The sequence below is a fragment of the Tenrec ecaudatus genome, chromosome 6 (genome assembly GCF_050624435.1).
Source record: "Tenrec ecaudatus isolate mTenEca1 chromosome 6, mTenEca1.hap1, whole genome shotgun sequence".
NCBI classification, from domain to species: domain Eukaryota; kingdom Metazoa; phylum Chordata; class Mammalia; order Afrosoricida; family Tenrecidae; genus Tenrec; species Tenrec ecaudatus.
The window spans coordinates 19,826,858-20,094,571 of record NC_134535.1 but is presented as its reverse complement, the minus strand read 5'-3'; the positions used below and the strand labels follow the sequence as shown (position 1 = coordinate 20,094,571).

The window sequence follows — 267,714 nt, the reverse complement described above, 5'->3', positions numbered from 1 at the left end:
CTCTCTTGGTCTGGTTACTTAGGTCAAGTGGCTTGATTATAATCCAGACTTCTTGACTGCCAGGCTTGAGTGTTGGCATCTACATCACAGTTTAGCCTAAAAGCAATTTCTAAATGTCAAGTAATCATTAGGTGCTAGGCAAAGGCATTAGGGTGCTCTAAGAGAAATAGAAGGCATAGGTCCTGGGCCACCAGGAACTCAAGGGTTCACATAAACCTGACAAGTGCTCAGGTGGACCCCTTCTTGGCATCTTCCCTGACCTTGAAACCTACTCCCAGGGACGTACGAAATGGAGGGGTGTCATACACACATAGAATTGGCCCCTAAACATTGCTACCAAGGCCCATTTCTTCTTGGTCCCTAAACCTCCCGATAACTTTTGTGACACACAGCATGGCCTCTCCTCATTCAAAACTGTTCTTGTTTCCACCTTATTTCACTGTGATTCAAATGAGAAAATTAAATATAATGTTATTTATACTCCTCATACCTCTTTCCCATCTCACCCCCTGCCCCATACTACCCAGAATAGTCCTCCAGCCACAATGGTAACAGTAGAGGAACCATATGTCATACCATTCCAATTCCATAGTCAACTGTAAGCATTTCAGTGATAAGGGAGACTTACGTGGACCGGGGTCACCACAGAGGCTCCCTGGGAAGGTAGGGGCTAGAGAAAGATCCACAAATGAGTTTAAGATTTAGACACAGGTTCTAGATTGTGTGCCTTTGTTGTTGATATTATGATCCCCAATCATTTCAACCTTATTCTCATAATCAGATCCTAGTTTCCTTTGGAGAATCACCCCGGACTACCAGGGATTCGTTCATAGATAAACCACCCGGACTACCAGGGATTCGTTCATAGATAAACCAGTTATATACTTCAAGGCAGTGGAATGAAGACCATCCCCAGGAGGACTGGTAAAGAAGCAATCTCTTTCTGCAAACCTGGTAGGATATAGGCGTGGAGCTGCCAGGATCATCCACGCTGGTGCTGCCAGAAACTGGGGCCAATGTAGCAAGAAACATAGGGTAAGATTCAAATAGGCATAAACTGAGATTCAGTCCTGGGAACAAACTGAACTTCTGGATCTAACTCCACCTAACTTCAAAGTCAAGGGATCTTGAATCTTAAATTGCAAGATTCAATAAACGTAGGGCTTTTTTTTTTTACTTCTCTGAATTATAATGGAAAGGGTTCTAATGAATTAGAATGAATAATTGCATGAGCAAAGATCTAGAAATAGAGATGTAGGTCTTTGGATGTCTCAATGGGGTTTACCAAGAGATACAGAAGGTATATGGGGGGAAAAAAACTAGTTGCTGTTGAATCAAGTCTGATGTGTGATCAGCTCCTGTGGGTCAGAGTAGACCTGTACTCCATACGATTTTCAATAGCTGAATCCCTGGAAGCAGATCACCAGGCCTTTCTTCTGAGTATTTCTGGGTGGACACTAATCTCCAACCTGCCAGTTAGCAGCTGAACAGAGAAACTCGAGAGATAAATGACAAGAGGCTATCTCATGAAAAATACCAGGTGATAAGCACTTGGACTTCGAGAACCAAAATGAAGAGCTGAAAGAAGAAAACCACACACCCATGCCCAAAGACTTGCCTGCCCTTGTTGGTCCAATTGCTGTTTCCTCACTCGGGGAAACTCCTAGTGCATGCCAGACAGTGCACATCGGGGCTTAGCATTGCTCCTTTAAAGAATAACACAGACTCTTCTCTGGGCAAGCCACACGTTTTCCTTAGCTGTGGTCAGGAGGGGAGCCTGCTCCTCTAGACGAATTTCAGCGACAGACGGCCTGGGGCATGTCTTTCAGGGAAGCTGATTCATCTTCTCAACCAGCTGCCTTTGAGGGATGCACACCTGTGTCCTAGGATGACTTCAGAGAGAACGGATGCAAAGACCATATCAGGTACAGCTGACTCAGCAGTCACGCTTCAGGTAGAGCAGCTGCAAGAGCACTCAGGCCTGGTGGGCAGCCAGCAGAGGGATGTTTATTCTGGACTCTTGGGAACCCCATGGGGGCTCTTCCTCAGTTGAACTCCAAGGCCAAACCAAAGCCATGGGTAGGGAAGACTGGCCTCGGGGCTTTATTTGATCCCCCGGCTGTTCTTATGCTGCAGTACTCACCTACTGCAGAAAGCAAGCTACTCAAAGATGATTTGATAGTGGCTCTCTGGACAGTAATAGAGAGGCAGTCACATTGTGTCCATGGTTAGGAAACCCCTGCCATGTGTGCAAGGTGAAAGAGAAAGAGGAGGTCGATGTAGTAGATGTGTTGAGCGGTTCACTAGAGACACAGAACCAGTGATTGATACAGATATAGAAATACAAATATATTTACTTTGAAATATTGACTTCCATCATCCTTAGAGCTGGCAAGTTCAAAATCCCTGGGTCAGGTGGCATCCTGGAGACTTTTGCCAGCTTATGTTCCAAGTCCATAGGCCAGGTGACAGAAAAAGTTAAGAGTAGAAAGAAAGAGTTCTGCCAAAAGATCTAGTTATTGTCTGGAATAATACTAAGGAATTTCCTCCCTTTTTATTATATTGGTTATGTTACATTACAGCAACTAGACGAGCATTTAGTTAATCCCCTGAAAATCATAGTCTAGCCAAGTCAACATTAACCAGGGCAGTATGTGAGTGACTTGACCCAGCGTCCTACTCACTGACTAGATACTTGGCAGCCAGTGTGAGATGGGAAAGATGACTCATGGTCCCCAAAATATTTCTCAGTCCTAAGGGGCCTCTCATCGCATTGCTTTATTAAGTATGCATATTAGTCAAAGTAAGGAGAACTAATTGCTGTAATAAACAATACCAAAATATCACTGATCTGACCCAATAAAGCCTGACTGCTTGCCAACATGAAGCATCCAGAAACCAACTTTGGTGGCTGTCTTCTAAGAAGTGATCAAGAGACCCAGAGTATTCCAGAAGGGAAGGAAGTGGTATATTATAACCCGCCTCCAGTGTGGTTGAATAGATCGCTCCCTGCACTGGACCCAGAGGTGCTGGGATCCCAGTATGAATAAGTCATAATCACTTGCAAGCTTTTCCCATTTTTAAAACAAGGACATGCCACGGGACCTCAGAAATGGCCAATATTAATGGAAGAGATGCAACTTAGAATGCTGACTCAGGAGGAAACATCGTAGAGAACTCTCATCGTAGAGAGCCAGACTGTGCAGGAAACTGGAGATTGCTAGTCTGCATACCACCATATTAAACACACGGCTTTTAAAGTCACCTTGGAAGGGGCTGAGAGATTGGATCTAATCCCAGGAAGCAGTAGCTGAAATGGAGAAGAGAATATAGGACATTTATCAGGGAGTGTCCTTGGGATCAACACCTGCGGGAGAGAGGGAAGACTTCAAGATTGGGATGGATTGAGCTACCGTGCAAAGAAGGTCTCCAACAACTCGATGGACATTCGGGGGTATTTTCACCATGGGCCTCATATGCACATGTGAGTTGGACATTGAATAAAGATCAAAAAGAACTGATGTATTTTCACTATGGTGCTGGTAAGGAATATTGAAAACACCATGAACTGCCAAAAGAACAAATACATCTGTCTTGGAGGAAGTACAGCCAGACTACTCCTTAGAATCAAGGATAGGAAGACTTTGTCTCAGGTGCTTTAGACATATGTTATCTAGCAGTGGAAAGAGGACCGCTCTGGTTGAGATGGATCAATGCAGTAACTGCAACAATGGGCTTGAACATCGCAACATTTGTGAGGATGGCATAGGGCCTAGCAATGTTTCCTTCTATTTTACAGTGTCTCTATATATGGGAACCGACTCAATGGCACCTAACAATAACAACCACAACAACAGGGAGTCAATTCTGATGCACAGGGAGCCTATAGGACTTGGTAGAACTGCCCCGGAGAGCTCCTAAGGCTGTGAGCGTCATAGAAATGTCAAGCTACCGCCTTTCTTTCAGTGGCCAAGCAATTAACCACAGCATCCTGAGGGACCCTAACGAAGTGATTCCTGCGCAAATCACTTTGGAACGGCAAGTGGCAAGCATTCAAAGTGAAGCAATTATTGTTCTCAATTTTTAGTAAGAGGAAGAGTCTGGATATCCCCGCTCTGAACAGCCAATGCACGGAGTGGACTATATGGGTGATCCCACTATGAGACACGCCATCCCTTGATGGCCCAGGGCCCTCGGGTGGACAACACTGGAGACTCAGGGTCGAGACTGGCCCAGACTGACCCTGTGACACCGAGGCAAACCACTAAAAGTGTGCGGCAGAGCAACTGTGGGAGCAGAGCAGGGAGCCCCCGAGGGAGTACAAAGGACAGACTCTGGGGCGAGAGCATGGTACCCCATCGGACCTGACTGAAGGACACGCCTAGAGATCAAAAATCAGATCTTGATCTATTTATGGGTTTGTCTTTCTTTTTAAAATTTTTTTCTTTTAATTAATTTATTCCTCTATGGATAATTAGTTTTCTTTTTTGTTGCCATCGCTGTATTCTCATTCATCGCTTATCTTGCTATGGCTTGATTTTTGGTGCATATTATTATCTCTACAAGTCTATCTAGATAAGATAGACTGGATCAATAATCTGGAGGTGAAAACAACGGGACCAATAGTTCCGGGGGCATATGGGAGAGGGGGAGGCGGGGGTAAAGAGGTGGTGTTGACCAACCCAGGGACAGGAGACCAACAAATGATCCAAAATCAGTGGCAAGGAAGGTGTGAGAGGCCTGGTGGGGATTCAGGAAGGGCAATATAATGGAGAGAAATTACTGAAACCCAAATGAAGAGTGAGCATGATAGTGGGACAAGAGGAAAGTAAAAGGAAACAGAGGAAAGATCTAAGTGACAAAGGGTATTTATAGAGGTCTAAAGACTGAAATGTACATATGTAAGTATATTTATATAAAAGTGTGGGGAAACAGATCTACGTGTATATATTTGTAGGTTTAGTACTAAGGCAGCAGATGGACATTGGGCCTCCACTCAAGCACTTACTCAATCAATGCAAGAACTCATTGTTCTATTAAATTGGCATTCCAGGATGCACACCTTCGTGACACAATTGCTGAAGAAAAATGTGTGCGTAAGCAAAGGTGGTGCCTGGCAATCAAAAGATATAGCATCTGGGGTCTTAAAGGCTTGAAGATAAACAAGCGGTCATCTAGCTGAGAAGCATCAAAGCCCACATGGAAGAAGCACCCCAGCCTGTCTGACCATGAGGTGTAGAAGGGACCAGTTATCAGACATCAAAGAACTAAAAATCATATCAGTGTGTGTCCACCTTCCTGATACAATCACTGAAGACAAACATGTGCATAAGCAGATGTGGTGAAGAAAGCTGATGGTTTCCGGCTATCAAAAGATATAGCATCTGGGGGTCTTAAAGGCTTGAAGATAAACAGTGGCCATCTATCTCAGAAGCAACAAAGCCCACATGGAAGACACACATCAGCCTGTGTGACCACGAGTTGTCGAAGGGATCAGGTATCAAGCATCAAAGAACAAAAAATCATATCATTGTAAATGTGGGTGAGTGCAGATTGGAGACTCAAAGCCCATCGGTAGGCAACTGGACACCCCCTTACTGAAGAGTTGTGGGGAGGAGATGAGCCAGTCAGGGTGCAGGGTAGCAACGATGAAATATAACTTTCCTCTAGTTCTTAAATGCTTCCTCCCTCTAGACCAGAGGATGTACATTGGTACAGATAGCAACTGGAAACACAGGGAATCCAGGACAGATGACTCCTTCAGACCCAGTGATGAGAGTGGCGATGCCTGGAGGGTGAGGGAATGTAGGGTAGAAAGGAGGAACCGATTAAAAGAATCTACATACAGCCCCCTCCCTGGGGGATGGACAGCAGAGAAGAAGGCAGGGGGAAATGCCAGACAGTGTAACATATGACAAAATAATAATAATTTATGGATTATGGAGAGTTCATGAGGGAGGGGAAGTGGGGAGGGAGTGAGGGGGAAAATGAGCAGCAGATATTAAGGGCTCAAGTAGAAGGCAACTATTTGGGGAATGATGATGGCAACAAATGTACATATGTGTTTGACACAATGGATGGATGGATTGTGATAAGAATTGTACGAGCCCCCAATAAAATGATTTAAAAGAAAAAAAGGAAGGGTCTGAGTGATCGAAGTCTGCCGCGGCCCCATTATGCAAGTTGCTGCATTTCTCTGGACCTTGATTAGATCCTACATAAGAGTGTGGATAATCCGATGGTCCTCCAGAATGAAGGATTAAGAACAGTACGACTTTTCTAAACTGGTTGCATTTTTTATAAGCATGCCCACCGTGTGCTTGTGGGACAGAGTGTGCCAATAGCAATATGTTGAGGCTGTTTATGTGTCATGCACTGCAGTGTATTGGTTATGTATGAGACCAGCTAATAGTTTTAAATGACCATTTCATTTCCCACAATTCTGCAGGTTGACCAACTGGTTCTTCTACTGCTTTGACCTGGGCTCATTCAGACAGCTCTATTTTAGTGTTGCGATGGATTGAGCTCAGCTGGGACAGTTGAGAATCTTGGCCCTCTTTCTCCCTATATTTTATGAGAGCAAGCGCCAGTAACAAGCACCTATCATGATAAGGCAAGTTACATGGTGGGTAGAGCATCCATGTGAAATGGATCACCCAAGGACATGGAAACCAGGAAGGGAGCTTTCTTTGGAGTCATTATTGTATCAAAATACCACAAATATATTCTCAGTTCTTACAAAGACTGCCGTGGAATCTTGCATCCACTGATTCTGTCTCTGCCCACTACCCCAGGGATCTCTCTCTTCTTAAAATTAATTATTTTTAACAGTTTAGCCACCATTCAATTCAATATCATATATTTCAATAGCTCAATCGCATCCAGAACAGCTGTGTGACCAGCACACTATCAATCCCTACATTTTTCTGCTTCCTTGTACTTCCATCCCCACTAACCTGCCCTGCCAGGTCCCTCGGAAACTATTCATCCAGAGGTTGTCTCAGTAGGTTTACCTAGCCTAGGTTTCTCATACAGGAAAATCTACAAATTCAAAGCAAATCACAGACAGACCAACAACGATGACAGAAAGAAACAGAAACCTCAATCAAAAACAAAGCAGGAAATATACCTGGTGGTATCGCGGTTACACATTGGGCTACAATTTAACAAGGTTTTGAAACCACCAGCAGCCCCAAGGGAGAAAGATGAGGCTTCAGACTCCCATAGACCGTTACAGTCTCAGCAACTGTTACACCTTCCCCTACTGGGTGGCTATGGGTTGGCATGGACTCGGTGGCAGTGGCAGTACGTATGGGGTTTTCATTGTTGTTGTTTCCAGCAATTACACATTGGTTCATGAGGGAGATCAAATGGCAAGGTGTCACATAAAGAATGCAAACCTTTGCTGGTCGTCAACTTCCACATGGCTTCTTCAGATGAGTTCCTCTTGAGCCCGCCTTTACCATTTGAGTGTCCATCAGTGAAAGAGTGGATGAACAAATAATGGTACGCGCCCACAATGGAGTGTTGTTGTTGTTATTGTTGTTGTTAGGTGCCATGGAGTCAGTTCCAAGACAAAGAGACCCTGTTTAACAGTTCTGGGTCCTGCACCCTCCTCACAATTATTCTCCTTTTAGAGCCCATTATTGCAACCACTGTGTCCGTTCATCCCATCAAGGGCCTTCCTCTTTTTCTATACCCATCTACTGTACCACCCGATCTCCTTCTCCAGGGACTTTTCTCTCCTGACAACATGCCCAAAGTACATGGGATAAATCCTGCCCATCCGTGCCTCTAAGGCACATTCTAGCTGTTCTTCTTCCAAGACACACCTGTCTCTTCTTTCGGCAGTCCACAGCACGTTTAATATTCTTCACTAGCACTGTGGTTTAAGTGCATCGACTTTTCTTTGGTCTTCTGTCTTCAATGGCCAACTTGCACGCACATATGAGGCCACTGAAAATACCATGGCTCGGGGCAGGCACACATTAGTTCTTAAAGTAACATCCTTGCTTTTCAACACTTTAAAGAGATCTTGTGGAGCAGATTTACCTAATGCAATGTATCCTTTGATCTCTTGCCTGCTGCTTCTAGGAGCATTGATTGTGGAGGCAAGCAAGATGGAAATCCTTGACAACTTCAGTCTTTTCTCCATTTTTCATGATGTGACCCACCGATCCAGTTGTGAGAGTTTTTGTGTTCTTTACATGAATGAAATATTACACAACAGTAAAGAATAAGAATGAATCTGAGAGACACACTTCATGACATGAATGAACCCGAAGGTTATTGTGCTGAGTGATGTAAAGCCATCACAAAAGACAAAAACTGCATGAAGTTACTAATATAAAGCCAATAAAAGGTTTCACAGTTACCATTTGCTAGTTACCAGAGGTAGGAGAGGAAAAGATGCTAATTTACCATATTTAGGGCAGATGCATATCGACTTGGGTTAAAAAAACAACAGCACTGTCATCCAGCTGTTTACTACATAGGGTTTCTTAAACTATAAATCTTTATAGAAGCAGACAGCCTTAGCTTTCTCCTAGGGAGACAGCTGTTCTTTGTTGACCCAAACTGTGCAGAACCCAACCTTGATCTCCTAGCTCCCCAGAAGGCCTTCACTTGGAGGAGAGAAAAGACTAGATAGATTTTTAATGGGGAAAAAGTACAAAAAATAAAATAAAATAGCCTAGTATCCAAATGTCTTCTTAGATCAATTTGAAAAGAAAGAAAATGCCTTAACAATGACTAACCAAGCCCCAATCTAACTGCGTGACTGGATTGACTCAAAGGAGGGGAATCTTGGGGCAGCCATGCTGAACATGCTTCACCAGGTGGCTGAAGGGTTGCCTGCAAAGGAAATTCCCAGGGTTCCATTGTAGGTCAAGATCCTTAGAGCCCCTGCCCTCTTCCCCACCCATGAAAAACTGTACAGTTTGGGTCATTGCCAAGGCCACTGAACTCAGTGGATCTGTGAGCCACTCCTTGGTCTGTTGACTGTGGGAGGTCAGTTTCTTTCCCCCCTGCCTTTTCCTAAGACTCCGACATGCAATTTCCCAGTCCCCCTTCCCTCGTTATATAGCCCAGCTGTTTCCTGCAGCAGTCTGCTGGGAGGCCTGGCTGCACGGGCAATGTCTACCCTTCTCTAGCTGGAGCTCTGTCTTCGGCCCTTTCAGAGTTCCATTCCCTCATCTGCAGAATGGGAGGAAGCCTCCCTTGCCTTCCTCCCAGGGCTGAGGAGAGGCCGCAAGGGTATGGTTGTCATTTCCCCATCCTGAAGGTGAGAAGTGGTCATGTCCTGAGCTACTGTTTTGGGTGGGACGATGGTGGATGGTCTGGGTGGTTGGAGGAAAGGTGGGGCCAGGGTTGATGCTCCAACTGAAATGCTGACCCAGGAATACCTTCGTTGCACTTGGCTATTGGCCCACCCACAACTTTTCCAGTAATCTTGCTGCGGCCCCACCTTAAAACCACCCAGCAAGAGAAGGGGAAGCAATTTCTCTCAGGAAAGCCCTCGGGTCTCGCTTTGAAACCAGAGCTTCAGGGAGAGCGAGGAGTGAGTGGTGACTCACTGTTTAGTCTGTGGCATTTCATGTGGATACGAAGACTGGGAGGGTCCAGCTCAGCGCCCAACACTGCTCTAAAGGAATCTGCCTGGTAAAGAGTCACATCCAAAGGGCAAGTGGACCCAGGGAAGCGGACAGGAGGATGAGATGCAAAGGGAGAATGGCTGAGGACAGACGCATGTAAATGGCTGCCCTGGATGGGCGTGTCAGGATCAGGCCTAGAACAGAATGGGGTCAGTTGGTTGGCCATCCAGGCAGAGGCCCCTGAAGCCAACAGGAGGGCTTTGGCAACCAGCTTCTTCCCCAGCGAACCCCTCAAAGGGAAAGAATGTCACAGTGCATGGTCAGGGCCCTGCATGACTAGAACTGAGAAGACCTGCTGGCCCCCCTCCGGCTTCTGGTCAGACCCTCCACCTTGAGTCTGGGGGTGGGGGGCAGCCAGGGATGATCCTCTCACACTGTGAGGAAAAGATAGTGCTCGCTCCAGCCTCTGCTTCCTCCCAATGCTCGTCAAATAAAACGTGGAGTAGGGTTTACCAACCAAATCCCAGGGATCGGGGTGTGGGGGTGTGGAGTGTGGTTCATTTGATGCCATGAAGGTCTGCCTGCCAGGGGAAGGGGTGTCCCTGCAGAGAGAGAGAGAGAGAGAGTCAGAGATGGGACAGGAATCTAGGGAATGAAGGGACAGCTCCTGGCACCTTGGAGACGCCCCGCCTTCTCAGCCCTGCTGTTCAGACAGAGCTGGGGCAGCTGCTTCCCTTCCTTCCCTTGGAACCATTTCCACCCCGGGCTTCGCCTTCCGCCTCTGCCCCGTTTCCTGCAGAGCTTACGGCCAGGATTCAGCAAGTCGTAAACAATGGTAAAATAAGACTATCTCGTGATGTTCACTAGTTCAATAAATCAGGCTAATTGGATGTCCTCCCGTTCTGAATGAAGGGACCAACCTCCGTCAAAGCAGCTGCTCCCTCCTCGCTACTAGAAACTCAAGCCACGCATGTTGACGAAGAGCCAGGCCAAGCCACGCATGTTGACCAAGAGCCAGGCCAAGCCACGCATCCTGCGTGATTTTCTTCTCATGTCATTGTCAAGCCTGTCTACTCATTCAGGCTTTGCTTCTTATCTCCCTGCCTCTAATGCCTTAGTCACTTCTGCCCACGTGGTGCACGGGAGACTCCGGGACACTCCTGCTGGTAGGTGTAATGTCTTGGTGGCTGGGTACGAGGGTGTAAGAAGTGAGTGATGACCCCCACAGAGAGGATGAACCCAGAAATCAAGCACACACTGAGCCATAGCGCATGGCCCTGTTCTCTGTGTCTTCGTCACATTTACCTTGCCATCTGCTGCCACTCTCACTAGCTGGAAAGTTCCAGGTCAGACACCTGGACGTCTGGGGTCAATTTTTCATTCATGTATCCACGTATCTAGAGCAGAGCCTACTGACTCCACGGTACAACCCCAAACCTACTTCCTGGACTCAATTCCAAGTCATACAGAACTGCCCCTTGAGTTTCCAAGACTGCAAGAGAACTGCCCCTTGGGTTTCCAAGACTGGAAATCTGCGCAAGTGCAGCAGCATCACCTTTCCCCTCGCGGCAGCTGGTCAGTCCAAACGGCTGGCCTTGCTGTTAGCAGCCCGACCCATGGCACCACCAGGGCCCCTGCTAGTAGCAAGTCATTGCCGTTAACACCAAATCATGGCAACCCCATGTGTGTCAAAGTAGGATCTGATCCATAGGTTTTCAGTGGCTGATTTTTTTTTTAATATACCACCAGTCTGTTCTTCTACTTGAATATTTGATCAGTGAGTGAGGCACTGACGGAATCTCTTGGCTCAGCTTGAATCACGCCATGATGGGGGACTGTGTAACCGCACAGATATGACAGGCACAGGCCTGGATGCACACGGAGGGAACAATGAGGGCTTGTGCCTGGGTATAGCAATGATAACATTAATGCTGATCACAGTAGCTAAAAGTCATGCCACTCGAGGCTGCCAGGGACTGTGGTAATCGTGTGGGAGCATTGTCTCCCTCAAGACTCACAAGGGCTTATTTGCATTTTAAAGATGACCGAACTTTTACTGAGAGAGACAGACTTGGCAAGGGTCAGAGTTCATCAAGGGCACACCCAGGACTTCAGTCAGATCCATCTGCCCACAGAGCCCACGTTTTTAACCATGATGCTTCTTCCAAGTCAGTACATTCACTATTTCAGCAACACATTATTATATGGGTCCCTAACTTCTCCTGGGTGTTCTATCGCCATCACTAAGTTAGAATGTAGTGATCCCTTGCAGAACTTACCATTGTGACCAGGACATCAAACCCAAAGCCAAACCCATTGCCACTGAGCTGATTCCCGCCCCCGGTGACACTGTGTGGGGTTTCCGAGACTGTAAATCTTTCTGGCTGCAGTCCAACACAGTGCCATCAGAGTGTCTTTGACCAGCCATATAAGATATAGGAGCCAACTCACGAACACTACCACCACAGAGGGAACCCGACTGGTACTGTGTGGTAAGCACTAAGCAGCTCATTGCAAGGTCAGGGGTTTGAATCCAACGACTACTCTGTGGAAGCAAAATGAGGCTGTCTGCCCCGTAAATATTTAAAGCCTTGAAAATCCTATATTGGAGTCACTATGAGTTGGAGTCGATTTGATGGCAGTGTGTTTGGTTCTAGGGTACAATCATAGAGGGAGCTCTGGTGGCACAGAGGTTAAGTGCTCAGTGACTAACTGAAAGGTCAGTGGTTCAAACTGATCACTGATGAGAGAGGGGTGGAGTGTGCCAATCTGCTTCTGTAAAGATTACCACCTTGGAACCCCTAATGGGCAGTTCTCCCCTGTACAGTCGATATGAGTCAGATCAACTCAAGGGCAATTTTTAAAATCGTTGCTGTTGTTACAAGGTTAGTACGTGCAACAAAAGAGAACACAACCCTTAATGACATTTGGAAAAAAATGACAAGAAGTCGTGTCGAACTGCCTTTCTGTGGCCCGAAAGCACTCCATGGTAAGGTCAAGATTTATTCCTTCCCATGTTTTCAACCATTCAAAAGCGCGATGGGCACCAGGACATGATCGAGAAAAGCTTCTTGCGTGAATTTTTAAAACCCACTTTACGACCTGGGGTTTCACAGGGAATGCTCTTGAGAGAGACTTGGCCGAAGACTTCAGACTCTGTTGGTGGATGGATAACTATTAGTATAATGCCTGGCATATAGAAAACGCTAAAAGTAAAGAAATGTATTCAGTAGATCAGTAATGGTATCACAGTGGCAGCACAGCATCTGCCATGGAGTGGGGACTCAGTAACTGGCTTTTGAATTGCTACATTAAGTTATCTTCGCTGGTCCAGAAAAAGTACTGTATATACTAGAGTATAAGCTGACTCAAATAACAGCCGAGGCACCTAGTTTTACCACAAAAACTGCATTAAAAATGTGCCGAAGAAACTTAGCTTATACATGAGGATATACGGTAGCTCCTGATTTTTTATAAAAAGATACCAGTACGGTTGCTGGCATTGACATTGCTAAATTGCCCATATGAAAAGCATTGAATTGGCAAATGTTGTTGCATGGTACAGAGTTTGAGAACATGTTTTTAACATCCTGCTGTTGTTAGGTGCCATTGAGTTGGTTCCAACTCAGGGGGACCGCATATACGACTGAAGGAAACAATGTAGCATCCCCCCAACTGTTCGTTAGTTTGAGTCTAGTGGTGCCCCCATGGCGCCAATCCATCTGGTTGAAAGTCCTCCTCGCTTTCTCTGCCCCTCCACTTTACCAGCATGATACCCTTCTCCAGAGACTGATCCCTCCTGGTAACATGTCCAAAGGACAAGAGATGCAGTCTCCCCATTATGGTCTCCACAGAGCATTCTGGCTGGACTTCTTCCAAGACACATGTATTTGCTCTTCGGCAGTCTGTGGTACTTCTCATATTCTGAGCCAGGACCATAATTCAAACGCCTCGATTCTTCTTCAGCTTCCTTATTCAATGGCGACTTTCCTGCATACGAGGCCAGGGAAAAACACCCTGGCTTGCTTTGAGCTCAGTTAAGTCCTCAAAGTCACCATCCTTATTTTTCAACACCCCGAAGAGGTCTTAAGTAGAAGATTGACCCAATGCAGCCCATCTTTTGACCTCTTGCCTGCTGCTCCCAGGAGCATTGATTGTGGATCCAAGCAAGACAAAATCCTTGACAACGTCATCATTTTCTCCATTTGTGTTACCTATTGGTTGAGTTGTGAGGATTGGGGTCTCCTTTTTTTTTCTATTTTATTAGGGGCTCATACAATTCTTATCACAATCCATACATACATCAATTGTATAAAGCACATCCGTACATTCTTTGCCCTAGACATTTTTTAAAAATTTGCTCCCCACTTAAGCCCTTTGCATCAGTTCCTCTTTTTTCCCCCTCCCTCCCCACTCCCCGCTCCCTCATGAGCCCTTGATAATTTATAGATTGTTATTTTGTCATATCTTGCCCTATCTGGAGTCTCCCTTCCCCCCCTTCTCTGCCGTCCGTCTCCCAGGGAGGAGGTCACATGTGGATCCTTGCAATCGGTTCCCCCTTTCCAACCCACTCACCCTCCACTCTCCCAGAATCGCCCTTCACACCCCTGGTCCTGAAGGTATCGTCCACCCTGGATTCCCTGTGCCTCCAGCTCCCATATAGACCAGTGTACAACCTCTGCTCTATCCAGTCCTGCAAGGTAGAATTCGGATCATGGTAGTTGGGGGGAGGAAGCATCCAGGATCTGGGGGAAAGCTGTGTTCTTCATCGGTACTACCTCGCACCCTGATTGACCCATCTCCTCTCCTAAACCCCTCTGTGAGGGGATCTCCAGTGGCCGACAAATGGGCTTTGGGTCTCCACTCTGCACTTCCCCCTTCATTCACTATGGTATATATATATATATTTGCATGATGCCTTATACCTGGTCCCTTTGGCACCTCGTGATCACCCAGGCTGGTGTGCTTCTTCCATGTGGGCTTTTTTGCTTCTGAGCTAGATGGCCGTTGTTCACCTTCAAGCCTTTAAGATCCCAGACACTATCTCTTTTGATAGCCGGGCACCATCAGCTTTCTTCGCCACATTTGCTTATGCACCCGTTTGTCTTCGGCGATTGTATCATGGAGGTGTGCAGCCAATGATATAATTTTTTGGTCTTTGATGCCTGATAACTGATCCCTTCGGGACCACGTGATCACACAGGCTGGTGTGTTCTTCCATGTGGGTTTTGTTGCTTCTGAGCTAGATGGCCGCTTGCTTATCTTCAAGACTTTAAGACCCCAGACACTATCTCTTTTGATAGCCGGGCACCATCAGCTTTCCTCACCACATTTACTTGTTCACCCGCTTTGGCTTCAGCAGTTGTGGGGTCTTCTTTATAATGAGAGATAGTCCATACTGCAGTCCTTGATCTTCATCAACAAGTGCTTCGAGTCCTCCTGACTTTCAGCCAGCAAAGTTGACCTTGCAACGTGTCATCTGCATGCAGAAGATTGTCAATAAGTCTTCTTCTAATCCGGACAACATGTCCCCCTTCATCTACTCCAGCTTCTCTGATGATTTGCTCAGCATACAGTTTGAGTAAATATGGTGAGAGGATACAACCCTGACTCACACCTTTTTTCTGATTAAAACCATGCAATATTCCCTTGTTCTGTTCTCACAACTGCTTCTTGATGCTTGTACAAATTCCAAATGAGCACAATGTAGCATTCCAGAATTCCCATTCTTCCCAAGGTTACCCACAGTATATTATGGACCACACAGTCGAATGCCTTATCATACTCAATAAAGCACAAGTAAACATCTTTCTGGTACTCTCTGCTTTGAGCCAAGATCCATTTGACATTGCCAATGATATCCCTTGTTCCGTGCCGTCTTCTGAGTCCAGCTTAGACCTCTCACAGCTCCATCAATGCACTGCTGCAACTGTTGTTAGGTGATCTTCTGTGAATATTTTACTTGTATGTGATATTAATGATATTGTTTTCTAATTTGAGCATTCGCTTAGCTCACCTTTCCTCATAGTGAGTACCAATCTGGAGCTCTTCCACTCAGCTGGCCAAGTAGCTGTCTTCCAAATTTCCTGGCATCGATGAGTGATGTTTCCAGTGTTTCATCAGCTTGTTGAAATATCTCAATTGGTATTCCATCAATTCCTGGATCTTATGTTTGGCCAGTGCTTTCTGTGTAGCTTAAACTTGTTCCTTCAGTACCATTGACTCTTGCTTAATATTATAATTACTATAGCTTTCATTAATCACATACTAAATATTTTCATATCTTATTTTATTGAGTCTTCATATCAACTTTATGATGCTGTTATCATTATTATCTGCATGCGATAGATGGTTCAGAAGTGGTAAATACTTTTCCCAAAGCCCTACAGCGAAAGGAGATAGAAGTAGGAATTGAGCTGCAATGTGGTAGCAGAATGTTTGGGTTCTACCCTACCAGCTCCTCTGGCAAAGTGTGTTTCTGGACAGCAGGACTGGCTCTGTGAAATCCTTTGGTCCCTGGAGCCAGCTAACTGTAAAGAACTTCAAGTCCATGGCAGGACCTTAAGGTGACTGTCTTCTGCCTTCCCCAGTTGCCCACAGATGGACTCCCTGAGGTGTCCTGCTGGACCTTACAGAAAGACAGTGAGGGTCAGGTAGTGGCAAAAGAAGAAGAAGAAGAAAAAGAAGGAGGAGGAGGAGGAAGAGGAGGAGAATTGAGGCCTCTTGTTCTACATGGGTTATCTATTGTGCAAGCTTTTTACATTCGGTGTCTGTGATGTATTGAATGGGACAAATCTGCTGCACAAGACCTCTTTAGAGTTTATTTGAGAGCAAGGATGTCATTTTGAGGACTAAGGGGTGCCTGACCTAACACAAGGTATTTTTTAATTGTTTCATATGTGTGTGGGAATTAGACATTGAATAAGGAAGACCAGAGAAGAATTGATGCATTTGAATGATGGGGGTTGGCAAAGAATATTGAAAGTACCGTGGACTGCCAGAAGAACAAACACATCTCGCTTTTTTGGACATGATATCAGAAAGGCCAGTCCCTGGAAAAGACCATCATGCTTGGTAAAGTTGGGGGGTGGGCCGTGAAAAAGAGGAAGACACAGAGGCTGCTACAGGGGGCTCCACCATAACCCTTGTGAGGATGACTCGGGGCCAGGCAGGGTTTCATAAGTTCTTAAGCTCTCTGTGAATTGGAGCTGACTTGCCAGCACCTAACAACCATAACAACATAACTGAATGGAGGCCTCTTGATAGCATATGAAGTCGACACTGATTTCACCCTCAGTAAAAGCAGAGGATAAAGCTGAGGCTTCGGGGAGAGGAGTTACTTGTCCAAGTTCACACAGCTGGTATGTAGCAGGCCACAGGGCTTCAGAGTCAAGCTCTTAATCACTGGGATTATTTATGTACCAAGTCCGACGTCATTGTGCTGTTGTTACTGCCACTGAATGCATTCCAAGGTTAGTGGCATTAGTGGGCTGCTAGCCACCAGGCCAGTGACTCAAACCACCAGCTGCTCCGAGGGGAGGTTGGCCGCTCCTATCAACACTTACTGTCTCCAACATGCAACGGGAATAGCTCTACTCTGTCCCGTGGGGTCGCTAGGAGTCAGAATGGACTTGATGGCGGTTGGTTGGTATTGGTTTGAGTCTTTGAGAAGCAGATTGCTAGCTATGTCTGGCGAGATGCCAACTCTTGCCTAGGGCTTGAGCACTTAGCCATTGGCACCACCGAGGGCCCCTACTTAAGGCATTAATAAGGGCCTACCTGGTCGCGATGAGCCAGTCTGTTTGCTGGCAGGGAGTGAGAAAGTCATTACTATTGACAGCATGAATCATAGCCATGGCAAGCATGCAGTGGGTGCTTACTCTTTGCAAGGCAGGGTTCTAAGGATACAGGCTCTGGTGACATATGGCTGAAGGGTTTGACTGCTAACCAGAGGTTGGCAGTGCGAACCCACCAGCTGCTCGGAGGAGAAAGAGTGGCAGTCTGCTTCCCTAATGGGTAAAAGCTTTGGAAATCCTGTCGGGCAGTGCAATGAGTCAAGGTCAATTCAAGGGCATTCTGTCTGGTTTGTGAGTCAGTGCTATGAATTAAATACCATTGGCCACATTGTTCTTGTACTGATAAGAAAAATGAGGCTAACAGAAAGAAGTGGTGGAACTAGCATTTTACTGTCCCCCAAGCCCACGACCATGAAGCTGGTTCCAACTCATAGTGACCCTATGTAAATGTTTGTTGGAGTAAACAGTCTCATCTTTCTCCCTACAAGTGAGTGATGGGTTTGAACTTCTGACCTTGTGATTAGCTGCCCCTTGCCTAATTCCGGTGACACTAGGACTCCTTTGGATTTGAACACAGGCCTTCTGAATTCCAACCACCCTCCAGTCCCTTTTTGTTTTGTGGTCAGGTGCCATTGAATCCGTTCTAGTGCCTAGCAATCTGATGGACAACCGAATGAAACACTGCCTGGTCCTGTGCCATCCTGACAATGGTTCCCATGTTTGAGCCCATTGTCGAGTCACTGTGTCAATCCATCTGGTCAAAGGTCTTCTCTTTTTTTGCTGCCCTAGTACTTTACCAACAACATGATGCCCCTCTCTAAGTACTGGTCTCTCCTGACAACATGTGCAAAATACTTGCCATTTTCGCCCCTAAAGAGCATCCTGGCTGTATTTCTTCCAAGACACTTGTTCTTCTGGCAGTCCATGGCACTTTCAATATTCTTCTCCAGCACCACAATTCAAAGGCATCCACTCTGCTTCCTTATTCAGTGTCCGACTTTCACATGCATATGAGGAGATTGAAAGGACCTTGGCTTGGGCCAGGCACACCTTAGTCCTCAAAGTCACATCCGTGTTCCAACACTTTAAAAAGATCAAGTGCACCAGGTTTACCCAAAATGCAACCCATCTTTTGATCTCTTGCTACTGCCCCCCTAAGCATTGATTGTGGATCCAAGCAAGATGAAATCCTGGACAACTTCAATATGCTTATCATGATGTTACCTACTGGACCAGTTGTGAGGATTCTGGTTTTCTGTGCATTGAGTTGTGATCCATCCTGAAGCTGCTTTCCTTGATCGTCATTCTTTACCTGCCTGCTATGTCCTTCCAATTCAACCCTCGATGTTCCTCTTTTGACTTTGCATTTGTCTTTGAAGTGGGACTACGTGTTTCTTCTATTCTTTAAGTCTTGCATGACAGCATTTCTTGGGAACTACCACCAGGATGCTCAGAGAGGAAACACTAAGCATTCGCGTGGATATCTCTTCCCTCTACCTCCTTTGGCTCCTATTAGGGGTTTGTCCTGGTTGTCTGCTCTATTTCTATAAAACCTTTCTATTTCTATAAAACTCATCACTGTACAATAAGCAAGCATTATAAACTGCCCCTGCTCCACTGAAATACATTAAGCTAGAAAAAGTATGTACTGGGCACTGTGTCGCTAAGGAGAAGACCTGTGTTGTCAAGTGGCCTCTCTTTGAAATCATCCCTGGATTGATCGCTAAAGCAACAGAATAAATAAACAAGAGTGCAGAATAGACGGGCAGCCACTCAAGGGCTATCACACTTTGATAAGTATGGAAATGAATAATTCAGAGAGGTGGCTTTCTGTATATGCCAGGAGGAAATGTGCTACATTGTTATCTTCTGCATCCATACTGCCGGATATTCCTGGCAAATACTCTTGAACTTCACTGAAGCACTTGAGGAGTGAGAGAAATAACTCTCACTCCCTAACTGCCCTATGAAGCTATGCTGCGTGGCATTTATCACATATTTTGTGGACTTTGTCCTCACCACAACCCATTGAAACACAGAGGTCCAGAAAACTGTATTAGCCTTTCTGAATTCGAATCCAGTGTTCTGTCACTTAAATGCAAATAATATTAATAATAATAAATAATAGCAATGATACAGGAAAAGTGGCCTGGACGACCTTGAGTACTCCCCTCTCACAATTCTGCCTGGGCTTTGCCTGGTGTCTTGGTTCTTATATTTCACAAGGGTGTCTCAGTTAATGTGCTCAGCTGCCAACGATAGGTTGAAGGTTCACGTCTACCCACAGGTGCCTTGGGAGAAAACCTTGATGATCCATTTCCAGGGAGGGGAAATCACCCTTGAAACTATGAAGCACCATTCTACTCCGATGCACCCAAGATTGCCATGCGGCAGAATCATCTCCAGGCAGACTTGTTTTATTCCACAAGGGTGCTGGGACATAAGTGAGATGGCTGTGATTCCCGTCAGGCAATGTAGAGTTGGTGGCAGGACCGAGTGCTGCCCATCCTAATGGAAATGCACTCATCCATCCACTCCACACAAAGATATGAAACTTTGCTGGCGCAGAAGGGACCTTAGTTCAAATTACAAAAAAGGATGCTGGGCTCTCTGGATTTGTGCAACCAGGAAACAACCCAGTACACCAGTACATAGAATTCAAGATTATATTATAGCAGAATTAGGTAACTAAGGCACCTTCCAAAATCCAGTGTAATGGCGATGGTGTCTCCTCACCATCCTCATGCCCCAGGCCTGGTCACCATCAGGTATGGACCACATGCGGCTACCCAGCACCCACCCTTCCCCATCAGTCAAGTACAGCAGCTGAGCCACCCTCCTCTGACCCCTAGCATAGGTTGGCATCATTGGTTCAGTTACTGTTTGCCATCATTATCCCTGTGGGTGTCTGAGATTGCAAATATTTACAGGAGTAGAAAGTCTCAGAGCAGTGGCTGGTTTTGAACTGCTACGCTTGCCATTAGCTGTGCAATGCATAACCCACTACACCACCAGGGATCACTAAGAAAACGCATCTCTTCAAGATAGTTGCTTATAAAATGGAACCCAAAGTGGAATAAAGAAAGACATTAACAATTGATTCTTGCCCTCAAGTCTGCCTTTGAGTCGATGTTGGCTCACAGGGACCAGAGTAGAACTGCCCTGTAACTCGTTACAGGAAGAGAAAGCCCTGTCTTTCTCCAGCAAAGCAGCTGGTGATTTTGAACTGCTGACTTCGTAGTTAGCAGCCCAATTCTTAACCACGATGTTACCAGGGTCCCTCTGAGTGAGTATGGTGTGGGGATTAAACAAGCAGCCTCCAGAAACCAAGTCGTTGGGGTGAAATCCATTCTCCACCGTGGATTAGATGTGACACTGGAGATTTGTTCAACCTCTCTGTGCCTCGGTTTCTTTATCTGTTGTAGATAACAATAATGCTGTTGTTGTTGCTATTGTTGGTCTTAGGTACCATTGAGTTGATTCTGACTCGCGGAGACCCTGCGTGTGACAGAATGAAACACTGCCTGGTCCTGCACTGTCCGTATCAATGCCGCCCTGCTTGAGTCCATTGTTGAAGCTACTTCGCCAATTGACCTGGTTATATGTCTTCCTCTTTTTCTCTGACCTTGAATTGGACATTCCATGATGTCCTTTTCCAGGGACTGGTCCTTGCAGATTATATGCCCAATGTACATGAGCGGAAGTCTTGCAGCCTCACTTCTAAGGGGTATTCTGGCTGTCCTTCTCCCAAATTCAGGTTTGCTCATTTATTTTGGAAGTCCATAGTATGTCCATCATGCTTTGCCAACAATATAATACGAAGGCATTGATTCTTCCTCTTTGGTTTCCCTTATTCAATGTGCATATTTCCATGCATATGAGGCAAATAAAAATAGATGAATTGGGTCAGGTGCACCTTAATCCCCAAAGGGGTTTCTTTTTGTTTATGTATTTTCAACACTTTAAAGCTATTTTTTGTAGATTTTCCGATGCCATACATTGTTTGAGTTCGTTCCTGCTGCTCCCACGGCACTGGCTGTAAACCCAAGTCAGATCAAATCCTTGCCAACTGCGTCATTTCTCCCACGCGGCCTAGCTTCCCTATGATTAAGAGCAAATTTCAGAGTCTCTTCTGAAATTCTCTTTTGAGCTTTTCTTTCTTTTGTGTCTTTTCCAGAAGACTATGTGTGCTCATGCAGAACCTGTACATGGTTCAAGAGGCAGTTTTGCAAACATCACAAGGACATGCTACATGGCTTAAAAGCAGGAATGGTGGTGTATGCTCTCACCGAATAATCAGGAAAGCTGGACTATATGAAGAAGAATGCAGTATCAGACTTAGAGGCAGACTTTTGAACAACCTTTGATAACGTTGACACAACCTTGCTTGCTGGAAGTGAGAAGGGTTCGAAGCACTTGCTGATGGAGATCAAGGGCCGTAGATCTTCAGTGTGAATTTACAATTCAGTGTAAAGAAAGCCAAAGTCCTCAGAACGAGACCCATAGATGACATCCTGAGAAACAGAGAAAAGATGGAAGCTGTGAAGGCTCTCATCTTGCTTGGACACACAATCAATGCTCATGGAAGCAGCAGCCAAGAGGTCAGGCTATGCATTGCCCTGGGCGCATCTGCTGTTCAAAAGCTCTTTAAAGTGTTGAAAAGTGAGGCTGTCATTTTGAGGACTAGGGTGCAGCTAACCCAAGCCATGATCTTTTCAACGGCCTCATATACTTGTGAAAGTTGGACACCGAATAAGGAAGGTTGAAGAAGAATCCATGCATCTGAATGATGCTGCTGATAGAAGAACACTGGAAGTATCATGGACTGCCAAAAGAGCAAACACATCTGTTTTGGAAGAAATCAGAATGGTCCTTAGAGACAAGGAAGGGAAGATGCTGTCTCAAGTATTTCAGACCTGTTGTCAGGAGGGACCAGGCCCTGGAGAAAGGCATCATGCTCGGTAAACATGTGGCACCAGGGGGGAAAAGGAAGACCTTCAGCAGAATGGATTGACGCAGAGGCTGCAACCACAGGCTCAAACAGTGGCGGTGAGATGGCACAGACCTTGGCAATGTTTCCCTGTGTTGTACACAGGGTCACTTAGTCTTGGAGACAACGAGACAGCACCTAACAACAACATGGAGACCCAAGTTCATTAGTGGTTACCAAGAGCAATTGGGAGGGAGAGGATAAAGAAGACTCATTGCTTAAGGAAAATGAGTTTTTGTGAAGGGTGGGGAAGGAATTTGGAACCAGACAGTGGTGATGCTTGACCAACTTGATGAATATAGCTAATGCCACTGAATTATACCGGTAAAATTTTTGAAAGGGCAAATAATTTGCTCTGTATGTATTTATCACCCTTATACACAAGGGCACCAGTCTTTAGGACATTTCTCCAAAAATGATTTTGCAGAATGATATCTCTGCAAAAATGCAAAATCTGAATCTAATGAGGAAGAAATGTCGTTGTTTATTGTTGTTGTTGTTAGGTGCCTTTGAGTTGGTTCCTATCCATAGAGACCCCATGTCCAACAGAGCAAAATACTTCCCAGGGCTGTGCATCCTCACAGTTGTTCTCATGTCGAGGCCGTGCTCACAGCGTGGAGTCATCACTCTCATCCAGGGCCTTCCTCGGTTTTGCCGGCCCTCCTCATCGAGCATGATGTCCTCATCAGGGCTTGAGTCAGATGCCCCTAGGTCCTCAAAGTAACAAGCTTGCTTTGCAACACTTTAAAGAAGTCTTGAACAGCAGATTTGCCCAATGCAATGTGTCATTTTATCTCTTGACTTCTGATTCCATGAACTGCAGACTTTTTCTCATTCAAAATGGCTAATTACAGTCCATTTCATTAGAGAAACCCAAACTGAGGGCCAGTCTAAAATTACCTGGCTAAGACTCTTAATTTTTTTTTCATGTCAAGTTGTAGCAGACAAAAGATGCCTGAGGACTTTTTCCATACTGGGGCAGCCTAAGGAGACAAGGCCCACTCCTCTTCAGACTGATCCTGAATTTGAGTTGATTCTGCCCACTCCATGTACTAACTGTAACTTTGGGCAACTTGGATGAACCTCCCTGCGCTGCAATGTCTGCATCTGAATAAAGCCTGTGGGTTAGATGAAACCACGGCAGCAAGCTTAGTTTCCATATTTTGAACTTTCTAAGAGAACGTGCTTGCTTCTTGGAGAAATGCACACTGACGCATTTCGAGACAAAGAGGCGCTGTATGGACAACTTCCTCTCAAGTCAGAAAAAGAATGATAGCAGGCAGATATCAAGAAGGAAAAAACGAAATGTGGCAAGATGTTAACATTTGGGAAATCTGGGTGAAGAATGCTCCACACTGTATTACCCATGCATCTTATTATATAGATCTGGGATTCCTTCCCCTAAAATAGCTTTTGAATGAAGATACACAAAGACTCCCTCCTTCCACCATCGCTGCCTGTGACTGTCCCTGGAGCAGAATTGCTCTATGAAGCCACCTGCAGTCTAGCGCTTCAGGCTGAAGAAGCCACCCTTGTTGGTGTTAATGCATCAGAATTGGCTTTTCCAAGAGGGAAAAGGCTTCTAAAGTATCAATTGAGTCCTTGATGTACCAGAGGCCTTCACCATGAGGAAGACACAGCTTTCTCTTGTGAAGCAACCATTCCCCCCTCCCTCCCCCTCACAGACTATGTACATGGTTCCACTCATCTTGAGACACCCTACTCACAAGACCCTTTTGTGCCTGCCAGACTTCCCAAGAATGCGGTGAATTTGCTGTTGCTGAATGTGGTTCATTTGCACAAAATTCCTCCATCTCTTTTTCCATCCTCACTTCCATCATCCATGCCCTTTTCTCCAATAGGCCAGTTCAAGACAGGGCTGAAGAGGGAGCTGAGGCATGGCCAGGGCCAGAGAGAGGGCTACCATTCATGAAGTCGGCACGCTCTCAATGCGTGACCAAGGTTGGGGGCCAGCAACTGGGCAAGAGACTCTGAGAGAAGCGAGCCAGCTCAGATCTGTCCTCACAGGGCTTCTTCTGGAAAAGATGGGGGGGGGGGCACTGCTCATCACAAGGATACCCCATGTCCCAGAAGGGGTGCCATGTGGCATTGAGTGGGTTCCCACCCATGACATTCCATATGTCAGAGAAGAACCATGCTCCATAGGGTGGCTGGTGGCTGATGGTTCAGAAGTAGATGGCAGGCATTTCTTTTGCAATGCCGCTGGGTGGATTTAAACCTCTCATTTTTCACTTAACCGCTGAGAGCACCTTTCCAGGGTTCCAACAGGTGCAAACCCAAAAGACTCTGCAGAGGTCAAAGAAAATGTGGTTTTCTTTTAAGCCCAGACCTGAAAGATGGTCAGGTTAGCCAGACCGAGAATAAGGGACCAGCAAAGAGCATACATACCCTGTGCATTGAGGCTTACCATTAGTCATGAATGCCTGTGAATTATATATTAGCTTGAACAGAGATGGTAAATGTTCCTTACTACCACCAGCACTGGGTCTTTTTGGAAATCTGTATCAGATACTTGGCCTCTTTAACACATTCTTTATAAAATGTATAAACCCTTCAAACGTATTTATAAAGTCTATTACCGCGTGCAAATAATCATCGCGCAGGGTTTGCCTCTGCAGATTATTAAAGCTAATTCCTTCATTTATTTTCTTTCTTCATTGTTTCGAGGGGAGGGGGGAAACCAACTCTGATTGGATTGACTGATCTTTTAAAGATCAGCTGCAAGTTTGTCAGCGATCTTGAGAAGCACTCTCAGGGACTTGTCATCTGGGTTCTAAAGGGCCATCGATTGTTCAGATGAAACTCTCAAACCTTCCTGTGATGATAGTTAGGTTCTTGTGTGTGCCAACTCAGAACCTGCAAGAAGATGTGGGTGGGGTTTAAACTGTCAATCAGGTTGCCGCTTGATGACCTCCTTTGTGGCCAAGGAAAATGGCTCTCTGGAGGCTGACCCTTCTCTCTCTCTCTCTCTCTCTCTCTCTCTCTCTCTCTCACCCACACACACTCTTCCTTCACCTTCCTGTTGGCAACCACAATGAGACGTGCAGGAGCCCCATGATGGGGCCACGGCCATCAGATCCACACAGCTCTGCACCCACTGGCATGTGATCTTTCTGCATCATTGCATGTGGCTGCATGAGTCTGAAGAGGGACTTAGGGACTAGTATAGGACTGATGGACATGAGTTGGACTGGGCTGGGTTGTTTCATCGATGCACAATTACTTCTTAATATAAAGCTCTTTTTAAAATCATTTTATTTGGGGCTCTTACAACTCTTGTTGCAAGCTATACATCAATGTTATCAGACATGTTAGTACATATAGTCCATCATTCTTTTCTAGACATTTACTTTCCATTGAGCCCTTGGGATCAGCTCTTCCCCCTCCCCCTCCACCAACCCTCATGGCTCCTTGATAGATTGTAGATTGTTAATTATTTTCAAATCTCACACTGACTGCTGCCCTCCTCCTCTGGTTTCTGGTGTTCTTTCCCCTGGGTGAGGGTATGTGGTTATGTGCCATTCATTTGATCGGTGCCTCCCTACCTACCTACCTCTCCCCATTTCCTCCTGCACTTTTGGTATCTCCATTCCCATTCCTGTTCCTGGGTTCCATGTGTTGTGAGTTTTATCTCTTGCCTATAGCTATGTCCATGCTCCCGTCTAGTCTAGAGTGGGAAGCGGCACTGGAGTCATGATAGTGGGGTGAGGAGGCCTCAAGAGATCAGAGGTATATTGCGTGACCCATGAGTGCCCTACTGCACTGAGTGACTCATCTCCTCCCTGCGACCCCTCTGTGGGGGGATGTTCTATTGTCCATAAATGGGCTTTGGGTCTCTGCTCCAACCCTCCTCCATTCTCACCAATGTATTTTTACTTGTTTGTTTGTTTACAGTTTGCTGTGAATCTTCTGATGCCCATTGCCCGGTCTTGATGACACCTTATAATAACACCGCCTGGTGTGCTTCTTCCATGTGGGCTTGTTGCTTCACTGTTGGACGGCCACTTATTTAACTTCAAGCTTTTAAGACCCCAGACACTATCTTTTAATAGCCAGGCACCATCCTCTGTCTTCTCCACATTTGTTTATGCACCCATTTTGTCTTCAGCAATCATGTGAGGGGTAAGGGGGAGCATCACAGAATGTCAATTTGTTAGGGCAAAATGTTCTTGTATTGAGGGAAGGTGTGAACCGAGGCCCAAGACCCATCTGCAGGCTCAATATATTGCCTTATAAATATATGTACATAGGCCAATACCACTATTGTTATGGACTAATGTATTTACATAAGCGCACAACTCTATTGATCTCCCTATCTATGTTTTTGCTTCCTAGAACTTGCCTCTGTTTCCTTTTGCCTCCTCCTGCCCCGCCATCACTTTCCCCTTTTGCTCCCCTCTTAGTGCTCCCTCTCCACTAGCGTGGTGTTGCTCTAATGCTCACAGGCTCTCCACCCTCCTAGATGCGGGTTCCTCTTCCCTAGTTGTCCCTCTGTCCATGATGCCGTCTGCTCACCACACCCTCTCCCCACCTCCTTCTTCCCCCTCCACCTTCTGGGACTATTGGCCCCATTGCCTTCTCCCCGGGCTTCTCTCCCCTGATCCAACCCATATAATTAGGCAAACCATCCATGTCCTAGTCTGAACAATAAGAAAACACACAGTTGATGAGAGAAAAGCAAAGAGAAAAAGACTGGGGGGGGGGGGCAGTGAAAGAAAGAAAAAGAAAATAAAAATCCCTACATAGGTCCAGGTCTGTTTGCTGGCCTGCATGACACCCTCTCACCTGGTCCTGAGGGAGACCTGGGGGCTGCCCCTCCTAGCCTGAAGTCCATTCTCGGGGCTCCTCAGGGGCTCTGTGTAAAGTTCTTTCTTATACATATATGAGTGTCTCTGGATTTGTGTCTCTAGTCAACCTGGCCAAACACACCTCCCTACTTCCTTATTACTCTGTTGAGAATAATCCACTCTGTTGAGAATAATCCTATTGATGGAATTATAATTCATGGCTGAGTTTGGGGAAAAAAGGAAATGCTTTCATGCTATATGAATCATACAGAGGTCATTTAAACAATAAAATAGTGTAAAAGACAAGGAGAATTGTAAAGCAATAAAGATTTGAACTTGTAAGCCCAAAAGGTAGGGAGCAGGAGTAAAAATCAAGCTTTCCACTCATCAAGCAGAATATGCACCTTTTCTGGAAAAACACTGATCACTAATTTCCTAACAAAATTCAACCAAACCTCCAGAGAGATGACAGAGATGGGAAAGGCTAAACAAGTAGGCTCCCTTTACGCTTTGTGGAGTGCCGGTCGCAAAGGGGTAGCGCACTCAGCTGTGGCTCGTACCCACCAGCCGTACCTGGGGAGAAAGATCTGGCTGGCTGCTCCTATAAATGTGCTGCCACAGAAACCCGATGAATGCAGGCAATTCTACCACACTGTCTTTGAAAGGTCATGGATGAGTCAGAAGTGACTCACTGGCAACAGAGTCTTTGGGTATGCTCTATGGTCGATGCTGTCTGCTGCCCAGTTTATGAGTTAGAAAGTCTTCCGCCACAAGTAACAAAATTCATTGGAAGTTGCTTAAGCAAATCAGAGTTAAGATAGATTTATATACCTGGTTTACTCAATATGCTAGATACAGTGTGTGCTCGGCATGGTACACCTTTAGTCTTTCAAAGCTGCACTAACAGCTTGCTGCGCCCACCTTCCACTCCCACCTCATGAAGCCCTAGGTCAAGGGTGAGTAAACAATGATCCATCTGGGCCATCCAATGGACTGCTTTTGTCAATAAAGTTTTATTGGAAGAGAACTATACCTCTTCATGTCCATAGTGTCTGGCTGTTCTGCTACAAGTGCTGAGTTGAGTAGTCACAACAAAGACTCAATGCCCTCCAAATCCTAAAATGTTTACTATCTCTTTCCAAAAAAAAAAAAAAAGTATTGATTCTGTCATAGATATATTAAGGAGGCTTTTAGCTTTTCTGATATTCATCAGGTATGAACAGTCCAATTTTTCTAATAATAAAATGTCTAACCCAGTCTAATATCAAAATCTCAATGTATCACCCAAGTCAAAGCTTCTTTCCCATAGCTTGTCTCTTCCCAACCTCTCAGCTCAAATTACTGGTAGGTCTGGAGTGAAGAGAGAAAGTGGGGTTCTGTTTTCAATGCCTCCCTCCTACTTCATTGGCAAATGTTGTGTCAGATGCCTCCAGGGAATGAGATGACCTTATTGGGTTGCATCTTCTGTAGCCTGGTATTGTGGCCATCCATATGGAAGATGGAGATACTTTTGTGGTTGTTGGAGAACCCCACCGTGTGTACTTCCCACTGCTCCACACACGGTGGGGTTCTCCAACAACCACAAAAGTGGGGTTCTGTTTTCAATGCCTCCCTCCTACTTCACTGGCAAATGTTGTGTCAGATGCCTCCAGGAAAATCCACTCTGTGACTGACTGATGGCCACTGCCTTCCCCAAACACAGTCTCTAAGTGGTGCCAACCCTGAACTCACTCCGCTATGAAACAAAGTTGGAGGTTTGACATGACGAGTCAGAAATCTTGATGACATGAGTATAACAACCTTCCCTATCGAACCAGAGGTGCCTTGGAAGAAAGATGAGGCAACCTGTGTTAGTCCAGGAAGACTAGAGAAACAATTCCAGGAAGAATCATATGTGTATAGGAAAGACTTTTATATACCAGAGCAATTGAATATTGAGAAAATGTCCCAGTCCAGATCAAGTCCATAGGAAAGGTGACCAGATTTTAACATTGGTAAAGCGGGACACCATTGAGAAACCTCATATCCTGGCGAAATATCCACATGGCAGCCGAAAACTGTATACCCTAGCTTGTCGTGCATTCTTTCCAAAATCAGGACTTTTTTAAAACGCCGGAAGATGCGGAAAAAAATGTTAAAAATCAGGACTGTCTTGCCAAAAACGGGAGGTCTGGTCATAAGTACAATATATATTAGCCCATATGTCTGATACCAATCTATAAAACCCTCTTAAGATTCACAAAATGCATGCAATGGTGCCAAATGCAGGAGGATCACAATCCAGTGGGTTGGAAGTCTTGTGGATCCAGTGGCATTTGCAAGCATTTCAGCACTGGCAGGGGTCTCTATGTAGCTTCTCCAGCTCCCAGGGCGTAGCACCATGTGTCTTCTAAGTAGAGCATCTCTCAGAGAGTCAGTGTAGACTCTACACTCTCTACACTGTAAAGAAAGAGTGTGCATATCTCTCTCCTCCAAGGAGGAAATCCAAGAGTTTCCAGAATTCTCAGGAGAAGACCATGCCCACACAGAGACCACATTGGCTGTTACCTAATTGACATTCTAGACTCCACCCCTTCACTCTTAATCCTCTGAAATCTCAAATTGACACTAGATTATGTAACTACTACACAATCTATTTCCAAAAATTCAGTCATTGAAAACTTCATGGAGTGCAATTCTACTCTGACACATATGAATTGCCCATGGAGTCAGGAACAACTCAACAGAAACTCGGTTTCTTGCCCCAATATGCCTCACATAGCCCCTCCCCTTATCCTGCATTCCCTGAGGAAGGCAGAATCCTTCCAGGACAACCCATGGCTTCCCTCCAGTCCCTACCACTGCAACGCCTACCTTGCCCACCCACCCCAACCCCCATGCTTCCATGCCCCATGCCACTCCAACCATTTCAGCTTCTCTAGGCCAAAGTTTAAATAATGATTGGGCTTTTCAAAGTTCTCCCAACTCCCAGGAGGCCAGGAGCCTGCAGCATTTATAGCTAGTGTGAGGTGGTAGGGAAATAATTCTCTCCCCAGAACACAACCCCAAATGTCTCCAGTCATGGCCAATGGCTCCTGATTAAGAACCACTGTGATATAGCCATCCACATAGATAACTTTTGATCATGATAAACCACCAATGATACCTTCTCCCCTCCTGGTGGATCTTCCTCTGTGAGGAATTCTCTTGCAGCACCATGGGATTAGGATTATGAGGAAAACACCCAGTGTTCTTATAACCTTCCTCCTCCTTTCTGGGCCTGCCTCACCTGTCCTTAAACATGGCTGAATGCAGTGACAGTTGCAGCACTGGGCTGAGGCTGCCCCTTACAGGTTCCATGTGGGTGGACATAGCACAGTGGTTCTCAGTCAGGAGTTTTTGGCAATGACTAGAAACATTTTCGATTGTTTTCTGGGGAGACAGTGTAAGTTATTCTGGGTAGACTAGAGAGACAAAATTCATAGACACTCATATTTTATAAGAGAGTTTGATATAAAGGGTAAGTGTACATTAAGAAAGCATCCCAACCCAGTGCTGTCCAAGCCCATAAGTCCAACATTAGGCCATATGCCCAACACTGATCTACAAAGTCCACCTCAATCTCACAAAATACACACAAGGATGCCAAACCGAATCAGTCCAAGTGTAAGTATCTCAGTGCTGGCAGGGGTCTCCACGGGGCTGCTCTAGCGCCCAGGGCTGCATTGGGGTAGGTATATGTGGCTTCTCCTCAGAGAGGTCTCACAGGAAGTGAGCCTTGCCAGCTGAGGTAGAGAACCAACTAAGGCAGCGCACACTGGTCCGACCATCAGAGAACAAAAGACAAGAAAGGTGAGGCTCACCGAGCCATTTATCTCTCCACCCTTCAATTAATCCCATGTGTATTCATTGGCGAGGTTGGCACGATAAATCTTAACTATCACACCGTGCTATTTGGCTTCCGGGGGGAAGAAGCCAGGGTAACCTTACACATTCCGTAATGCACAGGCCAGTGCCACATAAAGAAGCATCCAGTCCAGAACAGCAACAGCACGGAGGTGGAGAAAGAAACCCTAGTTTATCATCACCTTTATGTGATGCATAAGTGGTGATAGATGTTGGAGGGAGATGACTATTCCAATTCACGTCCTAAGTCAAGAATGGAAAGAGTCTCCTTTAGACATCCTTTATTATTTGTATTCAGAAACCCTGAAGGACAGTGTTCCCTTCCTTCAGGGACACGTGATTTTGGCCTCTGTCAGAGGACCATCTTCAGTGAGCTCACCTGGCTCCATCCAAGACTGGCTCCATCACCTTTCCAAGATGTCAGCTCCATTGCCACATCTCACAGGCTGACTACGAGGCAAAAAAGGAAAGGAGTTTCCCTTACCTTTTAAACTGATCATTGGAAATAACCCATTCCCTGAAACCCCCAGCAAGCATCTCCCTTCTCTTTGCCACCATTCATCACAGAGCCTTACACAAACCAGCTGGAGAAAGAGGGGAGGAGAAGCTTGATCGGTGTTGGCCATTTGTGATTCACTCCTGGGGCTCGGCTAGAGCACATCATCGCAGCCACTCATGATCCATACTAAATCGGTGCCCCATTAGCCAGGAGGAAGGAGCAAGGGTAGCTGTTGAGTAGGGAACCAACAGTGCCCGTTATATTCCTGGTTCTGGGTTTTCTAGCCTTATCTTCTCTCTGATCTGACAGGATGCTCACAAAGACCCCTCCAAGGTAGCGGTGCTCCAAGCTAAATGTGCTTCCTTGTTACCTGGGGAACTTATTCAAACATGTTCAGGAGTCCTGTCCCCACTCCAGGCCAGTATACTACCAGAAGATTTGAGATGGGGGCCATAGTCTATGTTTTTAACAAGCCCCAACAGGTGACCTTTGTACACAGTCAAAGGTGAGGACATCAGGTGTAGTACCAACCATGACCCTGCGTTGAAGGCATACTAGCACTTCCAATTTGAAGTCCTGGGGTGCTGTCGGTCACACATCTATAGTGGTGTCCCAGTTTCAGTTTTATTAAATGCATAGATCCCCATGTATGCTGTAGATTGGACAGCTTTGGCTTTTGTGTTACTAAGGAAACCTGGTAGCTGGCAAGTAAATGTTGACTCATTAACAGTAATGTCAGGAGTTCAATCCCACAAACTACTCCACAGGAAAAGGGTGAAATGGTCTGCTTCCTTAAACATTTACAGCCACAGCATCAACTAAGTCCACACGGGAGAAACGCACCCACCTGTGTGATCCAAGGATTGTAAATAACAAAACCATAATCCGGTGGAGGAAACAATATCAGAGCTTAAATTCTGAACATCAGGTTTGCAAAAGGCTATGGATGACAGTAGAAGCCCCAAATCCTTTTGGAGGTTCCCCACGCAGATTAAGCCCTCATTAATTTCCCTCTGACCACACTTGAGGGCTGTGAATAGTCTGGCTGTCAGACAGAAAGCATTGTACAGTCAATTAGGGCAGATGTAGTTAGATTAAAATGTAGCACCTTATCATACTTGATCTCCTTTTGGACTGATATTAAAGTTGTTTCTGTTTTTAATATTTTCTGCTTTCTTTTTGAAGTTTTTGTTTTGACATTAATTTTACCTCCTTACTGTTGGTATTTTGTCCAATTTTCTGTATATGAAATCCAGGATAGTAAATCTATAGAGAAAGCAATCATATTAATAATTACATAGAAGCAATGGCAAGGGAGATCAGGTGCAAATGGGGAGCTAGCAACAATGACGATGAGGGGAGGACTTCCGGAGGAAGATAGCGAAGGAGTGACACATACCAGAGGGACTCCGCAGAATCCAGCTGAGGTGAGTTGCTTAGAGGGAAATTCAACACTTCTGGATTGCAGGAGGAGCATCATAAAGATAAGTAGGCACAGACCCATGAGGTTTTCAGGGACTTGGGGCTTTTGGCTTACCTCAGTGGAAGCCGGCTGGGGCTTGACCTTGGCCCCGCCACTGTATCTGCCAGAGCCAGGACCATTTGGAGACTATAGGGGGGCTTGGTCTAAACACAGCCACAGATTGCCCCTGCCTGCCTCAGGGCAGGGACAAGACCCTTGCAACTCCACCTGCAGGAATTGGGGTTCAGCTACATTGTTGCTTCTTTGTACATCTCTGCTCTCTGATCCCTCACAGCCCTGGAAGGCTGCACAGGGACTTTTTCACAGCACAGCCACAGCTTTCCACCTCCGCATCTGGGCAGGGACTAAACCCAAACCCTTGCAACTCCACGGCAGGGATTGGGGTTCAGCTACCTTGGTGATTTTGCTTACATCTCTGCTCTCTGTACCCCACCCCCACCCCCACAGTCTTTGAGGGCTACTCAGCAGCTTTCTCTCAGCTCAGCTGCAGCTTGCCGTGCTGCCTAGGGGCAGGGACTAAACCTTTGCAGCTCCATGGGCGGGGAGTGGGACTCAGCTACACAGTTACTTTTGTTTCCCTCTCTTCCCTATATTTCCGCACAGTCTAAACGATCTTACTTTTTTAATTTTTTCCTCCTCTTTGTCTCTTTCCTCTTCTCTCACACTCCACTGCTGACCTCCAGAACACTCCCTTTGGCCTAGGCCATTTACCCCTGTATCACATCCAGATAGGAGAGCTCCACCCTGAGGCTAGGGAAAGTGCCACTTTCCCTCCAGAGGATACTCTGCCCAACTTCTCAACCGGGAATTCCTGCCTGTATACCTGGGGGCATAAGGCAGCTCAGCCAACACTAATCAACATTCCAAGCTGTTGCAGGAACAGCTGCCCAACCTCTGCAGCACCAAAGCAGGCAACCCACCAGCCTTCTGGGGCACTCCCCTGATAGGGAAGCCACAGGAGGATAAAGTGGTAGGTTAACCCCATAGTAAAATTAGCTGTAGGCAGTTCGAAGAGGCATTCCTATAAGTCGCCCAGAGAGAGACAGTGCTCTTCAACTCCCTGGAAAATGGCACCTGGCTCCTCTAAAACAACGCAACACAAACAGCCATCAGCCCCAACGACCTCAACAAAAAAAAACAGTAGAAACAAGAGGCAATGACAGAAGATATCCTGAACATAACAACATACATAGAAGAAGCAGACATTGAGCTGCCACAGAAATTTTCAGAATGCTCCTTGGAGTAATACAGGATATGGGGAAAACAAGACAGAAAAAGGATGAAATGATGGAGGAGATAAAGGCCATACACCAAAGGGAAATACAGGAGCTTAGGGAGGAGATAACAAAAACCAGTAGCAGAAACACGGACTTTGAGAATCGACTGGAGGAATCAGAGAACTGCATCAGTGACTTGGAGGACAGCCAAACAGACTTTAACAAACGTGAGCAAAAATCTAATAAGATCATCAGAGAAGCTGAAGAAAACCTAAGAGCTATGTCTGATGCTATGAAGCTAACAACATTAGAATCATTGGCTTTCCGAAGAAAGACACAACAAAAAACTCATTTGCAACAATAGTCAGAGAATTCTTGGAGGAAAGCTTCCCCAGCCTAATGAATGAAAACCAGGCAACCATTCAGGAGGCTGAAAGAACACCAGCTAGCCTGAATCCCAATAAAAATCACCAAGGCACATAATAGTTAAATTATCCAACTTTGAGGAAAAGGAGAAAATCATGAGCGCAACTAGGGGAAAACAAACAATCACATATAAAGGTTCCCACATGAATATGCTCAGACCTATCAGCAAAAACTATGAAGAAGAGGAGAGAGTGGAGTAACATATTCCCCAAAATTGAAGGAAAACAACGCAAACCCAAGAATACTCTACCCAGCCAAAATTATCGATCAAGATAGATGGAGAAGTAAGAGTCTACTCAGACAAGAGAAAACTCAAGGAATACATTAGAAGAAACCCATCCCTACAAAAGATCCTTACCGACCCAGTATGGGCAGAAGAACAACACTCACGAAGCATAAATAAGAGACTGCCACATAGAACAGCCTCACCCAGAGGGCAACAAAGAGAAAACAGACCCCAATATAGCATTGGCTGAAGGATGGAAAAAAGTCAAGAATGATACACACACGCACAACACACTAATGAGAAAGGAAAGTAGGAAAACACCCAACACAAAAGGTATAAGATGACAACACAGAGTCCACAGATGGAGATAATAACCCTGAATATTAATGGCCTGAACTCAGTCATTAAAAGACTAACGCTAGCAAACTGACTTAGAAAACACAACCCATCAATCTGCTGCCTACAGGAGACACATATCAAGGCTACACACAAAAATAGGTTGAGAATCAAAGGCCACCAAGCAAACAGCAATACAATAAAAGCAGGGGTTGCAATCCTAATCTCGTATAAAATTGACCTCAAAGTGAGAACTATAAAAAGAGATAAGGAGGGACACTATATAATGCTGAAGGAAATGGTAGATGAAGAACCACTAAGCATTGTAAACATATATTCCCCGAATGAGAGACCTGCTGAATACATCAACCAAACACTCCGAAAGATTTAAAAAGTAATCACAGACTTGACAAGGGAAGTACTGGAAGCAATAGAGGAGTTTGGCAGAGTGGCAGGATACAAGATCAACAAACAGAAGTCCATCGGACTGTTATACACATTGGATAAAACCACAGAAGAGGAGATTTTAAAAATGGTACCCTTCACCATAGCCAAATACAAATTGAAATATCTAGGGATATACCTGACTTAAAAAACAAAAGATCTATACGGGGAAAACTACAGAACACTATTACAAGAAACCAAGAGCAACCTCAACAAATTGAAGAATATCCCATTCTAGTGGATTGGAAGACTCAATATAGTCAAGATGTCAGTTCTGCCAAAGGCACTATATAAGTTTAATGCAATCCCGATACAATTACCCTCCTCTTTCTTCAAAGAAATGGAAAAACTAATTACCAACTTCATATGGAAAGGGAAGAAGCCCAGAATTAGCAGAGAACTCCTCAAGAAGAAGGACACCGTGGGAGGGCTTGCTTTACCTGACTTTGGCACATACTATACAACCACCATTGTCAAAACCACATGGTACTAGTACAATGACAGATATTCAGACCAATAGAAAAGAACTGAAAACCCAGAAATAAAATCATCAACATACAGACAACTGATCTTTAAGGGCCCAAAAAATATCAAATGAGAAGTAGATGCCCTCTTTAGCAAGTGGTGCTGGGAAAAAAAATGGATATTTACCTGCAGAAAAATGAAGCAAGACCCTTATCTCACTCCATGCACAAGAATAAACTCAAGGTGGATCAGAGACCTTGAAGCTAAACCCCAAACTATTAGGGCCATGAATGAGGGAATTGGGACCAACTTGAGAACTTTGGCACAGGGAATACATAGGTTACCAGAAACACACAGGAGGCACAAATTGACAAATGGGATATACTGAAGATCAAATACCTGTGTACATCGAAAGAATTCACCAAGAGAGTAATAAGAGAGTCCACGGACTGGGAAAACATCTTTAACAATGACACACCAGACAAAGGCCTTATTACTAAAATCTACAGTATTCTGCTAGCTTCCAAAAAGAAAAATACTAATTGCCCACTTGAGAAGTGGGCAAAGGACTTGAATAGAAATTTTACGGGGGCAGAAATCCGAATGGCCAACAAACATATGAGAAAATGTTCCCGATCTTTAGCCATAAGAGAAATGCGAATTAAAACAAAAATAAGATACCACTTAACACCCTCAAAGGTAGCCCAATTCAAAAAATCAGAAAGCAACAAGTGTTGGAGCAGCTGTGGGGAGACAGGAACTCTCATCCACAGCTGGTGAATTTGTGTATGTATGACCACTATGGAAATCGATTTGGCGATATCTAAAACAGATGGAAAAATCGAGTTGCCATATGACCCAGCAATCGCCCTACTGGGCATAAACCCAGAAGAGGCAAGAAACAAACCAAGGCCAGACATCTGTGCTCCAATGTTCATTGCGGCACAGTTCACAATTGCAAGGAGTTGGAAGTAACCCCAATTTTCATCAACTGACGTATGGATTAAAAACTGTGGTATATAAATACAATGGAGTACTACGCATCACCAAAAAGCAGTGATGAACGTATGAAGCACATAGCAGCATGGGAAGAACTGGAGGAAATCATGCTAAGTGAAGAAAGTCAGGCACAAAAGGACAAGTACAACATAAGCCCACTGAGGTAAGCATTAAAAAAATGCAAAAGGGGCATAGGGAAAAAGCTATTATATACAAACATTCTTGTCTGAGGACCGTGTAGTATGGCAAGGTCCAGATCAAATCCAGGGATGCACATGGTAGACAACTGGGGAGGAGGTGGGGAAATGGAAAGGGGGTGGGGAAGGATGAAAATAAGGAAGAAATGGGAAGTGGGGGCACGGGGCGCTAACCCCCCCAAGGGGAGGGTACTATTTATATCTCCACAGGGAAAGAGGGACCAGACTTCAACCCATTTCCCAAACGTGTGAATGCAACATTCCGGCGTGGACTAGGGAACCAGTGGAGAGGTCTGGGGGGCTGGCCCCAGTACCAAATACTAAGTGGACACCTGCCCCTCCCCCAAGACGAATTTATTTCAAAGGACGGCATTGAATCTGCAGCTCCGGGAGAGGGATATAGCTGATCAGAACACATGGAAGCAGATGAAGGGGGAGTAGGAGAGAGTAGAGCACATCCTGGCCACCAGGCCTTGAGGATGATGAACCTAATTAGAGCAGCCAGTCCACAGTGAGGACCACAGGGCCAGCCCCACTATGAGACATGACGACCCTCACTGACCCATGACCCTGCAGGGGAAAGCACTGGAGACATAGTGTGGGAATTGCACCCGACCTGATCCCACCACACCGAGGCAAAGCACTGGGGGAATGCAGCAGAACAGCAAGGGAATGGAGTGATGAGGTCTCCAGGGAATGCTGAAGGTGTACTTTGGAGCCAGGGCATGGTGCCCCAACAGAATGGACTGGAAAACACTCTTAAAGGCCAACAAATGATCCTTAAACTAACTACAAGCTTTTCCTTCTTGTTATGTTTTGTTCTTTGTAAGTGGTTTATTGTTTTGTTGTATATTGTTGCTTGGTTTTGCTCTCTCTTGTTTTTGTGCAATTATCTCCACAGGTCTGTCTAAATAAGATAGGCTGGATGAACAATCTGGAGAAAAAACAACAGGACCAACAGTTCTGGGGGGAAATGGGATCGGGGGAGGTAGGGGTTAAGGAAGTGGTGTTAACAAACCCAGGGACAAGGGAACAAGTGATGGTAATGTAACGAAGAAGTATTGCTGAAACTCAGGTGGGGACGGAGCATGATAGTGGGACAGGAGGAAAGTCAAGGGAAATACAGGAAAGAGCTGGGAGGCAAGGGCATTTATTAGAGGTCTAGACAAAGACATGTACATATGCAAATATATATGAGGATTGGGAAATAGATCTATGTACCTATATTATAGGTTTAATATTAAGGTAGCGGAAGGACATTGGGCCTCCATTCAAGTACTCCCTCAATGCAAGAATACTTTCTTCTATTAAATTGTCATTCTATGATGCTCACCCTCCCGACACAACCACTGAAGACAAAGCCGGTGAATAAGCAAACGTAGTGAAGAAAACTAATGGTGCCCGGCTATCAAAAGAGATAGTGTCTGCGATCTTAAAGGCTTGAAGATAAACAAGCGGCCATCTAGCTCAGAAGCAACAAAGCCCACATGGAAGAACACACCAGCCTGTGTGATCACAATGTTCTGGAGGGATCAGTTATCAGGCATCAAAGAACAAAAACTCATATCATTGGGTGCACACCTCCATGATAGGATTGCTGAGTACATATGGGTGCATAAGCAAATGTGGTGAAGAAGGCTGATGGTGCCCAGATATCAAAAGATATCTGGGGTCTTAACGGCTTGAAGGTAATCAAGCGGCCATCTCGCTCAGAATCAACAAAGCCCACATGGAAGAAGCACACCAGCCTGTGCAATCACGAGGTGTCAAAGGGATCAGGTATAAGACATCATCAGAACAAATAAAAATCTTACTATAGTGAATGAAGGGGGAAGTGCAGAGTGGGGACCCAAAGCCCATTTGTCGGCCACTGGATATCTCCTTGCATAGTGGTCTAGGGGAGGAGATGAGTCCGTCAAGGTGTAATGTAGCACTGATGAAGAATACAGCTTTCCTCTAGTTCCTAAATGCTTCCTCTCAACTTAGTAGGCTGTAAGTTTGAACTCAGAACAGCAGCTCCAGGGGAAGACGTTCACTGTCATATTCCAGGCACATCCTTGTCTCCTTTCAATGCCTGTATGCCAGGCATGTCTTGGAAATCCCTATGTTTGTGGGCATCAGTGTCCCTCTGGGTAGGAGATTACCAACACAGGAACCCAGCGTCCAAAGTATATGTTCTGCTTGCAGCTCTTCTTTCTAGTGGTAGTAGGTCCCTCCTTCCCTGCTTATTTCTCTCTCCTTTTGTAAAATATAGGATGTAGCAAGTCACAGCCCAGGGAAGTGCCTCTTTTATTTTTTATCGTTTATTGGCATATAATTCACATGACATACAATCCAATAGTTCAATCATATTAAGAGTGGTGCAATCATCGCCATAATCAATCTCAGAACATTCTTTTCTCATCGTCATTGTTTTTTTTTTAATGTTTTATTAGGGGCTCATACAACTCTTGTCATCATACATACATACATCAATTGTGTAAAGCACACTTGTACATTCATTGCCCTCATCATTCTCAAAATATTTGCTTACCACTTAAACCCTTGGCATCAGTGCCTCTTTTTTCTCATCCCTCCCCGCTCCCCCCTCCCTCATGAGCCCTTGAACATGTAAGCATCGCAGAGTTGGCAGGGACTCCACACGGCTGCTCCAGCACCCAGGGCTGCATCGGGATAGGTCCATGTGGCTTCTCCTTGGGGATGTCTTGCAGGAAGTGAGCCTTGCCAGCAGAAGCAGAGAACTGCTAAGACAGCTGCACCCTGGTCCGATCATCACAGAGCAAGAGACCTGAGAACTCAAAAGGCGAGGCTCACCAAGCCATTTATCCCTCCGCCCTTCAATTAACCCCACATGTGTTTATCGGCCAGGTTGGCACAATACACTGTAACTATCTCAGCAAAATTGCATGGAATGGCCATGGCACTCCATGAGGAGACAGATGCCAGAAACTCCCAACACACACACACACACATACACACACACACACACACCAGCTGCTCCAGCCCCTCACTGTTTTACCTCCACGCCCCAAACCAGAACACACTGGCCAAGATGCTCCTGAGTTCCTGACTTGACGTCCCCATGAGACAATCCAGTGATGGCTGCTCAAATTGGGGAAGTTTGGGGATTGATTTTCAGATGCAGCAGCAGTTAACCCTGCACCTCTCCATGAACAGTGAAGCTACTCCAAGTCTGGCCCCTCCCCTGGGACTGGAAACTGCTCGGTGACAGTCAGTAAAATTTTTTTAAAAAGGAGAGGTAAATGTTTGAACTCTTTGGCAGGGTGACCTTTGAATGATGTGTGATTTGTTGAATCAAATCATAATAAATCGTTGGGTTTGTGCTTGTTTGGAGTGGGATAGATGAGGTTCAAAGTGCATGGGAGGGGTGGCTCTGTTTGATTGGCGGGTGCGACAGAGCCTCCCAGAACTGGGCTACAGAGTCAGGATAGAGATAGGCCACAGGGGTGGAGCAAACATGCCAAGAACATGCACATTCCCTGGACGGAGGGAACGCCAGCGTGTCCTTGCGCAAGCGCCCACCTCAGACACCCCTAAGGGACAGCCCAACTCCAGAGGCTTACACACAACTCTTGGTTTGTTTTCCTCGTTGCCTCAGAAGGTTGTCGGGAACCAGGTCACTTGGGCCCTGACCCTTGTGCACACACCAGTCACTCTTCCGATGGTCAGAACTTCCAACATCGGGAGGATTTTCTGTCTCCAGAGTCTCCGGAGGCAGTTCTGGCTTCAGGACAATGATGAGATGTGGGTGCCGCCTGGGCTCCGGGAATGTCCCAGGAGGATTAAGTTCTGGTTGCCCAAAAGGGCTGCTAGGTGATAACGTGTCTTTTGCTATCTTTCTTTCTCTCCTAGGCTCATGCTCTGCTCCCTTATCATCGTTGCCTGACATCATCCACCAACTAAACCACTTGTGTTCTGCGCGCAAAATAGGACGTGTTCAGTGAGGATACTGGAGCGCCCAGAACCAATGACGTGGTGAGGTGGAGACTTATCTGAGGGCCTGCGGAGTTAGCAGCAGAGCTGGAACAAGTCTCTTCTCCAAGAATAGCTCGAGATCCCTGGTGATGCTATCAGGGTAGTCCTGGACTGCTAGCTGCAAGGTTGCTGATTCCAACCCATCAGGCAATACAGGGGCAAAATATGAGACCGCCTACTCCCATAAAGATTTACAGCCTTGGAAAACCCTACAAAGAGTGGCTATGAGTTGGGATGGACCAGATGGCAGTGAAGCTTGGGGCCTGGGATAACAAGGACCCCTGGTGGTACAGGGGTTAAGCACCTGGTTGCTCACTAAATGGCAATCCATCAAGTCCATTGCTCTGTGGGATAAAGGTGAGGCAGTCTGCTTGGCCACCTTGGTAACCCTCTGGGGCAGTTCTACTCTGTCCTATAGAGTCACTATGAGTCTGAATCCACTCAATGACTAAAAGTACATGCAGGGAAGAACCAGGGTATGCTACATGAAACTCCCCCAGGTCAGCATACTGTTCTTCCAGATACTAGCTGTGTGATCAAGGGCAATGTTCTTAACTCCTCTGTGTGTCCCTGAAAATGTAAACCAAAAATAAACCAAACTCACTGCCCCTCAGTCCATTCTGACTCATGACAATCGCTAGGACATGGTAGGTAAGCTAATCCTAGGCTACAAGTCCCAGGTGAACTCACGTGGCCGCTACATAAAAGACAGCAGATTCAAGGGCACCAAGGGGAGCCTTGGGGAAAAGTCCCCATCATCTAAGTCAGAAGAATGAGCCATTGAAAACCCGGTGAAGCACAATTTACTCAGACACACATGGGGGCCTCATGTAAGTAAAAAAAAAAAAATCAAACTCAGTGCCATTGAGTCAATTCTAACTCACAAGAACCCTATAGGACAGAGTACCTGTCCCTGTTAACTTTGTTGTTATTGCTGTTAGGGGCTGTCGAGCCCATTCTGACCCATAGCAACCCACAACACTGCACAACCCTTCGCCATCCTCACAATCGTTCCTGTGCTTGACTCCTTTTGGATAGCCAATGTCTCAATCCACCCGGCTGTGGGCCTTCCTCTTTTTCTCTGCCGCTCTACTTTATGTCACTGTTTTCCTCCAGGGACTGATCTCTCCTGACAACATGCCCAAAGTCTATGAGATGAAGTCTCACCATCTTTGCCACGAAAGAGCACGCTGGCTGTACTTCCGAGACAGAGTGGTTTATCCTTTTGGCAGTCTATGGTACTTTCCATATTCTCCTCCAGCACCGCAGTTTGAAGGCAGAAATTCATCCTGAGTCTTCTTTATTCAATGTCCAACTTCCACAGGCCTATGAGGTCAGGGAAAATACCATGGCTTGGGTCAAGCACATCTTAGTCCTCAAAGTAACCATCGTTGCTTTTCAACATTCTAAAGAGGTCTTGTGCAGCAGATTTCCCCAGTGCAATGTGTCTTTTGGTCTCTTGAATACAGCTTCCACGAGCATTGATTGTGGATCCACGCCAAACAAAATCCTTGACAACTTCCCTCTTTCCTCCATTTACCAATATGTTACCTGCTGGTCCAGTTGAAAGGATGTTGATCTTCTTTACATTGAGTTGTAATCCACACTGAAGGCTGCCATCCTTGTCACTCCTTATGGGATTAGAAATCTTCATTGTTTGGAGCAGCTGGGCATTTCAAACTGCTCACCTTGCGGTTCATAGCCCAACCCATCACCCACTATGCCACCGGGCTCTCAGGTCTATTCAAGAGTAATGGTTTAGGGATTTAAAGTAATGCTACCTTGCTATTTGATTTCAAAAATGTGTCCTGGCCATGCCTGACACACAGGAGGTGCCCAATATGGACCAGTTTCCTCTCATGTCTCCCAGGCACTATCGCCTTCACAACAGCATGAAAGATCAAGGAAAGACATGTTGGCCAAGTAATAATCGACTCCATTTGTCTGGTATTCCTCAGCCCGCAAGTTGCAGCCTCTTGTTCCACATGATTATTTCTATGAGACTAATACCTCATTACAATAACACTGTACTTAATACCAGTGGGCTCATAAATGGGGCCCAACAGAAATAAAACCATGCTGATCATGGCCCAGACTTACTCCCTGGCTGGTGACACTCCCCTCCCTCCAATGGTTTGACCAAGAGCCAAGCAATAAATAATCAAAAGGCAGATGCTGGAATCTCAAAATGCCTTACATTTCCATCAGGGCAGAGACCCAACTCCGGTGGGAAGAAAGAAGAGATGAGGAGGGGGAGATGCAGCCTGACACAATGTTGGAATTCCCCTTCCATGACTCCCTCGTTAGTTGGCCCCATAGAATAAGCAAGCTGGTTAATGAAGAATAGGCTGGTTCCTGAGGGGCACCTGGGCCAGGGACTCTTGTGGGGTCTGAAAGGGATCCCAAGGGCAACATGAAGGAATAAACACCCTGAAATCCATCTTACTGACTGCTTCCCGAGCACTTGGAAAGAAGTCCCCGAGTCAAAGAACTGATAAAGAAAAAGGAATGAGGGGCAGACCCAGTTTAGGGGATCCTAAGAATGACAAAGCCTTCAATTCCTGTAGAGGTTAGTCTCAGAAACCCACAGGGCCAGTTCCATCCTGTCCAATATGGCCTCTATGCACTGGTATCAATGCACTGGAAGTTAATTGGATGAGTGATATCACCTATCTGTTGATCTGAGATATTAGCTAAAGATTTAGTCACATGGTCACATGTTGTCATATGATATGTTTAATGGTAATGACTGACTCTTGCCTCTTTTCTTTCCATGAGCTGCCCTCACACTTCTCTTGGGGTTAGGTGGCTTTGTAGTGACCACTCTTTTATGTCAAAGAACAAAAAATCACATCATTGGTTGTACACCTCTATAATACGATTGCTGAGGACAAGCGGGTGCATAAGCAAATGTGACGAAGAAAGTTGATGCTGCCCGGCTATCAAAAGAGATAATGTCTGGAGTCTTAAAGGCTTGAAGGTGAACAAGCGGCCATCTAGCTCAGAAGCAACAAAGCCCACATGGAAGAAGCACACCAGCCTGTGTGATCAAGAGGTGTCAAAGGGATCAGGTATAAGGCATCATCAGAAAAAAAAAATCTTACCATAGTGAATGAAGGGGGAAGTACAGAGTGGAGACTCAGAACCCATTTGTCAGTCACTGGAGATCCCATCACAGAGGGGTCTAGGGGAGGAGATGAGTCAGTCAGGGTGCAATGTAGCACGGATGAAGAATACAGCTTTCCCCCAGTTCCTAAATGCTTTCTCCCACCCAACTGCCATTATCCGAATTCTACCTTGCAAGTCTGGATAGAGCAGAGGATGCACACTGGTGCAGATAGGAGCTGGAGGCACAGGGAATCCAGGGTGGATGATCCCTTCAGGACCAGGGGTGTGAGGGGCTATACTGGGAGAGTAGAGGGTGAGTGAGTTGGAAAGGGGGAACCAATTACAAGGATCTACATGTGACCTCCTCCCTGGGAGACGGACAACAGAAAAGGGGGTAAAGGGAGAAGCCGGATAGGGCAAGATATGACAAAATAATAATTTATAAATTATCAAGGGCTCATGAGGGAGAGGGGAGAGGGGTGGGAGGGGAAAAAAAGAGGACCTGATTCAAAGGGCTTAAGTGGAGAGCAAATGCTTTGAAAATGATTAGGGCAAAGAATGTACAGATGTGCTTTATACAATTGATGTATGTATATGCATGGATTGTGATAAGAGTTGTATGAGCCCCTAATAAAATGTTTTTTAAAAAAAGATGTAGATTTGTAATGGAAGTTCAAAGTCTCAGATGAATCCCCCACTGACAATAGTCTAGAAACGTGAAGAGCCTTAGTATCACACAAAGCACTGTGGAGTTAAACAGTTGTAGTTAAACCAGCCACCAGTGGTTTAACTTGAGTGATGCTGTGATCCTGGAAGCTATGTCCCTGCTATTTCTAACCTTTGGGTTATTCGCTGAGGACTTCATGGTTGGTGCGGTCTAGTGACAAATCTATCCCAGGCACCTTCCATCAGCTAATACAGCTCTCTGAGAGAAGTAGGCTCAGTAAGACGGGGTGGTTGAAGTGGTCCTGTAGCACTTGCAGCTTCCCAGGCAGGTACTCTGCTTCTAGTGTTTGCTCTGGAGAGAGATGCAATTCCTCTGATCTTGGCCAGTGCATGTGTTGAGGGAAAGATGATGCAGGATAAGCCAGGACCTAGAGCCCCGGGACAGAGAAAGGTGAACCCTGTGTGTTTGAAGAACAGACTTGGGGGTGGTGAGCATGGAGCACATTGCCATATGTTCATTTGTGAAAAGAAAACAGAGACACTGAAGAGCTCTCATGTCCCCACCTTGCCTGCACATCTGGAAAAGAAATAGGCCAGGGCTTGATGACATTTCCTCCTGTTTTGACCTACATGAGGCTTCCCCAGAGGTCACCTGATTTGAGTCTCACACCAAGTTTAGGAAGCAGGAGCAGAGCAGGGGTGAATCTCCTTCATGTTTCACATGGGGAGAATGAAGCTCAGAGAGGTTAAATAACTTTCTCATAATCACACAGTCAATACCAGACCTCATGTTTAATGTCTTAGTCTGGGTACATTAGAGAAAAATATCAACAGAAACTCATATGTATAAGAGAGTTTTATATAAAGGGTAAGTGCACATCAAGAAAACATCCCAATCCAGTGCTGCCCAAGCCCACAAGTCCAATATTAACCCAAATGTCTGACACCAATCCACAAAGTCCGCCTCCATCTCACAAAACACACGCAAGGATGCCGACTGCAGGAGGAAAGCCAAATCAGTGAATGTGTAAGCATCTCAGAGTTGGCAGGGGTTCCGCATGGCTGCTCCAGCACCCAGGGCTGCATCAGGGTAGGTCCATGCGGCTTCTCCTCAGGGATGTCTTGCAGGAAGTGAGCCTTGCCAGGTGAAGCAAGGAACTGGCTAAGGCCGCTGCACCCTGGTCCAACCAGCAGAGAGCAAGAGACCCCAGAATTCGAAAGATGAGGCTCACTGAGCCATTTATCTCTCTGCACTTCAATTAATTCTACATGTGTTTATCGGCCAGGGTGGCACAATCAACTTTAACTATTTCATTTCCCAACACCCTGAAGGCTGAAGCAATCCCCACAATATCCTGAGTAAGCCTTGAACCAAAGCAGAAAATTCTTGAGCATACACATACCACCATGCTCACCATTATGCACATACACACAAGCACATACCCACGTACTCACATACATGTGTACGTTCCTTTACATTCCTGCATATTCAGGGGTCCTCAAACTTTTTAAACAGGGGGCCAGTTCACTGTCCAGACCCATTGGAGAGCCGGACTATAGTTAAAAAACAAGACTATGAACAAATTCCTATGCACACTGCATATATCTTATTTTGAAATAAAATAACAATCGGGGCAAAAACACCCGCCAGTCCCGATAAATGTCCTCGGCGGGCCGCATATGGCCCTGTGGACGCCTGGTAGACAGATGCACACATTCACCCAGAGACATAACATAAAGAAACACACCCTTTTAGAGAGAGCGGAGTGTGGGGACTGGGCAGCCCCTTTAGGCATGTCCACCATACAGAACATGGGCAGCGTGCTGTCATGAAAGTCAGGATAAAGCCTGTTAGGAGCATGAGCCCCACTGCACTGGAGGGGAGTGGGGCAGGGACATGGTCAGCCAAGTCCATGAGCGTTACACAAGGAGAGAGCAAGTGCCCACCTTAGTCAAACAAGACGCAAGATCCCAAATAAGTATTAACAAATCCAGCTGGGAACCGCTGCCATCAAGGCATTGCCATCAAGTCGAGTCTGATCACAGTGACCTTATAGGACAGGAGCAGAATGTCCCATAGGATTCCCAAGGATGCAGTCTCTGTGGAGGCCAATGGCCACATCTTTGTCGCAGAGAGCGCACACAAGGAGGGTTTGAACCACAAACCTCTCAGTCAGCACTTAGCCACTCTACCTGGGCTCCTTAATCTGAGTTAGCAGTAAAATTAAAAACAAGAACCATGAAGCAAGCATCACTCTGTTACTGCATTCACAAATATGTATTGTGGCTACTGAGAATCCACTCTTAGCCAATGGAGCATTGGCTTGGGTTCAGAGTAATGGGACACAGTAGAGCACTAGAAAGCCCACAAATATATTCAGCAGACCAATATAGAGGGACATCGCTTAATGAAAAAGGTGGCTCTTTAAGTGAGAAGGAGATGGAAAAAAGCAAAGTGACATTGAGATAACTGTTTATTTACAGGAGAAAAAAAAATAAAATGAGACCGCCATGGCACCTCACTCAAAACAATAAGGCTGAGATGCATGAGCATTCAACATAAACACGCCAGCAGGCTTGAATCCAGGTATAACATGACCAGTGATGGGAAGGCAATCAGTCCTCTTTAGCAGCTCTCTAACTCTGCCCCTGCACTCCACTTGATTGTTTGGGCCCTGGGTCTGGCATTAACGGTGGAGAGCTAGTATATTGGGGTGTGGGGGGAAACAATGGTGTAATTTTTACAATGTTGAGATGGTGGAAAGGTCTTCCTAAGCAAGACAGAAAACTCTGACGCTGTAATGGGAGAGACTAATGGCATGACCATGTCAGAATCTAGAGACAAAAACTCAACTAGCAAAATTAAAAGATGAAGCAGTGCACACCGCCCGAACATTTGACCATGGGGCAATCATTAATAAATGTAATGAAATAACTTACCATTCCATTGTCTGCTGACCTTCTTGGCTTGTAGCCTTTCCCTCCTGTGGCCATTTCCCTTTGTGTGTGTGTGTCTGTGTCTATTCCAATCTTTCGAGAAGACAACACTCACTTGCTCGCCCTTTGGACCCACTTCAAATGTGTGCACGTTTCTAATATTTTCTGCTTTCTTTTTGACTGAGGTTTTTCTCTGTTTTATTTTATTATTGAATTTGTTTTTTTTGTGTCTGTTTTGAATGTTTTTCTGCATATGAACTCCAGGACAGGTAAATCTGTAGAGACAGGAACCAGATCAATAGTTTCTTATGGCTATGGTCAGAGAGGCTGGCGGGAAATGGTGAACAAATAATACTGAGCCCAAGAAAAAAGAAAACATTCCGACAATGTGATGATGACGGCACAGCTCGTTTGAACATGATTCAACCACTGGATCATGGGCCATATGAATTATATATCAATTAACTGTTTGAATTGGGTTTAAAACGGACCCTCTTCGGCTCTGGTTTCATTAACATAACAAAAGAAAATATTTCTTTCCAAAAAATGCCATAGCTACCACGGGGATGAGGACCTTAACACATATTGAACCCAATCCAACCCATAAAGATGGGTAAATAGGATAGGTAGATGGATGGATAGATAGATAGATAGATGGATAGATGGATGGATGAGTAAGCAGGCAGACAGAGCTAGATTTCATTCATGTCTTAAAAGTATGTGTGAAAATTATTAAACATCATAGAAAATGAACGGCACTCATCCATAGCAAACCACTAACCACTGGCCATGCCTCAGAAGGAGAGTCGGGTTATCTGGTGAGGGATGTCTTTCACTTGTCATTCTGTGTTGTTAAATTGTCCGTTCCTTTTACAAAGAGCATATATCTGTGCATTGCTTTGATAAGCTCTAGGAAGACAAGGGAAAACCATAACATTTGGAATCAGACAGTGGAGTTGTCATACCTGACATTGGCATTAATCGCTTTGTGACCTAAACTGGGTAATGTGTTTGGTCAGAAGGTGGGCAATCGCCCCCACCTCATAATATAGACCCCTACGCAGCCCCTGTGGCACAGCAGTTCTAAGACAGGGCTTTCCACTCCCATAAATGGTTACACTCTCAGAATCTCCCAAGAGCAGTCTACACTGTCCTACAGGGTCACTATGAGTCAGCCTGGACTCAGTGGCAGTGAGAAGTAAGATAAAATCATCAACTGAAGCTCACTGCCATCAAGTTGATTCCAACTCGTAGCAACTGTTTATGGAGCACTTACTGCAGACCAAGGAGTCGCAGTGCTTTGGTGGTTACACACTCAGCTGCTGACTGAAAGTGAATGGTTCAAATCAACCAATTGCTCCTCGGCCCAAAGCTATGGCAATAAACTTCCGTGAAGATTACATCCCTGGAGCCCCTACAGGGCAGTTCTACTCTGTCCTCTGGGAAGGCTATGAGTGGGTGGTGGGTTTGTATACGTTCCTGTATACCAGGCTCTGGTCTCCATCATTTATATGCCATCTCTCATAGAATCGTTGTGTGGGGTCACTACTATTTGTACAGTTTACATGTAAGGAAAAGTTAAGTGACTTGCCCAACATCACGGCGTCACAAAGGTTAGAAAGCTCGGATGAAACCAGTCTCTTCAGCATAAGGCCGACGCTAGTCCCGCTCCCCCACTGTTCTTCCCAGCTCCCCACTCAAGACTCTTCCCTCTCCCGCTCCGAGGTGTGTGTTCACGCTGGGCCGGGTGAGCCCTCATGAGGAGCCGGGGACCTGCTGTAGGAAAGCAGCCAGGCCAGACCCCGAAGAGAACAACCAGGAAGCGCTGACTCAAAGCCGCAGCCCATTGCTCACAGCCAGTGTCTGGACGCTCCTGTCTCGCTGGCTCCATTTCCTCTGAAGCAGATAACAACGTCTATGTCAGCCCAAAAGGCCACTGGCATAAACAGAAGAGCAATAAATCCGGACTGAGAGAAATTCCATGTTAAAGAGCAGTCGGGGGGTTGTGTTATGAAACCTCAGACCCAACTAAAGCCAGCTGGGACCTCCACCCTGGAGACGCTCAGCCAAAGAAGGAGGGAAAAGCAGAGTGGAACCAGGAGATGGAGACGGAGGGAGCAGATACCACAAGCAGTGGGTGAGTAATTAGAACTCTTAGTGACAGAGCTGATGGAGACTGAAGATTGGGAATGACTAAGAGGATATTTTTAATTAGTCACGGAAGGACACACAATCTGATCCCTCTCTGTGCCCCCCAAATGTTTCGCAAGGTCTAATAGACTTTTTTTAAGCTTTTTCATTTTCTTTTTTTTAATAATCATTTTATTAGGGGCTCATACAACTCTTATCACAATCTATCCATCCATCAATTGCGTCAAGCGCATTTATACATAACTCCTTTGGAGGACTTACTAGTCTTACTAGGAACTGTCTTAGAAATGTCCGCAAATTATCCTTGGAAACACTTTATGAGATAGAGATGACCCTTATCTCGACTTTCCAGATGAGGAAACTGAGACAAGTTGCCCAAAGTCGAGAGCAGTCTGACCACAGGGCATATGCTCTGCCCCACCACCCTACCATGCCTCTCCAATGGCTGTCATTGGGGACGTTTCTTGTGTTGAAATCAGAGAGGGAGCTGAGCACCAGGTCTGGGCTGATGTAAGGCAGGCGGTTTAGGATGGAGCTGAGGATGACCTTGAGAATGTCAGGAATAGCCAGAAGCCTGGGCAAGGATGATGGACTGCTCAGGAAGTGAGTAAGGGTTCAAGCTACACTTATCTAAATCTAGAAGGTTCCAGAGACCCAGCTGGAGTCCGGGTTATGTTTCTCGGGGAAATTACCACTTCCATTTCCAGAGCTTGCCTGTGGTCACCTGGATCTGAAGTCTTCATTCTAGTCTCTTGGCAGCTGAGCCCTGGCCTCCTGTAGCCCCTTTAGGCCACAGTTCAATAGGCTTGGTGCTTGCATGGTTGTGTTGCGATTCAAAAGGTTTGATCACACCCCTCTTCCGTGGTGCCCTGTGAAAAACAGATCCAGAACTACGAACATAGAAGGCAAATGGAAGAGAATCTTATCAGATTTATTCCTGGTATTATCTAACTAGAGAATTTGGCTGGGACACCTTGGTTAAATGCTACCACCACCACCACCCCCGAGTCCAGACCAGCACTGCCCAATAGATCTCTGGGTGACGATGAAACATTCTATCTGTATCTGTGTTGTCAGATATGGTTGTCACAGGCCACATGTGGCTGTGAAGCAGTTGAACATCACTTATGTGATTGAGGAAATGAATGTAAAGTATTTTATTTAACTTTAATCTATTTAAATTTAAATATTGGACAGTACAGGTCTAGATCTTGGAGCATTCCCTTTGAAGAAGAGCTAGTCACCAGAGTTGCAGGAAAAAGGTTGACCACCTATGCCCATTGAGTCTGTATTCATTTCCTACTGCTGCGGTAACAAATTCATTATGGTCCTGGAGGTCAAAAGTCCCCAGTGGATTTTGCACTGGGATACACTACAAAATGTTAGCAGGACTGGAGGTTCTGGGGAAGAACTCACTCCCTTGTCGTTTCCAGCTTCCAGAGGCCACCTGCATTCCTTGCCTTGTGGCTCCTTCCTCCATCTTCAAATCCAGCAACATAGCATCTTCACACCTCTGATTGAGCAGAATCTCTTGGCTCCCACCTCCACTTTTCAGGACCTTTGTAATTATATTGGCCAACTGGCTAATCAGGATAATCTTCCCATCTCAAGATCTTAACTTAAGTGATAGTTAGGGGTTTTATGTCAACATGGCTCCCATAGGAACATGTGGGTATAGTTTAACATGTCAATCATGTCACAGCTTGATTGGAGGGTGACTGAGATAAATGGCTCTCCAACACTAGTCTCTTCCTCTTTCTCCCTGGTGATCAGACCAACGCACTGCTGCCTGAGTTAGCTGCTCTGCCTCAACAATGTGCTGCATTACCTGTGGGCTGAGCCAACCCATGGATTGTGGTGGATCGTGCCACTGTGCTGTGTATTGCTACACCTTGAGGCTCCAATAGAATATGCTTCACTGGGCTACTGACCAATACCATGCCTGGACATCTCATCTCCTGCTATTGCAGCCCCACCTTGCTGTGTCTGCTGCCAGAGGGCCAACTCTGCTCCTCTTTCTTGCAGGCAGACTCTGCATCCCCTGCCAGCCACTTCGCTGACTGCTTCCTTTGCCTGGGACCAGCGGTCACTGTGAATTGGAAGAACCATTAGTATATTAACTGTCTCGCAAAAGTGTGTTGGGCTGAACCCTCTGTATTGTTATATGGACTAATTAGTTATCGTATTTCTTCTCACTATATAAACCTAACCTTTTATTTACAGACAGATAGATATAATCATAAGTGTCCTGGTTTTGTTTCTCTAGAAAGCCCCTACCTCACACCACTTACGTCTGCAAAGTCCCTTTGTAAAGTAGAACTTGAACATCCTTGGGGAAGCATCATTCTGCCAACCACAGAGCCCTATCCAGGGATAGCAAGAAGTGAAAGAACTTCCAGCAGAGTCTCCAAAGTCTCACGGTGAGCCCTGTTCAAGAGATGTTAACTTCCTGGGGGATTGGAGTCAGACGAGAATTCGGGGCTGACACACCAAGCAACATTAGCAGCACCACAGGCCTGGTACAACCTATGCAAATATCACCCCCATGGAGCTTTGCAGTGCCCATCTGGAGGAGCTGTGGATTGGGGTCTGGAAGAATGCCTCGCTCCAGCAGATAGCCCATCAAGAAAGGAGAAAAGAAACATATATTCAGTCCCATCTGGTTTGTTCAATTAGGGCGGCTCTCCATATCCCTTGGGGAGGTTTGGTGAGCAAAACGTCGGAAGTGAGTTACTTCAAAAGACTCCTAGAACTCGGGCATCGTTTTGTGGTAGAGACATAAGAATAGCGGGGGGCCGGGGGGGGGGCGGAATTATCCCCAGTGGGTATTCTAGCACCAAATTAAGAAAGAGCTGATTGAAGTAAAGATTACTCCCCACACCACAACACATCCCCAACCCTCCCCACAAATGCTCCACAGATGATGCAGCTGGAAGACTGATAAGGCTAAGAGCTCTTTGCAACTGACCCACAAAAATGTCCTGTGGGGCTGACCTTTCTTGGTGCTGGAAGACTGTATGAAACCAGCATTCTTTGCATCTCATACTGCCTTAGCTCAGCTGACCAATCCTACCACCAGCCCACCAGCTTCAGAAAATGGGGAAATTTTCACGTTAGCCACAGTTTTCCTCATTACCTAGTACCAGTAACAAACTGGGCTACACGTGCTCAGTTCCCCACACACTGGAGGTGCCAACTCCTATCAGATTCCTTCCAAATAGTTCTGGCAGGAGGAAATGCGTGTCAGAAGTGCTCATCAATGTCCCCTCCCAACTGCCAGGTAGTATCGGCCCCTCTCTTCAGTTCCTGCTCGAGTAATGCCATCTGGCTCTCTGATGACAGCGGGTGCATCCCATCTTGTCCTTCACCTCTGATTGGGCCCCAGACTCGGCCAGCTCACTTCTTCACTCACAATTCATCACACGTCCCAAGAATCAACCGGAAGGAAGGACCAACAGCTCTCACCATCATACGTTGAGCTGCCTTCCTTTTCCACAGTCTGACAAAATCTACAGACAGGGGTCCCCTAGCTTCCCTCCCACGTCGTGATACCACCACCCAACTCAGTTTGTCATACTGCCGAGGCTTGCAAGTTGCTGTGATGCTGGAAGCTATGTCATCAGTATCTCAAACACCAGTAGGGTTACCCATGGTGGACCAGTTTCAGTAGAGCTTCCAGGCAAAAACAGACTAAAAATAAAGGCCTTTTATTTCTGAAAGTCAACCAATGAAAAGCTAATGGATCACAACAGCATATCATCTGATGGATTGCAGGAAGATGAGGCCCTCAGATTGAAAAGAGCTCACAATCTAACATACCAATGTCATGAAGCTGGCACAGGACAAGGCAACGTTTGGCTCCGTTGTACATTGGATCATCATGAACCAGAGTCAGCTCAACTACAACTAACAGCAACAACTTAATTTCTACCATGGCCAGGTGAAAGTTGGACATTGAATAATAGACAGAAGAAAAACCAATGCATTTGAAATATGGCTTGGGAGAAAAAAATTATTGAAAATACAATGGACTGCCAAAAGAGCAGACAGATCTGTCTCAGAAGAAGAAGTTCAGCCACAATTCTCCTTAGAGGCAAGAATGACAGACTTCATCTCACATATTTTGGGCATGTGATCAGGAGAGACCAGTCACTGGAGAAGGACAGCATGCTTGGTAAAGTAATGGGCAGTGAAACAAGGAAGGCTCTCAATGAGATGGGTTGACACTGGCTGCAACAATGGGCTCAAGCATAAGGACAATTGTGAGGATGGGGCAGGCAGTGTTTCTCTCTCTTGTACATAGGCTTGCTAAGAATGGGAATCAACTCACACACGCCCAACAACAAGAACCTTAGGCAGCGATGAGCATTAACATGGCATTCAAACCCAGAGATGGCAGGCGTGTGACTAAAGGCAACTGGAGTTGAATGGTGCCAGCATCGTCTCTGGGAAGTATTATTTGAACTAACACCTGAATAACAAGAAGAGGCAATGGGGCTTGTGAGGATGGTGTTTTCAGTAAAAGGAAAAATGGGGGAAGAGTGTGAAGCCAGGATCAAGGGACTTTTTTAGTCTGAAGAACAAGAAGGAGACCAGTGTAACCAGAGAGAAGTGAACATGAGAAGAGTGCTAGGAGAGGCGGTTAGAAGATAGAACCATAGGAAGGGGGCAGGTCATCTAGGACCTTGTTGACTATGGCAAGGTATCTGAACCTTCTGAGGGTCTAGGGCAGTTAGTTTATTGTGCTAACCTGGCCGATAAACATATGTGGGGTTAGTTGAAGGACGGAGAGATAAATGGCTCAGTGAGCCTCACCCTCCGAGTTCTTGGGTCTCTTGTTTTCTGAGGGTGCAACTGCCTTAGCCAGTTCCCTGCTTCAACTGGCAAGGCTCACTTCCTGCAAGACATGCCCAAGGAAAAGCCGCATGCAGCCCTGGGTGCTAAAGCAGCCACGTGGAGACCCCTGCCAGAGCTGAGATGCTGACATGTTCATTGATTCGACTTTCCTCCTGCAGTCGGCATCATTGTGTCTGTTTTGTGAGATAGAGGAGCACTTTGTGGATTGTTGTCGGACACACGAGTTAATGTTGGACTTGTGGGCTTGGGCAGCGCTGGGTTGGGATGCTTGCTTGATATGCACTTAGCCTTTATATAAAACTCTCACTTGTACATGAGTTTCTGTGGATTTGTTTCTCTAACGTACCCAGAATAACACGGGACCTTAGGGACCGGGCAGATAGGGTGTCGTTACTGAAGTGAGAAGGGTAAGGAATAGGCTTGAGAGGACACGAGATGGAATCAAAAGTTCTGTCCAAAGGAGAGCGTAAGAATTGACCATCAAGTAATGACACTTTGCCCACCCACCAAGGAAGACGCCATGAGCAGCGACAACCATCGTCTCTTCTGATGCTCCTCTGACAGTGGCTAACTGGCCTTCTAGCTTGAAACACAGGATGGGAATTCGTGGAAGTGCTAACAGGTGCAATTCTCACTGGTCTCATTAACCCCATTCCTTACTTGAGTCAGCTAGCAAATGATATCTGAGACATGAAATCAATCACCACTTAATTGGATGCTGCTCTTCTGCTTAAAAATCTCTTTTTAGGTGTTTTTTTCCCAATTTTGTTAGCTTGTAATTTACGTATCATACAATTAAATAGTTCAGTCATAGTTAAAAGTTGTATAATCATCACCACAAACAAGTTTAGAACAATTTCTCTCTCTCTTGTACTCATTGTTTTCAGCTCCCCCTTGCTCCCCAACCTGCCCTGCCACACCCCCAAGAAAATATTAATCCAGTTACTGTCCCTATAGCTTGTCTCTCCTGGACTTTATTTACAGAAAAACATACAAAAACAATAAAACAGCAATAACAAAGTAAAGCAGAAGAAAACCTAAATCAAAAAGGAAGCAGAAAATATTAAAGACTGGAACAAATTTAAGATGGATCCAAAGGGAAATCAAATGATAAGGTGTTCATTTAACCTACTGCATGTGTAAAATAATCCACTTTCCATTGCTCTTTTCATGACAGAAGGCATATTCAAACCCCTAGTCTACGGTCAGAAGGGAATTCACTGGAAGCTTAATGCACATGCTATTTCCCGTTTGCTTTAAAAAACAAAACAAAACAGAAGCAACTTTAAAATGGGTCAACAGAGAGATCAGATGATAAGATATTACATTTTAATCTAACCACATCTTCCCTAATGGACTGTACCGTTCTCTCTGTCCGATAACAAGGTCACAGGGGATTCCATGTGTGAACCCTGCAAATGGGTTCTGGGCTTCCGCTGTCATCCAGAGCCTTTTGCAAGCCAGGTTTTCACAATTTAAGCTCTCATACCATTCCTCCTTTCAGATTTGGATTTTTTTCTAATGACTTCCCATCACACTGAGAAAAAACAAGCAAACTGAAACTCTTTATTTGCATGTTAATGGAGTACTAGCTGTTGGACCCAGCACTCCCCTAAAGTGCAGTGGCAAAACTTAATCGCTTATGCATCTCACACATAAAAGGTCTAAGCAAGTGTTCCTGATCAACAGTGATGCAGAAATCTAGCCTTCTACCATTCTATGGCTCTGCCATCATGTAACACATGGCTTCTAATGCGATCATGTTGAAGACAAACAAATACAATTGTGTTAGGGAGTGTCCACTGACTAGAACTCAGTCGCCTGGCCATGCCTGACTGCAGAGATTTCTGGGAAATGTAGTCAAGCAAGGTGTCTGTGGTGACAAGGAGCTTAGTTTGGTGGACTCTAGGAAGCCCTGGCCTACATGCTGATAATCCCTCGAGATTTGGCACTTACTAACATTTCCAGGTTCATCTCCAACCATTGCCTCTCCCACACTGACCTTCTTTCTCTTTCTTGAATGCCACCCCCCATCATTCCAAAGCTTTCCCTCCTCCCAACCCTCACTCACAAGTTGTCCCCTTACCTAGCAGGCGCTTCCATGCTTACTCCATGGTTGACTTCCCATTATGCAGACCTTTGCTTGACAGACATCCTCCTCTGCACAGCACGGCTTCTGCCATGCTGCCGGTTGCAGTCTTTGTTTTCTGGGATTCCTGTCACTCAAGTGCTACAGTGGGTGCCGTTTAAGAACAGTCCTGGTGACTGAAGTCCAAATCAGGATCTCGATCGGGTTGACTCCTTTCGTGTCAGCTGTCTCCAGTTCCTTGGTTTTGTGGTTTAGAAACTATCCTCACATGGTATCTATCTTCGTGGTGGGGGGTAGGGGGGTGATCTGCTTTTTATAAATCAGAAGTAGTCCAACTTAGAATATACTAACATCAAGTGTGTTCTAATTAAAATAACAGAGACTATCCAGACTATTCTGTTTCCAAATAGGATTATAACCACAGTTCACTGGTTAGGGTTAGGGATCCAACATATATTTTAGGAGGACATCAATTCACCCATAACATCAGCCCTTTACTTGACTGCTTTTATTTCATAACACTTTATACTATGCAAAATTATATTATGGATTGGCTCCTTTATTGTCTCTCCTCTCTGTGATGAGACCCGAAACAGGATAATCACCAGCCCATCAAGTGAAAAGGAGTTTCCTTGGGATGAACCCTGTATCCAATATATATAGATAACCTGGCCAAGCTCCGCTGCTTTTGGATGGATCTCGATCCTGCATCTGGCTCTTCAGTTCTTTAGACTTGAGTCAAATGCCTCCACAGTCTCTCAATCGGCAGCCTGCCCTCTGACCTGCCAAACATTACCTTCGATTCATTTGCCTTGGATTTATGACCTCTGTAGTCAGCAGCCTGTCCTCTGACTTACTGATCTTTGATTTGTCAGCCCCTGCAGCTACCTGAGTCAGGAGAGGCCTCCAGCCTGACATCTGACCCATGGACTTGGAAGTTGCCAGCCTCTTAACCATGAAAGCCATTTCCTTGAACTAATTATCTGTAAATATACATAGATAAGCTTCATTAATTGTGCTTCTCTAAAGAACTCAGCTTAAGATACTTCTCAAGTCTCAGTTGTCTCATTAGGAAATTATATCAACTTTGCTGAGAAATTTAAAAATAATATTGCTAAGATGATCAAAGTGTTCAATAAATTGTACCTGCCTACAATAATAAGTGTAAACAGGAGTAAATTGATATTTTAATATTTTAACTAACATTTCACAAGATTCTGCTACCTCCCAGCTGGTGACTACGGTAGTATCCTGTGACAGAGGGATTGTGATCATTTTGGTTGTACACAGGATTATTATTATTGTTGTTGCGTATTGTCCAGTTGATTCTGACTCATATCAACCCCATACAAATGGCTGGGGTTGCCAAGTTTAGCAAAGTAAAAAAATAGAAGAATACGCAGTTACATTTAAATTTCAGATTTAAAAAATAATATTCAGTTGAAATATTATTCCTAGGTGGTGCAAACAGTTTGCTAATCTAAAGGTTGGGGGGTTGAGTCTACCCAGTGAAACTGAGGGAAAAAAGGCCGGGCAATCTGAATCCACTCGGATGTCAGGTCAGAAAGTATCATGGAGCAGAGTTCTACTCTGTAACCTAGAGTGTCACCACAAGTCAAACAGTCTCCATGACAACCAAGAACACCACGTCATATGTTAGACCTTCTTACGTTTAAGAGGGAAAAGAAAAAGGAAGACCAGTGAAGTAGTAACGTTTTAAATTGAAATGTGCAGTGTGCATCTACCAGGCACCAGGCATAGCTGGGTAAAACAACAATAAGAAAACATAATCCTGGCCCCGGGGGAATGCTGCTGCCCTAACTGAGAGAATTATGCATCAGTCTCTGGAGGGAATTTGGCAATGAATATCAAAGGATTTAAAAATATTCCTACTCTTTGACCTAGAAATTCCACTGCATATGTCTTTCTGATATATCAACTAATTTCCTAAGTCCTTAACATATTTCTTTTTTTCCTTTTTTTTTTTTTGCAGAGCAGGCTATGATTACAGAACATCAGTGCTTTCATTAAGACAAATAAAAATGAAGGCGCATAGACAAGTGTCCTTATGGTAATAATTAGGGAAATCTTAGCTCATTTTCAAGTTTTGGGATACAATTGATCATGAGTTTATTTCCCTCTGCTTTTCTTAACGTGGCCTATAATTTATAATCTGTCTGTCACCTCGACTTCAAGGATTCACACTGCAACAGGAAACTTGCAGACATCGTCGTAGAAAACCTTAATAGAGTGAGACATTCCCGTGCCTTACTAAATAAAAACGGTTTGATGTCAGAGTGCCTAGATTCAAGTATTAGCTCTGTGAAATACTGCTGGGTCTTGGTTAACCTCCCTGTGACTCAATTTCCTCATCTCTAAATTGGGGATAATAAAAATACTTACCTCATAGAGCTATTATGAGGAGTAAGTAAAATTTGACATGTACAGACCTTGGAATAATGCCTGAACATAGTGGTCCCATAGAAGTTTTGACTATTTCAATCAGTACACACTTTCATTCCCAATTACAGGCCAAATAACAGGAATCCCATGTGTATAAAAATTACTTCCATATATCCATCTTATTGTTGTTGTTGTCTGCCAGTAAGTCAATTCTAACTCATAACGATCCCACAGGACACTTGAACGCCCCTCATAAGGTTCCCAACATTGTCAACTTTTGCCATTGTTATTCAATCTGTAACAAACCTGGACTGTATTGAGAAGAACGTGGCATCAGTGAAATTTTGTTCTCAGCTCAGGAAAAATGCCACAGAAACTGTGGTGCTGTTGAACACAGCTTATAAGGACAAAGGTATGGGAAAAACTCAAGTGTATGTGTGGTGTGGTTTTGTTTCGAAAAAGGTGGAATGTCGATTGATGACAAATCTTGTTATGAACATTCGTTAACTTCCCAAACAGACAAAAATGTTGACTCATAATTCATTGGGAGTTCATTCCACCAGGTCAGACAGTTAATCAAGCTTTCTATGTAGAAGTTCTGAAAAGATTGCACAACAGTGTGTGGCAAAAGAAGGCCTGGTTTGTGTCAGATGGGGGCTGGTTTTACTGCCATGAAAATGCACCTGCTCATGCAGCCAAGTCAGTGTACCCACTTTGGGCAAAAAAACAGCATGCTTCTCTTGCCCCATGCACCTGACTCATCTGTCCTCATTCCATGAGACTTCTTTTCGTTTCTGAGAATAAAGAGGGACATGAAAGGACAGTGATTTGATGACATAGAAGAGATGAATTTAAAAACAAGGGAGGTACTGTCAGCCATCCAAAAACGATGAGTTTGAAAAATGTTTCTAAGAATGAAATTGCAGATTTGACAAATGTATTCAGTGTAATGGAGAGCACTTTGGAGGTGACATGTTTGTTTTGTGAAAAAAATTTAAATACATAGCTTTGAAAAAAAATGTCCAGGTTTGGGGGGTACCCCCTCTGTGTGTGTGTGTGTACACATATATACACAGAAAGGTTTATATCAAGGAAATGGCTCTAATAGTTGTAGAGACCAACAAGTTCCAAGTCCAGGGTCAGGTGTCAGGTGTAGACCAGAGGCTGATCCTGACTCATAGAGCTGCAAAGACTGATGAACTCAAGATCCACAGGTTGGATGGTGGACTTCGGGCTACAGAAGTGAATGAAAACCCAAAGGCATTGGGTAAGGCAGCAGGCTGCTGATGACTCCCAATATCAGTAGACAGCAGGGTCTTTCCGTGCCTCAAGCCCAGAGAATCAGAGGTCAAATGATCATCCGGATGCAGGATCCAGATACAACAAAAAACAAGCAAGCTTTTATACCACTGAAAATCCTGGCCCACCCATGTTGACTATCACATATACCATGCTTGGTAAAGTCCATGAAAAAGATGATCCTCGATGTTATGGATTGATGCAGCCGCTGTCACTATGGGTTCAGACGTAGAAAAGATTGTGAAGATGGTACTGGATTGAGCAGTGTTTTGTTCTCCCGTACATTGGTCCCTATGACTTGAAACTAACTCAGTGGTACCGATAATGGTAAAACTTTATGTTGAATGCTTGCCTGCTAACCAAAAGGTAAGTCATTCAATCCCACCCACCTCTCTGGGGGAGAGAGATGTACAGCCTGCTTCCGTAAAGGTTTACATCTTTGGAAATCCTGTGAGGCAGTGATACTCTGCCCGATGGGCTCGCTATCAGCTGGAGTTCCCTGGACAGAAATAGGTTCATCTTTACAGGAGCAAATGGCCAGGACTTTTCCCTTGCAGAGTGGAGGGTAGATTTGAACCGTGAACTTTTCAGCTAGCAGATGAGTGCTTAACCATGGTGCCACCAGGCTCCTATGTCATTGCTAGGTGCCCTGCAATCAGCGTACACTCATCATGTCACCATGCGCAACAGAACCCAGCACAGCCTGGTCCCGCACGCCCACTCTCTGTGTAAGAGCCCACTCTTTCAGACACTGTGTGCGATCCGTCTCGTTGAGGTCTTCCGTTTGACCCTCTAGTTAGGGTTTACAGATATTTAATAGTCCTATGTAGATGATAGGATTACAGATAACGTTTTATCCTTCTTTTTGTTTACTTAATAACTAACTAGTGTACGAGAGGATTATTGTTTTATTTATTAATTATTATTATTATTATTTTAAATATTGCTGCGTCTTTTGACATTCCTAAAATCCCCATGTATTGCAACATGAGGGTATGCAAGAAGTTAAATTTGTAGCCAGGTAACAAAAGAGCATTTTCATCTGAAATGGTCTATGGTTGGGCCTTGAGGTTAAGAGGAGAGAAATAGAGATCGCCATTGGCAGAGTTGAGTTTCCTGTCCACTTCTTGGTCAGGTTTGCACGGATTCCGTGTGGGAGGAAGAGCTTTAACAGGGGGAGTCACCCCGAGGCCTGAGTCCACAAAAGGGAAGATGATAGGTAGGTTGCCATTGGATAACTGCTTCCCAAACCACACCTGGCTACACTAAGACCAAACAACCAGTTGTCATCCAGGAGATTCCTATTCAAGGCCGCCCACATTGGCCACATGTGCCCTATGTGTGTCAGAGTGGAACTGTGTTCCAGAGGATTGTCTGGACCTTTGAGAAGCAGATCAATATGCCTTGCTTTCAAGGCACTGCTGGGTACATTCGAACGCCCACCTTTCGATTAGTGCCCAAGCGCTTAACCATTTGCACTACCAAAGGATGCTCCAACACCAAGAAGACCTTTATTTATTCTCTTTAAAGGTCTGAACTTATTCCACAGGCATGCATTAAGTACCCAATACATACGAGGTCCTGTGTTAAGCATATTCCCTGCCTTCAGCAAGTTCACAGTCCAATGCTAAAGACACACAACTAAACCCAAACCAAACTCACAGCCCTTGAGTCGACGCTGACTCATAGCAATCCTATAGGACAGGATAGAACCGCCCCTATGGCTGTCTGAGACTGTGACTGCTTATGAGAATAGAAAATCCCGTTTTTCTCCAGCAGAAGTGCAGGTGGTTTCAAACTGCTGACCTTGCGGATCGCAGCCCAATTCATCACCACTACACCATCAGGGCTCCTAATGGCAGATGATCCCAAGAGCTTTCGCCAGGACACCGTGGGAGCAGGAAGACCCTCAGAAGGATCAAGCAAGTCCTAGAAGCTGTGCCCGGAATCTCTTCTCAGGGACTCTTGTTTTGCATGCAAGCATACTTTTGTTCTATCAGCTAAATGCAGAATCAATGTCAGAATCCAGCAGTGCTTGATTCAGAGAGCTTATGCCCCATATCTCAACCGCTACCCCTCTAATCAGGGGACAGGGAAGGGCCATTCTTGACACTATTTTACCTCTGATCTCTGAACAGCCAGCTGAGTCTATGAACTCAGTCACCTAGGAATGAAAACCATTCCAATTCCACAAAAGGCAAGCGGCCCTTTTTTTCCCGTTTGTTTGAAGCAGGTATACCCCTGCCAGGTTCATAACGAATAGCTAATAAAAACACTTGTAAAGCTCTTTGCAAATTTGATAAAAGGGGTTGTAAAATGATCCTGGCCAACACCGAGTGAGACGTAAATGTGCCATAACAAGGCATAACTGGAGAGCATCCTATAAACTCCCTCCAGAGTCTCAGGCCTAGACGACTCTGCCGGATCACGTCATTGCCTCCCAGAGGGGCCGGCTTTCCTCCCAATGGCTGATCTGTCTGCTCCCAAAAGTTTGCCCTACGGATTATGTTCTTTGCACCCTGCACTGCCTGTGACCTGCAAAAGTCCTGCATCCCACAGGGAGAAGGCCAGATGCTGAGGCAGGCCGGACAGGAAGAAGAGGTGTCTGAAGCCTGAGGGTCAGGCTGGGAGCAGGAGATGAAGGAGTGCCCATTACCATCAACGTTACTGCCACCATGGCCATCGTCACCCAGGTTTCATGGAGTGCCAACAGCTTATCAGCTGCTGGAAATACACTGTAAGTAGGCCAGCAAGGGAACCAGGTGGGTAAGGCTCTCAGGTGAGAGTGGGTTTGACGTGTTGAAGGATCCCCCAAATCAGTGTGTTTGCAGTGCAACCAACAACAGGGAGAGAGCAGGAGATGGAGTGGGAGAGAGCAGGGGCCAAGTCACGAAGCACTGGGAGACCATGATGGGGAAGTTGAATGTTGTTCATAACTGTGATTTATTAGCGTGTAGAACTGATTCGGTGGTAGAATTCTCACCTGCTATGCAAGAGACCCATGTTCGAGTCCCAGTCAATGTACCCCAAGTGCAGCCACCATTCATCCATCATGGGAGGCCTATGTGTTGCTACGATGTTTGTGATAGTGACATAATTTTCATGTCCACTTGAAGATATCAAAGTGTACGGGTGGAGGCTAGTCTGTCAGGTTCAGCATGATGGTACCTCCTAGTGGGCGTGGCTTTCTCATAAAGAGGGTCCTGGGAACTTACCCTCTGTCTCTCACTTTCCTGTCGAAGTCATGTGGAGACCTGCGAGATCCGTGTGATGCCATCACCGCCCCTGCCATTGGATCCACAAGACTTTTCAGCCACCAGCCAGTGATCTTCCTGCATTTTGCATCACTGCTGGTGGTTGTGTGAGTCTGAAGAGGGATTTAGGGACTAGCATGCAACTTATGGACTTGAGTTGGACTGGGCTGGGATGTTTTTTGATGCATAATTACTTCTTGATATAAAGTTCTCTTACACATGAGTATCCTTGGGTTTGTTTCTCTAGTCAACTTGACCTAGAAAAATGCTGACCAAAGCTTCTATTCTATGATGGACTGGGATGAAAGCCTTAACAATCTACTTCCAAAAATAGGCCAACAGAAACCATACAGATCACAGTAGGCCAAGTTCACTGTGCACGGGGTCCTCATGAGTCAGGGGCTTCCTCCCTAACAGCAGCAATAACATTTTTTTAAAAGGAGTTTTATTTGCACTTCCTCCACAAATCATACAATTCAATAATTCAGTCACATCAAGATGAGTTATACAATCTTGACCACAATCAATCTTAGAACATTTTCTTCTTCCTTGTACTCATTGTTATTCATGAATTTTTTTAATTTTGGCAAAAATACATGCAGCCAATTCAATAACTACTACATGTAAAACCCAGTGCCATGGTACTATTGATATCCCTCTCCAAATTGTTCCCCCACCGCTAAAATAAACCCAATGCCCCCAAGCAAGAGTTCTTCCTTCACCCATGGCAACCCTGGGTCAAGCTGGGTTTCCTTTTGTGTTTTGTAGTGTTCTACATGGATTATTCACATATCATGTATTTCCATAGTAAAATCGCTTTTTAAAAGAGTTGTATAAACATCATCACAATCAGCTCCAATGCTCCCTCCCTAATTCATTGATTGCTCCCCAATTTCCCTCCTCCCCCTCCCTCACCCCCCACTTTTGCAATGAACTATTGAATCAGTTCAGCAATAACACTCTTTAGTGGGTCCCTTTATGTTCCAAGAACAGGGCATGACGACTTCTCTCTAAATCTTTGCATGAGCTGCACAAGGTTGGGGTCGTTCCTGACATTTTCAAGAGGAGAGCAGCACCCCGTAGAGAGGTGACCAGGCAGGTTTTCTGTTCCTCAGTCGGTGGCACAGTCGGGCTTTAGAGCCCTGACTTTCCGACTCCCGGTGCACATGCTCACCGCTGTGCCGCGCTGGGTTGGAAGGCGAGACTTTGAGAAGTCAAAAGGCTGCTGTTTTCCTCCCTCCTCTTCACGCCTCGGGCTGCTCATCCCTTATTGCCCCTGCTCCACCCTCAGTGACCTGAGGTGTGAGAAAAAATGGAGGGCCTGTTGGGCATAAGACTGCTGTGAGTTGGCACCAACCCCATGGCACCTAGCAACTCGCAGCAACAAGTAGCCTGGTACACCACGTCCACGAGCAACACTGAATGTTAGAGGAAATCCCTCCCTCCTGTGCTGGTGTTCCCTGCTGTGCTACCAGAGCGCACTGATCAGTAACACTGACCTCGGCCTCCCTCTCTCCCTCTCCCAGAGGAGAATAAGGGACTCGGTCTGATTGGAGATGGTGGAGCAGAGCCCTGCCCTTACCTTTCCCTTCCTCTTGAGCCCCTGTCGGTCCCTTGGGGCAAGCACTCTGCTCTCCTACCTCAAGTTCTGAGGGTCCTAAATGCAGGTTCTGATGTCACTGTCATGGTCCAGAGTGGCCTGTGGACGGTGGGTGAACCCAGCAGCCAGTTTCTTCGAGTCAGTGGTAGCTCATGGTGACCACAGATGGATCAGAGTAAAACTGAGCTCAGAAGCTTTTCAATGGCAGAGTCTTCGGAAGCAGATAACCAGGCTTTTCTTCCAATGCATCCTTAGCACATATGAACCCTCAACCTTTGGGTGAACAGTCCAGCACATTTCTCTTTTGCATCAGCCTGGGATCCCATAACTGCTGTGTAAGACGATCCTAGTCAGGGGTGAAGTGTTAGGGCATCCGCCAGTCTGCAGTCTGACGTGACCTGCTGCTCCTTTTGGTTGTATGAGGAATCAATCGTGTGTGTGTGTGTGTGTGTGTGTGTGTGTGTGTGTGTGTAGGTTGGTGTTGGGGGTGTCCAGAATTATTGTTCAAGAGTTTGGTGCCATTATTGGGCACCTACCACTGTGGTCTCTGGGGCTCTGAAGCTGCAATTTCTACATCTGAAATATTGAATATATATATATATATATATATATATATATATATATATATATATATATATATATATATGATATCCCATAGGTTAAAGTAAGGTTGGAACCAAAAGAAGCCTTGGGGGATGAAGAAAAATCACTCCCTCAACAGCCTAGAAGCTGGAGAGACCTGAGTGGCCCTGCATCAACTTCATCTGCTAGCTATGATTTCGATAAGCGTCTTACCCTCTTGCCCTGAATCTGCCTCTGTTTCCTTGTCTGTCAATGGGAGAAGCATCCATGGCTCTGCCTGTCCCATCCATCACGCATGCCCTCCAAGGGCATGTTGTTGAGTTGACGTCACCTTTTCTTTTTTTTAATCTTTTCTAGTTAAATTTCGGGGGTGGATTAAATTCCACTGCAGGTGAGACGTTATGGGAGTCAAATCACATAAAACTATAAAAGGGAAAACTCAGAATTCCTAAACTCCTCTAAGAAATGAGTTAGTTCTGAAGACAATCTCAGTATAGGATGTCTCCTACGCCTGCACTCCACTTTTTTTATTTTAAATCACCTCATAGCCATAAGAAAGTTGGACATTGACTAAGGAAGACTGAAGAAGAACTGGTGCATTTGAATTGTGGTGCGGTGTACTGTGGACTTCCATAAAAATAAACAAATCTGTCTCAGAAGAAGTACAACCAGAATGCTCCTTAGAAGCAAGGATAAAGAGACTTCATCCCAAATATTTTGTATGTGTTGTCAGGAGAGACCATTCTCAGGAGAAGCACATCATGCTGGAAAAAGGTGGATGATACCTTCAGGACCAAGGGTGTGAGGGGCGATGCTGGGAGAGTGGAGGGCGAGTGGGTTGGAAATGGGGAACTGATTACAAGGATCCACATGTGACCTCCTCCCTGGGAGAAGGACGGCAGAGAAGTGGGGGAAGGTAGACTCCAGCTAGGGCAAGATATGACAAAATAACAATGTATAAATTACCAAGGGCACATGAGGGAGTGGGGAGCGAGGAGGGAGGGGGGAAAAAAGAGGACCTGATGCAAAGGATTTAAGTGGAGAGCAAATGCTTTGAGAATGATTGGGGGAGGGAATGTGCGGATGTGCTTTATACAATTGATGTATGTATATGTATGGACTGTGATAAGAGTTGTATGAGCCCCTAATAAAACGTTTAAAAGAAAAAAAAAGTCGAGGGGAGCAAAAAAAAAAAAAGAGGAAGGCCCTCAGTGAGATGGATGGACCGAGGCTGCAACAATGGGCTCGGCTATAAGAGCCATTGCGAGGCTGGCCCAGGGCCTGGTGGTGTTTCCGTCTGCCGCACAGGGTTGCTGTGAACTGGACCTGACTCGATGGCACCCAACAATGACAGCACCATCTATGACTGACCTTTCCAAAGAACCTCTTCATGTTACAGGCCAGCTGGTGAACCTTTCCATTTAGAACCACGGTCCCAGCGAGTCTCATAAAAGGAGCATGTGCCCAGCAGGGTCACCTGGGTAAAGAAAAAGAGCAAACCCACCAGCTCCCTTCGTCCTGATCAGAGTTGGCAAGAGTAAGAGGAAAGCCTGGCTTGGCCCTTTCACAGAGAGCACCACATACCTCTGTGCAGATGGAAATGCAAATTCAAGCCACCCCTGCTTGCTTATGTCCTGATCCCCGTGCCAAGGCTGTCTATCACCGTGTTTACCGGAATATCCAAACGCATTGCTTGCCATACGGCACAGGTTCATTAATTAAATATTCTTATAGAAGGCATCCAACAGTCATGATTAATATTGATTGAAAGTCTAGGATGCAGCAGAAAAAAATTTTAAATGTCTCTCTCCATTCATAAAGCAATGGGGATCAATTTTTAAATGGAATGTTAACACTCGTAAAAGATGTGACGCAGAAAGACATGAAAAAGTGTACAACTTCACTCGTAATAAGAAAAAATGAAATCTATACTGAGTTACCATTGAATACTAGTTAGATGCCCTTTGGATTAATTGACTCATATATGGCTGAAGGAGATCGAAATAATCCAACTCTATGTCAGGGAATTTGGAACTATCTCATGAAGTGATGTAGCATCTATCTTTTGACCCTGTGAGTCTATTTCTAAGAATTCATACTATCAATGCACGCCTACAAATAAACACAACATATGTGAAGTTATTCACTGTAGCATGACTAATCATAGAGAAGTGAAACCACTTAAATGCCCATCAATAGGAAGCTGATTCTGACAAAGTGTACATTCTCACAACAGAGTACTAAACAACTTTCAAAAGGAATGAAAATGACCCCAAATAGCTGCACTAATCTTGAAATAGAACAAAGCTGGAGCAATTCAACACCCCAACATAAAAGCCTATTGCAAAACTATACCAGGGTTATTATAAAATAAGTATGGTGCTGGCATAAAGAATGAGAATCCATAAATAAGCTCAGACTATGGTCAATTAAGGTGTCCTGGGGGGCGTTTCATACTCACCAGCCACTCTGAAAGAGAGAGGTGAGCTGTCTGTTCCAGTAAAGATTTTTAGTTTCGAAAACCCTAAGGATCAATTCTAATTCACCCTACAGGGTCACTCTGAGTCAGAATCTATTTGAGGGCAGTGGGTTTGGTTGGGAAGCTGGGAAATCCCTAAATCTACAAGTCAGTAAACAGGCTGAAAAATTTAGGATAGTTACTGAGGATAATGGCCTAGCCAGGTTGACACGTGTGTTAGGATGGGATGGCTAGAGAAACCAACCAGTGACACTCATCTGTGTACAAGAAAGAACTTTATATCAAGAAGTAACTTCACATCACGAAAACTCCCCAGCCCAGTCCAACTCACATCCAGAGGTCTGATGCTACCAAGGCCTTCTTCAGCCTCATGTAACTGCAGGCAGATGACACTGAAAGCTGAAGTGGGAAGTGGGGATATCATTGGCCATGAGTGCACAGTCAAGTGGATCTAAGGTGAGTGAAAACAGGGAAGGATGCGGACAGTTCTTAGGGTCTCGCAATCCATATGGGGCTGCCCCAGGAGGCAGACACGGAGTCCCAGCAAGGATAAAAGCCAAGGTCTGAGGGAGCGGAAGGTAGTTCCTAATTTGGTCTTATAAAAAGGCCGCTTCTCCCAGGAAACATCAGACTGTGACCCGACTGACCGGTTGGCCTCCACCCTTCCACAAGTGCAAATTGACAAAATCTAACTACCATGACTCAACCTTATCCATTATAATCCACCCCTTGTCACATCTCCTAAATCCATGAATAATCTATAAAAACCAAACCCAAACCCAGTGCCATAAAGTCAATGCTGACTCAGGGTAGCCCCATAGGACACGGTAGAACTGCCCCTGTGGGTGTCCAAGGCTGCAACTTGATGCAAGTAGAAAGCCTCCTCTTTCCCCTGTGGAGCAACTGGTCGCTCCCAACTATATCATCAGGGTTCCCCATAGATGATGTATAAATAAAGAGAATTATAAACTCAGACCGAAACATAACATGATACAATGAATACGCATAGAACCAAAACATGCTAATCACTTTTACATCTTCTACTTTATAAGTAATGGGATAAAAGAGGGAAGAAAGCAAAATAGGTACAGCAGATATACTAGGGAAGTTCATAAGTTTGTGGGAGAAATCCCATTATCTTTCCATTCTCTCCACAAACTGAAATAACTGAAGACAAAATTCAATACTGAAGGAATTCAATGCTGAAGGACTCTATGGGCAAAAGGACCTGAATGATTCAGGGAGCATAAAAAAAAAGGATGGTCGGAGTACACAGAGTCACCGTACCAAACGCATTGGATGATACGCAACTACTCCAGGAGCTAGCAGATGATCAAGAACTGATCATTTTGAAAACAAACAAACAAACAAGATATACTGATCCACTGATTCCCTTCCAACTCTTAGTAACTCTGTGGGACAGAATATACTGGCCCCATGGTATTTCTGAGACTATAAATCTTTACAGGAGCAAACAGGCTGGTTTTCTCAAAGAGCGACAAAGGACCATGCAATTTTTAATTCATCATGCATGAGTTCACCATGAGTAGGAACCAATTCAATGGCACCTAATAGCAATATGGCTGATTGATCTTCAACAAGGGTGTCACGACCAATTAACCAATAAAGAAGAGTCTGTTCAACACATGTTGCTGGAGTGACTGAATATCCATATGCAAAAGAATGAATGTGGACCTCTACCTCACATCATATACAGAAAATAATTCAAAAGAGATCAAAGAATTAAATGGAAGAGCTAAAACTTTAAGACGATTAGAAGGAGACCAAAAAACCCACAAAGGCATTTATCTTTCTAACCTTGAATTAGGCAACAGTTTCTTAGATATGAAGCCAAAAGCATAAGCAACTGTTATGGATTGAATTGCATCCCCAAACTATATGTTGTAAATCCTAACATCTATGCATGTGGTTATAATCCCATTTGGGAATAGGGTGTCTTTGTTATGTTAATGAGACCGGCTTAATGTAGGGTATGTCTTAGATCAGTCTCTTTTGAGGTATAAAAAGAGATTAAGCACAAGCTAACAAGTAGAGCTAGCGAAATGGGGTAAGACTGATGACAAGACACATAGAGCTCTTGAAGGAAACCAGAAGCAGAGGCTGAGGAGCTGGCAAAAAGAGAGTCCTTCCTCTTGAATCAGGAGTCTGAATTAAGACTTCTAGCCTCCTCAAAAGACAACGGCAAGCAAACAAACAAACAACAAAAGACCCAACTGCCATTGATTCGATTCTGACTCAGAGTGACCCTATAGGACACGGTGGAACTGCCCCTGTGGGCTGCTAATGCTGTAGGTCTTTGTAGGAGTGGAGACCTGCCTTTTCTGCCATGGAGTGGCTCGTGTTTGCACACTGCTGACCTTGCTGGTAGCAACCCAACTCGTATGCGCTTCCAACACTGTGAGAAAATAGTGTGTGTGGGTGGGGGGGGGGGTGTTTGTTTAAACCATCACTTGTGATATTTCTGTTACAGCAGCACCAAAGAACTAGCATGGCAATCAAAGGGAAAAAACAGAGATAAATTCGACTTCCTGAAAAAGTTTACCCATCGAAGGAGAGTATCTAGCAATTGAAAGGATAACCCCATGTAAAGAGAAAAGATTTTGAAAAACATTTAGCTGATAAGGGTCTAGGGTCCAGAATCTATAGAGGATTCTTACATTAAAAATAAGACACTCTACATGTAAAGAGACAAAGGGTTTGATACGATGCCATTGTTCTTCCATCTGTCCGTCCTAGCAGAGTAAGCGATTCCGTTATCCCCTGAAAATGGCCAATTCAAGTGTGTGTCAGCTCATGAGCACCTGAGACACCGATTTTTCAGTTTGTCTTTGCATTGTTGACGACTTCCCACTTGGTTCAATTCATACTTTGTACACTCCATCATCTGACAATGAATACATGTTTGTAGGCGTTTCCTTTTGAGTCATGCCCATCAGCAAAGGAAGGCCCCGAAGGCTCTATTCGTGTTGGTAAAGTCAACTCTGCTTTGAAAAGGCAGCTCTTCCTGCCAGCTCTTTCCAGTGCCTCTGACCTGAGAAGCCCATCCTCCAGCACCGTCTCTTACAATAGTCTGTGCTGGTCAGGAGATTTCCAATATTTGACAATCTTCCATTGCTGTCCATAGGGTGACCAGTGACTCGATCCTCTGAAGTGGAGGATAGATAGATAGATAGATAGATAGATAGATAGATAGATAGATAGATAGATAGATAGATGCCCAATATGCACATAAAAAAGGCTCAATGTCATTCGTTCTTAAGGAAATGTAAGTCAACACTCCAGAGATACCACTTCACACTCATTATCACTCATGACCATTATCAAAAGAATGGAAAATAGAGTGAGCATCTAGAGCAGGGGGTCCTTGAACTTTTTAAACAGGGGACCAGTTCACTGTCCCTCAGACCATTGGAGGGCCGGACTATAGTTTAACAAAAAGTTATGAACAAATTCCAATGCACACTGCACACATCTTATTTTGAAGTTAAAAAATCAACGAGGCAAAAACACCCAGCGGGCCAGATAAATGTCCTCGGTGGGCAGCATGTGGCCCATGGGCCGTAGTTTGAGGATGCCGGATCTAGATAAATTAGAACTTTTGAATATTGCTGATAGAAAAGCAAAATGCCACACCTGCTATAGGACATAGTTTGGCAATTCCTTTTTTTAAAATTAGATATAAAATTACTTTATGACCCAGCGATTTCACTCCTGTGTACACACACAAAAGAAAAGAAAACTGGCCCTCTAAAGAAATACTTGTGCAAAAAAAAAATCTCTCTAGTGGCATTAATCACAATAGCAAGGGATGTAAAGAAAACCATGCAAATATCAAAAAATAGATGAGTGGATAAATTAAATGTACTCGATCGAACTCTGGTGGCACAGGGGTTAAGGACGACTCTGCTACTAGCCCAAAGGCTGGTGGGTTAAACCTGCCAGCCACTCCTTCAAACAAGGAGTGCTTTCGTCAAGAGTACAGCTTTGGAAACTCTATGGGGCAGTTCCACTCCGTCTTACAGCATAGGTATGCATGAGTCAGAATCAACTAGACAGTATTGGGATTGGGGTATTTTGTTTGTTTAGTTTGGGTGTTGTTGTTATATCCATTCAGTGGAATACTATCCCAGAAAAAATAATCACATACTGATGTTACAAAATGGGAAAAGCTTGCAGACACTGCATTTAGTTAAAGAAGTCAGACACTCTGATCATTATACAATTTCATGTCAACGTGATAAAAGAATGAAGAGGGGTGGGGAGCTTAACCTGTCAATCATGCCTCCTTGTGGGTGTGGCCTAATCAGGAGGACTCTGGGAACTTCCTCTCTTTCTGCCTGGAGGCGGGTCACACTCTCTCTCTGCCTTTGTCTTTCTGTGGACAAGCCATGTGGAGCTACTCTGAGACCTGAGTGAACCATATGGTGGAGACCTGCAGAGACAAGCCTGTAGTGTTTCCACTGCCATTGGATCCACAGGAGTTTTCACCCACCAGCCTCTCATCTTCCTACATTCGGCATCATTGTGAGTGACAACATGAGTCTGAAGAGGAATTTTTGAACTAGTATCAGACAAATGGGCTAATATTGGACTATTGTACATAGGTATTGTTATGAGGCAGAATCAACTCAATAGCACCTAACAACAACAAGAAGAAGAAATTTCTCCTGAGAAACTTCATTCGGTAGTTATATTGTTAAAAGTAGTATTTGCATTATTGTTTTTTTAAGTATATTGCTAAGAAAAGAAGTATGAGATTTATAGCACAACATCATTTAGGAGAATTAAAAAGACATACAGGCAATATTTTACAAGAACATAAACCATATTTAAGGACACATAAAGCATATTCATGTTAGTGTGAGTGTCTAATGCTACTGGAGAGGATGGATATGGGGTGATAGAAATGGGAGTTCGAATAGCAACAGAGAGTATTTTTGCAGGAACCAATGATGGCAATATGGGATGAGCCCCAGAAGCATGATGTATTAAACTCCCTGAATCTGAAAGGGGAAAATGTAGTACAGATCGTGTACTTTTATGATGAAGGGATTCACTGAGGTGTTGCCGAGGATTCTCCTAGTGCTAACCAAACACTGGGCTGACATGACGGTATTATTTTATGTCTAGAAGCTAGCACAATGTCTAGTCAATGGCAGGTGATCATTGAATATTTACATTTTAGTTATAAATTGTATTTGGCTGCTACTTACACAGATCCGGTTAATAAAAGCAAACAAACATTCCATCTGTTCCAACTGATAGTCACCCTATCTAGCATTTCTGAGACTGAAAATCTTTAGGAGAGCAGATAGCCTCATCTTTTCCCCAAGGAGCGGCTGGTGGGTTTGAACCACTGACCTTAGGGTTAGTAGTACAAGGCTTACCCAATAGCACCAACTGATTTTTCTTCACATATAAAAGAAGTCTTAAGGGAGGAAGTCCAAGATGCATATGTTACTAAGGACACATCTTTTTGCTCAGTTACCTCATCCTATAGCTTCTGGTCTCAAGGTCATCTTATGGCCACAATGAGTGCTCGAATGCCAGTCATTTCATCTGTATTGAAGGCCAGATAATATGCCCCTTCCTTCTAAGGAAGCTTCCAGAAGCTCCAAACAATACTTGTGACTGTGTTGCATTTGACAGTTTAGCCACGTTGTCATCGTTAGTTATAAAGGAGACTGCCAATTATAGTCTTTGATTCTAGATGAGGTGCCCAGCTGGGCATTGGAGTTTATTCCTAAGGATAATATCTGTTACTAACAGATCGTAGGAGTTGGAGATCCAGTGATGCCTGCCACAGAAGGAAACTAGGCTTTTTGAACACCCACTATGAGCTTAGAAGAGTCTACACATATGATCAGACAGACATATTGCACTATTCTTACACTGGAAAAGGTATCCTTTGATTATCTGAAATTTACATGGCAATGGATATCTGTTAAATCCGATTTAACTGTGGACGATGATACTAGCTAAGTGGGATGTGATAAAGGTGAGCAGATAACTGGGGAGCTATATCACTTGGTGTAAAGCAAGCGGGCTTTGGAGTCACAATGTCAGCATCCAAATCCCTGTTGGTGATCTACAGCTCCACCAACTACTTACTCCCTTTCAGTGCTTTGGATTCTCCCCTTTTAAAATAAGGATCGTAATGGTCTCTTGAGAATTATATGAATGATGTGAGCCAAACACTTGGAGCAAAGTGTGTCTCGATATGTTGCTCTTAAATGCCACGGAGTTGGTTCCAACCCACAGCCACCGTACCTACGCACACCAGGATGCAACCCTGCCCGGTCTGGCGCCATCCTCACCATTCTTCCTATGTCTGAGCCCATTGTGGGAGTCACAGTGTCAATCCATTTCATTGAGGGCCTTCAGCTAGCAATTCAAACTTCTCTCCACCAGCACCCTGTGGCTGGACCTGCTCCAGAGTCCCGTGCAGGAAACAGACTCCAAACGGCACCTTTTTGGCCTGGATTTGGTTGGTCTGACTCTGAACTGTGGAATGTGAGACAAGAGAAGGGCCCAGAACGTATGGAACACAGAGCCTGTCACCCTACTTACTTCCTATTTCCTTTGCAGTGCTGAGAAGAGAGGGGCAGCAATGGGAGAGCTGGTGTGCATGGTGGCGCAGTACAGGGAAAGGTGAGGTGACCCACAGTGGTCATGCCAGAAGGGTCTCAGACATGGCTGTGTAGGTTGCAACTTGATAGATGGTAGACCAAGGAGCCCTGGTGATGCAATGGTTCAGGACTTGGCTGCTAACCACAAGGTTAGGGGTTTAAACCTACCCACTGGTTTCACGGGATGGAAATCTACCAACCTGGTCCTAGTCTGCCATATATATAGTGTTACTATGATTTGGAATCATCTCGACTGCCCACAGTCACCAGGAGGCAGACCAAGTCATCACACAATGGGGTGTAATGAAAAGGGGCCAATGCAGAGCCCCAAAGTCATCAAGTCCTGCCCTGAAGCCTGGGCCTCACAAGAAAACGGGTTGGAACTGAGCTTGGCCTGCTCCTGCTCCTCTTGAGCCCACCAGAGCCAAAGCCAATGGAATTCCTCGGCACGGAAGCATCTGAGCCAAAGTCACCCTGGGGAAAGGCCCCAGGGTGGGCTCAAGACTTGGATGATGTAAGCAAATATGGTGAAGAATGCTGATGGTGCCCAGCTATCAAAAGATATAGTGTCTGGGATCTTAAAGGCTTGAAGATAAACAAGCGGTCATCTGGCAGAGAAGCAACAAAACCCACATGGAAGAAGCACACCAGCCTGTGTGTCCATGGGATCAGATATCAGGCATCAAAGACCCAGAGCAAAAATCATAATGTGAATGAGGTGGGGAGAGCAGAGTGGAGGCCCAAAGCCAATCTGTAAGCAATTGGACATCCCCTTACAGAGGGCCGTGGGGGATGCAGTAAAACACTGATGAAACATACAGCTTTCCTCTGGTTCTTTAATGCTTTCTTCCCCCCCCCTCCCCCACTATCATGACCCTAATTCTACCTTACAAATCTAGCTAGACCAGAGCATGTACATGGGTACCGATAAGAGCTGGAAACACAGGGAATCCAGGACAGATAAACCCCTCGGGAACAATATTGAGTAGCCATACCAGGAAGGGAAGGGGCAGGTGGGGGGAGAAAAGGGGAACCAATCACCATGACCTACTTAGAACCCCTCCCAGAGGGATGGACAACAGACAAGGGGCTAAAGGGAGACATCAGACAGTGTAAGACATGAGAAAATAATAATAATTTATAAATTATCAAGGATTCATGAGGGAGGGAGGCAGAGGGAAGGAGAAAAAATGAGGAGCTGATACCAAGGGCTCAAGTAGAAAGAAAATATTTTGAAAACAATGATGGCAACGTATGTACAAATGTGCTTGACACAATGGATGGATGGATGGATGGATGGATGGATGGATAGATGGATGGATGGATGGATGGATGGATGGGTGGATGGATTGTGATAAGAGCTGTATGAGCCCCCAATAAAATGATTTTTTAAAAAGACTTGGATGATGGCCTGAGTTCAATTTCAGCTCTGCCCGTTGTACGTTCGGGCCATGAGGCAAGTAGCTAGACCTTGCCAGGCTTCTGCTTCCTCATCTCTGAAGTGGGTATGGGAGTGGCTCACCGCTGGGTGGCTAGTGGGATGATAGAGAACGGTTTGACAGTTAGTGGGACATTTGAACCTTCTAGGCCGAAGGCCATGCCCCAGACCATGAGACCCATCAGTCCCGCATTTCAAATCTGAAGGCAGTGCTCCAAAGAAGCAGGGGTTGTAGAGCCCCCGTTTCGGCAATTCTGACTGAGACGGTCTCATTTCCCAAGGCAGCAAGGCTCTGGGCAGTGCCCTGGGGCCCAGCCAGAGCTCTCAAAGCAGCAGCACAGCCAGGACACCAATGCTCCACCCTGGCAACTGTGGGTTCCTCAACAGGCGGGCTCTGTGGTCCTGCCACCTGGCCTCCCTTCATTGCAGTGGCTCTCTCCACTTCGTTCACCAGTTTTCCTAGAGCGGCTGGGAGCCTCCCCCTCCCCCATAACCTCTCAGTAGATTCCCGTTCTGCTTACATCCGCCCGAGTGCCTTCCTGTTACATACAGTGCCAAGCCCTGTTTGGATCAATAGCCAGGAGGATGGAAAACACCGCTGGTGAGCAGGAATGTGCAGCTCATGTCACCCGCCCTCTGTATCTGGGTGCTATTGCTGTGTAACAAGTGTCCCCAAACAATGTCATTTGGCTTCTCACAGCTCTGTGGGTGGGACTCCGATGCTTCCTGATGGAACTCTCTGCTCAGGGTCTAACGTGGCTGAAGTCAAGGTGGTGGCTGCATTGTGTTCCTTCTTGGAAGCTTTGGGGAAGAACTTGCTTCCAGACTCATCCAAGCTGTTGACAGACTGGTTTCCATTTCCTTGACGTATTGTTGTTATAGTTAGATGCTTGTGAGTACATTCCAGCCCATAGCAACCGTGTGCACACCAGAAGGACGCACTGCCCGGTCCTGCACCATGCTCACCACGGTTCCTGTGCCTGAGCCCACTGTCATTGAGAGCTTCCTCCTTTGCACTGTCCCTCCACTTGACCAACATGACGTCCTTCTTCAGGGAGTGGTCTCGCCTGAGACATGTCCAATGCACATAAGAAGAGTCTTGCCATCCTCGCTTCTAAGGAGCATTCTGGCTGTCTGTCTTCCAAGACAGATTTGTTGGTTCTTTCGGCAGTTCGTAGTATTTTCAGTATTCATCAGCAGCACGGTAGGAGCCCCCTCCACTTCAAAGCCAGGAATGACACATGAAATCGTTCCCATGCTCCTCATATCTGCGACCTTCCTGTCTGCCTGCCTCTTCTACTGCGAATAGAGACCTGTGTGACGGCACTGATAATCCGGGAGACCTCCCTACTGTAAAGTCAACTGATTAGGAACCCTACTTTACCGTATCCACTGCTGCTGTCGATTCAGTTCTGACTCACAGTGATCCTGTAGAGAGCAAAGAACTGCTCTGCGGGGTTTCTTAGACTTAGGCATCATTCCAGGGCTGGCGGGTTTGAACCATGACCTAGAGCATCTACCTGACTGGACTACCAGGGCACCTTCAGGTGCTATCTTTCCTTGCTATGGTGGTTCAACGTCCTGATGAGCCATTTTCAAAGGCAACCCCGATCGGTGCTTTGGAAAGGTGGCGGCAGCGGCAGTGTGGAGGAGAATGAAGCAGTGGGGAAAGCAGCTTGGGAAACACTGGACACAATCCAGTGAGAAACCCTGCAGGCAGAAATCAGGACAGGGGACGCAGACCTGGAATTCAGAGCAATTGAGAAGTTGATTGGATATTGGCTGCTAGGAGCCTATGAGGGGGCAAGGCCAAAGCAGCTGACTCTCCCCAGCTTGTCCCCCGGGGCCACTACATACAGTGGGCTACCCAAAATGAGGAGTAATGCGGTTGGTTTTTTTGGGTGGGGGGGCTGTAAGAGAAGAAAGAGGTCTGAAGACCATTCAAGTGAGCCTCTGTCTCCAGGGCCTGGGAGCAGACAGAAAACCTAAACTGAACTAAAACAACAAATGACCAAATGGAAACCAAAGCAGCAGTGAAAGCAACGGAGAGAGACATGCAGGCCCTGGGGGTGGAACGAGACACCACACAAATGTGTGAATAGCAGATACTCGGATCCGAGCCCCCTGACCGTACTGAACATGGGAGTCTGCCTTCCTGCCTGCTGCTTAGTCAGACAGGTCCACTCCGCTGCGAAGCCCAGACCTCCATGCCTTGGGGTGAAACTGCAGTCCAGCGCAGGCCTGCTCTCTGAGCTGTGCAGAGAACAGCTGCCCTGGGACCTTGCCGAGCTCCAGATGGCACCCCGGGATTCCAGCCCACAAGCCTTCTGCTTCCTGAGGGTGAACAGCACCACCATCTGCATAATTCCTCTCTTCCTGTCTTCCATCCCCTTCTAATAAGCCCCCAGCCATTCCCACCACAGCCTACAGCCTCCCCCTCCTTCTCTCCCTCTCATTTCCCACTTCCTCTCCTTCTGTGGGACAGAGAGGAGATCAGGGAGTAGGGAATCAGCCAAACTTAGGTCCAGTCTTAACGTGCTGTGTGGGCTCCAGTAGGTTACTCAGCGACCACCACCCCCCTTTCCAGGCTCTGAAAGGTCATCTGTAGAATGGAACCTGTCACAGCTCCCTCACCTGTGGTGAAGAAACTGCATGGAACTGTGCCTGGCATGTGCCTGGCACAGTGGATGCCATCGCCTGTCTTCTGGCATGGTGCCCAGGCCTGTAGACAGCAGAGGCCTGGAGGTCCAGCCAAAGGCCCCAGGGCCAGAAGGTTTGTGACAAGCACGGAGTGTAAAGTCAGGGAACTGAGCTGCGGTCTGTCTTTGCAATGTATTATCAATGTTATCGTGGGGCCACTCTGGACCTTGGTTTGTTTCCTTGACTATCAATCAGGGATGAGGCTAACGGTGAACTTGGCTGCAAAATTCACTTTCCACCTTCTCCGGTAGGCTCTGGGTCCTTGGAAGCTGTCTTACTGACTACATCAATGACACTCCACCTCAACCTCCAGCGCCAGTGGAAGGTCGGCTGGCTAAAGGGGTACGCGCAGGTCAGAAGGAAAAGTATGAGGTCCAGGGAGCCATTTCTCAGTGTGATGGTTCATTTCGTGTGCCCACTGGCTAAGCGTTGGTCCCCAGTTGTCTGGTCAACCATAAGTCTGGATGTGACGGTCCAGGTATTTTTGTAAACGTGTTAAACAGTCACAGTGCGTTGACTCATAGCAAACGCCCTCCCTATTGCAGGGGGTCCTTGTCCAATCTGTTGGAAATCTTCATAGCAAAAGGTGAGATTTCCCAGAGAAGCAGGAATTTTGGCCAAGACAGAATTCCTAGAATTGGAACGTAGAAATGCTGCCTGAGTTTCCAGCCTGCCCAACAGCTTTGAGATTTGCCAGCACTCACAACCAACCATGACACAAGGCAACTCCTTAAACGTTTTTTAAATTCATGCACATTTTTCCAGAATCTACAGTCTCCATGAGTTTTTTAAAGCCCTCTGTATATCGATTATATAGTAGGCACTAAACATGTTGTTCTTGTTGTTAGCTACTGTAGAGAGAGCGCCGGACTCCTGGCCGCCCCACACACAGCAGCACACAAGGCCATTTGATCCTGTGCTTTCCCCACGATTGGTTGCAGATTGGAACACTGTGAGCCCAGGGTCTCTTTAGGGCTTTCTTTCTCACTTACCACCTTGATGGTCACCGATTTCCAGCCCTTTTCTTACCCCATGGCTCCACTGGGTAAGTTCACATGACTGACCTTTAAGCTGGCTGTGCAAACCCGTTGCAGTCCAGTCAGTTCTGACCCAAAGTGACCTCATAGGACCGACGAGAACTGCCCTTGGGGTTTCCAGCCTCATCTTTCTCCCACGGAGCGGCCGGTGGGTTTGTACTACCAATCGTGTGGGTAGCCGCCAAGCTCTGAGCTCCTGCCACCACCAGGTTAGTAGGTGAGTGAAAACCATTTGCACCAATGATAGGAGGGTGTTTGTTCCTGCTTTGGAATAAGAGAGGGCAGGAATGTCCTTCCTGCTTGATAGGAGAGAATGCTGATACAGGAACATGTGCTGTCCACTGTCCAGTTCCTCGCCCTTCTCTCCCGTGAGTCAGAGTGCTCATCTGGCTGGTGAGACCAGAAAAGAGGCATAGAGCAAGCTCGTGCAAGGTCACTTTGAGCCATAGTCTGCTTACCTTCCCACAGGAATCCTACATTCTTCCCTTGGCCCCAGGAAAGGCAGCCTGCTGGGGAGGCTACAAGCCATTTGCTGCTATGCCAGTCAAAGCTACACAAGTTCACTAGAAGAGAGGAGGGGGCCGGGAGGAGAGTCCACGATGGCCTTGGGAAGAAGCGGGAAATCTACTGGCTAGCTCACCAGCACCACCACCCCGAGTGGTGACAGAATGATTGACCATGGGAACCCACTGCATTGGGAACAGCAGGACCCCAAAGGGAGTGGTACAGATATGACCAAAAGAGCAGATTCCCACTATAATTAGCATAGAGTATGTATTCAATATAGTAGGTATTCAAGGGAGACCCTGGATCATGCAGAAGGATAACGCACTTGACTACTAGCCAGAAATTTGGTGGTTCCAGGCTGCCCAGAAATGCTTTAGAAGGAAGGTCTGGTTGGCTATCATATATATATATATATATATATATATATATATATATATATATATATATATATATATATATCCATTGAAAACTCTATGGCACACAGCTTTACTTTGAAATAGCTTAGACTGGCATGAGTCGGGGCAACCATAATGACATCTGTGTTAAAAAAAAATGCTACCCAAATGGAAACTAACAGATTCTTCTCCTGAGATCAGCCATTCTCACCTGCCATTCAGTGTCTCTCCTTTCCTGTCTGTTGTCTTCTGTCTTCTAGTTCTCTGTCTCGCACATACACGTTAACATACACACACAGCACAGGTTTCAGAGAGTCCCTGGCGCCCTGACAGAGGGATGACCCTGAGGATCTCTCTCGGGATTACTCAAGGACAGAGCTAAAGCCTCTTCTGACATGAGAGAGAGAGAGAACATTAACTGAAACTCACACTTCCTAATTGGATGAGCATGACTGGTGGGCAGTACTTACCTCATCATTCTCAAATAGACCCTAAACTCCAGGAAGCCTTCCATTACAAATGTAGTGTGTTGACCTGGATAAAGTTGAGTTGAGGTGGGCTGTTTTGAGAGACGAAAGGCTGAAATGGGGGGAAATATGATCCCTGATGTCCATTTGGATCTCACACTTACCCAGATAAACGACCATTATGAGCTAAGTATCATATTGCAGAATAAATCTGCCAGACATCCCTTACATTGCAGCTTTATTGAATCACCGTGTAGCACAACCTGATTAATAGAAATCTTAGAGAAGCGGGAAACGTATTATGTCCTTTAACCCAACTAGCCTTTGAGGCCAGCAGACACCACTTTAAGGAGCACTGCTAGGGCAATGGCTAAGCACTCACCTGCTGAGCAGAAGGTCAGTGGTTCAAACCCCCCAGTTGTTCCAAGGGAGAAAGATGTGGTCCCCTGATTCCATACAGAATAGGGCTTTGGAAACCCTCTCGGGTAGTTCTGTCCTGCAGGGTTGCTGTGAGTTAGAAATGGCCCAAGGGCAACAGACTGGGTTTGATTCCAGGGATGCCCCAAGGACTAGCCTTGCAGCCTCATCCAGTAAATCAAGCACATCTTGTTTTCCTAATGATGACTATCAATGAATTCCTGCTTCCCCTCCTTTCTTGAGCTACCCAGCTGTTAGAGGTGGAACACTAGGACATCTGGCCAGCAAACGCTACATGGTGTCCCTACATATTTAAGTTTCTTGTGCCTTTGTTTCCCTGGCTCGACTTGCCGTCCTCTTTCACCCCATACAACCAGTCACGAAGGTGAAGAAATAATGCCCAAGGTTGGCAGCGAGCATATCCGACTGATACGATGACTTTGACACAGAACTAGGCATTCTGCGGAGGAGCTGTACACACAAAAGGCTTAATTGATGGTCCCAGTAATAAAGACAGACTACTCAGTCCTGGCAAGCAGCGTTTCCCGTTGACATGAAGAGCAGAACGAGGATCACAAGGCCAGAAGTTAGATGTCTAAGTTCAAATTCAGGCCATGCGCTTAGCAGCTGGATGACTTCCCTTCTCTGAGCTCCCATTTCATACTCAGTATTACTGTTTATGTCCAGGGCTACTCCTGAGAGAGTACAAGGAAATAATGTGGACCTCTGACACACCATCCCACCCCCCACCCTCACCCCCACACACATGTCCCACTATCAGCAAGTTGATTCCAGCTCACGGAGACCGTACTTAGAATTTTTGAGGCTTTAAAAATTTATGGGAACAATCGGCCCCATCTTTCTTCCACAGAATGGCTGGGAAGTCTACAGTTAATATGCCTAAGCTTACCCACAGCCCCTCTGAGGCTCCTAGCGATTGTGGACGGGCCTACAAACTATAACATATCCCTAAGCTTTGCTGTTATTGTGATACTCACACGCCAAAGAAGCTAAAGACATCTTTTTAAAATAGTTTTATTGGCATAGACTTCAAATATCATACAATTTTATCGTGAAATCATATTAAGAAAAGTTGTGGAATCATCACCCCAATCAATTTCAAAACATTTCCCTCTCATCCTCATTCTTGTGAGCTCCCCATTTCCCCCACCTTCCCCCACCATGCCCCCAGGTAATTATTAATCCAGTTACTGTCTCTATAGATTTACCTATCCTAGATTCTCCATCTTGAAAATTCTACAATACATAAACAAGAAGCGAAACAAACAGACAAGCAACAACAACGACTAGACAAAACAGAGAAAACCCTAAATCAAACAGAAAGCAGAAAACATTAAAAACTGAAACAACTTGAAAGTGGGTCAAGAGGGAGAGCAAACAGTAAGGTGCCACATTGTAACCTAACTACATGTGCTATAATGGACTGTACAGTGGTCCTGGTATGATAGAAAGGTCATTCACATCCCCGGACTCTGGTCAGAGAGGTTCACTGGAGGCTAATCCAAGTGGGACCCTTGCCGATGGATTTGGCGCTTCCGTCGTCTTCCAAAGCCTTCTGCCAAACTGAAGTTCACCGTGGAAGCTCTGATACCATTCCCTCCTTTGGATTTGGATCTTATTATTTACAATCCTTGGATCACACAGGCTGGTGTGCCTCTTCCAATGTGGACTTAGTTGATAAATAATTAAGAGACAGATTGAAGTAACTCATCGTGAAGTAAACTCTCAGGGTCTGTTCTCTTTCGTTCTGTCGTACATGGGGTCTCTATGGGTCGGATCTGACCCCATGGCACCTCATGATAATAATAAGAATAATGTAATCTCACTGTATTTCCTGTGAAAACTCCTTGCTTTCTCTTTATTTCCTAACCCAAGAATGTCATTCTCCATTCCTACTCTGAATAAGCACTTCATAAATGCCTCCTGAAACATTCATGGCTAACCAAAGTTTAGCTGACAGTGGCTTCCCATGGGATTCCTCCTAGGGAGAGTGGCATTTATTTTCATAGAGAAGCAGACCCTAGCTTCTCCTCTAACTATTCAGAAACTCCAGGCCGGGTCCAAGGAGACATCCCTATAAAGCCACCATCAATGTGAGAAGGATTGCTGCCCGCCAATCAAGGTCACCACAATTAGGATCTGTGTTTCAATTAATTGGTTTCTTTTTTTCTTTTCTCCTCGTGTCATAGGAGGCTTTGGCTCTGTCCTTGAGTAATCCTGGGAGAGATCCCTGGGCCATCCCTCTGTCAGGGCACCCGGGACTCTCTGAGACCTTGTGCTGGTGTGTACATGTTCGTGTGTATGTGCGAGACAGAGAGCGAGAAGACAGAAGAAAGGAGAGAGAAGACAGGAGAGGAAAGAGAAAGAGAGGGGGTGGAGGGAGAGGGAAGGAGAGAGGGAGAGAAAATACACCAAAAAGTGAAAGAGAGAGATGGAAAGAAAAGCTGAATGGCAGATGAGATGACTCATCTCTGGAGATTTAGGGGAAGATTCCGGTTAAGTGACCAAGCAGAGGATTTCCGGAGCCAAGACAAAATCTGTTGGGAGCAACCCCTCCCTCCTAGAAAAACTCACCATCTAGAGCACCATGGGGGCCTCATAGGTAAACACGACAGAATCAGTGATAAGATAAATGAGTAAAAAGATAAGTGAAAAGCTGTCCCATTCTTTCTCTACTCATGAAGAAAATAAATGAATGCCTATTTTGGTACTGTGTTAGTCTGGGTAGACTGGAGAAACAAATCCACAGAAAAGAATATGTATACAAAAGAGTTTTATATAAAGGGTAAGTGCACATTCAGAAAATATCCCAACCCAGTGCTGCCCAAGCCCATAAGTCCAACATTAACTCATATGTCTGGCATCAATCCACAAAGTCCTCCTCCATCTCCCAAAACACACGCAATGACGCCGACTGCAGGAGGAAAGCTGAGTCAGTGAGCATGTCAACATCTTAAGTGCTGGCAGGGGTCTCCACATGGCTGCTTCAGTACCCATGGATGCATTGGTGTAGGTCCATGTTGTTTCTCCTGGGGGATGTCTTGCAGGAAGTGAGCCTTGCCAACTGAAGCAGGGAACTGACTAAAGCAGCTGCACCCTGGTCTGACCATCAGATAGGAAGAGACCTGAGAACCAGAAAGGTGAGGCCATTCTGCAAGCCATTTATCTCTTATCCTGGCATTAATCTCACATGTGCTTATCAGCCAGGTTAGCACAATAGAGCTTAACTATCTCAGGTATGGAACCTCCCTGAAGTAGCCAACTAAAGCAGCAAATACCTAGGTGGTTCCCCTTCCTGGAAATGCCAGCAAGGAGAGTAGCCATTTTGCTTTTACACTGATTGACTTTTTGTTTTAAAACCTGCCTTCTTTCTAGAATATGATCAGAAATGGAGAGAAAGGTATTTTGATGCTTACATTTTTAATTCTGTCATATCTTGTTTCTATACTCAGTTCTACCATCAACTGTTTGTTGCTGTCATTGAGCAAGGGACTTCGCCTCAACTTTTCTTGGTGCCCATGAAACGTTCACTCCTGTGGGATTTCTTCCTCGCTGCAAATACACACTACAAAGTAGGACGTTATACAGAATGCATTAAACTGCTGTTTTCAGGTAATAGACAATAGGAAACACAGGCCTATGATACCAATTGTTGTTGTTGTTAGGTGCTATTGAGTTGGTTCCAACTCATAGTGACCCCGTGTACAACAGAACAAAACCCTGCCCAGACCGGTGCTGTCTCACAATGGTTATGCTGAGGTCAGTCCATCTTGTTGAGAGTCTTCCTCCCCTTCACTGCCCCTCTACTTTCCCAAGCATGAAGTCCTTCTCCAGGGACTGGTCCCTCTAACCCTCTCCCAGGGGGATGGACAGCAGAAAAGTGGTGATGAGAGACATCAGTCAGCATAAGACATGAAAAAGTAATAATAATTTATAAATTATCAAGGGTTCATGAGGGAAGGAGGGTGGTGGGGGCAGGGGGGGAAATGAGAAGTTGATACCAAGAGCTCAAGTAGAAAGAAAATGTTTTGAGAGTGATGGTGGCAACAAGTGTACAAATGTGCTTGACACAATGGATGGATGGATGGATTATGATAAGAGTTGTACGAGCCCCCAATAAAATGATTTTTTAAAGTAAATTAGAAATCACAATCAGATTGCTAAAAACTAGAAGTGGTAAATAAAAAAGCAAAATACTATATAGAAAAAGAAGAGATGTTACCTAACAAAACATACAGAAAACAAAGATATAAGTTATTCTTGACTTCTCATCAGAAACCACGTAAACCAGAAGAGAGAAGAATCATCTATTTGAAGGCATGAAGAATGAACATGGCCAGCCCAAAATGTTATGACCTTGGGAAGAGATGGGGAGTTAATAATGAATTTTAAAATGAAGAAAATGTTCTGAAATTTATTGTGGTGCTGATTACACAACTCTTTAAAATATATCCAAACCTTTGAGTTGTGGGGCACATGAATTATATGTTAATCAAAGGTTTTTTAATGTTATGCCAGAAAAAGGAGATTTTTAAAAAACATTAAGTTGGAAAAACAGATCCTTTTCATAGAAAAGTTGTGAGACTTTGTCACCAGCCAACCTTCGAACCAATCTGTCTTGGCCGGAGTGTAACCAGATGCTCTTTAGAAGAGGGGATGGAGAGACTTTGTCTCATGTCTTTGGTCATGTGGTCAGATGAGATCAGTCCCTGGAAAGGGACGACAGGCCTGGTAAAGGACAGGGTCAGTGAAAAGGGGGGAAATCATTCAGGTGCAGGATAGACCCACGGCTACAACGAGGAGCCCCAGCATCACCATGATCATGAGGGAGGCGCAGGACCAGGCGGGTTGGTTCTGTGGTGGGTGGCATCACTAGGAATGACAACTGACAATGGCAACCTTTGCTGGGAGAGATGCTCGTGGCAGGTCTTCAAGAAGGACAACCGGGCCACACAGACACTTGGAGCACAAAAGAATGAAAACACAGAAAATGCACACCTATGGGTAAAGCTAAGAGACATTTCCTCATTTTAACATTGTAAACGATTAAAAAAATCACCAATTAAAAATCAATAAATAAAACTATGAGAAATAGCTAATACCCAAAAGAGCTGAAAAAAAGAAGAGTTCTGGGCAATCTGGAGGAGAAAACAACGGGACCAGCAGTTCCGGGGGTACATGGGAGAGGGGGAGGTGGGAGAAAGGCAGTGGTGTTAACAAACCCCGGGACAAGGGAACAACAAGTGATCCAAATCGGTGGTGAGGAGGGTGTAGGAGACCTGGTAGGGCACGATCAAGGGTAATGTAGCCGAGAGGAATTACTGAAACCCTAATGAAGACTGAGCATGATAGTGGGACAAGAGGAAAGTCAAAGGAAATAGAGCAAAGAGCTAGGAGGCAAAGGGCATTTATAGATGTCTAAATAAAGGCATGTGCATATGTAAATATATTTATATATAAGACTGGGGAAATAGATCTGTGTGTATATATTTATAGGTTTAGTATTAAGGTAGCAGATGGACATTGGGCCTCTACTCACTCAGTGCAAGAAAACTTTGTTCTATTAAACTGGCATCCATGATGCTCACCTTTCCAACATGATCACTGAAGACAAAGCGGGTGCATAAGCAAATATGGCGGAGAAAGCTGATGGAGCTTGGCTATCAAAAGACATAGCATCTCGGGTCTTAAACACTTTAAGGCAATCTAGCTCAGAAGCAACAAACCCCACATGGAAGAAGCACACCAGCTTGTGTGACCACAAGGTGTTGAAGGGATCAGTTATCAGGCATCAAAGAACAAAAAAAAACTTATCATTGTTGATGAGGGGGAATGCAGAGTGGTGACCCAAAGTCTATCTGTAGGCAACTGGACATCCCCTTATGGAAGGGTCTCAGGGAGGAGACTAGCCAGTCAGAGTGCAGTGTAGCAATGATGAAACATACAATTTTCTTCTAGTTCCTAAATGCTTCCTCCCCACCCACTATCATGATCCCAATTCTATCTTACAAATCTGGCTAGACCAGAAGATGTACACTGGTACAGATAGGAACTGGAAACAGAGGGAATCCAGGGTGGACATTCCCTTCAGAACCAGTGGTGAGAGTGGTGATACTGAGAGGGTAGAGGGAAGATAGGGTAGAAAGGGGGAACGGATTACAAGGATCTACATATAACCTCCTCTCTGGGGCTGGACAATGGAAAAGTGGGTGAAGGGAGACGTCATACCGTGTAAGATATGAGAAAATAATAATTTCTAAATTATCAATGGTTCATGAAGGAGGGGGAAGTAGGAGGAAGAGGGGGAAATGAGGAGCTGATATCAAGGGCTCAAGTAGAAAGAAAATGTTTTGAGAATGATGAGGGCAACGAATGTACAAATGTGCTTTACACAATGGATGGATGGATGGATTGTGATGAGTTGTATGAGCCCCCAATAAAATGATTTTTTTAAAGAGTTCCGGGGGGTAGATCAATGTATACAAAAGAAAACAGAAAAGGGAGAGGAAGGGCAGAAAAACAAATGGGACAAATAGAAAGATGATGGATTTAAATTCCATTATCTCAATAATAACATTAGGTGCAAATGGTTTTCATATTCCAGGAAAAAGACAGAAAGTGTCTGATTCAATTATGAAGCAACCTCCGTTATGTTCTGACGATGGAAACCCCACGTTGAATCTCACACAAAGATAGAAGAATGTAAGTAAGAGACCAGAAAAGGCTTTGACCATGCAAACAGTAGTCATACACATGTTCGAAGGGCCTTGTTATGATCAGGCTTCAGGAGAAGGAATAGTACCAGGGAGCAGGAGGGCAGTTCGTAATAAAAGGCAGTCAATTCCACAAGGCAACATGTCTTTAGTGTGTGCTCTTCATGACTGATTCAAACTGCATGTGAGCAACCAACAAGACTAAAACAAGGCGCGTAGGAATTCTAACCTAACCTCTGGGTGATGTTAGCTCAACTCTTCTGCCTTTCCCATCGATGAGGGTCTGTGGTGGCAGTCATTTCTCCAGAGAGAAGGCAGTCTTGGCCGCAGCTCTGCACACCTTCTTCCTTCATAATCGTGGGGGTCAGCTACATGTGTTTATGAGAAGCCGCATTAAGGAGGCCTGGGTAGAATAAGCTGTTGTGTGCTCAACTCTTAACCAAACGGTTGTGGATCCAAACCAACACAGAAACGGCTCAGAAGACAGGCCCAGTGATGAGCCTTAAAGCCCCAAGAGACCAGCTCTACAGTGTAGCACATGGGACTGGTGTGAGTTGAAATAGACTCAACTGTAACCAGTAGCAACTATACTGCCCAGGACCATCTGTACTTCATAGGGACTGAACCTGTAACCATGGCCTCTCTGGAAGTGACCAGCAAGACAGTCTGAGGAGCCCGCATCTGGTTTCTGCTTGGTACACATGCTCTTGTCTGGGCTTCAATGCCTGATGGCTGAGGCTTCTGGAATGCCCTAGGCGCTGCTGAATCAGATGGTTTTCAGCTTCAGTGATTCACAAATTCCAATTTACAGAACTGTCTCAGGCTTTTGCCTTTTTTTTTTTTTTGAAGCCCTTTTCTCCAGCTGGTTCAAAAATGAACATTTTCTCCTGGACATGGGGAGTTGCTCCCGAAGTCCAGTCTGAAGCCCTGGGTCTCCATCCTGCTCTGAGGTTTGAAGACCTAAGGATGCTCTTCGCTCTCTGGGGGATGGAAGTTGCTGCTACAGTGTCTGACCCCTGCAGGTCCACGGAGCCTGGGCTGGCACAACACATCGCCATGTGGCACCCAGAAGTCCGCTTTGAGCTCTCAGCCTCTGGAAGCAGGGTCCTCCACATGACAGCAGGAGAGAGAGCATGTGGCGTCCTGTAGGGGTGCATGTGGGCACACAGCTTCGGACAGGAAACGTCCAGCCCCTGAAGGCCCTTGACTGAGTTCTGAGCCGCAGATGTGCTCGGGATGAGAAAGCCTCGCTCTTTCACCCCATTCCACTTTCATGCACTTAAGAGGCTGGAGTGAATTCTATTAATTCCATCTGCTGAGACTCCATCTTCTAGAACCTGACACTAGAAGTCGTGGAGAACAGTTGCTCTCTCCTCTGAGTTTATTTGGAGAGTGCCTTGACTTGGGCCAGTGTCTTCTTTCCTGATGGTATCTGTTTAGAGCCTGCCGGAAAATGGTATTTACATGAATAGGATGGATCCAGGATGGGGCTTATGATCAAGGAGCCTGAGCTGAAGACAGATCATCCCAGATGTACAACAGAGCAATTAAGAGCTTGGGCTCTGAAGCCAGTCAGCCAGGCCTATATTTGAACCCAGCACCTAATTTAAAACAGTTGAGCAACTCAGCAAGTGAATGTACTTTTCCAACACACAGTTTCTTCATGTGTACAGATGGGGACAGGGGAGCGGGGAGGCGGGGAGGCGGTGGGGGGGGGCGGAACATTGGGAGCATCAAAAAGGATGATGAACATGAAGAGTAGGCACAAGGCCTGCTCTCAGAAAGCACTTGGCTAATATCAATAATAATAGTACTTCTTTATGTTCGAACTTCCCACGGGAAGCGGAAATAAGCTGTGGCAGAGATATTGCTACTTCTAATTTCCAATTCACTTTCTTTCTTTTTTTTTTTTTTAAATACACAGGAAGACCAGATGTCCTTCACAGTGAAGTTGGGGTCAGAACTGATTTCTGCCCGGAGGACGCAACCAGACATGATACACGCCGAAGCCAGGTCTGATCCTTAAAAGGTCTTTGCTGGTGTGCTGCTCTCTCCTTCCAGACACAGGTAGAAGATGGTGGAACCACATGACTTAGAGGCAGCAAGACCAAGAGAGCTAGCCAAGCCATCTCGGAGTTGCTGTGTCCCCAACAATTCCCAACTGGAGCTATGATGGGTGGGATCAGTTTGTGTGACCCGGAAACTTCGGTCTGTGCTTTCTGGTCTTGAAAATCACCTTCTCGCAGTGCCAGGGCCAGGGCCCCAGCTTTGTAAGACTTGGGGTAAAAAACATCCTTTGCATACATTTCAATACATTTGGCAGTCAATGTTGGTAGGGGAAACATATTCGCATTTAAAATTGCCCATCACGGCATGTGTCCCGTCTGGGGAACGCCTGTCCAGGAAAGGGGCCAAATGTAAGGAAGGGGGCACAAAGGCATGGCCACAGCTGGTGCCCATCAGAAGGCAGTCACACATCTCACAGAACTCCATGCCCATCAGACTGTGGCAGCAGACCAGAAATTAACCTTAGAAAGCGTTGTGTTAAAAAAAAACCCGACATTGGCATACCCGGTGTCCCATGCCTAGGAAGCTCACTCTTCCCCTGATTTGTAGCCCAGATCTCGTCTTTGGAGACACCTGCCTGAAGCACGCCCTCCACAGGAGCTGCTGCTAACTCATAGCAACCCTGTACCTCGCAGAGGACAACTGGCTCCCTAGGGTTTCCTTGGCGAGAATATTTATATAAGCAGATTGCCAGGCTTCCTTCTGCAGTGCCGCTGGCTGGGTTGAACCTGGTTAGTGGTTGGGCACCAGGGACTACCACAGGGAGTTGTTGTTTTTCTTGTTATTGTTAGGTGCCATCGAGCCATTTCCAACCCATTGTGACCCTATGCGCCACAGACCGAAACACTGCACGGTCCTGCACCATCCTTACAACTGATTCTATGCCAGAGCCCACGGATGCAGCCACTGAGTCAACCCACCTCCTTGGGGGCTGATATAGTTAAAGTGTATTGTGCCAACCTGGCCGATAAACACATGTGGGGTTAAGTGACCTGCAGAGAGATGAGTGGCTCGCCTTTCGAGTTCTCGGGTCTTTTGCTTTCGGATGTTCGCACCAGGGTGCAGCTGCCTTAGCCAGTTCCCAGCTTCAGCTGGCAAGGCTCACTTCCTGCAAGACATCTCGAAGGAGAAGCCGCATGGACCTACCCCAATGCAGCCCTGGGTGCTGGAGCAGCCGTGTGGAGACCCCTGCCAGCGCTGAGATGTTTACACGTTCACTGATTCTGTTTTACTCCTGCAGTCGGCATCATTGCGTGTGTTTTGTGAGATGGAGGACTTTGTGGATTGGTGTCAGACTTGTGGGCTTGGGCAATGCTGGGTTGGGATGTTTTCTTGATGCGCACTTACCCTTTATATAAAACTCTCTCTTGTACATGAGTCTCTGTGGATTGATTTCTCTAACGTTCCCAGACTCACACAGCGGCCTTCCTCTTTTTTGCTGCTCCTCTACTTTACCAAACATGATGTCCTTCCCCTTCCTTTACCAAACATGATGTCCTTCCCCTGGGATTGCTCTCTTCTGACATGTCCAAAGTACGTAAGACGGAGTCTTGCCAACCCTGCCTCTAGTGAGCACTCCAGCCCAGCTCCCCTTTAATTCCCTGTCCCTAAAGATGATTGATTTTATTCACAGCACTTCTTACCCTATATACTTGTGGAGGATCACTTATTGGGTATTGCCCATTTCTCCCACTAGACCTGAGCAACCGTGAAAGTAAAGTCTTTGCTGTGTTTTACTATAATAGGGTTTAAGCACTGGGTTGCAAACCTAGAGCTTGGTAGCTTGACCCTACTGGTTGATAAGTGGAAAGATGGGACAGACTGCTGTGCGGCCTCAGAACCCCTTGGGAGCAATTCTAATCTGTTCTAGAGGGTCTCCAGGAGTCAGAGTGAACTGCACAGCAGTGGGTTCAGTATTGAAGCCAGTTTGGGCTGGATCATCTGATAATATAGCTGACCACTTCCTAACAAACATAGCTCCTCTCTATAGTAGTACGATTGCTATCTTCATCGGTATTACTTAGATACCTTTAAAATCTTTGTGCCGCGCACCACATTAAGTATTTCGCTTAATCTTTGCAATTCCCCCTGGGCATGAGAAATCATCCGTGCTATTCTACAGATGAGGAAGAGAGACCCAAAAGATGTCATCGGCATGGAGTGCACTTCATTGGCTCTGCCTCCCTCCCGCTTCCGTGTGATCCTGAAGGGAGCCTCTATTCCGGAGTGCCACAAGGGAAGGCACGTGATTCAGGCTGGCCAATCAAAGCAACTCCCCATTGAGCCTCTGTGGCGGGGCCAGGGGAAGCCATGTGACTCTAGCAAAGCCAGCCACCGTCTTTGCTCTGGACCAAAGTGCTAGGACAGTAAGTATCCCTGTGGCTCTAGATGAAGCACTGTTGCTGCCGTTGTAGCTGTTGCGGACCATTGAGGTCATTCCAACTCACAGCGATGCCCTGCAAAACAAAATGAAGCACTACCCGGTCCTGTGCCATCCTCACAATGTCCGTATGTTTGAGCCCCTCGCTGCAGCCACTGTGCCAGTCCATCTCCTGGAGGGCCTTGCTCTTTTTTGATGCCCCTCCACTTTACCCAACATGATGCCCTTCTCCAGGGACTGGTCTCTCCTGATAACACGTCCATGGTGTGCGAGAGGAAGCAGTGGAACATTGTCAGGTCATACCCCGTAAGGACGGCATAACCCCAGAACGGTGAGCAACTGATAGCTATCTTGCTGGCATGTGTTGACTCCGTGCCGTCTTGACTACTGTGGCTATGTAGTAGGTTTTGAAATTGGGTAGTGCGAGACCTCCTACCTGGTTCTTTCTCTTAAGACGTGCTTTGCTAATCCTGGGTCGCTTTCCTCTCCATATGAAGTTGGCAATTAGTTTTCCCATTTCTTTAAAGAATGAAGTTGGGAACTGGATCAGAATTGAATTGTGTTGAATAGATTAATTTGTGTAGTATCAACATTTTCATTATATGAAGTCTGCCTATCCATGAACACGGGTTATTCTTCCATTTACGCAGGTCTATTTATTTATTTATTTATGTTTGCTTTCTTGTAATAAGTGTTCTGTTGTTTTCTTTGCACGGGTCTGTTTCTTTGGTTGGCATTATTCCACTTCCATGTGTAGAGAGCCTGCCTGATGGATAAAGTCCGCATCCAATAAGAGAAAGAGAAAAAGGGGTCCAGGACATCAACTTGAACCCCAGGTCCAGCTTGGGCTTCCTGGTTATGAAGAAGTCAATCTACCATATTATTTAACATAATCTAAGTTGGAGATTCTTGATACTTGGCACTTGCTGAGGAGGAAATGCACACAAGGACAGTATTCTACATCCTACTTTGCTGAATAGTGACTTGGGTTTTAAAAACTTTTGAGTGGCTGTCTAAGGTGCAGCAATTGGTCTTGGGGAACCAGACAAGTGAAGACAATCCAGGGAACAAGTTGTCCAAAGGCCTGAAAAGAATAGCCAGCAACAGAATGTGTTCAAGGTCCCTGTGCGACGTGAAGGCTACAGCAGAGGCAGGTTTCTCAGCCCACAGACCAAGCAAACCTGGATGCCTTCGGGCACAAGGTTGCTTTCAGAGTCGGATACCCTTCAGGCATTTATCATCACCAAAAGAGGTTGGAAACACTTTCTGGAGCAGGGGAGCCAAGGGCTCCCTCCCATGGCTGGCAGGCCAAGAACCAGAGAGAAACTTGTCTGTCTGCAGGCACGGCTGAAAAGAAGAATTGCAGATTAAAGAACTCTGTCTTTAATGTTTTCGTATTCTGGTGTGTAACCTGTTAAACCTTCCTGATAAACCTCAGAACTGTGAATGCTGTCTGAAAGCAATATGCAACCTAGGCCACAGGTTGTCAAGCGCAGCAGGGAGGTAGAGAGCCCAGGAGGGGCAGTTCATGTCATAATGGGACACAGGGTGGAAGGTGAAGTCATGCCTGACTTCTGCCCCTAGGAGTCAAGCTTGGGCAGATGTGAAGTTAGCTTCTCCTTCCCCTTGCAAAGCTGGAGGAGGTCAGACACGCCCCCGCAGCATTTCCTGACACACTGCGTTTTACCTTCAAGGTAATTTCAGTGTTTCAGTCCACATTCATGGCCCTGTTAGGATTGAGTACAGCAGCAATTAGACTGAATCAGAACAATCAGCAAGTCTAGACTGGAATTGAAGTCCTTCCCTCTCAAACTGATATGTCCTAATTTGTCATCCCACAATTATAGGAAGCCCCTAGACCCCTACCATAACAGGTACCTTGTCAATTTATCCAGGTCAGCCTCATCAGATTAAAATTGTTGGATCAAACACAGTTACCCAATTTTAGAAAAACATTTTTGTGTGTGATCCAAATATCGCACGGACGTGTTGTTAGGTGCCTGTGCATCACTGAATGGAGCTCACCAAGTCCTACACCGCCATCACAATTGGGACGCATTTATACGAAACAAAGAAACAAAGAATGAAATACTATCTATCTGAAATTCAGCTTTAACCGGGTGCACTATATAATTGCATTTGCTAAATCTGGTAATGCTCTATCAGCTACTTTCCCATTGGACCAGAAAAGGGGTGAAATTTATCATTGCTCCGATGTTCCTTTGCATGGACCCCTAACACTAGTCAGCCGCAGGGGATGGAGGGAGGGGCTGGAATGGTGGTGGGAGATGAGATGGGCCACACAGCGTGAAAGTAGGCCAGGCTGCAGAAGAGGGAGCCGAAGGAAGCTGCCAGGGGGCAAAGAGACTCAGAAAGGCGAGCAGACGTTCTCTTGGGTCCCCTGTTTCCATTCCTGTTTCCAGCTGGGTCTCCTCTTTGGAGATGCATCCAATAACACCCCCCTTTGGGTGCCCCTGGGCGGGGGGGAACTGGATGGGTCTCAGTTACATGCTTACAACCCTGCTGTCCTTGTCTAAGAGAAAACAACACCCAAGAAAGAAGCAAGGTTCCAGAAGTTCAATTCAGTTCATTGCCATTTATTTAATTTAAAAATAAAAACAAAAGCCAAACGTAAATGCCAAAAATAAAAAAAATTATTTTTCAAAAAAATCCGTTTCCAATGAAAATACAAACACGTTGGGTGGATCCCCGGGTTTTCTCTCTTTCTTCCCGTGTGTGTTCCCTGCAGTCGGCTCTGGGCTCAAACCAATCAAATGAAGTGACCCCAGGTCTGACTGGAGCCACAAAGCACATTGCACGAATTAAATTACACCAATATATTATTATAATACCTTTGAAATGCCTTTCAGACCAATAAATTAAAAAAAGAAGACAAATTCAAATAAAAAAGTCAACTTTTTATTACCAAAGGCAAAAAAATAGAAATTAAATAAAAGTCACAACATGGATTTAAAAAAAATGTGCAGTCAAGTTTTTTCTCTCTCTCTCTCTCTCTCTCTCTCTTGTCCCCCTTCTCTTCCAGGGATGCCAGTGTGCCAGTAATCCCCTACAGAGCATTTCCAGTTTGGCCACAAGCAGTCACTTGGTCATTCACATTTGTACCCAAGACAGCAGGCCGGGGCCAAACACGCCGGGTTCCACCCTGACACATGCTCCCGCCATGGAGGAAGAGCCCCGGGAACAGGGATGGGAATTCCGACGCAACTCGGCATTGTCATTACGTCCGGGGTCTTGGAGCGCTGTCTGAAAACAGATCGTGCCTTGACATTTACCTGTAAAAAGAAATAGAATTCTACCCCTTTGGCAGATGTGTAAACGGAGACACTGAGAGGCCCACAGAGGCGAGGGCAGGGGGGCAGGTGAGTGGACGTTGACTCTCTCTTGTGCCTTCCGCTGGGTCAGGAAAGCATCGCGGACTTGTCATTCCCCAGAGATAGCACACGCATGACTTCCGGGTGAAGGGGTGGGTGGGGGCGGAGAGGACTGCCTGGTCAGGAAGACAAGGCTCAGGGGGGTGGCGGAGATGCGGATTTCAAGGTGCCTGTCTCCCCTTCTACTCTGAGCTTTCCCTAGGAAGGCCAGAGTCAGAATGGCACCCAGAACCAGAGGGTGCGAGCAGAATGGCAGCCCTAGGTAGGACCTGAGAGGCTGGCTAAAGCATCCCTCCAGCCTTCCCTCTGGGGACAGCTTGGCCTCAAAGGTGCTGCAGGCTGCCTATGGCCACCAGCTACTTAGCAGCACACCTGGAGGCAGCCCAGAGCCTCTGTCTCTGAGTGGAGGCCTTTCTCTGTCATCACCTACTGAGTTTATTGATGAAAGCGAGCATACCTGTGTTCTGGGACAGGGAGAGAGGGTAGGGTGGTTTGGTTTTGTTTTTAATAGAGCTGTTTTTATCTAAAGACTATCAAGAGGGGAATTACAACCTAATCAGAATCACTGGGCAAAAGGGAAAATTCACATCGGCCAGTAGGAAGGTGTCATATGTAAAAGTCATGCCGGTGGTGAGGGCCCAGCAGCGTGGCCGTCCAGGCGGGGCTCTCAGAAAGGGCTGCATTGAAGGAGGTGGGAGCTCAGGGGATACAGGATGCTCTCCGTGAGCCCACGGGGCTACCTACAGGTTTTTCCCTTTGGCCCTTTCCTGGAGTTTCAGAAAGAAGGTGGAATTGAATGAAGGGAAATGGAGCAGCTTCCCATCATACATGCTTGGCTAAACCTGAAAAATTAAAAAATAATAACAAATGCACAAGTCAGAACACCAAAGGCAGCGGAAAGGGCAGCAAGGGAACCAGGCCCTCAGTGAAAGGGAAGGTCCCGTCTGATGAATGTTCTTAGTGCCACTACTGCTGCCGCCGGGCGAATTTGTCCCTGCCTCCGTAGGCTGCTTGTGGGTTTTCCCAAAGACCGCCTCAAAATTAGTCTTCTTTATAGATCTAGGGAAATCTCTGCGACCAGCCATCTTGAAATAAAGGTGGTCGTTGTTTCAGGCCAGTGATCTCAGAAGTCATCCCCAAGAAACCTTTTAGTCCAAATCCAGCATCCTAAAGAGGCGGTGTGGTGGGAGTGAGTCTCGTCACCTGTAATCTAAGTCCTGAGGGGTAAGATTTGGAGCCATGCTATCTTTTAAGGTATGAGTTCTTTGCCTTAAAGGGTCCCCTCTTTTGTCCCTCTCCCAGAAGCACCTCCCAAACCTCAAAGGAACGGCTTCCTCTCCTTTATGCGCCCTCTCAAGACACTCTGCTCTTTCAAAACCTTATGTGTTTAAAGGGATGGAACTTTCTTTTCCCCACATGTCCAGGAACTGCTATTCAAGTTCAAAACCCTAACTTGGGACAATGAACTTGGGAGAAAAGGATCTTCTGCCTTACTTTGCTCTCTTCATCCAAATCCATATCCCACCTCCACACTAACTTCTTAGAAGCCAGCTTGCCTACCTCTGAGGAGTCCAGACCATGTGGACAGGGAAACCATTCTGCTATTAGTAAACGGGGCTATTGGCCGTGCCAGTTAATCCTTTGGGAATCGCGGCAGTGAGTATTCCCACTGAGGGCACTGAGGGCATTCATGTGTGTGAGAGCCAGGAGGCAGCATTCCAGTTAATACTGAGACATTAAGGATATCAATTGGCCCTTTGCAGGTGCAGTTCAACTTCCAATCATCTGTGCAAAGACCCTAGGGAGTCCCCGTGCGGAACGGTACACCATCGTTTTGAGCGCTGATATTACCACCTCTTTCCCTCTCCACCCCCGGGAGATGGGGCAGAGAGCAAGAAGCTGAAAATCCACCAAGAACCAATTCTGTTTCCTCAGAGAGGCCAAAGCGTTCTTTCTGACCAAGGATCTATGTTCCATCCAGGATTGAGTCCCACATTGACCAATGCCACACTGGTGGCATAAAAAATCCCACAGGATGCATTCACCTAACCCTCTGAGCTTCCACCAGGTCAAGAATGGCATGGGAGCCTCTGCCTCCCTTCTGATTCCCATGGCAGACATGACTAATCCATCACAGCACTCATGAGAACAGTAGCCACCCACGTAACCTGCTTGGCAGCCACTACGAATGGATCATCAATTCAAGCTCAGGTTGCTGCAATCTCCTGGCCAGCCCCAGGCAGTCGGAACAAACTTGCTAGTGTGAAGGGAGGAGGAGCAAATGTTCTGGGCTCACCCAGAGCAGATGGCCCCAGTCTCCTTTGCACCCCTTCCAGAAGCATTTGAGGACTTCTCCTAGGGCCGTGCTGCTGCTTACATATGTTTCCTCCCAAACCCAGTACACGCAGGCCAGCACCAGCTGCTCTGCACAGCTGGCTCTCCAGGGCATGCCACAAGGTAAATGTCAATGAGGACCCACCACTGGACTCTCCCATCAAGAGATGGAGCACATACCCCTAGGTGCTTCGACCAATAGAGCACGGCGGAGCTGGCCAAGAGCCCACTTCTCCCTGTAGGCCCTGGTTCAAAGCCACACACTTGGCTCAGCAAGACGACACAAGTCCTCTCTACATCTCCTGATGAGGCCCTGCACCCAGGGCACCAGCCTTCACGCAGTCATCGCTTGCCTTTCTCCATCGTCCCACCCCCACCCCGCACCACCCCCACCCTCGCGCTCTGTTCCCAGCATGCTAGTTGAGCTTGTTGCAGATCTCCAGCGCCTTCTTGTAGACCTGAGTCACGTCATCCATGTCCGTGAGGAGGGAGAAGCTGCTGTCTCCCAGTCGGTTCCGGTACCGCTTCAGGTACTGGGGCCGGGGCCGGCTCTGGAGCCTCTCAAAGTCCTGGATCTGGAGGAAGTTCTCGGCAGAGACGCAGCTGCGGATGCGCTGGCGGACGGGGCGGTTCTCCTGCAGATCCAGCAAGTCGGAGGAGTCGCTGGACAGGACACTGTCGTCGCTGATGACGCTGGAAGGCCGGCTGTAGCTCCGCGAGAGGCCGTCGGCAGGGACGCCAGGCTCCGCCAGGGATTCCAGTGTGGGCATTTCGGGGCTGGTGGGGGCCGGGTCCCTGGGGCCTGCTGAGTATTTGCTGCTGTATTTCAAGATGCCTTTCCTCCGGCAGGAGAGGCTGTGGGCACCCACCCTGGTGGGGTCCTGGGGCCGGGGTGAGGGGCTGCTGCTGCTAAGGCCATCATTACTGTCCAGCAGCTCCGAGGACTCGCTTCGCTCCGGGGAAGAGTAGTAACCTGATTCTCGCTGCTGGGTCTTTTTTAAGATCCCTTTCTTGGGCATGGTGGCTGCCTGCTTGGGGCTGAGTTTGCCAGGCCCCTCGGCCTCCGGGGAGCTAGTCAGAGGCAGGCCTGTCCTGCACATGTCCTGCTCCACCTTAAAAGCAGAGGGTAAGGCCGGGCTGACCATGCCGTCGATGAAGCCGGTGCTGTGGGACCGATGTTCACTGTTGCTTCGCTTCTTCAAGATCCCCTTGGGCCTCTTAGAACTCAGCTTGGGCGGGCTCTCCGGCACCATGTCCTGGCCGGACTGGGCAAAGTCGTTCTCTTTCTTGGACTTCTTCAGAGACCGCTGCCGCTCCAGCACAACCTCAGACACAGTCGCCTTGGCCGGGCCCTTGGTCTTGGCGTCAGCCTCAGCCTGCAGCCCGGTGGAGCGGTGGTGCCAGTCAATGATCCGTGCCAAGAGCGGGGACTCGGAGTCGGGGAGGGCGTCGCAGTCGCACACACTGCTCTTGTAGCCCCAGTTCACCCACCAGTGGTTGGCGATGTCCTCAATGGTGGCCCGGCGGTCGGGGTTCACCATCAGCATCCACCGAATGAGGCCTCGGGCGTCTAGGGGGCAAAGGACAATATGGATCAAGCATTCCATGAGGGCTCTTGGTGTGGCTTTGGGAAGGGGTGACCCTTGTATCAGAGCCTGCATTCCTACCACCAGGTTCGCAGGGGAGCCCTGGTGGTGTAGTGGACTAGCGTCAGGCTGCTAACGGGAAGGTCAGTCATTCAAATCCACAAGTCGCTTTGAAGGTGAAAAGTGAGGCTTCCTACTCCCATACAGCCTCGGAAACCCAGGGGAGCAGTTCTATGTTCTACAAGGTCTTTGGTAGTTACATAATATGGTGTCAATGTGAGGATTAAGAGTGTAGGGGTGGAGTCTATCCTGTCAATCAGGATATAGCCAATGAGGTCTCTGTGTGGGCATGGCCTTCTCCTGAGGATTCTGGGAATTCATTTTTCTTCCTTGGAGGCGGGAGACACACACACTCTCTCTCTCTCTCTCTCTCTCTCTCTCTCTCTCTCTCTCTCTCTCTCTCTCTCTCCTCACTCCCTGTGAGTCATCCCTGTGGAGAAGACACAAGGACAGAGGACCTCATGGGGCCAGACCTCTGGAGCTGGAGAACCCTAGCAGCATTGAGATGCTTACAATGCCACTGGATCCACAAGACTTCCCACCCACTGGCCTGTGACCTTCCTGCACTCAGCATCATTGCATGTGTTTTGTGAGTCTGAAGAGGATTTTATAGATTGGTTTTGGACATGTGGGCTAATATCAGACTTATGGACTTGATCTGGACTGGGCTGGGCTGTTTTCTCAATAGTCAACTGCTCTTGTACATAAAGCTCTTTCTTATACACATATGAGTCTCCCTGGATTCGTTTCTCCAGTCTACCTGGACTAACACAGGGCCATTATGAGTTGGAAATGACTCAGGGGTAGTGTGGCTACAGAAGGGCATGATGGATAGCAGGGCCCAAATCCACTCGCAGAGTCCCCGTGTCGATTAAGCCTCCACTGACTTCTTTCTGACCAATGTCCAGGGATGTGAATAGGCTTCCTCTCAGGCAGAATCCATGGGAAAGTGCATTACCTCCACCCCTGCCTGACCAGCTCAGGGAAATGGCAGTCTCCTTGACTGTCCTTGATTGACATCCCCATCCTGGGGCCTTGGAGTCTTGAGTCGGGCCCTGACTGCCTTGGTCTGAGTGCCCTGGGCCCATCTTTAAAGCTCTTCTGTTTTGCAAAGCATATGTGTCCCTATCATGGTCTTGTAGTCCCACTTGCAACTGCCATGGATTGCTCTGCCACCAGCCATGCTTTTGTGACCATTCCCTTGACTCCCCTTGTCCTCTGTAAGACTCGGAATCTCTGCAACCCCACGTGATTATGTATGACCTCATGCTAATGGTTAATGGGCCTCTGTCCTTGTCTTGGTCCTGTTTAAGACTCAGTGAATGTTCTCCTGAAGTTATATTTGAGATTCAGGGACTCCTCTCTCCCCTGAAACACTCTGTAAGGGTGATCATTGAGACACACTCAGTCTCTGAATAATCGGGGTGTTGCCTGGCCCCACCACATGGTTGAGCAGGAAGTTGAAAAGTTTTCTGAATTGAACATTAAAGGAACCAAGACTCAGAACCACACACCCAGGCGCTAGCACAGTTTGGTGGGTTTTTTCCTATTCACGAAGGAAAATCGGGGTACTACTGGCCTGCCCACCAACCCAGGTTCATAAAGTAAGAGGGCTGGGTGCCAGCAAGAGACTCCCAGACCCAACCCCCCGGGAGGCTCTGGACCACAGGGCGGATCATCCCTCTTCCACGAGGGAAAGCAGTGTAGACCGCTTTGGGTAGTTTTCCTCCTCGGGACATGTGCGTGCACATACACAGCACACACAGCTGCAAGGAAAATGTGCAGGCACCGAGAAGAAAGGGAGCGGGAGAGAGGAAGCGAGGCAAGAGTGGAAAGGAGTTCCGGGGTCAGAGGGCACTCCCCTGGCACACCTGGGCAGTGAGAGCAGCCACAGGCTGCCCCGGGCCTTCACCAGGCTCTCGGTCCTCCCTGGCTGACATGAGCCATACCGCACGGCCAGCCTAGCAGGGAGCTGGTCTGTCCAAGTGGTCTGCTTGCAGCCTGACTGAAAAGCCTCCTGAAAACACCTGCTCTCGGAGTGTTTAAGGAATGGCCTATGGAGGCTGTTGTGGGGGCAACAGGAGCCAGTTGACTTCCACAGCTTGGGAGCTGGCCTTTAAGATCAAACCCAATGGGGGTTGAATTCTATCTGGACATAGCCACTGTTCTCCGCCCCCTACCCCACCTCTCCCCACCCACCCCCACAGCTTATGATGGCTGATGAGTAGCTGGCAAAGTTCAGGGCAATCGGGAGTGCCCTATTGAGGGGACCTGCGCCCCTGAACGGAAACAGAAACGGGATTCGGTTGTTCAATAAACATTTCCTGAGTGTCTATAGAGTGCCAGGCGTCGTATCGCCACTGGTGAGGTTAGCTGATTCTCACAAGCAGGCTGCCAGGCCTTTCTCCCGAGGGCCCTCTGCAGAGACTCATCTCTCCAACGTCAGGGTCAGCCGTCCAGCATCGCCAATCATTTGCACCACCCAGGGACCCCAGGCAAACTAAAGGGGGCTTCACATGGTGTCCTTCTCCAGATTTGCGTTCATGGTGAAGAAGAAAACTGAAAGGTTAAGGCATTGGCCCACATTCACCTGGCCATCAAAGGGGACTCCCAGCCTGTCGAGTAAAGTGTTTGCTTGGGAAGGGTTGGGTAAAGCAGCCTAAAGTAAACCAGCTCAGACAAAAGACAAAGACTGGGGGGAGGGGGGAGACAGAGTAAGAGGGAGAACACTTTTGCAGAGGCATTCAAGCAAGAGCAGACACGGGGAGAGACACGTGAATTATGCATCCCGTGAATCCCCTCTGACCATGGACCAGGGATGTCAGCAGCCTTGCTGTCATGCAGAAGGCATAAGAAAGTGGATTACGGCAGATGCAGCTAGGTTAAAATGTCATGTGATTTCCCCCTTATGATCCATTGTCTATTGATTCTCATCTTTAACTTTTTCTGCTTTCTATTTGATTGAGGTCTTTAATCTGTTTTACTTTGTTATTATTGTTAGTTTTGTTGTTTTTAATGTTCCTCTGTATTTGAAACGCAGGACAGGTAAATCTATAGCGTCAGTAACTGGATTAATGGTTCCTTCAGGGCATGGCAGGGCGGGTTGGGGGGAAATGGGGAGCTAATAACGGTGAGTACAAGATGGCAGGAAATATCCCAACGCTGACTGTCATGATGATTGTACAAGTCTTCTTGGTGCGATTGCACTGTTGAATTGTATGATATGTGAACCACATGCCAATAAAACTGTTATATTTAAAAAAACAGGGAAAGTAAGCTGGACACTCCCCACACTCCCTCAACCCCTGCCCACCAGGGCACCCACCTGACGGCTGTGTGGGCTCCCGGTACTCCCCGCTGCTGATCTGGCGGATGAGGTTCTTGTGATCGAAACCATCGAAGGGCATTGTTCCGTACACGAGTGTGTAGAGCAGCACGCCCAGGGCCCAGCTGTCCACCTGCAGCAGAGACACAGGACATGCAGAAGCTCGGGACCAGAATCCCAGGAAGCCTGCCAAGCTATGAACCTGAATTCAAAACCTTGAATGTGATCAGCCCCCCACTCCCCACCCCGATGACCCTAGGAGCTGACCCCAGCACCTGGCAGGCAGGTCCCACAGCCAGTGATAATTGACAGGCAGCACAATGGGGTCTGGCACCGCCTGCCCGTCTGTTGGGAACGGAGACCACCAGGCCCACTGGGTCTCGGAACTTTCTGGCACAGATCTCGTCCGAGCCTCCCTTTGCCTTTGAGAATCAGGTCGTGCAGCAATGGTGTTTCAGCCCCACGTGGCAGAGGAGAATACGGAGGCTCATGGATGCTAAACGACTTCCCCAGACGTCCTGGCCCAGGGATGGAGACTGGGGCTCGGGCCTGCCTAGCGCAGGCAGCTTTCTCTCCCACATGGAACCCACTCCTTCCTGTGCCTTCTTCTGATGGCGCAGGGGCTGCAAACTCAATTTCTCAAAAGGGCCGCGCAGATCACCGACACGAGCAAAGCGACACAGAACCCGGGGCCACAACACGGAGTGCTGGGGACAAAGCGAAACTAGAAAATGTCTTCTGCCAGCCGCAGCTGGCAGCCGCTTCTTCCCTAGCTGCTACCAGCCTGGGGGACCCAGCGCCCGGAGACGCTTTGGCTTTTCAAGAGAAGTCAGAAAGCAAGGCTATTGCGGGAAATCTCCAAGGAATTTCATGTTTGTTCACTTTAAAAGCGGGGGGGTGGGGAGCCCAAAACAAGTGTGGCCAAATAAAATAAGCTTGTGGGCCAGACCACAAGCTGCCAGGCTGTGGCCTCGAAAAGAGGTCACCAAAGATGAAAGCAGCCCCCCTATTCACCCACAAATTTACCGGGTGGAGTGTCTACAATTTAGTAAATCAAGCTCTTTGCTCCTTGCCCGATGCTCTTATTTTAGAAAGACTTTCTCTCCCTGGGATGCGGGGAGATGCTTGGCGCTCTTCCCCGTACCCTCCAGCCCTGCCCCCAGACGCTCGCAAACAGATAAATATTTGGAAGAAGCATTTCAACACACTGAGCAGCTGCTCGTGAGAGGATGCACCCCATCGGAAAGGGGATCCGTGCTGCTAAAGCCATCACTCCACAGCTCCCCCGCTCTCAAAACAATACTGCCCCAGACCAGCATCTGGCCGTGGCCCGGAGCACTTCAGGCATGCCGAGGGGAAAACAGACTTCTCATGAAGCAGACAGCGCAGTCAAAATGCGTTCCCTTAATCCACGAGGCACGCTCTCTAAGAGATACTTGCTGAAGTGTCAGGGTGTGTGTGTGTGTGTGTGTGTGTGTGTTTACATGAACTGTTTTAGTTGGTTTTGCCTGTTTTGCTCTCTTACTCACTACCATCAAGTCAATACTGACTCACAGCGACCCTACAGGACAGGGTAGAACTACCTCTGTGAGTTTCCAAGACGGTAACTGTTTACAGCAGTGGAAAGCCTCATCTCTCTCCCAAGTTGCTGCTGGTGGTTTTGAACTGCCCACCTTGCAAATCACAGCCCAACACATAGCCACCATGCCACCAGAGCTCCTCTGCTTTGATATAGTAAGGGGAAACTAAAAAGCGTGACGGTCCAAATTTGGGAGGTGGCCAAACAAACTATTTGAGGACTCTGGTGCTCCTGACCCAAGCTTCGTATGCGTGTGGAAGCTGGACACCGATGAAGGCAAACTGCAGAAGGGTTGATTCAGCTGAAAGAGGTTGTTGGCGAATAATGAAAGTACCATTGGACTGTCCAAAGCGCGGTCTTGGAAAGCGCAGAGGCAGAACGCACCTTAGCAGTGAGGATGACAAGACTTTGTTTTCTATGCTTAGGACACGACATCCGGAGGAATCAGTCCCTGCAAAAAGACCTCGTGCCTGAGAGAGCAGAGGGCGCACACCAAAGAAGACGCTTAAGGAGGCGGGAGGACACAGGTCTAGAGGACGCATGGCTACAACAGAACAGCCAGGCAAGGACGGCGCTGGGCCAGGCAGCGTTTCATTTCATTGTGCATGGGGATGCCGTGGTTTGGAACGGACTTGATGGCACCTGAAAATATATTATATGATCCTTTGAAATGTTGCTTTGACACAGGATGATGAATACAGAAACGTGCATGCGTGTGCTTGGGTGTGCGCACATAGGCATGTGTGTGATGCGCTCACAAACATTTTGAAAGTGGCACCTCTTTTGGGGGGTGCAAGTAATTTTGACTTTGGTGCCCATCTGACCTTTATAATCACAAAAAGAATGGGGTTTTCTTGCTTGCTTTTATTTAATTTTTTTTCTTTCTTGAGAACCTATACTCAACAAAGAATACACCATTTCAGCAGGCTCTACATCTGCCGTTCCATTGACATCCTGCAAGTGAGATAGATAGCCATTCTGTCCCGCACTACGACACCACCATGAATGTCCAGTCACTGCCCCCGAGGGCCTCGTCCAATCTTGCGAGATACCCCGGTCCGTTTGATGCCGCCTGGCTCGCTCTTGGAGGGAGTGTGCAGTGCTTTGGGCAAGCACACTCTGAAAATTGGGCCACGGTGTTGTTTGTTTCCAGGCTGACTTCTGGGAAAAGTTTTGGTTTGGAGCTTAAGTCTTAAGGATGATCTGGGCAAGCAGTCCTAGAGTTTGTTTTTTAAGTATTTCCTGGATTCAGTCCTTGTGCTCTCTCTCTCTCACTAGTCCACCCGTTTGTGCTTACGTGCCTGGACACATGCGCACGCGCGCACACACACAGATGTTCTGCTCACCTCTGGCCCCCGGTACGGCCTCCCGTTGACTATTTCAGGAGATGCGTAGAGAGGGCTGCCGCAGAACGTCTGCAGGAACTTGTCCTTCTGGTACAGATTGGAGAGTCCAAAGTCTGCAATCTACAAGACATAAGGCCGGGGTGGGGGGAGGGGTTGTTAATGCCAAAGTCAGTGTCTGCCATGACTCAACGCCCATCATCCCCCCACAGAGCAGCTAAGGGGTACCTCCCTGCATGGTCATGCCTGTCCTCAGCCCTCACAAAGGGCCCTTCCACAGAGACTGGCTGCAGGCCCGGCCTTCCACCCTGCCGTAGCTGCATCCTGCATGCTCTCTTCCTCACAGAACCTTCCTCCTCCAACGGACTCCCGGACTTCCCATCGTCCCTTTGATTGTGACCCACCTGAGAAACCGTACCCATGAAATCGGGCTCTCGGCGCTCTAACCAACACGAGCGTGGACAATGATTCGCTTAAAAACCTGGCCGTGTGTGCTGCCTAGAGTCACCTGTGTCCACTGAGTTGTGCGTGTCACTCTTCAGCACCTCTTTCTTATCACCCACCCGGCGTGGGGCAGACTCACAGCACTGGCTGCAGAGCCATCACGCAGCCACTAGGAGCCTCGGTTTACCCATCTGTGACCTCCCGGAAATCCACGACCCCTGCCTCATTCCTGAGAGGGTCAGAACGAGTGCTCACTCAAGGCGACCGCAGGCGTGCAAAAGGGCTTTGTGACCACCTTGTTGCAAGTGGCTGTTTTATGAGACCCGGCTCCTTTCTGCTGAACTCCCACCTCCCCCCTTAGAATCCTCCTCTTCTCCTCCTCTGGTCTCTTGGAAAGAGTTGGCTTCATGGTGCTCGATGGCAGCACTCCACCCACTTTGCTACTTCATTGTATAGAGAATACGTGCGCCCGATGAGATGGGCTGAACCCCTCGACGCAACAAGGCAAGGAGCGTGAAGATGTCACAAGACCAGGCAGTGTTTCCCTCCGTGGTCCATCTGGTCACCATACGTGAGAGCTGATTCAGTGGGGCCCGACAACAACGTGTGTGTGTGTGTGTGTGTGTGTGTGTGTGTGTGTGTGTGTAGAAGGCATCTCCAGCTGGCACAGATGGTTATGCTCCCAAGGGAAAAGCCGACTGGTGGAATGTACCAGGAGTGCCTCGGAAGAAAGGTGTGGAAGTCTACGTGGTCAAAGATCATGTTGTTGGAAGCCCCGGGGAGGGCAGTCCTACCCTGGCTCACACAGGAGCACCGTGGGTCGGAATTGACTGGATAGCAGCTGGTTTGGGATGGATTTTTTGCTGTGGTATGTCTGATTTGTTGTGGTTGTTGTCTGTCTATGTCAGCGTGTGTGTGTGTGTGTGTGTGTGTGTGTGTGTGTGATCTCTCTCCCTACTCGGATGTGGGTCCCCTGGGGCAGGTCCCCTGAAGCAGGGTTCCTATCTTTCTCATCCAGGTGCTACCCACAATGTCACTGATGGCCACAGCCTGAGCACTTTCCCTAAGAAGCACCTGCCACTGGGGCGGGCACTATATTTTGAAAAAAAAATACAAGCTAGGGGATTCTGTGCCATAATATTACCAATAATATTAGTCGATTTTAATTAATATACTTTAATCATGTGGTATACAATAATACTAACCATAAATACCCTTGGGTACCACCTAGAGCACCCTCTAATGACCTGGCACTCTCCTAAGTGCTTCAAATCCTATCTGACCTTGAACTGACTGCCAAGGAGTCAATGCCGACTCACAGTGACCCTATAGGGCAGGGGAGAACTGCCCCTGTGGGTTTCGGCGGCTGGCCCTCTTGATGGGAGCAGAGAGTCCCCATCTGTCTCCCAAGGGCCTGCTGATGGTTTCAAACTGCTGACCTGGCTGTTAGCAACCCAAGCTGTAATCCACTACGCCAGAAGGAGAAACTGAGGTGTGGGGACAGGAAGCCAGCGGTTGGGAGGGCAAGCCTCCAGGTCACAGGTCCTGCACTCATCCAGGCCAGTGCCGCATGAGCTGAACCAGTGCAGGGGCTACCATCCCCCAAGTCGATTGTCATGAGAGGCTTATTAATAGGCCCGGAGACACACATGCCCCAGCAGACCAGCCGCCCGCCCCCAGCCTCCGGTTTGGACACAGCCCCCAGAACCAGCCCGGTCTGTCAGCGTCAGTCCCTGCACGCGTGGAATGTCGCTGGAGGCAGCTGTGTACAGCCGCCCTCAGAAAAACGCCTGCCTGGGGCTCACATGGCACTTAATTGCCCTGAATGCCATGTCCTTATCAAGGCCCCTGACTGCCTTGATGAAGTGCACCCTGCCAATCAAGAGGGGAAGGGAACAAAGGGCCTCCCCAAGTCCCCCTGGCTCTGTCCCCTCTGGAGCTGCCTGAGCGCTGACACAGCCCAGGCTGGGGGGCCCTGGGAAGCGGGCATCACCTCTGTGCATCCAAGAGACATCGCCCACCTTCACAGGCAGACAGCAAACCGTAGGAACTCCCTGGCACATGTGTGGCGGGCGGGGTGCACTGCAAAAGCTGGGGCTCTGGACCCAGTGTGCTCCATGTCTGGGCATTCTTGTTTCCTCTGCAGTGTCCGAGAGGAGGGTGTTTAGGCTATGGCCCCTCCCATCCTCGCAGACTGATGCTTATCAGCCTCGCCCAGTAAAACTGTCATTGCCGCTGACACATGATGAATAGAAACCAAGATTAGTGCATGTTCTTGGCACGTCAACAGGAAAGCAATATTAATCAGCACACACACTGAGTTCTCAGGCCTTGGACCACTCCACGTCGGGCTTCAGCTCTGGGACTGGCTATCGTATGGTGCGGATGTGGAACATCGATATTATTTAGTTGTGTGCTCATATGTCTTCAGTGTCCAGGCTGCAGGTTCGAATCCGGCAACAGAAACCAGCATCAAGTTAAACTCTAATAATGGTCTTAGTTCCCATGTTACCTCACCTACTTTGAAGCCTACCTTCTGTTTGGGGTAAATAACCTGGAGTTTTCACTGAAGATAATTATATAAGGATTTCTTTTTCATCTAAGAAGCTCTGGTGGTGCTGCAGGTTAAGTGTTCAGTTGCTAATTGAAGGTCAGTGGTTTGAACCCACCAGCCTCCTCAAGGGGGAAAGATGAGGCCGTCTGTTTCGTTAAAGATATGCATCCGGGGAAACCCACCGGAGCAGTTCTACCCTGTCCTATAGGGTCACTGTGAGTCATATTGACTCAAAGGTAATGAGCTTGGGTTTGGGAGTTTGGTCCAAACTGAGCCTGTCCAGCACAAGAGGCTGGACTGGACGGTGGGGAAAGTAAGGGGTCGGGTTGAGTACCTGTGATCAAGTCCCAGACTCACCACTTCAGTTCCTCCTCCCTGCTACTCCATGGAGTTCAGGGACCACCCGCAGCAGAACTACCACCAAAGAGTCTGATAAAAGTAGGATCTCAGGCCCCTCCCAGGCCTACCGAGCCAAAACCTGTATTCTAACCAGATTCCAAGGGATTCGGTTGCACACAGTCCCGGCACCTCGATCTCCTCCTCTACACGATGGGGATAAGAATGCTTTCTAACTGGAGAGCCCCATCAACTGCCAAAAGAACAAACAAAACTGTCCCAGAAGAAGTCCAGCTGGAATGTCCCTGAGAGGCAAGGACAGCGAGAGTTCGTCTTGTGTTCTGTGGACAGGTTACCAGGAGAGACCAGTCCCTGGAAAAGGGCATCATGCTTACGCAGCTGGGCAGAGATCAAGAAGTCCCTCTAAAAGATGGACTGACACAGTGGCTGCCCCCGTGGGCTCCAGATAAGGACCACTGGGGACATGGCATTTCCTTCTGTGGCACACAGGATCGCTATCGGCTGAAACCACCTCGATGCCACCTAATGACAACAACGATTTAAGGACCTGACAGGACATCAAACGAGTTGCTTGCTGGGCCGGGCTTGCATCCTTGTCTCGCACACAGCAGACCCACCGGGCACAACAGCTGTTAGGACTTCAGGGTCCCCTGATTGGTGCGACACAGGGCAATGTAGTGACTGGTAACCAAGAAGGTTAGAGGTTTGAGTTTACTCAGAGGCAGCACGGAAGAAAGGCCTGGCGATCTAGTTCTGCAAAAGATCAGCCAGTGAGAAGCCTGGACAGAACAGTCGTACCCTGACACATACGGGCCTCCGCTGAGTCAAAATGAACTCGACGGTCATGCTCTGGCGGCTACTTTAACCTCTCTGTTTCCCTCTTGACCCAGCATGAATCATATGGTACTGGGACAGCAGCCCTCTATGTGAGAGATGAACCATAACCACAGCCAGCTTCATCCTGATGAAATCACCTGTTAAATTCTCAGAGCAACCCCTGGAGGGGGCTATCCCCATTTGGCAGGGGAGGAAACTAAGGCACAGAGCGGTGAAGCAGCCTGCCCAAGATGTCAGGGAAGAGCTGCTCCGGCTGCAAGGCTCTAGCTGCACAAAGGTGAGCTACTGCTCTTGCAGCAGCCGCAGATATGAGCTCTCTGCACCACTCCTCAGGAAGAGAGCGAGTCCATCCAGGAAGACGCTCTCCATTGCTCCCTTCCGGTCTCGGAGTTCATTGCAATGGCTCTCCCCTGGTGGCCCGGCACCTGGTTGGTCAGGAAATGAAAGTAGCAAGTGGACAGACGAGCAGAAGTGAGAGGGAGCCGCTTTCATCTTCAGAAGATCAGCGCTCACGCCGCGTCCCTGGACAGACCCGAAGTGACCGCGCTCTGGGGAAAATGCTCTTGCGGGGGCAGCGGACACAGACAGGCCTGTCAGCCAACCGGCTCACCACACAGGCCTTCGAAGCCCCAGTGTGCTGCCTCTACCACCAAGACAGCCACCAGCCCAGCCACTGATGCCACCAACATCGGTGGAGTTTCTCCAAGACCCAAACAAAGGTGGCTTTCATGTGACACTCCCTTGGGTTTAGGGCAAAAGTGAGTGGTAGCAGAAGAAGGTGGGCGTCCCTAGGTGGGGTCCAGGGTTCACGTCCAGCGGCAATGTGCCCTGCTCCTGACTGGAGGAGGATTGGTGGTTTAACAGAGGCACCTTGGAAGAAAGCGTCTGTGGTCTACTACTGAGAAAATGCACCACAGAAAGCCTGCAAGCAGAATTCTGCTCTGACACACGCGGGGCACCCCGATTCCCAGTCGATTTGGATTGCCATGACTCGGAGTCAATTCAAGGAGATGGACTGACGCAGGGGCTGCTACAGTGGAGGGTAGAATTTACCAGGTGTGATGGTGAGGGGTTCTGTGAACTAGGCACTCCTGGGTAAGGGCAGGGGTGGAACTCAACCTGTCAACTAACTGTATGGCAGCTTGGTGACATCTCCATGGTGTCCTAAGCCTTTGTGGATCCCAGAGAGGGACCGAGCACGGTGGGACTCTCTTTGGCAACTTTGCCTTCTGCTGGAGTCAGATCTGGCGTCCTGTTCTGATCTCCTATTGCATCACCTGCCATCAACGGCCCGCCAGCAGTGGATTCCTTCAGCTGATTTCACATCTCTGCATCCACCAGCCTTTGCTTTCCCGCTGTCTCCATTCACCATCCCATTTCCTGTTCCTCAGCTGCAGGGAGTCAGGAGAAGCCTGACTTGAGCCCAACTGGACTTACCTCTTTCTACCACAGCAGGAGCCATTTCTTGATATAAAATGTCTTTCCATCGACAGCACAGGCAAGCGTCAGTGGCATTGCTTCTCCAAAGGGCCATCCCTAGCACAACAGATGTCTGATCCTGAGCGCCTGGTGCCTGGCCCTACTAATGACGAGAGCCTCTCTATCTGTAAAATGGGGTGATGTACCCCTGTCCAGACCTGCTAGGGACCCTACGAAATAAGGTTTGGCAGAGGGTTCAGCAAAGCGACATGTGAATGATGGTGTTGGCCAAGCAGACGGACTCTACCCTGGACTTCCTAAAGAGACTGATCTTTCTGGGAAGAACCACAGGCAGAAAGCAAGGATGGTGAGACTTCTCTAAGATAACATCTGCGTTCCCAGGATGGTGACCGCGGAGAAGGGGAGCATGGCTGGTAAAGGGGATGGTCACCATAAAGGGGGAGACTCTCGGGAGCTGGACTGACAGAGGTTGGGACATTGGGCTCAAACCTAACAGCGATGGTGAAGATGACACAGGAACACACCGTGTTTGGTTCCGTTACACACAGGGGTGTTATTGGTCAGAACCAACTCAACGATACTTAACAGCATGCACACGCACACCTACACATACCCATGACGGGGCTTCAAAAGTTTACGTCAGAAGTTCATTATCGCTCAATCCCACGTGTGGCAGTTACATAATCTCCCATCAAGGTGGAGTCTAGCCCGTCAATCAGGTCACAGCTTGATGACCTCATCTGGAGGCGTGGTTGAGGTACATAGCTCACTGGAGGCCCGACACACACACTCTCTGTCTCTGATTGTCTCGCTGTGATACATTCCTGTTGATAACCGCCATGGAGCTACACTGATGGAGCCAGAGCCCTGGAACTGGAGGAGCCACGTGGAGACCCACTGTCACTGGATCCGTAAGACTTTCCACCCACTGGCCTGTGATCTTCCTGCATTTGTCATCATTGCATGTGCTGGGTGAGTCTGAAGAGGAATTTATAAACTGGAATCAGACATATGGGCTAATATTGGACTTATGCACTTGATCTGGGCTGGGAGGTTTTCTCAATGTTCAACTGCTCCTTGATATAAAGTTCGCTCTTACACATCTATGAGGGTCTACCCCGACTAACACAGACTAACATGCACTTATTTATATGCGTGGCTATACAAAGAGCCTGTGTAGTGCAAGGCAAGGCTTCCTACTCTGTCAAGAGCCGCTGTCTCAGGAACCCACAGGAATCGTTCTACCCTGTCCTACTGGGCCGCTTTAAGTTCAAGTCCACATTGATTTGATGGCCATGAGTGCGTAGCGGTGCAGCAGGAAAGCACTCAATGGCTAACAGGAACATCGGCAGTTCGAATCCACCTAACAGCTCTGCAAAAGAAAGGCCTGGCAATCTGCTCCCATAGAGATGACAGCTCAACCCTGTCACCTGGGCCACTCTGACTCCGAATGGACCCAACGCCACGACAACATATGGAGGTAGAGACACGAATGAAGAAATGAATGATTGAAGTAGCTCATGAATGCAGACTCCTCCAATTTATATGACCAAAGCCCAGAGATCCGGCTGCTGCGCACCCCACTTGGTCTTACAGAACCCTGGATGTTTCTCTCTCTGCTCAGCCCCGGCCATGCTAAGCTTCCCCTTACCCACAACGGTCATGTCACTATTGTCACCAGGGCGACTGGCGCCCCTCTCCTCCAAGCTCTGGGAACTCACCGCCTTCCCAGCCTCCTTTGAGGCGGTCAGCTGACCCTGGGGCCTGGACCTCTGCTGAGAGCACGGCTGACAGCAATGGGAATTGCCGGCATTCTAGTCTCCCAGAGAGCGGGCTGTGGATCTGGCGCGCTCGTATTCATTGTAAATGAATGCTAGGCCAGGGGTCTATTTTAGCAGACACGCTTCCCAGTACGGAATGCAGCCCGAGAGGCGCTGAGCTCTAGCTCGTTCTGCCGCTAGCCCCGCTGCCCCGACAAAGACTGGGTGAGTATTTTTAGAAGCCGCGGCCTCCCGCTGGGGCTGGATGAAGAATTCCCAATGCCAAAAGCGCTCCTTGCAAAGAAGCGTCACTCGGCAGAGAAGCGAGGCTCACATCAAAACTGCAGAAGTGCCAATCGGTAACCCCCGGCTGGAGCCTCCGCGGGCAGAAGCCATGTGGGCACTAAAAATGGAAAGGAGACCCGCGCCGGGACATGCGGACAGAACCTCAACGCTTGTACCCCATTGTTTACAGAGAGGCCATCTGTGTGCCCTGCTCCCCTAGGCCAGACGCCCATGACACGGGCTCCCTTGGACACGGAGGCCAGCTTGCAGCCATGTGTCTGCCTGCCTTTGTCAGCAAGTGCCCCTTTCTAAATATGTCCCCGCCAAGTGCTGAGTCAGGGGGAGCTGAGAACACACCGCGGAAGGCAAGTCGGCACCAGCTCAAACGTATTTGTGAAACCCTTGGGAGGGGGTGTGAGATGGCAAGAAGAGGCGCACCCACATGTCAAACGTGCGAGGTCCGATCCTGGCTGGTCCTTCCTTCACCCCCTAGCCCAGCATCTCTGGAGTTCCTGCTGGGCATGGGTCAGGAACCAGGCACTCTCAGAAAACGACAGTCCCCGTTGCCATCGGGCCCATGCCGACTACCCCGCGACCATGTAGGAGAGGAAAGCTGCCCCCACGGGGCTGGGAGGTCCTAAGTCTTGACCCGAGTGGAAAGCCTTGTCTTTCTACGTTGGAGCAGCTCGTGGGTTTGAACTGCAGCCATGCCACCGGAGCTCCTAATAACCCTGTTGCCCACTGAGGAACCAGCGACACAACCATCCAGTCACCGTGTGACCTGGGGTCACAGCCACCGCCCCTAAAATGCGGAGCTGGACAGTGACCCTGGAGGACTTCCAAGCTCGAAAGTGCAATCTCAGACCCTAGTCACCTTCCTTGAAGGAACAGAAGGAAGAGTGTTTAAGGGTCAGCAGTTCAAAACCCCAAGCCACTCCTCTGGAGAAAGATGGGGTTTGCTCCTCCTGTAAACCAGCAGTTCTCAACCTGTGGGTCTCGACCCCTTTGGGGGGGAGTCGAACGACCCCTTCCCAGGGGTCACCTAAGACCATCGATAAACACATTATGATTTACATGACGATTCATAACAGTAGCAACATGACAGTGATGACGTAGCAACAAAATAATGTTCTGGTTAGGGGAGGCACCACCACATGAGGAACTGTCTGAAAGGTGCAGAACCACTGTGTCAACGGTTAGTCTCAGAAAACCCAGGGCGAGTTCTACCCTGCCTGATAGGGTCGCCACGACGAGTCGGCGTCAACCCAATGGCAGTGGATGGGGCTTGGTGTTTGGAGAACGGGAAGAGTCCCTGTGTGGGGCAGCTCAGCTGCTCATCAGAAGGCTGTAGGTTTGAGTCCACTTGAAGGTGCTTCCGAAAAAATGTCTAGGGACCTCCTTCTTTCACAAAGCCGCACTGAGCAGAGTTCTGCACTGACCCACAGGGAACCGAGAATGCAAGGGTCCTGGTGTCTGTCAGGGGTGGAGGGAGGGGTGACCGTGCACGTGGAAGCGTGCCAGCAGTCAAAATTCATCAGGAAAGGCCAAACAAAAGCCTAAGACCTCAGCTGTAATTTTTATAAGGTTCTGTGCGGGCTATTTCCTTCCATCTCGGAGAGTGCTCCCGGGTTAAAGGCTGGGCCCCGGTGGCTGATGCAACGGAGCTGTATTCTGAGGCTCCAACCTCATTGTGCGCTGCACAATTGCTTTCAGAATTCTAACCATTCTTCTTCCCTACAGGGAATTCAATGACTGGGTAGAAAGCTATGTGCCTTATCATTCTGGGAGTACAGCCGGAGACCCGGAGGTCACCCTGAGCCACAGAACGCAGTCCCCAGGCGGGAAGCTCACATTCCAGGCCTTGTAAAGGGCTACAGCAACTTGTTCTGAGCTCTGGGGGCAGGTGGCAGAAAGAATCTGCAGAGCAGGCCACAGGGTCAATGACACCAACCCATAGAATGTGGCCCTGAAACCAGGACTCAAATCTCTAGCCACAGCCCGTCCACCAGGGCCCAGGATCCAGGCCCCTTCGAGCAGCTGCCCCTCTGCCATCTCCTTGTCCAGTGAGCAGCCACATGAGCAGGTGAATGGCATATCCGTAGTTACCCACCACGGGCTTCATTTAGAATTTCATCTGCTATCCCCCAGTGGACACTGACCACTGGACTGGGCACACCCTGCATGACACATGGTAAGCACAATGAGGAAATTGAGGCTTCTACAGGATAAGCCGTCTGGCTGATACTCCTGCCGTTAGTAGGGACAACCTAGGGTCTCCCAAAGCCACTGAGCTTACCTCTAAACCAGTGGTTCTCAACCTGTGGGTTGCGACCCCTTTGGGGGTGAAAGACCCTTTCACAGGGGTCAGCTAAGACCATCAGGAAACATATTTCTGATGGTCTTAGGAAGCGAGACACGGCTCCTCTATACATCTCCAGGCAGGTCCACCCATATGCAGATAGACCCATCTACGAAGAGTACCCGGCCTAAAGACTGTTACCCATGCTACACCATGCTTCAAGACAAAATTTCATTTATTTGTCATTAGAAATAAATATTTCACAATTTATAATGACATACTGTTTTTGAGATTCATCACTATGTGAGGTAGTTAGTTTATTGTGCCAACCTGGCCAATAAACGCATGTGGGGTTAATTGAAGGGCGGAGAGATAAATGGCTCAGTGAGCCTCGCCTTTCAAGTTCTTGGGTCTCTTGCTCTCTGATGGTCAGACCAGGGTGCAGCTGCCTTAGCCAGTTCCCTGCTTCACCTGGCAAGGCTCACTTCCTACAAGACTTCCCTGAGGAGAAGCCTCATGGACCTACCCTGATGCGGCCCTGGGTGCTGGAGCAGCCGTGTGGAGACCCCTGCCAGTGCTGAGATGCTTACACGTTCACTGACTTGGCTTTCCTCCTGCGGTTGGTGTCATTGTGTGTGTTTTGTGTGATGGAGGAAGACTTTGTAGATTGGTGTTGGACATATGGGTTAATGGGTTAATGTTGAACTTGTGGGCTTGGGCAGCACTGAGTTGGGATGTTTTCTTGATGCACATTTAACCTTTATAGAAAACTCTCTCTTTACATGAGTTTCTGTGGATTTGTTTCTTTAAAGTACCCAGACTAACACACGATGCTTTAATTACATTCAATTTGTAACAATGAAAATATATCCTGCCTATCAGATATTTACATGACGATTCATAACAGAGCAAAATGACAGTGATGAAGTAGCCACGAAAATAAGTGGATGGCTGGAGGTCACCACCACATGGGGAACTGTAGGAAAGGGTCTCGGCCTGAGAAGGTGGAGAACCGCTGCCCTAAACCCTGTGCACTGCACTGAAAGGGCCCCTGGTGATTAGACAGTGGTCTGCTGACTGCAAGTTCAGTGGCTCAACCCCCCCCCACCCCCCACAGGGGCTCCACAAGAGAAGGAAACGCTGTCCACTTCTGCAGCAAGAACCCCTACAGGGTTGTGCGGGTTAGAAATCCACACGATGGCCGTGGGTTTGGATTGGCCTGGTTTGGTCAGGACAAGGAGCCCCTGGGTAGTGCAGACAGTTAACGGGTTTGGCTGCTAAGCCAAAGGTCGAAGGCTCAAGTCCATCAGAGACTGGCTGCCCCAAATTCGACCACTGAAACCCCAACAGGGCACAGTTGTTCTTCTCGGACACAAATCCGTACGCAGCAGTTCTACTCCGAACGCACGAGTTATCGTCAACTTCATGGCAACTGGGGGTTTTGTTGCCATGGGTTTAGCAGTGCATAAAAAAACACCCTCAAAGCCAATCTGTGGGTGTGAGTGTCCCCCACTGAACAGATGAGGGCGTGGGGCCAACAGGCCTGGCCCGTCTGTAGGAAGAGCTCTTTGAGACGTGCCTTGCAGAGAGGGGTGTCTGCAAAGGAGGAAGGGGCCTCGTGGGCCCCGCCACGGTCAGCAGAGGGAATGCAGGCACGGAAGCACACCCCATGCTCCCAAGCACGGAAATGGTCTCACCCCGAGATGCCCTCCCCCAGCCTCAGTGACAGCAACTTGAACAAGGAGGATACGAGGTCATTCCCACACTTAGCCCTGCGACCAAGGACGAGCTGGTGACGTCACCGGCGGCCAGTTGGAGGGCTCCCCCTGGTGCTGGCAGTACGAAGGCCGGGCCATAATGAAGCCCATGTGGCGAACACCGTTTATGTTGAAACCGTATTTGCTTGTTTTGCAGACGTGATCAAAAGGACGCTCAGAGTGCTCTGTGGGAGACACTTGAACCCGGTCGGCCAGGAACGCAGTCCCCAGCACCAGCGGCAGCCAGCAATAATACTCTGCGTCAGAGGACACATCAGCCTTTCCCCACCATCAGCTCCTCGGGGAGATTCCCAGTTCCGAGGCTGGTTCCCAAGTTTGGGGGGTTGGAAGAGGGAAATGGGGGCAGCGGGGAGGAGGGGAGACATACATCACCAGATGCAGACCTCGAGCTCTGAAACACGGGTCATCCTGCTAGCAAATCCAGCTCAGGGGTTTGCACGTGGGCTCATGAATCACCGGACATGAGTTCAAATCCCAACTCCCCTGCTTATCACGGCTGCGACCTCAGGCAGGCTACTTAATGTCTCTGGGTCTCAGCTTCCTGATCTCTGAAATGATCCGAATGGTGGGGGTGCTGGGTGCCACAGAACCGACTCTGACTCACAGCAATGGCACGATTGACAGAGCAAACTGTCGCCCAGTTCTGCACCATCTCCAACCAAGATCTTGGGTATGTTTGAGCCCCCTGCTGTGGCGGCTGGGTCAACCAGCTCATGGAAGATTCCCTCTTTCTCTTGACGCTCTGCTAAACACTGTTCTAGCCATCGTTCCTGCCTCAGGACATCACCAGAGCACAGACGTAAGCTCACAGAACCTCTCTCAAATGACTGCTGTTCAGGCTAAATCTCATCAGGCAAAGTCAAAAAGCTTACCAAGATGTTAGCTAGTCCATGCACTTTGATGGCGCATTTTTATTTTAGACTGTGAGCATCCCGAAGGCAGGGACTAGTACCCCTGGCCTCTCCTTCGAAGAGTTGGAGCTTAGAGTTAGAGATGGATCACATCTTGCTGAGTGTAATTGATGGAACTGGACTGAGGACTCCGGCCAAGCAACTTCCCCCATCCTCCTGCCAGGGAAGGAAGTGGCCACCCTCTTGGCAGCTGCAGTCTAGAGCAGGTTCAATGCTCACTGGGCTGCAATCCCCAGGCCTTGCATATCAATCTGCCAGGCCAGAGCTTTACCTTAATATTGCAGTTGTCATCCAGCAGTATGTTTTCCAGCTTCAAGTCCCGGTGGACCACACCATTCTGAAATGAGAAGACAGGGAGGGAATGAGATGCGCACAGTGGGGACGAGAAAGAGGAAGGAGGAGGGTGCGCTCAGAGGGAAAGGCGCCAGCATGGTGGTCCTCGCCTCCGTCCTTCAGGGCTGCTCTTGCTGTCAAGATGATGGTCCCGTCAGCCACCAGCGACAGGCGAGCATTAGTCACTTGCCACGTGGTTAAGGGAAAAATGACTGGAATCCATTCTCTCCCAGAGCCTGTAAAACAGCAGGGTTTTCTGTGCCGGAATGTAATTCCACTGTGTGAGAGGAATTTCATCCCAGGCAGCCCAGCCGTGGCACACAAAGTCTGTCTGCGATGGACCCACTGTCCAGGGTAGCAGATTCCTATGCTGGGGCCTCGGAATGGGAGGGACGCTCAGGGCCTGCTTGTCAGCCTGTCTTCTCCCTCTGCAGGGCCAGAAAGGGGACAGGCCTCATGGATTCTGACCCCTGAAACAATCCTGGATATACCCTAAGGGACCTTTTCTTTTCTTTTAAATCATTTTATTGAGGGCTCATACAACTCTTATCACAATCCATACATACATGCATTGCGTCAAGCACAGTTGTACATTTGTTGCCTTCATCAGTCTCAAAACATTTTCTTTCTACTTGAGCTCCTCATTTTCCCCCTGCCTCCCTCACCTTCTCTCCCTCACGAACTCTTGATAATTTATCATTGTTTTTCATGTCTTACACTGATGTCTCCCTTCACCCGCTTTTCTGTTGTCCGTCCCCGAGGGAGGGGGTTATATGTCAATCATTGTGATAAGTTCCCCCTTCCTCCCCCACCTTCTCTTTACCCTCCTGGTATCACTACTCTCATTACTAGTCCTTAGGGGTTCATCTCTTCTGGATTCCCTGTGTTTCCAGTTCCTATCTGTACCAGTGTCCATCCTCTGGTCTAGCCAGATTTGTAAGGTAGAATTGGGATCATGACAGTAGGGGGGGGGGAGTATTAAAGAACTAGAGGAAAGTTGTATGTTTCATCGGTGCTGTACTGCACCCTGACTGGCTTGTCTCCTCCCCATGACCCTTCAGCCAGGAGGTGTCCAGTTGCCTACAGGTAGGTTTTGGGTCCCCACTCCCCCTCATTCACAACCAAGGGGCCTTTTCTTGGTGGTTGTTTGCCCCCACTCGAATAATGGACTCAGACCTCTGTGGCCCTGAGGGTCTTCCCGGAGGGATCTTCAGAACTAGATCACCAGGCCTTTCTTCTTAGTCCCTCTTAGTCTGGAAGCTCTGCTGCAAACTGTAACTCAGCATCATGGCAACACGGCAACGTACCAGCCTCCACCGACAGGGGATGGCTGGGGTTAGGGTTCCCCAACTGGAAATGGGGCTGAGGTCTCCCCATCTCACTCAAATTCATTCCCATCCAGTCGATTCCGACTCCTAGTCCCCTGCAGGGCAGGGCAGAACTTCCCCTATAGGCTTCCAAGGCGGTCACTCTTTGCAGAAGTAGAAAACCCCATCTTTCTCCTGAAGGGCAGCTGGGGATTCAAACTGCTGACCTGGCAGTTAGCAGCCCATCTCATCACCCACTATGGGCCACCAGGGCCCCTAGAATTTAAGAAATTTACCACCAAGCCAGCACTGCACCCACGGGTATATCCTAAGTAGTCAAGAGGATTCTGAACGTCCCTCTTTGCTTAGCACAGTGCAAGTTAATGTGCAGATGACAGGAGCAGACTGACGAGACTGCGGCCATTGGCCTGATCGTTACCACACGCGTGAAACCTCCCATCCAGGCAGGCAGCTGAGGGGTGAAAGCACCATCAACCCACGTGGCAGCAGCTACTGGCATTGCTTGGTTTGCTGAGAGCCCAGTTCTCTGTTTTTGGAAGTGGGCGGCACGGACAGGGAGGTGGGACTGAAAGTGCCAGGTGCTGGGGGCTGAGCAGGTAATAACGGGATAGGTTGGCCCGTCACTCCGCTTCCAGACATTTGCAACGGAAGCTCGTCTTTTGTGCAAAACCACTGGCTAGGAACTCTGTCATTCACTCAAGAGTTCTCAAGTTCAGACTCTGGTGTGTTTACAGTTGGGTCTCTATTGTTTATTTTCCTTTCCATTTGACAGTTTCTAATGTTTCCGAAAGCCCTGGTTGGGGGGAGGGGAATATCAGAAACAAGTATCTCTTCCCCACCCTGTTTTTAAGCCAAGCCTCCAAGGAGGTATTTTGAATTCAGAAATGCACAAAGCAAGCCACCAGGAGGAAAGATCTGGAACAAAGGGGTCCAGAACATTGTTTCATTTTAAATATTGGGAACAGTTTGACTTACGTGGCTGCCCTCCTGGTTTGTTTGGGGGGGTTTTGCCATAAGATGGGATGGATCCAATAAAGCCCTTTTCATACACAACCCAATTGGGCACACATGCCTCAAATAATGAGGGTAAGGTCTGACACGAGCCCCGGTGATGCAATACATATTGCATGATCTGATTCACCAGTGTCTCGGGAGGTGTTACAGAGAGGTCCAACGAGGCTCACAGGCGTAAGGGTGTGGATAATGCGACATCTTCCAATTACCAATAATCATTCCAGAACCACTGAGTTCACCAGAATATTCAAGGGGCCAGGACAGCTTATGCTGTGAGCACTGGAAAAAAGGAGGAGGAGGAGGAGGAGGAGGAGGAGGAGGAGGAGGAAGAAGAAGAAAAAGAAGACGGCTCCATTTGGATACCCTGTTGATTTGATGGCACTCCTTAGGCCTCTATCACTGATCTCAAAGTGAATGACTGAGCCAACCAACTGTGACAGTTCTGGGGAACGTGTGCACAGAATGACAGCATGAAGTCCACAGCAAGACTGGCGGAAGCACGGCTCAGAACTAGCTGGGAGGCCAAACGGAGGCGCCCTTGGCTGCATGATGGGCACATCCCTTGAAGTGCATGCCAATCAAATGCGTGTGCGCGTAGATCACCAGCGTGCAACCTGCCTAGGAAGGGAGGGCACCAAGAGCACAGGATGGTCCAGCTCATCTGGACCAAGCATCTCACTTCTGGAAGCCCGCTCAGGGAGGGGAAGCTTTAGTATGCACTTGCTGAAGGCTCTTTCTAATAACCCAAAGTTGGAGCCAGTGTCCATGTCCAACCATCACAGCTCGCTCCCAACGTTTTTACCGTGAATTTTTAAGATAAGAAAATGTTTCCATTTGAATGCGGAGTGACCGATCAGCAGCGGCACACACTGTGGTGAAAATAAACGCAAGCTCAATGCCATGCAGCCCTCAGGGTGGCATCCTGGAACAGGAAAAGGCCATTGGTGGGCACAATCGTGAGATCTGGAATTCCCTTAATAATAAGGACCTGATGCTGGTGCTTGCTGTAAACAAAGGCTAAGGGACTGTAGGAATGTCAGCCGCTGTGAGGGGTGTCTCAATTGAACCTTCTTCAAAATGAGCCACTGAAAGAGAAGGGCATGGTGGGGAGGGGGGGACAAGTACAAAAGGAAACAAACAACAGGGTCAAGGGTGAGGGAACCCCTGGATCTAGAATTAGCGGGGACAGTGACTTTCTTCTTCCTGTTTGAGCAACTCTCCACACGCACAGCAACAGGGGCGGGCACCTTCCTGTGGGAAGCCAGCGCAGCCCAGTGTCCGCGCCCTCGGAGACAGACACCGAGCGCCTACCTTGTGGCAGTAATGCACCGCAGAGACGATCTGTCGGAAGAAGTGCCGCGTCTCCCTCTCGCTGAGGCGTCGCCGCTCGCTGATGTAATCGTACAGCTCCCCTTTGCTGGCGTACTCCATGATGATCACAATCTTATCTTTGTTCTCAAACACTGTGTGGGGAACAGCAACAAGCAGCCACGTTGAGCCAACACGCTCACTCATGACCACAGAGAGTCACGGAGATGTCACCGGCAGGGCACACATTCCTCCGATAGGAGGACACTGGCACGGGTGTTGTTGTTATGGGCATGCCTTTGTGACACCAAGGGGCACGTGGTTCTTAACTGAGGGTCACCAACCTTACAACCTCATCCCACCCCAATAGCCCTCCTGCAGACTGAATAATTCTCCATCCTTTTAATTTTCAGTCTGCTTGTGTCTTTAAGTTTCCTGTAGACAGCATGGGAATGCTTTATGTTTTTATTGGGGTTGGGGGTGGGGGTTAATCCAGTTGATCACTCTTTGCCTTTAGCATGGGGTGTTCACACCAGTTACGTCGAAGGTTAGTGCTGAAAACCAACTGTCTGTCTCACTCCTTTTGCTATTTGTAGTGAGTTTGTTGTTCTTTTTAATCTAATCTCTGTCTCTGGTATTCACACTTTCCTTGCAAGGACTCCCTTTGCTTTCTTTCTTTCTAAATGGTCTTTCTCGGGGATTCCTTGGTGGTTACAAACGTGCTGCATATGTTACAGAACCTCCCATTGCAACAATGTTTAACACATGAACAACAGCTAACATATAATAAATCTACTTCTCCCATCCCCATTTCTGTTGGTGCATTCCATCTGCATCAGTTTACCACCAATATTCTGTAAGTTAAATTCACACATGCTTCTTACAAACTTGATGTTGTATTGCTTGATTCACTGAACTGAAAATCTAATAGGATATTAAATAGCCTTATGTTTGACCGTGTGGTTACATTATTTAGAGATTCTCTCTCTCTCTCTCTCTCTCTCTCTCTCTCTCTCTCTCTCTCTCTCTCTCTCTCTCTCTCTCTCGCTCTCTCTCGCTCTCTCTCTCTCGCTCTCGCTCTCGCTCTCCACCCTCTCTCCTCCAAGTCAATTCCAATTTATACCTGCCCTAAGGGACAGGGTAGAACCGCCCTTGTGGGTTTCTGAGATTATAACTCTATATGGGATTAGACAGCCGCATCTTGGGGGTGGCGGGCGGGGGGGGGGGCAGTTGGTGATTTCTGAGCTGCTGGCCTTGCAGCTGGCAGTCAAGGCATAACCACTACGCCACCAGGGCTCCTCCCGTGTATCCATTCAAGTGTTTATTGAATTCTATCGTCTTTACCGTTGGAGTACTTCCTTGAGTAATACTTGCCAAATTGGGCTGATGGGGCGAACTCTAAGACGGTATTTGTCTAGGCCTCTTGATTTCCTCGTCTTTTGAATGACAACTTAACTAGATCTTCTGGTCTCTGCAGTTTCCCGGGAAGAAATCCACACCAACGCTATGTCGAATTTTCCTCTTCCTACCCTCATACTTTCTCCTTTTCTTTGATAGGCAAGGAGTTCCTTAAGATATGATGCGGAATTGATCACAAATTTGTGTGTGTGTGTTCGGATTGGGGGTTCGAGTACCTTCCTGGATTTGCATTCTGATTTTCTTCTGGAAAATTGTTTCCGTGCTTTTATTTTTATGGTGCTTGGGAATTCCATAATGCAAACATTAGGCCTCTTAACCTAGAGCTTCCTTTTGGGCATCTGAACTTAGCCTATTGCTTCCTTTTGGGCATCTTAACAGCCTATTGCTTCCTTCTGGGCATCTTAACTTAACCTATAGCTTCCTTTTGGGTGTCTTAACCTATAGCTTCCTTTTGGTCGTCTTAACTTAACCTATAGCTTCCTTTTGGGCTTCTTACACTATAGCTTCCCTTTGGGCATCTTAATCTATAGCTCCCTTTTGGGCACCTTAACCTATAGCTTCCTTTTGGTCATCTTAACCTATAGCTTCCTTTTGGGCGTCTTACACTATAGCTTCCTTTTGGGCGTCTTACACTATAGCTTCCTTTTGGGCGTCTTAACCTAGAGCTTCCTTTTGGGCGTGCTTGCTTTTCTTTCTACTTTTCCCTGCTGCCCTTGGGACTTCGCACATCCTGGTATCGTGTCTTCCTGCTTGTTTTTGTCTGTCTCCTGTTGTTCTCTGTATTGTTGAGGGCTTATCCGCTTTCTCTGAGCCAGCCATGTGGTTCGCCGGCTTGGGGAGATGTGTGTTCATCGTTTTTTGCATCCTCAATTGCCTTCTTGATGTCTCTCATTTTGTTTCTCCATTTGTTTCCTGATCTCCATGAGTTTATTCTCTGTGTGCTTTGTTTTTAAAAACACCCTTAGCACCATCATCTGAAAAACATTAATTATTTACATGAGTCTGCCCTCCAATGGAGAAATGTCCTTTTCATCATGATTTGCTTTTTTTTTAATCGATCCTTCTTCTCTTGTGATTTCTGTGTTTTACAGTTTTTTTGTTTGTTTTTGCTGAATCTGGGGCGTTTTGTGTCCTCTCGTCTCTCTCTGCTTTGAATTTTATATTTTGGTTTTTGTAGCAATCTTTTCCTTATTGGGTGCCCTGGTGATGAAATGACTGACTAGTGAAAGGCCAGGACTCACCCCTCCCCCCACTACCCCAGCTGCTCCACAGAAGAAACACACAGCAGGCTGCCTCTACAATGACTCACAGCCCTGTGGACACACACACACACACCCATACACACGGGACAGTCCCCTCTGCCTCACAGTCACTGGAGTCTGGGTCAAGCCAGCAGCACTGGACTCGGTAGCTTCTCCAGAGAAGCGCCAAAAGGCCCTGTTATCCTGTGAGTTTTTTCAATGATGATTTCAGAGTTCAGAGGCTTAGTGCCCCAACTCTACAACACGTCAACTATGCTTGTTTTTATTTGTCGCCGGTGGGTGAGTTTCATGAAGAGTATGTGGGAGTGGCCACTTACTTCCGCATCCTACTCTGCCCTCTCATATCAAGTTTTGCATACTTTATCCGTATTAGCTCACTTAAACCTTTCGGGAACAATTCATCATTTTATGATATATAGCACATGAGAAACAAAACTGAGGCATTCGTTAAAAGGTTAGGTGACCTGTAGAGCCTACAATCCAGAGGGGCAAGATTCATACTGAGGCCAGTGAGCTCCAGACAACAAGCCGTGAGCCAAGAGCTCACACCACATCTGAGGAAATGGCTAAATCAGCTGCCGCTGGCTTCCGATGTGAATGAAGATGCAGGATGCCGCAGGACCCAGCAGTCACTTCGAGCTGGTCACCTCCTTCTAGCCTCAGCCCCTTTCATCAACCTCCATATGCCCTTGGCCTAATTTCCTAAAATACTTGCAACTTGTAAATGCTTCTCGTGCTCCAACCGTGATGTTCTCTGACAGTGGTGCCCAAACTCTGCTCTACTGAGTTCCTGGGGTGATGGGAAGACAGACCGGTAGGGAGAAGGGCACCCACAAAGAATGGGCCCTGGGTCCTCGGCACCACTCCAACCAAAACCGCTCCATTTGGCTGCTTTATACATTGGGCTTGCACGGCGGATGTCCTTTAAGCAGAGGCCAAATAAACAATAGTTGTTTTGAAATCCATCACCTCCAGGAGGGCAATGGCGCAACAGTTAAGCGCTCGGCTGGGCAGCCAAAAGGATGGCCAAGAACACCCGCTGGAGAAGTTTTATATGTCACCCAGGGTTGCTATGAGTCGGAAATCAACTCAATGGCACCAGCAACAAGGGCTATGGGTACATTTATCTTTGTAGGGTCTCTGAAAGACCCCTGACTACCTTACTCCACCTCATTAGCATCTCCCACTCCCTATCAGCATCCCATGCAGCATAGGGCAGGACTGTTTGCTGTTTCTCTCAATCTTTAACACACACACACTCACTGCTGGTTCCCACTTCCATGATCTTCCCACCTGCTCTTACGTTTGCCTTTCCCTTCCCCCATCTTCCCTCCCAGGGAAATTCCTTCTCACTGGTGAAGAGTGTAGTGGAACGTGGCTACTTCACTGCTCCCTTTCTAGCTCCCACTACACAGAGCCATACTTTCCTCCTCGCACTCTCCCGTGGTGCAGTAGTTGTTGGTTTACCCATCTTTTCCCTCTGTGTGAACAGTGAGCATACGGAGAGAGAGCTTACATCGCTAGTCTGGGAATCAGACACGCCTCTGTAAGCTTCCCGGATCTGCCTCACCCTTGCTGTGTGACTCTGGGGAAGTTGCGTGTCCTCTCTATGCCTCAGTTTCACCCACTATACGGCATGGATCCTAGGCCCCAGCACATGTTAGCACCATTTGGGGATTGTTGATAGAAGGAATATGTGATATGTAACACACAGAGGAAGGCCAGCATCTACTTCAGTCAGTACTGATGACTGTTAGTGTTGGTACCAAAATCATTGAGACTCACGGCCCACCCCTACGCCCCTCACGCCCCTCCCCCCAAAAAGACCTACACCCAGCAAGATAGACAGACCCACTCAACCAGGAACTGAGTTGAACTTGGATCTGCCGAGGCCTGGTCCCCTGTCCTCCCACGCCTTGTCATGGGCTGCAAGAAGCTCGGGCCCCTCCAGAGCCTTCTTGGCTCCTTCAAGTCCCACCAACGGTCTCTGATACAATTAAGGGGAAAGGAGTTGGGCAGGGAGGAGAGGGAGGCGAGAGCCGCAGATAAAATTGGCTGTTCCTGTGTCTGCTGGCCTCGGTGTACCTCGCTGCCTCGGCCCCTGCCCGGGATCTCAGTCTGGAAATGGTTTCCATGAACAATAAACTTTGGAAACTGGCAACGCTGACTCTGGATGGATGGCTCAGGGGCCAAGCCTTAAAGGGCACCAGTGTGCCCTGGAGCACAGTGGGATGTCTCAATGTAAAAAGGAGGGACGGTGGAAACAAGGTAAGGGCTCTGACAGATAAACAAAGAAGTAGACTCAGGAGACTCAGACTGCAGAGAGCCTGGCGGCTCCTGAAAGGAGGCCGGAGCTCCTGGTCTCTACAGCGGGGCTCTGAAAGAGCAGCGGACAAGAGAATTATTTCAGGGTCTGTGGATTTGGTAGCAAGGGCACATGAACACAGCTCGGTTCAGCAAATGGTCTATGAGCAGAGCCCTGGGGATGCAACAGGCAGACGCTCCCCTGCAAACTGGTGCTGGCGTTCCAAGCTTCATAAACCCGGCCGGTTCTTCCTCTCATATCCTGAGCCCATCCCCCAGTCTCACGGAGCCCGCCGTCCTGGCCTGGAGTCCCTGCCCTCTCAGTCCCTCCTCATGGGTCTCTAACTCCCCTGGGGGAATATTCCAAATGAGGTTCCATGAAACAAGGAATTCTAGAGGGAAAAGGGAGATCAATGACTTAGAAAACGCTAATGCCCCCCCCCCCTCTTGGAGAGTCTGGTCTCTTTAACGTCGCGCTTCACAAGTTGATTTGGCCATTTCCCATGTCTGGTGGCGCCGTGGCTAAGTGCTCAGTCACTAACCGAAAAGTCAGCCATTCAAAGCCACCAGCCAGCCCCTCCACAGAACGATGCGGAAGGTCTGTTTCCATTCTGAGTGCTGCCTTAGAAACTCCGTCGGACAATGACTTCTCCCTGTCACACAGGGACACCACGAGACAGACAGCCTTGGCAGCAACGGGTTTCACTGGCTTCCGGAGTAACCGATAACCCCTGGGACCATTTGGCAAACAATGGAGGAAGGAGATGACAGCAGAGTGACAAGATAAGCCCCTCCACCTCAAAGGCAGGGCTGGTAGGCAGCTGGTCAGAGCACTGCCCAAGTGGCCAGGCCTACCTGCAGACTCAGCTCATGGTCAAGGCCATCACCGACATCCTAGGTTAGTTGTATCTGTAAGCACTTCTCTTGGGTAGCTGTGACCTCAAGCCTGAGTGACCAAATCTTTAGGCTTTTGAAAAGCCCTCCAACCACCTTCGTCCATCATTCATTTCCTTTCCTTGTCTACCAAGCCAAAACACCAAACTCACTGCCATCGAGTCAATGCCGACTCGCGGCGACCCTATAGGACAGGGGAGAACCGCCCGTGTGAGTTTCCAAGACTAACTTTTTGCGGGAGTAGGAAGCCTCATCTTTCTCCTGAGGAGTAACTAGTGGGTTTGAACCACTGACCTTGAGATCTAATGCATAACTCACAAAACCATTGGGCCTTTTTTGTTACCTACTCCTTGATTAAAGGGACCCAACACCGTTGACTTTTCTCTGAATGCGTTTATGAGAAGTCTATCTGAACAATTATCTGAACATTAAGCTGAGTCTTGGCGGTTCAAGCCCACCCAGAATCCTCTTGAAAGAGAAGCAGGGCGATCTACTTCCAGAAATATGAGCCACTGAAAACTCAATGGAGCACGCAGATGTACTGTTGTGTCATTGAGCATCCATGACTCAAGGAGATGTCACCACATACAGTCAAAGCTTTGTGAGCTCTTCCTTAATACTAGCAGCATTTGTTGAAGGCCTGCTACATGCCAATCACAAGCTTTTATCATAGTTCATTTCATTCTATCCACACAATAGCCCCTGGCCCTGCGGGTATCTTCACTGTACAGATGAGAAATCCAGGGTGCAGTGAGGTTAATAACCGCCAGAGGCTACAGGTAGAGCCAAGACTGGGTGGGGCCCACACACTCCAGACTCCTCCGCTCTCAGTCTCTTTTGCATATGCCTTCGTTTTCATGAACCTCAGTGTCTTCTTCCGTTAAATGAGACGCAGTGATAGCTTGCTCATCTGGTGGCTGGGTCTAGCACCTTCGGTAGACTGGCTGACCAATGCTTTCTAAACGGAAGCGACCCCCATAATTGCCTCATGCCTCTCCATGGCCGCTCTGGCAAAAGGAAGACTCCCCACCCCCACCCCCACCCCACCCCTCGTGCCTGCCTGGCTCTCTCTGAAACATGTTGTGGCAGCTGCTGCAGTCACAGGACTTGCCTACAGGAAGGCACCTTAAGGATCATCTATTATGCCTCCAGTAGATGCCAGGAGTTATAATGTTTCACAGGAAGGCCCTGGGAATGAGCAGCTTCCACGCCCTTGGCCGGCAGCTCCTTGCCCACCCTGAGGCCACAATCAGCGCAGTGGCAGCAATGCTCTTGGCCATGCTTCTGGCAAGCGGGCTACTTCCCTTGGGCACTTTGACAACTGGGTATTTATAAGCCCAGAAATCTTGTCTGTGTTTATGTTATTAGTCACTAAGCAAAGGCTTTTATTTTCCACCCGTTGGGAAGGGTTTCCTTTCTGAAAAAAAAAAAAAAATGAAAGCTGTGTCTCTTGGCCAGACAGTCTTACCCAGAAGCCCGACAGCTCCAGAAGGGTATGGAAAACCACGGCCCGTGGCGTGCCAGGCCTACCAGAGAAATGAACACCCCAAAGAGATGCTTCCATCAGCTCCAGGCAGCCAGCAGCACTGGGACCCCATCCTTTGGGTGCTACACGGATGATGTGTGTGGTAGCCACACTGCGCGGTGCCAGCAGCTAGCGCACTTGGTGGCTAACTGAGAGGTTACAGGTTCAAACCCACCGGTAGGTTTCAGAGGCTGCAAATCTTAACGGGAGTAAAAGGCTTAAATAATCTCCCTCCAAGTGGCTAGTGGTTTCAAACTTCTAACCTCATGTCTAGCAGCCCAATACTGTTAGCAGTGCAAGGCATAAGCCACTGTGCCACCAGGACTCCTAGCCACCACCCTAACCCTAGCCCTGGGCCTGGCTGTGACCCTAACGCTAACCTGGCCCTCTGGTTGAATGCTTCTGGAAAATCAGTCATTGAAAGCCCTGTGGAGCCCAGTCTGCTTGGACATGAGTCAGAGCGGCCTCGGCGGCAACTGGCCATGGGAGTGGTATGAAGGTGGCATTGGAGGAGCCCAAAGATGCATTCCCTAGTTTGAGAGGGAGGAAACCCGGCAGCGGGGCAGCAAGAATGGAGGGCACAGGCTGAGTCAGGAGCCCGAGTGGGGAAAGGCAGGCTGGCCAGGAGGCCCTGAGTCCCCACAAGGCGCTCTGGGGGAGTCAGGGGCCAGGCGTTGCCAGGAACAATGAGAGATGAGAATGAAGGACTGGGTGCATCCAGGCTCCCGAGCTATAACACCAGTGCAGGTTCACTTTTCTCCGGAAACCTTCTCAGACAAGGAGCTTTTTCCCTGGAAACCCAGTGCCGTTGAGTCCATGCCAGCCCATAGTGACTCCAGAGGACAGAGGAGAAGTTCCCCAAGCAGTTGTCAAGGCCGCAGAGCAGCGGTTCTCACCCTGCCTCGTGCCGCAACCCTTGCAGACAGTTCCTCCGGTGGTGGTGACCCCAACCTTAAAATGATTGTCGCGGCTACTTCATCACTGTCATTTCGCAACTGTTATGAATCGTCATGTCCGTATCTGATATGCAGATGTACTTTCATTGTTACACATGGAACATCATTAAAGCATAGTGAGTCATCACAAAAACAATAGGTCATTCTGAAGTGTGAAATATTTCTTTCTACTGACAAATAAGTGAAATTGTGTCTTGAAGCATGGTGTCGCATGGGTAACAGTCTTAATATAACAGGAAACCACATTGCCGCATTTTGCAACAGTCTGCGTGGAAAGCCAATGTCAATGTGAAGGTTGCCATAGCTTCTTTTTCACCAGATCAGGAATATGTGTTTCCTGATGGTCTTAGGTGACCCCGGTGAAAGGGTTGTTCGACCCCTCTTTCTGTCCCTAGACAACTCTCCGGGGATAATTTCATATCAGCCATAGCATAGATTAGTTTTGCCAATTTTTCCTTTTACAGGCTGACTCATGTCGTCTCTGTCAGGTGGTGTCTGGCTGCCTTTGATCAACATTATGTGTCTGAGAAAGACCAGGAAGGTGCAGCAGAGAGCACTAGAGAGCCTTTTGTTGTGTGAACGTAGTGTCCACACCTGCTTACCCATCCGACTGCTGGCGGACATAGGAGTTGTTTCAGTTAGGGGTCACACTGGAATAGTGCTGCTGAGAACATTCTCAGGCACGTCTTTGGGGTCTTATCTGGCTGCATCACTGTTAGGTGATGTGCTGCCCACTTTATGCGACTAAATCTGATTCACAAGCACCTTCTCCCATCATCGGCGTCTTTCCTGTGCAGAGTACTCCTTCGGGACATAAAACCTACACCGTCGCCTCGTCTACAAAAATGCTTTTATGATCGGTCTACTGAAAGAATTGATCAGAGCCTTTTGCTAAATTTGGAGGCTCAAGTTCTCTCAGTCCTCTTGGAAGGGTGATCAACTTCCAGACATATCAAGTCATTGAAAACTCAATGGAGCCCAGTTCTACTCTGACACACCTGGGGGCATAAAAGCAACATAAGACAGTCTTTGTCCACAGGAAGTTGCTCCCTAGCTGAATACAACAAAAGCTAGAAGAAAAAAAAACATTGCCATTGGGTCAATGCCAACTCACAATGTGCCTACAGGTCAAGGTAGAACTATAAGTTTCCAAGACTGTGATTCTTTATGGGAGTAGAAAGCCCCATCTTTCTCCTTGTGTCCAACTAGAGCTAATAATATAATCCATTCCCTAATGGTGGCATAAGGAGACCTGGTAGCACAGTGGTTATGCATTGGGCTGCTAGTGACAAGGTCAGCAGTTTGAAACCACCAACTGCTCCAAGAGGGAAAGAGTTACAGTCTCAGAAACCGCAGGGGGAGTTCTACTCTGTCCTGTAGGGTCATGTGACTCTGAACTGATGCAATGGCAGTGAGTTGGATTTTTTAACTGTTGCACAGACATTAAGAACGATGGACATTGGGCCTCTAATCAAGTACTCCCTCAATGCAAGAACACTTTGTTCTATTAACCTGGCATTCCATGATGCTCACTTTCCCAAAATGATCACTGAAGACAAATGGATGCATAAGCAAATGTGGTGAAGAAAGCTGATGGTGCCTGGCTATCAAATGATATAGCATCTGGGGTCTTAAAGCCTTGAAGATAAAAAAGCGGCCATCTAGCTGAGAAGCAACAAAGCCCACATAGAAGAAGCACACACCAGCCTGTGTGATCATAAGGTGTCTATGGGATCAGGTATCAGGCAACAAAATTGTTCTTTGTTTGTGAATGAGGGTGTGTGTGGAGGGGAGACCCAAAGCCCATCTGTAGGCAAAGCCCATCTGTAGGGTTGTGAGGAGGAGATGAGCCAGTCAGGGTGCAGTATAGCAACGATGAAACATATGAATTTCCTCTAGTTCTTTAATGTTTCCTCCCCTCCCCCCACTATCATGATCCCAATTCTACCTTACAAATCCAGCTAGAAGGGAGGACATACACTAATACAGATAAGAGCTGGAAACACAAGGAATCCAGGACAGATAAACCCCTCAGGACCAATAATGAGAGTAGCAATACCAGGAGGGGAAAGAAAGAGAAGGTGGGGGAAAAGGGGGGCACCAATCACAATGATTGATGTATAACCCCCTCCCTGGGGGACAGACAATTAAAAAATGGGTCAAGGGAGACATCAGACAGTGTAAGGCATAAAAAATAATAATAGTTTATAAATTATCAAGAGTTTATGAGGGAGGGAAGATGGGGGAGGGAGGGAGAAAATGAGGAGCTGATACTAAGGGCTCAAGGAGAAAGAAAATGTTCTGAAAATGATGATGGCAACAAATGTACAAATGTGCTTGACACAATGGATGGATGGATGGATGGATGGATGGATGGATGGATGGATGGATGGATGGGATGGATGGATTGTGATAAGAGTTGTATGAGCCCCCAATAAAATGATTTTTTAAAAGAACTTAGATGACGAGGGAGGAACATCAGGGAGGCATGCCCCAATGGGCCTGAACAGAAACCCGGAGATGCCAGGAAGAGTTGAATCACCCAAAGTGAGTTGAGTTTTGCTCTTCTAGATGACTTTATTACACATCTTAAAATATCACAACTCACTGCCTTTTCTTTCCCTGTCCCCAGAAGGGCCTTCTTCCAAGACACCAACTTGAATTCTTTCCTTGTTTTCTGTTTATTTTCCATTTCAAGGAAGAGTCGGGATCGGTTGCTGTAGCAACGATTATTTCTCCAAATTAATTCTGAATTTCATCAGATGCTCAGTTTGACAGTCCAGTTTTGCCTTCTGATTGTCTGGCTTTCACAATCCCACTAATTACCCAACTCGTAACGATTCCCTTCTGCTGCCCTGGAGGTTCATAACACCACTTGTGTAGCTTGAGAAAATGCACATTGTAACAACACTATTCTGGCCAAGGAGCAAGGCTGATGAGTGAGGAGATCTTGGGATTGTGATGATCCACCACTATCTTGGAGGCAAATGCACTAGGCCATTTAGGGGAAAATGGAGAAAGGGCTGGAGAGGAAGGAGAAAAGTGGGTCAGTTTATAGGATGTGCCATGAAGATGCTCATGTGCCTTAGAAGCAAGGAGGGTAAGACTTCATCCCACGGACTTTGGACATGTTGTCTGGAGAGACCATTCCCTAGAGAAGAACTTCATGCTTGGGAAAGGAAAGTGGCAGAGAAAAGAGGAAGATGGATGGACACACGGGCTGCAACCGTGGGTCAAACGTAAGAACACTGGTGAGGGTGGTGCAGGCCTGGCAGGGGTCCCATCTGTCACTATGAGTCAGAACCAACCCAACAGCACCCAACCACAATAATGATGACACTGTGAAGAGTGGACCTCGTGGGTGGTGTCAAGAGTTGGCACCCTCAGTTGCTTACCAAAAGCCTGGAGGTTCTAATCCACCCAGAGTCACTTCAAAAGAAAGGCTCAGTCATCTACCTTTGAAAGAGCTTCCATTGTAGCTGCACTGTTCTACTGATATGTGGGGGGGAGGGGGGAGAGGGTCGCCATGTGTCAGAATTAATTCCATGGCAACCAGCACATGAAGAGTTGATGCTGAAAAGCGTTGAACCTCTTTCAATGGGATAAGGCCCTCTGGGTTCCAGGTAACATCCAGAGAGGTAGATTAATTTGTGTTAGTATCTTTCCACTCTTTTATTCACAGTCCGTAAGATCCTCCCAGAAAATGGATTCATTGTTTTCATGTCAGAAATGGGGTGGTCTTTCCTTTGAAGGAACTGTCTGGGACCTGGGAAGATGCTTTCGTTCCCCACAAGCCTCACTGTTCAAAAGTTTCTCCCCCAGAGCTACATGCCAAAGGCCACATGAGCTCCACAAGCAGCCCAGGCCAATGAGGGTGAGAAGTGGCCTTGGAGCACCTGCTCCCCTATGGTCAGTGGGCTCTCAGAGTGCAGTCAACGCGTTTTCTGGTTTGGACCATGAAAGGCTCACTAACCGCCTTTCCTTAAGCACCAACTCTTTGGGATGGTCATGGGCATGCCCAAGGAGATGCACAGCCTCCCAGGCCACCCTCTGTCAGCAACGGAATCCAGGGGAGGCAGAAGAAATGGCTAGGAAGTGCAAACTTGACTTGCAGAAAGGGAGATGGAGAAAGCTAGCCAAGAATCAGCCATCCCCGCTAGGATGACTTCTGCTTTGGGGGCCCCAATATCCAAAGGATTTCAACCAGGGATTGAAACCAGGGCAGACAGGGCAGCTGCAGCAGGGTAGAGGAGAATCAGAGGCAACATGTTGGATTGATCACTGGAATCCCCCACGCCCTTCCCACCACCATATCTGAGGACCATTGCCAAAGGAACCACCCATGCTCCGAGGTGGAATGGGTCTCCACAGACTACTCCACCTACTCCTTACTCACGCTCTCCAGTCTTCCCGCTCCTTCCCTCTCCTCTCTCTCCCGCACAGACGCGTACTCACGCTCACGAGCTCACGGGAACAGAGTCTCAAACACTCTGGATTTGGGAGGCTCTCTCAGAAAGGGTCTCAGTCAAGGTCTCCAAAATAAAGCCAAAAAACCATGCTCTCTCTTCTTTCATTCAAGCGGGTAGGGGCAGGGGGTGGGGAGGTGTCCTCCATAACCACACCCCTCGTCTTCCTCTCCTGAAACCCACATGGAGTGCTGTTATGGATGGGAGCATATCGCCAAAAGGGTCCACGCTGGAGTCCTGACTGGACTCCAACAAGTTCATAGCGTGCAGGGCGTCCTAAACCTCGCCACTTCTGGGTGAGACATCAAGAGCAGCATAGAGCCAGAGCCAAACAAGCACAAATGAGGGAAGACAGATACATCCCACATGAGGATCATCAAGGAACCAGGCGCTGTTAGCTGGCAGAAGCTGAAAGGGACCAAATATATATATATACACACGCACTAAAAACTCCCCTATCACCTGCATTTGGGGAGGAGCCAAAAGGGACCAAATATATATATACTAAAAACTCCCCTATCACCTGCATTTTGGGAGGAGCCCTGGTGGTGCAGTGGTTACGCATTGGGCTGATAACTGCAAGGTCAGCAGTTCAAAACCACCGCCCCTCCTCCTCGAGAGAATGAGGAAGCTTTCTACTCCCATGAAGAGTTACAGTCTCAGTAATGCACAGGGGCAGTTCTTGCACTGTCCTGTAGAGTCACTATGTGTCTGAATGGACTCTGTGGAGAGTCTTTCTTTTTTTTAAATTATTTTTAACCAACTGCATTTGGACTTCAAAACGACAGGACAGTTAAGAAAATGTCTATCCTCTGTCTATAGCCACTCATAGGGCGTCTTCTGCTGCGGCAGCACAAGGAAACTGAGGCAATGGTTTCACTAGGGGGACCCTTCTCACACTTCCTCGCATCACCCAGGTAGCAAAGCCACAGTTGCGGTGATAAGCTCTTTGTTTATCATCTCGAAAGAGCCTTGGCGGTGTTGGGCTGCTAACCACAAGGTCAGCAGTTTGAATCCACCAGCCACTCCCCAGGAGACAAATGAGGCTTTCTGCTCCCACAGAGATCTACAGCCTTGGAAACCCCCCAGGGGCACTTCTAATCTGCCCTGAGGGCTGCACACGTCAGAGGGGACTAGCTGGCTGTGAGTTTGGTTTGGTTTGGCTCTAGTCTCTGTCTGGCCCACCCATTCTGAGGAGTGTCTTGCCAACGCTTAGTCCAGACCCCCTCACTGGGGAACCTGGTACAGTGGTTTGGAGCCTGACTTCAAAGCCAGGCTCTGCCCCTTACCAGCTTGGTCAAGTTACTTAAACTTTCTGGGCCCCCATCTCCTCATTTATAAAATGAAGCTTCTCAGTGCCTCATCAGGGAAGGCTTAGCACAGTCCTCGGCATCCAGCAAGCGCGGGAGCATGGCTGGTGCTCTTAGAATGTTGGTTTCGGCTCAAGAAAGGCGAATGAAAGAAGGCATGCCTGGAACAAACCTCGGGGTGTGGATGCAGCCATGTACCTGCCTTTGGCAGAATCCACACCTGAGACCACCGTGTTGTCCTGGAAGGATGTGTGTGTGACTACGGGGAGGGGTTGAAGGAAGAGGTGAAACCAATACTCAAAGGCATCCAAACTTAATGCCATCGAGTCCATTACAACTCGTGGGAGCTCTAGGACCAAACAGGACCGCCCCTGTGGGGTTCTGAGATTGTGACTCTTTCCAGGAGTAGAAAGCCGCATCGCTTTCCCAGGGAGCAACTGGTGGTTCCTGCAACTTTGTAGTTAGGCAACTCATGCCCTGCCAGTCGTGTCTTGACTGCCGTGGGTGGAAAGACCAATCCTGTAAGCTTCCTTATCTCACATAACCTATGTGTCCGAATCACGGTCCGTTCCTGCTTCTATAGTCCCACCTGTCAAGTATGGATCTGACACCGATCATGAATCTGTGGCGGGTTTCTTGTCCCCTGCCTTGTTGAATGAGTGTCCTCACAATAAATCCTCACCATCATGACCTCGCCCTAAGGACCTCCTGCTTCTGGATGATGTGTCTGTGTCTCTGTCTCTTTTAAGACTTCATAACGGCTCAGCCTCGGTGATGTTGGAGATTGGACTCTCTTTGGTTCCTTATGACAGACGTTGAAGTTTGCCCTAGATCAGGGAATGTCAAGCCCGAGGGCCTCAACCAGCTAATATCACACAGCTCACCGAAGAGAAGCAACTTCAGTCGTCACATGGGGCGGGGGGAGTTAATGAAATGTTCGACCAGCTACAACAGCCAACGAATCGCATATCAAACCAAACTCACTGCCATCGAGTCGATGCCGACTCACAGCGACCCTGTAAGGCGAGGCAGAAATGTGAGTCTCTGAGAAGGTAATTCTTTACGGAAGTAGAAAACCCCATCTTTCTCCCTCAGAGAGGCTGGTGGTTTCGAAGTGCTGATCTTGGAGATCCCAGCGCAACATATAACCACTGTGCCATCAGGGTTCCTGGACCAAATACAGCAGGTAACTCCTCAAGGTGATCATTGCACAGGGCCTGCGAATGACATTATAAACAGCCAAATGGCCCCGGTCTAGACCAATCTCCCTTCCCAAGCCCCTCCCCTCGGGTGAAGCCTCCCAGATGCATGCTGCTGCCTGCTAAGCAAACTAAGACAGCCGCCCAGAGACTCTCCAAAGACACCATATTTCACTCACACACCAGGTTCATGCCCCCCCTTTTTTTAAAAAAAAAAACAGAGCTCAAGTATTAGTATTAGTATCTAAGGCCCTCAAAAATATTGAATTCCAGGAAGCCACACGAGGGCAAGGTGGGACAGCAAGGGAGTAGCGTTGGTTTCAGCTGCTGTATTTCCATCACCCAGCCTCCAGTAAAGGGCTGGGGTGTTATCAAACGCAAACAATAGCAAGAATCCCTTGAAGGGAACCCGCTAACTTAATCAGACAGCCATTAGCAACACAGCTGGGCCGGTCGCAGCCGGACTCAGAAGGAGGAGCACTGGGGCGGCGCTGTGCTGGTCACAGGGACGAGTCCTGCGCTCGGAGCCAGTCCGCAGGGACTTCATGTGGAACCAGTGCATCTGGCAGCCAAGGGAGCGTGTTAAAATGCTCAGCAATTCGCCAGGGGTTCAAAAGAGTAAACACAAGCACAAGACTCTGTTCCGCCAAGTTCAATGAACCATTGCATGGGGCACTGAGTCCCTGATGAGGACAGCAACCAAAGGGCTAGCGAGTCCACCCAAGTCCCAAAGCGATCACTCCCTCCTCCCTAGTGGGCATGCCCTCATCTCTGGAATTCACGGGTGACAAATGACCTAACCAGGACAAGTGTCTAGAGCAAAGCTCATGTCCTCTTGGTTGTAGAAATGACACCCCTGCAAGGGTAGAGCAAAACACAGTGCATCAAAATCTTGTTGTTGTTGTTGCTGTTGTGCTGTTGTTAGGTATCGTCAAGTTGGTTCTGGTCCCTTATCAACCCTATGTGCAGCAGAATGAAACACTGCCTAGTCCTCCACCAGGCTCACAGTTGAGGTGAGCGGGAGCCCATTGTTGCCGCCACAGTGTCAATCCATCTCCCTGAGGGCTTTCCTCTTTTTTGTTAACCCTCTACTTTACGCAATCATACGTGACAAAATCACCGAAGGCCGGACTAAACAAGGATATCAAGCTGTAAGGCTGTCGTCTCTCCACATATTCCCCCTTCTAGATCAGCATCCTTTGAAAGGTGGTGTTTTCATCTTTCCAATCCTTCCTGGAAGGATTCTACACTTGAGGAAGTTAGTTCATTGTGCCAACCTGGCCGATAAACACAAATGGGATTAACTGAAGGGCGGAGAGATAAATGGCTCAGTGAGCCTCGCCTTTCTAGTTCTCAGGTCTCTTGCCTTGTGATGGTCGGACCAGGGTGCAGCTGCCTTAGCCAGTTGCCTGCTTCAGCTGGCAAGGCTCACTTCCTGCGAGACATCCCCAAGGAGAAGCTGCATGGACCTACCCTGATACAGCCCTGGGTGCTGGAGCAGCCGTGTGGAGACCCCTGCCAGCGCTGAGATGCTTACAAGTTCACTGATTCGGCTTTCCTCCTGCAGTCGGCATTTTGTGAGATGGAGGACTTGGTGGATTGCTGTCAGACATTTGAGTGAATGTTGTACTTGTGGGCTTGGGAGGCACTGGTTTGGGATGTTTTCTTGATGTGCACTTACCCTTTATATAAAACACTCTCTTATTCATGAGTTTTTATAGATTTGTTTCTCTAATGTACCCAGACTAATACACACTCTTCCATCCGTGCCATGTTGGAGTGGAAGTCTGGGCATCCTTCAGTCTGGACTCAATCTTCATCCATATTCAAGGTTCTGGAGTTTGGGGGACCAAATGGGATCTGAAGGGCCAAGATCAGAGTGTCCCAATGCTTCCAGGGAAATTCTCAAGGGACAGCCTTTGCCATCTTTGAAGAATGAATGTGCAGGTGAGATGTAGTGAGGGGGAGAAATAAAATCCTTGGGCACATCATTTCTGGCCTTTTTCTCACCAAAAGAGTTTTCTGTTTTCCTAAAACTTCTTCATAGCAAGTCTTCCTAATCACCCTGTGTTCTTCGAAAGAAATCTATGATTACCTCTTTGGACGCCAAAATGAAAATAAGTCTCCATAACCTTCTGAGCTGACCTCTCCACCTTGAAATTCTCTGGCCCGGCAGATGCCCTGGGAGCCCACTGTTTTGATTGTTTTGCTGCCGTGGCACCATAACAAGAACTATAAAGATGTGGGGTCGTCAGGCCTGGGAATGGATTCGATGGCACTTAACAATGACCACAAAACACAGGTGAGTTGTGCGGCACCTGAACTCTAGTTCCTAGTACAGCTTTGACACGGAGCCTTGATGGCATTGTGCGTTATGCCCTGGACTGTGGGAGCCACAGGATCAGTAGTTCAAATCCACCTCCTCAGGAGTAAGATAAGACATTCTTGTTCCTGTGAGAGTTACAGTCTTGGAAACCCACAGGGGCTGCTCTACTCTGTCCCATGGGGTGGTTATAAGTTGGAATGGACTCGTAAACCAGACTAAGACAAATGTATGACCGAGAGAACTTGTCTGCAGACCCCCACAGATCGCAGACATGTTTAAATGTGCTTTGTTTGGAATAAGCAGGCGTGTGTATGAACTGGGGTCATTGCAGTACTAGTTTCTTATGTCCCCTCATATTTCTCAGCCTGAACGATGAAATCAGAATCTCGGGGGGACAGGGGTGCTGTCTCTGGACATCTGCATTTTTGCAAAAACCCCATTAGAATCTAAGGCACATTGAGCATCACTGATCTCGGAGCCTGGTCTCCACCTTCTCCTCCTTGCCTCCCAGAAGTCTTTACCAGAACTGCTCACTGATCCCTAAACATGTGTGTAAGCACATGTCCATTTATTGAACCTGCGTGCAGCACCATGCTTAGCCATTTTATTGTCATTGAATCTTCACAACCTTTTCTATAGTTGCCCATCTATAATCATTTTATAATTAAGGGAATGGAGCTCAGAGAGGTTAAGACATTGACCTGAGGTCGTGCATGAGGGAGTAATGGACAGAGTCAACCTTCAACCCTAAACCCATCTGAACTATCAATTACATAGTCACCCTGTTAGAGTCGTGTCTGGAGCATAAGCCATGCCCCATCCATTGGGTTTCAATGAATGAACACTTGATTGAAAAATGAGTGAGCATAAGGGATGGAACCCAGGATCGAGCCCCTTGTTAGATCCCTTCAGCCACCCCCTGACTTTGAAAGGACCTAAGTCAAGACCTCCTTTCAAGTCCTCCTTCTCGGGAATCAAGAACTGAGTCACTTGAACCTGAGAATAAAGCAAAGTACTGCTGGTCTTTTCAAGCCACTAAGGCTAGCCCTAGTGGTTACAAATTAGGTTGCTAATCCTGAAGTTAGCAGTTCGGAGAAAGAGGGGGCTTTCTCCCATCCCCCCTAGCCCCCCTGTAAAGATTTACAGTCTCTCGGAAATCCACGGGGACAGTTCTACCCAATTCCATTGAGTGGCTCTGAGTGGGAACTGACCCCACTGTCTGGATACAGTGACTTGCTCCTCAGACCTGAGCGTGCATCCGCCTCCTAAAGCATTAGTCTCTGCGCAGGATGCCGCCCTCTGATGCAGTCACGCTGGGGTGAGCCCAGGTGATGATAATGTCTCCAGCCAGGCTGTCCTTCAAGATCTGTTGCTCAGATGCATTATGGGGAAGGTTATCAGGGGGTCCCACCATTCTTCAGGAGTCTATGCCAAGGGTAACGTGCATCTTCCAGAGACAGGGAATGGGGCAGCAATGGCTTCTGGCTCCATGCCCTCTGCTGGTTCTCTTGGAGCATCTTGACAAACGGCTGGCTGGCCCCTCACTACCAGCTGGGTGCAGGCCTCTGAAACATGGCTGCTGCGGCCAGCACAGCTTCTCCAGCCCCTGCCCTCTGCTTTCTCCTCCGCCTGAAGTTGACACCCAGCTGGCCACCACACTGTGTCAGAGTAGAATGGTACTCCACAGCTTCTGATGGCTGATTTTCAGAAGTGGGTGCCCAGGCCTTATAGCCAAGGCACGCAGGGGAAGACACAAAGCCCCCACCTATTGGTTAACAGCCACACGCGTCCACCATCTACATCACCCTGGACATCAAGGCTGGAGTTCATGAGCAGCCATTTTCACCAGCTCAAAGGTGGGAGTCCTGGTGGCATAGTGGTGACATGGCGGGGCAGTTCTATCCCATCCTGGAGGGTCATAATATGCCCTTCCAGAAAGATCTATTGGTCTCTCAGGAAACACAGGCAGCTTGTCACGCTTTTTTTTGGGGGGGGGGGGGTCAGGTTCATAGCTAAGAAGGTAAGAGAGCTTTAAAGCTGACAGTGACAGATCCGACGTGTCTTCATGGTAGGAATTGAGAGAATTTTCAAGAAGGGAACTCCCTCACCTCAGAGACAGCAGGTAAGCAGGGTCTGGAGCTCCTGGCAAGGGGGCTGTGGGATTGGGGGAGGGGGCACTTGAGAGCCACAGCTCAATGGGAGGCATTTTACTGGGTCCAACCTGTTTTGCTGTTTCCGTTTTGAGAAACTCACTGCAGAGGGTGAGAGATCACAGCTGGCAAATGCTGGTGAGGTTTCCTCTTTGGTCCCCAGAGGCAGGATCACACTTCGCTTCAATGTGAGAAGAGATGAAAGGCTGGCCAGCTCCACACAGCGCCCAAGCCCAAGCCCAGGGGCTCCCAGAGAGGCTGTCATCCGCTCAGCCAGGAAGAGAGGTTTCCAGGAACAAAAGCCCACCAAGTAAAAGCCAAGGTGTGTGCTCAGCAGCCCCAGACCCCACCTCTCCACACTCACGTGCTGGAATGTAACTAGATGGGGCGCTGGCTCAGAGGTTCATTCACTCCCAGGCTCTCAGAGAGGGACAGGGGAGGGTGACAGCCACCTTTGATGTCTGAACTTGGATCCTGGAATGAGAACCACTGGCCAACAACCAGTTTGTCTCTCTTCCATCCTAGGCCCCTAAGTTGAGGTCCTAGTGGGCGCTTGTTCCTCTTCAGCTGCTCTGCCCAGACTGTCCACTGCGGCCCTGCGGAGAGGAGGCGATGCCTGGCTGGGCGCCAGAGGTTCCATCCTGCCTCTCCTCTGCCCTCCAGGACCCTCACTCTCCCATTCTGCTGTCCTCCTGGTTGCTGGGCCCCAGGGGGCTGGTTTCTCCTCAGAATAGAGCTGCCCCACAGGGTATCCCACGACTCTCATCTTTACCAAAGTGGAGCCTTTCCTCCCAGAGCTGAGGGGTGAATTCCCACCACCCACCAGCCTTCCCCAGTGTCAGCAGGGTTCCATGTCACCTGGAAGGTATTTCTATGCTCTTTGATTTGCTGGACTGAGAGAGATCATGAGTGTCTTTTGTTTAAACCAAATTGGGGGTGGGGGAGACACCCAAAACGTCTGTCATTGAGTGGATTCCACCTCATAAAGACCCTGTATGACAGGATACAGCTGCCCCTCTGGTTTCCAAGACTGTAAATATTTATGAGCGTAAAGAGCCTCCTCTTTCTCCTGAGGAGCGGCTGGTGGTTTTGAACTGCCAACCTGAGGGTTAGCCACCCAATGCGTAACCCACTCTGCCACCACAGAGGCCCCACATTTGAGAGCCAATCGTCTTCACACTCAGGTGAACCACCCCAGGGGAGGCTCGTCAAACCCACATCTGAGGGGGGATGACTACTACTAGCATTATTATCATTTTACCCAAAGAAAAAAAACACAAAACTTTATTTTGAGTCACGTGGGAGGATTACTTTTCAGATCCATCATTTTTATACAATAATGTAAACAATTTGTCAAAACCCCCAAGAGTTTTCCCTGAGCCCCCACCTACCCTTACCTCCTTTATGCTTTTTTTCTCTTCCCCAGAGTGATTCTATTTGAAACGTGGTAAAAAAGTGGAATTGATGATGGGCCTGCAGGTATTGTCAACAACACAAAACACCACTGCCATCGAATTTGGAATTTATTCCAACTCATAGGGATTTGTGGGTTTCGGAGACTCTGAATCTCTGACCTTGGGGCTAGCAGTCCAACGCTGGCATGACCACGCCAAGACTCCTTGTGAATTCTCATGGGCTCTGCAGTTTGGAAAACACTGGGATCCAAGTTTCTTCCTGAGACACTAACATCGATGATATTTTCTAAAATGCCTACAAAGCTGAAGTTCATGCTCTCCCATCCTCTGTGTCACTGGATCTAGGACAGCACTTGTCTCCAGTTAAGGGGGGGTCACTAAAAGGTGCCCTGTAGGGGTCATGGGCTATGCACTGAGCTGCTACCAGAAGATCAGCAGTTCAAATCCACCAGTGGCTCCATGGGAGAAAGAAGAGGCTGCCTGCTCCAGTAAAGATTGAAAGTCTTGAAAACCCCGAGGAACAATTCTACTCTGCCCTACAGGGTTTCCATGAGTCAGAATCAACTGAGAGACAGTGAGTTCAAGGCCTGGTTAGACTCAGGAGAACCGATTTCAGCTTGACGCTGCCTGGGTTTGCCCGGGTCTAACCTTGGAAAGACACAGTTGCTGTTAAGTCACCCTGGAGGCCGCCTTACCATTCCCCCTGCACTGTGCAACAAAGCTCCGTCCACTACCACACCATCCCCAGGAGCAGCTGTGAATCAAAGCACACCAAAGGATTTGCACCTCTGCGCGCCATCGATTTTCAATGGCTGGCTTTCAGAAGTAAATGGCCTGGGCCTTCCTCCCTAGTCTGTCTTAGTCGGGAAGCTCCAGTGAAGCCTGTTGGGCATCATAGCCATGCTGACAGACAGGTGGCCCCATGCATGAGGTGCATGGGCCAGGAACTAACGGGGCTCTCCTGCACGGAAGCCAAGAATCCCACCCCCAAAGCACCAATGCCCACTTGAAAACCATCCTCCGCCGCTGAGCTGCACTTTCCTCGTAGGAGCAGATAGCAACCAAGGCCTAGCCCGCGCTGTCAACGGGACGCCCTAGGAACGACAGCCTAGCAAGCTCGGTGGGACACTTCTGCTCTGTAACAGGGATCAACTGGACAGCTCTTCCCATCACTGATGTCTCGACTCACGAGTCACCTGTGCGCTTCCCCAGCCACCCCATCTGTTTACTTGTTCAGTGTCTGCCACCTCTTCCCGCAAGTCAGCTCCGGTCGGCCACCGTGTGCAGAAAACAAGCAGCTAGGTAGCGTGTGGGAAGTTTTTGCTGTTTCTTTTTTTTGAATGAATGGATTCTCTGGAACTCAGCGCAGTTTGCTAAGCATGGGACTACTAACCACAGAAATTCAGAGGGAAGAGGCCGCATCTAAGTCCACCCTGGGAGTTTCCCAGATGAAAACAGTCCCTTTCGTTTGCATCGGTTGGTGCAGGACAAAAGCAAGCCTCAATCAGAGGTGGAATTCTTAACAGACTGAGCTCAGGGATCCCTTTGTGGGGCTGATGAAAGCGAAATGCCTTCTACTCTATTAGAGATGGGCATCTGATCTGGACGGACACGACACCCAGCAGCGTCCCGGAGAATGTTCTACAGCCAGGGCGCAGGGTTCTTCAATGGCATCATAGGCGCCACTGGCTACGCGTGGCTGCTGGGCCTTTGCCAGGTGGCCGGTGTGCATGGAGACACCAAGCTACTTTTCAAAAGCCCTGCTTTAATTGAAATGCAGACAGCCGCCCTTGGCTTCTGGGTGAGACAACGCCATGCTATGTTACTCCAGGGGCTTTCCAGAGACCTGTAGCTCACCCACATATCTCCTTAACCCATTTTAAGAGCTACTGGTGATTTCTTTGCGGGTGGGGGGAGGGAGGGTAGCCACTGTCATCTAGTCATCGCTAACTCATGGAGACCCCGTGAGGTTGTCAGAGGAGAAGGACGGGGCAGGAGGCGGGGGTGTTGCAGCAGCTGATTTTTTGGAAGATGATTGCCAGAATTTTCTTCTGAGGTGCCTCTGGGGGGCCCTGAACTTTCAGAGAAACAGCAAACACATAAATTGCTTGCACCAACCAGGTGGCTCCAGACAGGCTTAGGCATCTCCGTGGGATGATCTCCATCCCTCCTGGTCTTGCTCCTCAGCCTAGGGGATCCCCATCACATTCACGTTTGTATTTCTAACTGCACCGAGTGCCGCCCACGTGCAAGAACATGGGCCTGCGGTTCTCACCGCGGGGTGCTGGAGAATGAGGTTCTAATCGTCCCAAGGGATGCATCTGGTGGCTGGGGGACTGCCCTTGGAGAATCGGGAGATGTCGGTGGATTTTAATTTTCCTTGCAAATTAAAGAGCTCCCCAAATAAACCCTGGAAAGCCCCAGGTGACGCCACACATAGGTTAGGGATGCCTGTCGCCATTTCAGCCAAATACAGAGACCGGGTTGATTTGAGAAATCCAAACGTAAGAGATATGACCAACATCTGCTTCTAGAAAAGCAGGCAAACTAGAAGTAGTGGACTCAGGGGGGTGGGGGGGTGTTGATGACCGGGGAAGAATATTGTTTGAAAAAAAAAGAGGAGTAAATGAAGGAAATTTTTAAATATCAGATAATATTTCGGGTCACCATTGGGTTTCCTCTTAGCCTTACCTGAGCAATCTCATCTCAATCAAAAGAGAAATTAAAAGACAGTTCATTTTCCTGACTCAACCAGAATTTTTTTAAAAGTTGGGCAGAAACGCTTTGACTCAACGAATCCACAACAGCCCTGTTTATAAGAACTGGGAATTTGAAACAACTTAAATGTCTGGCCAGGGGGATTCGATCCCATCCACCACGGGATGTCCATAAACAGAATACTCGAAAGTCTTTTAAAATGTCTTTATGGGGGAACAGTTATTAACATAGGAAGAGATGCGTGCTACAATAAGTGTGGGGAGGGGAACTTCCTTGAAAAGGTGAAACAGCAGTGTAAACGCTGTGGTCTGACAGAGGGAGACCCAGTGAAGGTGGCCCTGACTCAGACCGGAAGTCACGTCTTCAACGCTGACGTGTGTATTTCAATCATCTCTGCAAGACACACGTGTGAGGAGGCTTCAAAGGGTCCATGGAAAATTAGAAAGAAACAGGCAGAATGTTTTCCCCCTACGAACGTCGTTTTAAGCTCCCTTGTATTGTTTAATAATTTTTTTAACAGGCAATTCAAAGGAAAAACATCCCTAGACTGTCAGTTTGTCATGCTGTGGCGGGATGGTCAGGTGCGGCATCTCTGGTCGGTCTCTCTCTCTCTCTCTCTCTCTCTCTCTCTCTCTCTCTCTCTCTCTCTCTCTCTCTCAAGCATCAAAGTGTAAGTATTGTATAAGCCTTTCCCTACCCCACCCTGCCACAGAGGAGCCCTGGGACAACTAACTCATCAGAAGATGATTCTGGGGAAAAAAATGAGGCTGCTTGCTCCCATAGTGATTTAGTGTTGGAGATCCAAAGGGGCTGCTACACCCTGACCTATAGGGTCTCTAGAGTCTCTGGGAGTCAGAATCAGCCCGATGACAGTGTATTTGAATACCTTTCCGCGAACACTACATGTATCTTGGGATCTATATCAAGTGCTCGCGGGACCTGCTCAGGATTAACTGCTCACTGGATTCTCAGGGCGCACTCCCCCACCTCAAACAGCACCCCCAGGGGCTCCTGCACCCACTGTTCCTTGTTCCCCCAGCAAACCGCTGCTTTTCAGGACTGGTAGCTGGGTGTCACTGGCCAGCTTCCAAGAAGGCAGGTTGCCTAGCAACCAGCCGGGGTCTGGTAAGACAGAACAAGGCACCATCGGAGCTAGTTTACCCCCAAAGTGAGTCTCATGACGTGTGTCTGGTTGCATTTCAAGGTAACCAAATAAGAGATAACGCCCGGCTATTTTTGCATCATGAGGAAAAATGCTTGGCTCCTGTCCAGAAGGGCAATTACCTAAAAGTCTTGGCAAGCTGTATGGTATGAGAAATGGTACCAGATAGGGGTGGGAGGTGGGGGTGGGAGTGGGGAGAAAGAAGAATCACTGACCTTCATAAATACTGATGATATGAGGATGGCTGAGGGATGACATGATCTCAATCTCGCGTCTGATGTGAACCATGTCCTGTTCGTCCTTAATTTTGTCCTTACGAATGGATTTTATAGCAACCTATAAAGTCAGGAAATGAAATGTTACCCAGAGAACTAAACAGATGCAAATCAGCCATGGGGGGAGGTCGGAAAATAAATACAGATGTTCCTTGTTGGCAGAACCGACAAGAACCAAAACAAAGCTTCAAGATCGCCCCTCCCCCCCCCCACCATCCCGTCCCCTGCCATGTCTTTCATTTAGAGCAAAAACATGCTTCCCCTGGCAACAGAAAACATCAGGTTTTAACAGCCTGCAGTTGGGGGGGATGGAGGTCCGCCGCCCCCCCCCCATGTAAATTGTAGCCTGATTCATTTACTTGTGGAATCCTGACCCTATGGAAAAAGAAAACAGGAGAGCTTCGCATACTTGGCCCCAGCTTCCGATGGCCGGCATCGGGGCGAGATGATGCCTAGCGCGAGGCCCTGGGTGAATGCACTAGGCTGCTCATCAAACAGCCCCAGGGACAAGTTCACCCAGAAGTGCCTTGGAAGAAAGTCCTGGTGATCTGCCTCTATTGGGGGTGGGGAGGCAGGTCAGCCACTAAGAACTTCATGGAGCACCACCCAGGAGTCCGAGTCAACTCCACGGGACTGGTTAGCTCACGGCCACCTGTTCCTCAATTCATGGGGCTTGAGGCATCACCTGAGGCTAGAATTTATGCACACGTTCCAAAGTCAAAGCCTCCTTGGCTAGTCCTTCATGCCCAAGGTGCCTTTGATAGTGCCCAGTCTAACAAAGAGGTTCTTTAAGAGAACAACAGGAGTTAAGACGAAGGAAGTGCGAACTGGCCTTCCTGCCCAAGCCCCGTCCATTCCAAAAGCCCCAAGCCCATGTGATCCGCAAATCCAAACTAGACCGCCAGGACCAGCACACAGGGCGACCGCTCAAGCAAAACACACACACACACACACACACGCAGGCATTAGATGACGACGGAGAAGCTAATAAGGAAATATATGTTTGCCAATGGAGTCCTTTTTGCTCAGAAACAAGTTGTTTGGCAATTTAATCTGCCTTGGCTCTGATAGGGGGCAGAAGCTACTGGTGGGAGGGATGGGTAGCCAGGGTAACCAGGACGCCCGCCAGCCAATCTGCTGCCAGCCTCAGAGACTGTTGAGTTCCTGCCCCAAGTAGTCCTCCTGGGGCCTCAACTGCCTCGCGCACCACCCGATTCCGGATGAAGAGCAGGGTACCCACTCTCCTGGATTACAGAAGCAGTGAAAACTGCTTCCATTCACCTGCTAGCCTACTGGTTGGCGGTTTGAAGCCACCCAGCCTGGCCATCTGCTCCCATTAAGAATCAAACGTGGGCCCCATTGCATGATGTCTACGCCAAATTCATAGCCCCTAAGGACACAGTAGATCTGCCCCTTAAGATTTCCTGTCAGCCTTTGTGGAAACAGACGGGCACGTCTTTCTCCCTCAAAGCAGCCGGTGGGCTCAAACTACCAACCGTTCAGCCACTAGAGGAGGGCTTCACCATTTTGCCCTGGTGCTTCTGCCATGACAAGTACAGAAAATCCTGTAACACAAGAAGTGGTCGCCAAGAGTTGGAATCCACTTGGCGGCCACCAACAACTAACAGTTCTCTGGAGGATAAAAGTCCATGTCTCTGGAGCAAAGAAGATGGAAGAAAATCCAAGACGCAAGGAGGCAATTAGCCCAAAGGACTCATGGGCCATGTGAACCCAGCCTCTATGGCCCTGAGACCTTGAGCACTAGATGGTGCCCAGCTCCCCCGGCTCTCTGGGCTGAGCGGGGACACAATGGAGGTCCTGGATGACACAGAAGAGCGATGTGAAACAAAACTCAACATCGGGGAAAGGACCAAGCTCACTGCTCTGACAGGGATGGGTGGAACCTTCTAAACCACTGCCCCCAGACACCCTTCATGCCTAGATGCAAGCTTACCCCCATGGCTCAGCTTTCAGCCACCTGATGGACAGGCCTGTCAGGTAAGCAGTCACATCAGGAGGTCCGCACTCCTTGGGACAATTAGTCACCCCATCACCAGGGCAGCATTTTCCCAAAGTGGACAGCTCAGAAAGCAGGAAGGCATAGGAAGGAAAGGGGCAGCCCAGGGAGGAGGGGGGGACAGTGCATTCCAATGTAGAAACAGCCATCAGTTTCACAAAGCAAAATCTGTGAGTCGTTGAATAGAAAACTGATTTGTTCTGTAAACTATCACCCAAATCGCAAATTAACAGTGGGGAGAGGGTGGCTACAAAAATTAAAAGGCCTTTGTCATTGGAAGTGCAAGGTCACACCTGGCCTCCCAAAGAAGCCCACTGCTGGCAAGTCCATTCTGAATCAATACATTCCCCTCCCAGGTCCGGGGCTATGGGTCTCCAGGAGAGGAGGGTGAAACACAACCAGACTCGGCAGCAGGGCGTTCAGATCTGTGAACACCTGCCACCTCACACCCACGCTGAGCCTCCACCAAGCATCATAAACAGACCTTGCTAAAGCAGAATCAGCCCATCAGTGACTCAGCAAGAGTGGGGAGGCTGTTCTTACTGTGACCGCCAGTTGCTGACCTCCCAGAAAACAGGCTGACAGCTCCCTGTACTTCTCCAACGCAATGCTCAGAGAAGCATTTGTAATGCAATGAAAGGGAGGCAGCGGGTGGTGTGAGATATGAAAATAACAATTTTTAATTTATCAAGGGTTCGCAAAATGGGGAGGGGGGAAAAGAGGAACTGATACCAAAGGCTCAAGTAGAAAGAAAATATTTTGAAAAGGATGATGGATGGCAACATATGTACAAATGTGCTGGATACAATGGGTGTATGGATTGTTATAAGAGCTGTAAGAGCACCCAGTATTATGATTTATTTAAATAAATAAGCAAAAGAAGGGGGGAAAGGAAGAAGCATTGTGCCATGACTCACCAAAGCGTCAGTGAGATGCTTATGCATTGCTCTCTCCAGTGCTTAGCCCAGTGCCTGTCAGGTGGGGGTGGTGGTGAAGGTGCTGATGGTGGTGGTAGTGATGGAGGTGGTGGTGGTGGTGAAGGTGGTGGTGGTGGAGGTGGTGGTGGTGGTGGTGGTGGTGGTGGTGGTGGTGGTGGCGGTGGTGGAGGTGGTGATGGTGGTGGTGGTGGTGGTGGTGGTGGTGGTGGTGGTGATGGTGGTGGTGGTGATGGTGATGGTGGTGGTAGTGGTGGTGATGGTGGTGGTGGAGGTGGTGGTGGAGGTGGTGATGGTGGTGGTGGAGGTGGTGGTGATGGTGATGGTGGTGGTGGTGATGGGGATGGTGATGGTGGTGGTGCTGATGGTGGTGGTAGTGATGGAGGTGGTGGTGGAGGTGGTCATGGTGGTGGTGGAGGTGGTAATGGTGGTGGTGGAGGTGGTGGAGGTGGTGGAGGTGATGGTGGTGGTGATAGTGGTGGTGGTGATGGGGATGGGAATGGTGGTGGTGGTCATGGTGGTGGTGGTGGTGGAGGTGGTGGTGGAGGTGGTCATGGTGGTGGTGGTGGTGGTGGTGGTGGAGGTGATGGTGGTGGTGATAGTGGTGGTGGTGATGGGGATGGGGATGGTGGTGGTGGTCATGGTGGTGGTGGTGGTGGAGGTGGTGGTGGAGGTGGTCATGGTGGTGGTGGAGGTGGTGGAGGTGGTGGAGGTGGTGGTGGTGGAGGTGGTGGTGGTGGTAGAGGTGGTGGTGGTGGTGGTGGTGGTGGAAACGGAGAGTACTGCCCCCCTCCCCCATAGGTAGGTGGGTGGATGTATGGGAAGGAGAGAAGAAGGGAGGGAGTTGGGTAGGTAGGTAGGTAGGTAGGTAGATGGGTGGGATAGGTAGGCAGATGTGGGTAGGGAGGTAATGGGTGGGTGGGTGGGTGGGTAGGGAGGTAGGTGGGTGGATAGGTGGGTACGTACACAGAAAAGGAGACAAAGGGTGGAGGACCAGAGAAGGGACAGTGGAACTGAGACAAAGGAAAAGCAGAGAGCACAGGCCAATCACAGCCAGGGCAGGCCTCAGTACACAAAGCCTTCCTACTGGGCTACCAGGGGGTACAGAACACACACCTGGAGACAGGAGTCCCGCTATAAACTCAGGGACCCATAGGACCACCTTTCAGCCATGAGGTGGCCGGGGAGGCGGGAAGGGGAAGGGGAGGTTGGCTGTAAAGCAGGCTGCCCAGAAAGGAACAAGCGTGCCAGCTTCCATGTGTTTGTGCCACCACGGTGCCAGGCTCGGCACTACCCCTGGGCCTCCTGAGGGCCTCATCCAGAGTGCAGCCAGACAAACTCCCCTCTGGTTCTGGGAAACAGAGAGATGTGACTGTGCAGTTTTCTCTTCCCGTTCCCGAGGGGAGCAGACAGGCGCACGCACACAGGCGGGTAGACAAGGAAGCGGTGGGTGGTGGCTGGACTGACTCCTGCATTCTTGCTTGAAATAAAGATGGGCCGAGGGTCAAAACCACCCCCTTTGATTCTCTCAGGGGCCTGCCCTTGGCCTCTGAGAAGGCCTCCAGGCCCCACTGTCTGCTTACGACGGGGACACGTGCTGGGGCGAAAGGAAACGAGCCCTCTGGTCAAGGCTTCTCTGCCCGTGAGCCAAAGCAGCGGGGAGCATCTGCCGGGGCGGAGGTGGTGGGGCAGGTGTGCTCCCAAAGCTGCCCAGAGAAGAGAGTTCTAGGAAAACCCCACTCGTCACTAGGGGAAAAGCTTCAATCACTTCCCCACCCCACCCGACCCCCCAAAAAACTTCCTCAAATCACACTTGCATTGGGAATGGAAAGGAGGGCTCTTTCTACCCACCTCGTCCCCTCCCACGTGGGAGGCCTGGGTGCCCTTTGCTGCATACACAGCCTGCGGGCCACCAGGTCACCGTCTGTTAGGGACAGCACCCAGGGCACGACGGTCTTTACCCGGCACCCACTACCACGGCAGGAAGCGCAGGAGAGCAGGGGCTCTCCGCCAACCCTGCACCTGAGTCCCAGACCAGAGGGATAGCTAGCAAGAACCCCCAAAGCATCTTCCACCCCAGGCCCATGCTCCCCTCATTTCCTTCGTAGCATTGCACTGGAGAATAAAGTATCCCTTAGAATCAGAACTCTGCCCCAAGGGCTCATAGAGGCTGGATGCACTCCCAAACCACTGCTCCCAGCTCATCTTTCACCCTGACACCTAAAATATCCCCCAAAGTGTGCTCAAAACCAAACGACAGTTCTGTATAGCTGGTTAAAAAAAAGTGTCTACCTTGAGCTATGTGCTTTTTAAAGATCTATGTACCAAGTTCAAACCCACCAGCAGCTCCAAGGAACAACGAAGAGCCGTCCCATTCCTGTAATGAGTTACAGTCACAGAGAGCCCCCCACCCCCACCCCAGGGTAGTTCTCAGATCACTCTGAGTCAGAACTGACTTGATAGCAGGGAGTGTGGTTTGGGAGTCTGTTTTATTTTGGGGTTTGGTCTCTACACGGGATCAGGGGCACAGCAGGAAGGGGAAGAGTTAGCTAAGAATCTCTGGGGGCCGAGTGGCTTGTGTTCAGGCGGGAGGAGCCACGCGGTCAAGGAGGCCAGAAGGGCTGTCGCATTTGAAGACTAGCCCCACTGTCCGCGTAGGAGGTATTGACGCGGTGTCGGTTTCGTTGCATGCGTGCCTGGCAAGAACCAATCATGGGATCCCTTACGTTAAAGGGAAAAAGGTCACCTCAAGGCCATCCCTTCCACCATGACGCACTTTGATGGTTCGCTGGCTTTTCCTTTCCGGCGACAAGATTATCTGAACACCTGTCCTGTCCTGGGGAAAGTGCCGAGATGGCACGAGGGAGACTCCGTGGAGTCATTCCCAGCCGTCTAGGTGGGTGGTGGGTGGTGGAGGGTGGGGTGGCGGGGAGAATCACCACTCAACGTTTCCTAAGTACCTGTCTTCTTCGCCTCCTGGCCAAGAGCTACCAAAGAGAGACACAGATTCCCGCATCAGCAGGCAGAAACGCTCCCCTCCACTGGCCCTCACTTTTCAGCTCCACCAAGAAAGACCGAGGTGCACAAAGGACCCAGTTCACACCCAGTAGAACACAAGGGTTCTACTCCCCCTTCAGAATGCCTGAGGGGAGGAGAACATTGGGTGTTTGTGCCCAATACCCATGGTGGCCCTGTACCTAACTGTCCCCAAGTCTAGATGGCACCGAGTGCCTTATAAAACAGTCTGCCGCAAAAGAAGGCCACCCCTTAGCTTAATATTTAAACCACACAGGCAGGAGCTTTGGCCCTGGCCCTGGCCCTGCCCCTGCCCCTGGCTGCAGAAGAGGCCGCTTTCCGGCTCGGTTCAAGGGATCAGGCACAGCCTGCTGCTCTTCTGTGTGGGCGTCTCTCCTCCCTTGTTGAGTCCCCACCAGAAACCACCTGGTGTGTAGCCTGCCAGCGTCGTTCTCCTGCGTGGCTGCTGTGAAGGCTGAGAACTCGGAGATCTAGGCGGATTCATGGGGAGGCAGGTCTCTCCCTGGAGGCGCCTTGGTGCCAGAGTGGGCTACGCGTCGGGCTGCTGTCCACAAGGTCAGCAGTGCGAAACCACCAGCCACTCCGTGGGAGAGAGATGAGGCTCTCCTGTAAAGATGTACAGCCCCAGGACACCCACGAGGACAAGTCTACCCTGTCCTGTGGGGTCACCATAAGTCAGAATCGGCTCAATGGCAGTGTGTTTGGTTTGATTTGGTGTCGTTAGGAGTTCCCCTTTCAGGGGGTTTCTGGGGGCACAGTGCTTACAGGCTTGGCTGCTAACCAAAAGGTCAGTGGCTCAACTCTACCAGCCACCCCACGTGAGCAAGATGGGGCAGGCAGTGTCCATAAAGTTTCCTTGGAAACCTTGCTCGGAAGCCCTACTCTGTCCCACAGAGTCTCTCTCAGTCAATGGACTGCACAGCAAAGGATTACTACTTTCCGCCCAGGACACTCCTGACCTTCTGCCCTCAGCAGCCACTTCCCCCAATGCTCATTAGCTGACGCACGTCAACCTGCATTTTAGAGCAATGCCTCTCAAACAACGGTCACTTGAGCATCTGGTTCAATTGCAGTCTCTGAATCCATAAGACTAGCTGGCCCAGGAGTCTGAATCCCTAACAAATTCCTAATGATTCAGGGGCACTAGCCCAGGTCCCACACTGGGAGTCATGAGTTCTTAGAACTGTCTTTTTTTTAAAAAACAGTGATAATAAGAAAGCAATCACTAAATTAATGTTAGCAATATTAAATCAAAAGTAACAAGAGCTACCAGTTGCCCTGACCAAAGTGCCCGTGGACCGCAGCTTAGTTTATCTTGACTTCAGACCCATTTTACAGCTGTCAAACGTGAGGCTGGAGAAAGAAAAATGTGGCCCAAAGTCACATAGCTTGAAAAAGATGGAGCAAGGTCTTGCCCTGGCAGGCAGATCCTGGAGGTTGCTGTCCTCGGGGCTGCAGGTAAAGTTTGGGGAGCAAAACCAGGCTTCTTAAAGATGACTAGAGTAGTCCCGGTGGCCTGGCGAGCGGTTCCAACCCACGAGTCATTTCTCAAGAAAAAGTTGAGGCTCTCTGCTCCATAAAGTTGTACAGCCTCATAGACCCAAAGGGGGTAATGCTGCTGTCTTATAGCTCTGAGTAGGAATGGACACTTGATGGCAGTCTGGTTGGGATGCCGCTGTTGTTTTAAAGAGCATTAAACCCTTGACACACTTGCTGATGAAGATAAAATATTGCAACCTTCAGTATGCATTACAACCCAATGAAAAGAAAATGAAATCCTCATAACTGGATCAATAGGTGACATCATGATAAGCAGAAAAAAGATCGACGTTGTCAAGGATTCTGTCTTGCTTGGGTCCACAATCAATTATCATGGGCACAGCAATTGAGGACAAACAATGCATTTCATTGGATAAATATGCTGCAAAAAAACCTCCTGAGAAGCGTTGGAGAGCAAGGATGTTCATTTGAGGACTAAGGTGCACCTGACCCAAGTCATAACATACATGGACATTAAATACGGAAGACAAAGAATTGATGCACTTGGATTATGATGCTGGGGAAGAACACTGAAAGTTCCATGGACGGCCAAAAGAACAAACAGATCTGTCTTGGAAGAAATACAACCAGCATGCTCCGTGGAAACAAGGATGGTGAGACTGTCTGGTGCATTTTGAACACTCCTATCAAGAGATGAGATTCCCTGGAGAAGCACATCATGCTTGCTAAAGTAGAGGGGCAGGGACAAGAGGAAGGTCCTCAACAAGGTAGACTGACAGAGGAGCTGCAACAATGGGCTCAAACATAAGAAAAGTTATGAAGATGGTAGGACCAGCCAGTGTTTCCTTCTGTTGTACATAGCAGTCATTATGAGTCAGAACTGACTCAAGGGAGCCTAACAACAACACAGAGTCCCTTTGCAGCAGATGAAGTTTGACAGGACCAAACATGTGGTCTTGGGAGGTGGGACTGGGGTCCGAGCAGGATGAAGAAACAAGGCTGTCAATAAAGCACAAGCATCACTTTGGGAGAACAAGATCACCTTCTGATCCCAGCAAAGGAGCTGGTGGCTTCCTGGCTGTGGTAGTTACATAGCTGATGTCAACTTGAGACTATTAAGAGTGAAGGGGTGGAGTGTAGCCTGTCAATCAGGTTGCAGTTCGATGACCTCATTTGGAGGCGCAACAGAGATAAATAGCTCGCAGGAGGTGGGACAAACACACTCTCCTTGCAAGACATTCCTGTTGACAAGCCACATGGAGCTACGCTGATGGAGCCAGAGCATTGGAGCTGGAAGAGCCATGTGGAGGCCCACGCCAGTACTAAGATGCTTCCACCGCCACTGGATCCACAAGACTTCCCACCCACTAGCCTGTGATCTTCCTGCATTCTGCATCATTGCACACTGCATGAGTTTAAAGAGGAATTTATGGATTAGTATCAACATATGGGGTAATATCGGACATATGGACTTGATCTGGACTGGGCTGGGATGTTTTCTATTGTACTGTTAATGTACAATTGACCTTTGATATAAAGTTCTCTCTTACACACATGAGTGTCTCTGGGTTTGTTTCTCTCGTCTACCCTGACGAACACACTGGCTATTCACAAGGTGTGAACTCATCCCCAACCATGTTGGGGGACAGGGAAGCCTTCAGGGTACTGAGTCAGTCACAGGCATGCAGGGATCATCTCTGACTAAGGCTCCTGGAGGCCACATGCAGCTAAGCCGGCAACCAAGTCCAGTGGGAAGTCCTTGTCTGGAAGACAGACTGAGTTCTAGGCACGGCAAGGCATGGATAGCTACACCGGGACCACCGTGGTCCAAAGCGCTATAGGGTACACAAATGGTTTCCACTCAGAACACCTGTGCCCGAGGGTCACCCTGCAACCACAGCCCCTACTTAATCCAAGGGCCCCCAGCACTGCCTGGAGCAGCCTGGTAGTGTCAGCGCAGAACCCCATCAAGTTGCTTTAAGCCATGATGCAACCGGCCCCACGGGAGCCAGCCCCAACGAGAGCCCGGGGGTCTCGCCTCCCCTTCCTCTTCAGCCCACTGATTCATGTTCTCACATGATGGTTTTCACGTACAAGCAGATTGCAAGCCAAGAGTTATATCAACAGGCTCGAGGAGAGATGCCCCACTGCCAAGGAGCCAGGCATGTGTAAGAAAGAGCTTTTCTTCAACGGTGGTGTCACATTCTCTACCACCAGAAGCTCCTTCGTCTTCTAAGAGGTCCTGAAAATGGAATCTGCTCTGCAGTTCCGTTGTCAGGCCTCCAGGAACCGAAATGCTTCATAAAAGAGAGGACGACTCCCCAGGTGATAGCGGGTTTTACTGCTGCCCTAAAGCATGTTCTCTTTCAAGAATTCACATGACAAATCCGATGTTTCTACTTGCCTGGACCAAGGTCTGCTTGGGAGCAGCTCGGAGGGGGGTGTGCGGGGGAATGTTAAACACTCATCTAGCCCTGACAGGGGAGCAGTGTTGATAAGATTCTCATCTTTCATGTGAGAGATTCCTGGGTTCAATTCCCAGCCATGTGTGTGTATGTGATATTCCTGGGTTTGATTCCCAGCCGTGTGTGTGTGTGTGTGTGTGTGTGTGTGTGTGTGTGTGTGTGAGAGAGAGAGAGAGAGAGAGAGAGAGAGAGAGAGAGAGAGAGAGAGAGAGAGAGAGAGAGAGAGAGAGAGAGAAACAGAGAGAGAGACAGAGAGAGAGATTGATTGATTCCTGGGTTTGATTCCCAGCTGTGTGTGTGTGTGGGGGGGGGAGAGAGAGAGAGAGAGAGAGAGAGCTGTGATGATGGGTAGGTTGCAACAAGGCTGCCAGATAAAGACAGACTAGGAAGAAAGGTCTGGAGATCTGCTTCCACAAAGCAGTCAAGCAGAACCTCCTGGACCATTGTGATGCGACTCCGTTGGGCGTGGGTCACCACCACGGGTTGGGGGATGACTCAGCAGCAGCTACTAGGATCCGTTGTGAAGGAATCTCCTTATCTTTCATTCCACTTGCCCACAAACTTTTGGGGCCCTCTTCATAGTCACTTTACATCCCAATATCCCCCTTAAGGCCCAGCCAAGGACGTCCTTCTTCCAAGTGGTGCTGCTGCAAAGGAAGTCAACTGGGTGACTGAGGAAGCGGGGATAGCTTGACCCTCCTTATATGGTGATGGGGCTTTTAAGATGCAAGGTAGTGGCCACGGCTAAAAAGATAGCTGCGAACACAGCAGCCACGTGTGTGAGAACCCCCTGGTACAGGGGGTTGTTAAAATTGAAAGTCCCATAAGAGGAGGAGGGTATGGACTATGCAGCTAATTCCCTCCCTGAACAACTGGTCCCTCTGCCGTGAGACCACATCTGGACAGGGCTCAGCAACCAGGACTGACATCTGGATCAAACATTATATACAGTGATGCTTACAGGGGGCTGCAATGATTCAGAGGGGCCGCAACATCCGATACCTACACTTTATCCTGGACGATAGGCTATAATATAAAAGGTTTTCATTGCTGGGACACAGGGCGGGGGTAGTGATGGTGGTGGTTTGGCACTGTATTTTTTGTTGTTGTTGTCTAAAATGGGGCTGGTAGGCCAAATACATTTGGAAACCTATATTATAGAAGAATCTTGATCAAAGGGGGGGTATGTAAAACATAATTTAAAGTTCTTATGGACTCCAGACCCTATGGAACTATGGAGGCTGGACGGATTATTTGAAATTACTGCCCTCAGATCATGTTTAGCACTAGGTTACAGACGCATCTTTTATACATACCGATCTCAATGGGCACACATCAAATTGACACATGAACGACACCACACATTTTCTTTAAAATGTAACTTATCTTATTTAAGAATTAGATACTACACATAATTTATAAAGGAAATGTGTGATATTATATATTTATATAAAATGCAGAATACTCAACATTATACACAATTGGAGACACTGGGCCACTTGGGTGGGTCAGTATGACACACTGCTGCACTGTGTGTCTTTCCATTTGATGCTGACTTTCTGAGAATTTATTGACTAGGTTTCTATTTATCAACAAAGTAATGCTTTCAAGAATGAAACGGATTTACTGGAACTAATATTCCATTGATGTTAGTGTCAAATTGAGAAAATTTCAATATTAGAAAAAATGAATTTGGGTATAATCTCGTTAAATGTCTAAGTCAGCATTCATCCTGGTGCTCCAAGATGGGAATGTAACGTGCTGGCATGGAGTAGGGAACCAGTAGAGAGGTCTGAGGGACTGGCCCCAATCCCAACTTTCAGAGGACAGCACTGAAGCTACAGCTCCAGGAAAGAGACATGTCTGATCTGAGCACATGGGAGTAAATGAAGGGGGAGGAAGAGAGAGTGGAGCACATCCTGGCCCACCAAGTCTTGAGGACAATATCCCTGCTCAGAGCAGCCAATGCACAGAGAGGACTGTATGGCCCCACTATGAGACATGATATCCTTCAATGACCCATAATCCTGCAGGGGACAACACTGGAGGCACTGTGTGGGAATTGAGCCCAATCTGACCCCACCACACCAAGGCAAAACACTAAGGGTGTGCAATAGAACAGCAAGGGGAGCAGAGCAAGGAAGTCCTGAGGGAATACCAAAATAGACTCTGGGGCAACACATCAGACTCAACTCGAAAAAAAATCCCTAAAGGTCAACAAACAGACCTTGAACTATTTACAGGATTTTCCTTTTTTGTGTCATTGGTTTTTTGTTGTTCTTCTTGTTTTGCTTTCTTCTTTTCTTACTTTGTTTTGCTCTGTCTTGTTTTGGTACATATTATTATCTCTGCAGCTCTATCGAGATAAGATAGGCTAGATGAACAATCTGAAGGAGAAAACAATGGGACACATGGTTCGGGGGCGGGAGGGGGACTATAGGAGAGGGGTAGCTGGGGGAAATGAAGTGGTGGTAACAAACGCAGGGACAAGGGAACAACAAGTGATCCAAAATCAGTGGCGAGGAGGGTGTAAGAGGCCTGGTAGGGCTCGATCAAGGGCAATGTAACCAAGAGGAATTACTGAAACCCAAATGAAGGCTGAGCATGATAGTGGGACAAGAGGAAAGTAAAAGGAAATAGAGGAAAGAAGTAGCAAGCAAAGGGCATTTATAGAGGTCTAGGTATGTACATATGTCAATATACTTATACATGATAATGGGTAAATAAATCTATGTGTATACATTTATAGGATGAGTATTAAAGTAGCAGATGGACACTGGGCCTCCACTCAAGTACTCCCTCAATGGAAGAATACTTTGTTCTACTAAACTGGCATTCTATGATGCTCACCTTTCTGACACAATCACAGAAGACAAATGGGTACATAAGCAAATGTGATTAAGAAAGCTGATGGTGCCCAGTTATCAAAACACATAGCATCTGGGATCTTAATGGCTTGAAGACAAACAAGCGGCCATCTAGCTGAGAAGCAACAAAGCCCACATGGAAGAAGCACACCAGCCTGTGTGATCATGAGGTGTTGATGGGATGAGGTATCAGGTATCAAAGAACTAAAAATCATATCATTATGAATGAGGGGAGTGCAGAATGGGGACCCAAAGCCCATCTGTAGGCAACTGGACAACGCCTTACAGAAGGGTCTCAGGGAGGAGATGAGCTAGTCAGGGTGCAGTATAGCAATGATGAAACATACAACTTTCCTCTAGTTCTTAAATTCTTCCTCCCCACCACTATCATGATCCCAATTCTACCTTACAATTCTGGCTAGACCAGAGGATGCACACTGGTACAGATAGGAACTGGAAACACAGGGAATCCAGGACAGATGATCCCTTCAGGACCAGTGGTGAGAATGGCTATACCAGAAGGGTGGAGGGAAGGTGGAGTAGAAAGGGGGAACTGATCACAGGATCTACATATAACCCCCTCCCTGGGGGTCAGACAACAGAAAAGTGGGTGAAGAGAGACATCAGATAGTATAAGACATGACAAAATAATAATTATTTATAAATTATCAAGGGTTCATGAGGGAGGAGAGCGGGGAGGGAAGGGATAAAATGAGGAGCTGATGCCAAGGGCTCAAGGACAAAGCAAATGTTTTTGAGAATGATGATGGCAACAAATGTACAAATGTGCTTGACAAAATGGGTGGATGGATTGTGATAAGAGTTGTAAGAGCCCCCAATAAAATGATTTTTTAAAGGTAAGAGATAAATCAATGTAAATGGTTTCTGTAATTTTCACTGAGGAAACTGCACTAAAATGACCCATCCCGGTACACCCAGTGTTAAACCTTAAACCAAAGGCATTCCCTAAAGTCTCCTTAGCAGCAAATAATAGCATGATTTCAGGAGTGTGTGTGCCTGAAGCACTGTGCTCTTTGGAGCACTGTCTAGATGGGATCTAAGGGACGTCAGAAACTTGAACGATGGACAGGAAGAAGAGTTCGGGAAAGGAGATGACAGTGGCTGACCAACTCCTAGAAGGTAACCACATCCGCGCACCTTCCTTGCGGAAACCGTGGAATTGGTGTTGATTTTGCTGTGTACGTTCCCAACAACAAAAGAAAAGAACATCAAAATGAAGGATAAAAAAAATCTTAAAATTAAAATTTTCTAAATGCCGATTTCAAGAATTCACCTACTGAATTCAGGCATAGGAGGTCGGGGGAGGGGGCAGGGAAGGACATAGTGTTAACATTTACTTTCGTTGTGTCAATATATACACGTACCTGTTTCATCTCACAGAACATTTGCCAATTCACATGTTTTCCATTCCAGCACATTAATGATATTAATTAAGTTCATAGTGGGTGTGAAAGCATCTCCATTATCTGTTCCAAATTATGCCATTTCCATTAATGGAACTAAGACTCCTTCCTCCTCCATCCCCTCCATCCCATTCCTGGTACTGGTTCACTCAGGAATCTACTCTCTCTCTATTTACCTGGTCTAGCAATTTCACCCTGAGTGGAATCATAGGTTATTCGCCCTTCTGGGGCTTGTTTCACTAAGCCTAATGTTTCCTGAGTTGTTCCATATTAGAGTATATCTCATGACTTCACATCTCTTCGTGGCTAAGTAGTATTCTACTCAATGTGAGGCAGTTTTGACCAGTGACCAGGAGGCTCCACTGTACTCCAGCAACTTGAGAGTGAGGATCTTAAAGCCAAAAGCCCCATTCCCTGGAAGGCGTTTGCAGCTCAGGATAACCCTGTGCATATCAGAGTAGTACTGTGGTCTTCAGGGCTTTCAAGAGCTGATGTGAAGGAATTTGATTGCCTGGACTTTCTTCTGCTACACTTTTGGGTCACCTAGAACCTCCAATCTTTCAGTCAGCGGCCAAGCACCATTTACACCACCCAGGGACTCTGAAACCATCTAAATCCAGAGTCAGCACATTGGGGGGAGCACCTACAACTCCATCATTTACATGTTACACATCGGTGGTGGTTCCAACCCATAGCCACCCAGAACAGAACCCTGCCCGGCCCTGTGCCAGCCTCGCAATTGCAGCCACTGCCCATCCACCTCATGCAGGGGAAGCTGATCCCTCTTCTCCGCTGCCCCTCCACATATGACACATCAGACCATTAATAAAAACGGAACGTGCGGAGTTGCCCGTGTCGATAGGAGGGAATATAAAACAGGCTGCTTCCTTGCAGGGACTCGGTGACCCACATTCATTCATCCCTGGCAAGTGGAAGGTTTGCTCTCAGCGAATACTTCACTCTCCCTAGCCTGAGGCCGGGCCTGGGGATGACGCCCGTCTGCAGAAGCTGGATGCATCGATGGTAGACTTCATAGTCTGCACACCGCCCCAGGCCGCCAGCCTGGTGAGTGAGTGGGTTTCAAGGAGGGGGTGGAGGTGAGCTCCAACCCTCCTGCCTACTTGGTAGAGAAAGCGTCTGGCCTAGACCTGAGCTTTCACTTACCAGCATCCTTTGCTCCATGGAGAGGGTCTAAGGGGGTCTTCCCTGACCCAGCATCCTATGCCCAACAAAGAAGGGTCTGGCTCAGGGCTGTAGGGAGGAACCTTCCCTTACCCAGAATCCTTTGCTCAATGGAGAACGTCTAATCCATGGCTCTAAGGAACCTGCCCTTCTCCAGCATCCAATGCTCTGTAGAGAAAGGGTCTGGCCTAGGGCTGTGAGGAGCCTTTCCCTACCAGCATCCTGTGCTCCATGGAGAATGGATCTGGGCCCAGGGCTCTGTGAAACCTTCACTTATCCAACATGCTCTGCTCTGCAGAGAAAGGGTCTGACCCAGGGCTATGTGGAACCTTCACTTACCCAACATGCTCTGAGGCTCGCTCCAGGTCCAGAGTCCCCCGGCTCAAGGTCCCCTGCATGAACTGGCCTCTGGTAGCGCAAGAGCTGTTCGCACAGGCAACCCCAGGGCCAAAGAAAGGCAAAAAGCCAAGGCTGTTTAGCTGGGGCTCAGGTTGCCAAGCAACTGTTTATTTTGGGACTTCCATGTTTCCCAAAGCCAAGTGCAACAACACGAACCCGGGATTCTGAAGTGCTGCTGCTCGCCATCTAGATTCCCAATGTTCTAGGGGGGGGAAGGGGGGAGGGCGAGATTGCTCATGAAGTGCACCGCCTCACCTGGCAGCACCTGACCTGACTCTGGCGTTGTTTACAGCACAGCATGGAATGGCTTAGACTTGTGCAACTGTATTTATCAAAGTCCAGGCCCAGCAAAGCCCCGACCAGCACTGCTGAGAAACCTAGTTCCCTGTCTGGTCCCCAATGTCCACCACCCATTCCAGGCGCCTCCACCGAGCAAGGGGCAGCAGGCAGGTTATCCTTTCATGGGCTCAGTTTCCCCTGTCTGGTGGTATGATCATCCTGGCAAGGCTGATGTGGGGACCAAATTGTTTCATTGTAGTTAGCTGTCACATTGGGTCCCAACTCAAGGTGACCCTGTGATGGAATTAGACCCCTGTCATCCACGGGGGTGTCATTTGCTGCTTTTAAGAAGTCGAACACCAGATCTGTCTCCCTGGGGTGGAAACTCAGCTGGAACCTGGCCGGCACCATAACCACGCCCAAGCCTCCGCTGACCCATGGGCGGTGCCTGACCTTGAAGTACATTGGCTGGGAGTTGAACCCAGGCCTCCTCCATGGAAGGCAAGGACTACCCCGAAGCCACCAGTGCCCCCGGGGCCGACTCAGGCTGGGTAAGGGAAGCAGGTGCCCGGGATGGGTGGCATAAAGGGGGTCAGAATGAGCACCACGGGAGGTGAGAGCTGCTCTGGGCCAGCCCCTTCGTTTTTCAGATCAGGAGTTCAAGCTCCTGGAAGGGTCAAGTGCGGCCCGCAGTTCACTCCTGGGACCCGTCTGGGAGGAATTCAAACCCAGGGCCAGCGAGCAGCAGGCCCAAAACCACCAAAACGAGGCTGGGCATTTACAGGAGCCAGCAGGCATCCCAGCTGCAACGGCCCTCGGGAGTGCTGCATTGTTAATAAGCGGGGCCGGAGAGTGGCAGGTGTTCCTGGGCACACTGGGGCATTGCAAGTCATCTCACAGCACAGCGAACTGTTCTCCCTTGCGTGCCCAGCGGCTGGCCCCACGCAGTCACGTGGGGACACTTGTCAGCCAAACCTCATGCCAGCTTCGAAAGCCTGACTGCATCGCATGCGTGAATAGGCACACAAGGTAGCTTCTTACCCCGTGACTTCTTCATTCACATAAAACAAGGTTTTGATATATTCACTTCAGGCTGCTTCTAAACCGCTGGCCTTGGCAACAATGGGGAGAAACACAAGAAACCAGAGAAACAAGATCCGGTTGTGTATCCCCTACCCCAACGGGAAGGAAAATGACACATTGCATTTGGCTGACCCAGGTGGGCAAAAGGAACCCTGGTGGCGTAATGGGTTATGAATTGGGCTGCTAACCATAAGGTCAACCGTTCAAAACCACCAGCCGCTCCGCGGGAGACAGATGAGGCCTTCTTTGCCTATAGTTTCAGTCTCGGGAACCACCGGGACAGTTCTACCCTGTTCTATGGGGTCACTGTGAGCCCGAATCAACTTGATGGCAGTGAATGACGTGAAGGAGGATAAAATAAATATATGTGAACTTAAGATGGCAAACTGGAACCCCTCCAAGAGACGCCTTTCTATTTTGACCATGGGTGTTTCTACAGCTACATGATTTTTTTTATTCTAGCGTGGCTCATTTTCCTGGGCAGGGGATGTAGAGACCTCTCAGGTGGGGAATGAGATAAGAGGTCAGATCATCTCCTGAGATAACACCCCAGGGCCCACCCTAGTCTCTCAGCACTTATAACACTTGTGGACAAGACCCCCAAGCCCCTGAGAGCATGCCCACCCTGTGTCTGTGATCTTTCTCCTACTTAATGTTTTTACCTAACCGCACCCCATTTCCGCTTTCTCTCCAAGTGCCTGGCTGCTTATTTTGCAAGACAGGGTCATTGAAATGGTGAAAAGTTAGAAGTCCCTCAAATGCCCACATGCAAAAGACAAAACACAACTTTCAACCCAGGTCAAGTGTATTTCACGGGCAATACCACTTCTCCGGGACCATGCCTGCTTCCACCTTCCATCCAAACACTCTGAGCCCCACAGAAGGGCTCTGGCTTTCTCCGGAGCACCCGCTTTGGGGAAAGCCGGCTCAGGTATCAGACTGCCCAAATGTCAGGAAGATCTGGCCGAAGGGCTGATCAGAACAATTGGATCGTGCAGCTACCCAAGGAGACTCGTCTTGGATCACGCGCTGTCTCTATGGCAAGATTTCATAAGAACCGTTCCCTTGTGACAACACTGTCAAAGCCAGCCGCCACAAGCCAGACCATCCCAGCTGAGCCCCGCCAGGCTGCTTTCCTGAGGTCCAGAACACACCACTGTCAGGCTTCCCCAGATGTTCTCCATGTAAAACATCTGCCTTGAGACACAGTTTGCCTTGCCCCCAAACTCTTAACACTGGTTTAATGGACTCACACAGTTCGGCTAAAATCTCCTGGAGCAGACATCTAAGGCCAGCCCTGCACCGGGCAGGGCACCCCATCTGCAGAAGAGACACACAAGTAAATAAGACAGCCCCGCACACCCCAAGATTTATGCTCCCCACATCTTCAGGCAGGCCATAAAAAAATGGAAGCTCTGTGCCGACGAGACAAGTTGCTTTCAAGGGTGACTCTGAGCCTATCTCGGTGTTAATCAAAGACTGCTGTTCAAACAGATTGGGTCAGGGCAAGCGCAAGGGGACACCAAGCGCTGTTTTGTATTTTCTCAAACAAACAAAAGTGTCGACCATCTGTCACTCGGACAACTGGATGACTGAGGTAAAGGCGGGGCGTTTTCTGGTTTTAATCCGCCGCACCGGGCAACGTCTCCTTTGCTCCAGAGTCATTTCGCCATAAGCCCATCATCCAGAGCACAGGTAAGAGATGGGAAGTGCATTTGACCTTGAGCCAAGAGACCCAACCTGACTAAGTTTATTACTGGGGACTTTGGTCAGCCCAAATTCTCCCCAGGATGGTTCATTCTCTTACATGAGAAGACAAAAGAACTTGACTGGATTCACTGTCCGAGCCTGTTCTATGCAGACTGAAGCAGGATGCGCTGGACACGCCCTTCCAAAAGCCTCCCAACGGATAGGGGGGGCATGATAGGGAGGGAAAGGGGGCTCAGGAGTCAACAACGAAGGCCGGAAGCGGGAAGGAGCACTAGAGCAGATCCTGAATGCACAACTCAGATTAAAGGCGATAGGACCGTGGGGTGAGGGGTGGGGCTGGGGGTGAAGCTCTAAGACAGATGTGGTGGTGATGGTGCGACTCCCCTTGATGTGACTGAATGATTGCACTGTTCAGTGTTACGATGTGTGAATTATGTGTCAATAAAACTGTTTGGGGGTTGCAGGGGGAGCCAGAATAGCAGAATCCCCTGTGGATGGTCATCCAAGGCTTTTCCGCTAACACACCTCTACCAAGCTCAGATCCGGCAGTCTGTGTATCGGGAAGTTGGGGAAATGTTACTGGAAAGTCACTAGGGATGGACTCTGTTGTTGTTGTTGTTTGCCATCGAGTCGGTTCCAAGCCGTAGTGGCCCTATGCACAACAGAAGGAAACACCGCCCGGCCCTGTGCCATCCTCACCATGCCCGCGCCCATTGTTGCGGCCACTGTGTCCTTCCATCTCGTTGAAGGTCTTCCTCGCTTTTGCCACCCTCCACTTCACCAAGCATGGGCTGTGGGGTGAGATGGAGCCGAGTCATGGGCTTCACCAGTTCTTCAAACTCCCTATGTCTCAAGAGTTGTCTACATTGAGACTGTCACTTTGGCTGGGGGGAGGAGGGTTAGTTTTCTTTAACAAGGGACACCCATAGCTTTTTTAAAAGGAGAAGAAAGATGATGAGGGACAAGATGGACACACCATGAGGAGCCAACGTGAGCACACCTGCGGCCCTTTCGGCAGGTCTCCAACCACGTCTAGGGCGTAAGTGGATGGGGAAAGTAGACACACAACTGGAGAGAGACTTCCACGGCTAAAATGTTTCTGCGGTGCAGGCCCTGAACCGGGTGAGCAAGCTTCAAGGACCTGGGGCAGATGCTGCCATGCAGCGCTCTGTAGGACCGAGAGTCCCAGTGGCAACCCAGGTAAGCCCTCAGCCCCTAACCGAAAGGCTGGTGCTTTGAACCCTGCAGGGGAATGTTCTAGGCGGTGAAGAGAAGTAATGCCTTGCTCAGGTGCTAAGCAAACGCTCCCTCAGAAGAAATGCTTGGAGTGATGTACTCGCCCACCCCCAGCCAACCTCCAGAAATCAGCCATTGAAAACTCTCGGGAGCCGAGTTCTACTCCGACATACATGGGGTGGTCACGAGTCAGAATCAACACAATGACATCTGCGTGTTTTTAAAAACCCACACAAATTTCCACTTAACCCAGGCTTCCCTTGACTGAGACTCACGGCAGGTGGAAAACTAGGAGTCGCCCAAATAAGCAACCAACACCGCTCCCACCTACCCCTGCCCCGACTGCTAGGCAAGGCCAAACCTAGAAAACCAAACTCACTACCACTGAGTCGCTTCCAACTCAGTCTGATCCTACAACACAGTAGAACTGCCCTGTGGTTCCCGAGACTGTGAACCAGCGGTTCTCAACCTGTGAATCGAGACCCCTTTGGGGGTCGAACGACCCTTTCACGGGGGTCGCCTAATATACATCCTGCATATCAGATATTTACATGACGATCCATAACAGTAGCAAAATGACAGTTATGAAGTAGCAACGAAAATAATTTTATGGTTGGGGATCACCCCACATGAGGAACGGTATGAAAGGGCCACACAGCATGAGGAAGGTTGAGAACCACTGCTCTAAACCTTTACAGGAGTAGAAGGTCTCATCGTTCTCCCCCGGAGCAGCTGATGGGTTTGAACCTCTGACCTTGTGGTTAGCAGCCCAACTGGTGACTCGGGCATGCTACCAGAGCTCAGATGCATGCAGTATGGTGGCTTCTCCAATCCCCGGACCACCTGGATTCTCAACAGCGCCATGAAATGGAGCCATACAATGGTGAAGTCCCCATGCTAGGGATAAAGAGACCTCGATTTCTAACTCATCTTTGTCTCCAAAGGCAACATATTCCATAAAGCCACATACAGAAAGCACGGTGGACTCAGCCCTCGGAACACGTGGGCTGCTCTTCCCCTTTCCATGATGATTATTAATTGGCAGACTTTATGGAGAGATGGATGTGAGCGATTCCAAATATGAGACTGAGAGGACAATGTCAGAGGGCAACGTGGGGGGAGGGAGTGTCGGGGGGGAAAGAACAGCTGTTAGCCTCTTAGAAAGGCCACTTCAGGCCACCCCCACCCCCAAAAGAAGTCCCGCCAAATGTACTTCTTTAGCCCCCAGGGAACTGAATTTTCGGGATGGAATTCTGCCCCTGAAATAAACAGAGACCTAGAGAGGACAGCATCTTCTACAATCAAGCCAGAGGTTCCAGTCAGGATCCGGGGCCCGGCTTCAGGCTGCCCTCTGCCAAGGCGCCCTGCCATCTGCATAAGGAGGTGAGGATGGGGTCAAGGAAAGCTTGACTTCTGGTGAGGGAGCTCCCAGCTTGGCTAGGAATAGGTAGGGCACCGTCAGGGGACTCCTTGAAGGTCTGCAGTCAGCATGCTCTCCCCAGTGGCTCTTGACCTTGGCCAAACTCCAGTGCGATGGCCAAACGCACTGCCATCAAGTCGATGTGGACTCACAGCAACCCCGTAGGACAGGGTAGAATGGCTCCCTGTGGGTTTCCGAATCTGTAACTGCTCACGCAAATAGAAAGCCCCCTCTTTCTCCCCCAGACCAGCTGGTGGTTTTGAACTGCTGACCTTGCACTTCCAGCCTAATGCAGAACCATGATGCCAACTCTTTGCCTTCAAGTCAATTCTGACTCATAGCAACCCTACAGGACCGCTGGAATTGATCCTTTTGGGCTTCCAAATCTATAACTTGACAGAAGTAAAAAGCCTCACCTCTTCCCTGTGGGGTGGCCAGTGGCTTAACTGCTGACTTTGCAGTTAGCAGCTCAACTCCCAACCCACTACGCCACTAGGGCTCCCTCAGAATATCCGAGGGATTTTTTTTTTTAATACATATGCCTGGGCCCCATCCCCAAAGAGCCTCATTTCATTAACTTGGGGCGGTGTCCCTCAGTGGAGCCGGACGGACCTGCATTTCTAACTCAAGTTACTTAAGCAACCTTGGTGACATTGGTGACATGAGCTTCAGTTTCTTTCACTGTAACATGGGGGTGCGGGTGGGAGCGCTGATTGTCACTACGTGTCCCAGAGTTGCGATGCCAGGAGACTATAGGAAAAGTACGTGAGCCATAAGCCAGCCATCTCACTCACTGGGGGGGTGCAGAAGTCACGCCGCAAGCAGTCACTAAATTCCATTTGTACAGTCAATGTGCATGATCCATACAGGCACAAAGCAACTGCGCTGGGCTACCAGCCAAAAGGTCCCTAGATCAAATGCACCCAGCCGCAGCACCACGCAAGAAAGACCTGGCCATCTACTCCCATAAGGGGCGGTGGTTGTTGTAGACAATTGTGGGGTCCAGTCAAGCCCATTCCAGCGAAGCACAGCCCCATGTGCAACAGAGCAGGACCAGGGCTTTCTGGGCTGCAATCTTTACAAAAGCAGACGACCAGGTCTTTCCTCAGCAGCACGGAGTGGATTCTAACAGCCAACCTTGAGGTTAGTGACCAAGAGCACACCACTTGTGCCCTCCAGGAATCCATTCTGCTCACTGCCCTCCTGTTAGTTCCAACTCAGGGGGGGCGACCAGGACAGAGGGAACCTGGTCCGAGGTTGTTCCTGAGGCTTTAGACCACCTCGTCTGTATCCCGGGGAGCACCTGGTGGGTTCAAACCACCCACTGTATTACAAAAAAAAACCTCGCTGCCATTGGCCACTGCCGACTCCTCTACCCGCTGGGGGTTTCCGAGAGGGTAACTGTTTACGGGAATAGAAAGCCCCGCCTTTCTCCCAAGACCTACTTAGACTCAGTTCACTTTGCAAACTTACCCCAAGAAGATCAGAAGCTCTATCTTAGGAGAGGGTGTGAACAGATCCCCTCCACACACAAGCCACACACGTGCGCACACCCAGGGTGAACCCGGCGAATTCGACAGCCAAACAATGTGATAGGTTCTGTTCATTTTTCTTGGCTCAAAGAAGACCCATGTCCTCCTCAGGAAGTCCCCCATTCCTCAGGAGGTCTTGCAGATAGATACCTGCTCATGCCTCCGTCTGCCCCATGAGACCCCGTGCCAGTCCTGTGAGCCCCGGTGTCCCAACTGGGCTGGAGCCTGGCAAGCACCAAGGGGATTTCTGCTGAATGGTTTAACGATGTTCCTGGAGAGCAGGGCTTGGTAAATGGCAAGTACCACACGGCATTAAGACATGCCCAGGCCCACGGTCAGCAGTTCCAACCCACAGTCAGTCTCTTCCCATTAAGATTCTCAGCCTCAGAAGCCCAAAGAAGCAGATCTCTCCCTCCTGTACAGTCACTGTGAGTTGGAATCCACTCCATGTCCGTTGGTTGGGTTTGACCTCATCCATAAATGTTCTTAAGAAGTGAGGAGAGTAAGACTTTGCCCCACGTGCCCTAGACTTGTCATCAGGAGAGGCCAGAAGGGCGTCACTCGGGTCAAAGAACTAGGGACGGAACAACTGTGAATATTGTTTGCTTCCTTCGACAGCTGTTTTAAGAACCAAGGGCTTGCTTGCTTGCTTGCTTTTTTGCCCTTCCTGATAGAAGCAAAGGAACGCAAAAGGCAATGTTTCTTTTCTGTTTTATCTCGGGTTTGCTGTTTCCTTCATGGTTTGCAAAAAGCATCAGCAGATTTGAGAAGCCAGGGGTCCCACCGGACCCCTTCATCCCTCATCTGGAAACAGAAGAAGTTTCTCCAATCTCGGATGGATTGTGCCTTTATGAGACAGCATTGAGGTTGTTGGGATGGGTTGGTTGGTTGGTTGGTTGGTTGGTTGGTTGGTTGGTTGGTTGGTTGGTTAGTTGGTTGGTTTGCTTCCCTATTGTTGGGATTTGGGCTCAGGCCTTTAGCCCCAGAAGTCCCATATCCTGAGATTCTGTTAGCGACAGCAGTGGTCTTGTTGTGGGTCTAGGCCCTTGACTGCATGGGCTAAACTCCTGCCCTGTGGCAGCTTTCTGAACGCTCTTTCTGGGTTGAGTCGTGTGCCCCTAAAATGATCTGCAGATGTCCTAACCACTCTGCTGGGGTCCACTGTCAAGCACAGCGATCCTAGGGGTCAGCATAGAACTGCCCCCTGTGGGTGTCCGAGGTTGTAACTCTGGATGGGAGTAGAAAGCCTAGTTTTCCTCCCTCAGAGGCAACAGGTAGCTTCGAACAGCTGACCTTACAGTGAACAGAGCAACTCATAACCCCTATGTCCCCAGGGCTCCTTCCTAGCCCCCGTACTTCTAAAATGACTTGGTTTGGAAATAGAGTCTCTGAGGATGTTACCCGCTAGCAGGTGCTACTGGAGCCAGGTGGGCCTTCATTGAAATGACTGAAGTTCTCACGTGAAGAGGGAAGAGACGAGAAGACGCAGAAACACAGATGAAGGGGAAGAGACAATTGTAGACTGACTGTGTCTCTGAGAGTAGATGTGTCAATCCTAACTTGTAAACCTGTGGTTCTAACACTTTGGGAAAGGGCTGTTCGTGTTGTGTTAAGGAGGCAGGGTAGTAATTGGGTGCCTCTAAGTCCCAAATAGTAACAGCAAACATGCTCTGGGTGCAAATGATGCACCTGCTCAGCTGCTAACCGCAAGGTTAAAGGCTCCAGTCCACCCAGGGGCACCTCATGGGGAAGCAAAGTCTACCTCCCCCAAACCAGCCTGCTGCACACAGTGCTGCAGACCCACACAGGGCCACACTGCTCCTGAGCCCCTCCTGTGGTCCTGATGATGCCCTAGAAGGTAGGTTCCCTGGGCATCATTCCATCGTCCCACAGATGAGTGCAAGAGGCAGGGCACGGACTGAGGATACCCAGCGGGCGCTGAGCGGAAAGGGCATGCCCTTGCATGGAGGATCCCACAGTCCAGCACAGGGTGGGGAAGCCGTCCTCCAGGACAGTGTGTGTGACCGAGTCTGCACCAACCCTCTAGGGATGCTCCCCCGCCCCCCAGGGAGGAGCCCTTTGGCCAAAAACAAAGCAATAGGAAATGGGGATTCTACAGTCCCCCAGTTCCATTCCGAAAATCTGAGGGTTTTCTTCCTCTAAGCTGGCTGGGACCTCTGAGGGCATCTAGCATGACTCCCTTCAATTTATCAATGAAAAACAATGGTTCCATCCTGGGGTCCCAACTTGGGGAATGTACCCTCATCAGCGCCGCTAGACAACTTATCCCATGCAGCCACCCCGCCCCTGTTCCCAAGAGGGCACCTTCTAAAAATAGGATGCGTTATAAGAGCTGTAAGAGACCCCAATCAAAGGATATTAAAATAATAATAAAAACAGTATGCGTGGAGCACTCACTGTGGGCCACAGATTTTACTAACAACCTACCAAACAGCTCACTCGCCCATTTGACAGCTGAAGAGACTGAGGTCTCGGCCCAGCAGTCTGGTCTCGGGGGCCCCATGCGGATGCTGAGGCCCAAGCACACGGCCTCTTATCGAGTGGCCCGTCCACTCACCCTCCATTACTGTACAAAGACTAGGCCAAGGTCCTCTCAGCAGCTGGGGATGAACCATATCCTGAGCGGAGCCCCGTTCTTCTGGAAATGCCTGCAGTCAGCAGGCTCCTTGTACCCCAGAGCGATCAGCTGATTAGGGGTGTGGAGGGGTGTCTCTCATAGAAGCTTGGCCTTGTGGGGTGCCAGTGAGTGGGTTTCAACTACATGTAACACAACACCGGGTCCCACGGCATCGTCACAGCCGCTGCTGTGCTGGAACCATGGTTACAGTGACTGTCACTCCAGCTCCCGGCCGGTCTTCCTTTTGCTTCGTCCCCGTGTGATGTCCTGCCCCAGGCTCTGGTCCCTCGTCGTGAGGCAAAGGCTCGCCACCCCGCTTCTAAGGAGCATTCTGCCTGTACCTCTTGCGAGAGCGGGGTGGTTTCTCTTCTGACAATCGATCGACAGTCCAGTCCAGTCAATATTCCTCACCCACACCAACCATTCAAGTGCAAGTTTTCTTCTTCTCAATTGGAAACCGAACTCAAGGCCGTGGAGTCGGTTCTGACTCATCGGGACGCTAGAGGACAGCGGAGACATGCCCCGTCAGTCTTCAAGATGACACATCTTTACAGGCATGGAAGGCCCCCTCTTTCTGTCACCGGCCTTCACATGCGCGTGAGGTGATGGAAGGACACCCTGGTTCATCGGCTTCCCTTCAGTCGCACCTTTGGCCTCGGATTGACCTCTTTGCTCTTCGACACGTCCCAGATGCACACGTGTGCAAACAGTGGATCGGCAGCAAGGAAGTGGAATGAGCAGCGATGCTCTCCGTGGTGGTGTTGGGGCATCTACCATTGTCCGCCAAGTGACCAGATGCGTCTTAGAGGGGTTATTCAACCAGAATGCACCTGAGCCTAAGGTGACTTTGCCTCGCCTTCTGGGTCAACCAAAAGACTTGTTATAACAAATTTTTAAAAAAGGAAGGGGGCACCACAGTAGGCCAGAGAAAAGGAGGGCAAGCTCAGTGAGCTGGTCTGACAAACCCCGGGCTCTAAAAATGGACCAGGCCGCACTCATGCTTCATTCTCTATCTACTGGTAGAAGGCTGCCCGAATCAGAGCCAACAGGGCAGGAACGAACAAGAGACAGAGAGAGGAGGAAACCAACCAGGAAACTGTCCTGTAGCCAAGCAGACAACAGTTCAGCCCTGCCCCCTGGACACCAGTGTCCCAGTTCCCCTTACGGGGCAGGGGATAGACCTAACACAGCCTCCTCTTAGCACCTGCCCCCTGGAAACCTCGTCCTGGCTCTCGGGGCTCTCACGAAAGCAGGGCAGTGGAATTCCCTCCTTGCGTTGGAAAGGCAAAGCATGATGGTGTTTTTTCCAGACGCACATTAAGTGCGCACTCCAGCAGGTCTACAAGGGCTTCGAGCACTTGATCTACAGCCTGGGGAGCCGGGATTCGAAAGGCTGGCGAAGGCGTTTTGCGTCTCCTGCTTCCACGGAGATGATCCCCAGGGTTTGTTTCTCAGGGCAGGGAGGCTGGAATCTTCGGAGGAAGGTGGAAGAGGGTGGGTGCCGTCGGAGGAGGCTCCGGGGCTCCAGAGAACTGCCAGCTGGAGCTGCCGAGGGTGGGAAATGGGTTTGAAAAGAATGACTACCGCCTCCTTCTTCCCAACCTGCGTGCAACTCCGAGGTACCTGACCAGGCTGGGCTCACGATGGCTGTCTGTCCATACTGCGGTGAGGAGTGGGTGAAGGAAGAAAGAGGAGGTTCTAAGAGACCTTCCCTGCTGTCCTCAGACTCCACGGGTCCCTCTTCATGCAGTTGTTGATCCATTCATCCCATGATTTCTTCATTCACAGTTGATGAGCACTGACCAGAAAGACAGACAGCTGACACGGAGCCCCCGACCAGGATGCACTAGAAAGTAAGATGGTGTGTGAGACACATCTCTCCTGTCTCCCTTCTGGGGAGTTCCTCAGGAGCCCAAATGGTTGGGTATTCAGCTCAGCTGCTAACCACCAGACTGTTGGTTCTAATCCACCGAGAGGAGCCTCAAAGGAAAGGCCTGGTGATCAACTTCCCGAAAAGCACTCCCACAAAAACCAAACTTAACTCATACCATGGAGTTGATTCACAGAGACCCTGCAAGACACACTAAAGCCGCCCCTGTGGGTTTCTGAGACTGTAACTCTTTAGAGGAGTAGAAAGCCTCGTCTTTCACCCTCAGAATGGCTGATGGTTCCGAACTGCTGGCCTTGCAGTTATCAGCCCAATGAGTGACCACTACACCATGAGGGCTCCTTCCTAACAAGCACAGTCATGAAAACCCTTCGGAATGCAGTTTTCCTCTGAAGCACATGGGTAAACATGAGTCAGATGACTTCATGGAAACTAGTCTGGAGGGTGTGTGTATGGGGGGGGGTGTGTATTTTGCGTCCCTTCTACTGGAGGACAGAGCGGACAGAAAAATGAACAAAAGCACATGGTTTCCAAAGGAACTGGACGCAGGCACCAGAAGGAATAAGGAAAGCGAAATGAAGGGGACACGGAGGGGCCTTGGAAGATAATAGCAAACTCAGCCTTGAGTCTATTAATAATCCTGGCTCTAATTCTTAAGTGTTGAACTCTCAAGTGGCATAAATGACTAACACACTTGGCTGCTAACAGCAAGGTTGGAGGTTCAAGTCCATGCAGAGGCCACTGAAGACCCGGTGGAGCACAGTCAATAGGGCGGCACCAGGAGTTGGGAGTTTGCTGGGTACCAGTTGGAGCCTATGCACCAGAGAGCTTCCAAATCCTGTATCTCATGGCAGCCCCACTTCTTGGAACCCCGTGGCCTAGGAGAGAAAGCCAGACCTCTGAGGAAATGTGCAGCTTGCCCAGAATCATCTGGCTTCTGGGTAGTCGGGTTGGATCCGAGCACGCAGCTTCGTTTTTTTGTTTCTCTCGCGTGATATGTTTTGTTTTTCTCGAGTATGTTTCTGGTTTTAATGGAAAAGACAAAAATCTTGAAACAGACACAACATTTAGGAGATAAAAAGAGGATACTTGGCCCCCACTGTTGTTAGCTATCAGTCCCAGGTCAGAGACAACCCAGGTCCATCAGAACCGAACATCGCCCGGTGTTCCCAATCCTCTCAGCCCTTGCTCTGTTCCACCCATTGTCACAGCCGCTGGCTCGGTGCACCTCGTTGATGGTCTTCCTCTTGTACACTGACGGTCCTGCTACTTTACGAAGCAGGATAGAACTATGACCGACCCCTTAGTTCAATCATTCACATTTTCCTAATTAAATCCAAACTTCCCAGTATAGTCTCTCTCATGGCTTTTTTTTTTTTTGCCCCTGCACAGCACACCTGCCCATTTGAACAGCATCAACAGTAAATGCCTAAAATCAAGACTGTCTAGAGCAGGGGTCCTCAAACTTTTTAAACAGGGGGTCAGTTCACTGTCCCTCAGACCCATTGGAAGGCCGGACTATAGATAAAAAAAAAAAAACTATGAACAAATTCCTATACACATTGCACATATCTTAATTTGAAGTAAAAAAGAAAGGGGGCAAAAACACCCGGCGGGCTGGATAAATGTCCTTGGGGGGCCATAGTTTGAGGACCCCTGGTAGACAGTTCTTTGTAGAGCCCCTCAGCAGGCACGGCTCCTCAGTACAACTGGTGTGTCTGTGAGAGCACAGCTGGCTTCCCCAGGCCTTGCCTCACGCACCATTTGGACTCGGCAGTGAGTTGGAAAATGTGAAATTGGCATTGCTCTGAGATAGACCCGGAGGCATTCATCACGGGCCCAACTCAGCCCTGGGCTCTATTCTAGAAATTGTCATCGGCCCCTCGGAAATGTCCCAGCTTGGTGGGCGCATGAGTGAGCACTCGTTAAACACATCTGGAGAACTGCCGGGTTGGAAGGGAGGTGAGGTATGCCAAGCCCTAGCGCATGTTGTGTCTTTATTATGGTGAATCTTTGGCTTCGCAGCTGAAGCTCATGGTAGCTAAGAAGAAGAATGAGGACGGCCGCCAGGACTGCCAGAAATGGGCAGGTCGTACACGCCTAAGGGGCCCTGCTAAGCGGGCAGGGGCCTCCTGTCCACCTCCTCCCATGCTTGTTGGGCCTCAAGTCTGGGGTAGATGGATTGGGGATGCCCCCAACCAAGGAAAAAAGACACTGACCCTCGTGTCGATGGTGGCTCATAGCAACCCAATAGGACATGGCGGAACCCACCTCTGGGAGTGTCTGACACTGTGGCTGTTAAGGGGGAAAGAAAGACTCATCTCTCTCCTGTGAGATGGCTGGTGGTTTTAAACTGCTGACCTTGTGGATCACAGTGCAAGGCATAACCACTACGCCACGAGAGGGGAGTCCTTTCCAAATGTGTCTCCCTAGAAGGAAGCCTTTCCCAATCCACACAGAGGCACCTTTTAAACCAGCAACAACCCTGCCTGCATTCACTGAACACTTACTATGTCCAGACAGAGCCCTGGGGGTGGAATGGGTTTACAACTTGGGCTGAAAACTGGAAAGTCAGCAGTTCAAACTCACCAGCCGCTCCACAGGGAAAAGATGAGCCTTCCTGCTTCTATAAAGACTTACAGCCTCAGAAACCCACAGGGGCCATTCTACTCTGTCCTCTGAGGTCACTGTGAGCCAGAATCAGCTTGATGGCCATGACATTGGCTTGGTTTTGACAATGTCCACAGAGGCCCTCAGTAATTATCAACAGTTAAGTGCTTGGCTACCAACCAAAAAGTTTGCCCTGTGAATCTACCCCGAGGCACCGAGGAAGAAAGGTCTGGCAATGTGCTTCTGAAAAATCCACTCCTGAGGACCCGGTGGAGTCCAGTGCCACGCAGGGTCACCCTGAGCCAGAACGGGCCCAACAACAGCTGGCTCGGTACTGGGCCAAAGCCCCTGGACTGAACCCTCTCAACAATCCCATACACTAAGGGCTGGTATCAGCCCAAGAGGCCTGTTGGTGTCATGGTGATGCGTGAGGTTGCTAACGGCAAGGTTGGCAGTTTGAAACCACCAGACACTCCTCAAGACAAAGATGGGGCTCTGTTCCCGTGAAGAATTACGGTCGCATAAACTCACAGGGGCAGTTCTACCCTCTCCTATAGGGTCACTGTGAGTCGACATCAATTTGATGGCAGTGAGATTCCATAAATCAAAGCCTGGAGGAGATCAACTATTCCATAAATAGAATAGGTAGACCACATTGTACTTATCTATCCAGCTGGGATCAATTCCACTTTGGGACTATTATGACTGCTCCGGAGAATCCTGTGCACATTGTTGGAGGGCCCAGGCTGGCAGTTCTCTGGCGTGGAGATGCAGGCGTGGAAGGGCCCAGCCCTATTTTCAACGCTCAGTTAGAAGTTTACTGAAGAGCTTCACCAGGAATTCCACATCTGGCTGCTCCTGGGCCTCTTCCAGGGAATGTTATCAATAAGACCAGACTCCACGCCCAAGCACGAGTGGCTCAGCTGGCCGGGCCCCTCTAGTTCCGAGTCTGGGGTCCTCTCCTGCCCCGTGCTGCGGCGTGTTGTCTGGGCCAGCGTGATGATAAATGCATTCATCTTTGAGAGCAGAGACTTCACAAATCATAACTTACAGATGCTCCGGGACTTTCATGTGGGTTAGACAGATGAGACTGGGGCTGTCTGACTCCGGAGCCACTGAGGACAAGGCCCCGACAAGCCTGGGATACACCGGGAGGCCAATGGAACCAAAAGGGAAGTGGGGAAGAGGAGTCTGCTTGCCTTCGTGGGGTGCATTGCATAAGCAGCGCCCTCCCCCATCTCCGCCCCCCCCCCCCCCCCGCAACACATCCCAATCTACTTGCAGGCTTCACTATTTCTTCCCAACAAATCCTAAAACTCATCTTGGTCAGGCGATGACCTCCAGGCTCTGATAAGGTCCCACTATGTGCTTGGCACCGTGCGGGGTGCCGACAGCTAGCAGCAACGCAGGATGGCTTGACCCTGATTGGCTAACAGGGCTGAGCTGGACAGGAGCCTGTGCCCTGAGCCCTTATCTCCTGCTACTGGCCAGAAGGAAGCAAGATCAAGACCTCCAGGCGTGGCGTGGCGTGGGTGCCTCTGCCTGCAGGCCAGCCAGCAAACCAGCTGAAGTAAACCCCAGGGCTGCCAGGGTCTGGGGCCGCCAGGAAACAAAGAGCTCAGTGTGCGTCCAGGTAGACGCTGCTTCCTGACCTCATTAAAACCCTCCCAGGAGCCAACAGGAGCCCGCCAGCATTGCCCAAAGCAGACATGCCTCTCTCTCCCTACTCCGGTCCGATCCGTATCTTCTCAGACCTCCACTCTCGAAAAACCCTCCAAGCCGCAAGCCTGCCAGCCAGCCAGCCAGACCATCCATGGGCTTGGCGCCGCAGTGCGGTCAGGGCCGCCTGGAGGATGCTGCCTCAGTCTAGGCCCTTGCCCTGTTGCCAGGGCTGCTTCCCGGCTCTGTGACTCCATTCCTCTACCTCTGGAAAACGGCATAATGGCTGAGCAGTCTGAGTGAAACCAATGAGTGTTGACCTGGCAGGTTACATGCACGCCGTTAAGCAGTCACTGGAATCTCCGGGTGGTGCAAAGATGAATACAAGGCTGGAGGTTCGAGTCCACCAGGAGGAAGTCCTGCAGATCTCCTCCTAAGAACTTGGGGAACTGTTAGCTAGCTAATTCCAGCTATGCCTCTGGTGGCAGAGTGAGTGACACGTAGCGCTGCTAACAACAAGGTCAGCAGTTCAAAACCACCAGCCACTCCTCAAGAGAAAGATGAGGCTGTCGACTTCTGAAATAATTTATGGTCCTGGGAGCCCGACGAGGCACTTCTACCCTTTCCTGTAGGGTTGCCATGAGTCGGAATCAAGTGGATGGCAGTGAGTGGCTGACTTAAGTATGAGCTTCAGTTACTGTTCTTATTGTTGCTGTTATTAGACATTATTAATTGACCCATCCTACTTTATCAGTCTTGTCTCCCTGCATAAGCCCTGTATCCCAAACCATCCAGTCTGCTCGCTTGTCCCCTGGCACGCATAATGACTGCCTTGCTATCTAATCTCTGCCTGCAACGCCCCACCATTCCCTTCTGTGAATGCAAATCCGGGGTCACGGTCAACAGCACTTAGCATGGCAGTCCCTGGGGGAGACCTAATCCAGCCCTCCGAATCCTTCCGCAGTTACCTGTCCCCTCTTCTCCAGGCCCTTCCTGAAGAGCCGCAAGAAACCACCCCAGAAAAGGGTCACCAGCGGCTGCCCTCTGGGTCCATTAGCTAAAGAAACACGCCCAAGACCCGCATCGGGACCTTCTAAGTTCCAACCCACCCTGGGCTCCATGTGGGAAAGCCCTGACCAGCTTCTCGCAGAAAGATGACAGCCAAGAAGACACCGTGGAGCAGCTCTCCTGTCCCCCAGGGCCGCCAAGAGTCACCACCAAGCCACCGCCCCCAGTGACAGCGACAACCACAGGCGGTATGAGCCCCGGTCAGGTAACTGGCCTCCCCAAGGGCCAGTGTCGGTGTGCCCCTCTGTGCAGTGGCTCTAACTAGAGAGCACACCTCCCGGGGTTCTTGTGAGGATGACATGGCAGGGAGGAGCGGGGAGAGTGACTGTGCAGGACTGAGCGGATAGCACCACCCCACGACACAACATGTTTAAGCTGTTGTGGCTGGACTGCAGGTAACTGCTTCGCACCTCCTTGCTCAGCCCTGTTGCAAATGGCATCAAAACAATCGTGATGTAAGAAATGAGGCCTGATTTCAAGACTTGAGGACCGAGTTCAGACCCTACCCGAATGGAGCGGATTGCCTCTGCTTCCTGTGGGCGCCACTCGCTAGTCAAATGGGCGTGGATTTAATTCCCCTGAAGACTTGATGATTCTCCTGCGCCTCTGGACTAAACCCACACCTCATTGCCCCTTGGGTGGTCCTGAAAGCTGAATGAAAGCCTCAATAAGAGAAAAGCCCGTGTGTGTGTGTGTGTGTGTGTGTGTGTGTGTGTGTGTAAGGAGTTAGCTTGGCTAATTTCTCCTCTTGAAGCATTATGCCCTCTATTTAATTTTATTCTCACAAGCCCATAAAATTAGTACCCTCGGGAAGTCTATTTCACAGATGAGGAAGCTGAGGTATCCAAAATTCACACAGCCGGTCCCAGGTCACAGAGCTTGTACAGGACAGGTCTAAGGGCCTCCTTGTTGGGTTTGTTGACATCTGCACCCAGCCACTTGATGTCTTGTCTGGAGGACCTGCACATCGTGGTGAGGTGGGAGTGGGGGCACAGAGAGGCGGACACAGGAGGTGCGCACAGAGAGCTAGACCCCTGATGCCAAGCTCCAAATTCCACAGTTCCCTTCCCAAGTGCCTTTCACAGGACAGGGACGATGCTGTGTTGTGGTGGATAGTTTTACCCAAAGGGACCGGCCATCTGTGTGATTAAAAGCCACAAAGTTCCCAGTCTTGAAGACCTCTCTCTTCTCCAAGCAGGGCACTGGCATGAGACGCAGTGTCATTTGACCCCCAGCCCCCTGATACCCACTCAGCACTAGACCTCAGCCACACACACAAGCCAAGCAGGTTGAAGCCACCAGGCTTGAGAGCTGCCTTCAAAGTGGTGTAGACTTTGAAGAATCGATGTCTTTGAATCGCGGGGCTGGCGAAGAAGACTGAAAAAGGACCACGGACTGACACAAGAACAAATGGATCCATCTTGCTCCTTAGAGGTAAGGATGGCAAGACCTCCTCTCGGGTACTTTGGACATGCTGTCAGGAAAGACCGGTCCCTGGAGAAGGATGACATGCTTGGTACAGTGGAGGGGTGGCGAGAAAGAGGAAGACCTTTGACGAGATGGATGGACACAGTGGCTGCAACCATGGGCTCCAACCTGAGAACAATTGTGAGGAGGGCGCACCACGACGTAGCAGTGTTTTTGCTACATTGTGCATAGAGTCGCTATGGTCCAGCAAAAACTGCACGGCTCCTGACAGCAGCCGCCAGGGATAACAGACCACCAGAGCTCGACTCAAGACCAAACAGGATGACTGGAAATGCCCTCTCCGTGGTGGCCCCTTGGGACAGCATGAAGGAGCCCTGCGGGAGCAGGGTGCTCGTAGCTAAAGCCCTTAGCCGCTACCCAATAGATCAGAGGTGGGAATCACCCAGGCAGCCACGCAGAGGGAGAAAGACGTGGCAGTCTGCGGCCATCATGGAGTACAGCTTAGGAAAAGCTAGGGAGCAGTTCTACTCTGTCCTGCAGGTCGCTATGAGCCGGGACAGGCTCAACCGCTATGGGTGGTAGGCTTAGTGCACCTTTGGAACATGGATAAAGATAGATAGATAGATAGATAGATAGATAGATAGATAGATAGATAGATAGATAGATAGATAGATAGATAAAAATAAGATAGATAGAGATATATCAAGTCATACTTTATGGGAAGCTGTTATGTTGCTCTTGAGTTCTAAGTGGCCAACACTGTGCAGCTAAGAACAACTTACTAACCAATTCACTGCGGCTGCTTGGTTTTTTGTTCGGAGAGGCAAAGGGAATTTTCCACCTGACAGTTCCTGTTTCTCACTTAAGCTCTTCCACCATCTGTGAGCAGGGCTCTCAGCAGGGGGAGGACTCGGGCCAGGAAGAAACATTCCCTTCCCAGACCCTCAGCTTTCCCATCTGTGTAATACAAGCTTCCCCGGACCATCTCGTTAGCATCCTAAGCTTATCTGTCAAAGAGAAGCGGTTCCGAGAATCAATGGAGTGCGAGCTGCCAGCTTCGGGGGCTGACTCTGCCGCCAGACTCCAAGCCTTTGCATCACTTGTGAGTGAAAGGCGAGCTATCAGAGCAATGAGTAGCAAGCACAATGGGAAACAACGGACCGAGGTAGGGTTGGACAATAATAAGGGGAATTCAAGGCTGGAGGCTGAGCAAGGAGCCTCTTCTGTTCTCCGGGCGCCCCCTTGTGGCCGTTTGATTAAATCCTAACGGAATGTTCAAGGTTCCTGCTAAAAAAGAAAGATTCTGCCCAGAAAAAAATGAGAAAGACAGGCTCCTGCCATGGGGTGCAAGCCCCTTCTACTCTGACCCCACCGGGGGCTCCGACTTCTGGAGGGGAAAAAGCCTGATTGGAAAGCCCCAGGTGAGGAAGCTTGACAAGGGGTAGCCTTAGAGGTTTCGCTTTCAAACTGTTGCAGCATTTAAGGCTTAATTTTTTAAAAAATTGTTTTGTCCCTTCACAGATACCAGCCAAGCCCTTCCACTCAAACCCTCACTGGCTCACACCCTCAACCTGCAGCTCAAACCACCCGGATCTGTTCTTCCTTGATTCCTCTTTCCAACTTCCCGGCCTGCAATTCTTTAACACCTCTTAGGACAACACGAGCAAGGAGCTAAGCTGCTTCCAGGTCATTCTTGTTTCTTTTTCTTCTGGTTTTTGCTTTTTCTCATTCAGCCTGAGGACATGCACCTGAGCAGAAAGGCATGCATGAAGCGAGAGTGTCTCTCAGCCTCTCTTTGCACCAACCCCAGCCCTGTGTTCACCAAGGGGCATCTCCAAAGCCCACCTCCTTAGAATTGTCACCCCACAAACACAAAAAAGGAAAGCAATGACACCTCCCTCCCGGGTGGATTCTGAGCTCATGCCAGAGTGTATGACAGGCAGCTTAAGACCCTACCCGGACAATGCCGCGCTCCCCCCCCCCCCCCCCCACACACACACACACACACTTCATTCTGAACTCCAGGATAAGGCAATGTCAATCCAAGCAGTGACGCTAAGAAACGAGTGGGCTGTCCAGATTATGCGAGGCCCCCTGACATAGCCAGATATTTGAGAATCTGCACATTGAACTTCTGCTGATGGCTGCCTCCACAGAACTGTCGCCCGGCAGATACAAAAGAGAAAACGTCGATATCAGCCAACAACTTCGCCAGACAGTTTCATTTCGCTTTATCCCTTCGGTTGTTTGTTAAGTTTACACGCCACGGTGGGCCCTGAAAATACGCCCCACCCCCCACCCCCCAAGGACAACAAACCTCAAGGAGTCCCATCATTAGCTCCTGACTCTGACCCTACACCGATGAGAATAGATCTGAGGTGCTTCAGATCAAAGAGCTATGTTCATTTTCTGCCACACACCACACAAAATCCGTGGGCCACAGGCAGACACTTTGAACCCAGCCCTCTTGGCACGGCCAGTGTGGATTTCTAAGGGCCTGCTTTGCAGAAAGGAAAATGACAACAAACGGAGCCTGGGACTGGGCAGAGCCCCCCAACCCCCCACCCAAGGCACTCACATGGGCCTGGGCTCTGCACTAAAGGGGCTGGGACCCTGGCAGGATTTTAGCTGTCACGGGGATGGGCCTGGCTGCGCCAGACACCTTCCAACTCATTTAGAAGCCCGGCAGCCTGAACCGGAGTGACTCTGCGTCTCTACAGATGCACATGGCCACGGGCAATTCCGAGCTCCCTGGAGCCTGGACACAAACTGCCACAGCCCAAGGCTGGCTACAGCCCTGATGCTGGATTCCCCAAGCCTCTCCCTTCCCCAAGTCTCTCCCTTATTCTCCCTTGCGATGCCTCATCAGGGGACACATCAAGGAGGATGCTGAGAGGCATCTGTCCAGGGGGGTGGGGGGGATGGGTGCAGGGGACAGCATTGTCCTACAGGACCTGGGACTTGGGGGACCGGCTCTGAGCCAAGGGTATAGGTCTGGCTTTGGAGCTGAAGACGAGAAGCGTTCCTGGGCACGGGCTGAGTGCATGCCCTGGAGGGGGACCCCCGACACTCCCAACGCTGCGAAGTGTTTGTAAATCATAAACACTACTTTGCTGCTGGGATTAAAAACCCCCAAAATATGTGCAGACAGGATGTAACAAGTGTTTCAGGAGAGAGACACGCCTGAGTCACGGGGGCGCGGGGGAAGAGTGAGGAGCCTGTCAGGGGTGCCCTCGGACTCCCTCTCCCCAAAAGAGCGCCCCAGCACACACAGACCCCCGCACGCACCGCGCGCCCTGGGTCCCCACTCACCACTCGGCCGGAAAACCGCTCCGTTGCCCTCTTGACTTTGCCGTAGGTGCCTTTGCCCAGCGTCTCCTGCAGCTCGTAGCGGTGTTTCAGGTTGTGTTTGTGGTGGTGTCGCTTCACCCCGTGTGGCTTCCTGGGCTCCGGGGCTGCCGCCGCCGCCGCTGCGGGGACTGAGGTCGCCCCCGCCGCCGCCTCGGGGGGAGAGCCCCGCGCCCCCGACCCCAAGTCGGGGCCGTCCCCCGCCGCGGGCGCAGCGGCCCCCTCCATGTCCGAAGGCGGGCGGACCGGGTTGGAGAGGGCAGGACCCCGCGCGGCGCGGCGCTGCGCGGCGCTCGGAGAGCCGGGGTCCCAGGCGAGGGAGTGCGGGGTGCGCTCAGGGTCGCCCCCGCAGCATCGGGCAGGCGGCCCGGATCGCGCTCCGGCGGCGGCGGGGACTGTGCCTGTGGCGCCCGCGGCGCGCACCGGCCGCGCACCGCTCCCCGGCCGCGGCGAGCGGCGGAACGTCGGGCGAGGTGGCGGAGGTGGCAGGGGAGGCGGTGGTGTTTGCAGGAGGGAGGGCAGAGGGGTGGCTCCCGGCGCAGGAGGGGGAGTGTTATGTGGGCGCCGCGCCCCCGGCCCCTCCCCGGGAGGACGCGCCGGCGGGGCGGGGGCGGCGCTCGCTGGGCTGGGGAGGGGCGCGCGGCGGCCGCGCCGGGGCTCCCCCACCTCCCGCCGCCCCCCGGGCAGGGCCACCCCGGCCTGGGAGGGGGAGGGGTGCGTGTCGGGACTCGCCCTTTGTGCGCGCGGCTGAGGCCGCGGCGGCCGCTGCCCTCCGCCCCCGAGCTTTGTCCTCGCTCGGGGAGGCTGGGGGCCCGGGGTCCCCCGGCCCGGGCGCCCGCTCCCCAGGCTCGCCTGCCGCAGCTACCGCGGGCCCTCCGCCGCCGCCCGCTGCTCCGGCCGCCCGGCCTCCCTTCCTGCTCGCGCCGGGCCGGCGGCGGAGGAAGGCCGAGCCCCGGGGCCCGGGACGCGGGAGGGCGCGCAGCCGGGGACCGCCTGGACCCGTGCGCGACGCGGCCGGGGGCGCCACGGGCTCGGGCACCCCTGCATTTTTCGCGAGCGGTCGCCGCGGCCGCCGGTCGGAGGGCAGGGGGTGGGGAGACCGGGCGGTGTAGGGTTACCGGCGGTGAGTCACGAGCCCCGCAGCCGCTGCGGCGGCCGGCCGGAGCGGGCACCCCCGCCTCGCAGGCCCCTGCCGCCGGCTGGGGAAGGCCTGCGCCCGCCAGGGGCCACCGCGCGCCCCGCGGACCCCGAGATCGGAGCTGGGGGCCCGGCCTCCGAGCCTTGTCCGCGGAAGGGCGGAGGGGCACAGCAGAGAGACCCCCGGGCTGGACCGACTGCCCGCCCTGCGTCACCAGGCTGGACTCCGTGGGACCGGAGCCTGGGAGAGGAGGGGAGTATTGAGGGCTATAGAAAATAAGGGGGAACCGGAACGGGGCTGGGATCCCAGAAGCCCTCCCCGCGAAGGCCGCCATTGAGGGGAGGCGAGCCAGGCTTTCCGCAGGGCTCCGGGCCTGCACAGCGACCCTCGGAGGAGCTAGCGGGGGCTCGCCAGGGCGCTTGGCCCTCGCAAGGACTGGCTGTTGGGGCCAGTTCTGGGGGTCCAGGAGGCCAGGTCTGGTCACCGCGGCCCCACGAGCTGATCATTGATCAAAAGCCCTTCCAAAGGTGCAAGGCTGCCCCCGTTCGCTGAAGACGAGACAAGAATGTTGAGGGAGACAGGCAGGGGAAACGAAGCCTTAGAGAATCTTTTGTGCTCTGAGTGATGCACTATACTAGACCGCGCTGGGAGGCTTGCGGGTCTGTGTGCTGCCTTGGTTCTTTACTTATTTTAATATTTATTTATCTATCTATTTATTTATTTAGGGTTCTGTCTCTCCCTTTTTTAATCGTTTTACTAGGGGCTCATACAACTCCCATCACAATCCACACATACATCACAATCCGCACATACATCAGTTGTGCAAAGCACATTTGGACATTCATTGCCCCCATCACTCCCAAAACTCTTGCTCTCCACTTCTTAACCAGGGAAAGAGCCAGCGCCTGCTCCCTAGAGGCTCAGGCTCCTCCCTCCCTCCCAGTGAGGTCCTGCTGTCTTCCCTCCTGTCTGCGGGTCTACCTACCCCTCACCCTGGGCTTGGGAAGGTCCGCACACTGCCCTCCTCTCCACCTGCCCACTGGCCGGAACCCAGCACTCCCACCCAGTTCTTCCTCCTCCACTGGTGCCTGGCTTCCACCCCTCATCCCTCCCTGCCTTCCCAGGGCCATTGCATCATGCAAGTGAGAGGCTGCTTCCTGTCCATGCCTGTTCTGTTGTCCCGGTCTCAAACCGGGGTCTGCATGGAGACAAAGTCGGTATGCATCGTGCACGTCCATCAGAGTGTCTGGATGAATGGCTGATGCATCCCTGGAGGATTCTCCGGGTGACTTTGATCAAATGGCTCAAAGCTTCAGCTTCCTCATTGTAAAATATGACTTGTCAAATGCCCGTAAGTGACTTTCAATTCGCAGTGACCCTATAGGGTCCTCTAGACTGTAAGCTCTATGGCAGCAGGTCACCAGGGCCTTTCTTCTGCGTAGCTGATGGGAACCTTTCCATTCAGTTAGCAGCCCATGCGTGTTGCATGCACGCGTAACCAGTGCACCCCTGGGCACATAGGGATTACAAGCGCTTGCAGATGGACAAATTGTCGCGATCATTAAACCAAATATGCCTGAGCTTTGTTCCTGCCAGGGGCATGATAAGGATCCATTCCCATCTGCCTGAAGTTAGATGTGACCTGGTACCTTGCTTGGGTCAATGGGATGAGAGCAAGTGTCTCTTAATCACTAACATCAAGTCAGTTCTGACCCACAGCGACCCTACCGGACGGGAGTAGAAAGCCCCTCAAAGTTTCGAACCTCTGACCCTGTGGTTTGCAGTCCAGTATGTAACCACTACGCCACAGGGTCCTCTGTGAGAGCAGAAAGGGTCAGTATGGCTGCTAGGTGGAAACCTTTAAAAGCCAAGGAGTGAATCACTGTGTTTGCTGTTTTTCCCGTCTTGATCATGATGGAAAAACAAAGACAGAGCCTTCCCAAGTCTGGGTTCCTGTGTCAGGATGGCAGAACAGCTCCAGCCACACTGCTCCAGAAAAAAAGAAAAAAAAGCATACGAGCAAATCTGAGATGTGTGTGGTGTTCCTCGAATGATTTTTTTTTTGATCGAATGATTTTTGAAGCCTGGTTCCAGCAGCATAGCAGAGCTTATTCTGGCTGGTAGAGTTGCCCCCAAGTGCCAACGACTAACAGCGGCCATGGAGTTGCCTCGGGTGGCCTTGTGTGCAACAGAAGGAAACATTGCTCCATTCTACACCATCCTCGTGATGGCCAGCATCTTTGAGCCCATCATTGTGGCAGTTGTGCCTGTCCGTCTCAGCAGGTTTCTTCTTTTCCCTCGTCAGCCCTCGGCTTCCCCATACACAACATCGCCCAGCAGTTGATACTTCCTGAAGACACGTCCGAAGCCAGAGAGCCAAACACGATTCTTTTGTGACGCATACGATTTTCATTAGCTGGTTTTCAGAAGTGAGTCCCAGGCCTTTCTTCCTAGTCTGTCTTTAGTCTACAAGCATCGCTGGAAGTTGCCCACCCTGGGTGGCTCTGCTGGTATCTGAAATACCAGTGGCATGACTTTCAGCATGACAAGATGCTCCTATAATACAAAAAACTGGCAGGCAGATGATGGGTTGAATAGGCAATGAGTGAGCTGATACCGAGCTGGTTGAACAGAACCCTGATGGCATCACAGGTTAAGCATTGGGCTGATAACCACAAGGTCACTAGTTCGAACCCACCAGTCCCTCCTCAAGAGTGAGATGAGGTTAGCTCCTCCTGTAAAGATTTATAGCCTCAGGAACCCAAGAGGGCAGTTCTACTCAGCCCTATGGGGTCACTGCCAGTCAGAATGGACTCTGGCAGTGAATGTTTTGGGCTTTACAGTCAGGAGACCTTGTGGCACAGTGGGTTGGGCACATGGAGCAGCTAACTGAAAGGTCGGTAGTTCAACAGCTGCTCCACAGGAGAAAGATGAGACTTTGGGAAAGATTTATAACCTTAAAAACTCAGGGAACCAGGTCTGCCCTGTCCTGCCAGGACGCTGGGTTGTAATCGACTTGATAGCTGTGGGTAGGTGTTAGGCAGTCTCCATACACTATCATCTAAAGTCTTTCTCTTAGCTTGGAAGGCTGATGCAAACAGTTAAGCACTTGGCTAAGCTGGAAAGTGATCGGTTCAAGCCCACTCAGAGGTAGGTCAGGGGAGAGCTGGCGATTTGCTTCTGAAACCCCAGAGAGGAGTTCCACTCTGCACCCATGGGGTAACCATGAGTCAGAATCCACTCGGCCCACAGCAATCACAACTCTGCAAGGCCCAAAACCAAAACACCGGGCTCACTGCCATGGAGGCAATGGACACGGTGGAAGCGCCCCCGTGAGTGTCTGAGACTGGCTCTTTATGGGAATAACTTAGAATTGCTGTTCCCTCCAGAAAACCATATCAGAATGGCTAAACCATTGACCTGGGTTTGTACAGGAGAAAGCTGTGGCTTTCTACTCTGCTAAGAAGTGACTGTCTCAGAAGCCCACAGGGGCAGTTCTACACTGTCCTGTAGAGTCGCTGTGGGTCGGTATTGAGTGGGTGGCAGGGAGAGATTTTTATATTGTTTATAAATTGCCCAGACGCATCCCCTCTCACGTGAGCTGGACTCAAACCATAAACCAAACTCATTGCTATCAAGTCAATTCCGACTCCTGGTGACCCTGTAGGACAGAGTGGAACTCCCTCTACGGGTTGCAGATTGTAACTCTTGGCTAGACTAGGCAAACTCATCTTTCTCCCGCAGTGTGGCTGGTGGGTTTGAACTGCTGGCCTTGCAGTTAGCAGCCCAACATGTAAACCCACTTAGACACCTTTCCATAAACGGGAAGGATGGAAACACCCGCCAATACACCTGGCGGACAGTCATGCCCAAATATTGGGAGTTCGTCTTCAAACTGAATTGCTAGAGCATTTACCCTTTGAATTGCCCTTCAACACAAGCATTTTCTGCATGGTGTGTGAATGTTTTCACATGCGGAAAACCTAACCCCTACCCCCACTAAGATCCAGACTCCCTGATTAAGAGCTTGAGGGCAGGCGACAGACTGCTTTGGCATCAAATCTCTGTCCCACCACTGCCTAACTGTGAAAACCTTGGACAATTATTTGGCCTCTCTGTCCCTCCGTCCTCTCATCTGCAAAGTGGCAGTGGGAACCCGATGTCCCCAAAGAATTAAGGAATATGGTCCAAATCCTCAATAACTGATAGCCATTAATAGACAGTTTTCAGTCCCTATTTGAGTGGCAGTATGGTAAATCGCTCAGCTACCAGTCAAGAGGTTGGCAGTTAAGACCTGCCCCAAGGACCCTCCAAATGCGGAACCTGCAAGTTTACGGAGTCCAATTCTGTGCGGCATCAGAACCGACTCAACAGCCACGAGCAACAACAATGTCTCCCGCTAGAATTTGGTGTCATTATAAACAGCTCCATCACCCTGCCTGCTTACACTGTGATTTCTGGCTTCGCACTTAACACAAGACAGACGTTGTCACATCTTCACTAGAAGCCCCTACGCCTGCCTCCCCTATAACGTATCTTGGCATAGGTGACAGTCCGGGCACACCTCATTTGAGTGTACTTTGGATCTTTGTTTGCTATTGTCAGATGTCCTTGTGTGTCATCACGGTGACCTCTCGGTGACCCTGAAAGGGCAGACTGGAACTGCCCCCCGATGGGTCACATCACCAGGGTCTTTCTTCTGAGGAGCTGCTGAGTGGGTTTGAACTACCAACCTTTCAGTTAGCAGCGGTACGCATGACCCATGCGCCGCCAGGCACCTTGAAATGGGGATTAGAAACTCTTGCAAGTGGACAGCAAGTGTTTCAGAGTAAGCCAGCCTCTAACCACTGAGGGGTCTGTAGGCACAATTGTACGGTTATAATATATAAAGATCATAGTAAAGTCATAGAACAGAGAGGAGCATGCTGACTTCTGGGATGGCCATGATCTCAGCAGCCAGGTCCATGCTGAGAGCGCCTTTACTGTCTTGGGATATTTATAGGTAGCCATAAGACATGCCTATTCAGTAGTTACCTATGTTACCAGGTGGTGGTAACCACACGAGAGTCTCTGAACCCTGAGTCCCTAATGCCTGCATTGGGGAAAGGTATGAGGGGGATGGTGCCGCAGCAGGAAGTGACCAAAGAGTGTCAGCTTCTATGGGGAGTTGGAATCAGCCATGTGGTCCCTCTAAGGCAGCAGAGCTGTTAGGGAAGAATCTGTGGGATGATATTTAAAGCAGGATAATTTACTTGAACTTTATCTCTAACTTACGAAAGTGGTGGCTTTCCTACCACGGAATACTAGCTTTCCAGATTCCCTCTAAGTTAGGGAATAAGTCCTAGTCATATTTCCCTCAGTGTTAGTTTTCTACCCAAGTCCATGAGCACCATTTTCCAACTGCTGAGGCTCCTCTTGGGTCTCCGTTACATTTCAGTATTTGTCACAACTTTTCCAACATTTTTTTAATCATTTTATTGGGGGCTTGTACAATTTACCACAATCCATACATCCATCCATTGTGTCTAGCCCATTTGTACATTTGTTGCCCTCATCATTATCAAGACATTTGCTTTCCACTCGAGCCCTTGGTATCAGCTCCTCATTCTTTCTAAACTTTTTCATCATGCTGCCGCACACTTAATAGACCACCCAGCCAAACCCACTGCTCTTGGTTCAAACAACGTGCCCATCCACTGCCACTGAGTCCATTCTGACTCCCACTGACACTGTTGGGCTGCATGGAACTGCTCCATAGGGTTTCTGAGGCTATCGATCTCCATGGAGACAAACAGCCTCCTCTTTCTCCCAAGGAGCAGCTGGTGGGTTTGAAATCACCAACCTTGGGAGTAGCAGCTCAATGTCTAGCCCACTGTGCCACAGGGGCTCTGAGGCGACAATAAAAACAAAACCATACTCACTGCCAAGGAGTGGATTCTGACTCCCGGGGTCCTGGAGAATGGTCACTCTGTGTTTCTGAGACTTTCAAATCAATGTGAGCAGACCAGCCTCATCTCGCCCCTACAGAGCAGCTGGTGGAGGCTGACTGCTGGCCCATTGCACACGAATCTACACTGGGACTCGAGGTCCCTGAAGAGACTCCAGTGTCGTATAGATATAACTTTTATATCCGCGGGGGGACCAACAATTAGCCGTGTGACTCATTTGTGGGCAGTACTCACTTTATCGCTGTGATCTGGAGCAGAGCCAACAGGATCTCGTTGGCTGCCTGTAAGCAGCTGCCGCCCTGTCGGTTCTGACTCCTGTTGACTCCGTGCTGGTCACAATCCCACTGTGCTCCGTAACACGGCGCTGACCTTTCTGGAGCGCATCACCAGCCCTTTCTTCCAAGGTTCCAAGGACCAGCCTTTCCGTCAGTAGCCACGCCATTAGCCGTCTGCGCCACCTAGGGACTGCTAAGGCTCATTACACATTCCTCCCTAGGCTTTCTCTTCAAAACGATCTTTTAAAAAGAAGGTATGCATACTTTCTCAAGAAGGCTTTTTGTTCCGAAAGCATAGTAAAGCCAGCTATCGTCTTTCTATTACCTACTGTATCCCAGGATGCTTATGTGGCTATCTTTCACCATCATAAACCTGGGAAAGGTGAGCGGTATGGTCCCTGTTTCACAGGTGAAAACACCTGTAAAAACACGGGGTTTCAGAGAGGCTAAGGACAAATGCTTGTAATCAGGCAGCTGTGTTGTGGTTCATGTTATGGGTCAACTTGGCTAGCACTGGCCCTCTCCTGGACCAAGCATGTTGCCCTTCTCCAGGGACTGGTACCTAGAGATAACGTGTCCAAAGTGCATAAGACAATGTCTTACCATCCTCGACGTCTAGGGAGCACTCTGGCTGTACTGCTTCCAGGATAGATTTGCTCACTCGTTGTAGTCTATTCAGCATTCTGTATCAAAACTGCAATTCAAAGATAGCAATTCTTCGTTAACCGTCCTCATTCCCAGTCCGGTTTTTGCATGCCTACGAGTTGATTGAAAATACCATGGCCTGTGTCAGGCACACCTTAGTCAGCAAAGGGTTGTCTGTGCTTTGGTGACACTTTAAAGAGATCTCATGTGACTCCTATCCCAGGACGGTATGTCTTTACATTTCTGCACTGCTGCTTCTGTAGGCCTCGATTGTGAGTCCAAATAAAATGAGATCTTTGACAGCTCTTATCTTTCTCCGTTTATCATTGATGTGCCCTCATGATTCAGTTGAGAGGTTTTTTGTTTTCTTTATGTGAAGGTGAATCCATACTGAAGCCTGCAGTCTTCGATCCGCAGTAAGGAGCCATAGAAGGAGTGCTGCTAATGCAGTCATTATGTGTCGAGCTGCTGACCTGGAGGTCTGAAGTTCAAGACCCACCAGCTGCTCGAGGTATCTATAGTCTTGGAAACTCACAGGGGCAGTTCTATCCGGTCCAATAGGGTCACTTGGTGGCAGTGAGTTTGTGTGTTTGTTTGTTTGTTTAAGGAGCCCTGGAGTGTAGTAAGCTGCAAACCATAAGATCAGTGGGTCAAACCCACCAACTGCTCTAAAGGAGAAAGATGAGGTTCTCTGCTCCTATAAAGTTTCAAAAGTCTCAGAAACCCAAACAAACAGTTCTGCCCTGTCCTATAGGGGCTGCTACAAGTCAGGAATGACTCTGGGGCAGTGAATTTGGTTTGAGTTTTTTCTTAAGTGCTTCAAATCCTCTTTGCTCTCAGCAAGGCAGATTGGGCCGTCTGCATATTGTAGGATGTTGGTCAATCTTTCTGCAATCCCGATGGACTTCATACAGTCTAGCTTCTCAGAGTGATTGTTAGAGTTTGCATAGGTGTGGTGAAAGGATCCGCAGTGATGCACATCTTGCCTCATTGTAGCCCATGTAGGGTTTCCACGTTCGGTTCACACAACTGCTCCTCTTCTAGGCAGAGGTCTGAGCACTCTGGAGCTCCCGTGCTTGCACGGCTAGCCACAATTCGATGCGCTGCAACCTTATCCATATAGTTATTAGTGAAGGCCTTTGCATAGTCAATAAAGCACAGCCAGACACCTGTTGTGGCTAAAATCTATCTGATCTCCTACCCTCTGCCCCTGTTCTCTCCCGGGTCTCTCTGAATCTCTGACCATCCCTAGTCGGTGCACTGCGACAGCCGTGTTCCAGCTATCTTCAGCACAGTTTCTGTTGGATGTGATAGTAATTACATTGTTGGATACTGTTCACATCCATGGGATCACGTTTCTTTGGAATGGGCAGGGATATGTATCTCTTCCAGCTTATTGGCTGGATAGGTGTCTTCTATATTTTTTTGTCATAAACAAGTGAGCATGTCTAGCAGAGCTTACATTTGTTAATATATCTGTGATAGGTAGGTTTATTGTGCCAGCCTGGCCAATAGGAGCATGTGAGATTAATTAGGTTGCAGTTTGATTGGAGGGCAAGGAGATAAATGGCTTGGCAAGGCCTGCCCTTCTCTCTCTCTCTCTCTCTCTCTCTCTCTCTCTCTCTCTCTCTCTCTCTCTCTCTCTCTCTCTCTCTCTCTTGCTCTCTGGTGATTGAACAAGCATGTGGCTGCTTTAGCTAATTCTCTGCCTCAACTTGTGAGCTAGACCACTTGTGGGCCATCCAGCCTGTGGATCATGTCATTAGTGTTTGAGGTTCCTTCAAGACCTGCTTAGCCACACTGCTGGGGAATCCTGTCATCTTGCACTGCTTGAGTTCAGTATCCCATCTAGGCCTGCTTCCCTAAGCTCCTGAGCTGCTGACTGTTGGTAACCCGCCCTGCTGTTTGCTGCCTGTGGGTGGACTCTGCCTGCATTGCCGGAGGGAAGACTCGGCTGTCTGCTTCCTTGACCTTGCACCTGACAACCCTCATGAGTTGAAGGACTTCCAGTATATTAACTGTTCCATGCAAGTGAGTTGAACTGAGCCCTCTGTACTGCTATGTTGACTAATTAGCTGTTGTATTCCTTCGTGCTGTATAAACCTATCCTCATATACATATGAGTATATATATCCACAAATGGTCTCCTTGGGATCCATGTTAATGTTGATTTGTTCTAGTTTTTAATATGTCCTGCTTTTTTATTGAGGTTGTTCTCAGTTTTACTTTGTTATTCTTGATAGATGAAATCCAGGATAGGTCAATGTACAGAGACATGAACTAGATTAGTGGTTAGGGTGGACATGGGATGTGAATCATAATGAGAACAAGGACATGTCCTACAACTGATGGGGGAGATGATTGTCAACTCTTCTTCTTCTTCTTCTTTTAATCATTTTGCTGGGGGTTTGTACAACTCTTACCAGAACCCATGCATCCATCCACTGTGTCAAGCACATTTGTACATCTGTTGCCCTCATCGTTCTCAAAACATTTGCTTTCTACTTGAGCCCTTGGTATGAGCTCATTTTTTCCCAACTCTTCTTGATGTAACTGAGCTGTTGAATTGTATATGTGAATCATATACCGATAAAACTGTTAACCAAAAAGGGGGGCAGATAAGCTAAACACTTCCCCTTCAACCTCCGCCCACCAGGGCACCCACCCACCTGATGGCTGTGTGGGCTCCTGATACTCTCCACTGCTGCTCTGTGAATGAGGTTTTCGTGATCGAAGACGTTGAAGGGCACTCTGTTAACAGGATGCAGAGAGCAACCTGTGGAGAGGCGCTCTCTCATAGCCCTTCATGGTCTGTGCGGGATCCAAGGGGCACGACTCACTGAAGGAGGCCTCTGGGCCTTTTCACAGACTGTTCACACACCTGCCATGCCCCCTTTCCTGTCCTCCAGGTAACAGACTCCTCATCAGCCTGGAGACCTAGCATAAGACCGGACCTCTCCTCCAATTCTGTGCTGGGCAGAGCCACAGGCTCAGGCCCTGTCCCCAGAGCACTAAGTCCCCAGGTCTATTAGAGCACTTCTCTCTCAGCATGACAATCACCTGGCCAGGTGCCCAACTTCCCCAACTGCCTGGAGCTGTGGGATTGAAGGGCCCAGGCCCATAGAAAGGTAATGGGAGCCGCCTAGAGGAATTCGCATGTTATGCAGCAGTCATGTTCAAAGGTAACCGAAGAAAGTTATGGTCACAATGTGCATGAGGCCCAAACTCCAGAGGTCCAAAATACTATCACATCAACACGTCATCAAAAGTGAGACAGCTGATAATGCCTTTGGATGCGCAGTCTTCAAAATCAATTGTGTGTTTTATACTCACAGTACATCTCTATCAGAATAAATCTCTATCAGGGTAAAACACAGTCCAACCAAAACAATAACATTAAGTTCAACAGGTTGGGGGCATTTTTTCGGTCCATTTATAAATTTGCACTCATTAAAATGACATTAAATCAAAACTCTGATTTCCTGGTCACAGGGTCACATTCATGTGGCTATTGAAGACTGAGTGCAACAGGATAGATCTGGGTCTGATCCTCCTGCCTAACCTAGCGCTGGGTCTGTTGTGTTAAAGCCAAGAATCCAAGAATGTTCATTGATGATGGTGGCCCAGACATGAAGAATAGAATCTAGAATCGTGCCCTGTAAGGTCTTCTAGGCTGGGAACTTGCAAAAGTGGATCACCAGACCTTTCTTCAGAGGCACATCTGGATTGAAAATGCCAATCTTTTGCTTAGTAGTCAAACACTTAACCATGGGTTCCCCCAAGGACTCCTGTAACCCAGCGTGATGATCTAGAGCCTATTCTTCGAATATTTAGCCTACACCCAACTTGTAATGGGTGCCTACAAGCGGAATGAATGAAGTTACTACTTTTACTTCCTCCATAACGTGCCATTAAGAGAGTTACATAATCCGGTGTCAATTTGAGGATTAAGAATGTAGGGGTGTTCAATCAGGATGTAGCCAACGAGGCCTTGTGTGGACATGGCCTTCTCCTGAGGATTCTGGGGACTCCTGTATTTTCCTCCTTGGAGGCGGGAGACACTTTCTCTCCCTGCTCACTCTCTGAGATACATCCCTGAGGAGAAGCCACATGGACTTCCCATGATGCAATCAGAGCCCTGGAAGCTGGAGAAGCCACGTGGAGACCCCTGCCAACGCTGAGATGCTTACAAGGCCACTGGATTCACAAGACTTCCCACCCACCGGCCTGTGATCCTCCTGCATTCGGCATCATTGCATGTGTTTGGTGAGTCTGAAGAGGACTTTATAGATTGGTATCAAACATATGGGCTAATATCAGACTTGTAGATTTGATCTGGACTGGGCTGGGATGTTTTCTCTATATTCAACTGCTCATGTATACAAAGCTCTTTCTTACCGAATTTGTTTCTGTAGTCTGCCCGTACTAACCCAGCCATCTTCATTCCTACCCCAGGAGTACACAGCACAGGCAAGAGAGTGAGAGTCAACTGAAGGGGCATGCATTCTGCTTCGCCCTTTGGGCCCATGGGGCAAGTTCTGAGGCAGTTGACATTTCCTCTCTGATCCACGGAGCAGCCCAGCCCTGTCAGCTGTCACCTCCTCCCCAGAGTGTTTTTTTTCCCACGGCTGCTTACAATTGCAACCCACCCTCCCCTCTGCCCGCACACCCCCCTGGGGCCATTATTCCCACTCTGGCTTTGTTCTCCATCTCCATTTCCATCACTCACTGTGTGCTCTGTTCAGTCGTTGTCTTATTTATGTTGTTGTGTTTGTCAGGCAGGGATTTTTTATCTCGGTTATTCACTCTCAGTGTTTTTAATGTCCCTCAAACTATTCAATTCTGTGAAGTTACATGGGGACTTCAAAAAATGACCCATTTAACCCAAGTACGCCACCTTAGCATGAACTATTGACTTCAGTTAAAGATAGGAAAATCTTCCTATCGCCGCTTTACACTTGAGTGTCTGTGTAGCAAAGTATATGTAACAAGGCACTTACCATTTTAATCATAAAGATGAAAATGTGCCGACAAGTCAGAGTGGGCCCCGACACAAAGCACCTGGACCTGTGTCAGAGGAGAACGGGGCTGCCCAGGGCCTCAGGGCCTGGTCCCTCTAGAAGGGATTGATCGCCAGGCCTTTCTTCCAAAGGGCTCTGGATAGACTCAAACCTGCAACTTCTCGGTCAGAAGCTGAGTGCTGTCGCTCTTTGTGCCACCCCAGGCCTCCTGTTTAAGGGAGCATTCATGAAGGTAACCTGTATAATGGGCTCGAGCCATGTGACAGCTGTGAGGACGGCGCAGGAGTGGGCGGTGCTTTGTCCTGTGCTGCACCGGGCTCTTGGCTCTATGGGGCCTGACAGCAACAACAACAACAGCACAGAGAGGAAACCAGGCGGGGTCAGAGGTTAGGCTTTGATCAGCAGTTTAAGTCCACCCACTGCTCCACAGGAGAAACGTTGGTTGTGTGGCATATGAAGTACTTCAGGAGGACTGGTAGCGCCGTGGGCTAAGCATTGGACTGCTAACCACAAGGTTGGCAGTTCAAACCTACAATCTTCTCCTCAGGAGAAAGATGAAGTTTTCTGTTCCTGTAATGATTTACAGCCTCAGAAACCACACAGGGAAGTTCTAGAGTTGTTTTCCATCGGATGACTTCAAAGGCAGTGAGTTTCTATCTGTGTGTGCATGGATATGTATATTTGTATGCATGTATATGCATATATAATGTGTATATATACATATTCATATCTATTTATCAGCAAAACCAAACTCACTGCCCTCAAAGACAGTGATGTTTGTGTGGGGGGGATAGAATGTATATACATATAATGTATGTGCATATACATATGTATGCATATGCACACATGTATATCTCACCAAAACCAGACTCACTGCCATCAAAAACAGTAGGTGTTCTATATATGTGCATGTATATACATACACACACATATTACCAAAGCCAAGCTCACTGGCCTCAAGTCCACTTTAGTTGTTAAGGGCAAACCCTTTGCACCACCGGGGACCCTAATCGGTCTATAGCAACCATGTTAGAAGCCCTCGAAGCACAGCAGGGGATCCTGCTAACCAAAAGGTTCATGGTTCGAGCCCACCAGCCTCTCTACTCCAGGCAACCTGCTCCCAGGAAGACCACGGTATAGGAAACCCACTGGCAGTTCAACTCCATCCCACTGGATAACTAGGCATAAAAACAAGCTCGATGGTGGCAGCAGCAGCAGACACCATGTAAAGGGGTCTGAGGTACCCCAAACCATTAAGCACTTGACTCCTACCAGTTCAAACCCATGAGAGGCACCACAGAGGAAAGGCCTGGTGATCTGCTTCTGAAGGTCAGAGCCCTGAAAGCCCTGTGGAGCAGTCCCACCCTGCACAGGTGGAGTTGGGATGATGCGCTGGCATTAGCTGGATGACAACTACAACAACACAGCCAAACCAACCATCTTCACGGCCACAGAGCTGATTCCTACTCACAGGGCCTCTAGAGCAGTGGTTCTCAACCTGTGGGTCGAGACCCCTTGGGGGCATCAAACAACCCTTTCACGGGTGTCGCCCGATTCATCACAGTAGCAAAATGACAGTGATGAAGTAGCAACGAAAATAATGTTATGGTTGGGGGTTCACCACAACATGAGGAACTGCATTAAAGGGTCCTGGCATTAGGAAGGTTGAGAACCGCTGCTCTAGAGCGTTTCCAGTTCTGTAAATCTGAACGGGAATAGACAGCCTCATCTTTCTCCTGAGGAGCAGCTGTTGGGTTTGAACCACTGTACTTGTGGATAGCAACCGGATGCCTAGCCCGTAGCACCACCAGGGCTCCTTACCAACAAAGCAGACAACCAGAATTCCTTCAAGCCACTCTGTCCCAAACGTGAAATTGGGTCAGGAAAGCTTAGACTTGGGACCTGGATTTCCCAGAAAACTGCCAACAGGGATTCCCTGTTTTCATTTGTGTTTTTCAGTCCCGGGGAGATGGGCTCCTGGGCCCTGCCCTGCCTGGCCACAGGCTGGCACAGAGGCAGACCCTTTGTGTTTACTGTCTGTCACCAGGGCACTGAGGTCAACATGCAGGCCTTCCAGGGCTGTCACCAGCCTGCCTGGGATGGCAGAAGCTCCTAGCCAACCTGCTCCAGGGCAGGGATGCTAGCCTTAGATGGGCCGGCGCCTGGCAGCTGGGTCCACAGGAGCCAGACTGCCCAGACAGCCTGCTGGTGAAGGGTGCTTAGCCACTTTCCTGGCAGAGGAGGCCCAAATGCCTCTCTTGGTACAATTGATCTCCTCCTCCCGCTCCCACTCCCAGCCCGTAGTCCGCAGGCTCCAAGCTCTGAGCCACCTGCCCTTCTATTCAGTCATCAGAGTGTGGCCGGCTTCTAGGATGACATGACGCAGCTATTGTGCCTGGGCCCTGGATGAGAAGTAACAGGAGCTGGGCCCCGCCTTCGAGGCGTCTCAACACCCCCCCACCCCCGATGCCCGCTCACAGTTTTTGGATCCCTTTGCACAAGCCTCCCCTTGGAATCCTCATGGTGCTTTTTCACTGAAGGTTCGATACTTGCTCGTTGTTCGCAGGAGGTGCTAGGGTCTAAATGAGCTCCCTGGACTCCTCCTGCCCCCGCAGGCCCCGTGGGCTACATGGCACTGAGAATGTAAGCCGCCCTTCATCTCACCGGTAAGTAACCAGGAGCCTTGGATGGCAGAGAAGAACTGTGCTCCACAGAGCTTTCAAGGACTGAGTATTGGGGAGAGACCACCAGGCCTTTCTTCTGAGGTGCCTCTGGGTGGACTTGAACCTCCACACTTCTGGTTTGCAGCCAAGCGCATTTGTACCACCCAGGGACTACATCTTCAAATGGCAATTACATAAAAGTCACAAAAGTCAGCTCACTGAATGGAAAGGGTCACTTAAATGTGTGTCTAGTTGTCCCAAAAGGAAATAGCACATTCTGCCCAGTAGGGAGGGTGACTGATCCCCTCCCCAGAATGACAGGAGGGGGATTAGGCAAACCTCCATTGACAGCGTCATCAGAATTTGCCCTTCCCTGACCCCTTCCAAGACAAGCACCCCACAGCACCCTGGCATGACTGAACACAGAACCCCACGTGCTGACAAGGGCCAGAAATGCACACGGGCATGAACTCGAGTCCGTTCCAAGTCATCGTGGCCCCATGTGACGGTCAAACCCACCTGAAGCACTTGCCGATGAAGATCAAAGACCACACGCTTCAACTAGACATAAGGAAAAGGCAATCCCTCACTACTGGACCAACCGGCCACATCATGATAAGCCAAAATAATAGCAATTATAATAAAAGGCTGCGGTTGTCAAGGATTTCCTTTGACTTGAATCCACAACGATGCTCACGGAAGCGGCAGCCCGGGCGTCCAAGTACATATTGCATTTGGCACCTGCGCTGCACAAGACCTCCAGAGTGTTGGAAAGCTAGCACATCACTTGGACAGCTAAGATGCACCTGGTCCAGGCCCGGGTTTTTCAATCCCCTCTTCTGCCAGGGAAACCTGGACAATGAGTTACGGAGGACCAGCGAGGAATTGGTGCCTTGGGATTATGGCGGTGGCAAAGAATATTGAATGCACCATGCTCTGACAGAAGAATGACTGAATCTGTCTCAGAAGTACAACCAGGATACGCCCTGAAAGCAAGGTGCTGAGCGTCGTCTCCTGTGCTTTGTTCACGTTACCAGGAGGGACCAGGCCTGGGAAAAGACAGTGTGTTTGGTAACGTAGAGGGTCAGCCAACAAGAAGTCCCTTGACGAGGTGGATTCTGCATCTTGGTAACAACCGTGGCTCGAGCGTCAGACTGGTGAGGGTGGTGCCAGACCAGGCAGTGTTTCACTCTGCTGTCCATCAGTTCTCTGTGCGTCGGAACCAGCCAAATGACACCGAATGACAACCATCTCTACTGGGGCCGACGTTCACATCTTTGTCCAGATTGTCAAGTCCCGGGAGCCAGAGTGCCTCCCAAGAGCCAGCTTGGGGATTAGCAGCTGAGTGCTTAACCGTGGCACCACCAGGACTTCCTGTCTCCGCCTTGAAGTGCAGAGTTCTCCAGGAGAAACCTCCAGGTGGTGATGTGAGGAGAAACATCTGCCCGCAGCTCTACCACGTGGCTGAGCGTCTGCCCACTTAAAATCCTCCAAGACCCCTCGCTAGCTCGCTCGCTCGCCTCTGTGCTACCAAGGCCCAGATTCAGGAGGCCAGGGCTGGGGAGGAACGTGAGCAAAAGGGAGAGGTGAGGACAAGCAGGGGAGTCCGCGGGGGTGCGGGGCAGGGGGAGCAGGAACGTTCCAGGGGGAGCAGGACAGTGAGCAGGCAAACCACCCAAGGCACTTTGAAGAGAAAGCAATTGGGCAAAACCCACAGGAGGCTGCCTCGTGGTGCAAACGGTTAAGGACTCCGCTACAAACAGGTACCGTGGAGGTACCTGCCAAGAAAGGCCTGGCCATCTGCTTCCAAAAGTTTGTGGCATTGAAAGTGCTATGGAGCACTGGCGGTCACCGTGGTCAGAATTGACTGGACGGCACAGCGTTGGTATATTGGGACCACGGACTGGGGAAACAGAGACTTGGGAAAGTTCACACTCTCCCGGGGCAACCTAAGGCTGGTGATGTTCTCTGCGCAAAGCACTTCACCTGCATCATCTCTTTTGATCCAGACAACAAGCCTAACACCCACCCAGCCAGGACACAGAGCGACCCCATCCACGGCAGAGCAGAACTGTGCACCATCCTGTTTCCAGGGGTAGTTTTTTCAGGGAGTAGATCGCCAGGCCTTTCTTCTGAGGCTCCTCTAAGTGGACATGACCTCTCACCTCGCAGCTGCCATCTGGGCACATTAGCCATTGGCACCACTCAGAGCCCCTCCCACATGCCTCATTCTACAGATGAGAATAGAGCATACTGGCCTGTCGCTTATTTGGGGGGGCCACCCCTGAGCTAAGAATGATTTTCACATTTTTCAATGGGGGAGGTGCAACAAAATATTTCTTGTACCTGAAAATTACATAGGTTCAAATTTCAGTGCTATAAACAAAACTCTCCTGGAACACAATTATGCCCATTCACCGATTGACGTCTTGCCACATCTGGATTAGGGACTGGTATTGCTTGCACCAGAGTATGGTCTGCAATGTGGCAGTCTGAAATCTTTCTGGTCCTTTACAGAAAACGCTGGCCAACCCCACAGACCCAGAGCACTTGGGGAATCCAAGAGGAAGTCATCTGGCAGGAAGAGAACAGAATATGGAGTTGATGACATGGCTGTCACTCACCATCCGACCCATAAGACAAAATAACAGTAAACCGCCCCCATCCGTCAGGAGTCCTGATGGGTTGCCTGGTGCTGTGGTGCTAGACCCGACCCCACTAGTCTATCAAACACCTGCAGGGTCACACGTGGTGATCAGTGTCCCCATAGGTGGTAAAACCAAGAACAACTAACTCGTGGCCAGTGAGTCCTTTCTGACTCTTGCTGACCCTATAGGACAAGGTAGAACTGCCCTGGTCAGTTTCTACTCCTCAATACAGGAGTAGAAAGCCTTGTCTTTTTCCTGTGAAGCAGCTGGTGGTTTGAACTGCTGACCCTGAAGTTAGCAGCCCAATGCATTACCCACTACAGCCCCAGAGCTCCAGGCTGCATATAAATGCAAACATACAGTGACCATGGGGAGGTGTGGTCCCAGGCTGTACCTAACTTGGAGGTGCACAGGCTCCTCTGAGTGAGAAGCTACTGGACAGCTGCTAAGAGCAACCACTAGCGGTGCTGAGAATGGTTGTGAACGTGGATGTGAGCTCTCTCTCTGTCAGCTAGGAAGAGCCCTTGTGTGTCCATTGCTATCTGTTAGGTGAGGTTTAGGTTAGGGACCCACTCTCCCAGCTCTTAGTCCCACACAGTCCATCAGCTCAGACCCCTTCCCAGAGTCTCAGTTTCCCCACCTTCAAAATAGCCTCCCTTGTAATAACATTATCCAAAGAAACACCAAAAACCCTTTTCTAAGCAGGTGTGTGAGAGGCCTTTCCTCTGTGGCACCTGCAGGTGAACTCAACCTGGCCACAGGCCAGGCTCCAGCTTCCTCCGTGTGTCTTCTCATTCCAGGAGCCTGGTTGAGAGAGTGGGCACTGTGGGGCCATGCTGATCTCATGATAGAGGGAGATGCTCAAGGGGTCAACTAGCAATATGACCCCATCTCAAGCCTGGATTGGATGTGGTGGATGTCAACTGAAGTCTTTACTGTTGGCCATTGTAAGTCCCTTTGGGGAGCGCTGTCGGGGAAAGATCTTTGTACTGCTTCCATAAAAATCACAACCTAGAAACTCAATGGACCACTGGTGATGCCGTGGTTACCCTCTGGGCTACGGACCCACAAGGTAGGCAGTTGGAGACCACCAGCAGCTCCAAGAGGGAACGATGGGGCTTTCCACTCCCAGAAACAATTATAGTCTCAGAAACCCACATGGGGTCGTTATGAAGCAGCTCTGACTTGGTGGCCGGGAGGAAGGGAGAAAACTCTCTGGGGCAGGTCTATGCAGTCACATGGGGCCACTAGGCTGTGAAATGAACTCAACAGCTCGTGACAATGTAAGAGGAACAGGCAGCCGACCTGCACCTGGGCTGCCCTCATCCAGCAGGTGAGCCCAAGACTCCAGTTCTGCTTCCTCCTTTTCTGTCTCTCCTTAAAGACTCATTCCATGATCTCCAAGATAAGAAAGAAGCGCAGATGTTTCCAAACGCTCTGAGAAAGGGAGGCAGATGGGCAAACGGCTCTATCGCTCCTCCTCTAAGGAGTCATACACGCCAGCTCTCAACACCCTAAGATGGATTTGGCTGTACCGAGAAGGAACTGTTGTGTGTCTCCGGATGAGCACGTTTCAAAGGCACATCCGATGAAGAAGCCTCTGGTGTACCTTAAAGAGAATGAGGCCCGTCCCTGCGAAGGGGCACGGATCTTGGAGGACACTTGGCTGTGGTTTGGTGACTGATTACCATCTCAGCATTTCTAGACAGGAGAGGCACTGCTGACCTCTCACCAAGCCCAGGCCCCTCTGGTGCCCTTGTCTTGGTTTCCACCTGATGGGCTGGGCTCAGTCCATGGGTGGACTAGAGAAACAAATTCGTTGACACTCATATATGTGTACAAGAGAGAGTTTTATATCAAAGAGTAAGTGTATATTAAGAAAACACCCCAGCCCAGTCCAGATCAAGTCCATAAGTCCGATATAAGCCCATATGCTCCATACTAGTCTGTAAATTCCTCTCCAGACTCACACAACACGTGAAGTGACGCCGAGTGCAGGAAGATCACAGGACAGTGGGTGGAAAGTCTTGTAGATCCAGTGGCGGTGTAAGTATCTCAGTGCTGGTGAGGGTCTCCACGTGGCTCCTCCATCTCTAGGGCTCTGGCTGCCATCAGCATGGCTCCATATGACTTGTCAACAGGAACGTCTTGCAGGGAGACAAGCAGAGATTCTGTGTATCTGGCCTCCAGTGAGCTATTTATCTCCTTGGCACCTCCAAATGAGGTTATCAAGCTGCGACCTGATTGACAGGCTAGACTCCACCCCTTCACAAGTTGACACCAGATTAGGTAACTGCTACAGAAGTTGAGTCCTGCTTCCTGCAGGGAAGACATTGTGTGAAACAGACACTTAGGGCAGGTGCATCTACAAGGTCAGGAAGCCCCTACACTGCTGTAGATTTAATTCCTACTCATAGTGACCCTATAGGGCCAGGTGGAACTGCCCCTGTGGGCTTTCGAGCCTGTCTCTCTTTATGGGAGAAGAAAGCCCTATCTTTCTTCTGTGGAGTGGCTGGTGGCTTCGAACTGCTGGCCTTGCAGATCACAGCTCAGTGAGTAACCACTATGCCCCCAGGTCTCCGCTAATAGAAAGCCTAGTCTCTTTACCAAAGAGCAAGCTGAGGGTGGGATAGGGGTGGGGGGTGTCAAACTGCTGACTTTTCCGTTAGCAATCAACTCACAGCCCACTATACCACCGGGGCTCCCCTGGAAGCCAGAGAATGGACAGAAATGGACCTACACCCACAGTCCTGTCCTGAATCCATACTTCTAAGCTGCGAGGAAATATGTTTCGGTTCTTTAGAGACACCCATCGGCAGTGCCCCCACTTGGAATAAGCTTCCAGTGAATCCCCTGTGACCACTGACCAGGGATGTGGAAGGAGGGCGAATGTACATGTAGTCAGTGAGGTTGAGATTAAACAAGTGACCGTTTGTTTTCTCTTTTGACCCATTTTGAATTTGTTCTAGCTTTTCTTAGTTTGGGTTACCGTTTCAACTAAGGGTTTTCAATGTTTTATTTCGTTATTGTCCTTGAGGTTTTGTTGTCGATGTTGTTGTTTTGTTATTTTTTTTAATTTTGTGGGGGTGTTTGCTTTTTGCTTTTGGCATTTTTTTTATATGAAACCAGGATGGGTAAATCTATAGGGACAGTCATAGATTCTGGCAGTGGGGGTGCTGGTCAGAAATGGGGAGCGAATAACAGGGAGCACAAAAAAGAAGAAAATCATCTAAAATAGATTGTGGTGATCACCGCACGACTCTCTCTGATATGTGTAAACGGTTGAATTGCACAATATGTGAAGCACATGTCAATAGAACTGTTGTCGCTGTTTCTTAATTACAACCTAAAACCCGATGGGGGCAGGTCTGTGCAGTCGCATGGGGTCTCTGTCAGTTGAAACAGACTCACTAGCACCTAGCAATAACAATAACACGTATGAATGCATACGTGGGCAAGTAGCTAGGTAGGGAGATAAGATGGATACGTGGACAGGATAGAGAGAATTAAAAAAAAAAACACCTCACTGCCATCAAGTGAATACTGACTCACAGTGATCCTATAGGACAGGGTAGAACTGCCCCTGTGAGTTTCCAAGACTGTGCCTCTTTACAGGGGAAGAAAGTCCAGTCTTTCTCCCACAGGAAAGACAGAAAAGAGAGATACAATCCACAATAAAATAGGATGGATGGATCGATAGGTAGATTAGATTAGCTAGATCAATAAATGAGGTAGATAGGCAGGTAGCTAGATAGGCAGTTACACCCACAAGATTATAAGTGATTGCTTTCATTTTTCTTATGCATTCTTTTGCATTTTCCCCATGTTATGCTAAATATTCATTTTTAAAATAAATGTTTAAGGAATTGCTGACACACACACCACCATACACACCTCCATGCGAAAGCTGCCTCCCCAGAAGCCTCAGCTCTCCGGTGCCTGGTCCCCCTTACCCCTCGCTGGTCCTTCCAAGGTGTCAGAGTGGAGCCATGCATGTTCCAGGGAGGTCCTGGGCTTCCCAGGCTGTGTCTTGGTGCTCACCCGGCAAGAAGGTCAAATGCCCCCTCACCCCTTAGGGGCCAGGCCCAGGGAGGCAGGCAGCCGGCGGGCTTGAGAGCTGTGAAGTGAGCGCAGCTTGTTTCCCACGGCCCAGATCCGTTCTCTCCACCCCCACCCCAGCCCAGAAGGGCTCCCTCAGGGCCTGCTCCCTGGGACAATAGCAGGTCAGATGGGGCAGGTGGCTGCTCCCAGGAGTATTTACATGTTAAATAGAGAAATCCTAAAAAGACAGGCCCCACTGGTTTCAATGGGGGGATTGCTGGCCAGGGTTGGGGCAGGGGGCTGTGAAGCAGAGGGAGTCCACCGCCCCTCACCTCAGACCACATCATCCACTGCCCATTGCAAAGTCGGGTCAGCCAGGTCACTGCTTCGGGGGAGGAGCTCATCCCACAAGCCACAGCAGAGAAAGAGGGGCAAGTCACTGGGATGTAAAATTGGGTTCCAGCGCTGGAAGCCAGCGCTCCCCTCTCACTGCCCTGCTCTCCTGAGCCTCTGAAGTGGTTGCGGGCCCCACCCCACCCCCAACCCCCCATCCCAGGCCCAAAAGCTAAAAATCCAAAGCTCTATTGCTAGCAGTCTCCTGCTTTACTGTGTGTCTTTAGACAAGACACTAAACCTCTCTGGCCATGTGTCATGATCAGCACTATGCGGAGTTTGTGTGTATTTGGTGGCTCTAAGTCCCCGGTGGCGTAATGGTTACAAGTCGGGCTGCTAACTGCAAGGTCAGCAGTTTGAAACCATCAGCTGCTCCGGGGGAGAGAGATGGGATTTTCTACTCCCATAAAGAGTTTCCGTTTCAGAAACACACTGGGGCAGTTGTACCCTGGCAGTGAGTGAAAGCCCCTTCAGTCCCAACATGCTCCATGCAATTCTCTCTCTCTCTCTCACACTCACACACACACACACACACACACACACACACGCTCTTTAAGACAGAAGCAGAGAGCTTGGCTCAACTCAGCCAGAGGCATGTGGTCCAGCGTGGCCAGCTTCCTTTTAGGGTCTGAAAGAGCTGCTCATCTCAAGTCAAAAGAAGTTGAGGCCCAGACCAAAGGCCTGCCAGCATTCAGACAACCGGGGGGGGGGGGGGGGTGCTCAGCTCATGCCCAGGATTAGCCTAGCCTCACCCCTCACTGCCTCTCTGGGATCCAAACAACCCTTTGAAAGAGGGTGGCATTTCGTGGGAAACCTCCAGTGACAAGGCCCCGGGAGCATGACAGGAGCAGGACTGTCAGCCATCGTTCTCACAACCTGTGACCAAAACAGCCTTTGGGGGTCAATACTGAGCTGCCCACGCCCTTCATCTGGGCTCCGTGTGGCCCCGTGCAGCTTTCTGAAGTCAGCAGATCGGGGTCTCTGAGAAACCTTGGTCCCATCTTAGCGATGCAGACATGGGATGCCAGAGGCAAAACGAGGGGGGAAGTGGTACACTGAGAGGTGGAACAAAGTGCGGTGAGCCTCTACCCCGTCCTCCCAACAAAAACCAACTCACTGCCCCGAGTCGATGCCGACTCATAGCGACCCTGTAGGGCACGATAAAACTGCCCCCTGGAGGTTTCTGAGACTGTAGCTATTTACAGGAGTCAAAAAACCTCATCTTTCTCCCAAGGGGCAGCTGGTGGTTTGAACTACTGACCTTGAGGTTAGCTCCTTACCAAAGCTTCCCAAATGCCTTCAGCAATGGAGACCTCCGAGCCATCTGTCCAGAGGTCAGGAGAGAAACCCCATGCCCGTATCATTTCCATTTCCTCGGTGGAGCACAGGGACACCGCGGGACCACTGCGGGACCACTGCGCACTCTGCTTGCTTCGCTCATAGAAGCTGGGGATGCGGGACACCCCTCATGAGAGGTCTCACCAAGAGCAATCCCTTCCCCTCCCTGCAGCCCTCCATAAGCAGGCGCCAGGTCGCAACAGCTTGAATGAAGCTGGCTTCTCCCTCACATCGCTCAAAACTCCCTGCCGACTCATGGCGACTCGATGCCAACTCAGAGCGACCCCATAGGGCAGGGTAGACCTGCCCCTGTGGGTTTCCAAGATGTTCATTCTTTCTCCCTCGGAGCAGCATGGGGTTTCGAACTGCTGACCTTGTCCTTAGCAGCCCTGTGGCACCAGAGCGCCATTCCCTTACCTGGCAGTTCAGGTCCATGTGCAGCTTCCGTGGGCGCAGGCACACAGGACCCTCCCCCAATCCAGAGTCACATTCTCTAGGGCAGACGTCCTCAAACTCTGGCCAAACTATTCATCCGGCCCGCCGGGTGTTTCTGCCCCATTTGGTTTTTTTTACTTCAAAATAAGATATGTGCAGTGTGCACAGAAATTTGTTCATAGTTGTTTTAAAAAAAAATAACTATAGTCTGGCCCTCCAATGGTCTGGGGGACAGTGAACTGGCCCCCTGTTTAAAAAGATTGAAGACCCCTGCTGTAGAGTATGCTGCAGTTCAGGTCCAGGAAGCAGACTCCCAGATGGCAATCAGCCTGAAGAGCCCTCTCCTCTCCTCTCCCAGGGCTGCGAGACCAGCTCAGGAGTTGGGTGGGAGCAAGAAAGGCATCGATGTGGTTACAGCCAAGGCCTCTGCCAGCCTGGGGCACTCCAAAGCTGTGGTGGCCATCAGTTGAGATGAGGGGCTCAGCCTTTACCTAGGGAGCTCGTGACTGGACGCTGGACGACTAAAGGTTGGCAGGTGTGGGAATTCATGATTAGGTTTAGGATCACTCTATTTCATTTGGGAAAAAAACAAACAAAACCAACCTGGTGACACAACAGTTAAGCACTCACAAAAACATCGGTGGTCCTGGTCCACACCCACTCAGCAGCTCAGAGGGATCTGCTGTTGTAAAGAGTAACCCCACCACCATGAAATCAAATCAAATCCAGCTCGTAGGGACTCCGTGGAAGAGGGCAGAACCATCCATCTGATTTTTCTGACTGTCCATCATGACGGAAGATTTCCTCATCTTTCACAGGTGGATGGTGGGTTGGAACTACTGGCCTTTTGGTCAGCAGCCCACTGCTTAACCCGTGGCACCACCAGGATCCCTCCTGTATCGATTACAGCCTCGAAAACCCTAAGGGGCAGTTCTGCCCTATCATGAGCTTTCACAGTCAACTCAATGGCATCTAACCACCACCACCACTCCCTTAGTAGGACCTCAGGAACGTTCCAAACAAGGTGGCAGCCACAGCCACAGGGGCCACGACTTCAATACACACTCTGAGGTGGACACAATTCCATCCACCACCCCTCTCCCCCCTTACAGGGTCGGCCATTGAAACACTACAGGGGGGTGTGTGTGTGCATGTTTTGAACTGTTAAGCACTATAGCAAATACTAGCCATGACGAGCTCACATGTCTTTGTCCATCTTATGGGATCTCTAAGTGGGAAATCCCACTGACAAAGGCTTAGCTGCCGCTCAAAGCTCCTAGAAGTCAGCTGGTCCTTAGAAAAGAGGAACTCATTCCAAGAGTAGAAACGGCAAATACGATGCTTTTTTCTAAAGCAGAGGGCACGGATTTCATAAAGAGACAAAGCTGGTGAAGAAAGAAGTCCCTTTCCTAACGCGACCTCCCCAGTCATGCTCTGGGAACACTGTGGATGGCATTTGGGGTGGTTAACAAAGAAGAAATCATTTATGTGTCTGTGGGTTGTTTCATAAAGACGCGATTAAAAACACAACAGAATAGCATGTGTTTTTCCATTCTCTGGAAAGCAAGAAATACAGAGCTGTTTTTATTCAAACTTTTCCAAAACAAATCACCTTCTGTGATGGAAAATGTTGCCCCGAGGAGAGAAATTTTCAGAAAAATTATGAGTGGGTGAAAGAAAACAGAGCAACCCGGAGAAGCCCGAGTTAATTAAGAACAAGAGGCTTGGCCACCAGGCCTGGGTCCTGTCGGCAGCCTCTACCACTCAACGGCCTGGCAGCTGCAGGAGCACAAGGGTTGGGGCAGATCTGGGCTCAAGTCCAGCTCCATTTGTTATCAGCTGATTTGCCTGGGGTCACTTCATCTCCCAGAGCCCTAGTTTCTTCATCTGTAAAATGAGGCTGAAAGACCTCTTTCTCTCTCTCTCTCTCTCTTTTAAATAATTTTATTGGGGTCTCTTACCACAATCCATAGATACATCCATTGTGTCAAGCACATTTGTACAGTTGTTGCCGCCATCATTTTCAAACATTTTCTTTCTACTTCAGCCCTTGGTATCAGCTCATTTCCCCTTCCCTCCCCCACCCTCCCTCTTTCATGAACCCTTGATAATTTATCTTTTCCCCCATGTCTGACATTCACCAATGTCTCCATTCACCCACTTTTCTGTTGTCCATCCCCCAGGGAGGGGGTTATATGTAGATCACTGTGGTCGGTTGCTCCTTTCTCTCCCCACCTTCCCCTTCCCTTCCTGGTATTGCTACTCTCATTATTGGTCCTGAGGGGTTTATCTGTCCTGAATTTCCTGGGTTTCCAGTTCTTATCTGTACTAGTGTACATCCTCTGCTCTAGCCAGATTTGTAAGGTAGAATTGGGGTCATGATAGTGTGCATGGGGGGGAAGCATTAAAGAACTAGAGGAAAGTTGTATGTTTCATCAATGCTATACTGCACCCTGACTGGCTTGTCTCTCTTCCTTGTGACCCTTCTGTAAGGGGATGTCCAATTGTCTACAGATGGGCTTTGGGTCTCCACTCCATGCACCACACCACCAGCCCACCTTCACATTGGTATGATTTCGTTCTGGGCCTTAGATGTCTTATACCTGATCCCATCAACACCTCATGATCACACAGGCTGGTGTGTTTCTTCCATGTGGGCTTTGTTTCTTCTCAGCTAGATGGCCACTTGTTTATCTTAAAGTCTTTAAGACACCAAATGCTATATCTTTTGATAGCTGGGCACCATCAGCTTCTTCACCACATTTGCTTATGCACCTGCTTTGTCTTCAGCGATAGTATCGAGAAGGTGAGTATCACAGAATACCGAATTATTAGAACAAAGTATTCTTGTGTTGAGGAAGTACTTGAATTAAGACCCAACGTCCATCTGCTACCTTAATTCTTAATATATAGATATAAGTACATAGATCTATTTCACTATCATTATTTATAAATATATTTACATGTGTACATGCCTGTATTTAGACCTCTATGAATATTCAGTGCCTCTTAGTTCTTTCCTCTATTTCTTTTTACTTTCCTCTTGTCCCACTATCATGTTTGACATTCATTCGGGTTTCAGTAATTTCTCTCGGCTACATTACCCTTGATCAAGCCCCACCAGCCATCCTATACCCTCCTCACCATTGAATTGAGATCACTTGTTGTTCCCTTGTCCTTAGGTTGGTTGACACCCCCTCCCTTCCCCCTCCCACCCACACCTGCCTCCCCCTCTCCCCTGTCTCCCACAACCATTGGTCCCATTGTTTTCTCCTCCAGATTGTCTATCCTGCTTGTCTTATCTAGATAGACACAAGACATGCAGAGACAATAATAAGCACAAAAACAAGACAGAGCAAAACAAAAAAAAAAAAAACGACAAAATAAGAAAAGCCTATAAATAGTTGCAGGTCTGGTTTTTGACCTTTAGGAGTATTTTCTGGTCAACTCTGATGGGGTGCCATGCTCTGGCCCCAAAGTCCATTTTTGGTATTTCCCTGGGGACTTCATTGCTTTGCTCCCCTTGCTGCTCTGTTGCACACCCTTAGCGTTTCACCCTGGTGTGATGAAAGACCTCTCTCTTACAGACTATTGGGAAGGTGATCTTTTTCAAAGGAGTCCTGCACACAATCCTTCCTCAACTTCTGGTCAAAAGGTTGGCCGTTCAAACCCATCCCCAAAGTGCCTCAAAAGATAGGCCTGGCAACCTGCTTCCACGCGGTCACAGTCTGGCAACCCTGGAGCAATTCTGCAGACATGGGTTGGCATGAGTCAGAAACAACTCGATGCATCCAACAACCACAACAGTGTATTTAAAATGCCCGTTGTGTGGTAGATGTGAAATACATTGCCAAATCTCTGGTTGTACAAAGCACATGTGATGTAGTTCTTTGCCCTCCAGGACTTGACACATAGGGATCAAGCTAGAATCTCTCCTCCCAACGATGCCTAGTTCCTCACTGAGGAGGCTGGGCTTCTTATCCTAGCGTCTAACAGGACAGGGAGTGGATTAGCAAATGGTGAGATTATTTCCTCCCCTCATTGTTACTTTGTGTGTAAAACAGCATTGCCTGGTATAACAGGTGGTAAGGGCATGGTCTGGCTGCATGATCTACCAGCGTGCAGGGGGTGGTTTGGGGTGGTGGGGTGGGAGAGGAATGAGGCAGAGGAAGAAGAGAGAGAACTTCCACTTTGTCATTGTATACCTCATTTGCATAAAAAATATTTCAAGCAAATAAGATAAAATGCTAATACAGCATTCAAGATAGTGGGTGCATGGATGTTTGCAAAACAGGCCTACTTCATCGTCACCCTGTGTCCGGAGAGCCTATCATGCCATTTCTCCAGGAGTGTGTACTCCCTTTGTGTCTCTGTGTCCCTTTTAGGTCATCCTCATAGTATTTCCAACTCTCTCATAATGCTTTTGCACACTTAAGAGACTGCCAAACCCTAACCCAAACTCACTGCCCTCGAGTCCATGCTGACCCCTCGCGACCCTGTAGGACAGGGTGGAACTGCCCCTGGGTTCTGAGACCGTGAAAGCTCTTTGTTGGAGTAGAAAGTGCCTTTTCCCCCCACCCCCAGGGAGTGGCTGGTGGGTTAGAACAACTGGCTTTGGCGATCTCAGGACAGGTTGTAACTGGCTGTTACCCACTGTTACATTCAGATAAGGCAGCTCATGTCAAAGCTTCAGAAGGCCTGACAAGACCGGGCGAAGATCAGCAGGGCAGTGGGCCCTGGTGGCCCTGACTGAATAGCTGGGGGGTTGAGTTCACCAGGAGCTCAAAAGACCTGGTGACCTGCTTCCGTAAAGATGACAGCCTACAAACCCTCTGGGGCAGTTCTACTGCGTTGCATGGCGCTGCTGGGAGTCCCACACGGCACCTGGGGGACAAAGAGGCTGTGTGAGGACAGGCAGTAGAGGAGATCGCGAGGGGAAGCAATCTCACACCCCTTCCTCCTCAGACCAGGCCTTTGTGCCGCCTCTCTGGTTTCTCTCAGGCCTGGGAAGGACAGGGCATCATCGTAGCTGGGCAGAGAAGACCCTCCTTAAAGGGATTCCCCTGCAGGGTCTTCCGGGGTGTCAGACAGGATTGAAGGCTTTGCCTACAGATAGTAAATCTAGATCCTTTGCCCTTGGGCCAGGCTTGTTGCCTAAGACCAGAGAAGACACCCTAATGAAGGAGGTAGTCGGTCTCATAAGAGGCCAGTCCAGAAAACTATATTGAGCAGGTAAGTAGTATGGTTCTGCTTAGAGGACGCCTCTTAGCCCACTGCCTTTCCTAAGGCCTGGGTATTGACGAGAGGCCCGGGGCTGGTTAAGACATGACCAGGCCCAATGTAAGTTAACATGAGGTGACAGGTAAGAAATATCATCAAGAGACCCCTTGGCCTATTACTGATCAAACGCCTATATAATATGTGAGGTGTTCATGCCCGCAAACTCAACAAGAAGGTAACTCTTGTGGTTGGGTTTGTTGTTCAATGCTAATTACCAGGTCATATTCCTGTAGCTACTCTTCTGTCTGTGAGGGAGGATTTCCAGCCCAGGGTCTGAGAGGGTCTGAGACTCATCTAGGGTCATTCAGCTGGTGCATGCGATAGAACTGGAATAAAGGGTCCGAGTTGTTTAAATCTGAGACCTATGGTCTTTCTGCTCACCACACCCATTTCCTCCAGATTCTAGGTTTCTATCCTAAGGAGATCATCTCAAACCAGAAAAAGTTAGGTTATTTACAAGCAAAATATCAATGACTCCTCACTGGGACAAAAAGACCGAGGAATCTGCTCCCATACAGATTCTCACTCTCACTCTCTCACCACCATGGTGTCGATGCGGACACATAGCAACCCTAGAGGACAGGGTAGGACTGCCCCTGTGCGTTTCTGAGAGTGTTAACTCTTTATGGGACTAAAGAGTTACTTGCACCCTGACTGGCTCGTCTCCTCCCCATACCCTTCTCTAAGAGGGTGTCCAGTGACCTACAAATGGGCTTTCGGTTTCCACTCCGCATTCCCCCACCCTCATTCACTATGATAAGATTTTTTGTTCTGATGATGCCTAATACCTGATCCCTTTGACACCTCGTGATTGCACAGGCTGGTGTGCTTCTTCCATGTGGACTTTGCTGCTTCTGAGCTAGATGGCCGCTTGTTTACCTTCAAGCCTTTAAGACCCCAGATGCTATATCTTTTGATAGCCGGGCACCATCAGCTTTCTTCACCACATTTATTTATGCACCCGCTTTGTCTTCAGCAGTTGTGTTAGGAAGGTGAGCATCATAGAATTCCAATTTAATAGAAGAAAGTATTCTTGCATTGAGGGAGTACTTGACTGGAGGCCCAATGTTCTTCTGCTACCTCAATACTAAACCTATAAATATATGCACATAGATCTATTTCCCCATCCTCATATATAAATATATTTGCATATCTACATGCCTTTATTTAGACCTCTATAAATGCCCTTTGCCTCCTAGCTCTTTCCTCTATTTCCTTGACTTTCCTCTTGTCCCACTTTCATGCTCAGTCTTCATTTGGGTTTCAGCAATTCCTCTTGGTTATATTACCCTTGATCATGCCCTACCAGGCCTCCTACACCCTCCTCCACTGATTTGAATCACTTGTTGTTCCCTTCTCCTTGGGTTTGTTAATACCACTACTTTTGCCCCACCTCTCCCTCTCCCATGTCCCCCCGGAACTGTCAGTCCCGTTGTTTTCTCCTCCAGATTGTTCATCCAGCCGATCTTATTTAGACAGACCTGCGGAGATAATGACATGCACAAAAACAAGACAGAGCAGAACCAAGCAACAATATACAATAAAACAACAATAATAACAAACCAATGACAAAAAATACAAAACACAACACAACAAGAAAGAAAAGCAGTTAGTTCAGGGACTGTTTGTTGGCCTTTAGGAGTGTTTTCTAGTCCAGTATATTGGAGCACCATGCCCTGACCTCGAAGTCCACCTTCAGCATTCCCTGGGGACCTCACTGCTCCATTCCCTTGCTGTTCTGTTGCACCTCCTTAGTGTTTTGCCTTGGTGTGGCGGGATCAGACTGGGCACAATTCCCACACTGTGTCTCCAGTGTTGTCCCCTGTAGGGCTATGGGTCAGTGAGGGACGTCGTGTCTCATACTGGGGCTGGCCATGTGGCCCTCTCTGTGAACTGGCTTCTCTAATCTGGAACATCGTCCTCAAAGCTGGGGGGCCAGGATGTGCTCCACTCTCTCCTACTCCCCTTCATCTGCTCCCGTGTGCTCCGATCAGACATGTCCCTCTCCCGGAGCTGCAGATTCAATGCCGTCCTTTGAAATAAATTATTCTGGGGGGAGGGGCAAGTGTCCACGTAGTAGTTGGGATTGAGGCCGGCCCCCCAGACTTCTCCACTGGTTCCCTACTCCACGCTGGCATGTTGCATTCACATCTTGGAGCACTGGGTTGAAGTCTGGTCCCTCTTTCCCTGTGGAGATATAAACAATACCCTCCCCTTGGGTGGGTTAGTGCCCTGCGCCCCCGCTCCCCTTTTCTTTATTATTTTTTTCCCTTTCCCCACCTCCTTTTTAGTTATCTACCATGTGTATCCCTGTATTGGCTCTGGTGACATCTTTGCTCGTTCACATTAAAGCGCTTTATATTATATAAGTTGCTATATGTTGGCATGTGATCCACATAGCTAGAGTTTAATAGTTCAATCACACTCAGCTGTGCAATCATCACCGCAATCAATTTTAGAACATTGTCTTCTATCTGGCAGTTATTGTTGCTAGCTCCACATTTCCCTGCACTGCCCATGGTGGTGGTGTTGTTGTTGTTGTTGGGTACCACCAAGTCACTTCTCATTTATACAGAACCTATTTACAATGGAAGGAAGCACTGCCCGGTCATGAGCCCATTGTTGCAGTCACTGCGAATCCGTCTTGGAGGGGGCAGTTCAGCTTTTCTGCTGCTCTTCTAGTTTACGAAGCATGATGTCCTTCTCCAGGGACTAGTCACTCCAGATAGCATGTCCAAAGTAAGGGAGATGAAGTCCTTGCCGCAACGGAGCATTCTGGATGTACTTCTTCTGAAACAGATTTGTTTGTTCCTTGGCAGTCTATGGCAATTTCAGTATTCTTCACCAGCACCACAATTCAAATGCATCAATGGTTCCATGGTCTTCCTTACTCAATATCCATCTTTCACATGCTGATGATGCAATGGAGAATATCATGGCTAGGGCCAGGCAGACCTTAGTCCATCCTTGCTCTTCAATATTCTAAAGATGCATTTTGCGGCAGATTTACCTAATAGCACGCGTCTTGCTGTTTTGACTGTTGCTTCCATGAGCATTGATTGTGGATTCAAGCAAGACAAAATCCTTGACAACTTCAACCTGTTCTTCATGTATCATCATGTTACCTATCGGTCCAGTTGTGAGAATCTAAACTTTCTTTGCATTCAGTTGTAATCCATATTTTAGTGGCATATGATTCACATGTCATACATTTTAATAGTTCAAACATTTTGAGAAGAATTGTGTAATCGTCACCACAATCAATTTAAGAACATTTTCTTCTTTTTTGTAGTTATTGTTGTTAGCTCCACATTCTCTCTCCCCACCCTCCACCTCCCCTGCTGTGTCCCTGTTGTTGTTAGGTGTCATTGAGTCCGTTGCTCTTTAAAGTGACCCTATGTACAACAGAACTTAACACTGCCTGGTCTTCTGCCATCCTCACGATTGTTCTCCTGTTTGAGTCTATTGTTGAAGACACTTTGTTAATCCATCTTCTTGAGGGACGTCATCCCTTCCCCTACCCCTCTACTTTACCAAGCATGATGTCCTTTGCCAAGGACTTGTCTTTCCTGAAACATGAGATGAAGTCTTGCCATCGTTGCCTCCAAGGAACATTCAAGCTATACTTCTTCCAAGACAGAATTGTTTGGTTTTTGGCAGTCCATGGTATTTTTAATTATAATCTTCACCAGCACTATAATTCAAATGCAGATTCTTCTTCTGTCTTCCTTGTGCAATGTTCAACTTCCATATGTATATAAGACAATTGAAAATGACATGACGTGAGCTTGGCTCACCTTAGTCCTCAAGTAACATCCTTTAAAGTACAACACTTTAAAGTACAACAATTCAACAGTTTGATCTCTTGACTGCTGCTTCCGTGAGCTTTGACTGGGGATCCAGGCAAGACAAAATCCTTGACAACTTCAACTTTTTCTCCATTTCTCATGACGTTACCTACTGGTCCAGTTGTGAGGATTTTGGTTTTCTTTACATTGAGTTATATTCCATACTAATGGCTGTAATCCTTGATCTTCGTCAGCAAGTGCTTCAAGTCATCTTTGCATTCAGCAAGCAAGAAGGTGTCATTTGCATACCACGAGTTCTTAATAAGCCTTCAATCCTGATGCCTCCTTGTTGTTCATATAATCCAGCTTCTCTTATGATTTGTTCAGCATAAGGATTGAATAAGTATGGTGAGAACATACAACTCTGACGCACATCTTTCTTGATTTTAAACTATCCAGGATCCCCTTGTTCTGTTCACATAACTGATTTATGATTTTGATTTATGAGCATGTTCCATATGAACATAATTAAGTGTTCTGGAATGCCCATGCTTCTGAAGACTATCCATAGTTTGTTATGATGCACACAGTTGAATGCCTTAGCAAAGTCAATTTAACGTAAGTACGCATCTTTCTGATATTCTCTGTTTTCAGCCAAGATCCATATGACATTAGCAATGGTACCCTTTGATCCGTGTCCTCCTCTGAAGCTAGCCTGCACCTCTGGCAGCTCCCTGTCAGGGTACTTCCAATACCATTGGAAGATCTTCAGCAAAAATTTACTTCCGTGTAATATCAATGATATTGTTCTATAATTTGAGAATTCTTTTGGGCCGTCTTTCTTTGGAATGGGTAGAATAGGGACCTCTTCCAGTCAATTGGCCAAGTAAATGTGTTCCAAATTTGCTGGCATAGAAGAGTAAGTGCTTCCAGTGCTTCACAGCTGGTTCAAACATTTCCATTAGTATTGCATCAATTTCTGGTTCAGTACCATTAGCTCTTGCTCTCGTGCTACCTCCTGAAAGATAGACTAGTTTTTTGGTACGGTGACTCTGAGTGTTCTTTCCACCTTCTTTTGATGCCTCCTGTGTCATTCAGTATTTTGCCCATAGAATCTTTCGAAATTGTAACTCAAGGCTCGAATGTTTCCTTGAGTTCTTTCAGCTTAAGATATGCTGAGAGTATTCTTCCTTTTTAGTTTCTAGCTGTACATCCCTGTGCATTTCATGGCAATATTTGCCCTTGTCTTCTTGAAATGCCCTTTGAAATTTTCTGTTCGGTTCTTTCACTTATCATTTCTTCCATTAGCCTTACTTACCCTACATTTAAGAGTAAGTTTCAGAGTCTCTTCTGATAAACACTTTGATCTTTTATTCTTTCTTTGTCTTTTTAGTGACCTTTTGCTTTCTTCATATATGATGGTCTTTTTCATCCATTTAACACTTCATGTATTCAATTTATTTATTAACGTATTTTAAAATAGTTTTACTGGCATATAATGTGCATACCACACAATTCAATCATATTAAGAGGAGGTATGTAATCCGCACCACAATTTCAGAATAGTTTCTTCTCCTGCTCCGTGTTGTTGTTAGCTCCCCACTAAACCCCACCCCACCTGCCATGCCCCTAGGTGGTTATTGATGCGCTATTGTCTCTATGGATTTGCCTATCCTGGGCTTCCTATTCAAACAGATGTTTGATGCTCTTGACGTCATCTCACAGCTCACCAGGTCTCCTGTCATGAAATATTGGGATGTTCTGTCAAACCTGCTCTTGAGATGCTCCCAAACCTCAGGTGGGATGTCAAGGTTGTATTTTAGTTCCCGTGAATTTGTCTTCCTTATCTTCAGCTTCCACCTGAACTTACACAGGGGCAATTGATGGTCTGGACCCCAGTTGGCCCCATTCCTGGTTTTAATTGCTGATATTGAAATTACCCATTGTATCTTCCCACAGCACAGATGTAGTCAATTTGACTCCTCTATATTCCATCTGGAGAAGTCCATGTGTAAAGTTGCCATTTGAGTTGTTGTAAAAAGGTAATTTTGATGAAGTTTTTGGTCTTGCAAAATTCTGTCATCTGATTTCCAGCTTCATTTCTATCACCAAGACCATACTTTCCAACTACTGTTCCCTCCTCTTTGTTTCCAAGTTTTTCACTCCAATTGCTACTACTTATCAGTGCATCTTTATTGCATGTTTGATCAATTTCAGACTGATGACATGGATACAATTTTTTAACTCCTCCATCACTAGTTTTAGGAGCTGGTGTGTAAATTTGAATAATAATTGCATTGACTGAATTTCCTTGTAGGCAGATAGATGTTATCAGTTTCTAAGTAATTATTAATCCCATTGCTCTCTCTATAGATTCACCTATCCTGGATTTCATATACAGAAAAACATACAAAGCAAATTCAAGAAAGCAAAGCCCCAAGAAGAGTGAAAAAATAAAACTGAGAAAAACCTCCATCAACAGGAAAGCAGAAAATATTCAAATTTACAATGGGACAAAAAGGAGATCAAATGATCAGATGTTACATGTTAACCTAACTCCATCTGCCACAATCAGCTTTACAATGCCCTCTGTCTGATAGTAAGGCTGTTCACATCCCTGGACAATGGTCATAGGGAACTCACTGGAGACTTAATTCATATAAAAGACCTCGCACATAGATTCTATCATCTATAGCTTTCTACAAACTGGGTGTTCCGAATTTAACAATATCAATTTAATCTGATGTTCTCTCCTCCAGATCTAGATTTTATTATTTATAATCCTTAGATCACAGAGGCTGGTGTGCTTCCTCTGTGTGGATACCTTACTCAGTTGATACCTTACTCGGTTGATACCTCACTCAGTTGATACCTTACTCGGTTGATACCTTACTCAGTTGATAACTTACTCAGAGGGCTGCTTGTTTTAAGATAAACCTAGAAGACCTCAGATGCAATTCTTTCTGATAGGCAGGCACCATCTGGTTTCTTCCCCACAGTTTGTCATAGTACTCATGTATTCAGAGATTCTTCTGTTCAGATGAGTATCCAGTAAGGCCATAGCATAAGAAATAATTATTAAGTGTGAGTTCAAAGTCCATTTATGTAACTATGGTTTATCTATATCCTTGTGGCATTTTAGGGGCAGCATATTATTTTATTGGAGATTTATAAATTATCCCCTTGTGGTATATGATATGATGATTTTGATGATAATATTATCAGTTTAGCAAAGAGTATAGAATTTAAAACACTGTTTAAAAAAAGGAAATTATTCTTGTATAGGACAGCTTTTTAGACCTCAATACATGAATTGACTTGTACATTAAAACATTAAGTGTCTGGTTGGGGATAGGGCAAAACTTTCATTAGCACTCATCCACAGAGGCAGGACCATGCCTGCTAGGCTAATGCATACTCTAAAAAAGTAAAGGGTGCATAAAAAACAGTAAATATATGGTAGACCGGGCCATCATGCATTGGGGACCCTCAAAAGAAGAGAGTCCAACCAAAGTCCAAAGACCACCAATTCCATCACCTGGGAGAGCAGTCATCTGCTTCTTTTCACAGGAGGGCATCTCAGCCTTAAGTCCAAAGGAGTGTGTTGGTTCCATAAATCTGTTCTAGGTGAGTTTAAGGTAGGTCTTGTATAGTAGATTTACCCAATGCAATATACCATTTGATTTCCAGATCCAGGTAAAATGAAGTCCTTGACGTTGTCAATCTTTTCCCAATGGTATGCAATCTTTCAGAAATCCCACAAAGTTCAGGATCAAACTCCAACTCTTTGAACTTGCCTTTATTTGCCTGGATGACCTCATCCTCTATCCCACCTCCAGTAAATCATTCACCCTTGGCCTCTTTCATTTGCTCAGAGATCAAGAGAGGCTTGGGCTGGGAGTTTCCTGAACAGAAACAAAGCAATGCCAATAGAGCATTAGGAGAATTGTGGTCTATTTAAAACATTTTGGCTAATTAACACTTTGAACTCAGACACAAAATGTCCAGTGGTCATCAGCCTCATTTGACTATTAGAGTGCCAGAAGCCTGAATTGAGGGGCCCCTGTGGTTTTGAGGCTAAATTGACTTTTGGCCCTACCCTGCACATCCAATTCTCCCCAACGTGAGAGGCCCACTACACCTTGTATTGTCTTCAGTTGTTGGTGTTAGGTGCTATCAAGTTGGTTCTGACTCATAGTAACGCTCTGTACAGCAGAAGAAAGCATTGCTTGATCCTGCACTTTTCTCAAAAATCACTGCTATGTTCCAGCTCATTGTCACAGCCACCGTGGCATTTTATTTCCTTGATGGTCTTCCTCTTGGACCCTGACTCTCTATTTTTCCAAGCCTGATACCCCTTTCCAGGACGGGTCCCCCTGATAACATGTCCCAGTATGGAGTCAAGGTTCACCATCCTGGCTTCTCTGGAGCACTATGGTTGTACTCCCTCCAAGCCCGAGTTGTTTGTGTTCTTCTCACAGTCCAGAGTCGATTCAATAGTCTTTGCCAAAACTATAATCCAAAGCACATGCTTTCCTAATGCTCGCTAGTCCAAAATGCCTTTCCCTTCCCTCTCTCTTGTGCCTAGTTTAATTCATGCTTGCTCTGCCAATAACTTCTTCAATGTGAGTACCTCTTACTAACACCATCAATAGTGACTCCACATAGAAGAGAAATACCTTCAACAAGATGGACGGACACAGTAGCTGCGTTGATGGTCTCCAACATGAGAACAGCCGTGGGGATGGAAGAGGACTGGGCAGGGCTTCCTTCCAACTCAGAACTGACTCAACAGCACCTAACACAACCCACATGCACACGGACATCTCCAGATGAAATACACAGGAATCAAATTGGCAATATCTGTGGCGAGAGACACCAGAGAAGCTCAAAATCAGCAGCTAAACGAGGCCCACGAATGACTGTGGAAAAGACCATCAATTGCTCCTTTGTAAGTTCAGGTTGAAAACAAGTCCATCAGAGCCCAAATACAACCTTGAGTAGATCCCACCTGAATTTTGAAAACATCTGAGGAGCAGATTTGATTCTTGGAACATTATTGACAGCAGATCTAATGGGCTCTGGGATAGCATCAAGAACATCATTCATGAAGAAAGCAAAGGGGCATTAAAAAGACAAGAAAGAAAAAAAAGACAAAAAAGAAAGACAAGCTCAAAGTGGATATCAGAAGAGACTCTGAAACTTGTTCTTGAAAGTAGAGTAGCTAAAGCCAATGAAAGAAAGGATGACGTCAAAGAGCTGAACAGTAAATTTCAAAGGGCAGCTGAAGAAGACAAAGTATCATAATGAAATGTACAAAGAAATAGAATTAGAAAGCCAAAAAAATGAGAACACACAGCACATCTCAATTTGGGGGAAAAACTGAAGAAAAAATTCAATCCTTGACTGTCAATATTGAAGGATTTCATGGTGTGTTAGTCTGCGTACTTTAGAGAAACAAATCCACAGAAACTCACTTATAAGAAAGAATTTTATATAAAGGTTAAGTGCGCATCAAGAAAACATCCTAACCCAGTGCTGCCCAAGCCCACAAGTCCAACATTAACCTACATGTCCAACACCAATCCACAAAGTCCTCCTCCATCTCACAAAGCAGACGCAATGATGTTGACTGCAGGAGGAAAGCCGAGTCAGCGAATGTGTAAGAGTCTCAGCGCTGGCAGGGGTCGCCTCATGGCTGCTCCAGCACCCAGGGCTGCATTAGGGTAGGTCCATGTGGCTTCTCCTTGGGGATGTCTTGCAGGACCTCAGCCTTGCAAGCTGAAGCAGGGAACTGCTAAGACAGCTGCACCCTGGTGTGACCATCACAAAGCAAGAGACCCGAGAACTCGAAAGGCGAGGCTCACTGAGCCATTTACCCCTCTGTCCTTCAATTAATCCCACATGTGTTTATCGGCCAGGTTGGCACAATAAACTAACTCACATGGGCAAAAATTGACTGATGCAGGAAGCTCAAGAGAAATAAAAAGAATATACAGAGTCACTGTTCCAAAAAAAAAATTGGTTGCTGTTCATTTCTAGAGGTACCATATGATCATGAACTGATGGCATTGAAAGAAGATGGTCAAGCTACCCTGAAGGCATTAGCTAAAAACAAGGTTCCGGGAATGGATAAAATTCCAGTTGAAAGGTTTCAGCAAGCTGATACAGCCCTGGGAGCACTCACACGTCTATGCCAAGATATTTGGAAGACAGCTACCTAGACAACCACCTGGAAGATATCCATATTGTGCCTATTCCAAAGAAAGGTGATACAACAGAATGTAGAAATTATCAAATAATATCATATATCAGTACATTCTGTTGAAGGGAATTCAAAATGGTCGCAGGAGTGCACGGACAGGAAGCGGTCTGAAATTCGAGCTGGGTTCTGAAGACGCTGTGACATAAGGGTTATCATTGCTGAAGTCAGATGGATATTGGCTGAAAGCAAGAAAGCATTGCAAGATGTGTATTTGTGTTTTATTGACTACTCAAAGTCATTGGACTATGTGGGTCATAAATAACTATGGATAATAGTGTGAATTCCAAAACCCTTAATTGTGCTCATGCCAAACCTGCCCATAGACCAAGAGACAGTCTTGGAACAGAACACAGAATTCCTCCTGGTTTAAAATCAGGAAAGATGTGTGTCCCCGTTTTGTGTGCTCATCAAATTTATTCGGTCGGTATGCTGAGTGAATGATTCAAGAAGCAGCACCATATGAAGAGGAGCATGGGGTCAGGATCGGAGAACGGTTCGTGAACCACCTGTGGTTTGCAGAGGACACACATTTGCTTGCAGAAAGTGAGGCGCTCTTGAAGAACATGCTGGTGAAAAGCAAAGACTGTTAGGGTTCTCTAGGGAAACACAATCCTGATTGACTTCAAGGAATTGACTTGTGCCATTGTGGGGGCTGGCAAGTCCCAAATCCACAGGTCGGGAGACAAGCTAGAGATTTATAAAGGCTATGCCCACAAGACCCACAGGTCAGGTAACAGAAAGAGGGGGAGAGACAGAGAAAGTTCTACCCAAGTGACTCTAATCGGAAGCAAACTACACCCAAGGAATTCTCCTTCCCACCGGTTTATTACATTGCATTCGGTCGTTGTTTGTGTTGGAAGGTGTCGTCGCGTCGATTCCTACTCTTAGCCACCCTGTGCACAACACAATGAAATACTTGCCCAGACTGGCCACTGTTCTTATGCTTGAGCCCAAGGTTGTGTTAGGTTACACAATGACAAGTGCTTACATTATATTATATAGGACAGCAGCTCGTTGTGTGTTTGGTGAAACCACTGGTAACCACAACCCAGCCACGTTGACGGGTAAAACTCATCATCCCACTCAAGGACTTCTCAGAATGTATGTTTTTAAAGGAACAGAATAAAATATAGAATTGTAAAAGAAGTCAGTACAGTTCTCATTTTAAAAAAGAACTAATGATACAGTAAAATAAGTGATCCTATCTTAATGACTTCCATAACCATGTCCAGAAGTGGGTCTAGGAAGTACCATGGTTTTGATGTCATGATGCTTGAAAGTGTGACTTCAAGGCCTCTGCCACAAATGAAATGTAATATAAAATTTCTGTGGCTTTAACTGATGACAAAGTCATCGTCCCTGTTCCCATCGCTGTGGCTCGTTGCCTACATCTATAATAGTCAAAAGCCAGGCTCCATTTCAGTGAGAAATTAGTAAAGAATCATATATGATTTCTTTGCCATTCAAGTGCGAAGATCTGAGTTCCAGTCACAGACGCCAGGCTAAGAATTCTGCCTCAGTGTGATCTAGATGCCCTAACGTGGAACCCAGAAGCATTCTGCATTTTTTCGATATTCTGGCCCTTACATTCTATTCTGCTCTTAGGGCGGGTCTGAGACATATGGGCACTCAAAGCTAGCCCATAATCAGCTCTTCCTTCGCAGACTTTCAAGGAGAAGTTGGGGTCTTGGGGCAAGAGAAGGAGGTTGGACCTTGCTGGCAGCCCTCAGTCTCAACTCTGCTCTTCAGTTCCACTAAGGCCCAGCTGGCACATTACCCCACACAATGTCCTTGAGCTAGCAGTCTTGTTCTTAGCTGCCATCAGGCAGGCCCTTGACTCAGATTATTGTCGTTAGGTGCCATTCAGTTGGTTTGGACTCCTGGACACCCTACGGACAAGAGAACTAAACCTCACCTGGTCCTGAGCCATCCTCACAATTGGTCCAGTGCGTACGCCCATTGTTGCAGCCATGATGTCAATCCATCTCCTTGAGGGCCCTTCCTCTCCTTCACTGCCCCTGTGCCCTACCTAACATGACCTCCTTCTCCAGTGCCTGACCTCTCCTGATGATATTTCCAAAATATGTAAGACGAAGTGCCTCTAAGGCGCTCTCTGGCCATTCTTCCTCCAAAACAGATCGGTTTATCCTTTCTGCGATCTATGGTACCTTCAATATTTTTTTCCAGCACCACAATTCGAATGCATTGATTCTTTGGTCTTCTTTAGTCAATGTCCAACTTTCACATGCATCTGAGGCAACATAGTTTGGGTCAGATGCACCTTGGTCTTCAAAGCAACATCGTTGCTTTTCAACACTATAAAGAGGTCTTGTGCAGCAGATTGACCAACAACTCATCTGTTGATCTCTTGACTGCTGCTTCTATGAGCACTGAGTGTGGATCCCAGCAAGATAATAAAATCCTTGTCAAAGCCAACCTTTTCTCCATTTACCAAGATGTTACCTATTGATCCAGTGGTGAGGATTTTGGTCTTTCTGACATTGAGTTATGTAATCCACACTGAAGGCTGCGATCCTTGGTCTTCATCAACAAGTGCTTCAAGTCCTCCTCACTTTCAGCCAGCAAGGTTGTGTCATCCGCATACTGCAGGTTGTTAATAGGCCTTCCTCCAATCCACTTATCCGATCCAGATGCCACATTCTTCTTCCCGTGATTCGGGTTCTCTGATAATTTGCTTAGGATAGAGACTGAACAAGTATGGCAAACGGATACGACTGCGACACACCTTTCCTGGTTTTAAACCATACTCTATGCCCCTTTTCTGGTCGCACAACTGCTTCGTGATCCGTGTACAAGTTCCTTATGAGCACAGTTAAGTGTTCCGGATCCCCATTCTTCTCAAGACTATCCATTGATTGTTATGCTCCACACAGGCGAATCCCTCTGCACAGTCGATAAAGCACAAGGAAACATCTCTGTATTCTCTGCTTTGAGCCGAGATCCATCTGAAATCAGCAATGATATCCCTAGTTCCACGCTCTCTTCTGGATCCAGCCTGAACTTCTGTTGATGCGCTACTGCCATTGTTGTGGGGTGATGGTCAGCAAAATGTTAGTGGCATGGAAAGTCAGTTATGTTATTCTGCAGCTTGAGCACCTGTTGGGTCACCTTTCTTTTCAAGGGCACGAATATGAATCTTCCCATCAATTGGCCAAGACGCTGTCTTCCAAATTTCCCGGCATAGATGAGTGAGAGCTTCCAGTGCTTCAGCAACTAGTTGAAATATGTCCACTGCTAGTCCACCAATTCTTGGAGCCTTGTTTTTGGCTGATGCTCCCAGTGCCGTGTGAGCGTCTTCCTTCAGCACCATTGGTTCTTGTTCATGTGCTACCCCTGAAATGGCATCTCAGCTAATTATTTTTGGTACAGTGACTCTGTGTATTTTTTCCATCTTCTCTTGATGCTTCAGTCAATATTTTGTCTAGAGAATCTTTCAAGATTCCAATTCAAGGCTTCGATTTTTCTTCAGTTCTTTCTGTTTAAGTTATGCCGAGTGTTTGCTACCTTTTTGGTGTTCTAATTCTAGTTCTTTGTACATTTCATAATAATATTTGCCTCTGTCTTGTTGAGCTGCCCTTTGAAATATTCTGTTCAGCCCTATGGCTTCATCATGTCTTCCATTTGCTTTAGCTATTCTTCTAGAGTGAGTTTCAGAGTCTCTCCTGGCATCCACTTTGATCTTTCCTTTCTCTCCTGTCTTTTAGATAACCTTTTGCTTCCATCATGTGAAGTTCTTGGTGTCCTCCCACAGCTTCTCTGGTGTTCAGTGTATCCAATCTGGTCTTGTGATGTTCTCCATCGGGTGGATAGAGTCAAGGTCACAATTGGCGCTTGTGAGCTTCTTTTCATTTTCTTCAGCTTTGTCCTAAATTTACATACAAACAATTAATGGCCTGTTTCACAGTCAGCCCCTGGCCTGCTTTTAGCTCCTTATATTTAGCTTTTCCATCGTCTCTTCCCACAGATGTAGTCAATTTGATTTCTGTGTATTCCATGTGGGGAAGTCCATGTGTATAGTCATGTTTTGTGTTGTTGAAAAGGTTATTTTCTTTTTTTTTTAAAGATCATTTTATTGGGGGTTTGTACAACTTATCCGAATCCATACAACCATTCATTGTGTCAGACAAATTTGTACATTTGTTGCCATCATCATTTTCAAAACATTTTCTTTCTACTTGATCCCTTGGTATCAGCTCCTCATTTTTCCCCTCCCTCCCTCATGAACCCTTGATAATTTTTTTAAAACATTTTATTAGGGGCTCATACAACTCTTATCACAATCCATACATATACATACATCAATTGTATAAAGCACATCCATACATTCCCTGCCCCAATCATTCTCAAAGCATTTGCTCTCCACTTAAGCCCTTTGCATCAGGTCCTCTTTTTTTTTCCCTCCCTCCCTGCTCCCCCCTCCCTCATGTGCCCTTGGTAATTTATACATAGTTATTTTGTCATATCTTGCCCTATCCAGAGTCTCCCTTCCCCCCCCTCGAAAAGGTTATTTTCTATGAAGAAGTTGTTGGGTTTGCAAAATTCTATCATGCTATCTCCAGCTTCATTTCTATCACCAAGGCCATATTTTCCAACTACTGTTGCTTCTTTCTTTCTTTCTAACTTTTGCATTCCAATCACCAATAATGATCAATGAATCTTGGTCCTGTGTTTGATCAATTTCCAACTGAGGTTGTTGTTAGAACTCTTCCATTTTCCCATCATTGACGTTTGTGGTTGGTGCATAAATTTGAGTAATAATTTTATTGATTGAATTTCTTTAAAGCCAGACAGAGATAATCCTCAACTCACACATGTATCTTTTTTTTTTTAATTTTTTTGTAAGGTAGAACTGGGTCATTGTAGTGTGGGGGGGTGTCGGAGAAGCATTCAGGAACTAGAGGAATTTTGTGTGTTTCATTGGTGCTATACTGCACTCTGGTTGATTCGTCCCTTTCTTGTAACCCTTCTTTGGGGGATGTCCAATTGTCTACAGATGGACTTTGGGTTTCCATTCCAACCCCCCTCGTTTGCATCAATATAATTGTTTTGGATCTTTTGATACCTGATCCCGTTGATACCTCATGATCACACAGACTGGTGTACTTATTCCATGTGGGCTTAGTTGCTTCCCTGCTAGATGGCCACTTGTTTAACTTCAAATCTTTAAGACCCCAGATGCTATATCTTTTGATAGCTGGGCACCATCTGCTTTCTTCACCACATTTGCTTATACACCCATTTTATCTTCAGTGAACATGTGGGGAAGGTGAGTATCAGAGTGTCAGGTTATTAGAACCTGGCCTTTGAGTAGAGGCCTAAAGTCCATCTGTTATCTTAATACTTGACATATAAATATATGTACATTGATCTCTATCACTATAAATTAATATATTTACATATATACATGCCTATACATATACCTCTATAAATAGCTTTTGCTTCCTATTTATTTCCTCTATTTCCTTTCACCTTCCTCCTGTCCCACGATCATGCTCACCCTCCATTCGGCTCTCAGTAAGTCCTCTTGAATATACTGCACCTGATCGTCCCCCACCAGGCATTCTAAGTCTTCCTTACCATCAATTTTTGATCTCTTGTTGTTCCCTTGTCCCTGAGTTTGTTGGCTTCTTGCTCTCCCTCCCCATTCTCTCTTCTCCCATATCCCCCTGGAACTCACGGGTTCCATTGTTTTCTTCTCAGGATTGTTTGCCATGTCTATCTTATATAGATAAAGAGCAAGAGAAAATAAAGAGCCGATAAATAGTTCCAGGTCTGTTTGCTGACCCTTATGAATGTTTTCCAATTGGGTCTGATGAGGTGCCAAACCCTATGCCCCGACTCAGAAGTCTATTTTCAGGATTCCTCGGGGACTTGGTTACTTTGTTCCCCTGGATGCTCTGTTGCATTCCCTTTGTATTTCACCCCGCTGTGGTGGGGTAGACCAGGCACACTTTCTGCACAGTGTCTCCAGTGACTCATACATAGCTATATCTTGACTCAGGGGAGCCCCATAAATGGCAGTTGGGGGCAATTATGATCCACAAGAATTCCATTGGTTTATTTTTGGAATTTTCTCACCAGATGAGGTTTTAGCAGAGCTTCTAAACTAAGAGACTAGGAGAAAAGGCCTACTGATCTACTTCCACAAAATAATAACTAAGAGACTAAGAGAAAAGGCCTAGTGATCTACTTCCACAAAATAATAACTAAGAGACTAGGAGAAAAGGCCTAGTGATCTACTTCCACAGAATAATAACTAAGAGACTAGGAGAAAAGGCCTAGTGATCTACTTCCACAAAATAATAACTAAGAGACTAGGAGAAAAGGCCTAGTGATCTACTTCCACAAAATAATAACTAAGAGACTAGGAGAAAAGGCCTACGGATCTACTTCCACAGAATAATAACTAAGAGACTAGGAGAAAAGGCCTAGTGATCTACTTCCACAGAATAATAACTAAGAGACTAGGAGAAAAGGCCTAGTGATCTACTTCCACAGAATAATGACTAAGAGACTAGGAGAAAAGGCCTAGTGATCTACTTCCACAGAATAATGACTAAGAGACTAGGAGAAAAGGCCTAGTGATCTACTTCCACAGAATAATAACTAAGAGACTAGGAGAAAAGGCCTAGTGATCTACTTCCACAGAATAATGACTAAGAGACTAGGAGAAAAGGCCTAGTGATCTACTTCCACAGAATAATAACTAAGAGACTAGGAGAAAAGGCCTAGTGATCTACTTCCACAGAATAATGACTAAGAGACTAGGAGAAAAGGCCGAGTGATCTACTTCCACAGAATAATAACTAAGAGACTAGGAGAAAAGGCCTACTGATCTACTTCCACAGAATAATAACTAAGAGACTAGGAGAAAAGGCCTACTGATCTACTTCCACAGAATAATGACTAAGAGACTAGGAGAAAAGGCCTAGTGATCTACTTCCACAGAATAATGACTAAGAGACTAGGAGAAAAGGCCTAGTGATCTACTTCCACAGAATAATAACTAAGAGACTAGGAGAAAAGGCCTAGTGATCTACTTCCACAGAATAATAACTAAGAGACTAGGAGAAAAGGCCTAGTGATCTACTTCCACAGAATAATAACTAAGAGACTAGGAGAAAAGGCCTAGTGATCTACTTCCACAGAATAATAACTAAGAGACTAGGAGAAAAGGCCTAGTGATCTACTTCCACAGAATAATAACTAAGACTAGGAGAAAAGGCCTAGTGATCTACTTCCACAGAATAATGACTAAGAGACTAGGAGAAAAGGCCTAGTGATCTACTTCCACAGAATAATAACTAAGAGACTAGGAGAAAAGGCCTAGTGATCTACTTCCACAGAATAATGACTAAGAGACTAGGAGAAAAGGCCTAGTGATCTACTTCCACAGAATAATGACTAAGAGACTAGGAGAAAAGGCCTAGTGATCTACTTCCACAGAATAATAACTAAGAGACTAGGAGAAAAGGCCTAGTGATCTACTTCCACAGAATAATAACTAAGAGACTAGGAGAAAAGGCCTAGTGATCTACTTCCACAGAATAATAACTAAGAGACTAGGAGAAAAGGCCTAGTGATCTACTTCCACAGAATAATAACTAAGAGACTAGGAGAAAAGGCCTAGTGATCTACTTCCACAGAATAATAACTAAGAGACTAGGAGAAAAGGCCTAGTGATCTACTTCCACAGAATAATAACTAAGAGACTAGGAGAAAAGGCCTAGTGATCTACTTCCACAGAATAATAACTAAGAGACTAGGAGAAAAGGCCTAGTGATCTACTTCCACAGAATAATAACTAAGAGACTAGGAGAAAAGGCCTAGTGATCTACTTCCACAGAATAATAACTAAGAGACTAGGAGAAAAGGCCTAGTGATCTACTTCCACAGAATAATAACTAAGAGACTAGGAGAAAAGGCCTAGTGATCTACTTCCACAGAATAATAACTAAGAGACTAGGAGAAAAGGCCTAGTGATCTACTTCCACAGAATAATAACTAAGACTAGGAGAAAAGGCCTAGTGATCTACTTCCACAGAATAATGACTAAGAGACTAGGAGAAAAGGCCTAGTGATCTACTTCCACAGAATAATAACTAAGAGACTAGGAGAAAAGGCCTAGTGATCTACTTCCACAGAATAATAACTAAGAGACTAGGAGAAAAGGCCTAGTGATCTACTTCCACAGAATAATAACTAAGACTAGGAGAAAAGGCCTAGTGATCTACTTCCACAGAATAATGACTAAGAGACTAGGAGAAAAGGCCTAGTGATCTACTTCCACAGAATAATAACTAAGAGACTAGGAGAAAAGGCCTAGTGATCTACTTCCACAGAATAATAACTAAGAGACTAGGAGAAAAGGCCTAGTGATCTACTTCCACAGAATAATAACTAAGAGACTAGGAGAAAAGGCCTAGTGATCTACTTCCACAGAATAATAACTAAGAGACTAGGAGAAAAGGCCTAGTGATCTACTTCCACAGAATAATAACTAAGAGACTAGGAGAAAAGGCCTAGTGATCTACTTCCACAGAATAATAACTAAGACTAGGAGAAAAGGCCTAGTGATCTACTTCCACAGAATAATGACTAAGAGACTAGGAGAAAAGGCCTAGTGATCTACTTCCACAGAATAATAACTAAGAGACTAGGAGAAAAGGCCTAGTGATCTACTTCCACAGAATAATAACTAAGAGACTAGGAGAAAAGGCCTAGTGATCTACTTCCACAGAATAATAACTAAGAGACTAGGAGAAAAGGCCTAGTGATCTACTTCCACAGAATAATAACTAAGAGACTAGGAGAAAAGGCCTAGTGATCTACTTCCACAAAATAATGGGGCTGCCTGATTTGTCTGGATCTCCCATTTTCCACCTTTGCTAGGCTACAATCACCATTTTTCTATTGCACTATTAAAATTTCATTCTGTGGCAGGTACATAATCTCCTGTCAACTTGTGAGGGGATAGAATCTAGCCTATCAGGGTATAACCAATAATATCCTTATTGTGGGCATGGCCTTCTCCTAAGGATTCTGGGAACTCATGCCTTCCTCCCTGGAAGCAAGACACACACTCTCTCCCTGCTTTATCTTCCTGCTGACAAGCCACGTGGAGCTATGCTGATGGAACCAGAGCCCGGGAGCTGGAGGAGCCACATGGAGACCCACACCAATGCCGAGGTGCTTCCACTGCCACTGGATCCACAAGACTTTCCATCCACTAGCCTGTGGGCATCCTGCATTCAGCATCACTGCACGTGCTATTTGCATCTAGAGAGGAAATTACGGACTAGTATTGGACATAAGGGCTAATATTGGACTTATGGACTGGGCTGGGATGTTTTCTTAATATATAATTACTCTATAAAGCTTTATATATAAAGCTCTTTCTTATACATATATGAGTGTGTATGAATTTGTTTCTCTAGTCAACCCAGACTAAACCACCTTCTCTGACAGGTTTTTGCCTTACACGCGTTCTGGCCTTTGTAGGTATTGCTGTATATGAAATATGTACCAAACTATAGAGTCGGGAACTAGATTAGAGATTACCAGGAAAGTGTGGTGTGTTGGGTTGACTTGTTTAGGGAAACAAATTCAGTGACACACATCGACATATAAGAAAGAGCTTTATATCAGGAGTAATTATATATTAAGAAGCCATCTCAGCCCAGTCCAATTCAAGTCTTTAAGGCAGATTCTAATCCATAAGTCCCTCCTCAGACCCACGTAGCCACATGCTGGTCATGCAGGCTGATGATCTGGGAGGCAGGCAGTCAATGGGTGCTTATAGCTTTGGAGTCATGTGAATCCAAAGTCCAAACATGCCAACAGGTCTTGGGATTGGCAGCAGAGTCCCAGCAAGCAGGAAGGTGAAAAGGCAGAGAGGGATGTTCCCAATTCTTCCTCTTGTAAGGCCATACCCTCAAGAATGCATCATCAAGCTGTGACCTGACAGTTGGATTCCAACACCTGCCCCGGCACCTGCGCTTTCATACATCTTCAAGTTGGCATAAAATCACCCAACGACCACTTGTGGGGAGTAGGCATGGGGAAGCATTGGCTAATGAATGGGCAGAGTTTCTGTTTGGGGAGAGGCAAACATTTTGTAATTAACAGCATCAGGTCTACAACACTGTAATCAAGGCCACTAGATTACACACTTAATACAGTTCAGATAGTGACTGTTACATATATCTGAGCATAACAATATTGAAAGAAGAAACACACCCCAAGCAACCAACTTAAGAAACTAAACATGTGCTTTGAAACAAAACCAAACAAAAATTCCGTGGATTAGTGAAGGGTAGGCACTAATGAAGAAAGATCAAAAAACTCTTGTTTCTAGGCCTGAGGTTTTCATCCATCAAACCAGTGAGAAACGTTGTGTCCTTTTCTCTCCCTTCCTAAACTGCATCCTAAAGGGAAAAAAAATTTTTTTTTAATATCCTGGCACCAGGAAATAAGACTGTAAATCCTAGACCACCTGCTCCATGTAATTTTGGGGATGAAAGCATTCGTGGACTCTATGGAGGGGCTGGGAATGAAATGTCATTTACAACCTCGGAGTGAAGAGAATCTTGGCTTCATATGCTTTCATTTTAACACCAAAGGCAGGGCAGCTTTTGTAAGCTTTTATCACTGGGTCCTGTACTCTGGCTCAGAGAGGCTGCCATTTGGTTCTCTGGCAGTGCCCATTTTGTCGCGGGCAATCTGATTCAGAGCCCTCCTGGCACAGTGGTGAAACACTTAGCCCTTTAACGCCTGCATTTTTAATTTCAGGGGGAAAATTTTGTTTTTATTCTTTACTTTCCTAGTTATCTATATATATATTAATATATACATTTAATTAAATGTTATGAAAACGTCGCGCTCGGCGCTATAGGGTTAGCGGCTGACCCAAAGCTCGGTGGTTCGAAGCCACCCATTGCTGTGAGAGAACAAAGCCACGGTCTGTTTGCATGAAGATTTTGTTGCTGTCAGGTGACGTCGAATTGGTTTCGACCCACAGGGACCCTGTGTACAACATAGGGAAGTATTGCCTGCCTGGCCGGTCCTGCACCCTCCATCCTCACAACCGTCGCTACGTCGAACCCCGTGTATAGCCATTGCGTTCACCCTCACTTGTTGAGGGTCTCCCTATTTTCTGCTGACCCTCTACTTTACCCTCGTGGCACAGTGGTCATGTGTTGGGCTGCTAACTGCAAGGTCAGCATTTCGAAACCGCCAGCCACTCCACAGGAGAAAGATGGGGCTTTTTGTCTTGACAGAGTTACAGTCTCAGAAACTCACAGGGGCAGTTCTCGCCTGTCCTATAGGGTCACTATGAGTAGTGATGGTAGTGAGTATGGGCTTCTGCTTTAGCAAGGAGCATGTCTTCTCCAGGTACCGGTCGCTTCTGCCCAAAGTAAGTGCAGTGAAGTCTTACCGTCTCCACTGCGAAGGAGACTTCTGGCTCTTCTTCTCCCAAGTCGGACAGATGTGTTTGTTCCTCTAGCAACTCCATGGTATGATCAAATTTGCCAACACGCAGTTCAAAGGCACTGAGTCTTCCGATTCTGCCTTATCTGCTGTCCAGTTCTTGCATGCATATACGGACATTGAAAATCTCCCGGCGTGGGCCTGGCGCACCTGAGTCCTCACAGGGACCTCTTTACTCTTTAACACTTCAAAGAGGTCTTGTGCAGCTGGTTCGCCCACTGCAAGGTTTCGATTGATTTCTCGACCGTGGCTTCCATGGACTGTAATTGTGGAGCCAAGTAGAAGGAAATCGCTGATGGCCTCAGGATTTCCTGTGTCTCGTGATATTGATGACTGGTCCCGTGGTGGAGATTTCCTCTTTGCACTGCTGTGCAGTGCGCCCTGGAGGCTGTGGTGGCCTTTGATCTTCAAGTCCTTTGGCCTTCAGCCAGCGTGGTTGCGTCCTCTGCACATTGCAGGTTGTTCCCCTGGCCTGATGCCGCGTTCGTCCAGTTCGTCTTTCTTTAATATCTGCGCAGCAAACAGATCCAATCAGTGTGGTAAAGGAGACAACCCCGACAGACACCTTTGTCCTGAGTTTTCAAATCCTCTTGGAAACTCCATGGGGCAGTTCTACTCTGTGCTACAGGATCATCACAAGTCAGGTTTGCTTGCTTAGTGTCCTCGTGGTTTTCTGATTGCTTAGTGGTTACACCTTAGGCTGCTAACCACAAGGTTGGCAGTTCGAAATTACCAGCCGCTCCAATGGGAAAAAACAATGCTTTTTATCCCATAAAGAGTTCATCTCAAAAGCTCCCAGGGAGGGGCAGCTCTGTTGTCCTATAGCAGTAGTTCTCAACCTGTGGGCCGTGACTCCTTTCGGGGTCATATGACCCTTTCACATGGGTCACATGATTCATAACAGTAGCAAAATTACAGTTATGAAGTAGCAACAAAAATCATTTTATGGTTGGGGGGGGTAACCACAACATGAGGAACTGTATTAAAGGGTGGCGGCATTAGGAAGGTTGAGAACCACTGTCCTATAGGGTCACTATGAGTTGGCATTGACTCTTGGATATTTTTTGGTCTAGTGGTTTTTGCTCAGAACCACCTGGCTCCCCAGGTGAGGTGACTTCAATTATAGACTTTGATTTATTGAGGTTGGGGAGTCTGCCAATTGTGGGGTAGACCAGAGGTCCTAGCAGCTGCCTGGCTGTTCTTTAAGGGATTTAAAATTGAAGGAGTAAGAGGCCTATTAAAAAGTTAGGAGACTTGACATATTAAAAAAAGCACCTGGATTTCCAGCCTCTCTTGAAAACCTGGAAGGCCTGGCACCACAGGGTCCCCTGAGCAACATTCCATGGGCCTGGCGGGTGCTGGGTGGTGGCTGTTGCCTCAGATGGCCGAGTCTCCCCACTGTGTGTCCTCAAAGTCGTCTTGGAATCCTCATCCTGATGCAGGGCCAGGTAGCACTTCCTTCTGTCGCCTGCAGGGTCGCTGCGAGTTGGAACGAACCGGAGGGCAATCAGTGGGAAGGTACCTTGGTTGCCATCCAACTTGGGAGTAGTGCTCTCTTCTTGGCTGCGCTCATGAGACCGTGTCAGTAGAGGGCGTGTCCTACACTTAATCGGCTCTGAGTGACTGAAGAGCAGCCCAGAGAGAGGGACCGTGGAGAAGAAGGGATGCTGCTTAAGGGAAGGTCGCCAGGGGCCGCTGGCCACTTGTGGTCTGGGGGCTGTGAGTAGTTCAGCTGAGAAACTGCATTGCTAATTTGGGTTTGATTGAATCCATTCAGCGTCAATCAGCCACACGTGGCAAGCGGCTGCCTGGTGCACCACACAGCCTCTGAGCCTTCGCCACAGGTAGGAACCGCTTCTCTTTTGCTCCTACTGCTTGAAGGGAGACTCGCCTTCTCAGCCACAGGCTGTGTGCTCTGTGAGGTACGTGTCCTCTGCCACCCCGCACCTTGTAGCCAGCACTTACCAACCAAGCTGACTCAGAGTGACCTCGTGTGGGTCGGAGTAGAACGGTGGCCCTCTGGGTTGCCGCTGGGTGAGTTGTTGGAAGTAGATGGCCAGGCCTTTCTTCTGAGGCACCTTTGAATGGACTCAAACCACTAGCTTTCTCTGCCTGCCCAGGAACTCCTAGCCAGTGTTTGGCATATTCCAACTGCTGAGTGGACAAAACGATGCACCTTTGTCTCCACCACAGGAGACCAAGGAGGCTAGTTGTGTTGGGTGCCTAGTTGGTTCTGATCCGTAGACCCTATGCCCAATAGAACAAAACAGTGCCCGGTGTTTCACTTTTGCTCTGTATGTGCGCCTGTTGCGGCAGCCCCCGTGTCAGTCCAGCTTGTTGAGAGTCTTCTTCACTGCCCCTCTCTGTTGCCAAGCCTGATCTCCTTGTCCAGGGCCTGGTCTCTCCTGACCACACGTCCATAGTGAGGGGGCCAGAGAGGGAAACTCTGCGTGCTCAGGGTTGGGTGCTGACAGCAGCCTGGAGGTTGGGGTGAGAGCTAGGCTGAACCCACCCTCCAACATTCAATCTGTCAGCCTCAGTTTCCTCACCAGCAAAGGCAATGGCAATGATCTCTCTCTCTCTCTCAAAGGTAGAATAAAGGGCAATTGGTGACAGTGATAGCTAAGATTTCCTGAGATTTTACTTACCATGTTTATCTAAAGCAGTGGTTCTCAACCTTCCTAATGTTGTGGCCCTTTAATAGTTCCTCATGTTGTGGTGACCCCCCCCAACCAGAAAATTATTTTCATTGCTGCTTCATAACTGTAATTTTGCTACTGTTGTGGATTGGGCAACCCCTGTGAAAGGGTCATTCGACCCCCAAGGGGGTCGAGACCCACAGGTTGAGAACAGCTGATGTAAGGGCTTACCACATATGATTTCAGTCTGTCCTCCCAGCAAGCTGAGATAGGAAGGGGTTGTGTGGCTTGGGACGGGTGGGGTGGCGTTTGGTGGAGAGGAATTTCAGCTCAGTAGTCTTGCTCTTCCCTCTGCGCCCTCCCCCACCCCCTCACCCCAGTGCTGGCTCTTTATCGCCATCTGAGCAGAAATTGGACATCATGTTCGGTAACATAGAGGGTCAATGAAAAAGGAGACGGATTGACCCAGAAGCTTCCACAACGGGCTCAGGCATGGGAACGATTGTGAGGCTGGCGCAGGACCGGGCCGGGTTGCGTTCTGCCACGCTCAGGACTGCTCTGCGTCAGAGGCACCTCACGAGAGGCAAAGGGTCTAACTTGCTTAGCCGCTGCCCTTTCCCCATCTTTGTCAGCTTCCCCCCTCCCTCGGGTTAGATCCAGGAATGGACCGCCTGTTGGTGTGAGCCTCTTCTCGAGGCAGCTCTGGGCAGCCAAGGCCTTTGTGGCGTCCAGGTGGCTGAGCCCAGTGGAGCAGGGGGGGTCTTCCCTCACAATAGCCCAGAGGCCCCAAGGCTTGGGATAGGAGGGGGACACCCGGTGTTAGTGAATGGACTGTCGACCCAGCCAATCTCTCTCCTGACCCTGCTGCTGCCCCCAGCCTCAAGTGGCTCAACTGGTCACTGCAAGCCAGGTCCAGCTGCCCAAGGTCAGCCCCTTTCACCTCAGGCAGGGCACTTCTATTGAGAATCCTCAGGGACTCCTCTTTCAGGGGGTTAGGCTCCGAGGCTTAGCAGGTGATGGGGAGGGGTGGTGAGGAGTGTGAAGAAGGAGTGAAGGAGCATGGGGAGTGAGGGGTCATCTCTATTCAGGAGCCAGGGCACATTGGGACCTGTCGTCTCTTTGCAGCAAGGGCAATGCTAATTATAAGGATAACTAGCATTTACCCAGCACTTGCATTGGGCCAGGCACCCGTTCTAATCACTTTGTACACACAATCGTACTGGCAACCAACCTTCCAAGGAGGTTCTCTGATTTGACATCATTTTGCAGAAGGGGGAACTGAGGAATAGAGAGGTTAAATAACTTGTCCGAGGTCACAAGTACATAGTGGAACCATGATTTTAACCCAAGCAGTTGGACTTGAGAACCTATGTCCCCATGAATCGATAGAGACCCAGGTGATCTCACTGTCCAAGTAAACAAACAAATAAACCAAAACAACAAACTCACTGCCATCAAGTCAATTCTGACTCCAAGGGCAGGTTAGAACTGCCCCTGTGGGTTTCTGAGACTATAACTGCTTATGGGAGTAGAAAGCCTGGTCTTTCTCCCCCAGAGCAGCTGGGGGTTCAGGCTGCAGACCTTACGGTTGGCAGCTCAACGTGTAACCACTACACCACCGGGGCTCCCATTATCCAAGTGCCTTGGAAAGCTCGGCGCTTCGCTAGCTGATCAGCCGCACGCAGCTTGTCGCCACACAGAAATCTAGAGAGAAGGCGAGATGGACTTAGAACTGCTCCTGTGAGTTTCCAAGATTTTAGCTTTTTATAGGACCAGGAAGCCCCATCTTCCTCCCAATGGGCACAAAGGGTCAATTCAACCTGATAATGATGGATATGCTTAGGATAATTACCGTAGTGCCCAAGCGGATAAAAGGACCAGAGAGTCTTTGGGAGGGAATAGGTGTTATGTGACAAGAGTCTCTGTGGTCGACCAGGTTCAGAAAATGCTTGCTTAAGCGAAGAGATGTGTATGCTTCTCCTTGGGTTCTTACTCAACGACACCGGCAGTCTCATTGCCTAGGGTTACCAGTTAGGATTTTTAAGGGAAGACTTGACTTGGCTCCTCTGTTTATTTTGGGAGATCTACCTCCCTCAAGAGGAAGGCCCTCAACCAGACGGGTGGACACAGTGGCAGCAACCATGGGCTCCAACCTCTCGGAACAGCTGTGAGGACGATGCCGGCCCGGGCGGTGCTCCCTTCTGTCGTACAGAGGGTTGCAACGGACTCGACCATTGTCAACAACAACACTTCCCTCAAAATCTCCAAGTACCTGGCCATTTTTGTGGTCCTATAAATGTCGAGTAGTTAAAGGGATGGGAATCCCAATGTCTCTTGTGGAAAGTGCCACGGGAGGGAAACGAACGTTCACTGAGCACCGACGAGAGAAAGCCCTCAATGAGACTCGAACACAGCAACAAGGGTGTGGACGGCACAGGAGCGGGCAGACTCCCTTCATGGAGTCGTGATGGGTCTGAACTGGCTCGATGGCACCTACCAACACCAACTACTGCAGCCCAGGGTCCCTGCTGCACCGGGGTGACCAGTTGGATTGCTAACTGCAAGGTCAGCAGTTCAAAACTAACCAGATGAGGCAGTGTAGGTCAAGGGGCAGCAACAAAGAGCAAGGCCCTCAAGGAGATGGATGGACACACGGCTGCGTCGATGGGCTCAAACATAACATCAATCATCAGGACAGGACAGTGTTTTATTCTGTTGCATAATAGGTCACTGTAGGTCAGAACTTACTCAATGTCCCCTAACAACAACAACAACATATGCTGGTTGCAGGAGCACCAGCACTACAGTGGTTAAAATGGTCAGCTGCTAACCACATGGTTGGTGATTTGAAACTCCCCGGAGCGCCATGAGGACAGAAGGACCAGCCTGCTTCTGTCAAGATTTTCAGCCATGAAGCATGGCGAAGCGGTCCCACTCTGTCCTCCAGGGTAGGCATGACTTGGGATCCATGCGACAGCAACGGGGTTGGCTTCCTGGAGATGGGGGGGCGGGGGAGGGAGGTTGATCCACTCATTATTCTACACACATAATCTTACCCAGTCTCTCTCCCACAACAGCAAGCGTGCATTTTCTAGACCAGGAAACAAAGCAGGAGGGCAGAGAGCTCAAGTAGCCAGCATCACCGGCGTAGTTTACAGCCCTGTGGAGCCGTGGACCCAAACTCCAGGTTGACTGACACTCCACCTTTGGGGTGCTGGCCAAAGCACAAACTTTGGGGAGACTGAAAATGACAAGAAACCACGTCCTGAAACGAGCTGCTCCTTGGGCAGTGAGATGCAAGCAGGGCCCCAGGGAGAGGATGGGCTCTCTGGACCGCAGGCTTCCTTTTCTTGAGCTGGAGAGTCAATTCAATAAGAGGACAAGGTCAAGTTTCCTGAAGGCTGACAAGCCCATAAAGTGACAGCTTTCATTAGGGGATGGGAGTCGGACATATCAGAGGCAGTGGCTGGTTCTGGCTGAGTCCGACTGCCTGTGTGGCCGTTTGCTTCAGTTGTACTACTTCTGCCCTCGTTCGAGTCTCCTTGTCCTCTCCCCCTCCCCCTGCCCCATCCCACCAATTTCTCAAAAAATTACTTTGGAGCCAGTTTCTGAATAATATGTTTTTCACAAAAACAAGGTTGTTTTAATGATTTTATGTAGCTTGTTCTCTTTATAAGACTCCGGAGAGTGTTGGAAATAAGATCCTTTGGGAACAGAAGGCTTGCATAAGTCCATGTTTCTTGTGTTTAGAAAGGATGAAACAGAACCTGGGAGAATTGGATCCAGAGGTGGGGCTGGGGGTTTCCAACCAGGCCAGGGAGGGGAAGTCTCTGTTAGGGGCTCGCCTGGGTGGGCCTTGATGAAGAACACTGTATTGGGGTCGCAGAGTCCTGAGTCATGTCCTGACTGTCTTGGGGAAGCCCTTGAGCCAATATCATCAGCTCCTCTGTCTAACCTACTATATGAGACCCAATCATGCCCCCCACCCCCATCCTGCTTGGGGAGCTCCACTGGTAACTAGATGTCTTGACCTGCCACCACCCAGGTTTCGTGAGAGTTTTCTTTGACTTCCCATGTCCCCTTTAAAGCTCTGTATCTCAGAGCACACAGCGTGTGGGGGAGACTTGGATCAGGAGACCATGCCTTGCTGTGTGTTTGGGGGCAAGTCCCTTGACTTCTTTATCAATTTCCCCATTTGCCCAAAAAGGAGGTTGAGCCACATTATGTCTTCTGGCCCTAATGTTGCAGAACTATGAGCCTCTGGCGCCTGTGGGTGGGCAGGGGGATCGGAGATGAGACTTTCTAGTCCTGTACAGAGTTAGTCTTAGAAACTCACAGGAGCAGCGGCAGTTCTGCCTTGTCCTATAGGGTTGCTGGGAGCCACGAACCAGCGGCAGTGAGGTGTGAGTTTTATGGTGAATGGTACACACAGTAAAACTGATGTTCAGACTAGACTTGGGTCACCGGGGAGCACTGGGGATGGAGGGAACTGTGTGACTTCAGAAGGTTGTAGGTAGTCCTAGGCCAGTCATCGCTAAGACTGTGGGGCACAGTGGCGACAGTCAGGGTTTCAATCCCCACCTGGCCAAGTTGCTCATTGCGTGTCCCTGACAAATGACATTGCAACCCTTTGAATACTATCCCAGAGGACCCTGATACACATTGAGGTCTACAAACGTCAGGGGTCAGTCAACCCCAGGGTGCTTTCCACCTTTCAAATGCCTTCACATCATCTTCTTTCATCTGTCGAAATGGTGATAATGAAATCTAGAGTTGTAACCAACTAGATGGCTTGAAAGAACAGACATGAACTGTCTGGAGACTGGAGGTCCAAATCGATGGGTCATTCAGGCCAAGGTCGCTCTGACGTTTCTCAGGAAGGTTCTTTCTGGTCTCCTCCAGTTTCTGGTAGCACCACGTGTTCCTCAACATGTACATGTCTCTGCACACGATGGTCTCCTCTCTGTCTGTGTCTCTGTAGCTCTTCTTGGTTGTTGGTGGTTTTTTTTTTAATAAATCACTTTTTTTACCTTTCCTGGTTTTTATTTATTTTTTTAAATAATTTTATTGGGGGCTCGTACAACTCTTATCACAATCCATGCATCCATCCATTTGTACATTTGTTGCCATCATCATTCTCAAAACATTTGCTTTCTACTTGAACCCTAGATATCAGATCATCAGATCCTCATTTTTCCTTCTCCCTCCCCCACCCTTCCTCTCTCATGAACCTTTGATAATTTATAAATTATTATTATTTTTCCATGTCCTACACTGACCAATGTCTCCCTTCTCCCACTTTTCTGTTGTCCGTCCCCCAGGGAGGGGGTTATATGTAGATCCTTGTGATTGGTTCCCCCTTCCTCCCGCACCTTCCCCTTGCCCTCCTGGTACGGCTGCTCTCATTATTGATCCTGAGGGATTTATCTGTCCTGGATTTCCTGTGTTCCCAGCTCTGATCTTCACCAGTGTACATGCTCTGGTCTAGCCAGATTATAGCATTTCTTGTATAGGACACCTCTCCGATGGGATTGAGAATCACCTGCTTCTGTATGACCTCACACTGATAACCTTTTCAAAGACCTGATATCCACATAAGGTCTCATTCTCAAGTACCATCAGTTAAGATCACAGCACATCAAGCCTTAAGGGACACAATTCCATCCATAACATGCCCTGTAAATACTGAATGTTGAATAAGAACATGGCAGCATGTGGTAGGGCTTCAGTAATTCTTGTCTGGTTATTGTGAATATTTCTGCCTGATCCTGCCTAACCACAGGCTCGTTCCCCCTCCATGCCCTTGCCCAGCCCCTGAGGTGATTCTGACTCCCAGGGACCCAATGAGGACAGAACTGCTCCTTAGGGTTTCTGAGACAGCAAATCTTCATAGAAGCAGACCCTCGTCCTTTCTCCCAGAGTGGCTGATGGATTTGAGACCCCACTCTGGCAGTTAGCTGTCCAATGCTTAATCCTCTGAGGTGCCACCAGGCGCCTCCTTTCTGCCCTACATCCTCACAATGGTGTTCTTCTCTCTTACAGATCCCTGCTGTCTGTTCCATTTCCTCCTTTTAGCCGTTGGCCCTGGACAACTGCATCTTTCCTGGCACTGTCTGCCGGGCTGGTCAATTGAGGGGCCAGTTTTCCCAGCATGCTCCTGTTCCATGCCTTCATTTCTAAGTCTGGAGTTCTGAATGTTGAGTTTTCTTTCACATGAAACCAAGTGTTTTCCTCTGTATTAGTTAAGTGGCTAAACATCTGAAAAACAAGGGAAGAAAAACAAATCTCCGTGAGCCAAAGCATTACAGTTTTAGAGACTCGAAGCCCGGTGTCACATTTTCCTGTGTTCTTGTCTGCATGAACGGGCCATGGAAGGTATGCCCAGTGTTCACCCCTCTAATGTTATAACAAGTACTTAAGATAGTACCAGGAAATCTCAAGTGCACTTTGTAAAGGGTATCTAATACTCCCTCGAGATGGGTGGCCCATCATTTCTTTTACTATTTTCTTTAGCTGATCTAAAAGATAGGTGTTGCTGGCCCAGGCAGGGGCAGGCACTAGGTAGACCATAATGGACTTAGATGGGGTCCATATTTCAAATAATATATATGGGATTGCTGTTCCATTGTGATAGTGTAGAACTGCCTCCTAGGGGCTTCTAGGCTGTCATCTGTTTGGCTGCTAACTTCAAGGTCAGCAGTTCAAAACCACAGGGTGCTCTGAGGGAGAAAGAGCAGGCAGCAGCTCCTAATTTTTCCCCTCCTTCCCCCCTCCCCGCTCCCTTATGAACCCTTGATAATTTATAAATTATTATTTTGTCATAGCTAGCCCTGTCCGACATCTCCCCTCACCCACTTTTCTGTTGCCCATCCCCCAGGGAGGAGGTCACATGTAGATCCTTGTAATCAGTTCCCCCTTTCCTACCCACCCTCCCTCTTCCTCCCCAGTATCGCCACTCACACCACTGGTCCTGAAGGAATCATCTGCCCTGGATTCCCTGTGTTTCCAGTTCCTATCTGTACCAATGTACATCCTCTAGTCTAGCCAGACTTGTAAGGTAGAATAGGGATCATGATAGTGGGGTGGGGGAGCATTTAGGAACTAGAGGAAAGTTGTATTTTTTATCATTGCTACATCACACCCTGACTGGCTCATCTCCTCCCTGAGACCCTTCTGTAAGGGGGTGTCCAGTGGCCAACAAATGGCTTTGGGTTTCCACTCCGCACTCCACCCCGCCCCCCCCCCATTGACTATAGTAAGATTTTTTGTTCTGATGATGCCTGATACCTGATCCCTTGTGATGCACAGGCTGGTGTGCTTCCTCCATGTGGGCTTTGTTGCTTCTGAGCTAGATGACCGCTTGTTTACCTTTAAGCCTTTAAGACCCCAGACGCTATATTTTTTGATAGCCGGGCACCATCAACTTTCTTCGCCACATTTGCTTATGCACCCATTTGCCTAGATAAAGACATGTACATATGTAAATATATTTATATATTTTGAGGATGTGGAAATAGATCTATGTGCATATATTTATAGGTTTAGTATTAAGGTAGCAGAAGGATATTGGGCCTCTAGCCAAGTACTCCCTCAATGCAAGAATAGTTTCTTCTATTAAATTGGCATTCTATGATGCTCACCTTCGTGACACAACCGCTGAAAACAAAGTGGGTGAATAAGCAAATGTGGAGAAGAAAGCTGATGGTACCCGGCTATCAAAAGATATAGCATCTTGGGTCTTAAAGGCTTGAAGGTAAACAAGTGACCATCTCTAGCTCAGAAGCAACAAAGCCCACATGGAAGAAGCGCACCAGCCTGTGTGATCACGAGGTGCCGAAGGGATCAGTTATCAGGCACCAGAGAACAAAAAAATCATATCATTGTGTGCTCACCTCCATGATACAAAGCAGTATATTTTTTAGGCTGGGTTGGACCTAGAAGGTTTGAACCTGGAGTTTCTGGCCACCATGTTGCTACCATGTAAGAATTGCCATCAGGTCAACTCAGATGTAGGGCAGCCCCCATGTCTCAGAGTAGAATCTTACTTTGTTGCTGTTATTGTTCAGAGCTGTCAGGTATGCTCTGACTCACCTTGACCATGTACATCACAGAACAAAACATTTCCTGATCCTAAACCATCATCACAATGAGTTTTCAGAGATGGGTTTTTCAGGTAGATCGCCAGGATCGTTTTTGGGTTTTTTTTGAACTGCCTCTTGGTGGCCTCAGCCTTCTTACCTTTCCATGAGCAGCCAACTGCATTAACCATTTACACCAGCCAGACATTTCTTGCTACTATTGAAAAGAAAAACAACAACACTGTCATTCAGTTGGTTCTGACTCATGGTGACCCTATGGAACTGACTGCAACTACCCTGAGAATCAAGCTCATGCCTGGAAAGGATGGAAAAACGGAGTCAAGGGCTGAAGACAAATGTGATTCCAATCATGTTGTCCCTCTGGATAAAGCTGGACCAGACCTACCGTGGACTTTCAGGACCTCAAAATGAATTCATAAACTTCTCTTTGTTCAGGGTTTGTCTTTGTTTTCTTTTGGTCTTAAGCTTGTCATGTTGGATTTTCTGGTATTTGCAACCAGAAGAACTCTAATTGATTAATTGATACCAGCCAGTCTGGTCTGAAAATGAGAATGCTCTCTGCTGGGGAGAGACGATCATCAAGGCGATCATGTATTTGAGACAGGAAGACCCAGAACTTCCAGCTGAAGAACATATTCATCCATTTGTCCTAGGATTTGTCCACCCATTTGCAAGTCTGCAATAACCAAGACCCCCAGATTTTCAGTGGTTTTCATCAACTAAAGGTTGTTTTTCATGCAGGACATGTGGGCTGCAAGTTAGCTCTGGCTCTTTGGCTCCACTCCTGGTGAATCTCTTTCCAGGATGGAGCAGCTCAAGGTAAGTGAAAAAGAACAGACTAAGACAGACTAGGAATAAAGCCCTAACTATCTGCTTCTGAAAACTCAGTCCATGAAAACCAATGGCTCACAAGACTCCAATCCCATCATGCAGGGGGTGTCCATGAAACAGTTGCCAACTCAATGGCAGCTAGCAATAACATGAGGGACTGAACCTTGGTCACCATTCACTTCCAATGTCACATGGTTGGCAATAGAAAGTGCTCTATAATATTTGTGGATGACTCAATGCATGAATACTTTCTTTTATTAAATTGGAACTCTATGATGCTCACTCTCCCGACACAACGGCTGGAGCCAAAGTGGGTGAACAAGTAAATGTGGTGAAGAAAGCTGATGGTGCCCGGCTATCAAAAGAGATAGTGACTGGGGTCTTAAAGGCTTGAAGATAAACAAGCGGCCATCTAGCTCAGAAGCAACAAAGTCCACATGGAAGAACACACCAGCCTGTGTGATCGAGTGGTCATGAAGGGATCAGTTATCAGGCATCAAAGAACCAAAAAATCATATCATTGGCTGCACACCTCCATGATAGGATCGCTGAAGACAAATGAGTGCATAAGCAAATGTGGTGAAGAAAGCTGATGGTGCCCGGCTATCAAAAGAGATAGTGTCTGGGGTCTTAAAGGCTTGAAGGTGAACAAGCGGCCATCTAGCTCAGAAGCAAAAAGGCCCACATGGAAGAAGCACACCGGCCAGTGCGATCACGAGGTGCCAAAGGGACCAGGTATAAGGCATCATGCAAAAAAAAAAAGATATATGTGTGTATATGTACATATATGTGTGTGTATGTATATGTATATATGTGTATATGTATGTGTATATATATATACCATATTGAATGAAGGGGGAAGTGCAGAGTGGAGACCCAGGGCCCAAGTGTCGGCCAATGGAGATCCCCTCACAGAGGGGTTCAGGAGAGGAGATGGGTCAATTAGGGTGTGAGGTAGTACCGATGAAGAACACAGCTTTCCCCCAGATCCTGGATGCTTCCTCCCCCCAACTACCATGATCCGAATTCTACCTTGCAGGGCTGGATAGGACAGAGGTTGTACACTGGTACATATGAGGGCTGGAGGCACGGGGAATCTAGGGTGGATGATACCTTCAGGACCAAGGGTGTGAGGGGCGATGCTGAGAGAGTGGAGGGCGAGTGGGTTGGAAAGGGGGAACTGATTACAAGGACCCACATGTGACCTCCTTCCTGGGAGAGGGACGGCAGGAAAGGGGGGAAGGGAGACTCCGGATAGGGCAAGATATGACAAAATAACGATGTATAAATTACCAAGGGAACATGAGGGAGGGGGGAGAGGTGAGGGAGGGGGAAAAAAAGAGGACCTGATGCAAAGGGCTTAAGTGGAGAGCAAATGCTTTGAGAATGATTGGGGCAGAGAATGTATGGATGTGCTTTATACAATTGATGTATGTATATGTATGGATTGTGATAAGAGTTGTATGAGCCCCTAATAAAATGTTAAAAAAAATATTTGTGGATGAATGAATGTGCTAGTCTGGGTTGACTAGAGAAACAAATCCAGAGACATTCATGTATATATAAGAAAGAGTTTTATATCCAAGAGTAATTATATATTAAGAAACCATCCTGGTCCAGTCCAGATCAAGTCCATAAGTTTGATATTGGCCCATAAGTCTGATATTAGTCCATTTGGTCCATATTAGTCCATAAATCTTCGAGAGACTCACACAGCACATGCAATGATGCCAGAAGCAGGAAGATCACAGGCCAGTGGGTGAAAAGTCTTGTGGAAGCATCTCAGCACTGGTGTGGCTCTCCATGTGGCTCCTCCAGCTCCAGAGCTCTGACTGTGATCAGGGTTGTTCCATGTGGCTTATCAACAGGAAGGTGTAGCAGAGAGAGTGTGTGTCCTGCCTCTTGGGAGGAAGACAGGAGTTCCTAGATTCCTCAGTAGAAGGCCATGCCCACACAGAGGCATTATTGGCTATGACCTGATTGACAGGCAAGACTCCACCCTTTCGCTCAAGTTGACAGGAGAGTATGTAACAGTCACAGTGAAGTTCAGCATCGATGACCTTGGCATCTAGCAGATGTGATTTCAAATTTGGCTTTATAACAGTTTCAGGAATTTATCAGTTGCCTTTCTCAGCCTCATTCTTGTCATATACTCAGTTAAGGAGATAACAGTATTTATCTCACAGAGCTAACCTGCGGGTTGGACGGGCTAATATAATAGTTGACAGGGAAATTCAGTCAAGACAGATGCTCAGACAGAAGACAATAGGAGACAGAACAGACAAGCAGAAAATCGAGCCATAGTCCAAGGGGTAGAGTAGAAGCATAGCATGGCGAGGACAGTGTGTAGAATTCACCCCTCTTCCTCTAGTGGTTAATCCTGACTGGTTAACTCCTCTGCCGCCCTGCAGATCGGAGACATAGAGGGCCAGCCAGGGAGGCGGGAAACGCTTTCAGTTGTTGTTACGGGCCATTGAGTCAATTCCAACACACGCCAGCACATTATGGCAAAGCAGAATGGCCCCATAGGGTTTCCTAAGGTGTTCGTCTGGGTAAACTAGAGAAACAAATCCACAGAAACTCATATTCTGTATGTATAAGATATATATATAGTAAGTGTACATTCAAAAAGCATCCCAACCCAGTCCAGTCCAAGCCCATAAGTCCGACTTAATATGTCCGACACCGATCTACAAAGTCCTCCTCAGTCTCACAAAATACACACAATGGCATCGAATGCTAGAGGATCACAGGCCAGTGGGTAGAAATTCTTTGAATCCTGTGGTGGTGTAAGCATCTCAGCGCTGGCAGGGGTCTCCATACGGCTTCTCCAGCACCCAGGGCTGCATCAGGGTAGATCCATGTGGCTTCTCCTCAGGGAGGTCTCACAGGAAGTGAGCCTTGCCAGCTAAGGCAGCCGCACACCGGTCCAAGCATCAGAAAACAAAAGACCAGAGAACCAGAAGGAAGTGTCTCACCGAGCCATTTCTCTCTCTGCCCATCAATTAATCCCACCTGTGTGTATCGGCCAGGCTGGCACATTAAACCTTAACTAACTCACCGACGCTGCAATCTTTACAGGAGCCGTTTTTCTCCCAAGGAGACACTGGTGAGTTCAAAGTGCTGATGCTTCCATTGGCTGCTAAGCCCCTAACCACCATGGATCTTCGGAGATTCTGGAATATTCAGGCTGGCGGGCATAAAGGCCCACTGACTCTAGAGAGGAAGCCTCTGTGGACCATAGTTCCAGGATGGAATGCAAGTCACTGGGAACGTGGGCACCCAGAAATTTGCGAGGCTGAGCCTAGACTCAAGTGCCCTGCCAAGATCTTAAGGATGTGTTTTGGTTCCACTGAGGTAAGTAGATTTTTCAGATCTTCACTTCTACAAAATTCTTGGTTTATACGCGTAACGTTTGTTATCTATTGTACAGACTATTTGACTTCTCTTGAGTTTTAGATATGTTTAAGAATGTTGTTAGAAGGGACGAGAGTGGTAGGATCCACGTCACTTGAGTAAGATTGGGAAGACGTTCCAATTACCCAGGAAAACTCACATCACAAAGATTACACGTGTATGAAATCCATCAGTGCCGAACAGCTTCTGCATATTCAGCAGTCATTACTCTTGGGATTAAAAAGCTGTTGAACACACAGCTCGAGGAAGTGAGTTCCCGGGCCTGGGGACTCAGAACCCTCGTCTAGAGCAGGGCTTGGCAAACTGTGGTTCCTGGGACATATGTGGTTCTCTTGATGCACATGCATGGCCCTGAGGTAAAACTGAAAATGAAAATAGAACTATCAGAGTTTCATTTCTGATATAACTTGAAATGTCTTACTTGTAAAAACATAGTTATGGTTCTTTAATACTTTTTAAATTGCTGGGAGGCACAGGATTGGCTCTTCCATCTCAAAAGTTTACCTACCCCCAGGTCTAGAGGGACGTCAAGGTCAATTGGCTTAACACAGTACCCAAAGACAATATTCTACACCTCCATAAGCAGATACATCTAAGATGCAATTATCGTTCTCTCCCTTTATGGCACCCTGGTGGTGTTGTGCCTATGCACTGGGCTGTGACCCACATGGCTGGCAGGTCAAAACCACCAGCAGCTCAAAGGGAGACAGACTGGGCTTTCTACTCCAGAAATCCACAGGGAGTCAGCCTGCTGACTTGATGGCAGTGAGATGACATCATGACCCGATATGGGGGAAAGAAAGAAGAGTGATGAACATCAAAGACGTGTGAAAACAACCAGTCCAAGGAGCTAAGGGACCAGGCCAATCTGAGTCTCGAGGATCCTCAGACCAGATCTAGGAGGTACCTGACTCCCATTATCAACAGCCTGGAAGGGATCCCACTAATAGGTCCTGGATTGAATGAAAGAAAATGTAGAACAAAACTCAAAATCATAAAGACCCAGCCTGACTGTTCAGATAGAGACTGGTGAAACCCTCCGGACTACAGCCAGTCTTAGTCACTCTTCTGAATGGAACCAGTCTGAAAGTGAGCTCATCGCTGCTTCTCCATTTTCAGCCAAACAGTAGACAGGTCGATACGGAAAACAAGAACCCCAGTGCAGGGCTCACCTGAGAACAAAAGGGCAGCATCGACCCCAGGATGAAGTTCCAAAGGGTGAGGAAAGGAAGAGGAAGGGAAACAGGAAACCTGGGGAGGAAGTGGGATCTGAGATGTTACATTGAGGGGACTGCAATCAATGAGATGAAATTAAAAGTCTATGAATTGTTGAGTGGATAACCAGTGGGCTACTTGTAAACTTCCACCCCGTTCATAATAGAAAGTTCCCCAAACGAAATTTTTAAACTGGCTAAACAGCAAAACCAAATCAGAACGAAAGACAGTAACCCCCAATCCACTATACCAAACCCAAATCAATAAGTCAAAAATCTATAATATCTGTAAATCATTTCACAAGATTATTTTCTTCCCCACAAGATTCTATTCAATCACCCTGAAGCAAAGTTCCCTTCTCACTGGAAGTTTCAGCAATGGTTCTGGAGAATCGCTTTTGCACTCTGTGCTCAGAGATACGCGGCTTATGTAAACTGAGTGGGGACAAACAGAACAGCCATGAACACTCTCTCCTCACTCATTAAAGTGGAACTTCGGGGGTCAGCTCAGAGTACAGAGTCTTGCTCCTTGCCCTCATCCTGCTCCGGGTGACCTGTGACTGTTTCACTATCTGTTGAGCAAGAGGGTTGAACCGGGACGTGTCTACAGTCTTGGCAATGGACTATGTTATTGTTCCTAATTATTGGAAGTGTAGTGGATATGTAATGGGCCGCTGTGGCAGTTACATCATCTACTGTCAACTTGCGAAGGGGTGGAGTCTAGGCTGTCAATCAGGTCAAATGGTGGTAGAAGCATCTCCAGGGCTCTGGCTGCCATCAGTGTGGCTCCATTTGGTTTGCCAATCAGAATGTGAAGCAGAGAGAATGTGTTCCACCTCCAGGGAGATGGGAAGAAATCCCAGAATCCTCATTAGAAGGCTGTGCCCTCAAGGAGGGATCACCAGCCTGTGACCTGATTGACAGGCTAGACTCCACCCCTTCATTCTTATTTATTAAGTTGACATGAAGTGGTGTACCTACCACACAACTCAAGTACGGGCCACCCACAAGGAAGGTAAGGATTCTACCATTGAGACACTATAACCCTCAAGTAGCTTACTCAAAATTCACTCAACAGATATTGTCTGCGGTCTTACCATATTCCTGGGACATAGTCATTTGGAATGTATTAGAAAACTCAGAGGAGTCACTGGATGGCAAAATAGTGAAGTGTTACTCCCAGAACCAAAAGGTTGGAGGTTCAGGTCCATTCAGAGACACCTTGGAAGATTTACTGGTGACCTTCTTCTGAAACATCCCAACTTTGAAAAGTGTGTTAGGCTGGGTTGACTAGAGAAACAAATTCAGAGATGCTCGTATAGGTATAAGAAGGAGCATTATATCAAAGAGTAATTGCATATTAAGAAAACATCCTAGCTCACTCCAGATCAGATCTATAAATCCAATATCAGCCCTTAAGTCCAAGACTAGTCCAAAACTCTTTCTTCAGACTCACACATACAATGATACATAATGATACATACAATGATACATAATGCAGGAAAATGACAAGCCGGTGGGTGCAAAGCCTTGTGGATCCAATGGCAGTGGAAGCATCTCAGCACTGACTCAACTGTCCACATGGCTCTTCCAGCTCTCTGAGTGTGGCTCTTGAACAGGAAAGGGAAGCAGCGAGAGAGAGCTCTTACAGATCTCAGCATGACTCCATGTGGCTTGTGAGCAGGAAGACTGAGGCAGAAAGATTGAGAAAGTTCCCAGAATCCTCATGAGAAGGCCATGCCCACAAGGAGGCATCATCAGGATGCGATCTGACTGACAGGCTAAACTCTGCCCCTTCACTCTTATTATCCTCAACTTGACATGAGATTATGTAACTACCACAAAAAAGCCTGCTCGACACACGTGGGTTTGCCATGAGTCAGAATTGACTCCACGGCAGCGGCCATCACCCACAGTACAAGCAGACAGACTAACTGCAACTACCGGTTCCATTTGCTAACTGGAGCCCTGGTGGTTAGCCTGGCGCAGTGGTTAAGCGTTGCGTTGCTAACCAGAAGGTTAGCACTTCAAACCCACTCTAGGGGAGGACTTTCCTTTCTACTCCCATAAAGAGTTACAGGTTCAGAAACCCAGAGGGGCAGTCCAATAGGGTCACTAGGAGTCAGAATGGACTCGATGGCAGAGAATTGGAGTGCCATCTCCCTAAGGGACAATGTAGGTAAGGACAGAGACCAGGAGGAGGCCCGCATTTCCTACCACTGCCTAGGACTGGGTTTGACAACCCTGGGATAAACCTTCCCAACTCCCCGCTCTCCAGTTCTCATCATCCCCCGACTTAACAGCTCATCAAGAGCAGAGACCTGCGGGAATTTGCTGCTAAATAGAACTGTGTGGGAGCCGGGCTGGAGGCCGGCCGGAATCAATTTCCTCTCCTCCAAGAAGCCAGGCAGCTCAGGAATGGGAGGGGGTGGAGATGGTTCTGGAGAATTCCAGAGATGGCTCCGCAGGCAATTACTGATGGTGAGTGAGAAATGAGGTCAGCTCCCTGACAGCCAGGCCCCAGAGAGGCCTTGAAATACTATTGAACCCCCATTCCCTGTGGCCCCCAGGACACGCTTCTAAAAATAGACACACAATACGATTCGGATCTGCAGTGGCTTTCACAACCGCTGGCTCCACACCAAATATTTCACGTTGGCCAAGTCAGGAGGCAATGGAAGCCAGCCGGGAAGCCGAGCGAGACCAAGATCCACACTGACCAGGACAACAGTCACCCCACGCACCGAGCCTGGACCACAGAAGTGAAAGCACAGCTCCACGCTGCCCCCAAGCCCTCAATCCGTTCCGCTTGTGCTGCAACTTCCACAACACGTGCTTGACATGCCTGGGCCTTTCTAACGCATTTCTGTTCAGGGGCGGGGGGCGGTGGGGACAGGGGGCAGTTTTCCCTGAGAACTGGAGAGCGAGGAAGAGACACCCATGACTTAGAGCCTGGGAGGTGGCGTGGGCTGGGACAAGAAAACATGTTAAAGAGAAATAATTACAAACACATGAGAGAAAGCGCAGAGCCTGAGCTGGAAATGCACACCCCCTTCACGGCCCCGCCCCCATGAAAACCAGAAAGGGGTTGGTGAGGCATTGGTGGGCTGAGGACGAAGTTTCCAGTGGACATTTCTAGTCCACAAGTGATCGCCGATGTTTATAATTCCTGAGATGATATTTTCATGTACTGAATGGGTGGCCCGCGCCCAGAGCTCCCTTTCTTGTTATGTGTTCGGCTACTAGCCGAGAGTCTGGTGGTTGGAGCCCACTCAGCAGCGCCCCCAGAAGACAGTCCATTGGAAAGGGCACCGCCTTGACAACTCTATGAGGCCATTCTACTCGGTGTACGTAGGGCCATCATATATCAGCACTGACCAAGGGCAACTAGCGAAAAACTACAAGAGTAGCCAGAATGCCCGACGATGTGGTTCTCAACCCCGTGATGTGAGTTATCGCTCAATCTTCATACCCATACTGAGGCATAGATGAGAAGATTATCTGCATTGTTCAGATAAGAAAATTTTATCTATACCCCTTAAACCAAGTAGATATTATTGTTGTTGTTATTGCTGCTGCTGCTTTGTTGCTATTGTTGTGTGCCATTGGGCCAATTCCAACGTGTGCTAACCCTATGTACGACAGAACAAAACTCAGCCCAGTCCTACACCGTCCTGACAATCGTCCTGTTTGAGCCCATTGTTGCAGCCACTGCGTCAGGCCATCTCATTGAGGGTCTTCCTCGTTCACTGACCGTCCATCTTACCAAGTATGATGTCCTTTTCCAGAGACGAATCCCTCTTGATAGCATGTCCAAAGGACATGAGATAAAGTCTCGCCATCGTTGTTTCCAATAGCAATCCAGCTGTACTTCTTAGAAAACAGCAACTACCTTAACCCGTAGTCCCCAGCCTGGCTTGGTCACCAGCATTAGCTCAACAGCCCCTACCAACTCTGGCTTCTGAGACCTTATTATAAACACACACACGCACACGCAAACTCAGTCACTGAGTCAATTCCGACTCATAGTGACCCTATCCTTGGCCCTCCAAATGACAATAGCTAGAGTGAGCCCGAGAATCTGTGTCTGGGGAATTCTCCCAATAATTCTCACACACAGTCTTATTTGGAAACCACTCACCGAATCAAACTCAGCATTCCACTTTTCAGATCAGAAAACCAAGCCCAGAGAGATCAAGCGACATGGCCAAAGTAACCACTCTGTTGGCAGGCGATCCAGAGCTTACCAGTATATTTTGTGTCCCTCACTAGAATCCTAAACTAGGGGAAAAGTATGATTTCTTTACTCTCATCTGTCCTAGTGCTGTTTTGACAGAAACGCCACAAGAGGGTGGCTTTGCAGGACAGAAATGTGCTTTCTTGTAGTTCTGAAGGCACTGTCATCAGGGGAAGCCTCTCCGTCAGCTGTAGGGGAGAACCTTCTCTCAGTCCCAGTAGCCCGTGCATTCCTGCGCGATCTTCAAGGGGCATCTCATCCCTGTTTGTGCTTGCTTGTCTCTCTCTCTATCTTGCCTGTTCTTGATATCACTCAGAAGGGGTTAGGACATGAGCTACACTGACATGACCTCATCAACACAAAAATCTAAATCCTTAAGCCTCTGGTGAATCCTCTCTGACCACAGTCAGGGGATATGAATGGCCTTGTTATCAGGCAGAGAGTATTGTAAAGTCGATTAAGGCAGACGGAGCTAGGTTAAAATGTGATGTCAGCATTTGATCTCCCCTTTGATCCATTTAAAGTTGTTTCCGTTCAAAAGGGAAAAAAAGAGACATGTAGATTAAGCCTCCCTTGAATGCCCTCTGACAATGAGCCAGGGATGTGAACCGCCTTGCTAGCATGCAGAGTGCCCTGGAAAGCGATCACAGCAGATGCAGCCAGGTTAACCTTCCACACCTTGTCATTTGATCTCCCATTGACCCATCTTAAATTTGCTCTAGTGTTTAGTACTTCCTGCTTTCTTCTCTACTAAAGTTTTCCTCTATTTTCCTTGTAGTTCGTTGCTGTTGGATGTTTTTCTGTAAACAAAATTCAGGATAGGTAAATCTATAGATAGTAACTGGATGAATAACTTCTTGGGGGCCTGGCAGGAGATGTGGGGAGGAAATGAGAAGCTAATAACAATAAGTACAAGAAAGACGATGATGTTCTAAAGTTGACTGGGGTGATGATTGTATAATTCTTTTTAATATGACAAACTATTGGACTCTATGATATGTAAATTATATGGCAATGAAAAAAGTTTTTAAAAAATGAAAATCCTTTTTTCCAAACAGGACTATATCCACAGCTAGGGAGGGGCTCAAATTACAACACACATTTTGAGGGGATACAATTCAACCCATAGCACCATCATTTAACCACTAGAGAACATTGCATTGGCCCAACTCTTGACTAAATCTATCAACTCAACTCACTCAACTAACAAAGATTCACTGAACACCTGCTATGAGCTACACATTGCATCTGGTTCTAGGAAGACTGATGTGGTTGCTGGAACTCATAGAACTTATAGGCCAGCAGAAAAGAAGGTGTTTTGTTTTGTTTTGTTTTAATGTAGCCAACTTTCTGAATGAACTGGAATCTGCTGATGGTGATGTTATTTTCTCATCACCATCCACTGCTCCCTGCTCTGTCTTCCTGTTCCCTGGGTGAACTCTTAGACAGAGTCTATAGTTGTTCTGATCACTCTTGGGCATTAAAGAATAGCCTCATTTTCCTCATAATTTTAGGAAGTCTAATTTGACCTAAGGTTCAAGCCACAATCTTTCATCCAATTGAAAAACCCTCCTCCCTCTTGAGACCGATACAGGCTCAGAGCTACAATGAAGAAAGGAAGTGGTGTGGGGTCCTTACTGATTCTTGCCCTCTTCCCATTCACTGGAGTTCCTTGGGATCCCGGAAGAAAGGCTCTGGATCGCCTCTGAAAAATCATCCATTGAAACAGTTCTGCTCTGACACAAAGGGTTGCCAGGAGTTGGAATTAACTCAATGGCAATGAGTTTTGTTTTTCTTGCTTTTGGTCTTGTCTGGAGTTTTGAGAAAGGGTTATGAGAAATGGGGCCAGGCATCAGGAAGGGAGGATGGGAGAGGTAAAGACCATGAGGCTGTCCTATGGAACCAGGGTCAAGTAGTCGTAAAAGGGCCTCGGACACAGCAGATGTCCAAGTGCTGACTGTTCCTCCCACAGGGGCTTCCTTTACATCAAGGAAACCGCCCTCCTCATTTCCTGACCTGGGCCACACCTCCTCCAGTGACCTCCCAATCCTTCCCTTCCAGGGCACTCTCTGTTGGACTCAAGGGTCCCTTCACAGGGATTTCTTGGGTGGGGACATCTCAGAATGAGTCCCTTTCTTGGGGTCATATCTAGACTCCCACTAACATTGCAAGAATGATTCATCCTGGTGTGGTTCTTCCTCTCTTTGCCATCAGACTGCTCTTGGACACCCCTCCCTTTCAAAGTTTTCCAGGCATGAGCTGTGCAGCTGCTGCTAAGCCCCGTCCCCCATCACTACCCCCTCCTAGAGCCAGGGAATTTCAAAACGTCTCTTCTGGCTTGGAGAAAGAAGAGAGAAAAGCATGCCTCCCCCTTCCCCCATGAGGAGGGAAAAGAAAACACACACGACTTTGAAGACATTCCCAAAGAACAACTCACTCTCCATCGAATCCCTGGTCTCTCTCATTGTATGTCCTCCATGTGGGCGACGAGCTAAGGAGTTTTCACAATAATTGATTTCACAATCTCCCAGCATGTACTTTGCATATGGTCTCAACCACTGTATACTTGGCCAGAACGCCGAAAGTCAAATGTATCATTATGTTACAGAAGAGATTACTGATTCGGAAGGCTAAGGGGACTGACAGAAAGGAAGCTTGGGGTCAGGCCACTTTCACTTGCTAAAGTCTTGCCTTCACACTAAGGGACCACCTAGTCTTTCTGTTTCTAGACTCCTCTAGAGATGGGTGTCAAGGAAGCAAATGAATGTCTTTGGGTTGCCGCTCGTTATCTGCCCACCCCACTCTACCAGAACAGCCAGTGATGTTCACTGTCACAAATTCAATGTTATAAATGTGGGTATTTTATGTACTTCTGTTCCTCTCTTTAGATTAATGGATTGGAAACTTGTTGCAGGTAGCCTAATATGGCTCCAGGAAGAGGAGGATCACAGAGACAATGGCAGTTGATAGTCATGATAATAATTTCTTTTTTTTTAACAATTTATTAGGGGCTCATACAACTCTTATCACAGTCCATACATATACATACATCAATTGTATAAAGCACATCTGTACATTCTTTGCCCTAATCATTTTTTTCTCCTCTTTTCTTTTTTTACATTTTATTAGGGACTCATACAACTCTTATCACAATCCATACATATACATACATCAATTGTATAAAGCACATCCATACATTCCCTGCCCCAATCATTCTCAAAGCATTTGCTCTCCACTTAAGCCCTTTGCATCAGGTCCTCTTTTTTTTTTTCCCCTCCCTCCCCTCTCCCCACTCCCTCATGTGCCCTTGGTAATTTATACATCGTTATTTTGTCATATCTTGCCCTATCCGGAGTCTCCACTCCCCCCCCCCCTTCTCTGCTGTCCCTCTCCCAGGGAAGAGGTCACATGTGGATCCTTGTAATCAGTTCCCCCTTTCCAACCCACTCACCCTCCACTCTCCCAGCATCGCCCCTCACACCCTTGGTCCTGAAGGTATCATCCACCCTGGATTCCCTGTGCCTCTAGCCCTTATATGTACCAGTGTACAGCCTCTGTCCTATCCAGCCCTGCAAGGTAGAATTCGGATCATGGTAGTTGGGGGGAGGTAGCATCCAGGATTTGGGGGAAAGCTGTGTTCTTCATCAGTACTACCTCACACCCTAATTAACCCATCTCCTCTCCTAAACCCCTCTATGAGGGGATCTCCATTGGCCGACACTTGGGCCTTGGGTCTCCACTCTGCACTTCCCCCTTCATTCAATAGGGTATATATATATATATATATATATACATATGTATATATATACATATGTATATATATACATATACATATATCTATATACATATATATATGTATACATATACATATACATATGTATACATATACATATACATATGTATACATATACATATGTATACATATACATATGTATACATATACATACACACACACATATATCTCTCTTTTTTTGCATAATGCCTTATACCTGGTCCCTTGGCACCTTGTGATCGCACTGGCCGGTGTGCTTCTTCCATGTGGGCTTTTTTGCTTCTGAGCTAGATGGCCGCTTGTTCACCTTCAAGCCTTTAAGACCCCAGACACTATCTCTTTTGATAGCCAGGCACCATCAGCTTTCTTCACCACATTTGCTTATGCACCCATTTGTCTTCAGCGATCCTATCATGGAGGTGTGCAGTCAATGATATGATTTTTTGTTCTTTGATGCCTGGTAACTGATCCCTTCGGGACCACTCGATCACACAGGCTGGTGTGTTCTTCCATGTGGACTTTGTTGCTTCTGAGCTAGATGGCTGCTTGTTTATCTTCAAGCCTTTAAGACCCCAGTCACTATCTCTTTTGATAGCCAGGCACCATCAGCTTTCTTCACCACATTTACTTGTTCACCCCCTTTGGCTCCAGCAGTTGTCGGGAGAGTGAGCATCATAGAGTTCCAATTTAATAAAAGAAAGTATTCATGCATTAAGGGAGTGTTTGAGTAGAGGCCCAAGGTCCTTCTGCCACCTTAATACTTAACCTATAAATATAGACACATAGATCTATTTCCCCATCCTCCTATATATATTTGCATGTACATGTCTTTGTCTAGACCTCCATAAATGCCCTTTGACTCCTAGCTCTTTCCTCCATCTACCTTGACTTTCCTCCTGCCCCACTACCATGCTTCGTCGCCACCTGGTCTAGAGTATACCTCTTCTCTAAGCAACCTTACCCTTGATCATTCCCCACCAGGCCTGCCACTCCCCCCTCTCTACCATTTTGGGTCCCATGTTTTTCCCTTGTCCCTGTGTTTGTTAACACCACTTCCTTATCCCCCCACCCCAAGTCCCCCCAGAACTGTCGGTCCCGTTGTTTTTCCTCCAGATAGTTCATCCAGCCTGTTCTATTCAGACAGACCTGTGGAGACACTAACATGCACGAAAACAAGACAGAGGAAAACAAAGCAACAGTATATAACCAGACAACAAAACAACAAAAACAAACCACTGACAAAGAACAGAACAAAACAGTTCACAAGAGAAAAGCTTGTAGTTAGTTCAGGGATTGTTTGCTGGCCCTTAGGAGCGTTTTCCAGTCCAGTCTGTTGGGGCATCACGCCCTGGCCCCAAGGTCCACTTTCAGCATTCCCTGGGGACCTTGCCACTCCATTCCCTTGCTGTTCCGCTGCACTCCCCCAGTGATTTGCCTCGGTGTGGTGGGATCAAGTCAGTTGCAATTCCCACACTGTGTCTCCGGTGCAGTCCCCTGTATCGCCCTTAGTCACTGATTGGCATCATTTCTCATAGTGGGGCCAGCCATGTTGTTCTCTCTGTGGACTGGCTGCTCTACTCAGGAACATCATCCTCACGGCCTGGTGGGCCAGGCTGTGCTCCACTCTCTCCTCATGCCCCTTCATCTGCTCCCGTGTGCTCTGATCAGATATGTTCATCTCCCGGAGCTGCAGAGTCAATGTCGTCCTTTGGAACAAATTCTTTTCGGGGGAGGGGCAGGAATCCACTTAATTTATGGTGCTGGGGCCAGCCATGATAATAATTTCAATGACAATATTGATTGACTATAATGACAATGATAAGGATGTGGATGATTAGGGATGAGGGAGCCATGAGAAGTGACTGGCTTATCGCTCCCGATCTTTTCTGTTAATATATTGTTCAGGCTTACAACTCCAACTCAAAGACCCTATCACTTTTCTTGAGCACTGTTCCAAAGATGTGACATTTCAGTGTGCTCAAGGATACATTGCTGTTGCCAGCCTCCAAGGTGATCCCAATGATCGCCTACTATTCATGACCTGGTGCAGCCCCTCCCACGTGGATTTGATCTTTGTTACCAAAAGGTTACTGTGGAAATGTGTAACTTCTGAGGCTAAAACCCCATGGTTAGTGACTGAATTCGGCTGAGAGAGACCAAATCGGGCATGGCAGAATGGCCTCGTGTGGTTGCCAAGGCCGGAATCTTGCCCAGAGCAGACTGTCACAACATTGTCCCACCGACTGGCTGCTGGGTTTGAACAACTGACCTGTTGGTTAGCAGCCAAGCACTTAACAACTGGACCACCAGGACTCCTGAGATCATTAAAAGAAATCAATAAGTCAACAACTTCTGTCATTCTTTCCCTTTAAACACTCACTTGGTGGAAAGCTAGCTACCACATCAGAAGGACATTCAAGCAGTCCTATGGAGAGGCCAACGAGGTAAGAAACTGAGGCCCTCTATCAACAGCCAGACCAACGTGTCAGCATGTCTGTGATCTCCTTAGAAAAGGATCCCACAGATTCTATTAAGTCTGCAGGTGACTGCTATCCAACTAGCACCTTTATTTCAACCATCTAAGCAACTCCCAAATTCTTCTACACACATGCACACAGCTAAAAATGAGAGCCATAAACAACTCTGTATTACTAGCAGAGGCTGGAAGCATCAAAGAAGTGCTTTGAGTGAAAGGATTGAGTTCACATGCCCTGAATCTGGGTTAGCCTGTGCCTGCTGTGATAAGAATGGGAACTTGACGCTTTGCCAGCCCTGGGCCTCTTCTTAGGTTAAGAGAAGACTCACAACTTCTGCCTGAGCCTCATGGACCCTCCAGACTAGACCAGCTGCCAGATGAACACTACCAAGTGCGTCTAGTTGGGACCATGTGGGGCAGGAGAATTATCCAGAAAGGCCCTGCCTGAATTCCTGCACACCCACTTATGATATGTGATAAAATGTTGTTGTTGGAGACCACTGAGTTCTGGGGAGGTTCGTTCTGCAGCATCAGCCATTGCTGAATATCTGGAGGACCTTTGAATTGTAAATCGATGCCTTTGAATTACGGTGCTGGTGGGAAATGTTGGAAGGAGCATGGGCTGCCAGAAGAAAGGCAAGTCTGCCTTGGAGGAAACACAACTAGAAGGTTCCCAGAAGTGACGATGACGCAATTTCATCTTTGGACATGTTATCAGGAGAGACCAGTCCCTGGAGAAAGACATCGTGCTGCGTAACTTAGCGGGCTGGCATTAAAAATGAGAAAGACCCTCAGCGAGATGGATGGGCACAGTGGCCGCAGCAATGGGCTCAAACATAACAGCTGTGAGGGTGGCACAGGACCAGGCAGGGTTTTGTTCTGTTGTTGGGTCAGAACCGACTTGATGGCACCCAACAACAACAACATCAACAACTGAAATATCCCCATCCGTTTTCCAATTTGCTGTATCATGTCTGGCATGTCGTTATGATGCTGGAAGCAAAGCCACTGGCATTGCAAATACCATCAGCATCTACATCCCACAAGAAAATTGCTTTATTTCAGTTATGTGGCTGTTATCAGTTGCCATCCTACTGGCCCATATTCAAGGCAACACTAGGTACAACAGCACACAATATTGCCTGGTCCTGCATTGCTGCTGTGGCTATGGTATAGCTTTCCAGTGGAGGCTATGGGGAGGAGGAATCATCTCTGCCCCCCCCCATGGAAAAATGCTCTATTGTGATCTGTAAGAGTAGCTCTCCAGGCCTTTCTTCCTAGTCTGTCTTAGTCTAGAAGCTCTGAAGCAACCTGTCTACTACGTTTGAACCTGCTAGTGTGGGAGAGAAAATAAGGTCCCAACCAGCTCGCCAGCACCTCCCAACCACATTCAGGACCAGTTGGCATTGACTCCCACCTGAGCTCCCAAACGATCAAAAGAAAAGAGTTGAGGGACCTTTTGTGACAGCTTTGTGATTCCATTTTACTCCCCAGTGGGAAGGAGCTGTATTACCCATTGTGGTCGAGTCAATGCCAACTCATGGCAATTCTATAGGAGGAGTAGAACTGCCCCCGCGGGTCTCCAAGAGGGAGTGGCTGTGAGTTCCAAAAACTGACTTTTGGTTAGCAGCTGAGGACTTCAATGAATTCAGAACCAGGGCTCCTTGGGTTGAATTGTTGTTGTTTTTGTTGTTATTGTTGTTGTTGTTGATGCTGCTGCTGTTGTTGTGAGGTGCCATGGAGCCCCCTTGACCCATAGCGACCTTGTGAACAACAGAACGAAACACTGCCCGGCCCTGCGCCCTCCTCACGATGGTTCCTAGGCTTCAGTCCATTGTTGCAGCCACTGTGTCCATCCATCTCCCTGAGGACTCCCTCTCTGGCACTGGCCCTCCCCTTCACTGTGGACTGTGCCTTGCCGACACCTAATCCTGACCCTTTCATGAGTGAAAACCACACAGACCTGACGAAGTTCAGCAGTCTAACAGGACACGGAGGGGGTAAGTAGCAGCATCAGGATTTGAACTCAGGTCTGTCTGGCTTCCAGTCAGACACAAAGCCAGTCCTGTCTCACCTAGTTTCCCTTGTCTTCAAGGTTTATAGATATTTTTCTTTATGTCCCACATCCCCAAATATCTGTGTCTTTGCTCAAGGTGTTCCCATTCCTGCTTGCCCTTCACCCATCCCTCCTACTGCTCTATGCTCATCCCTGAGTCCTCGCCTGCATGGGAAGCCTTTCAGAATGATCATCCTCATCTCTGCTTCACGCCCTGCTTTCATGGTCAGTTTCACCACGGTGTCAAATGTCTGTATGAGTGGGTGAATGACAGGAATATCAGTAACAGTAGTGGCTGGGAGATGCCTTCTGGCCCGTTCTGGCTCATAGAGACCCCATGAAGAAAGCCTCACAGAGAGCCTCACACTTGTTCTGTTTGAGCATTTACTAAAGTCTAGGGTAAACATCAGATGACTAACTTCGAGACGGGTTCTTCAAACCCACCAGCTGCTCCTGGTGAGAAAGTTGAGGCTATCGGTTCTGGTAGAGACTTACAATGTCAGAAATCCTAACATAGAGTTGTCGTAAATTGGGATTCGCTCAATGGCAGTGGGTTTGGATTTGCTTTGTTGGTTTTGGGGTGGGGGCACTAGATACGATTTCAAAGACCTCACCACCATCTCGTATAATAACAC

At 48.1% G+C, this 267,714-nt stretch overlaps 1 protein-coding gene and 1 long non-coding RNA gene across 4 annotated transcripts; one reads left to right on the top strand and one right to left on the bottom strand.

The window, feature by feature from the left end:
• Positions 1-49,708: 49,708 nt before the first annotated feature.
• On the top strand, positions 49,709-92,561 carry LOC142449817 (uncharacterized). 3 transcript variants are annotated; one of them, XR_012784876.1, is made up of 7 exons: positions 49,709-50,208; positions 62,650-63,607; positions 84,607-84,698; positions 85,465-85,557; positions 85,870-86,029; positions 89,022-89,119; positions 91,055-92,561. It is a non-coding gene; the product is annotated as an uncharacterized LOC142449817 (long non-coding RNA). The 3 variants fall into 3 exon arrangements; XR_012784878.1 differs by having other exon boundaries at positions 62,647-63,607; XR_012784877.1 differs by lacking the exon at positions 85,870-86,029.
• Positions 92,562-96,158: 3,597 nt separating this feature from the next.
• On the bottom strand, positions 96,159-187,480 carry NUAK1 (NUAK family kinase 1). The gene is made up of 7 exons (XM_075551044.1): positions 186,914-187,480; positions 149,166-149,286; positions 123,848-123,999; positions 120,133-120,198; positions 107,200-107,319; positions 104,275-104,407; positions 96,159-100,873 (listed from the first exon to the last, which is right to left on the bottom strand). Exons 1-7 carry the CDS (start codon positions 187,175-187,177, stop codon positions 99,720-99,722), a joined length of 2,010 nt encoding a protein of 669 aa, XP_075407159.1. The 5' UTR covers positions 187,178-187,480; the 3' UTR covers positions 96,159-99,719.
• Between the last annotated feature and the right edge of the window lie 80,234 nt (positions 187,481-267,714).

Excerpts from the sequence above, each read along its gene's own strand:
- NUAK1 (XM_075551044.1), bottom strand. The coding sequence starts at position 187,177 with ATGGAGGGGGCCGCTGCGCCCGCGGCGGGGGACGGCCCCGACTTGGGG. Across the intron at positions 124,000-149,165 it reads TATCATCAGTATTTATGAAG|TGTTTGAGAACAAAGATAAG; the intron begins GTCAGTGATTCT and ends TTCCCCACACAG. Across the intron at positions 104,408-107,199 it reads GGCCGTACCGGGGGCCAGAG|GTGGACAGCTGGGCCCTGGG; the intron begins GTGAGCAGAACA and ends TCTCTGCTGCAG.